The 256,829-nt window shown below is 39.7% G+C and overlaps 1 protein-coding gene across 3 annotated transcripts; it reads right to left on the bottom strand.

Annotated features, from left to right (window-relative positions):
• Positions 1-118,689: 118,689 nt before the first annotated feature.
• COL12A1 (collagen type XII alpha 1 chain) lies at positions 118,690-236,396 on the bottom strand. Of its 3 annotated transcripts, none has more exons than XM_027550948.1 (66): positions 236,193-236,396; positions 233,106-233,213; positions 225,958-226,074; positions 224,038-224,181; positions 223,549-223,608; positions 221,003-221,266; positions 220,656-220,820; positions 219,177-219,350; positions 216,752-217,042; positions 215,707-216,309; positions 214,330-214,602; positions 210,831-211,103; positions 208,492-208,764; positions 199,088-199,360; positions 192,847-193,113; positions 192,206-192,398; positions 190,779-190,900; positions 188,915-189,064; positions 188,714-188,833; positions 188,452-188,616; positions 187,722-187,868; positions 184,851-184,990; positions 184,190-184,319; positions 181,749-181,891; positions 181,301-181,430; positions 179,302-179,438; positions 178,094-178,223; positions 175,491-175,630; positions 175,147-175,279; positions 175,010-175,036; positions 174,532-174,674; positions 171,873-172,002; positions 170,718-170,857; positions 170,156-170,285; positions 168,602-168,744; positions 167,159-167,288; positions 166,717-166,859; positions 165,279-165,408; positions 162,813-162,932; positions 161,592-161,738; positions 159,747-159,863; positions 159,453-159,599; positions 158,885-158,959; positions 156,908-157,047; positions 155,138-155,261; positions 154,829-154,972; positions 153,103-153,267; positions 151,769-151,807; positions 151,534-151,672; positions 148,854-148,996; positions 148,452-148,561; positions 142,683-142,832; positions 140,592-140,669; positions 139,185-139,271; positions 137,710-137,763; positions 136,556-136,651; positions 135,247-135,300; positions 134,843-134,896; positions 130,696-130,749; positions 129,235-129,306; positions 125,313-125,348; positions 125,137-125,203; positions 123,847-124,035; positions 122,854-122,922; positions 121,900-122,070; positions 118,690-119,732 (listed from the first exon to the last, which is right to left on the bottom strand). In XM_027550948.1, exons 2-66 carry the CDS (start codon positions 233,176-233,178, stop codon positions 119,572-119,574), a joined length of 9,348 nt encoding a protein of 3,115 aa, XP_027406749.1. In that variant the 5' UTR covers positions 233,179-233,213; positions 236,193-236,396; the 3' UTR covers positions 118,690-119,571. The 3 variants fall into 3 exon arrangements, with proteins under 3 accessions (XP_027406749.1, XP_027406750.1, XP_027406751.1); XM_027550949.1 differs by having other exon boundaries at positions 118,690-120,879; XM_027550950.1 differs by lacking the exons at positions 190,779-190,900; positions 192,206-192,398; positions 192,847-193,113; ... (10 more) ...; positions 224,038-224,181; positions 225,958-226,074 and having other exon boundaries at positions 118,814-119,732; positions 236,193-236,278.
• Positions 236,397-256,829: the final 20,433 nt, after the last annotated feature.

Raw genomic sequence — 256,829 nt, forward strand, 5'->3', positions numbered from 1 at the left:
TTTGGCATAGTCAATAAAGCAGAAATAGATGTGTTTCTGGAACTCTCTTGCTTTTTTGATGATCCAGCGGATGTTGGCAATTTGATCTCTGGTTCCTCTGCCTTTTCTAAAACCAGCTTGAACATCAGGAAGTTCATGGTTCACGTACTGTTGAAGCCTGACTTGGAGAACTTTGAGTATTACTTTACTAGCATGTGAGATGAGTGCAAATGTGCTGTAGTTTGAGCATTCTTTGGCATTGCCTTTCTTTGGGATTGGAATGAAAACTGACCTTTTCCAGTCCTGTGGCCACTGTTGAGTTTTCCAACTTGCTGACATATTGAGTGCAGCACTTACACAGCATCATCTTTTAGAATTTGAAATAGCTCAACTGGTATTCCATCAGCTCCACTAGCTTTGTTTGTAGTGATGCTTCCTAAGGCCCTCTTGACTTCGCATTCCAGGATGTCTGGCTCTAGGTGAGTGATCACACCATTATGATTATCTGGGTCGTGAAGACCTTTTTTGTATAGTTCTTCTGTGTATTCTTGTCACCTCTTCTTAATATCTTCTGCTTCTGTTAGGTCCATTCCATTTCTGTCCTTTATTGTTCCCATTTTGCATGAAATGTTCCCTTGGTATCTCTAATTTTCTTGAAGAGAGCTCTAGTCTTTCCCATTCTATCGTTTTCCTCTATTTCTTTGAACTGATCACTGAGGAAGGCTTTCTTATCTCTCCTTGCTATTCTTTGGAACTCTTCATTCAGATGGGTTTATCTTTCCTTTTCTCCTTTGCTTTTCGCTTCTTTTCTTTTCAGATATTTGTAAGACCTCCTCAGACAACCATTTTGCTTTTTTGCATTTCTTTTTCTTGGGGATGGTCTTGATCCCTGTCTCCCGTACAATGTCATGAACCTCTGTCCATAGTTCATCAGGCATGCTGTCTATCAGATCTAGTCCCTTAAATCTATTTTTCACTTCCACTGTATAATCATAAGGGATTTGATTTAGGTCACACCTGAATGGCCTAGTGGTTTTCTCCACTTTTCTTCAATCTAAGTCTGAATTTGGCAAAAAGGAGTTAATGATCTGAGCCACAGTCAGCTCCTGGTCTTGTTTTTGCTGACTGTACAGAAGGTTCTACTTTTAGCCCTATTGCACAGATGAGGCAAAGCAGGTAGAAAATGGCAGTGCCAGTTTTCAAACCTAGATTCTTTTGCCCACACTTTATTTATCATGTTAATTCCCCTCAGAATATCTTCTGGAGCTCAGGGCCAACCATGCTTATCTGGGTTAATATCTGAGAAAGGAAATGACTTTGAGCCAGTCACAAAAGTACATTGACTTTTTGGGGTCAAAAATAATATAATATTACAAATAGCTCAATCTACATTAAATGTCTTAGGCAACATTTGAGTATTCCTCAAGCACTTACTTTCTGCCTTGTCCTCCACTTCTTGTAACTGCATTATAAGGACCACTAAGCCCACTTCTGCCTACCAACGCTGACACTCTATGTGGACAGACTGCAAGGGGATTACCCTGGAGTCAATGGTTATTTCTGGCTCCTGTGATTGAGACCCATACAATTTCCAAGGCTTTAACTCATTACCATTCTCTCTCTCAAAAGCTTCACTCACGTTCTGTAAGTCACTAACATAAAGGAATATGACACTTTTCTCCCTAAAGGGTTTCCTGAGTAAAAGTAAGACAGAAACCTTCACGTCAGAAAGACCACCCAACCTGACACACCATCTCAGATTTTGCAACCTGTTGACCCACAGGTCAATTATTAACTAGAAATATCTTTTAGTTAGCCGACACAGTATTTGTTTGAAACCAAGTTGAATTAAATACCAATGTTTCACATGTGAGAGATGTTTTCACATGAACAGCTGGATTGCTGGCTCCTCTGGAAACCGTGGGAGACCAGGCATGTCCACATCTCACTGTGACAACAGAGGGTGGCAGCTGATCGGTGGGGGAGCTTTAGAACTCTGGTACTCTTCTCCCCAGCGGCTCCCTCTTGTCTTCTAGACCTGCAGAGGTTTTGAGTTTTGGAGTTTGAATCTCCCTGTTCTGCCTCTCCTTCCTTAATGTCTTCTGTCTCCTAGAAGAGCTTTGAGCAATCCCATCCTTTTACCCTCCCAACAATGCCTCCAGGGACTGTTCGCGGGACATGAAAGATATGGGAACACAGGCTTTGGAAGAAGATTAACTAGAGTTCAAGAACCTCCAGAAATGTCTCATGTGATAGCAATTTCACTCCCAGGTGAATCACAGAGACAAGCTGGTTCACAATTCTTTTTCGTTTGATCTTTTCATAATTCTATCTTGTTCTCCCCTCGCTTCTTCAGTTTATGCAAATCTTTGTTGAACCTGGAAAGTGTTTTATTGTTTCATCTTTCATCTTATTTTCCTACCAAGACAGAATGTTTTCCCTACCGTGCCTTTGGCCTGGGTTGAGAGTTACTCCTTCTCAGCATGACCAATGGTATCTTTAGTTTAATCAGGACTATTCAGAATCAGCAAAATGTCAAATGTGTCTGTAAAGCGGAAAGGTTATTCTTTGATTTTTATTTGTTTGTTGGTTCCACTGGGGCTCCACATTCCTAACAGAAACTACCATGAGTTTGGTTAGCACTGTGCTAATGTTTTACAGTCAAAAGGAATTTGTATTTCCCTACACTATTCTTGAATTATTTTCTCTGCATGTTTCTCCACCTAGATACAAAGATCCTTATGGACAGAGATGATTCTTCTGTGTCTTCTGTGCATCCTTGGGCACTTCAAACAGGCCTAAAATAAATATTTCTTGGTCACTGACTCAGATTTCATCATTCCATTTCACTTGCTTGGAATTTAATGTGTATGCTTTAAGATAGTATTGTATTTTATTTACTTAAAATATAACCAGTAAACAAAATATTATGAAATCACATCAGGAATTTCACAGATCTTCTACTTTTGTTTGGGATTTTAGTCTGGATCACAGCTTTGGCATTCCATGTCTATTAGAAATAATGCCATTAGACACTGAAGCTTATGAAAATAAGCTTATTTAAAAAAAAAGTTTATGAAATACAGACCAAGTAAACACTTTGGCCTTAAAAAAATAGACATGATACTTACAACTGGCAAACACCAATCAAAGAAGCTATATTGGCATGAATTCCATCTACATGTAGACACACATACTTGAATATACTCAATAATTCGTTGAATATATATATATTTTTTAAGTTTTTTAAGTGTTGCTTCTAAGGGAAACTCAAGACCAGAAAATCAGGAAAATGGAATTAGGCAATGAGACAAGGAAACATAAGAAATCAAGCAAGAGTCACAAGTTGGGAGGGGTGGGAGTGGTGGTGGATGGAGGTGGTAAGATTCAGGATTAACTCTGCATTCGGCCATGTTTGCCAGGATGGTCTGCATTTCTGCTGGTTCTGCTCTGCCCATTGCTAGGGGACACAGAGCACACAGACTCTGCTGAGAATGGTGCATTGAGGTGCATAACACAGAGGCCCTGGGTGGTCCTGCAGAAACCACACCAGTCCAGACCAGTAAGACTCATTTGTCTATTACCAGAATAAGAGCCACATAAGATGAAAGTGAAAGTGAAGTTGTTCAGTCACGTCCAACTCTTTGCAACCCTATGGACTTCAGCCTGCCAGGTTCCTCCATCCATGGGATTTTTCAAGGCAAGAATACTGTAGGGGATTGCCATTTCCTTCTCCAGGGGATCTTCCCAACCCAGAGATCAAACACATGTCTCCTGCATTGGCAGGAGGATTCTTTACCGCTGAGCCATAAGGGAAGCCCTGATAATAATATTAAACCCATACTAATACATCCTGAGATAACCTTAGAATTTCTCAGAACTTCTTTTTCTCTTTGTTAAATATATACTGACTCTATGATCAGAACTTGTCTTTAATTCCTATAAATCTCATGTATTAGTTGGGAGCAGATTTCAATCTGGAAATCCATGTTCTGTTTCCAGCATTTCTCTATTTATTGAGTAAATAATTTGCTGAATGAATTGTTTATTGAATAAACCAGTTAATTTTGGACTAATGTTGGAAAAATCTTGATCAAATGGATATTATGAAAAAATTTTTCAAAGCTTTTCTAAAATCAGTACAGATGATAGGAATCAAATTCCTTTAATTCTCAAAATACGATTCTTGGCCTGGCAACAGCAGCTAGGAACCACCTAGAATTCAGATACTCTGGCCACATGCCAGACCTGCTGACTCAGAAATTCCAAAGACGAAGCCTATAGACAAGCTATCTAGTGATTCTGATTCAAAAGTTTGAGGGCAACCATCTTAGTTTATCAGACCAATTCTTCTGATGCTGTTCCTTTGATTTGATGTCTTCACTATTAGGCAAGTCTTTCCAGGTAACAAAAAACCGTAGATTTGATTTCAAATTTATTCCATATATGTGCAGGGTTGTCTTTAGCAAATTAGCTAGACTATTAGATCTACTCTGTCATCATCTACAAAATAAGCACAATAACAACAATCTTGCAGCATTACAGGGAGGACTAAGTACAATATGTACATAAAACCACTAACTATTTAAGGTACTTAACACATATTTGCTCTCACTGCCTTTCTTCACCCTTTCGATATATTTTCATATCTGCAGAATCACACATTCCTTGATGCTCCATCTTAATGACACAATCTAATTTTGAGAGGCATTTCCAAATATTTACTGTTTATAATTCTCATTTAGCTAAATTTCCATTTGGTCATGAAGTTTCTATTCTCTCCTAATCCTGTGATTTTATATTTACATCTAGGAAATAACTTTTAAGGAATGCATGGATGTAGACTGGATATTAGGGTTATACTTTCCACCTAGAGCTCAGCTTCAAAGATCTAAGCTCATTAACATCACTTTTCATGGGGTTCACCCAACTGGAGTCAACAAGTCTTTACTGAATCCTCCCTTTGGGCGGGGCTTTCAGCCCTGGGTTCTGGGGAAAGGATAGTGAGGATGACACAATCCCTTCCCTCAAGGACTTTATCTGTTAAGTTTATTTCTTACAGATAAACCTGTAAGGGTTTATCTTATTTATCCAGCTGACCCCTCCTCTATACCAGAATTTAGTTTTCTGGAGAGAAAAGCTCTCCAGAACTACCATTCAGCAACAGAAGAAGGGAATCATGATGGAGATAAAAGTGTAACTAAGTCCAAGAAGGAAAAGACAGCCAGAGTGTCTCAGAAAATAAAACCAGGACTTGAAGCCTGCCCTTCATTAGCCTATACTCACTAGAAGGATTTTCAGTTGTACCAAATGCCAGCCCTGCCAGGACCATCTGGGAATATAAACTTTCTTTTCATTGCTACTCAAAGTGAAAAGATTCTGTTTAGAAAAAACTTGATTAATTTCAGTGTTCTAATCAAGATTTTAGTCAAATGTATTAATATTACTGGGTATTCAAAAGTTTTTAGTGACAAAACCAGTGGTGTCTCTGTGAACTTGATTTGCTCAACCTGTGCATATCGTAAGTTTCATGAGGAAAAGTAACAGAGTTTTGTCTTGCTCACAAATCTTAGCACAGTGTGCAACCCACAGAAAGATCTCAGTAGGGAAAAATTTATAGAAGATGGTAGTGGTTTTTCAGCCAGAAAGTAATCTAAAATGGACCTGCTGGTTCCAAGGATATGCTCATTTGAAATTTTTAATAAGTATAGATACCCTATCCCCAAGAAAGGTGATACCAATTTACTTTCTTCACTAATGGAAAAAATGTTCATTTCCTCAAATCCTCACAGCGTTCAATTCTGTTAGTATTTTCAGCCTTTGCCAGTCTAATCAATGAAGCATTGTAATTTGATGTTCTTATTTGTATGGCATAGGTATAAGGTTGATTATAATTTTGCATTTATATCAATCTAGTATTTTTCCTTCTATGAAGTGTCTGTGTTCTTCCTTAATGATATGCTTACACTTTTGCCTATTGGTTTTATTACAGTTTCTGTAGATATTTTTGTAACTTTAATGTGTATGTCTTTATTCTGCATTTGTACTCCTGTGCTCACTAACAGAGAATTTGTCTGAGTAGAGGATAATACACGTATACCTTGGAATATTACATAGCCATTAAAAATAAGGATGTAGATCTTTATTCATGTACAAGCACATGTTCATTACATATTGTTGAGTTTACATGAAAACACAATAAAGACTGGTTGGAGTTTTGTTATCTTGTTTGTATAAAGTGTATTAATATATGCTGCTGCTGCTGCTGCCGCTAAGTCACTTCAGTCGTATCCGACTCTGTGTGACCCCATAGACGGCAGCCCAGCAGGCTCTCCTGTCCCTGGGATTCTCCAGGCAAGAACACTGGAGTGGGTTGCTATTTCCTTCTCCAATGCATGAAAGTGAAAAGTGAAACTGAAGTCACTCAGTTATGCCGACTCTTAGCAACCCCATGGACTGCAGCCCACCAGGCTCTTCCATCCATGGGATTTCCCAGGCAAGAGTACTGGAGTGGGATGCCATTGCCTATGAGTAAGTGCTAAAAGGTCAACCTTTTCTATATTTTTTGGTTTTATTTTCTAAAAAGGAATTCCAGTGTCATAAGTGTGAGAGCTACTGCATGCTAAACTTTTCTTAGTGGTTCTCACAGCATAATCAGATATTAAATGTTCTGAGGATGTCTGCATCAGAGAGACAATGCTTAACATTGTTCAACCTAGCATTTCTCAGACTTAATTGGTAACTAAGTCTTTTTCATTAAAAAAGAATGTATTAATTGAACCAGAGTCCTGAAAGCACAGTTTGAGAACTCTAGTATGGAAAACAATTTGGTCAGAGTTGTTATCGCTGGATACTAGAATTTAGATAACTTTTACTTTGTTTTAATATTTTTCTTAAACGTTGGGATTTTCATGTGTATTATTTTACAGTTAAAATAAATAACATAAGTTTTTTTCCTTTTGGAAAATAAAAGGAAAATCTTAAAAGAAAACCAAATTTAGGGATCTTAAAAATTAATCACCATCAGTTTAACTGTTTTGTCATCAGAAGTTTAATGACAATTGTTTTGTAAACAAAGATGTTATCAAACAAACTGGAATTGTTTTTCCAGTTACATGGGTGGATTTGAGCTGATTCTATCCTACTCATTTCTCATACTAGACAGTGTGTGTCTGTACTGATACAGCTAGTAGTTCCCCAGCAAAGAGCTGCCCTTCTGCTAGGCAAAAGGATAGGAGACAGAAAGATGAGCAAGGAGTGGGTTGAAAGATAACTGGCAGATTAGGATGTCTATGGACCAGTGTCCCTACCCCCAACTTGATGTCCAGCATCTGCCCACTTCCTTAAGAACTGTGTTTGTATAACCTCATTATAATGATCAAGTTGTTTTAAGAAAGGAGGAAAGAAAGGATGGAGGAGGAAATGGCAACCCACTCCAGTATTCCTGCCTAGAAAATCCCATGGACAGAGGAGCCTGGTGGGCTACAGTCCACAGGATCGCAAAGAGTCAGACATGACTTAGCAACTAAACAACAAAAAGGGATATCACTCAAGGAAAACATATCTTTGACGTTCTTTTAAAATGTCTCACAATTTTTACTTACAAAAGCTTTTTTTTCCAGCTTCAGCTTGGATGAAAATACAATTGAGCCTGAATAGCCTGAGTTAGGGAAGACGTCTCTTCATCAGCATCTGTGAACGAAACCAAAGGCACAATTTTGCAAGAGATTTTGGTCATAAGGCATTGCCTCCTTGGGCAAGCAGCAACTTGGAAGGAGTCGTGCTGATTGAAGCAAAAAAAGGTTTTCTTAAAAGTATAGGCAAACTACAAATGGTATTCATATCAGAAGGAGTGCTGCCAAAGGCCCTTGGGGCGAGAAAGACAGTGCAGGGTGGCACCGCAGTCGTGTGACTCAAGTTTAGTCAAAGAGTTATGTCAGTCTTTCAAGGTTACTTAGGAAAGAAAATCTATACATCTGGGGGGAACAATTGGTTCTAGACAATGAAAATATTAGAGCTCAAATTTAAAACAAAACTAGGCTTCCACTTAAGAAGTCCAATGAATCAAGAGCCCAAGACTCTGAGACAGAATCGATAGCAGTAATCCCAGTAAATCACTCCACATCCCTGGCACAGAGCGGTTTTCACTGGAAAATGCAGCTAATTTTCAAGATGGCGGAATGTGCCAGTTCAGCCGTCAGAGACTAACTAGCACAGAGCTGAGAAAATTGTGTAATGCCACACTTATTTACTTCTAACCCAGAACTTGGAATGGATTTCAGGGAGAATTCATGTTCACATTACACTATTTAAGACCATCTGTATGTTCTTGAAACCCAGTGCTGCATCCGTCTGATTTTTCCTATGGGAACGAAAGGTAAATTGTGATAATAAAGACCTCTCAAACCTCCCCTAAGAAGCTTTTTCAGATTCCCTTCAGGGTTACTTATTCCTCTCAACTCTTTAATACTTTCTTGATATTTCCATTTGGATTTGAACACATAGATCTAATTTTTCTTATCTCTGTCCCTCTTTGTATATTTTTTTACAGTGGAAATAAAGGGAAACAATGAACATCATAAGTCAAAGAACAATGCGACTGAAGTTGTTCTTTTCCATCTCTAGGCAGAAAGTCACTTAATCTATTCAGAACTATGTTAGGTAAAGACCACTCAGGAAAGTTGCCTGAAATATAATGAAGGTGACTCTCCCTATTTGCAAGTGTATTTGTTCTGCCTTTTTTCAGATTGTAACAATGTTTATAATATTGGATTGAATTATAGATAGTACACTTTTTTAACTTGAAGAAACTTGAGCAGTTATCAATAATGAGTCAACACTTAGATTGTACTAGGGGCTTAGTAGTTATTACTCATGGAATCCTTACAAAAATCAGACGTCTTGGTTACTATTACTACTGTCATTTTACAACAAAGAAGCAAAGCACGATGCTTTGTCACATGCTCATAGTCATGCGATTAGTAAGCGACAGAATCAGGATTGGAATGTAGACTGTCTGGTCACCCAGGCGGTGTCCCCAGAGCATCCTCCTGTATTTTGGCTCAACTGATCCTTTTACAAAAAGACTCAGTGGGATTCACGGACTTCCTAAAGACATTCCTGCACCCAAGATCAATACTCTTGTTTTCTAAATTTGGGTACAACCCGCTCAGCTACCAACAAATAATTTCCCAGAGATGGACCATGGTATTTATTAACAAACCTCCAAAGAACAGCTTTAATAATTTACAGGAATGTATGACAGCCACACTGGCAAATCCTTCTTGTCATCCAATCTGGTCGCTGCTTCTCCAATGCCTTCACCCTCCAAGGACTGAGGACAGTATCCCTCTGCAGAGCAGCTCTTCATGGGGTGCCTAACAGGGGAAGGGGAAGCAGCCCTGAATCAGGCATCGATGTATCTGAGTTTCAGTCCTGGGTCTACAATGACCAGGTTTGTCAGTTACGGAAAAGATTCAATCTCGTGTGGTATAATTCCTCACCTGGAAAATAAATGTCAGATAGATTGCTTTAAAAAATGAATAACCCTCTGTTTTCAATAATTCATATGATAGAGTACCTGGTACAAGAGTATGGGGGCTAAACAACTTTTTATTGCACTAATAAACATTGGTCAGACATTTAGTGTTTGAGCATTATTCTGTTTTTACACATTCTTGTCTTCCTTCAGTCACTAATTATGTTGGTTCAGTTTTTGAGCTGGGACATCCTCCTACAGACAAAAGAAAAGGCTTGTATAAATGCTAGTGGGAACCTCTCAACTTTCCCAACCGCATCGGTGACATCAGTAACCACCCCTTATCTCAGAAAAATAACTGTGAATAGTACTACTAATAATGTTTTGATCCAAATTTCTACCATGCTGATTGCTAATCAGCTAATCTTCTAAATGCTTTGGGAGTAAATTGATATCCTTGAGATGATCCAAACCCTAGCTTTCCCCTCCTCCTAGAAGATGCTAACGTCCTGGGAATAAGTGTCCAGTTGGCACAGTGTGTGGAACACATGTCCACACACCGAATGTCTCCAGGGCAGAAGAATAATCTGGCTGCTTTGACGGTTTGTAATAAGAGGGAAAACTGGGAACCCCTTAATATTGAGGCCATTTACAATAGTAATTCCTCACCAGGAATTCCAGGCTCTTCTGTAAGTAGAAAGGAATATTGGGAAACCAAAGAACAAACAAATGTGCACTGAAAATATTAATGCATATATCCCTTCAGATTTTCTGTAACAAAGTCAAAGTGACCAATCATTTGTTATTTCTGATGTAATATGGCCTGACATATTCTTGCCAGATTTAATAGATTACAATTTTCCTGCTGAACCTGAGGATAAAAAGTCTGGACTGCACTGAAATATTCTTATTAAAGAATCCAGCATGGCTCTTTTGTTCATTGTTTCCAGATTTTCCTTATAAAATAATCCTGTTTGGAATTTCACAATCACACTAGTATATTAAAATCTGTGTATAATTCTGCATAAAAGAAACTTGTTTCACTGGGTTTAATTCATATTTACCTAACCATGGAATGATAATTTTATTTTTATTTGACTGTGCCTGTGTGTGTGCTGGGGTTTCCCTGATAGCTCAGTTGGTAAAGAATCCACCTGCAATGCAGGAGACCCCAGTTCAATTTCTGGGCTGGGAAGATCCGCTGGAGATGGGATAGCTACCCACTCTAGTATTCTTGTGTGTGCTAAGTCGCTTCAGTTATATCTGACTCTATGCAACCCTAAGGACTGTAGCCCACCAGGCTCCTCTGTCCATGGGATTTTCCAGGCAACTATACTGGGGTAGGTTGCCACGCCCTTCTCCAGGGGATCTTCCCAACCCAGGGATTGAACCAGCATCTCTTATGTCTTCTACATTGGCAGGAGGGTTCTTTACCACGAGCCCCACCTGGGAAGCCCAACTGACTGTACTTTTTCACAAAATAGATACCATTTCAAAGAAGTATTTAACAGGGAATGCATATCAAAGTCATCTCTGGAATTTTTTTAAATGTATATGTAGCTCTCCCAACTACATTTTGTCGGGGGTGGTGGGGAGGGCGGGGGGCGGGGACAGATGGAATAGAAGATATCTGTACTTTTGAAATCTCTAGGAGTGACACTCATTTCCCAGTTGGAAATCAAAATGCTAGAAGAGGGCAAGAGTCCTGGAGAACCCAGCATGAGCCAGGCTTCCTCAGCTGATGTGTGGGAAATACTAGCCATTTTGCTCTTTATCATTCAAAACACAGATTTCTGCTCTTTTAGACTGAAGATCTCCCTGATAATCTGTATATTCTAGTGCTATGCATTAGAAGGTATGCTAAATGATAGCTGTTTTATAGATAACATATAGCCACAGAGGAAAGAAATCTGCAGTAAGATATGATATAGTAAACCTGAGTTGCTATTTCTCATTTAAAAGATTATCACTTGAAATAAGGTGACCTACTCAATCTGCTTCTTTTTATTTATTTATTTATTAATTTTTTTGGTCAGTGGAAGTTTTATTTCAATATTTAGTTGAAGCTTTTTTTTTTTCCTTTTTTTCTTTTTTTTTTTTTACTTTACAATATTGTATTGGTTTTGCCATACATCAACATGAATCCGCCACAGGTGTACACGTGTTCCCAATCCTGAACACCCCTCCCACCTCCCTCCCCATACCATCCCTCTGGGTCATCCCAGTGCACCAGCCCCAAGTATCCTGTATCCTGCATCAAACCTGGACTGGCGATTCGTTTCTTATATGATATCATACATGTTTCAATGCCATTCTCCCAAATCATCCCCCCCTCCTTCTCCCACAGAGTCCAAAAGACTGTTCTATACATCTGTGTCTCTTTTGCTGTCTCGCATACAGGGTTATCGTTACCATCTTTCTAAATTCCATATATTCGCATTAGTATACTGTATTGGTGTTTTTCTTTCTGGCTTACTTCACTCTGTATAATAGGCTCCAGTTTCATCCACCTCATTAGAATTGATTCAAATGTATTCTTTTTAATGGCTGAGTAATACTCCATTGTGTATATGTACCACAGCTTTCTTATCCATTCATCTGCTGATAGACATCTAGGTTACTTCCATGTCCTGGCTATTATCAACATCACTTATTATCAGAGAAATGCAAATCAAAACCACAATGAGGTACCATTTCACACCAGTCAGAATGGCTGCTATCCAAAAGTCTACAAGCAATAAACGCTGGAGAGGATGTGGAGAAAAGGAAACCCTCTTACACTGTTGGTGGGAATGCAAACTAGTATAGCCACTATGGAGAACAGTGTGGAGATTCCTTAAAAAACTGGAAATAGAACTGTCATACGACCCAGCAATCCCACTGCTGGGCATACACACTGAGGAAACCAGAACTGAAAGAGACACGTGTATCCCAATGTTCATCGCAGCACTGTTTATAATCTGCTTCTTTTTAGAGTGAGGAGTATTAGAATGAATTCTCAGGGTTTTGTGGACTCGTCAGTATGGCTCCTGGGAAGTACTGTGGGTTTAGGAGCCTTGCCACGCTGGAATAATGTTTCTTTCTTTCGCTGTAACTCTTTGAAGCATGAGTTTAGTCCCTTTCTGGTTTTGATTGCAGTTGTGGACTGTCTTAGCCTTTTAAATTTCCTTTGTTATTGTTATTTATTTTATTATGAATTGGAGCAAGAAGATTCTAAAAGGCAGATTCATTTTGGTATCTTATCCAGAAAATGTCTCTTAAATGTAACTAAGTTTATGAAATCATTTATATTTAATTTTATATTAACTAGTTCTTTCAAACTCAATTACTTTTCTGAAATCTAGGCACAGAGTTTCTTACGCTTAACTAAATTGGAGGCTGTAGACCTTTCATTTGAAAGAGGAAAAACATGAAACCAGAAATCTGAGTCTTCTTTTGATAGTCAGCTGTAATTTTTTTTTAAATTGTGAAGCCATTCATCATTCATTCTGAGGGAATTTATTTTATTCCAGTACTGTGACATATATATCTCTTCTCTTTGCTGGTGAGAGAAGTTTTGAGGATACAGAATACATATGACTCAGGCTACTAAACTAAAGACTTTTCTAACTGTGTTCTAGTGCAACTGAAATTATTTTCTGCTGTGTTTTCCCACTACTCAGTGTAAAGAAATAAGGATTATATTGCAATTAAATTCTTTTAATATGAAAGACTTCTTTTAGACAACAGCTCTATAAAGTTTTTAAAACTTTTATATAAGTGTAAAGAATCATGAAATATGTTTTATGTTATTGTGGTAACTCACAAACTGATGATAAAAATGTGATATTTAATTTTTGATTTTTCTCCCCAAAGCTATACCCTCTGTTCTACAAGTACCATAAACAAGACTATGTTAGTTTCAGTGTTTGAAACAGCAGCATTTTGCCTCTACTCTGATATCTTTAAAACAAAAATTGCTTCTAAAGTCACAAATCTTGGAGCAGACCTCAAAACTTTATTTTTCCACAAGGTCAATCTGTAGAGAAAAAAATTATTATTATTTCCTTCTCCCCTCTTTGCATCATATATTCTTGTCTCTTTATTTATGCTCATCCTCTTTTATGTGAACTTCTCAATGCCTATAATTTTCTACTCCTTGTTCATAGTGGTCAGGTCATTCCAAACCCCAACAAGGATGCCAAATAGCATATAAAACTTTTCTCTGACTTCCAAGGAAAATCATTTAGAGCAGCATGCTACAAATGGTGTTATTTTTCCAAACTTTCCTATTGTATTTCTATTGGCCCTATGTAAGTCTTGTTCTGTCTCCTTATCCTCAAATAAAGAAAGCCCTGCGAAGACCTGGTGTTTCCAAAAGACCTAGTACATAGCAACTCTTTGGCCCTTCTTATCCTTTATTTGGGTGCTGGTCAAACTTCCATCCATCAGCATTCTGTGGAGAAACAGGTTGTTAACTCACACAGTTTAGAATCCAGTTCCCAGTGTCTCTGAGGTTAAATTTAGGTGATTATGTTCAAATCCAACTCCCTAGATGTCTGATATTCCTAACAGTTTGTGTGCATTTATAACCCACAGCATCTACTGAAACCGGGACTCTTTCTAGTTCTATCCCATCCACTTCAATTTTAAATGTGCCAGGATGCAGTGAACACACCCCCTCCCCATTTTTTCCTTTCTTCCTAACCTGTGTCCATAGAGCTTAACTATCAGAATGGAGGAATCAGGCCACAAGTGTCAACATGACTTAGTAAAGGAAGATAGAGATGCAAATCAATAAATAATTTCACTGATGGCTTCAGTAAGTTCATGCAAACCAATGTATTTTTTTAACCTAAGCAAACAGCTTGCTTATTTTTATTTATTTATTTAAATTGGAAGCTAATTACTTTACAACACTGTAGTGGTTTTTGCCATATATTGACATGAATTAGCCATGGGTGTACATGTGTTCCCCATCCTGAACCCCCCTCTCACCTCCCTCCCCATCCCATCCCTCAGGGTCATTCCAGTGCACTGGCCCTGAGCACCCTGTCTCATGCATCAAACCTGGACTGGTGATCTATTTCACATATGGTAATATACATGTCTCAATGCTATTCTGTCAAATCATCCTACCCTCGCCTTCTCCCACAGAGGCCAAAAGTCTGTTCTTTACATAACAGCCTGCTTATTAAGACTCACTCAAGCTCATAATTCCATTGCATTCACAAATGCTGAACTATTATGTCATGAACTTTCAATCCTAATACATATGCTCCCCACCCTGAAAGATTAGTTTTAAGCCACTTTAGCCTGGACACTAACACCCTATAAGTATCCTTCCCTGACCTCCCTCTTCAGAGACACTAAGACGACAAAGGCAGTGTTTTCCTTTGATTGCGTTAGGTCTAATAAATACAGTTTTGATTGATTATTAGGCCTTCTGGTAGTCTTCAGAGAGTTGACATCTTCTGAAGATACTTCTCATCCTAATGAGTTTGCCATTTTTTAAGAAGGAGAAAAAATGGGAGAAGAACAGTATCATGCTCCTCTAAAAGCATAAGTAGAATAATCCCTTGCCTGGTTTTCTAGTTGATTCACCACCTGGATCTGATTTTAGACTACTAAATCAGGGAGATGTCTTCCATTATTTCAGGTATATGAGGTTTGTTTTGTAACAGTAAGCTAAATACAGCTAGGCTAGTTTATTTTTATCAATCCAGATATTGACAGTCTTATAATCTTGGGATTTTTCCAAAAATTTGCAGTAGATTATCTCTAAGAGCTACATGTAGGCTGTGTTTTGATTTTTTTCCTACAATTTAATTTTTTTTTAAATTATTTTCGAAGAAATTGGAAGATACTCCACAGTTTTTAGGCAGGTATCATTTTAAACCACAGCTTCCATGGTGGCTCAGTGGTAAAGAATCCACCTGCCAATGCAGGAGATGCAAGAGACATGGGTTCGATCTTTAGGTTGGAAAGATTCCCTGGAAAAGGAAATGGCAACCAACTCCAGTATTCTTGCCTGGAAAATCCCATGGACAGAGGAGCCTGGCAGGCTATTCTCCATGAGGTCTCAAAAAAGTTGGACATGACTTAGCGACTAAACAACAACATTTTAAACTGCACATTTGTCCTCCTTTTCGAAACAAAATATCTGTGTCTGCTATTCAAATTGGCAATTCACTTGTTTTTGTTTTTCTTTTCCTCTTTAAATTAAAGTACTACCCTGGGCCAAGCACTAGGAAAGAAGTTAAAGATTTGCCTTCCCCACTCTCAGGGATAATACATTAGAATAGTCCTATACAAGGCAGCTTTTATCTACCTACCATTTATGTAAGCATAGATTTTCTCCTTGAGAAGAAAAAGATACTACATAATGAGAAATGGGGTTGAATGGTAGAGATGAGCAGATGGTATTTTTTTAAATTCCAGCTATTTAAGCTAGAAAAAGGGTTTTGCCTCAAAATTAGTTTCAAAAAGACTACATTCTAGAAGCTGACCCTGACTTCACTCCACTTCTTTCACACACCTCCTCACTGGAAGCAGCCTAGCCTGTAAAAACTATGATGGAGAACTTGTGTTCTGTGTATTTACTGGAAATGATTTTCAAATGAATTCTGTAATCATATCCTCAAGTCCACTTACAGTCTTACTGAAGTGAAAGTGAATTCAAAGAATTTTTAATAATGTGTTAGCTTTCCCAACTTATGTTTGACCAATTTTGAGAGTTGATGTTAGTAGCCTAAAATCTCTGTTAACTAATAACTGATTTTTTTAAAAATGAGAAGGTAATGTTAGGCAGGATTTTGACTCAGAATCAATACAGAAAAAGTCAGATTTATGAAGATACAATGGATGACCTCTGCTGCTGCTGCTGCTGCTGCTAAGTTGCTTCAGTCGTGTCCGACTCTGCGACCTCATAGCCCACCAGGCTCCACTGTCCCTGGAATTCTCCAGGCAAGAACATTAGAGTGGGTTGCCATTTCCTTCTCCAATGCATGGAAGTGAAAAGTGAAAGTGAAGTCGCTCAGTCGTGTCCGACTCCTAGCGACCCCATGGACTGCAGCCCACCAGGCCCTTCTGTCCATGGGATTTTCCAGGCAAGAGTACTGGATGACCTCTAGCGTGGAATAAACCGTTGCCTTAACTTCTCCAGGACAATTTCTAGTTCAAGTTTTTGTTTTGTCCTCATATGAAGACTGTGTAAAATAGTTTCAAGTCAGAAATTATGATCCAAGTTCCTATACTGTATAATTTCTGCAGAGTAGAGTCTGCTACTTAGCATTCTATCTCCCATACTAATGACAGATTGAAATGTCACTAAAGGTTTCACAGTTGATTTATTCAGCAATCCTTGCTGTGAATAGTCCTAGTAGTACTAACCTACCGTGGATGCATTTTTCATCTTCTCCTGACCAAGTTTTTTAAAAGGGTAGTGGGGAAAATATGTAAGAGTCCTCGGTACATGAGAGTCTGGGAATTCATATTAGAGAATACTAGAACAGGGCCCAGACATGGAGATTAAAATGATAAAAACACATATTTTGTCTCCTCAGAATTTGCCTAGATTTGGCCCTGCATGCAATGGCTTCTCTTTTCAAGAATAGTAAGAGTTCCATATCAGTTATATTCTCAATTTATTTCATTTACTGTGCATATCAATAGCTATTAATAGGGGAACATTGTTCTCCTTTTTCTGAATACAGACAGGAGAAAGAGATTTTTATTTGTAATCTAATACCAAAGGTGATTTTGAGGAAAGAAAGGTATTTTTCTACCCCTAGTAGTTACTCAACTCTATCCCAGCTTTAGGAATGTTTACTGAGGCCAGATTCCACAAGTTAAACCCTAGTCTTTGCACCCAGCATAAAAACCTCTGTAGGCCAGCCAGTTCTAAGGCCACCTTGGAATTAAGGTTCAGAATAGAGTTTGCTGAAAGTAGACCTGAGGAGTTCTTAACAACCCAACCTCTGAAATTTGACCTGGGGCTGAATCTGGAATTCCTAGTCAATTTCAGTGTCAAGTTACCTTCTGAAATGAAAGAGACAAAAGGATTTGACACCTTGTCAGTTCATATCATCCATATGCACCTTTAAACTGCAGGAAGAATCTTAAGAGGTATCATTAAGATGCTAGAGAAGAGGTTATAAAATTCCCATTGGCAAAGAATCTGTGTGGGCCGAAGTTTGCCTTGGGGGAGGAAATGGCCCTCTGAAAGTCTGCTCCAGACCAAGATGTTTCAGTACCTAACATTAGCCTCAGGCTGTACTGAGATTGTTGTGCTGCTCATGGTCATAGTCTAAGTGTTTGTGCTTTTATTTAATGGAACAGGAAACACCATAATGGACAAAAAACAACAAGATCAATGTAATCCTGTTCCATCACCTGGAAGAGTGATAACCCTGCAGAGGACAAAGAAAGGAAACAGGAAGCAAAGGAGGTACCCAACCAGGAAAGGAACAGAAGCTAAAACAGATGAGCAAGTGACTTGTAAAAAAAAAAAAAAATGCTTAAATTGAATGCCCCAACACTGATGTGATAAGCAAGTCTTATTAGTTTCTGTTTTACACAGAAATGTGGCTTTAGGCTGACCAAGGGAATGGAGGAACCAGAGCCTGAAAGGAAGGCACAGATTTGAGGAGGAAATAGGAACAGAGGCTATATATTATCCACTTGTAATCTTCAAAGGTACAGAATCAAGTTTTCTACTTGTAGATGTTGATGGGAGCCAATCTGCAAATTCTCAAAATAAGATGTTCCTGGAAGCAGAGGGAGGAGATTGGTCATGAAAGAGGTGGAGGAATTTTATTAGCCAAAGAAAAGGCTTTCTGCAACTTGGAATTCCCTTCAGGTTAAGTTGGCATGCCAAGAACAAATTCATGCCAAGGTCTTTTCAAAGAAGTTTGCAGTGAAATAAAAACACCTGTCGTGACTATGGTGAACCCCTCTGGACAATTTGGCAAAAAGAAAACCTCTTTCTCTGTCATGGAGAGAGTGCACCCAGTTCCATGCTGTAATTATTGAGTAATCTGTTAAATGGAAGGCTTCTCAGGTGGCATCAGTAATAAACAACCTGCCTGCCAATCAATGCAGGAGACTCAAAAGACATGGGTTCAATCCCTGGGTTGGGAAGATCCCCTGGAGAAGGAAATGGCAACCCACTCCAGCATTCTTGCCTGGTGAATTCCGTGGAATGTGGAGCCTGGTAGGCTACCGTCTATGTGGTTGCAAAGAGCTGGACACGAGTGAACATGCACACACTGTTATTAAGAAAGCAGACTGTATCTGTAACCTGCTTTCAAAGACTGACACTGGCCTGGCTCCTGAATAGTGGTATTAAATGCTATAGCCTGCAGCCTTTCTCTGTCTTTAAAAGCATGAGAAGGTCTTTTCAATTCCTGTGACCTAGTTGGGAAGGCTGACTACAACAGACAGTGCGGCACCAGCTTCACCACTTCCATCCATGTGCCTTCCACAAAGGCATGGACCCCATGCGTGATGCCTGCAGAGTACACCAGTGAAGTCTACAATCAGCTCACAGGCTCTTCCTAGGCAAACTCAGAAAGTAAGCAAAATTAATCTTTTTCTACCATTTCCATGAGGGAACAGTTGCCTCACTCACTCAAGGCCAAAATTACATGACCGAATGGACCTGGCAGCTTCCATTATTCCAGATCATTACACCTCCTTCCCCTAAAATCATGACAAAAGTCACATCAACTGGCTGCAAGTCTATAGATAAGTTAATCAGCTTGCAAGCCTTGGATCACTTCATGCTTTTAAATGCTCACTGGGCTCCCCTGGTGGCTCAGATGGTAAAAGAATCTGTCTGCAATGCAGGAGACGTGGGTTGGGAAGATCCCCTGGAGAAGGAAATGGCAAATCACTTCAGTATTCTTGCCTGGAGAATTCTATGGACAGAGGAGCCTGGAGGGCTACAGTCCATGAGTTGCAAAGAGTTAGTCACAACTGAGTGACTAACAAAAATGTCCATTGGTTTTATACATTCTATTTTCTAGGTAAATTTTCATTGATGAATGAGGTCTATAACTCTATTGGTATTCCCAATTGCAGGCAACAGAAACCTGCTAAAAAAAGAATTTAGGAAATTTATATAAAGGACCTAGCTCCTAGGATCTTTACTGCCAAGTCACTTCAGTCGTGTCTGACTCTGTGCGATCCCATAGACAGCAGCCCACCAGGCTCTGCTGTCCCTGGGATTCTCCAGGTAAGAACACTGGAGTGGGTTGCCTTTTCCTTCTCCAATGCATGAAAGTGAAAAGTGAAGTCACTCAGTCGTGTCCGACTCTTAGGGACCCCATAGACTGCGGCCCACCAGGCTTCTCCATCCATGGGATTTTCTAGGCAAGAGTACTGGAGTGGGGTGCCACTGCCTTCTCTGATAGGATCTTTAAGATGGCTGCAAAACCAGGAGTGCAAGCTACATGGCCAGAGCAATGCCTGATATCACAGAGCAGAGCTGCTCGCTGCTGAAGGAACACAATCAACACCAGTTCACCCACTGACACCACCAAAACGCACTATACCATCATCCTGCACCAGAATGGATTCCACACAACCCCTTACTCTTCTTGTCACTAAATTCTTGAACAATTATAAACTGTTTTTATCATCCTAATTCTACTTATTTTTGGTCATTAGAAATAAAACTAAATCTATTTTCAAATAATTTACAATTCAGATTTTCTTCAATTCTTGACTTCAGTTCTTCAATTCAAGTCATATTGGGCTTTTCCTCCTATAATTTATACCAAATAACTACTTTTACCTATAATTGAATAAATGTAGTTACCATCATAAAAAATAGACAACAGAGTAAGTCCACAGCCTTCTATAAAATATCATAGAAGGCAGAAAGATAAGAAAGGTTTGAGTTTTTAAAAATCAGTGCCTGAACCATTGCTGTTGTTGTTCAGTCTCTCAGTCATGTCCAGCTCTTTGCAACCCCATGCACTGCAGCACGCCAGGCTTCCCTGTCCTTCACTGTCTCCCGGAGTTTGCTCAAACTCATGTCCATTAAGTCAGTGATGCCATCCAACCATCTCATCTTCTCTCGCCCCCTTCTTTTCCTGCCCTCAATCTTTCCCAACATCAGGGTCTTTAAGCCATTATCATCTCAATTCAAAATTATGATGATTTGAGAGAAAACATGAAGTAGCTGACCTAAAAAAATTGATTTAGGTATACATTCATGTGTTCATGAAAAACAATAGTTTGCAAAATATTCAATGATATGATAAAATGCTTATATTTCTTGTTAAACATAGTAGCATGACTACTATGACCTTAATTTAGTGTGTGTGTGCTTCTATACATAGACAAACACACATATTCATGCATACACTGTGGGGATGTGTTCCAAAATTCTTAATGCTTTTATTTTTAAAACTTAAAGTAATTTTATCTCAAAATATGTCATCTCTGAGTGATCTAGTATTAAGCAGTAAGTGTACTTTATCCTCATGAGTTTAGTTTGAAAAGTCATTAAAACATAGAAATCAAAGAATAGGATAGAATCAAAGAATAAAACATAGAATCAAAGAATAAAAAACATCAAATCAAAGAATAAAAAACATCAAATCAAAGAATAAAAAGTAGCCAAATTTCTCTCCCGAATTGCCATGTTCATTCCAGGCAAGCCCACTGTTTATTTTCACATTTTCAGTTCTCTCTCTGATGGTCAGCCCAGCAAAACTACTGCGCTTCACCAGCTAGATCCTTTCTGGTTTATCTTTTGAGAATGGCTTTCTCTTTGTCACTTAGAAAACAAAAGAAAGCAAGAAATTCAACCTTATCCCTTATTATCTCTATTATGTCAGTATCCCGACATACTTTTTCACTAGAAATTCATGGAATTTAGACTTCTTTTAAGTAACAGGAAACTAGTCCGCTCCTTAAGAATTTGGAAGGACTTCACGAAACTGCACGCAAATTTCTCAGTTTTCTCTCTGCTTTGCTGCTGTCTCGACCTCTCTTCATCCTGTAAATAACCATATTTTCTAGGAAATCAATTTCTCAACTTCTCTTCTTGCTCCATACCTCCCCTTAAATGATCCCATCCACCACTCTTCATATATCCAGAACATTCAAACCTGTATTCCCTGACCTCTTGTCCTACCCCAAGACTTACATCTGCAGTATCTCTTTCAGTCTCTTCCTCAGTCACCTAATGGAGTTCACCGTTTCACAGACCCCCTTCCCCTACTGTGTTCTTCCTTTCAGGAACTACGATCACCTATCACCTAAGCCAGCAGCATAAAGGTCATCCTTTACTCCTACTCCTCCCTATACTCTTTTCTTGTATACAATCAAATACCGTTTCTGTGAATTCTACCTCCTAAAGCATGTGTCAGGTCCTCCCCTCCACTCTAAATGTGGTAAATTGATTGCAGCCCTCTCGGCTCTCACTGGGGACCACCCACTCACCCTGTGTGCAGCCTACTTGTTCTGTTCTCTCAACTTCCAGAGTGACATTTATAAAATGAAAGCCTCATCATGTCTCTACCCATTTTAAAATCTCAGTGGCACTCTATAGCTTTCAGAACAATAGCCACTATTTTAAGCATTGATGTCCATAGTTCATATTATCCTGGTCACTGCCTAGCTCTCATTTTGTATTCTGCTGCTTTGAAGAATCCACTACAGGGAGCAAAACCAAAAAACATACAGCTCCTCAAAAATAAAAAAACTCGCTTCATATCACATGCTTATTTCCTCTCTGTCTACTGTGCTCATCTTTACTCTTCCCCCATCTTCACGTTGGGCTTCCCAGGTGGCTCAGTGGTAAAAAAAAAAAAAAAAAAGATCCACCTGTCAATGCAGGAAATGCAAGAGACATGAGTTCAATCCTTGGGTCAGGAAGATCCCCTGGGGGAGGAAATGGCAACCCACTCCAGTGTTCTTGCCTGGAAAATTCCATGGACAGAGGAGCCTGGTGGATTACAGTTCATGGGGTCACAAAGAGTTGGACAAGACTGAGTGACTGAGCACATAGGCACATCTTCATGCTGTGTATATCCACACAAATGGCCAATGTGCCTTTCTTTTGTGCTTACAGCACCTTTCCCATAACTTGTAATAACTACCTTCACTCTGGGTGTTGTAGTTTTTCTTAGTTTTCTGACTGCCTAACTTGAGTAAGAACTTATTTGAGCCCATTGACTGTGTTACAACAAACGGTTAAGAGCAGAAATCTCTTGGGTTTGAATCCTGGTTCTGCTCTTATTAACTCCCTGATCTGGGCAAGTCATTTAAATTTCCAGTTTCTTCACTGGTAAAATGAAGGAAATAATAACATCTTAGCACGTAAGATTATTGAGGAAATGAACTTAGTTAATCCATCTTAGATCTTTTGCAGAATGGTACTCTTCATTATCACCATCATACCACCTCTACAAATCCAGTATCTAGCTAAGCACACAGCACATCAGATATGCACAAACGTGCAATAAATTCATAATTAACAGTCTTTATGGAAGTAACAGCTAGAATAGGAGGATGCTACTTTGCCCCCTGGGCTTCCCCAGTGGCTCAGCAGTGAAGAATCTGCCTGCAATGCAGGAAACGTGGTCTTGATCCCTTGGTTGGGAAGATCCCCTGGAAGAGTGCATGGCAATCTGCTCCAGTATTCTGGCATGCTATGGTCCTGGGGTTGCAAAGAGTTGGACACGACTGCAACAACTGGGGTTGCATGCAGGCATTTTGCCCTCTGCCATCCCAAAGACAACAAAGGCAAAAGTATAGAGAGCCAGTGAGTCCTGAAACGTACTCATGATTAGCAGAGGTGATACAGGCTCACAAGAGCAGAGGAAGAGGCTGTTTTGAAGTAGAGGTGATGAGGTTTAGCATGTCCGGTACAGGTTCAAGAGACAGAAAACTGAAGCAAGGCCATTTGGATCAGGGCAGTTTCAGTGTAATGGGCCTGATGAGAGAGTCATGCTGCTGGAGGTGGGGAGGGTGAGTGAGTGGTGAGGAAACCCGACATAGGTGTAGAGCAGCTCAAGAGATCTGACAGTGCACAGGAGAGAAAAATAGGACAAAGATTAAGGGGAGAAAGAATGCTAATGAGGTAGTTTCCCAAAAACACCAGTTTACTGGTTTTCCCTTTTGAGGGGATAAATGTTGCCTTAACCAGAGGAGAGAACTTCTCACTCTGTGGCCAACTCCTCTATTTGCTAATCAACAGCGTCTTGCCAAGAATAAAATAGATGACAAATTCTATGGGAATGTCTGATTTTTACTTTTTTTAACTTTTTGCATTGCTCCATTTACTGGAAGAAATTCATTGTTCCACTACTCTTGCCACATTTTAAAGCTGAAGAGATAAACATGAGAAAGAAGAGCAAGGATGTCACCTGCTTGCTGAAACTTGCAAGGAATGAATTAAATGTTTGAGTCAGAGATATTCATCAAGCCATTAGTCAACTTTGCATAGTTCATCATGAGACACTTAAGTTCAAATTCTCCAAGTAAACTAATCTTATTACCAAAGTAAATATAAATTTTTAACTTTAGTATGTTTCCCCTTATTAACAAACTTCATGTGGAAACTGTAAAAATTGTAAAATATAAAAAACAAAAATTAAAACTCCTATCATCCTACCACTCAGAAAAAAAGTACTATTGACCCTTTAATATATTTCCAAACAGCTTTGTTCCCTATACATATGCATACATGCACATACACACACACACACATATACACACAAAAGCAAATTCTTAACAAAATTTATAGCATACTCTATATAAATTTTCTGTACAGTCATGTTTCACTCAATATCGAGACAGTCCATGTCTTGAAAATTCCTTGAAAACATAATTTATAATAACTGTATGATATTCTATTTATTTTATTTGATCATCTTATTTTTGTTGGGGAGTTCTTTCCAACTTATTTGCCACTATAGTGAGGCAAAAGTTCTAGTTGTTTATTAGCATTTGATTCTAAGCCTTATAGTTTCTTCAGAATGGTTTCCCAGAATGATTACAGTGTTAAAATGCTCCTCACCAGAGAGCACACATTGCTATACACTTTTTCTAGAATTAATAACAAGTATGGATGTGAGAGTTGGACTGTGAAGAAAGCTGAGCGCCGAAGAATTGATGCTTTTGAACTGTGGTGTTGGAGAAGACTCTTGAGAATCCCTTGGACTGCAAGGAGATCCAGCCAGTCCATTCTGAAGGAGATCAGCCCTGGGATGTCTTTGGAAGGAATGATGCTAAAGCTGAAACCCCAGTACTTTGGCCACCTCATGGGAAGAGTTGACTCATTGGAAAAGACTCTGATACTGGGAGGGATTGGGGGCAGGAGGAGAAGGATGAGATGGTTGGATGGCATCACTGACTCGATGGACGTGAGTTTGAGTGAACTCCGGGAGTTGGTGATGGACAGGGAGGCCTGGCATGCTGCGATTCATGGGGTCGCAAAGTTGGACACGACTAAGCGACTGAACTGAACTGAACTGAACTGATACCAACAAAGATGTATTGTGTAACACATTGAACTCTGCTCAATGTTATGTGCCAGCCTGGATGGGAGGAGGGTTTGATGCAGACTGGATACATGTATATGTATGACTGAGTCCCTTTGCTGTTCACCTAAAACTACCACAACATTGTTAACTGGCTATACCCTAATACAAAATTAAAACTATAAAGTTAAAAAAAAAAAACACCAATTGACATTTCTACCACTGACATGTGTTGGGGCCAGTCTCCCTGTACATGCCCTTGGAAGCATTCTTAGTAGCATTTTCCATGTGATTTGTAAGAATCCAACTTTTCTTGCATTTTCACTGATCAGTAAATTTGAATCTTTATAGAACTCATTATATCCCATTTATATTTCCTGTTTTTATGTTGCTTGACCATTATTTTATTGAAAGCTTGATGTTTTTCTTAATGACATTCCCTGTAGGAAAGATATTAATTCTGTCACATTTATTTATCTTTTAATTTTCATGTTATTTTACATTTTTTACATAACTAAAATTTGTACAGTTAAACTTTATACATCAGAATGTTAATGAAGTGTAAATATTTGGCACTTTTTCATGGCTTTTATTCTTTAGAAAGATTTCCCTAATCTTAATCAGATGAGTTTTATTCATAATTTTCCTTTAAAACTGGTTGTATATTTTATATTTAAATCTTTTAATCCATCTGGAGTTTACTTTGAAATATATGATGAGGTAAAATTTTACCTTTGTATTTTCTAAGTATTACTTAATCATCACAATGCAATTTTATTAACCTATAACCCAATATTGCCTTCTACTACTTATTTGTGAGACTGTTTTTATGGATAATACACAGTTTCTGTCTCTACTAAGATCTACTTTTCTATTTTTTATTTTATCTGTTGATCTGTTTATGGATTCTATTAGCAAAGTAACATTATAATGACTAGCTTTTGAGAATGTTTTGGTGCTTCATAGGGCATTAGTGGTTTTTTGTTTTAAATCTAGAACTTCCAGTGCTTTTATTCCCCAGGGACAGACTCTATTCCCCATACTGAGTTCTCAAAGCATCTAGGGGAAATACAAGTGTTTGATTCCAAGTGATGTCATCAAAGATTTCTAAGTGACCTCTTGGTTCTTAGTAAACATTCCTTCCCTAGTGATAGAGTCAGGGGAAGATAGGGCCCAGATATCTTCCTAATAGAGGTGGTTAAAGAACAAGTCATCCTGGACTAGGAAAGTATCATGTCAAGCACACTGCTTCCTAACCTATACATGGAAAAGATGCGAATGACTAACTTTCAAAAGGAGGATCTGTAAGTTTTCAATAAAAACTAAACCAAACAGGTATCATTTTGATTTTGAGCCCTCCTATCATTAACCTTAATTGAATAAGAAAATTCTTCCTCTTCATCAAGCTATCTAACAAAATACATTCAGTTTGTTAATTGGTCCTATAAAATAAGAAGGTGAACAGTGTTCATACTATTATTATTATAACTTGACTAATATAGTTCCCTTCTTTAGTATAAAGAGCACAAAATAGTGATTCCTACTCATTTCTCTGCATATAAGTTAAATAAGCAGGGTGACAATATACAGCCTTGACTTATTCCTTTTCCTACTTGGAACCAGTCTGTTGTTCCATGTCCAGTTCTAACTGTTGCTTCCTAACCTGCATACAGATTTCTCAAGAGGCAGGTCAGGTGGTCTGGTATTCCCATCTCTTTCAGAATTTTCCACAGTTTATTGTGATCCACATAGTCAAAGTCTTTGGCATAGTCAATAAAGCAGAAATAGATGTTTTTCTGGAACTCTCTTGCTTTTTCAATGATCCAGCAGATGTTGGCAATTTGATCTCTGGTTCCTCTGCCTTGTCTAAAACCAGCTTGAACATCTGGAAGTTCACAGTTCACCTACTGCTAAAGCCTAGCTTGGAGAATTTTAAGCATTACTTTACTAGTGTGTGAGATGAGTACAACTGGAACAACAGACTGGTTCCAAATAGGAAAAGGTGCCGGGGACCAGCCCCGGCTGATCCAGGGTATTCGAAGGAGAGACGGTGTAGGCGAAGATCAGGAAACAACTGCTTAATTAAACGTTAATTAAGGATATAAAGAGTAATAGAATAAGGATAGCTCAGTGAGGAAATTTCAGTGAAGAAAAGAGGCTGAAATAAGGATAGCTCAGTGAGGAAATTCAGTGGAGAAAAGAGGCTGAATAATTCAGCCAGAAGGTAAGAGAAAACAACATGGTGAGACCAAGTTTCGGTGAACAAGGCCCGCACTTTATTTTTCAAAGTAGTTTTTATACCTTAAGTTATGCATAGAGGATAATGGGGGAAGGGGTAGAGTCTTGCAGCAAGCCAGGCTTTCTTCCTGCAAACTTATCATATGCAAAAGCTTAGGTGATTTGCATCATCTTCTGGCCCGGAGGCCTGTTAACATTTTAAGACCCTTTCTTCAGAAAACTTATTTTTCTCTAAAGGTGATAAGTCAAGCGCCACCCTCCAAAAGCATTAGATAAAATTGCATTCCTACAGAGCAAAGGTGTGGTGGGCTATAACAAGAAAAAGAATTAACTCAAGGGTCCCAGGTTACAAACATTAAAGCTACTATTTACACCAATTATATTAATCAATACACTGCCAGGGACACAGCAGGTAAGGGATATGGAGACTTAGCAGCAAACATTGGCCCAACAAGTGAAAATCCCTTCACCAATACAATTTCTAATCAATCTTTTAACTGCTCAAAGGAATCTATATTTAGACAGTTTAGAACATCTCATGCCTCTCACAGTTGGGAGGCTCTGAACAATCACATGTGGCCAGAAAAACCTATTCAGGCAGGCTAGAGGATTTCCAAAGGAGTTTGTAGGTTAAACACTGTCACACCCAGAAATTATTAACTGGAACTGTAAGCTAACTCTTTTTTCAGAGAGAGGTAGTGGGGGATAGCCCCCCGTAAAGTCAGAGGTGTAGGTGAAAGCTCAAAGCAGAAAGTAGGCAGACTCTGGTTTTGGGGGTATATGCTCGAGAATTTCCAGGGGGACCCCTGAGGCTTGATCCTGCCTTTGCATATGCCAAGCCTCCTTCCTCATGACCTTTGCCAGGGGCGGAGCTCGCTCCCCGCAAAAAGGAGTACGTCAAGGCTGTATATTATCACCCTGCTTATTTAACTTATATACAGAGTACATCATGAGAAACACTGGGCTGGAGGAAGCATAAGCTGGATTCGAGATTGCTGGGAGAAATATCAATAACCTCAGATATGCAGATGACATCACCCTTACAGCAGAAAGTGAGAAGAACTAAAAAGCCTCTTGATGAAAGTGAAAGAGGAGAGTGAAAAAGCTGGCTTAAAGCTCAACATTCAGAAAACTAAGATCATGGCATCTGGTCCCATTACTTCATGGCAAATAGATGGGGAAACAATGGAAACAGTGGCTGACTTTATTTTGGGGGGCTCCAAAATCACTGCAGATGGTGACTGCAGACATGAAATTAAAAGACGCTTACTCCTTGGAAAGAAAGTTATGACCAACCTAGACAACATATTAAAAAGCAGAGACATTACTTTGTCAACAAAGGTCCGTCTAGTCAAGGCTATGGTTTTTCCAGTGGTCATGTATGGATGTGAGAGTTGGACTATAAAGAAAGCTGAGTGCCAAAGAATTGATGCTTTTGAACTTTGATGTTGGAGAGTCCATTGGACTGCAAGGAGATCCAACTAGTCCATCCTAAAGGAGATCAGTCCTGGGTGTTCATTGGAAGGACTGATATTGAAGCTGAAACTCCAAGACTTTGGCCACCTGATGCAAAGGGCTGACTCATTTGAAAAGACCCTGATGCTGGGAAAGATTGAGGGCGGGAGGAGAAAGGGCAGAGAAGGCAATGGCAACCCACTCCAGTACGCTTGCCTGGTAGTCTGCAGTCCACGGAGTCTCAAAGAGTGGGACACAACTGAGTGACTTCACTTTCACTTTTCACTTTCATGCATTGGAGAAGGAAATGGCAACCCACTCCAGTGTTCTTGCCTGGAGAATCCCAGGGATGGGGGAGCCTGGTGGTCTGCCATCTTTGGGGTCACCCAGAGCGGGAAACGACTGACGCAACACAGCAGCAGTAACAGTAGGAGAAGGGGACAACAGAGGATGAGATGGTTGGATGGCATCACTGATTCAATGGACATGAGTTTGGGTAACTATGGGAGTTGGTGATGGACAGGGAGGCCTGGCGTGCTGCAGTCCATGGGGTCACAGAGTCAGACACGACTGAGTGACTGAACTGAACTGAACTCATTTCTCAAGTTGCTACTCACAAATGGAACCAAGTTGATAGTCACAAATTGTATTAAGAGGCTGTTCCTCCCTGGAAATAAGAATAAACCCAATGGGGAAATTCTCTTACACTCCAATGGTTAGGATTTCTCTTTTCAGCACAAAGGGTACAGGTTCAATCTCTGGTCAGAGAGCTAAGATCCCACATGCCTTGCAGCAAAAAACCCAAAACATCAAACAGAAGCAATATAGTATCAAATGCAATAATGACTCTTTTTTTAAAAAGGAGGAACACTATGATTATTTACTAAAAATATTAGTTTACCAGCTGTAAAATATTATTTACAGCTCTCTCAGGTTGATGACTATTCAGAGGAGGGGACTCAGGTAATTTCAAGAAAAAAAAATTTACATTCATGGCCATTTTTCTAATAACAATAGCAGTAATAAATACTCTTCTTCAGATAGCTTCATGTTTAAACTTTGCCAAGTCACTTCTTTAGCTTCATTGGCTAGTACACAAACTAAATTTTTTCTTCCCTCAAATTAATCCAGTCTAAACATATCAGTGACTAACTCTGTATGTGCAATCTAAATGTCAGCATTCTCCACCAACTTAGTAAAGGGCTCTTGTGTAAGGAAATCCTAAGAATTCATATTCCAGAGAGATTGTTTTCATCTAAAAACATTAACATTGATTAACTCAAAATAACCCTGTGTTTGAAAGGAGAAGAAAAGATTTTTGGTTTTACTTGAGAGGTTTGTGGCCTGTTTTCAGGTACTCTAATAAATCATCCTAAGACTTATAAATTATAAAATAAAAATGTGACATTATTTAACCGAATTCAATAAGCTTCTTTTCATTTTATTTGCAAGCAATTGAAAGAAAATTAGTTCTGTCTATTAAGAAAAGAAGATTAAATTCTCTCTCATGATCCAATTTGTAAGTCTTAGAAGAGACCTTGAAACTATATTTAACATTTCTTGTCTGCATGTTTAATGCCTTTGTTTAATCAATCCACAACTTCAAAGCCAACATCACTGACCAAATCAGTAGCGATTTGTAATTTATTTGGATTGACTTTGACTTTTACTTAATAACAAAATATCCTATAGTTTCTTCTCAAATAGCATTCAGGTTGACAGTTTGCATAAGAACTTACAAGAGATTTATAGTGACCTGAAAAATATAAGCATTGCATAGCACTGGACAGATATAAGTTTGAAGAATCAATTATTAGAATAAGTTGAACTACCAGTGCTTATTAGTTGCTCAGTCATGTCCAACTTTGTGACCCCATGGACTGCAGCCGGCCAGACTCCTCTGTCCATGGAATTCTCCAGGCAAGAATACTGGAGTGTGTTGTCATTCTCTTCCCAGGGAATCTTCTTGACCCAGGGATCAAACTTGAGTCTCCTGCAATGCAGGCAGATTCTTTACTGCCTGAGCTACCAGGGAAGCTCAGGAGGATAGAGATGTTAGATAAAGGAATATCTGGTGCCCAGAGCCTAAGATAACAAGGAAACAACGGGAAAATAGTCAACAATGAATGCATGTATGTTAGGTATGTTGCTGCTGCTAAGTCGCTTCAGTTGTGTCTGACTCTGTGCGACCCCATAGACGGCACCCCACCAGGCTCCCCCGTCCCTGGGATTCTCCCGGCAAGAACACTGAGTGGGTTGCCATTTCCTTCTCCAATGCATTAAAGTGAAAAGTGAAAGTGAAGTTGCTCAGTCATGTCCGACCCTCAGCAACCCCATGGACTGCAGCCCACCAGGCTCCTCCATCCATGGGATTTTCCAGGCAAGAGTACTGGAGTGCGGTGCCATTGCCTTCTCCGATGTAGGTATGTTAGGGACGGGGCAAAGGTAGAAATGAGGGAAAGGAAGAATGGGCTAATATATTTCAAACCAGTTTTAAAAACTGAATAACAGATATTCATAAACATACAATAAAAGTTAATTTTTTCTTAAGGTAGTCAGTGGTTGCTTAGTTCCATAATTAGTCCTTACAACAATCTTAGGGATTAGATATTATCTTCAAAGCAAGCAGAGTTGATGTTCAGTTTAATGACCAAGCATTATTTAGCATCTACTCTACGTGAAGCTGTCTGCTAAGTATCATGTCTCTAAGCGACAACACACCAAATGTTCTATAGTATTCCCAGTATTTAACACCCCGTGGCTTTACCTTAAAATTTAGGCTCTACTGTATTTAAAACAAAGAGATTCTATTTCCTAAATGTATTATTATACAGTGATGCCCTAAAATGAAGAGAGTGTTCTCTTGGATTATACCAAAAGGATCTGCCCCAACTCTGACCACTCATGAAAAGATAGAGTAAGACTTCTTGTGAGGCATAAGATAATATCACCCAAACCACTATGATATTTATAACTCCTGGCAATCAATCACAACTTACCAGTATTCTCAAGAAATATTAATAGAATTAGAGAATCAATAAACTTTAAAAATTCACAGGTGATCACAATTTTTGAGTTATCAGTCATGGACTTTAAAATAATTGTGATTACTATTTTTAAGAAAAGAGACGAAAATGGAGATTTTTCACAAAAATTGAAATACATGGAAAAAATGTGAAATTCAAGAACTTTAAGATAACTAAGTTAGGAACACAGTAAATGAATTTAACTTGTAGAATGTAACTGTAGAAGGAACTAGTGAATTAAAAGACAGATCAGTATAATATAAATGTAAACATACAGAAGAAAAAATAGAAAATGCAGATTATGATGTAAAATAAATGGGCCATAGTGAATATGTCTATATGGTATAATTCAAGCCTTGGGTGAGAGAGAAAGAATGAAAAAATAGTGGAAATAATATTTAAAGAGTAATAATCCTTATCTAGGTTGACTAGGTAAAAAAGAGAAAATTCAAATTACTAAAATTATGAATGAAAGAAGGAAATTATTACAGACATTCAGAAAAAATATGTAAAGTAATATTAAGAACAAGTGTACAGCAAATTAGATAAATTAGATGAAATGGAAGAGTTTCTAGAAATGCTAATTACCAAAAATGACTGAAGAATAAATAAAAAAATCTGAGCAGAACTATAATAAGTAGACAGACTCCATTAATAGTCTTAAAACCCTCCCAGATCCTAATAGCTTCCTTGGTAAATTCTTCTAAACATTTAAAGAAGAATTAACACCATTTTTCACAAACACTTTCCATGAAACAGGGTAGAAAGGAACGATTCCCAGCTTACTGTATGAAAACAAATATTATCCTGATGCCAAAACCAGGCAAAGCTATAATAAGAAAAAAAGCTACAAGCCAATAGCTCTTATGAATATATATGGGAAAATCCTATCAAACAAAATCCAGCAAACTACAAAAAGACTATACACCACAATGAAATGGGATTTATTTCAGGAATTCAAGGTAGAACTAATATTCAAAATTCAATTAATATGAATGAGTGACCAAGATAGTACAGTAGGAAGATCCTGAGCTCACCTCCTCCAATGAGCACATTGACAGCCAAATGGGCCAGGGTGTAGCCCCACCTACTAATGTGCTCACAGTAATCAGCCCCACCACAACAGAAGGACCCATAGAGTCCCCATAAGCAGCAACCCTAGAGTATACATTAATAGATCTGGTGATCTGAGGGTAATATGCTGCTGAGCTCAATAGGCTATCTCCTACACAAGACTGTATCACTAAGACTGGAAAACATAATCTACCTACCTAATATGTAGAAATAAACATAGAGACTTAGAATGAAGAGGCAAATAAATATTTTCCAAATGAAAGAACAAGATAAGACCCCAGAAAAACAACTAAATAAAGTGGAGATAAGCATTCTAACAAATAAAGAGTTCAAGGTAATGATTATAAAGATGCTTAACAAACAGGGGAGAAGATATGAATAAATATGAATTTATGAAAAAGAAAAATGAATAAATGAAAACAGTGAGACATTTACCAAAGAGTTCAGTTCAGTTCAGTCGCTCAGTTGTGTCCGACTCTTTGCAACCCCATGAATCACAGCACGCCAGGCTTCCCTGTCCATCACCAACTCCTGGAGGTCACCTAAACTCATGTCCATTGAGTCAGTGATGCCATCTAGCCATCTCATCCTCTGTCGTCCCCTTCTCCTCCTGCCCCCAGGTTATAAAGAACTAAACAGAGTTGAAGAATACAGTAACTGAAATAAAAATACACCAGAAGCAATCAACAATAGATTAGATGCAACAGAGGACTGAATTAATGGACTAGAAGACAGAATATTGGAAATTAGTCAAGTGGAACAGAACCAAAAAAAGAGAAAAAAGCCAAAAAACAATTCTTAATGAGATAATTTAAGAGACCTCTGGTACAACATCAAGAATTATAGGAGTCCCAGAAGAAGAAAGAGCACAAAATCTATTTGAAGAAACAATAGTTGAAAAAATCCCTAACCTGGGAAAGAAAATAGACATTTATGTCCAGAAAGCACAGAGGGTTCAAAATAAGATGAAATCAATAAAGAAAATCCAACCTTAAAGAACAAATTAGATCAGATGAACTTAATAAGTAAATATATATATAGACTATTCCATCTAAAAGCAACAGAATACATGTTCTTTTCAAGTGTGCATGAAACATTATATGGAATAGATCACATGCTAGGCCCTAAAACAAGTCACAGTATATTTAAGAAAGTTGAAATCATATCAAACATTGTTTCTAACCACAATTAATGAGTTTAGAAATCAAGTAGAGATCAAGAAACTGCAAAAAACACAAACACATGGAGGCTAAACAATGCACTACTAAACAACCAACGAATCACTGAAGAAATCAAAGAGAAAATCAAAAAATAGTTGGAGACAAATGAAAATGGGGAAAAATGATTAAAATTTTGTGGGATACACCATAGTTCTTAGAGGGAAGTTTATAATAATGCAAGCCTACCTCAAGAAAAGAAAGAAAGAAAAAAAAAGATAAAATAAATACTCCATCCTTACACATAAGGAACTAGAAAAAGAACAAACTAAACCCAAGGTTAGTATATGAAAAGAAATGATAAAAATCAGAGCAGAAATAAATGAAATGATGCTTTTTAAAAAATAGAATGGGTTAGTGCCTACCAGGAGCTAGTTTTTTGAAAAGAGAAATCAAATGTATAAGCCTTTGGCCAGATTCCTCATGAAAAAGAGAGAGGGCCTCCCAAAATAAAACCAGAAATGAAGTTACAACTGACACCATATAAATGCAAAGGATCAAAAGAGATTTCTATAATTAAAAACCAGTAATATGTACAACCTAAAAGAAATGGATACATTTCTACAAATGTGCAATCTCCCAAGACTGAATAAGGAAGAAATAGAAAATATTATTACCAGTTATAAAATTTAACTAGTAATGTTTTTAAAAACCCAACAAACAAAATTCCAGGACCAGAGACAGCTTCACATGTGAATTCTAAAACACATGTAAATAGGAGTTAACACCTACCCTTCACAAGCTATTCCAAAGAAGGAAAAATAATGCTTTCATACTCATTCCCCATGGTTATTCCCTCATTCCCCCACTCTTGTACCAAAACCAGACAGACACCACACACACACAAAAAATTATACTCCAATATCACAAATGAATATAGATACAAAAATTCTCAACAAAATATTAATGAACTGAATTCAACAAGGTATTAAAAGGACCACCCACCATAATCAAGTAATATATATAACAAGGATGAAGAATAATTCAATATCCACAAATAAATCAATGAGACACATGACATTAACAAATTGAAGAATAAAATTATATGATCTCTCAATAGATGTAGCAAATGCTTTTGATGAAATTCAGCATCTGTTTATCATAAAAATTCTCAACAAAGTGGGTACAGAGGGAACATACCTCAAATTAATAAAGGCAATATATGACCAGCCCATAGCTAACATTATTCACAATGTTAAAAACCCAAAAGCATTTCCTCTAAGGTTAGGAATAAGACAAAGATGTCCACTTTCACCACTTTTATTTAACATAGAATTGGAAGTCCTAACCACAGTAATCAAATATGAAAAAGAAATAAATCCAAATTGAAAAAGAAGTGAAGCTGTCACTATTTGTAAATAACATAACACTATATATAGAAAACCCTGAAGATGCCACTGAAAATCTATTAGAAGTAATAGTTAATTTAGTAAATTTCCAGGATACAAAATTAATATATACAAATCTGTTGAATTTCTATACACTAGTACTCTTGCCTGGAGGAGCCTGGTGGGCTGCAGTCCATGGGGTCACACAGAGTCAGACATGACTAAAGTGACTTAGCAGCAGCAGCAACAAATTATCTAAATCAGAAATTCAGAAAACAATTTCATTTACAATTACATCAAAAAGAATAAACTAAATAAAAATAAAAATTTAGTGTTTGATCAATTTAACGTCAGGTTTAGGTTAGAACTAAGCCTAACCAAGGAGGTAAAAGACTTGTACAAGACTATAGGACAATGATGAAAGAAACTGAAGATGATACAAATTGTTATGCTCATGAATAGGAAGATTTAATATTAAAATGACCATACTTCTGAAGGTACCCTACAGAGTCATTTAAGTCCCTATCAAAACACCAGTGGCATTCATCACAGTGGTGGTTTAGTTGCTAAGTTGTGTCTGACTCCTGTGATGCTATGGACTGTAACCTGCCAGGCTCCTCTGTCCATGAGGTTCTCTAGGCAAGAATACTGAAGTGGGTTGCCATTTCCTTCTCCAGGGGATCTTTCTGACCCAGGAATTGAACCCTGGTCTCCTACATTGCAGGCAGAACACCAATGGCATTCATCACAGAACTAGGACAAATAATTCTAAAATTTACATAGAAACACAAAAGACCTCAAATAGCCAAATGATTTTAAGAAAGAAAAACAAGGCTGGACGTAGCACACTCCCTGATTATACTGCAAAACTACAGTAATTAAAAACAGCATGGTATTTAAAAAGATACCTAGGTCAATGGAACAGAGGCAAGAGCTCAAAAATAACCCATTTTTCATCTATAACAATATGGGCAAGAACATACAATAGGAAAAAGACAGCCTCTTTAATAAATAATGTAGGAAAATTGGATAACTACAACTAAAAGTATCAAACTGGACAATTTTATCATACCATATATAAATATAAACTCAAAATGTATTAAAACCTTAAATGTAAGACTTGAAATTATTATACGCAATAATTGGGTAGGGTGTTTTGACTCCTCTGAAAAGGGCAGCAAAAGAAAATCTATACAAATGGGACTTCCTCAAACTAAAGAGCTTTTTACATAGCACAGGAAACTATCAACAAAATGAAAAATTGGCTTCCTGAAGAGAAGATATTTACAAGCAATATATACAATAAGGGATTAATATCCAAAATAATGAAGAGCTCATATACCTCAAAGTCAAAAAATCAAACAATTGATTAAAAAATGGTCAGTGGACCTGTGTAAGAAGACTATACAGATAGCCAGCAGATGCATGAAATGATGTTCAATGTCATTAATCATCAGGGAAATCCAAATCAAAACCACAATGAGATACCACTTCACACCTATCAGACAGCTATTATCAAAAAGGCAACAAATGGCAAGTTTTGATGAGGATGTGGAAAAAAGGAAACCCTAGTGCACTATTCATGGAATCATAAGTTGGTGCAATCACTATGGAAAATAGTATGGAGGCTCCAAAAATATTAAAAATGGAACCGTGTTAGGATTCAGCAACTTTACATTTGAATATTTTTCCTAAGAAAACAAAAACATTAATCCAAAAAATTATATGGACTCCAATGTTCATTGCACCATTATTTAGAACAGCTAAAATATGGAAGCAACCCAAATGTCCATTCATAGATGAATTAAGATGCTATATATACAAACATTGGAATATTTTATTCAGTATTTTTATAAATCCTGTCATTTGCAAAAACATGCCAGGAGAAATATCAATAACCTCAGATATGCAGATGACACCACCCTTATGGCAGAAAATGAAGAGGAACTAAAAAGCCTCTTGATGAAAGTGAAAGTGGAGAGTGAAAAAGTTGGCTTAAAGCTCAACATTCAGAAAACAAAGATCATGGCATCCGGTCCCATCACTTCATGGGAAATAGATAGGGAAACAGTGGCTGACTATTTTTCTGGGCTCCAAAGTCACTGCAGATGGTGACTGCAGCCATGAAATTAAAAGATACTTACTCCTTGGAAGGGAAGTTATGTCCAACCTAGATAGCATATTCAAAGGCAGAGATATCACTTTGCCACCAAAGGTCCGTCTAATCAAGGCTATGGTTTTTCCTGTGGTGATGTATGGATGTGAGAGTTGGACTGTGAAGAAGGCTAAGCGCCAAAGAATTGATGCTTTTGAACTGTGGTGTTGGAGAAGACTCTTGAGAGTCCCTTGGACTGCAAGGAGATCCAACCAGTCATTCTGAAGGAGATAGGCCCTGGGATTTCTTTGGAAGGAATGATGCTAAAGCTGAAACTCCAGTACTTTGGCCACCTCATGAGAAGAGTTGACTCATTGGAAAAGACCCTGATGCTGGGAGGGATTGGGGGCAGGAGGAGAAGGGGACGACAGAGGATGAGATGGCTGGATGGCATCACTGACTCGATGGACGTGACCCTGGGTGAGCTCCGGGAGTTGGTGATGGACAGGGAGGCCTGGCGTGCTGCGATTCATGGGGTCTCAAAGAGTTGGACACGACTGAGCAACTGAACTGAACTGATGCTAAATGAAATACATTAGACAGAGAGAGATGGACACCGTATGTTCTAACTTATATGTGAAATCTAGAAAATAAAACAAATATTCAAAGCAAAAACATTCATAGATACAGAGAATAAATGAGTGTTTGCCAAAAAGGAAGCAGGTAGAAGATGGATAAAATATTTGAAGGTGATTAAGAGGTACAGATGTCCAGTTATATGATTTAAAAGTCACAGGGATATAATATATAGCTTAAGGTATATGGACAGTAGTATTGTAATTACTTTATATGGCAACAGAGGGTTACTAGATTTATCATGGTGATCATTCATAATATGTGCAAATGTCAAATCATTATGTGGTACACCTGTAGCTAACATAATATTATACATCAACTATATTTCAATTTTAAAAGGTCCAATTTATTGAATACACCATATTAGCAGAATAATAAGCAAAAAGCAAATGATCATTTCAAAGGCAAAGAAAAAGCATTTGACAACATCCAACAACACATCATGACAAAAAAAAAAAAAAAAAAACACTCAACAAGCTAGGAATAGAATAAAACTTCAACCTGATAAAGGGCATCTACCAATACCTACAACTAACATAGTACCCAATGGTGAAAGACTGAATGCTTTCTCAATAAGATAAAAAACAAATCAAAGCATTTCCTTTCACCACTTATATTCAACATTGTAGTGGAGGTTGTAACCAGGGCAATTAGCAAGAAAAAAAAAAAAAAAGGCATTCAAATTGGAATGGAACAAATAAACCTATTTTCAGAGAACATGGTGTTATATAAAGAAAACTCCAAATAATTCATCAAGAAATAATGAATTAGGATTTTTCAAAACTAATAACAAGTATAAGCCATAGATTTAAGAAGCTCAAGAAATCAAGCAAGATATATACAAAGAAAACTACACCTAGGCACAGTTTTTTTCAGTGTAAAACAAATGAAAACTAAAGACAAAGAAAGTAAAAAAAATTTATAATAAGCCATATCAAAAATACATTATATTTAAAGAAGCAACATAAAGACTGACTGACATCTCCCCTCTGAACAGAAGGGATATAAACCATAAAAAATACAATCATAACTTTAAAATGCCAAAAGAAAAAAAAAAAACTATCCAAATTTAAATACCCAGCAAAGACACCTTTTTAAATGAAGGTAAATAAAGATATTTCCAGACAAACAAAAAGTGAAGGCACTATTTCTAGAAGGCCAAAGGGAAACAATATAAATGAAGTTCTCTGGGTAAAAGGAAAATTATCCTATATAGAAACATGGAAATGCAATAGCAATAAAAACAATGGGATATATACATATGTATTTACTTTGTGGTCATATTTGCTGAAGTTGAACATATGAATATTCTGTGAACTAGTAAGTCTAACCCTCTCACAAACACATGTTTATGTGCACCAAAAATAATGTATGAAAATGTAAAGAGTAGCACTATTAAAAACAGGCAAGTACTAGGGGAAAATCTAATGTCCATCAACAGGAGAAAAGAGAAATAAATTGTGACATATCCATTTGATGGAATACCATCCAGCAATGAGAAAAATGAGCAACTGTTACAAACAATAACATTGATGGATTTTTAAAACATAAAAGAGTATTTCTGTGTGTCTCCATTTAATAAACCTCGAAAACAAATAAGACTAATGAATATTGCTACATACCAGCATAGCGGTTCACTCATTGGAGGAGGACAAAAGGAGAGTTGCAGTGGTTGACACCTTGATACAGGAAGTGATTATACGGATATATGTACCATGTGAAAATTCTTCCAGCTATGCTCTAAAAAAGTATACACTTTTATTTCTGTATGTTATGTTTCAATCAAAAGTTGTAACTTTAAAAATGCCAGCATGATGGTTATTTGCAATCATATGTTATTCGCTTCACAATTTTACAAATATAAGATTTCCAATGGTCTTTGCAAATCCATACATGTTGCTCCTCTGTTAACGTTTTGTAATCAAACTTGCAAGTGGCCCTTGAATGGTCCAAGACTGTTAGATCTTTATCTCTTCTTCAAATGCCTGCTTGAGGGTAAAATGCCCAGTAAACTCCTCTTCACGTTCTTCAGGGATCAGAATCAGCCCCTGCTCAAGGTATTTTTATTTCAAAAATATCTAAAGTGTGATTTTCCTTAAACATGTGATATAAAATCTATTAATCTTGATTGCACTCCATTGCAGGGGACAAGAAATCTTTCTGATTAAAACTATGAAATAGGGTTCTGTATTTCTGTACATCCTCTTTAGGAGGCTACAGGATGTCAGTGGGTATTACTAACACTCACTGTACATGAACGTGGCTGATATTTATGACAAGTTATTGTACTCTCTGCAGAATTTGTGTTCTGTCTGCAACAGATAGGTGCTTCCTCACACCCCAGGGTTGTGTGTATAACTGCAGGTCCCTATAATCTCTCCTCATGAAGACCCTTTATTCAGGTCTTCTATTAGGAATTATTTTGTCTACACCCAAATTTCTAGTCAGAACAGAAAAGAAAAGGAGAGATAGAGAGAAAGAGAGGCCCATGGTTCAAGAACTATCTGTGCAGTTAATCAGGTGTGCTGTACAGGCAGGTACAAGGGGCCGTGCCAAATACGTTTGTTCTGCCCCAGATAATCTTGCTTCCTTTTGTGGTTTGGTATAATATATATCATCATCATCAAGTTTGCTTGTTTTGGCTATAGAAAACAAGTTCACACTCTTGCAGGAGAGTAAGTTAAGGGAAAAACAAAATCGATTTCCAGCATCAGGAGAGCCAAACTCTTGGCTGCATTCACCTGACATGCTCTGGCTGGGGCTCCAGCTCACAGCAGACACTGTGTAGGCAGCATCAGAGGCTGATAAACCTACCAGACAGGTGATGGTGGGGGCAGTGTTGCTCTGAGCATTTTCTGGTCCTCCAGACCAATCTCAGGCCTGCCTTCACGTCTGAAAGCTGGCTAGAATTACAACATCGATCACAAGGGTTTCTTGTTAGACATCACTGATGTATGGCTAAACACAGAGATTAAAAACCTTTGGTTTGAAAAACTTTGAGAATGAATCATTCAACATTATTTAACTGGACTGCTATATTGTAAATTGGAATTTTAAAATGGTTTCAATTTAATAAGTTTTTAAATCTGTTTATACGGTGGTGAAGGCCAGAACTTCTTTTAAAATATCAGGTCACGACCCTCTTCTGCTCAGCACTCTCCCTGGCTTCCTCCTCACTCAGGGTGAGAGCCAGGCCTCACCATGGCTACGAGCCAGTGAGACATGCCTAGTCCTTCCTCACTACCTAACCTCTCCCCTCACTCTGGATGCTCCCACCTCAGCTGTTTACACTAGCTATTCTCTATGCTTGCCCTGCTCCCCCCATACATCGTCTCCATGCTTTTACATAGCTGTCACCATCTCTATGAGGCCTTATTCAAAGTTTCAGCTCCCACACTGACCTTACACTCCTGATTCCCCCTCATACTCTGTTTATCTTTTCTTATAGCAATTGCCACACCTCCAAAAATATCTGATTTACTGATTTATGTAAGTTGATTTTGTTGCTCCCTCTCCTCCAAAATGTGAGCCCAGTGAAGGCAGGAATTGCTGTTCAATTGATTGATTTATCTTCAGTGCCAAAACAGGCACTGATCATTTCTGAATTCAGTTTTCTGAATATTGAACTTTAAGCCAACTTTTTCATTCTCCTCTTTCACTTTCATCAAGAAGCTTCTTTTTATTTCCTCTTCACTGTCTGCCATAGGGGTGGTGTCATCTGCATATCTGAGGTTATTGATATTTCTCCCAGCAATCTTGATTCCAGCTTGTGCTTCTTCCAGCCCAGTGTTTCTCATGATGTACTCTGCATATAAGTTAAATAAGCAGGGTGACAATATACAGCCTTGACATACTCCTTTTCCTACTTGGAATCAGTGTGTTGTTCCATGTCCAGTTCTAACTGTTGCTTCCTGACCTGCATATAGGTTTCTCAAGAGGCAAGTCAGGTGGTCTTGTATTTCCAACTCTTTTAGAATTTTCCACAGTTCCACACAGTCAAAGGCTTTGGCATAGTCAATAAAGCAGAAATAGATGTTTTTCTGGAACTCTCTTGCATTTTCAATGATCCAGTGGATGTTGGAAATTTGATCTATGGTTCCTTTGATAGGGAACCAGAGATCATATTGCCAAAGGCTTTGTTTAATGCCTTACAAATTACAGAACACTTTTTCATTAGACCATCAAAGGAATGTTTTGAAGAATATAATATCAGCTTTATTTTTAAATAAAGGAATAAAAATCATCATTCTAATTTAATTTTCCAAAATCTCTTTGTGACTAAGTGATAGAGTCAGGACTTGAAAATGGGTCTTCATCCAGATTTTGGTTTTTCTATCATCCCCAGCCTCTTCTGTAACAACAACAGACATCCTGGGAAATAAGCCAGAGATTCATACATTTAATAATATTTTTTAAATCATATACAGAGCTTGGTTAAGGACAGCTAAGCCCTTCCCAAAATTACATCATGAAGAATATCAACAAACGGAGCCTGGTAACCTTGTGTTACAACCACAAGACATAACTCTGTCACCTTCCTTGCTGCACAGCATACTTATCAGCCACATAGCTGTTCTGTGGCAAGTCTGACTAATATCTGTAATAAATTTTTAAAGCAGATTAATTTCTAAAATGGAAATGAACTTGAGCAAACACTGGGAGACAGTGAAGGACATGGAAGCCTGGCATGCTGCAGTCCATGAGATCGCAAAGAGTCAGACATGACTTAGCGACTGAACAACAATTTCTAACAACTATGACAGTTCTAGAAAATACCCAGAACTTTAGCATTATAGGTCATTTAATATGGGGGAAATTATTTTATACATAACAAATATAATAACTTTTATTATTTCACCATTGTACACAAGAGAGATTCTGGTGCTAATAATTTAAGCATATACTTGGGATTATTGAGCTTAAATAGGAGAAATCATTTTCTGAAGTAACAGGCTAAGCCCTCTTATCCTTTACCTTACTTGATTTTAACATCTATTTATTGGGTACATTATAGATGACAATAACTGGTAGGAAAATAGAAGCAACACAGACGAGCTTGAAAGCTAAGAGGAGGAATAAAACAAGTACAGGCATACTTATAATGAAAAACAGCATACAGTGCTATTAAGAGATACAAGGCTCTTTGAGGCTTCCAGAACTAAAGAGGTCACATCTGGTTGAGATATTTAGAAAATGTAAAAAGGATTGGTTTACTCTCCTGCCTAAAGCTAATGAAATATCCAAACAAAATATATAGAACAATAATTTTCAAGACATTCTTTTGCTGTTGTTCAGTCTCTCAGTCATGTCCAACTCTTTGTGATCCCATGGACTGTAGCACGCCAGGCTCCCCTGTCCTTCACTATCTTTCAGAGTTTGTCAAACTCATGTCCATTGAGTCAGTGATGCCATCCAAACATTTCATCCTCTGTTGCCCGTTTCTCCTCCTGTGCTCAATCTTTCCCAGCATCAGGATCTTTTCCAATGAGTCAGCTCTTCTCATCAGGTGGCCAAAGTACTGGAACTTCAGTTTTAGCATCAGAACTCCCACTGAATATTCACGGTTGATTTCCTTTAGGACTGACTGGTTTAATCTCCTAGCTGTCCCAGGGACTATCAGGAGTCTTCTCCAAGAATGCAATTTGAAAGCATCAATTCTCTGGTGCTCAGGCATCTTTATGGTCCAACCCTCACACCCACACATGACTACTGGGAAAACCATAGCTTTGACTAGACGGACCTTTGTCCATAAAGTGATATCTCTGTTTTTTAATACACTGTCTAGTTTGTCATAGCTTTCTTCTAAGGAACAAGTGTCTTTTAATTTCATGGCTGCAATCACCATCTGCAGTGATTTTGGAGGGCAAAAAAATAAAGTCTCTCTCAGTTTCCATTGTTTCCTCAACTCTTTGCCATGAAGTAATAGGACTGGATACCATCATCTTAGTTTTCTGAATGTTGAGTTTTAAGCCAAATTTTTCACTCTCTTTTACCTTCATCAAGAGGCTCTTTAGTTCCTCTTAGCTTTCTGCCATAAAGTTGGTATCATCTGCATATTGAGGTTATTGATATTTCTCCTGGCAATCTTGATTCCAGCTTGAGTTTCATCCAGCATGGCATTTTACATGATGTACTCTGCATATAAGTTAAATAAGCAGGGTGACAATATACAGCCTTGATGTATTCCTTTCCCAATTTTGAAGCAGTTCATTGTTCTATGTCCAGTTCAAATTCTTGCTTCTTGATAAGACACTCTATCAGATGACAAAGAACAGCAATCCAGAAGAGGCCAGAAATAACCAAGGTGAGCCAGCTGCTAACCTGACTTCCTTGGGAGAGTTTCTAGGTGAGCGGGGAACCCAGCTGGAGATCTGTGGATTCTCTGAGTTGAGGAGAAAGAACTGAAAGTCTGGTAGCCCAGTGGTTACAGTTTGCAAGACAGTCTGCTGACAGTATGAGAGCTTAGAGAAAAAGAACTCCAAGGAGCTTCAGAGGGAAGGCATCCCCCTATAGTGTTTAGCAGACTACTGATCAGCATGTGCATATAAAGAAATTACCCTAGCCCAAAGGAAGAGCTGTCTAAGGATTAAAGGAAAACAAGACCAGTGCTCACACAAAACATGAATAATGCCTGCAGATAGAATAACCACACAATTCATGGAGATTTGGGTAGAGTACTCAGAAGGGTCTTGCCTCAGTGGTGGGGAATAATTAACTCTACACTGGCCCCATCTAACAAATTTTAAAAGCAAAACATAAGAGAATCGAAGTGCCGCCAAGTGTTTTAACTGCATTCCAGAACAAAGTTCAAGAATATTTATAGATGTACAAAAATATCCAACACCCAAGAAGGTAAAATTTCAAAATACTCTGAATTTTAAAAAGCCAGACCAAAAAAAAAGAGTAGATACTGAATGATACTATACGTTAAATGATTCTATGTGTACAGCTCTAGAAAAGCTAACTAATCTATACTGACAGAAAGCAGAGTCAATGTTTTCTTGGGGAAGAGGGAGTATAGAGGAGTTACTCTATACCTTAAGTATCTATAGTTTAGTGTATATCAATTATAGCTCAATAATGCTATTTAAATAAAATGTATACCAGTCAGAATGGCCATCATCAAAAAATCTACAAACAACAGATGCTGGAGAGGGTGTGGAGAAAAGGGAACCCTCTTACACTGTTGGTGGGAATGTACATTGATACAGCCACTCTGGAGAACAGTATGGAGATTCCTTAGAAAACTTGGAATAAAACTGCAATCCCAACAATCCCACTACTGGGCATATACCCTGAGAAGACTGGAATTGAAAAAGGCACATGTACCTCAATGTTCATTGCAGCACTATTTACAATAGCTAGAACATGGAAGCAACCTAGATGTCCATCAGCAGATGAGTGGATAAAATAACTGTGGCACATATATACAATGGAATATTACTCAGCCATAGAAAGAAATGCACTTAAGTCAGTGTTAATGAGATGGATGAACCTAGAGCCTATTATACACAGTGAAGTAAGTCAAAAAGAGAAAAACAACTATCATTTATTAACACCTATATATGGATCTTGGAGAAGGAAATGGAAGCCCACTCCAGTGTTCTTGCCTGGAGAATCCCAGGCATGGAGGAGACTGGTGGGGTCTATGGGGTCGCACAGAGTCGGACAAGACTGAAGCGACTTAGCAGCAGCAGCATGTATGGATCTAGAAAGATGGTACTGATGATCCTATTTGCAGGGCAGTAGTGGAGATGCAGACATAGAGAACAGACTTATGGATACAGGGGACAGGGTGGGAAAGAGAGAGTGGGACTGATGGAGAGAGTAGCATGGAAACATATACACTACCATTTGTAAAGATAGAATTTGCTGTATGACTCAGAGAACACAAACCAGGACTCTGTGACAACCTAGACAGATGGAAAGGGGTGAGTGATGGGAGGGAGATTCAAGAGGAAGGGGGCTTAATGTATATCTATGTCTGATTCATAATGGTGTATGGCAGAAACCTGTTGCAAAGAGCTGACTCATTAGAAAAGACCCTGATGATGGGAAAGACTGAAGGCAGGAGGAGAAGGGGACGACAGAGGATGAGATGGCTGGATGGCATCACCGACTCAATGGACATGAGTTTGAATAAGCTCCAGGAGATAGTGAAGGACAGGGAAGCCTGGTGTGCTGCACTCCATGGGTTGCAAAGAGTCAGACATGATTGAGTAACTGAACAACAACAACTATGGCAGAAATTAACACAACATTGTAAAGCAATTATACTTCAATTAAAAATAAGTAAAATTTTAAAAATAAAATGTATAGACCTGCTTCACTAAAAATCCTTCCCTGCTTGGGTCCTGTAGTCATGTGAGTTTGCAAGAGAAGAGCATGTAATTTTGCTTAATGGAATACAGACTATATTCGGGAAAATAGCAGAGGACAAGTGGAAAGGAAAGATATGTGTATGTCCTTAAATGGCATTGTAATTGGGTAGAAAATGAGTAGACTACAAAGTGTTTGGAGGTGGTTTTTTTTTCTTTCTTTTTTTTTTTTTTAAGATTATATGCTCAGTGTTAACACTTGATGAAGCCAAGTTTGCTAAATTTGGCAGTAGTGTTTTAAAGAAAAGACTTTAAAAGTGTGAAGATGATTTCAGAAGCTATCATATTAGCCTGATTAGCGAAATTAAAAGTTGAACTGGAATGATGCCTGTGTGATTTCCAAAGAGAGAATAAAGACTATTGCCTTTGCAAAAAATAGAAGAGGTGAGAGAAGAGGAGGATCTGTACGATCAACTGGAAATCCTTTCAACATAAATTATTCCAAGGAGTTGATTTAGTACCAAGTAGTACTAACTGGTTTAGATCCATAGAAACACTTTAATTCATTCAGTAGTGATCTGATTGTTCACTAGTGTGGTTAATCTTAGATGGGAATTCACTGGTGGGTCTATGGAGGAAAGACTGTTTCTAACATCTCAAAAAGATGATTTACTCCCAAATCTGTGTCTCATATAATATGTTCTTTACATTCATTACTTTTAGTATCACCCAAGAACTCTGTTACTCAGAATTCCTGCTTTATTGCTATCCACTCTACTTTTTCAAATCACAGCTGCCAAACATGTATAAAGTGTCTATTGAGAAGTTTATGGCATCATTGGGAGGTTCAAATGGGAGGTTAAAAGAGCTAGAGTATTTTCTGAGCAAAGAGATCTCATATCCTGCCAGGAAGAATCATATCCAAGTCAACAGATGTCATAGTGAAATAATTTTTTAATGCATATATAGAGTTTCAAACTTTGTAACTGATTTGGCAGACAAGGTTAAAAATTCTGTTTGAGAAAAACTATGGTGAGAGAGGCCATTGGATTGATGTGTATCCCTAGAAAATTCTGGAAGGAAAAAGACTGTTCTAATTCAGAGTCCACTTAGTTTAATAAATGGAATTATTATCAGTATTTTAATTGTGTAAATGGCCAACTCTTTCAAAAAATTTGCTCCAGAACAAAGAAACAAACAGTGATAAGTAACAGGGTAAGTCTGAGTAAAAGTCTGAGTCCTTAATAAAGAATCAAAAGTGTTAGTGAAAGACAGTTAATCACATTCAATGGCAAAGTAACAAGCCCAAGAATGAAAGGCTCCCTGTTTCATTCCTTACCTGGGATTCTAACAACTAGAGAGTTGACTAGCTCTTACTTTCTTATATGATTTATAAAATTAACCCTGTATTTGCATTGTGGCTCAGACACTAAAGAATATGCCTGCAATGCAGGAGAGCCAGATTAGATCCCTGGATCAGGAAGATGCCCTGGAGCAAAAACTAGCAACCCATTCCGGTATTCTTGCCTGAAAAATTCCATGGACAGAAGAGCCTGGGGTTGCAAATAGTCAGCCATGACTGAACGAGAGCCATTGATGAACCAACTCATCAATCATGAATTGCATCATGAAAATGAATGTTGTCCTTCAAATAGTCACCTGGCCTTTCAGATTTAAGAATTTTTGAAGACCTTTCCAAAACAAAAAGAAAAACAAGCTCCCATTTTTAAACTCCCATATATGAACAAAATACAAACCACAACACACAAAGAGTGCAAGAAGAAGTAAGACTGGTAAACAAGTCAGCAGAGGAAAGGAAGTTCTAAACCAGAGGACTGGAGTGGGAGATACCCACTAGGAATAGACCACAGGAATCTAGTTATCGGAAACATCCGTGACGGCAGAAGGAAAGAGTAAAATAAGGCCACAAACCATAGTGGAGATTTGAACTCTGTCTATGGAGCGCTTGCCTGGAGAATCCCAGGGATGGGGGAGCCTGGTGGGCTGCCATCTATGGGGTCACACAGAGTCGGACACGACTGAAGTGACTTAGCAGCAGCATGGAGCAGTTAGATCCCTCCGCCCTAACCCCCATCTGTCAATGACTACTTCCCTTCACTATAGGAGAAAGAAATATATTTTCTAGATGAATCAAATATGAAAACTGAGCCATTAGGGACTGGGTAATAGGAACAGGGGAGGAGGAAGAGGAGGTGGTAGGCCAAAAACTAGTGTTGCTGTTGTTCAGTCACTCAGCTGTGTCTGACTCTTTGGGACCCCATGAACTATAGCCTGCCAGGCTCCTCTGTCCATGGGATTTCCCAGGCAAGAATGCTATACAATGTGTTGCCATTTTCTTCTCCAGGAGATCTGCCTTACCCCAGGGACCAAACCCATATCTCCTACATCGGCAGATGGATTCTTTCCCACTGCACCACCAGGGAAGACATGCTGTAGGGTGTACTCAGTGAGAATGTACACACTGAAGAGCAAGATGAATCGCAGTCAGGAGCCTTCACCTATGTAGATCCAGAATGCCACTTTCCAATCTTATGTCGTTTCTGGACTTCCACCAGATGGGAGAATCTACCCTTCTCTGGAGAAATGTAATAACTAAAAAAATGTCTGATAAGTAGGTTTATGACCCCAAAGCTGTCTGACTGCCCATTTTCATAAAACGAATTCTCTCTGCCAATGAAATAAACTACATAGAAAGGATTTAAAACTTATCCTTCAAGTTCTCACTTTCAAGTGTGAATGAATAGTCACGCTTGAATCAACAGATATTTGGTTTTTATTACCAACAGATATTTGAGTAAAATTTCCTACATGCAGAAGATAAATCATGTACAGTAATCAGGATGTCAGAGGATGGATGGCATCACCAACTCAATGGACATGAGTTTGAGTAAACTCCAGGAGTTGGTGATGGACAGGGAAGCCTGGCGTGCTGCAATCCATGGGGTCACAAAGAGTTGGACACGACTGAGAGACTAAACTGAACTGATCTGAATCAGTAGAAAGTAAGACTACAAGTAGAAGAAAATAAAACAGCAGAAAGAAAAGAAAAATCTATATCATGTAACCTCAAGGGTAAGAGCATATTTTCTATGCATGGAGTAGGAACAGGGTATTATTTTAAGGAACACTTAGAAACTATAAAGGAAATTTAAAATATAGCAAAAGTAAAAATTATCAGCAAGAGTAGGAAGATGAAATAAAGAAATCTTCCTAAAAGTAAAACACAGAGATAAAGATGAAGAGATGATAATACTAGAGAGTTGCTATGTCAAATCTATCAAGATTTTCAGAACAGATGTAAAAAAATAGCACAAGACATATTTTTAGAACTGGAAAGCACAAAGTTCTCAATTGAAAACTTTCAGAACAATAGACATAAAAACCTCACCATGGCTTTTTAGGGTGAAAAAGAAGATCATAGGAAAAAAGAATAGGTTAGAAGCAAAGAATTCAGATTAAACATGTCACTGGACTTAACAGCAATAATGGAAACAAAGTAATGGAATAATATCTTCAAAATTCTTAAGAAAATTATTTTCTACTTAGAAGTTTATATCTTACTAAGCTATAAACAAAGTGTAAGAATGGAATGGAGACAACTTCAGACATTCATGGTCTTTATTTATGTCCTGTGTACCCTTCTTGGGAATCTACTGGACAGTGTGCCTCACCAAAATAGGAGAGAAAAAAGAAAAACAGGATATGAAACAGGAAACGAGAATCCAGTGCAAAAACAAAATGTGGAGAATTCTTCGAACTTCTGCTAGAGTCTAAAGATGAAAGGCATGCTCCTGCAGAGCAAATCTAGATTGAATCAAGGATAGAGACAGCACAGCACCTAAAGGGAAGTCCCAGGAAGGAAAAATGGAAATTACAGATTACATGGCCAACTTGACCATATAGGAAATTGTAGAGGGAGGTAATCTACAGAGCAATTGGAAAATACGTGTCAACTCAGTCTTAGGTTCAAAGAAACAGCAAATTTTTTAAAAAAAAAGAGTGAGAGAGAGGGAAAATTATTAACTCCAGGAAAGTAAAAAGCAGTAAAGGAAAGAGAACAACATTAGTTGACTGAGCAGTGAATAATATTTAATATCATAATAATGAAAGCATTTAATAAAAATGTACAGTACAAATATACCCAAAAAATGGAAAAAGTGAGAAGCGATAGAGTTAAAGTCTTTATGTACCAAAATAGGAAGTCAATAGACAATGCATTAAAAATGCTTAATCAAGAGGAAGGATTCTACATGTATTAATACACTATTTAGAATTATGAAGATAATTTCTTAAAGAAGAATTGATAGCTAAAAATTAAAAGTAGCTGTCTCTTCTAAGTGTAGTGGGATGAAAAAAATAATCCAATAGGATCTACTTTTTTTCATTGCAAGCTTTATAGCACTATTTAAATGTTTGAATTATCTTCAATATTTGAAGCTTTCATTATTTCAAAATTTTCCTCTGCAAATGGCAGCATAACCAATAATTCTTCCTTCCAACTGAATGACTATCTTGACTAATAACAATTTTTTTTTTTTTTTGGTTGCTGTGGATCTTTGTTGCAACCTTTCTCTTGCTGCAGAGGGTGGAGGGCTACTCTTTGTTGCAGTGAGGGGGATTCTGATTGTGGTGGCCACTCTGATTGTGGAACATAGGCTTCAGGCACAAGGCTTCAGTAGTTGTAGCAAATGGGCTCAGTAATTGTAGTGTGTGGCTCTGGGATGAGGGCTCAAAAGCTGTGGCACACAGGCTTTGTTGCTCCATGGCATGAGGAATCTTCCTGGACTAGGGATTGAACCCATGTCCCCTGCATTGGCAAGCAAATTCTTATCCACTGCACCACCAGGGAAGTCCACTAATAACTAATTATTTAATTCCCTTTTCAACTTTTGCCAAGTCAACACTGAAGTCTTGGTTTTCTCACTGGTCACAGAAATTCATTTTGTAAGTTCAGAATTTTTTTCTAAAGACTTTCTTTTAAATGTTTGGTCAAATGTATTTTCATATCTTTTATCAACTTCTCATTGAAATATTTAAATTTTTGCTATGTGATCAATATCATATTTGAAATTATCCAGACTTCATTTAAAAAGTTACATGATTAAATTTCAAGTATAAAGTTACTTTTAAAAAATTCACCTAGGTGTCTCCTGAGTTTTTTGCAGTTCTTCAGTTTTCATATACTGACTAAGTTGATATTCACCAATAATGTTCACTGTTCACCAGTAGTATTTTTACAACTAAGTACATAATGCAACTCTGTTCAGTTCTAATAGGGTACTAAATTGGAAGTGTCAGCTAAAGGACCAGGGTCAATGGATATCATATATCAAAATGAGTTATGAAACTAACTTGGAGGAATTCACAGTAGTTTGAAAATCAGTTAGATAAATCAAATGTATCTAGGTTCTGAGTTGAACTGTGGCCCACTAAAAAAGATATGTTGAAATTCTAACCACACTACCTCTGAATAAGACCTTACTTGGGAATGAGTATTGCAGATATAATTAGTTAAGTTGAAGCCATCCTGGCTTAGGGGGCCCACTAACATAAAGTGACTGGTGCTCTCATAAGAAGATAGCTAGTGAAGCGAGACAGATCTACAGGCAGGATGCCCTGTGGAGACAGAAGATCAAAGTGATGCATTTATGAGCCAAGAAATGCAAAAGATTGCCACCAAACCACCAGAAATCAAGCAGAAGCAAGGAAGGACTTCCCTACAGGTTTCAGAGGGAGCATGACCCTACCAACACCCTCATTTCAGAGTTCTAGCATCTAGAACTGTGGGACAATAAATTTCTATTGTTTTAAGCTCCCACTTTGTTATATACTGTTACAGCAGCCCTAGGAAACTAATGCAAAGGTTTAAAAGGTTAAGAGAGAGAGTTTAAGAGAATTTTTTTTTTTTTAAGAAGCCTGCTAATGTACCATGAGTTAGCAAGGGTGTGTGTTTTCTCCAGGGATAGAGGAACTTCAAAAAGTCCAAAGAGAAGGATTGGTATGTCTTTCTTATCATATGAAATGATACATTAAAACACTTAAGGGAACGTGGGTATACCTGTGGCGGATTCATTTCGATATTTGGCAAAACTAATACAATATTGTAAAGTTTAAAAATAAAATTAAATTAAAAAAAAACACTTAAGGAATCTAAAGTCAAATATCTGTGACTATCAGCACAAAGTAGTAAAACAGACAGATCAGAATATATTAAAAAACTAGTGCTTTTGAACTGTGGTGTTGGAGAAGACTCTTGAGGGTCCCTTGGACTGCAAGGAGATGAAATCAGTCAATCCTAAAGGAAATCAACCCTGAATATTCATTGGAAGAACTTATGCTGAAGCTCCAATACTTTGGACATCTGGTGTGAAGAGCCAATTCTTTGGAAAAGGCCCTGATGCTGGGAAAGATCGAAGGCAAAAGGAGAAGTGCATGACAAATGAGAGTTATATAGCATCACTGATTCAGTGGACATGAATTTGAGCAAACTCTGGGAGATAGTGGCGTGCTGTAGTCCATGGGGTTGCAAAGAGTCAGACACAACTTAGCGACCGAACAACAGTTGCACTTTCACTGACATCAGAGGCAAGTATTCCATTATCTCTTATGAACAAGATAGGGATACAAAGGAGAGAGAGGTGATCTAAAGTCCTTCCAAACATAAATACCTAGAAAAGCAATGAAATCTAATTAGAAAGAGACCTTCCAAGAGACCACAAGGAAATCAGAGGACGACAGTAGAGTGCTAGGATAGAGGAAGATATACTATCATAAAAGGAGGGCAGATAAACATTTAGAGTGGGACTTCAGAAAGAACTACCAAAATACCCACAAGAGAAACAAGTGATTTTAAATGTCTGCTAGACCCAGAGAGAATAAAGTAATCTTACTGCACTAACAATCAAATAAGAATTTATACGTACACTTCATCCACCTCCCTCCATCTTTTCGACGGTGGTTAGCAAAAGAGGAAAGGGGAAGGAAAAGCCTATGGCAGCGTCAGCTAGGGTTGATGGGGTGAAAGAGGGATGGTCAAGAGAATATTTAGCTTAAAACTGATTTCAAGGAGAACTTTTGTCTATGTTAATCTAACTTGTAGAAGACCCACCACTTCACTAAAAATAACTAGAGAAGCTGCATAAATTCAAAAATGTATGGGCTTTCCTGGTGATACAGTGGATAAGAGTCCACCTGCCAATGCAGGGGACATGAGTTTTGATCCCAAATCCAGGAAGATTCCACATCCTGTGGACAACTAAAGACCGTGCACCACAACTACTGAGCCCATGCTCCAGAGCCCATGAGTCACAACTACTGAGCTCCTGTGTCACAACTACCGAAGCCCATGCACCCTGGAGCCTGCACACCACAACCACGGAGGCTGCAGGCTGCAACTGCTGAAGCCCGTGTACCTGGAACCCCTGCTCTGCAACAAAAGAAGCCACCACAATGAGAAGCCTGTGCACCACAATGAAGAGTAGCACCCCCGCCCCATTCACTGCAGCTAGAGAAAGCACAAGTGCAGCAACACAAACCCAGCATATCCATAAATAAATAAATTTTTTTTTAGAGTGTGTGTTTGGAGGCATCATGAAGATAACATGGCAGCCACTATCTGAAGGGTCAAGATTGTAGAGAAATTTGCAGCACACTGAGGTGACTCCAAAATTCTAACCTGGTTGTTTTTCCCTATAAAATATTTTCTGATAAGTGAAATGACCAAGAAAACTGAAAAGAGTAACAGAGTTTCCCACATTAACCCAGTACTGAGACAAGAATTGGAGCTCAAGGCTACCGAGGCAGGAGATATTTAAATCAAAAATTTCAGAGAAGACAATAGCAGCACCTGACATTCTGCACCTCTTTTCCCTAGCAGTGTACGCCAATTCCTTCCTGGTAAACTCATCAGAATTTCTGATGTGAAGGACAACATCTCAAGAGTAAAAGCACAGTGTAAATAGAGGCTTTACAAAGACTGAAACCCAACTTGAATTGGTTGCACCTTTGAACAAAATGATCTTGTATTATTCTATCTTGTAGAAGCAATTAATCCTCTCAGGAATGAGATAATAGTCTCTAGAGCTTTATAATGTTTTCATACACACACAGAAAATCCTAGTATTAAGTAAAAAATTACCAAGATCACCTGAATATGGATCAAAAGAAAATAAAGTATAGAAATACAGCTAACATGAATTAGATTATTACATATAGACTTTAAAATAACTGTGATTAATTTCTGGGAGATGAAAAGACAAAATGGATGTACCCCAGTGTTCATCGCAGCAAAGTTTATAATAGCCAGGACATGGAGCAACCTAGATGTCCATTGGCAGATGAATAGATAAGAAAGCTGTGGTTCAGTTCAGTTTAGTTCAGTCACTCAGTCGTGTCCGACTCTTTGCGACCCCATGAATCGCAGCACACCAGGCCTCCCTGTCCATCACCAACTCCCAGAGTTCACTCAAACTCACATCCATCGAGTCAGTGATGCCATCCAGCCATCTCATCCTCTGTCATCCCCTTCTCCTCCTGTCCCCAATCCCTCCCAGCATCAGGGTCTTTTCCAATGAGTCAATTCTTCACATGAGGTGGCCAAAGTACTGGAGTTTCAGCTTTAGCACCATTCCTTCCAAAGAAATCCCAGGGCTGATCTCCTTCAGAATGGACTGGTTGGATCTCCTTGCAGTCCAAGGGACTCTCAAGAGTCTTCTCCAACACCACAGTTCAAAAGCATCAATTCTTCAGCGCTCAGTTTTCTTCACAGCCCAACTCTCACATCGATACATGACCATAGGAAAAACCATAGCCTTGACTAGATGGACTTTTGTTGACAAAGTAATGTCTCTGCTTTTGAATATGACCAACCTAGACAGCATATTAAAAAGCAGAGACATTACTTTGCTAACAAAGGTCTGTCTAGTCAGGGCTATGGTTTTTCCAGTGGTCATGTATGGATGTGAGAGTTGGACTGTGAAGAAAGCTGAGCGCCAAAGAAATGATGCTTTTGAACTGTGGTGTTGGAGAAGACTCTTGAGAATCCCTTGGACTGCAAGGAGATCCAACCAGTCCATTCTGAAGGAGATCAGTCCTGGGTGTTCATTGGAAGGACTGATGCTGAAGCTGAAACTCCAGTACTTTGACCACCTCATGCGAAGAGTTGACTCATTGGAAAAGACCCTGATTATGGGAGGGATTGGGGGCAGGAGGAGAAGGGGACGACAGAGGATGAGATGGCTGGATGGCATCACTGACTCGATGGACATGAGTCTGAGTGAACTCCGGGAGTTGGTGATGGACAGGGAGGCCTGGTGTGCTGCGATTCATGGGGTCACAAAGAGTTGGACATGACTGAGTGACTGAACTGACTGAACTGAACTGAACAACTAAAATATAACTAAAAGCTAATTTTTAAAAATAAAGTATTTTAAATGAATTAATTTAATAAACAATGCACTTCAGTCACAGAAGAAAGTCACAGTAGAAATTACAAAACACTTAGAACTAAATGAAAATGGAAATACATCATATGAAAACTTGTGAGATGTGGCTAAAGACATGCTTAGAGGAAAATTTTAGCCTCAAATGCATATTTTAGAAAATGTTGTAGAAAGGCATAAAATCAAATTGTCTTTCACTCAACTCAAAAAGTTAAAAAAAAAAAAAAAAGACTGGGAACCCAAAGAAATTAGAAAAAAAAAAAAAAGAAATGAAAAAATGAGAGCACAAATTATTTAAATGGATGAACTGTAATAAAGAAAAATAAACAAGAACAAAGGAAAAGCAAAACTACTACAATATACAGAAAGAGATAGAAAATGTGAATATTAATGTATCTACTAAGGAACAATCCATTTTTAAAACTTCCTGTGAAGAAAGCTCTCAGATCTCACAGAGGACTCAGTGACAGCCAAGAACCAAGTAGATTACTCAAGCAGTGATTCTCCAAGAGCCTAGAGAGGTTTACAAAATAATTTGATAGCAATACCATGAAATAATACAGAGGTAAAAGAAAAACACAGACAAAAATAAAATTGATTTCTGAAAGTGTCTTTTTATCAATGTACTTGTGAAGCAATTTTTTTTCTTTAGATTCAATACAAGAAAAAAATTGCTTTTAAAATTTTTGTACTTACCTAGTTCATATAAGATGTTTTGTTTTTCTGTTTTGAAATTGTGCTCATAGCTAGCAAATGTATGCCGGCTGAACTTTTATTTAAACCTATCTTTTCAATCGTGAGGCATTTTAAGACACTACAATAGGACATTTGTTTCAGAAGAGGAGAGATGGTCATAAGCGTGCCAGAGACTATGCATAATTGTATATATTTCCAAGAAGGCAGAACAAGGAGAAATTTTCATGTGAAAGTAAGTAGGTTACATTTAACAATCTCCATATGGGTTTGCAATAAGTATTTCCATTTTTACCTAAAGGCTTTCAGCTACCATTTTGTGAAAAGGCAGTATAAATACATGTGTTAATTAAGTCTCAGATTTACCAGCTATTAGGCTGAATTGAAGGAATTCAATCTTTAATTCTTTTATCCTGCCTGGCTCCATTCTCAACAGTGGGCATAAGTTTACATTGGCAACCACATGTTTCCCACCAGAAGTGCTACAAATCTTGCTTATATTATATACAGGAATTTTTGATTACATAGAAGACACTAACTCTGACAGGTTGAGAGTTAGTGCCAGGGTAAGTCAGATTCTCCTACTCTTAAACTTTTAGACTTTGAATACAAATGATATTTTTGGCTAAATCCATGTACCATGTTTCCATAACTGTACTTTTTTAATAAATACTTCCTTTCTGGTTGATATGTTTAAATCTTTTGTGAATTGCACATCAATAAAACTATAATTGAGCAATAACTTTCATATTTATTTCAGATAATGTGAAATAAATTTACTTTACATTGACACCCTCACTTAAAATTAATTTTTTTTTAATTTATAGGATGATATATTATCAGGAGAAGTCTCTTGGATTTTCTTTCAAGTTTATATGCACAATTAATGTGATAAAGCTATATGATAAATATCCAGATCTACAAAAAAAGCAAATCAAAAAGTGGCAACCACATTAAAAAATGAAACAAGCAGAACTTTCAGTATGATGTGGGATGTTGGTTTGTCATATAGGGCTTTCATGATGTTAAAATATGTTTTCTTTATACACACTTTGTTGAGCAATTTTATCATAAATGGATGTTGAATTTTGTCAGAGGCATTTTCCAAGTCTAATGAGATTATTTTTATTTTTCAGTTTGTTAATGTGGTGTATCACGTTGGTTGATTTGCAGATACAGAACCATCTTTGCTTCCCTGGGATAAACCTCACTTGATCATCATGCATGTTCCTTTTCATCTATTGTTTAATTCTACTTGCTAATATTTTGCATAGGACTTTGGCACCTATGTTAATTAATGATATTGGCCTGTAATTTGTTGTTGTTGCTGTTGTTTCTTTGTCTGCATTTGCTATCAGGATGATGCTGGCCTTATAAAATGAGATTGAAAGTATTCTTTTCTCTTCAATTTTTTGGAATAGTTTGAGAAGAATAAACACTAATTCTTCTTTAAATATTTTATAAATTTCCCAAAAACCAGTCTGGAGAAAGAACACCAGAAATAGTCATCATGAACACTATATTTTCTTCAGCCAAAAAGTTGCAATAAAGTGGGCAAAGAAATCCCTTCAAAACTACCTATTGAAAATAATTATTATTCTATTTTAATTGAAAATACAGTGTCCTTTAGGAATTAAAAAATTGAGGGCCAAATTGCCCTGTGCGTTGTTCCAGAAAGAGATACAGAAAACTTAAAGACCTTCCAGAAAGTCATTGGTTGCAATTCAGTTTTTTAAAAGCCAAAATCTCTTTTTTGGTTGTTGTTGTTTTTTTGTTCTTTTTTAATTTGCTTAACTTTTATCAGCCTGTTAGGTAGTTAGAATAGGAAAAAGGAGTCCAGAATGGCAGTGGCTAAAAGACAAGGAAGGGAAAAGCCCGCAAAAATAGAACAAAGGAAGGTCAGAGGACCAGAGTGAGGACCTCAGGTAGAACAGCACTCCTGGCTAGCCCAGTTTACATAGGGCAGGCCCAGGGGGAGGAGAAAAAACATAAAAAGGGGAGCCAGAGGGCTGGAGGTAGGGGGGTCTCTCTCTCTCTTCTCTTCGTGTCTTTTGGTTCATTGTGCCCTCACGTCTCGATTGTATATTTTTCTTTATTTTCTAAATAAAACTGAGCTGTAACATGGAGCTGTAACACTGGTCCATCTGAGAGCTGATCTGTTGCTTCAAATTTTTGTTGTGATGAGACAGAACTGAAGAAATTACACACTCCCCGACAAGCCTATGACTGACTTCACTGACATGAGAAGTGTTTGTGTGTGTGTGTGTATCCGCACGTGTAATATAGATCTTTACAAAGTATTTGCCCCATTTGCATTTCTACTTTCTCTTACAAGCTTATAGGATAATCAGGTATTAATTTTTGTTATCTCTCTCTATATTCTGAAAATAGCATTTCTGTTTTTCTCACAGTAGATGTACAATTAAAACTCTATCTAAACAATCCAAATTACGAAAGAATTACAGTTAACATTGTATTCCTAAACCAAAAATATATTAAAAGTTTAACCTACATTAGGTTTTCCCTCATATAGCAGTTTTACATTATATGATTCATCCTAGAAATTAGCTTTACTCTGAGTCCCGTTCTCTGACAGCTGTGTTTACCTAAAGGATGTCCTTGCCAAACTATTTGTTGCCTTTTACTTTTTAAAGTTGCTTTCTTCTTACACCCCATGTTCTGAATTAATCTGTTCATTCCTTTACTTCCTCTTATAGCCTCTGCTTCACTCACTTTTCTACTCCTTTGTTTTTTGCCATTCTGGTTGGATTTCAAGGATTTTAAAACAAAAACTACAGTTTAACTCTGTATACTTTCTTTTAGCAAAGTCATGTTTACTAAATGCAAAGAAAGATAGATTTGGACTTTTAAAATCCTCTTTATGCCTATGTTATTATGTCAGCATCCTAGCTCTTTTCCACATTACGTGTAGCCTTTTGCCAAAATGCCTTTTTGAGCACTTCTTTCTATCATGTCATGTTTTTTTGTGGAAAAATCTATACTAGCTGACTTTTCACTCCCCTTCCAGGTCTAAATGTCTCTCCCTTGTCATAATACATAGGACAACTCTCCTCCACCCAACCAGCCCACCATTGTTGCTCCCCCGCTGTCCACTGTGTGGTTTTCCCTTTTGGCAAGGATATCTTGCTGTTAGTAAACTTGGCAGAAGCATCCCTGCCTCTGGAAGATTGTTTGTGCTATCGTTCTCCTCTGGAATTTTTTTATAGTTCAAGAGCTGTCTTCCCTTTGAGAATCTCCCTCACTGCCTTAACACTTGCGTTTTCTTGAGTTTTCTCTTGTTTACATTTTCTTTATCACCAATCATTTCAAGAGCATTTCATATCAGCTTAATTAAATTGTAACCTATTAATTTAGAAAAAAAGAAAAATTACCAAGTGCTCACGAAAATGCTGGTTAAGTGGAAAATCTGATTTTTACTGGTTGAAATATAAATTACTATGATCTTAAAAGAAAGTAATTTGTGGTAAATATTAAAGCTTAGCAGTCATCCTTTGACCCAACAATCACACTTCTGGGAATCACTGTTTTAAAGGAATAATGTTCTTATATAAAAAGATGTATGTATAAGAGTGTTCACTCACTGTTGCTCTGGTTTCTGTGATAAAAGTCCATAAATACCCTCAATGTCTCGGTAGGGATTGGTTAAATGAATTATTTTTTTAAATCTTACTTATTTTTAAATGAATTCTTGAGTAAATGAAATGAATTGTAGTACATTCATGCTAAATTATGTATAGTTAGTTCCGTCAAAGTATTTTGACCTTAGAAAATACTCACAGTGCATTGCTGAGAAAGAAAAGCAAGCTACAGAGCTACATTAAAAAAAAAAAAGCTGCATTTTTACAAGATTTAAAGCATAAAAAGTAGAAAGACATTCACCGGGTTAACACTGGTTACATGGTCAGGAAGGTAGAAAATTGAAAGGAGAGAGACAGGAAAAACAGGGGAAAAAATAAAACAAAAGCAAAATGAAAAAAACATATGTGATGGTCGTTTATTCTGCTCACTGATGCTGGGTTCTCCTCCCTTCTGTACACATGAAGCTCTGAACTTCCTGGTTTTTCTAGGCTGTGAAAGTCCATGTGACTAATTCTGGCCAATCAGTTGAGAGCAGAAGTAAGGTGTGGCATTTTGAGCCAGAGCACTTAACTGACAATTAGAAACCTTGAGTTTCCATCCCACTACTGCAATAATTGTGAAGGTTCAGTCAATGCAGAGCCTCTATTCCTTGGTTCCCAAGTGACCACAGAAGTACAGAAATCAGGGACTTCCATTGACTCCATTTGCACAAGAGGCATATGCATAACTTTTCTTGCATTGAACTATTAAAATTTGAGGTTGTCTGTTACTGCAGCATAACTTAACCTATCCTGATATATATAATAAAAAGACATTACTTTTTAATATTTAATTTTATTTCATGCAAGCTATTATATAAAATTCTAATAGCACTGAAAAGCTACATAACAGAAATCTTACTTCATCCTTACTGAAACCAGGTCCATTCCCCAGAAGCAACTTATTTGACACTTTTAGCAAATGTTATGATAGTCAACTCTGTAACACTAGATCTTTTACTTCTACTGCTATTTCTGGATTTACCAATTTTAAACACTGTTATGGTAAATCAAGATGCTACATTTTTATACCACAATCAATACTCCCAAATATCATCAAAAATAATAAGCTATTTTAAGCTCTCCTAATATAATTATATCACATTTTTGGTCAAAATAATAATTAATGTTTACATTATTATAACTATGCAAATAATCGTTGACTGGAATAACCTTTGGTGCTAGACTTCCTCTGGCCATCATCCTGAAAATTCCTCATTTCTTAATTTTCTGCATCCCATACTTCTATTTCTTATATGCTTCAGTGAAAAATCATGTAGGACAGATGATTTTTCCAAGACCTTGAATAATCTAGTACTATAATTTCTAGGAAGGATATATTTTTCCTTCATAATTTTTAAAGCATCTCTGCATTTTTCTCCTGCTCAGTTTCTTTGAGATATCTACAGCATTCTTAGGCCTAGATTGAAAATATGACATGTCATCAACCTAGATTTTTCCAGAATCTTCTATTTTCTAATAAATCTTGATGTGGGTCTTTTTTTACTACTCTGTACATTTGATAGGCCTCTTAATCTGGAGATTTATGTCCTTGTATTGGTTATTTGAGATTGTTCCAATTTTCCTGTTCTCAATTTATAATTTCTCTTGAGTGAATGTTGCCCTTTAAATATTTCACAAAACTTAAGATTGAGTTTCAGTTTTTCTTTTTTCTTTGTCTATATCTCTGTGTGTTATTCTGCTTTATTGGACATTTCTTAAACTTTGTCTTCTGCTTAATTTTAATTTGAGGCATTGTATTTTTGATACCCATGACTTTTCTGGTTCTCAGTATTACTCTTTCCAGCATCCAATTCTAATACTAGGGATGCAGTGAACTTTATCTCTCTGAGAATATTAACTCTATTCATGTTAAGTTAAAGTCTGTTTCTTTCCCCTTCATGTATTTATTTCTTTTTTTTTCTGTTTGCTTATCATAACCTCTGTTTAATGAAGGAGGTTTTTACTGAATAGTTCCTAGTGATCCTTGGATATTGGTTCATGTTCAAGGTGAGGCTACAAACAAGAAGGCTTGGATGTTCTCCATTCAGGCAGAGATGAAGAGCAGAGAGTATCAGGTGCAAGCAGGAAAAGAGCTGTCAGTTGATGGTTTTCACTAGAGTGACTAGGCAACAAGATGGATTTCTCACTGTGATTTCTCCAAGTATCAGAATGCCCAAATCCTTTCAGTTTCTCCAAAAAGGGATTCTCCCATCTCCTGCCTGGGAAGTGGATGCCTGAGAACCAGCATCCTGGGAGCTGAGGATCATGTGACTCACCATCCATGTAAAGGCTTCACTCACTTGATTCCCTTTCAGCCCAGTGGTTCACTCCTACTCCCTATCTCCCTAAATCAAGAACTAATCTGGTGTAACATTCCCATAGAAATAAATCCCCAAGCCTCTGCACTGGTAGAGAAGTACTCGCCAGTGTTCCAGGAGGGAACAAAGACCTGGGAGTTTGCTTTCTACACAAAATCCCAATTCACTCCCCCAGTTTTAGCCCCATGATTTTTGAAGCACTTGGTGCCTCCATCTCAGGATGGAGATGGGGTCTGCAGGAAAAAAATCACCTTCCTTTTCGATGCCGTTCCTTCTGTAGACACTCTCAGCTGCATCTTTCTTTTAAATCAATTACAAATCCTCTAACACCTAGCTTCCAAAACTTATAGTCATCTCTCACCTGCTGTTCCCTCCTTGCTCTGCCTCTTCATCCTTTTGGTTTGTTCATCCTTTCTGTTTATTCTGTTTTACCTGTGCCATTAGCTTAGCAGGATTTTGAAAGAGAACAGATACAAACACTTGTCTCACTTCTGCTATGTCTACCCTGCAGACAAATACAAATTTTCAAATAAAACAATATAAAAAGCAAATGGCAAGCTCTTTGGGGACAGTTGACCCAAAGCACCTATTACAGGAAGGAGAAGACAGTAGTTAGTAAGAACTTCATTTATTTTGAGAGAAGCTTACAGGTTAAATATTCACGGACAGTGTACTGGTATTTCAGAAACTAGAACAAAGGATTTCTTCCTTGTTCTGATAGAGCCTCTTTCTGGAGGCTTTTACAGTAAATTTAACCAGAATCTTCTCTCCCACTCATTTTTCTATTTGTTTTCATTTAGGATAAAAAAAGAACATCTTGTTTAGTCTTTTCTTCTGCAGACATGTGTGCGGGTGGGAAATGGAAAGGGGGTTTTGTTACCATTACTCACGTGGGTAGAAGTGGCCTGGGAACCCATGCACGTGTCCAGCCAAACCACAGCCTACGCACCACAGAGCGCAGTGCTGACTTTTTTCCGCGTATCCGATACCAGATAAATGTAGGATACGTTAAAGATGTTCAAGCTGGATGTTTCTAAAAGACAACGGAGGAAGGAGAAGGGCACATTTTTCGATGATTTGTTTTTGCCCCCAAATTCACCACAACCTTGGCTTCTTTAGAACCTGACGCTGAGGCACTCCACAGCTGGAGGCATTGGCTTTCAGCTTGCCCAGTGAATTGTACTTTTCTCTACTCGTGGCCCTCAGATTTAGACATCAGAGATGCCTGAACCCTTCATCTAAATAAACAGACCCAGTTCTGGCTGGAGGAGCATATCTGAGTGATGTCTGTCTAAGAAATAGATCCCTCTCCACATGCCAATTTCACCATGAATTCCCACATATGGAACTTTCTTCTTAGAGATGGGGTTTAGCTTATTACAAGATGTGGAATCTGTATTATATAATTTCTCATTTATGAGTCAGTAAACAAAAATCTTTTCAAGAAAATTTATACCAGAATTTAATCAAAGGAACATTTTTGGACTTATAATTAAAATTCAAAAAAGAACCACAAATTCTGCTGTTTCTGCCTCAGCTCTAATCCCACCTCATCTTTTCATAAAAACATCACTATTAAGCAGTTACTAGCTAAGAGAAAGGAAAGAAGAGAAAAAGATTCAATTTTCTATGCTCATAATGCAATCATCTTAAAGGATCTGGAAAATGAGTAGGCTATATGCTATGTATTTTAACTAAATTTTATAAAGATCATATTGGAGGAGAAAAGGGGGATTTTTTCATTAATTTTTTTTAACACCAGTGCATTAGAGGAAATAGAAGCATCTGGCATTTATTTACTATCAACTTTGTGCCAGGAACTTTGTTGTTCCTTTTTGTAGATTCTCTCATTTAATATTCACAGCAACCCAGTAGAATAGGTGTTATTGTGCCTATTTTACAGATGACAAAACTGAGGTCTGGTTTCTAGGGTTACTCAGTTAACACGTAATCTAGCCAAGGTTTGAATCTAAGTGTTTTTGAGTCTGAATTATGTGGGAAACAGCACTGTATGTGGTAGAAAGCATAGATCCTAGATCAAGATTGCTTGTGTTTGAATCCTAACTCTACCTTTTCTAAGTGGCCATAAGTAAGTTGTTTCAATTCTCTGTGCTTTAATTTTCTCATCAATAAAATGAAGATGAACACATTAATAATCTTACAGGAACATTGTAGAAATTAATGAAGTGATGCCTTCAAAGTCCTTCAGACCAGTGGCTTTACAAATAGTAACCTTTCACTAAATGTAAACTATTATTATTACATTATTTTCATGAAAATATTTCCCTTACTTATTAGTTCTAACATAAAAAAATGAAGAAATTTCATAAATAGACCCAATAAGAGGCATTTTCACCTCCCAAATTTTCACTTCATACAAAACAGAAGCTGAATTTGCCTGGGCATTCAACCAAATTGGAAGTTACAAATAAGCTTAGTCATCTGTTCATTTATACATCCCAAAGGACTTCCAATATCTCTTTCCTAAAATTTCAAGTATTTTTATTGGCTCTTGACACACATATTTTGGTATTTTAAAACTTAAGGCAAAAGAGCTAGTTAGGAAGTAGAATTGGCTGACATTATGGGTAGTACGTACTTTTTATAACCATATTAAGAAGAAAAGAAGGCTAAAGTCTCAAGTATTCTCTTAGACTTGAGAAGAACCAGAGTAGACAAAATGTAGGTGTGAAGTAAGTTGTGAAGGTAAGTTCATGTTCTTAATTACTTCTTAGTCTAATGATTAACAGATTCAAAGTGTTTCCACAAACGCATTTCAAGAGTTTTTATATTCCTAACATCACTCTGTTCTCTGCTTCTAGTGATGTCAGGCTCATTGTTTTGAGGAGGGGAAAATTGGTGAACTTAATATTTGGAAATTTTTGTATCAGGTCAAAGTCCATCAGAGATCTTAAAGAAAATATCTCTTACAAATTCTGCTTTTCTCTCTGGTTGCTGAATTTCTTGGAATTGATTAAATTGTCTAAGCATTTACAGTCATTAGGCTATTTTTCCAACCTGTAGAATGAAACTATTCATAAAGCTCTGGGAGATCCATAAAAATTCAGCATGTGCCATTTTAATGCATGCTCCAGGTTAATTAGTGCATAGTCAATGGGATAGTATAATAGGTGGCAGGAAAACAGGAGGAAAGGAAAGAAAACAAAGCAGTAGTTTTTAGAGAATTTGTGCCACAAAAATGTGCTTACATATCCATATATATGTCATATAGTGAAAGTGAAAGTCGCTCAGTTGTGTTCGACTCTTTGCGACCTCAGGAACTATAGAGTCCATGGAATTCTTCAGGCCAGAATACTGGAGTGGGTAGCCTTTCCCTTCTCAAGGGGAATCTTCCCAACCCAGGGATCAAACCCAGATCTCCCACATTGCAGGCAGATTCTTTACCAGCTGAGCCACAGGGGAAGCCCAAGATTGGATGGAAGTAAACAAGATGTGCTCTTATAGAACATCGCATCGGGTGTCTCCTGTTTAAGCGGTTTAGGTTTAAGGAAAACAAGACAAAACAAAATACTTCTCAGTTGTCATTTTACTTTTATAAATATATTTTTTAAACTTTAAAAGAAATATGACTGTTCGCCATTGTATACACACTTGTTGTTGTTTTTGTGTCGCTCAGTCATGTCCAACTCTTTGCAGTCCCATGGACTATAGCCCGCCAGGCTCCTCTGTCCATGGAATTCTCCAGGCAAGAATACTGGAGTGGGTGGCCATTTGCTTCTCCAGTGTACACACTTACTCATATAGTATGTGTGTGTGTGTCTAGAAATTGATGCCACAGCTGGATAAGATAAACGTAGTCCCAGGTGGGGAGCTGTTTGATGAAAGAAGTTGTTGAGGAAGAAAAAAGAGTTTAGATAAAAATGCAAAAGAATCAGAAAGAATCAGGGATGGCAAATTCTCAAAACTGGTCTTTGAATCTCTTCTGCCTCTCATACACACTAATTTTTTCCCATATACAGAACAGCCCATGAAATCTGCCCAAGATTTTTCATTACACAATGAATCTGGCTATACCTTTAAAGCACAGTTTAAGGGAACTCTGCTTAAATATCTTTAGATCCAAAGATAATACCATCAATGCTTACATGAGTCCTCTTTTTTTAAGTGGCACAAATTAGAGGACACAGTTCAGTTCAGTCACTCAGTCGTGTCCGACTCTTTGCGACCCCATGAATCGCAGCACGCCAGGCCTCCCTGTCCATCACCAACTCCCAGAGTTCACTCAGACTCACATCCATCGAGTCAGCGATGCCATCCAGCCATCTCATCCTCTGTCGTCCCCTTCTCCTCCTGCCCCCAACCCCTCCCAGCATCAGAGTCTTTTCCAATGAGTCAACTCTTCACATGAGGTGGCCAAAGTACTGGAGTTTCAGCTTTAGCATCATTCCTTCCAAAGAAATCCCAGGGCTGATCTCCTTCAGAATGGACTGGTTGGATCTCCTTGCAGTCCAAGGGGCTCTCAAGAGTCTTCTCCAACACCACAGTTCAAAAGCATCAATTCTTCGGCGCTCAGCCTTCTTCACAGTCCAACTCTCACATCCATACATGACCACTGGAAAAACCATAGCCTTGACTAGATGGGCCTTTGTTGGCAAAGTAATGTCTCTGCTTTTGAATATGCTATCTAGGTTGGACATAACTTTCCTTCCAAGGAGTAAGCGTCTTTTAATTTCATGGCTGCAGTCACCATCTGCAGTGATTTTGGAGCCCAAAAGAATAAAGTCTGACACTGTTTCCACTGTTTCCCCATCTATTTCCCATGAAGTGATGGGACCGGATGCCAAGAAAGTTCCAATATCTGCCTGTCTCCTCACATGATTAGCAGAAATAAACATAGTTATTTACTGCACACGATTCATTAATCTCTATATTTCATTTACATTAATATCAATCGTAGCAATTGGCCAGAGAGATAGTTTAATATCCCTTTGAAGATAAAGCAACTGTGCTTCATTTACTTTTCTTTTCCACCTAAACTAATTAAAGTTGTGTCCATTTCTATATGACATAGAAGTGTTTTTCTTGGGCATTTAGCCACCAGTTTCTATTGGGGGGCTGAATTTCAGATGTGGTGTGTTTTTCAAGGAGTTCAATCAAACAATCCTGGATTGAATTCAAGAGTGAAAATGAAGAACAGCAGTATAATTCTAAAACAGATCTTGATTTTTGTATAATCAAACATCAACATATTTGATTTTATTCTGTATTTTCTCAACCAGATTTAGTTGAAAAAGTCTGCCATGCCTCTAAATTGACACATCTAGTCTCCCAGATTTTTTGCAAATATTTATTTTACTTTGCTTTTTTAGTTGCTGCTGCTGCTGCTGCTAAGTCGCTTCAGTCGTGTCCAACTCTGTGTGACCCCATAGACGGCAGCCCACCAGGCTCCCCCATCCTTGGGGTTCTCCAGGCAAGAACACTAGAGTGGGTTGCCATTTCCTTCTCCAATGCATGAAAGTGAAAAGTGAAAGTGAAGTCGCTCAGTCGTGTCCAACTCTTATACGACCCCAAGGACTGCAACCTACCAGGCTCCTCCATCCATGGGATTTTCCAGGCAAGAGTACTGGAGTGGGTCTCCATTGCCTTCTCCGTTTTAGTTGCTAGTCTATATGAAATTTATATCTGTGTGTGCTGCAAGATAATGGCTCAGTTTTATTTGCTCTCATGTGAGTAGCCAGTCTTGCAATGGCATTATTTAGTAACTAAGTAGTCATTTTCCATTGACCTGAAATACCAACCTTAACATATATTAACTTCCTATACATAATGGGAAATATTTCTGTTGTATCTACTTTATATCTTCTATTTATTTTCTTTCTTATATTAATATTTTGTTGATTTGATCAGAGATTTTTTTAACATATTAGTTACATCTAAGGAAAATTATTTAAATAAATATTTAAATTTAAAGAAACTTTATATTTCCTCTCCATATCAGATATAAACATTGGTTGATATGGTTTAACTTACGTGAATCTTCAGTGAATCAACACATCAAAAAGTCAATAACTAAACTCACTTTTACAAACCAATGCCAATCATAACATTAGTTTCAAATACATAGGATACCGAAGCTTGGTAGCTGGCAATAACTTAAATGCAAAAGTTCTTAAGATAGATGCTTGTCTCTGTGCTTTCAACCCTGGACTCTACTTAGTGATTCTATTGTAGATTCTATTCTATTCTATGCTCTGATTCCTAAAAATTGAGATTCTGATATACCATAAATACTAATGCTATCTCCATAGCATCAAACTAGTCAATCCTAAAGGAAATCAACCCTTAGTATTCATTGGGAAGACTGATGCTGAAGCTGAAGCTCCAATACTTTGGTCACCTGATAAGAAGAGCCGACTCATTGGAAAAGACCCTGATGCTGGGAAAGATTGAGGGCAAAGGGAGAAGGGGAACAGAGGGTGAGATTTTTAGACAGCATCATTGACTCAACGTACATGAATGTGAGCAAAGGACAGGGAAGTCTAATGAGCTGAAGTCCATGGGGTCGCAAAGAGTTATATATGACAGCGACTGAACAGCAACAACTAATGCTCTGACAATAATTCTGACCCAGGTAAACGACCTTCACAAGCAATCTTCTGTCATAAACTGAAGGCATACAGGAAAGATGGTCAGGAAAAGAAAAGCCACTGAGAATGAAGCGTTGGTTCTAATAGATATCTGACAAATACCACTGGGGCCAATCCATAAACCTATCCCGTATTAAACTGGGAAATCACTTCCCTAGGCATCATATTTTCTGAAAGAGTGGCCCTGAAAAAACCCAGCCTTTCAGAAAGATCCCCATGCTCTCCTGTAGCAATATATTCCAGATGCAAGTGAGCAACAAGTTCTAGAATTACGCTCTGCCTGGGAGAGCTGAAAAGACTCCAGATAAGCCTGTTGAGTCCAATTTCTTCATTCATGTAGTTAGAAATTGTCATCACACAATTAAATGCTAATTGGTTTGATCTAAAGGAATATGTTTCAAACACTTTGTTATAAACATACATAAACAAACCTTAATAATATTGTCTCTATTTCATAATTTAGGCATGCAGGGGTTCTAAAGGGGAAATTTTCCAGCCAGATGCCCAAATTAAATTCTTCTTCAACACAAAGCTCTTATATCCAGCTTGTCAGAACAATCAGAGGTACACCACGTATAAATTATACAGAATTCCAGAGTTCATCCACTTCTTTCATAGTATAGAATTTTAAAAACTGTAATAATGATATTGATGTGTGTATACACACAGACATATACATGTATATTTGTGTGTTAGCATCCCACCATGTTCTGAAGTGGAATGATGGCATTACACAAAGTTATAGAAAATAAAGCCAGATAGTATAAATTGGAAATAAATGAGAAAGAAAAAGTAAACTTAGAAATAAAGCAAATGCAAAACTTCACATATCTTTATATTTGAATATAAATATTCAAATGCATTTTGAATATATTTCAAAATATATTTGAATTCATATGCACTTGGTACCAATATACAACAAAGATGCACTAAGATTTCTCAAGAACAATACTGCTACTTCATATCTATAGCACTTTTAGGTAGATTATACCATAAATGGCCTTGTGCCTGCAGTGCAGGTGAGGTAATACACCACTCAAACGTAGATTCTCACATCATAGGACAAAAAACTTTAAGCCTCACAAAATACAGTGTATGCCATGAACAGCCCTCAGATTTTTCTTAAAGAGTACTATGCAAGCATAATGTTTTAGGAATCAAACGGAATACATGTACAAATAATAATGACTTACTGAACGCTTGCTATATTCTAGGCACTTTTTTCTAATTCATGTATTACTGATGAAGATCTAAGCCAGTTATCAACTGGCTTATTTGCACTATGACAAAACTAAAGACTGGCAAAATGAAAGAACTCAGACAAGGTTAGAAAGATTTAACATTAGAGATCAGCACTCCTTCCACTGCTATAGATCAAATTAGTAGTTTGTTTTAGACTTGGGATCACCATGAACTCCTAGCAATCCAAAGCGTAAATTTAAAAAAGGGAGGTGGGTTGTAAATTAAATATAAAGTGAAAGTATTAATCACTCAGTCACGTCTGACTCTTTGGACCCCATGGATTATATCCCTCCAGGCTCCTATGTCCACAGGATTCTCCAGGCAAGAATACTGGAGTGGGTTGCCATAGCCTCCTACAGGGGATCTTCCTGACCCAGGGATCAAACCCAGATTTCTTGCATTGCAGACGGATTTTTTACCATCAGAGCCATCAGGGAAACCCATAATTGTTTTTATTATCTGTATACAATGAGTTGTCTGCTCTAAGCTTATTTTATACTTGGGTTTTATTTTCTAATCCAATTGTTTAAGTATTTTTAGTAAACATTTTACTTAAAAGGATATGAAATGAATGTCTATAATAGCAGTGTGTATAATAACAATGATAATAACTATAATTTAGAGTTCTTTCCAACTCTGACATTCTATAATAACATATCCTTGAATATTGTATAACAGTTTACATAAATCTCAGCATTACTATTAGATATATTTTGTATATATCATACAAATTTCAGGTTTTCAGATCAAAAAATAATTAGAGTGAGGATTTTTCTGGAATGCATTCAAGTCTATCATTTGCCTGACAACAAAAAAGAATAAGAATTTCCAAAATGAAGTCTTTGTAATTGGTATCAGAATAACTCCAAAACTGTAACAGGTACTTTCTTTATCTCTGTGACCAAAGCCATTTGACATATAATAAACAAGCAACCATTTAATTATTATTACTGGCAAAATAACTAAAATGAACTTAAGGAATGTTTAGGTTTTGTTGATAGGTTTTTTAAAATCCGTGAATAAAAAAGTTAAAGTAATCAAATGAGTCAAGAATGTAAATAAATATATTGAGGTTGATAAAAGTAAATATCATGTCAAAAACATAGTACAGAATTTTCTGGAAAAAAAAAAGAAGAAGAATTTATTTGCAAACTATAAAGGCAAAACTCTTGGGGGTAAAATAAGGAAAAGGTATATTATTTAAAAATCTGTATTTCATAATGAAAAGAAGTTGTGAAGTCAATTAATTCCACCCTCCAATAACTGTAAAATAGATAATTGCTATTCTGCTGAAAATTAAATTGGAGGGTTTTAGTCCTGAATTTGAGCTACTGTCTCTCACATTCTAAGTCCTCAAATCTCACTCAATGTTGAAAAATCATAAAAGTTAGGATAAAATATTTCCCTTTGTCAAGTACATATAAACATCCATCCTTCACCAAAACAAGAAAACTACATTTGAAAATCAAGCATGATATATAGAAGTCTTATTCATGGAACCTTCTGTAAAACTCCACCTCCTAGTGGATGTGACCGTGTAGACAGAGTTGCCCATGAACACTGACTCAGTGTGAGTTAGGCACTTAGGAAAATCATCAAGGAGCAGCACTGGAAGGAATTAGAGGTTATCTTAGACTAAACCCTTCACGGTAGAGTTGAGGACACTGGAGCCGGAGGGTTTAAGTGGCTCATCCCAGGTTACACAATCACCAAGTGCAGAGTTTGAACTTGAACCCATATATCTCAACTTCAGGCCTGGTCTGCTTTCTACTGACCTTCTGAGCATTCCAGTTCAGTGAAAACAGCTCCAGACCACAAATCACAAATGCTTGCTGACATTACTTTGATCATCAGGCGTGAAGAATATGATTCTATACTATAGAGAAAGGGTAAAACACAGCCACACTCATAGTCATGTTCACCACGTTGGCTTCCATTGCTGCTGTAAGAAATTACCACAAGCTGTGTGGCATAAACCACAAATTTATTACCATACAGTTCTGTAGGTTAGAAGTCCAAGACAGGGCTCACTGAGCTAAAAACAAAGTGTCAGCAGTGCTGCATAACATTCTGGAGTTTCTAGGGGAGAATCTGTCTCCATGCTTTTTCCAGCCCTTAAGAGTATGTCTCCACGTCTTGGCTCATGGTCCCCTTCTCCATTTTCAATGCCCATAGTATTACATTTCTCTGGCTATTCTTCCATAATCATATCTCCCTCTTATTTTGACCATAGCATGGAATGATTCTCTGTGTTTGATTCTTGTGATTAGATTGGTCCCATCTGAAAAATCCAGAATAATCACTCCTGCAGAAAGGGGAAAACCATTCCACCTCCAGGGAGAATTTAAATTTTAAATCAGAATTCTTGAAGCTCTAGCATCTTTCAGATGCCACATTTAAAACTGACTGAGGGGTCCTTTCATCTTCAGTCCAAAAGCCTGTACTCCTGGGCCACCGTGTTTCCCTGACCTTTACCTTCTTCTCTTTACTCTCTAGAATTTGCAGAAACCAAGAAATTGTATCCAGTTGAAATTAAACAAAAGCAGTAGATTCCAAGAATGTAGAATCTCAAGGGGAATTCACAGATGGTGAAATGTGATTCTCTTTCCTGTTCTCAATTTTTCAAATAAACAAACTGTAACCAGAAGGTTAAAGTTCTTTCTAGAGGCCATTCTGTGAGTGAGAGGGCCAGAACTTGAACCCAGGTATAGGACAGGGTTCTTTGTAAATCATGATGCTTTTATGGGTCGACCCTCCAAATCTTTAGCATTTTAGTATGTCTTTATCTTTGTTTCAGTCAAGGATCTTTTGGCTACAAGAAGCAGTAATTGCTCAAACTAAGTCAAGTTAAAAGAATGAGGGGCACTCACAAATTTGGGGCATAGCAGATATTCCTCAGCATCACGGGAACCTGAGAGTAAGGACCTAAAAGCCTTCATGCCCCCTTGTGGGGCTAATGGTCCCTCCTTCTGATCCACTCTAATGAATCCCTACATCTGCTTCCTTTACTTACTCAAACTCTAGTTAAGCACATGGTACAAGGTCATGCCCTCCAATCTCTTCAACATCAACTGTCGAGGAGATGGGCTTCCCTGTGTGTCCTTCATTTCTAAGTTTTACGAAATGAAATCTGATCAGAGAAGATAAGCTATACTTGGGCACAGCTTGTTCCTCTAGGAACACAAAGGAGTCAAGTGTTCACTTTGGTTCAGTGGCCACATCTGGCTCAGTGGCCACATCTGGCTCAGTGGGTACATCTGGCTCAGTGGGTACATCTGGCTCAGTGGCCACATCTGGCTCAGTGGGTACATCTGGCTCAGTGGGTACATCTGGCTCAGTGGGTAGTGGCTTAAGCTACAAAGGGGAGATGGATATGACAGCAATGTTGAATTATAGTTCTACAACTTTTACTTGACACATTTTTCCCTTTTAGATGTAGAGACCAAATCTCCTTTAAAGGTTAGTTTCTGAACTTGCCCAAATTTACATTTGTATGTTGAAAGACTGAGTAGGCTCAATTCACTGCAGCTTAGTAAGATCAATGTCCAGGTCAGAGACTAGGAATTAGTGGACTGCCTGGCCCTCATCTCGGGAAACTTGAGGATGCTCTGAGAAAGTTAAACATTTAGTACTCCTTCAAACCACAAATACATAAATCCCTTTGAACCTTTGCTTAGTCAGGTAAAAATAATTGGATTTTTCTGCTAATAAAAATTGCATGTTCTCTGCTCACGTTCAAAATAAGGAATTTATTACATGCATTAACTTCATGTGCTTCTGAGCTAGTCAGCAGCTTGGGAAGCATTTGAAAGGGTTTAACTTTAGATAATAAAACAAACCATTCGTCTTGGAAAACAGCCTCATGCCATATCTTATTCAGTTTCAGAGTGACAACTGACTATGCCTAACAACTTTGGAAGGGGGAAGTTTCTTGTCTCTTGGTAGAGTGGCTTGGAATTGTTCCATGAAGTTTGCACATAGTTTTAACAGAGATGGAAAGGCATAGATGAAAAGTGTTTAGATTGCTACTTAGAGGCACTGTCTCTATTTGCTGGATCAAGACAACTGATATTTCCTCAATTACGTAAGTAGCAGTGGAAATTTGAGTTAACTGGTAGCATGTTTCTAACGTATTTTAGTGACTTTTCTTAATGCTTCTTAATCTGGTTCTTGTTCAGATTGATAATAACTTGAGCTTCTGAAATCTCTGAGTTTCCTGACTATAATCAGACCTTCTTAAGTGTTATTTGACAAAAAAACACAAATACAAAAAATGCTTTTCAGCAAGGTACTTGTCTATGAAAAGAAGGGTTGGTGTTCCAATTCATGGCTGTCATTAATTTTAAAAAGATAAAGCAAATACTTTTGCCCCCACAAACACAGAAACAAATGTCTTGAGCTGGTTTTTGCCTTTCACAAATCAATAAAGAATCCCTTAAGGACTCCAGACAGCAGTCTTAAGTTCTCAGCCTCATAAAACAACTATTTTAATTAAATACAGAGATTCCCCACCAACTTCAATCTGCAATTATTCAAGACTTTTTAAAAAGGCATTAAATGGCATTAATAAAGGTACTGACAAACTCATGACCATGGAGAGCAGAATATGAGTTTTCAATGAAAGCGATGGTTATAGCTGCTTTATAATAAATGAGGCCCTATAACAAGGAAGGTCTGAGCACTGCCCCTCATGCTGTTTAAATTAATCCATAAAACTCTACATGCACAGCTTGTTCCACACACACCCTGAAAAAATGTGACTACAGAAGGCAATGAAATCTACGATGAAAATCTATGTCTACCGACAGTAACAAAGGCTCACTCTCCTTTACCCTTTGTAAAGGACTGGGATGTGCATAGTTAAGGTTAAGGTTAATAATGTGAGATAAAAAGAAACATCATAGATGCTGCTCCATAAACCTGAGTGTTCAAATATCTCTCTGCACCTGACAACTACAGAAAGAAAAGGGCAAATCTATGCACAACAATGACTCTGCTAGGAGAATTTTCTTTCCTGGTTGTAAGAACTGTCACCTCTGCACATCACAGTCACCGTGCCTTCTTATGAATCTAAGAACATGAATAGGATAAGAAGTATAAAACTTACATAAAGTAATTTACATAACTTTTTATTTTTAAATCCAAACTTTTTAAAAGATGACTTTTTTAGCAACAGGAAAAACCTTTGTATCCAAAGTAATATTAATGGGTAAATAAATAGAATATGTATGCTGTTTTTAAATAAATGTTTCCCCCAAAATTATTTCAACCACATAGGAAAACTCCATTGAAGGGAAGTTAATGTGGAAGAAATTCAGTCTTATTCCAACAAACACACATCAAAAGTTGGCATTCTGTAATCCTTAGGCAAAACTAGCATTCCATTGAGTACCAGAGATGCAAGCATTTTTCCAGATAAATAAATTCTATTTCTGGTCTATTACTTTGAAAAGGCTGACAACTTACTTAAGTATATGGAACACCCTCATCAAACAGTCTCCAAGCCACAACATCCTGGAAAAATCATATCAGTCCTTCTTTCTAACATTATAATTAATTTAAAAAATATGAAGTTTCTATAGAGTATGTATAAATCCAGGTCATAATAACAGACTACAATAACTTCATAGAAACTATTTGAAGGTTTTAAAATAAAATCTGAATGAGTATCAGAGGGAAGGACATACTATATTCATAAATGGAAAATTGAATATGATTAAAATAACAATTTTATCTCAAAATAAAATACAATTTATGGAAATTCCAAGCAGAATTTCAATGAGGTTTTATTTTGAATTGATTAAAATAATCATGTATTTCACATGACTAAAATATGTATGAACGAATAAATAACTGAAAATTGCCAAGAAGTATTTAAAAGTAAAAAGGAGGGTTGAGGGGGAAGAGACTTATTAGAGAATCATGCCTCACTATATATTGAAATTGACTATAAAATCACTACCACCAAAAAAACATTGACATGAAAATAGACAAGTGGATAAATGGAATTGAGTGAGAAAGTTCAAAGAAATCTTAATATATGAAAAAATTTTCAGTTCTTAATGGATGAACTATTTAATGTTACTGGCACAACCATTATCTATCCAGAAAAAAGCCATGCCATTTATGTGAATGAATTTCAGATGCATTAAAGCTTTTACTGCATATGTGTTAAGTTATTTCAAACTTTTATTTTGGTGAGAACACTTAGGATGAAATCTTTACAGACTTTTAAGTGTACAACTGGGTCCTGTTATCCAAAAGCACACTGTGGTGCCTCTAGTTCTTATTCATCATCAGATCTCTAGAACTGGTCCATCTTCCATAACAGAAATTTCACACATGTTATTTAGGGACTCTCCATGTCCCACTCCTCCCAGTCCCCTGCAGCATTCTACTCTATGAGTTTGGCTATGTTAAACACCTCCTATACCTATTTTAAGTCATGCAGGATTTGTCCCTCTGTGACTGGCTTGTTTAACAGAACATAAAGTTCTCAAGGTTGATCCATGTTGTCACATATTGCAGGATCTAATTTTACATATATGTAACACAGGATATTTGTAGACCTTCATCAGAAAGATGAAATCTAGAATTCCCCAGAAGAGAAGATTGCCAAACCTGACTTCATTAAAATGTAAAATGTTTTTTTGATAAAGATTGCATTTTCTCACAGGAGGAAGACAATTGCAGCCCCTGTAATTAACCATCGTTAAACATCTGTAGACAAACAGCCTCTCAAACTACGCATTTGAAAAATGCCAACGGGTAAGTGACAGAAGCAGAAGAGAAAATTTGAATGAGCAATCAGCATATAATATGTGCTCAAACTCTTGGTCATCTTCAAAATGCAAAGAAAAAAATGACAATAATAAGAGGCTATCTTTCACTCACCAGATGGGCAAATATTAGGAATCACTAATGCCTGGTCTTGGCAGAGGCTCTCATATATGGGCAATGAGAATATGAGTTGATATATTTCCAGCAAGTGATTTGGTGTATCTGTTAAAACTACAGTTGTGTGTAACCTTTGATTCAGCAGTTCCATATCTAAACTTCTGTTCATAGAAATAAGATAATCAGTACCTAATGATGAATGTTCATGAATGCTTTCTGCAGCACTATTTGTAATAGTAAAACCTCTTAACGTCCATCCGTATCAGTAGAGGAAGAGGGGGATAAACTAACACAAAATCTATAGACTATCACGTAGCTATTGGAAAGAATAAACTTACTGATACGTATTTACCAGAAAAGCTATTCATCTTATATTCTTCAAGTTAAAAAAAAAAATTACCAAATAATGTGTATAGTAGCATATTGAAACTAAAAATAAAATCTTTGTGTCTAAGTATATTTGTAGATAAACAGAAAAAAGTCATGAAATCATACATACAAACTGACTAACATTAAATTCAAAGAGTAGGTATATATGAAATAGATAACTATAGCCTACTGTATACCACAGGAAATTTTACTCAATATTCTCTAATGGCCTGTATTGGAAAATAATCTAAAAAAAGAGTGGAGATATGTGTGTGTGTATATATATATATATATAACTGATTCATTTTGCTGTACAACCAAAACTAACACAGCATTGGGGATTAACTATACTCTAATAAGGCAGAGGAACCAGAGATCAAATTGCCAACATCTGGTGGATCATCAAAAAGACAAAGAGTTCCAGGAAAATATCTATTTCTGCTTTATTGACTATGCCAAAGCCTTTAACTGTGTGGATCTCAATAAAATGTGGAAAATTCTGAAAGAGATGGGAATACCAGACCTCCTGACCTACCCCTTGAGAAATCTGTTTGCAGGTCAAGAAGCAACAATTAGAACTGGACATGGAACAAAAGACTGGTTCCAAATAGGAAAAGGAGTATGTCAAGGCTGTACATTGTCACCCTGCTTATTTAACTTCTATGCAGAGTACATCATGAGAAATGCTGGGCTGGATGAAGCACCAGCTAGAATCAAGATTCCTGGGAGAAATATCAATAACCTCAGATATGCAGATGACACCACCCTCATGGCAGAAAGTGAAGAACTAAAGAGCCTCTTGATGAAAGTGAAAGTGGAGAGTGAAAAAGTTGGCTTAAAGCTCAACATTCAGAAAACTAAGATCATGGCATCTGGTCCCATCACTTCATGGCAAATAGATGGGGAAACAGAGAAAACAGTGTCAGACTTTATTTTGGGGGGCTCCAAAATCACTGCAGATGGTGAGTGCAGCCATGAAATTAAAAGACGCTTACTCTTTGGAAGGAACGTATGACCAACCTAGATAGCATATTAAAAAGCAGACACATTGCTTTGCCAACAAAGGTCCAGTTAGTCAAGGCTATGGTTTTTCCAGTAGTCATGTATGGATGTGAGAGTTGGACTATAAAGAAAGCTGAACACAAAAGAATTGATGCTTTTGAACTTTGATGTTGGGGAAGACTCTTGAGACTCCTTGGACTACAAGGAGATCCAACCAGTCCATCCTAAAGGAGATCAGTCCTGAGTGTTCATTGGAAGGGCTGATGTTGAAGCTAAAGTTCCAATACCTTGGCCACCTGATGGGAAGAGCTGACTCATTGGAAAAGACCCTGATTCTTGGAAAGATCAAAGGTGGAAGAAGGGGACGACAGAGTATGAGATGATTGGATGGCATCACCGACTCAACGGATATGAGTTTGGGTAAATTCCAAGAGTTGGTGACGGACAGTGAGGCCTGGCGTCCTGTACTCCATGGGGTCGCAAAGAGTTCAACATGACTGAGTGACTGAACTGAACTGAACCGAATAAAATTTTTTTTTAAACTTCAAAAAGCAGGAGGAGAAATTTTTTAAATCAGAAAGAGAAGGCTAATGTTAGATTTGTTATACATTATAAGGCAATATAGTCACATTGTTCACAGATACGTTTCTCATCTAAAATTTCACCTGCTCCTTTGGCCTATTCATGTCCCCCCTGCTGTCATCTGGCCTCTCAAAACATGTGATTCATGGATAAACTGACAAAGAAAAAGGCTGATTCAAAGCATTTTATTTAGTAAGACAGTGCCCAAGTATGACCTAACAGAGGCTGCCCAAAAATTAGTAGTGAAAAGGAGATTTCAGCTTAATTTTCCCTGTGAGTAGTCAATGAAGAGGAAAGGAAATGTAAGCCAAGCTTCTGGTATTTTAACACTTTAAAACTGTGAAAAATAAATCTGTGATCTGAGCTTTCTCTTCTTCTAAAAACTTAGCCCTAGTAGGAAGGAATCTCAAACCAGCTCAGCTATTTATCGAATTATTATCTGAAAGCATATCCATTGACACATGAGTATATTTATACTCAAATACTCATGAAGTTTTACTTACTAAAGAATGGGAACGGACTTCGCTGGTGGTCCGATGGTTAAGAATATGCATACCAACAGCAGGGAGCATGGGTTTGATCCTTGGTCTGGGGAGATCCCACGTGCTGTTAGGCAGCTAAGCCCATGAGATACACAGATGACACCACCCTTATGGCAGAAAGTAAAGAAGAACTAAAGAGCCTCTTTATGAAAGTGAAAAAGGAGAGGGAAAAAGTTGGTTTAAAACTCAACATTCAAAAAATTAAGATCATGGCATCCAGTCTCATCACTTCATGGCAAATGGGGAAACAGTGGAAACAGTGACAGATTTATTTTGGGGGGCTCCAAAATCACTGCAGATGGTGACTGCAGCCATGAAATTAAAAGACACTTCCTCCTTGGAAGAAAAGTTATGAACAACCCAAACAGCATATTAAAAAGCAGAGACATTACTTTGCCAACAAAGGTCCATCAAGTCAAAGCTGTGGTTTTTTCAGTAGTCATGTATGGATGCGAGAGTTGGACTATAAAGAAAGCTGAGCACTGAAGAAATTGATGTTTTTGAACTGTGGTGTTGGAGAAGACTCTTGAGAGTCCCTTGGATTGCAAGGAAATCCAACCAGTCTATCCTAAAAGAATTCAGTTCTGAATATTCACTGGAAGAACTGATGCTGAAGCTGAAACTCCAAGACTTTGGCCAGCTGATGGGAAGAACTGACTCATTGGAAAAGACCCTGATGCTGGGAAAGATTGAAGGGGGAGGAGAAGGGGATGACAGAGAATAAGATGGTTGGATGGCATCACCGACTCAATGGACATGAGTTTGAGTAAACTCCGGGAGTTGGTGAAGGACAGGAAGGCCTGGCATGCTGCAGTCCATGCGGTTGCAACCCTGAGGGTCCCAACCCTCAGTCGGACACAGCTGAGCGACTGAACTGAACTGACACTGCAACTAAAGAAAGCCTGTGGATAGCATCAGAGACCCAGAGCAGCCAATAATAATTAATTAATTTTTTTAAAAAATAAAGAATGAGAACAATTTTCAAAATGGATAGAAAAATGGTACTGATGAAAGTATGTACAGGGCAACGATAGACACGCAGATAGAGAATGGACTTATGGACTCGAGAGGAAGGGGAAGATAGAACAAACTGAGACTAGCATTTACATATATACACTTCTGCTCATGCTCAATTGTTCAGTCATGTCTGGCTCTTTGCAATATTATGGACTGTAGCCCACCAGGCACCTCTGTCCACAGGATTCTCCAGGCAAGAATACTGGAGTGAGTTGCCATTTCCTTCTCCAGGGGATTTTCCTGACCCAGGGATTGAACCCAATCTCTTGCATCTCCAGCATTAGGAGACAGATTCTTTACCACTGAGCCACTTGGGAAGTCCATATATATACTGGTATGTGTAAAATAGATAGCTAATGGGAAGTTGCTGTATTGTGTAGGGAGCTCAGCTCAGTGCTCTCTGATGACCTAGAGAGGTGGGAGGGGTGAGGCGGGGAGGAAGGCTCAACAGGGAGGCTCAAGAGGGAATGGATATGTGTATACATATAGCTGATTCACTTTGTTGTACAGCAAAAACTAACACAACCAATTATACTCCAATTACAAAAAGAATAGGAACAATTTTCAAACTCTTAAGCCCTTTTGTAATAATAAATGGAGAAGGCAATGGCACCTCACTCTAGTACTCTTACCTGGAAAATCCCATGGATGGAGGAGCCTGGTAGGCTACAGTCCATGGGGTGGCTAAGAGTCAGACACGACTGAGCGACTTCACTTTCCCTTTTCACTTTCCTGCATTGGAGAAGGAAATGGCAACCCACTCCAGTGTTCTTGCCTGGAGAATCCCAGGGACGGGGGAGCCTGGTGGGCTGCCGTCTCTGGGGTCGCACAGAGTCGGACATGACTGAAGTGACTTAGCAGCAGCAGTAATAATAAAAAAAATTACTAACACTTTTTGAAAGCTTACTTTGTGTCAGACACCATGCTAAATGCTTCATATACTATTTTATTCCATTATCACAATTCCATTAAGTAGATAATATTATACACTCTGTTTTACAAATGAAGATGCTAAGGTTAGGGACTCTGTAATCTATGCAAACCTATGCATCCAGGAATTGGCTTGGCCATCAGGGAACCCACTTTGCTTCCTATAGAACAGCAGAGCCCCTAGAGAGTAGTAAATGTTTCTCTCAGCATGTTCTAAAGGCTGGTGAAACAGATCAGCCAGGGGTCCCCGCATAGACAGGACCATAGGTGTTCCAAAGGAACATTCATTCTTAGATGATTCAAGGATAATGAGCTGTCAGCCGATGAGCTTTGACTTCATTATCTAAATCCTACAGCAACAGACACATTTAGAGGCAATTCTCAGTGGTAAGATATTTTATCCCATGTACCAGAGCAACGGGATGGAAAAGATAGCCAGCACCATGCAGCTTCAAGTAGACCAATTTGCAGCAGGCCTGAGTTGGACAAGAACTTCCACTGGATAAGGACAATGCAGAGAAATGTCTCATTGTAACTGCTATCTATTCACCCTATTTTTAAAAGCATGAACCATCCTTACAGAAGCGTCCCTAGATCTAACCTATATTTTGCCACACAAAGAACTTTGGATGATTCTTCCTCATCTTTTAGTTTTGAGGGGAATAGCCTTTAAGGAGAGCTCATTCTATTTAGTACGTGAGGGTCAGGACTTCCCTGGCAGTCCAATGGTTAAGAATATGCCTTCCAAGGCAGGGAATGTTGGTTCACCCCCTAAGAGCCCACGTGCCACGAGGCAACTAAGCCTGAGCACCACAACTCCTGAGCCCATGTGCCACAACTAGAGAAACTGTGAGCCACAGCAAAAGAGCCTGCATGTGGCCATGAAGATCCCCTGTGATGCAACTAAGACCCAATGCAGGCATTCAAATAATAAATACGTAATTTTTTTAAAAAAAAAACCACACCACTTCTTTTTAAAAAAGAGAGTCAAACGTGACATTAAGGTATATAGAGCCATAGATAAAGTGAACTCCAAAACCTTATAGAACACTAATGTCTACTGGAAACACAAGGTTGACTTCCCAGTTTTCTTATTACAGGAATTTTCTGTTGAATTGATTTCAATCTATGGAAGACAAGCTAAGAACTATTATGGCATGGTATCAGAGAGATTAAAAGATTGAAGAGATTTGTTGTGGTGATTCTCTGTGTCAGCTGAGATACCAGCAAGAAACAGATGGAATGCTCAATAAAGAAAATATGAGAACTTTAAGAAAAATGGTTGACAGAGGTGTGGGTAGGGTGTAGGAAAACCACAAGGGCTTGGTGGGTAGTCATACTAGTTACCACTCCTGAGCCTGAAGAGGGAAGGAGAGGCAGGTCTACCAAGAGAACTGTGTGGAGAAGACCATCTTAAAGGGGCTTGGACCCTCAACCAAGGCACACAATCAACCGATTGAAAACCCACAAGAAGGGGTGCCTCCCCATGGGCTAAATCCCGCCCACAATGATAGAGCAAGAGAGATCACTGATGCAATCCCTAAAAGTCAGCCTGCTTGCCATAGAAAAGGGCGAAGAATAAGAAAGAGTGACTCTGAAGGGACAAAAGAAAGATGGCCAGCACAGCATCTGTCTTTCCACTCAATGCCGGTAGCAGGCCAGACTGATGACGGTTTAGCACTGAGGAAGCACACGGTATCTTTTGGCATAGTCCCTGGAACAGAAACAACTCATTCAGCACACAAACTGAATGGCACAAACATGCCTTTGGCAGTTTGGTCAGAGGACAGGGGTTCATTCACTGCAAGAACAAAAAGATCCTTAATTTTAGACTTGGCTTCTCCTACTCAGTTTGTAAGAGCAAAATATACTACAAATATACATAACTGCAGTCTCGATGTAAACCCAAACCCCCATTTCCCTAGCCGCTTTCATTACAGCACCTGACATAGAGAGAAAATTAGCTGGCAAGGGACAAAAAGTAAGGAAGATGAATATTCCTAATGTTACTACAGGCCACATACATACATTTTAATCATTACTTGTTTCCAGCAGGTCAAAGGTGCATTGCCGATTACCTGTAGGTGAGTGAATTGTGATGGTCTCCACCTGGGCCACTAATCATTCCATGTGTCCAAGAAGGTTCAGTTTTCAGTGTATGCTATTGGAAAGTTATCAGAATTATATGAAGGGTTTGGACTTCCTTCCTTCTCATTGGAATATTTCAAGAGTAATTTCAACTCACATCCAGGATTCATGACCATGAGATAATATGTCACTGCAAGATTTTAACATTTAGATAGCATTACCAATTCAATGGATATGAACTTGAGCAAACTCCAGGAGATAGTGGAGGATCAGGAAGCCTGGCATGCTGCAGTCCATGGGGTTACAAAGGCTCAGACACGACTTAGCGACTTAACAACAACAATAAGTTCAATTGTTAACCTAAGAATATCATATCCATTAATACCTCTGTAATGAAACATATGACAGAATATCTTTTATACTGCCTGCTTGTTAGGTTTGTAATATTTAGATAATAGATAATAAATTTTTGACTCTACTTTTCTACACTTTTTTTCAATTTACAAAAATAAAACTTAGCTCATTTCTTAAGCAAAATGAATCAAACTTCCAACTAGGAATTTCAGAGAAAAGTTTGCATGGTATCACAAAATTTAAAAATTCTCTTTCAGTTACTTTGGCTTATAAAAAAATGTTGGTCAGAGAAGGATTCACTCCTGGGGTTTCCCCCAGCATTCTTCCTGCTTGTTTTAAGATGAACTCTTGGTCACTAGGGCCCACTTTGTGAAACAGTGGACTGATGGAGAATTCCAGGCCCAGATGGTTTCATGGTGAATTCTGCCAAACATTTAAGGAAGAAATAATAACAATTTGACAAAATTTCTTCCAGAAAATAAGAGGAGGGAACACGTCTTAGCTCATTTTTGAAGCCAGCATCAACACCCTGATACCAAAATAGAGACATTACAAGAAAACCATGGCCCAAAAGTGTGAATTCTCATGAACAAAAACCAGGGATCAGAAAACTACAATCTGTGGGCTGGCTGGCTGTAAACAAAGCTTTATGGGAACACAGCCACATCCATTCATTTGCTATGACAGAGTCAAACAGTTGCAGATGCAATGGAAAATATGTGGTCCAAAAGTCAACGCTATGTACTCTATGGCCATTTACAAAGTTTGCCAACTCCTGACACAAAACTCAACAAATAGCAGCAAAGTTGAGTTGAGCAATATGTAAAAGTATATAATACTTACTGACCAAGTCCACAAAGGGTGTGTCAAGGATGGGATAGATCCCAGAGCCAAAGTAGGCTGAGGAGTGCCCCTACACATGGGGACAGGCAGCAGTGGCAGTAAGAAAACAATTACCTACCCAGGGAACATAGACTACATGCAAGTATACAGAGAATAATCATCTTTCCCCAGAACTAAAAATCCTTAAAAAAGTCCATAGAGCAGCATGAGGATATATGAGAAGGTTCTTGCTGTTGTTCAGTCACTGAGACCTATCCAACTCTGTGACCCCTTGGACTGCAGCACACCAGACTTCCCTGTCCTTCACCATCTCCCAGAGTTTCCTCAAATTCATGTCCATTGAGCTGGTGATGACATTCAGCCAACTTATATTTTGTCATTCCCTTTTGCTCTTGCCCTCAATTTTTCCTAGCATCAGAGAAGGTAAGAGTTGCCAGTTTAAATAGCCTCCTACTGGCCAAATTATGGACAATTTGAGCATCAAAATAAGTTATGATAATAATGGTTTGCCATCTATTGGCAAAAATAGGTATCAATGAGTTTATACTCAGTGCTCAGTTCAGTTCAGTTCACTCACTCGGTCATGTCCAACACTTTGCAACCCCATGGACTGCAGCACACCAGGCTTCCCTGTCCATCACCAACTCCCAGAGTTTACTCAAACTCACGTCCATTGAGTTGGTGATGCCATCCAACCATCTCATCCTCTGTCATCCCCTTCTCCTCTCCCTTCAATCTTTCCCAGCATCAGGGTCTTTTCCAATGAGTCAGTTCTTCCCATCAGCTGGCCAAAGTATTGGAATTTCAGCTTTGGCATCAGTCCTTCCAATGAATATTCAGGACTGATTTCCTTTAGGATAGACTGGTTGGATTTCCTTGCAGTCCAAGGGACTCTCAAGAGTCTTCTCCAACACCACAGTTCAAAAGCATTATATCTTCAATGCTCAATTTCTTTATAATCCAACTCTCACATCCACACGTGACTACTGGAAAAACCATAGCTTTGACTAGATAGACCTTTGTTGGCAAAATGATGCCTCTGCTTTTTAACGTGCTGTCTAGTTTGGTCATAACTTTTCTTTCAAGGAGCAAGTGTCTTTTAATTTCATGGTTGCAGTCACCATCTGCAGTGATTTTGGAGCCAAAAAAAACAAAGTCTGTCACTGTTTCCACTGTTTCCCCATCTATTTGCCATGAAGTGATGGGACCAGATGCCATGATCTTAGTTTTCTGAATGTTGATCTTTAAGCCAACTTTTTCCCTCTCCTTTTTCACTTTCATCAAGAGGCTTTTTATTCTTCACTTTCTGCCATAAGCATGGTGTTATCTACATATATGAGGTTACTGATATTTCTCTTAACAATCTTGATTCCAGCTTGTGTTTCATCCAGCCCAGCTTTTCTCATGATGCATTCTGCATATAAATTAAATAAGCAGGGTGACCATACACAGCCTTGACATACTGCTTTTCCTATTTGGAATGAGTCTATTGTTCCATGTCCAGTTCTAAGTATTGCTTCCTGACCTGCATACAGATTTATCAAAAGGCAGGTCAGGTGGTCTGCTATTCCCATCTCTTTCAGAATTTTCCACAGTTTGTTGTGATCCACACAGTCAAAGGCTTTGGCATAGTCAATAAAGCAGAAATAGATGTTTTTCTGGAACTCTCTTGCTTTTTCAATGATCCAGTGGATGTTGACAATTTGCTCTCTTGTTCCTTTGCTTTTTCTAAAATGAGCTTGAACATCTGGAAGTTCATGGTTCATGTACTATTGAAGCCTGGCTTGGAGAATTTTCAGCATTACTTTACTAGCGTGTGAGATGAGTGCAATTGTGTTGTAGTTTGAGCATTCTTTGGCATTGCCTTTCTTTGGAATAGGAATGAAAACTGACCTTTTCCAGTCCTGTGGCCACTGCTGAGTTTTCCAATTTGCTGGCATATTGAGTGCAGCACATTCACAGCATCATCTTTTAGGATTTGAAATAGCTCAACTGGAATTCCATCACCTCCACTAGCTTTGTTCATAGTGATGCTTTCTAAGTCCCACTTGACTTCGCATTCCAGGATGTCTGGCTCCAGGTGAGTGACGACAACATTGTGATTATCTGAGTCATAAAGGCCTTTTTTCTTTAGTTCTTCTGTATAATCTTGCCACCTCTTCTTAATATCTTCTGCTTCTGTTAGGTCCATACCATTTCTATCCTTTATTGTACTCGCCTTTGTATGAAATGTTCCCTTGGTATCTCTAATTTTCTTAAAGAGATTTCTAGTCTTTCCTATTCTAATGTTTCCTCTATTTCTTTGCATTGATCACCTAGGAAGGCTTTCTTATCTCTCCTTGCTATTCTTGGAACTCTGCATTCAGAAGGGTATATCTTTCCTTTTCTCCTTTGCCTTTCACTTCTCTTCTTTCTCAACTATTTGTAAGGCCTCCTCTGACAACCATTTTGTCTTTTTGCATTTCTTTTTCTTGGGGATGGTCTTGATTCCTGTCTCCTGTACGATGTCACGAACCTCTGTCCATAGTTCTTCAGGCACTCTGTCTATCAGATCTAGTCCCTTGAATCTATTTCTCACTTCCACTGTATAATCATAAGGGATTTGATTTAGGTCATACCTGAATGGTCCAGTGGTTTTCCCTACTTTCTTCAACTTAAGTCTGAATTTGGTAATAAGGAGTTCATGATCTGAGCCACAGTCAGCTCCCAGTCTTGTTTTGCCTGACTGTATACAGCTTCTCCATCTTGGCTGCAAAGAATATAATCAATCTGATTTCAGTGTTGACCATCTGGTGATGTCCATGTGTAGTCTTCTCTTATGTTGTTGGAAGAGGGTGTTTGCTATGACCAGTGCCTTCTCATGGCAAAACTCTATTAGCCTTTACCCTGCTTTTGTTCTGTACTCCAAGGCCAAATTTGCCTGTTACTCCAGGTATTCTTGACTTCTTGCTTTTGCATTCCAGTCCCCTATAATGAAGAGGACATCTTTTTTGGGTGTTAGTTCTAGAAGGTCTTGTAGGTCTTCATACAACCATTCAACTTCAGTTTCTTCAGCATTACTGGTTGTGGCATAGGCTTGGATTACTGTGATATTGAATAGTTTGCCTTGGAAATGAACAGAGTTCATTCTGTCATTTTGAGATTGCACCCAAGTACTGCATTTTGGACTCTTATTGACTATGATGGCTTCTCCGTTTCTTCTAAGGGATTCTTGCCCAAAGTAGTAGATATAATGGTCATTGGAGTTAAATTCACCCATTCCAGTCCATTTTAGTTCACTGATTCCTAAAATGTTGATGTTCACTCTTGTCATCTCCTGTTTGACCACTTCCAATTTGCCTTGATTCATGGACCTAGCATTCCAGGTTCCTATGCAATATTGCTCTTTATAGCATCAGACTTTACTTCCACCACCAGTCACATCCACAACCGAGTGTTGTTTTTGCTTTGGCTCCATCTCTTCATTCTTTCTGGAGTTATTTCTCCATTGATCTCCAGTAGCATACGGGGCACCTACCAACCTGGGGAGTTTATCTTTCAGTGTCTATCTTTTTACCTTTTCATACTGTTCATTGCTAGGTATCAATATTTTTGCTAGGTATCAATAATTCATAATGAGTTCATCAAAGTGTTCATAAATAAATAGGCTGTTCTTTAGGTTTAGAAGGCCAACTAATAAGGATAGAAGGAAGAATTGAACTATAAAACTTACTGTTTGTAAAAAAAAAAAAAAAAAACTTACTGTTTGTTTGGCAGTTTTCATAGTAATAATTAATTCAGCCAAGAAACACAAATGGATATTCAAAAGAGAGGCGTTTGTGCATTGGAATTGTTGGACCTTAAAATTCCTGAGAATTTAACAACTTCAGGAATTTTAAGGTTAAAGTTGTTAAAATTATTGAAATTCAGATGATCTGAATGTGCAATTAAATTAGGTTTAAATAGATGTACAGACAGATTTGATCCCTCAATCATATCTGACTCTTCATGGCCCCTTAGCCTTTAACTCGCCAGGCTCCTTTGTCTATGGAATTTTCCAGGCAAGAATGCTGGAGTGGGTTGCCATGCTGTCTTCCAGGGAGGACCGGGATAGAATATGCCAATTGTAGAGGCCAGGGCCAGATGCCCAGCCCTGGACCCAAGAAGCTGGACCAGCCTCTCTGGGACCATGTGAGCTGAGGATCATGGGAAATTTGATTCTCTGATGGAAAACAGAACTAGATGAAGGAAGAGAAGGGGCAGAGAAGGCAAGGGAAAGAGCAACCATTCAGTTTTCTAGAATGTGTTAATATCCTGCTGCTGCTGTTGCTGCTGCTAAGTCGCTTCAGCCATGTCCGACTCTTCGCAACCCCATGGACTACAGCCTACCAGGCTCCTCCGCCCATGGTATTTTCCAGGCAAGAATACTGGAGTGGGTTGCCATTGCCTTCTCCGACTAATATCCTAGGAAGCAGGAAAGAAAGTCATAAGAAAGGGGCAGGGGGAGGGGCAAAGTGTTTCATTCAGCAAACATCAAAAAAAAAAAAAAAAACACATAAAAAGGAAAAAGTCTTTGTATCCAGCAATCATTAACAACATCCCAAGGGCTACTTGAGCAGAGTCAGGGATGGGGTGCTGGTCATAATCAATAGTTGATAGAATGATGGTTTCAGTGGATGGTGGGGAGATGGCAGTAACAGACAGAGACACATTTTTCAAGAAGTTTCTCTGTGAAAGGCGCGAACGAGACAAAATGTTCAAAGGCAGGATTTTTTAAGGGAGAAACCTGAATATATTATTTAGATGCAGACAGGAAGAAACACCTAAATTGTGCCATGTTTGAGAACGTTGGAAATTTATTGAAATAAAGGAGTAGATAGCTAGTGGACTACTGTTAGAGCTGTGTTCCAAATGATCTCACTTTCATACTTTCTAAGAAATGCTCCTTTGTTGTGAACTAAATATTCCTGAAGGCCAGGGGTTATCTTACTTCATTGGTTTACCAAAACAGGCTGACACGGTGCCACTGAATAAATTAATAGTGAAAACATATTGTGAGTGTGCTCTGTTGAGTCAGAGGTCTCAAGATGGATAATTTACACTTGGATTTCAAATCTTTGATACCAAGCAAACAGAAGCAAGCAAAACCAAACAAAATCTGACCAAAGCAGCAAAATTCCCACAAAGAGAGACACAGCCAGATATTCAGTCTTACACTGGAGCATCACACGTCCATAAGTCATTCGATTTTCAGGGGAACATTTGCTCAATATTTATTTTAAAAATATTTGATTGCCTACAATGCATTTTAGTAATAACCCTGTCTATAATGCGGGTTTCTATCACTGTAGATTGAGAAGCTCTTTTGTTTGATTTTTTTCCAGATAATGTCTCTGATTTTTCAGTACTAATCTAAAAATATCAGCCATGGGGACAGTCCTCCAGTTTGGAAATCTTGATGCATTCTCCAGTGAGAACACATTGCGCCTGGGGCAGGAACTGAATCTCTTTGTCTCATCTTTTTCTCCTTCCTCTTTCCTTGAGGGTAAGACTGGCTTAGAAGAATAATCACCCATTTGAACAGTGAACATAGCTGCCTGCTTGAGAGAGTTCTTTTAAGTCCATATCTGCATAATCCTAATGAAAAATGAAAAAGAAGAATGAATTAAGAAAAGTCCCTTAATAACAATATAATGCCTCTGTCCATATTTGTAGGATTTGAGTTTCCATTCAGTCAGAATTGGCTAAGAAATTCAAATGTGTCTTCAGTGCAGCAAAGGACACAAAAGAGATGCATGATGAGGAAGAGCTATTGCTCTTCTGATCTCCTAATTCTATTCAAACAAATATGTTGACAGGTCATCTAACAGAAATTTTATAAGCAAGTTCAGTTTTCCTCTGAATTAAGCAAAGGAGTCATTTCCCAAGCAAGAAGGGAACTCTAAGTAACCCAGTGCCCCTCTGGCTCATGGCTGCCTCTCTGTTTCTCAGTCAGTGACTGGAGGGCAGAATTCCAGAGTGACTTTGAGACTTGGCCATGCCAGGGGAAAGCCTGGATTAAATAAATCCAGACACTTCGGATCATGTCACACTCTGAGTGAATATCTCCCTCTCCGTCTCCCCATCAACTCCACACTCATCCTCAAGATAAAAGTTACGTTTCTCAGCTTGACCGCAAGACCCTTTCTCCTCCTTCTGGTTCCCTTTTCCCTCTCCCAACACATCTCTGTGCCCGCCGGGTCTCCCTTCCCCCTTCCCTGTTCCTTCATACCTTTTTATAAGTGGCTTCACCGGCCAGAAATGCCCCTCCTCTAGAAAACAAAAATTGCTCGGTTATGTTGCAATGTTCTTGTCTGAGAAAATAGTAAACCCCCAAAGGTAATGCCTCACTGGTACATCTTACCACCTATAAAATGAGACTATGTATCAGTCTAAAGTTTTACTTTTGATTTTTTTTTTAGGGAAGCCTAAACTCTGTTTTTGGTAATCCACTTTGAATTGATAAGTCATTAGCATTCTAACGGAGACAAGAATAACACCAACAAAACATCAAAAGAAATACTCACCATCATATACGTGATAGGTGCAATTTGACTTTCAGTTTAACGGTGTGGATTGGCCTCTCTTATGCATTATATTTGCAGTCACTGTTGTTTACTTAGAGCCGAAATGCTGAAGTGACAATGATTATCATTCTCAACAGGTGTCAACAAAAATTTTTAAGCAAAAAGTCATTTGAAAAATTTTAATTAAAACCTATAATTTAAAAGGAAACTATAATTTCAGCTAATGAGGCCTTTGGGGATTCAAGAAGTTAATTTCAGATCAATTCTCATGACAATGATGTATCATTTCTATAAAAGCTATAGCATCAGAATAACTGGAAATCACTTACAGTCTACAATTTCATTTGTTGTTGTCACTATGTCCAACTCCTAGGGACTGTAGCATGCCAGGCCTCCCTTGCCATCTCCCAGAGTTCACCCAACTTCATATTCATTGAATCAGTAATGCTATCCAACCACCTCATCCTTTGCCACTAGTGTTTTATGAAGATAAAGGGTCACTAGGAGTTTCTTCGGAGAAGGCAATGGCACCCCACTCCAGTACTCTTGCCTGGAAAATCCCATGGATGGAGGAGCCTGGTAGGCTGTAGTCCATGGGGTCGCTAAAAGTCGGACACGACTGAGCGACTTCACTTTCACTTTTCACTTTCCTTCATTGGAGAAGGAAATGGCAACCCACTCCAGTGTTCTTGCCTGGAGAGTCCCAGGGACGGGGGAGCCTGGTGGGCTGCCGTCTATGGGGCCGCAGAGAGTTGGACATGACTGAAGCGACTTAACAGCAGCAGCAGGAGTTTCTTATAATCTGTGATAAATGTCAAGAGGAAATCTCTTAATGATATTCATCAGAATCTAGAGAATTGGTGACTAGTCTCTTCTTTGGTATTTCTCTCATATATTCTTCATCTCTACAATCCCAGATTTTGATGGCTTCTATGCTAAAAAATTAGGCCATCTATTGCTTTTCTCAAGATAATTTCTTTGTATTTTTGGAGAGGAGGAACATGAGCTATGGATAAGGCAACGAGGACAAGGAAGAAGACTACAGAATTAAGTACCGTGAATAATGACAGTAGACATGCCAAAAGATGACATATTAATAGAATGAGACATTTAAGTCTTGCTCTGATGTGCCAAACCTGAATTGATTCAAGCTGCTTGGAATAAGGATAGCTTGGAACCTTAATGTGCAAATGATGCTGGCTGCATAAAAAATATCCCAAACAAAACCAAACAGAACTAATAAAAGTTGGAAGAACTTCGAAAAGAAATCCATATAGCATTGGTGTAATAGAGCATGTTCCTTGGCCTTGGAAGCTGAAGGATTTTTATACCTAGAAAAGTTATTCCCAGCACAGACATCAATTAAATGATTGCTCTCACTTTTAGTAAGAATGCCTATGCTCATATCAATTGACCTTTCCTTTCTCATGATGAATATAGAACAATGAACAAAATCAAGTGGGGATACTATTCCATTTGTTCTTTTTTTTCAAAATGTATTAAATTATGTTAGACAGCTATCCTTGAACATTTTCAAAAATTCATTCATCCACTATTATATACAGATTTTTTGTGAGTCATCATCTTCAGCATTGCTTTTGGAAATTTTACTTTCAAATTAAATATTCAATGAAAAATGCTCAAAATATCACTAAGATGTTTTTTCCTTTCTTCTTTGTTTAGTCAGGAATCTAACATAATGTAGCCATCATTGTTCATTTAAGTAAAATTTAGCTCCCAGTCCCCCACTCTTTCTCAGTCTCCCTCTTTACAAATATATTTCTTCTCTCCATAAATTTCTTCATTTATTTTTCCCTACTTACTTTTTTCTCCATAATCTCCTATTCATCCCCACATTTGACATCTCAATAGCTTACCTTCTCAAATAGCTCTAATAGCACCTTAGACCTCTCCAGGAAAGAGGAACTCTGTAAGCTGAATGAATAACTCTAGTTTTATTTAAAATGTATGTGGTTCTTCAAAAAAAAATATAAAGTACAGTTGTTTTTGAACCTTTCATTTTTGTGCTCTCTGAGACCTGTGAATAGAGAATTGTTTTTTGGTTTTTTTTTTTAAAGAACTCATTAAGAGTGGCAAGTATAACCTGACATGGTCTAAAAACTGAATGAATGAAACAGCGGCCCCAGAAGGGCACCTAAAAGGGTCTAAAACTAGAGTCCAAGGGTTGCTCACATCGTCAGCTGCAGCTCCCGGCACGTGCTGTTAGGCAATGATGGCAACCCACCCACATGTCTGCAGTGACGTAACCCTCCTTAACTACAGCATTTGAACCAAGGAAATGGCTGCCTTGTCTCACAGGAAGTCCTTATAATTCTACTTCTGCCCAGCTTCCTGTGCCCTTGCATCAGTTTTCCTTATCTAGAGGAAATCCAGCCTGAGATTATGTGTGGCTTGAGAGAGAATTTTCTTAGTATTTTTTCCCTTACAAAGACAAATGTTTCCCCACAGCACCTGAATAGTTTCCAACGCAGGCTGTTTGTACTTAGATCTGTTTCCACTATCTAAAAACGACAAGGCTTGTCATTCAGTCCAACCTGCCACTTTCTCTTACAGCCATTTACGCCATGTATGGTTTAGAGTCAAGACATTATTTCTTGACTCTTGCCCTTATTTCTTGCCCTTTCTACAAAAGGTGAAATAGAGGTTCAGAGAAGCTAGAGCATTTTCTACAGGGATCATGGAATCAGTTAGTAGCCAATCTACTTCAGATTCCACTCCAGTGTTCTTAAGTCTCATCCCCTCGTGCATCAGTCAGAATCCCAGAAGACAAGAAGTAGCTCCCAAAGGGTGCAAATGATATAAAGCTTGAGTAAATAGATGATTTACATAGGTGTGAGTAAGTTCAAAAGAAAATAAATTTAGAATGGTGAAGTGTTCAGAAAATGGCAACCGGAAATTGCTCATTGGAAGGCATTAGCATTCCCAGTACTGGAGACACACAGGAAGAAACATCAATGGTATTGTTGTCAGAGTTCAGTACGAGCTGGCGCTGAGGAGAGGAAGACACCCAGCAAGAGACAGAGTGTGGTGGGACGTGGCTACTGCCAGAGATGAGACATCAAAGACTCTCCTCCCTCAGAGCTCCCACTGGTGCTTCCTGTTGCCTGAGTACCACCCAAAGAAAGTCAGTAAAAGATCCCACATGACTTCCTCCCAAGGAGTTGGCTTCCACAGGTCAGGAGTGCAGGATAGATTTAGAGGTTAGGACTACAGGGTGAGGAACAAAACAAAAAGCCAGAACACTTTATTTACACCATATTTGTGAATTGATGATTCTATTTTTCAAGGTATAATTCATACTAGAGATATGAGTGACTCCCATTTAAAAGAGTCTAATTAACACTTAATTGACATTTCATCCTTGTGTAGTCTTACACATAAAAAGAGCGTACAACCTCAAATACTCCTAAAAATTTCAAGATTCATGGTTTCTGGCAAACCAGACATCTGCTGCTACTGCTAAGTCACTTCAGTCATGTCTGACTCTGTGCGACCCCATAGACAGCAGTCCACCAGGCTCCCTTGTCCCTGGGATTCTCCAGGCAAGAAGAATGGAGTGGGTTGCCATTTCCTTCTCCAATGCTTGAAAGTGAAAAGTGAAAGTGAAGTCGCTCAGTCGTGTCTGACTCTTGGAGACCCCGTGGACTGCAGCTTACCAGGCTCCTCCAACCATGGAATTTGCCAGGCAAGAGTATTGGAGTGGGTTGCCATTGCCTTCTCCAACCAGTCATCTAGCATCAGAAAATTCATGTTACCAAGCCATGAGCTTTCTGGAATGAGTAAGAGCCTCCCTAAGAAAGGCTGCCCTGGTGGCTCATATGGTAAAGAATCTGCCTGCAATGCAGGAGACCAGAATTTGATCCCTGGGTTGGGAAGGTCCCCTGGAAAAGGGAATGGCTACCCACTCCAGTAATCATGCCTGGAGAATTCCATGGACAGAGGAGGCTGGCAGGCTACAGTCCAAGGGGGTTGCAAAGATTTGGACACAACTGAGTAATAAACACAAACAGGGGAGTCTACACAGACCACATGAGAATTTTTAACGCTCTTTCTCATGAGGGGCTCCATGGAAAAATCTGGAGAGAGACCTCAAAATCTGATCAACACAAAATATCACAATTTGTGAACAGTTCCTAACCTTCACAGTCACTGAGTCAAATACAGCCCTAGGTCCACTGCTCCAAAACAGAAAATACCCTTGCATCTCATCAAAGAAGAATGTTCTGTTCAGTTCAGTTCAGTCGCTCAGTCATATCTGACTCCTTGTGACTCCATGAACCACAGCACGCCAGGCCTTCCTGTCCATTACCAACTCCCGGAGTTGACCCAAACCCATGTACATCAAGTCGGTGATGCCATCAAACCATCTCACTCTCTGTCGTCCCCTTCTCCTTCTGCCCTCAATCTTTCCCAGCATCAGAGTCTTTTCAAAGGAGTCAGCTCTTCCCATCAGGTGGCCAAAGTCTTGGAGTTTCAGCTTCAACATCAATGAACATCCAATGAACATCCAGGACTAATCTCCTTTAGGATGGACTGGTTGGATCTCCTTACAAGAGTTTTCTCTAGCACCACAGTTCAAAAGCATCAATTCTTCAGCGCTCAGCTTTCTTTATAGTCCAGCTCTCATATCCATACCTGACCACTGGAAAAACCATAGCCTTGACTAGATAGATCTTTGTTGGCAAAGTAATGTCTCTGTTTTTAATATGCTGTCTAGGTTGGTCATAACTTTCCTTGCAAGGAGTAAGAGTCTTTTAATTTCATGGCTGCAATCACCACCTGCAGTGATTCTGGAGCCCAGAAAAATAAAGTCAGCACTGCTTCCACTGTTTCCCCATCTATTTGCCATGAAGTGATGGGACCGGATGCCACGATCTTAGTTTTGTGAATGTTGAGCTTTAAGCCAACTTTTTCACTCTCCTCTTTCACTTTCATCAAGAGGCTTTTTAGTTCCTCTTCAGTTTCTGCCATAAGGGTGGTGTCATCTGCATATCTGAGGTGATTGATATTTCTCCCAGAAATCTTGATTCCAGCTTGTGCTTCCTCCAGCCCAGCATTTCTCATGATGTACTCTGCATATAAGTTAAATAAGCAGGGTGACAATATACAGTCTTGATGTACTCCTTTTCCTACTTGGAACCAGTCTGTTGTTCCATGTCCAGTTCTAACTGTTGCTTCTTGACCTGCATGCAGGTTTCTCAAGGTCAGGTTGTCTGGTATTCCCATCTCTTTCAGAATTTTCCACAGTTTATTGTGATTCACACAGTCAAAGGCTTTGGCATAGTCAATAAAGCAGAAATAGATGTTTTTCTGGAACTCTCTTGCTTTTTCCATGATCCAGTGGATGTTGGCAATTTGATCTCTGGTTCCTCTGCCTTTTCTACAACCAGCTTGAACATCTGGAAGTTCACAGTTCACGTATTGCTGAAGCCTGGCTTGGAGAATTTTCAGCATTACTTGACTAGCGTGTGAGATGAGTGCAATTGTGTGGTAGTGTGAGCATTCTTTGGCATTGCCTTTCTTTGGGATTGGAATGAAAACTGACCTTTTCCAGTCCTGTGGCCACTGCTGAGTTTTCCAAATTTGCTGGCATATGGAGTGCACCACTTTCACAGCATCATCTTTTAGGCTTTGAAATAGCTCAACTGGAATTCCATCACCTCCACTAGCTTTGTTCATAGTGATGCTTTCTAGGGCGCACTTGATTTCACATTCCAGGATGTCTGGCTCTAGGTGAGTAATCACACCATCATGATTATCTAGATTGTGAATACCTTTTTTGTAAGTTCTTCTGTGTATTCTTGCCACCTCTTGTTAATATCTTCTGCTTCTGTTAGGTTCCTACCATTTCTGTCCTTTATTGTGCCCATCTTTGCATGAACTGTTCCCTTGGTATCTCTAATTTTTGAAGAGATCTCTAGTCTTTCCCATTCTATTGTTTTCCTCTATTTCTTTCCATTGATCACTGAGGACGGCTTTCTTATCTCTCCTTGCTATTCTTGGAACTCTGCATTCAAATGGGTATATCTTTCCTTTCCTCCTTTGCTTTTCTCTTCCCTTCTTTTCACAGCTATTTGTAAGGCCTCCTCAGACAGCCATTTTGCTTTTTTGCATTTTTTTCCCATGGGGATGGTCTTGATCCCTGTCTCCTGTACAATGTCACAAACCTCCATCCGTAGTTCATCAGGCACTCTATCAGATCTAGTCCCTTAAATCTATTTCTCACTCCATTATATAGTCATAAGGGATTTGATTTAGGTCATACCTGAATGGTCTAGTGGTTTTCTCCACTTTCTTCAATTTCAGTCTGAATTTGGCAATAAGGAGTTCATGATCTGAGCCACAGTCAGCTCCCAGTCTTGTTTTTGCTGACTGTATAGTGCTTCCATCTTTGGCTGCAAAGAATATAATCAATCTGATTTCAGTGTCGACCATCTGGTGATGTCCATGTGTAGAGTCTTCTCTGTGTTGTTGGAAGAAGGTGTTTGCTATGACCAGTGCATTCTCATGGCAGAACTCTATTAGCCTTTGCCCTGCTTCATTCTGTACTCCAAGCCTAAATTTGCCTGTTACTCCAGGTGTTTCTTGACTTCCTACTTTTGCATTCCAGACCTCTATAATGAAAAGGACATCTTTTTTGGGTGTTAGTTCTAGAAGATCTTGTAGGTCTTCATAGAACTGTTCAACTTCAGCTTCTTCAGCATTGCTGGTCGGGACATAGACTTGGATTACTGTGATATTGAATGGTTTGCCTTGGAAACGAACAGAGATAATTCTGTCATTTTTAACGCATCCAAGTACTGCATTTCAGACTCTTTTGTTGACTATGATGGCTACTCCACTTATTCTATGGGATTCCTGCCCACGGTAGTAGATAAAATGGTCATCTGAGTTAAATTCACCCATTCCAGTCCATCTTAGTTCACTGATTCTTAGAATGTCAATGTTCACTCTTGCCATCTCCTGTTTGAACACTTCCAATTTGCCTTGATTCATGGACCTGACATTCCAGGTTCCTATGCAATATTGCTCTTTACAGCATCCAACCCTGCTTCCATCACCAGTCCCATTCACAACTGGGTATTGTTTCTCTTTGGCTCCATCCCTTCATTCTTTCTGGAGTTATTTCTCTACTGATCTCCAGTAGCATATTGAGTACCTGTCAACCTGGAGAGTTCCTCTTTCAGTATCCTATCATTTTGCCTTTTCATACTGTTCATGGGGTTCTCAAGGCAATACTGAAGTGGTTTGCTCTTCCCGTCTCCAGTGGACCACTTTCTGTCAGACCTCTCTACCATGACCCAGCCACCTTAGGTGGCCCCACAGGGCATGGCTTAGTTTCATTAAGTTAGACAAGGCTGTGGTTCATGTGATCAGATTGGCTAGATGTCCGTGATTGTAGTTTCAGTCTGTCTGCCCTCTAATGCCCTCCCTCAGCTCCTACTGTCTTACTTGGGTTTCTCTTACCTTGGACGTGGAGTCTCTGTTCACTGCTGCTCCAGCAAAGCGCAGCCGCTGCTCCTTACCTCTCATGTAGGGTAGCTCCTCTGGGCCACCGCCCCTGCCCTCGGGTATGGGGTAGCTCCTCTTGGCCGCGCTCACGCGCCGTCGGCCCACTGCTCCAACAACAGAAAATACCCTCGCATCTCATCAAAGAAAAATGTTTTGTTACCAAACCCTTGGTATCCTATGGGTCTTCAACACGATTTATCAATATTTCCTACCCTTTGTCTCTTAAACAGTGCTTTCTCATTTTATCTTCGGTATATTTCCACCAACCAAAAGGACTATGGTGCTTCATTCTCTGCAATTTGTGTTACTAAGTAAGTATATTGAACTTGCATCTTGAAATACATACATAGTCTCACCCTTCAAATTCTGATGAGATCCTTATCCATCCCCAAGAAAATGTCCACCCCCCCCCCCCCGCCACCCAACAATTGAAAATCACTAACCTAGAGTCCTTGGGCCACACAGGTGGAGCGCATTCAAGCTAAAGATATCTAGATTATATTTTGATAGCCCAGTTTTCTTCTGCAAGTATTCCCAACACATTCTTCAGGAGGAGTTTCCCTCTGGCTTTCTGTGATTTGAACTAGACTAAGTCTGTCACACACATGTGTATCTGGTACAGCTACTGGCCCCAAGAGCCCCCAAGAAAGGAGAAAGACTTTGTTGTCCTGTCTGACCCATATGGTCTGGGGTCTATATCTGCAGAATTCATGTCTATAAAATGTAATGCCTGAAGGAGAGCTCTAGGTTGAGCCGTGGCCTTAACAATGGAAGCTTCTGGTTCTTCCTTTCTTAGCCCTTCGAAATTTCATTCACCAAATATCTCTGCACAACATCTGGTGTCTTCGTCGGTTCTTCCTCGTTTTTCTAATAAAATCTTCCAAAATTCATTTACTCTAAATATAGATCACAAATATCCCAAAGTGTTGTCCATCACGCTCTCCACCACCACCACCACCACCACACACACACACACAGACAATGGACTTGATTATAAGCAATGATCAAAGTCAGGCAAGAAAGGAGCAAGCCAAACATCAGTGGAAACTGATAAGATCTCCAGAAGAAAAAAGTCTTGGACATCAGATGCCCTGGATCTCTCTGACTCAATTTTTACTTTCCCATCTTAGATTTCTAGGATCCCTCTGTGCCATTACCACGCCCAAATGCAAACCTCTTTTTCCCTATTTTTAAATGTTTTGAATTGGGTATCTTTTTTCAAGTATAACTAAATACAGCATTATATTAGTTTCAGGTGTGTGGGGTAGTGACTCAACATTTATATATGTTATAAATTAATCATCATGTTAAGCCCAATAACATGTCACCACACAAGAGTTATTACAATATAATTGACTATATTTCCTATGCTGTTCATAAAATATATTACTTATTTATTTCATAACTAGAAGTTCATTATCTCTAAATTCTCTTCACCTGCTTCACTCAACTGCCAACCATCTTCTCCTTTGGAAACCACACCACTTTTCTCTCTGTATCAATGACTCTGCTTCAGTTTTGGTTTTTGTTCATTTGTTTTGGTTTTTATATTCACATATAAATGAATTTATACAATATTTATCTTTCTCTGATTCATTTCACTTAGCATAATACTCACTAGGCCCATCCATGTTGTTGCAAATAGTAAGATTTCATTCTTTTTTATCACTGAGTTATATTCCTTTATATATATATCATCTTTTTTATCCATTCATCTAATTATGGACACTTAGGTTGTATCCATATCTTGACTATTGTAAATAAGGCTGCGGTGAACATAAAGGTGTATATATCTTTTCAAATGAGTGTTTTCATTTCTTCTGACAAATATCCAGAAGTGGAATTGTTGGATTATATGATAGATCTATTTTTAATTTTTTGAGGAAAGTCTGTGTTTTCTATAGTGGCTGTGCAAATTTACATTCCCTCCAACAGTGTACAAGGATTCCTTTTTCTCCACATCTTTGCCAACACTGATTATTTGTTGCCTTTTTAATAATAACCATAGCAACAAGTGTGAGGTGATATCTCATTGTGGTTTCTATTTGCATTTCCCTAATGAACTCCGGGAGTTGGTGATGGACAGGGAGGCCTGGCATGCTGCGATTCATGGGGTTGCAAAGAGTCGGACACGACTGAGCGACTGAACTGAACTGAATGGTTCATGATGAGCATTGTTTTGTGTGTCTGTTGGCCATCTATATTTCTGCCTTTGAAAAATATCTGTGGTGGTCCTCTGCCCATTTCTAATCAGATTTTTTATATTGAGGTGTATCGTTGTTGTTTAGTTGCTAACTCATGTCTGACTCTTTTGCAATCCCATGGACTGAAGATCAGGCTTCTCTGTGGGATTTCCCAGGCAAGAATACTACAGTGGATTGCCATTTCCTCGGGGATCAAACCCTCATCTCCTGCACTGACAGGCAGATTCTTTACCACTGAGCCACCTGGGAAGCCCATTGACATGTGTAGTTTTTATATACTTTGAATATTAATCCCTTCTCAGATATATCATTTGCAAATATTTTCTCCCATTCAGTAGACTTCCCTTTAATTTTGTTGATGATTACATCTGATATGCAAAAGCTTTTTAGTTCAATAGTGCATTCGCCACCTCATGCAAAGAGTTGACTCACTGGAAAAGACTCTGATGCTGGGAGGGATTGGGGGTAAGAGGAGAAGGGGACGACAGAGGATGAGATGGCTGGATGGCATCACTGACTCGATGGATGTGAGTCTCAGTGAACTCCGGGAGTTGGTGATGGACAGGGAGGCCTGGCGTGCTGCGATTCATGGGGTTGCAAAGAGTCGGACACGACTGAGCGACTGATCTGATCTGATCTGATTGTTTTGTTGGTTTATTTTGGCTTTTGTTGTCCTTGCCTGAGGAGACCAATCTAAAAAAAAATATTACTGAGACTGATGTCAAAGAGTATATGGTTAATATTTTCTTCTAGTTTTCTAGTATCAGATCTTACATTTGTCTTTAATCAATTTTGAGTTCATTTTCATTTAATAGTGTAAGAAAGTGATCTAGATTCATTCTTTTGCAAGTAGTTCTCTGGTTTTTCCAACAACATTTATTGAAGAGATTGTCTTTTCCTCATTGTATATTCTTGCCTCCTTTATCAAAAATTAATTGACCATATAAGCATGAGTTTATTTCAAGACTCTATTCTGTTCACTGATTTATGTGTCTGTTTCTGTGCTAGTACCACACAATTTTGGTTACTATAAGCTTTGTGGCATAGTTTGAAATTAGGGAGCATAATATATCCAACTTTGTTCTTCTTTATTAAGAATATTTTGACTATTTGAAGTATTATGTGTTCCCATACAAAATTATAAAATTATTTGTTTTGTTTTATGAATAATGTCATTGGTATTTTGATAGCGATTACATTAAATCTATAGATTGCTTTGGATAGTATGGACATTGTAACAATATTAATTATTACAATCTATTGGCACTGCATGTCTTTCCCCTTATTTGTACCATCTTCAATTTCTTTCATCAGTGTCTTATAGTTTTCAAAATACAGTCCTTTACCTCCTTGGTTAAATTTATTCTTTTTTGTGTAAATGTAAATGAAGTTGCTTTCTTAATTTCTCTTTCTGATAGTTCATCACTATTGTGTAGGAACACAATGAAATTCTGTTATTAACTAAGTGTCCTACAACTTTACTGAATTCATTTATTCTAATAGCTTTCTGGAGGAGTTTTTAGGGTTTTCTATATATAGTATTGTCACCCTGTTTATTTAACTTCTATGCAGAGTACATCATGAGAAACGCTGGACTGGAAGAAACACAAGCTGAAATCAAGATTGCCGGGAGAAATATCGATTACCTCAGATATGCAGATGACACCACCCTGATGGCAGAAAGTGAAGAGGAACTAAAAAGCCTCTTGATGAAAGTGGAAGTGGAGAGTGAAAAAGTTGGCTTAAAGCTCAACATTCAGAAAATGAAGATCATAGCATCCGGTCCCATCACTTCATGGGAAATAGATGGGGAAACAGTGTCAGACTTTATTTTTCTGGACTCCAAAATCACTACAGATGGTGACTGCAGCCATGAAATTAAAAGACGCTTACTCCTAGGAAGGAAAGTTATGACCAACCTAGATAGCATATTCAAAAGCAGAGACATTACTTTGCTAACAAAGGTTCGTCTAGTCAAGGCTATGGTTTTTCCTGTGGTCATGTATGGATGTGAGAGTTGGACTGTGAAGAAGGCTGAGCGCCGAAGAATTGATGCTTTTGAACTGTGGTGTTGGAGAAGACTCTTGAGAGTCCCTTGGACTGCAAGGAGATCCAACCAGTCCATTCTGAAGGAGATCAGCCCTGGGATTTCTTTGGAAGGAATGATGCTAAAGCTGAAACTCCAGTACTTTGGCCACCTCGTGCGAAGAGTTGACGCATTGGAAAAGACTCTGATGCTGGGAGGGATTGGGGGCAGGAGAGGAAGGGGATGGCAGAGGATGAGATGGCTGGATGGCATCACTGACTCGATGGATGTGAGCCTGAGTGAACTTCGGGAGTTGGTGATGGACAGGGAGGCCTGGCGTGCTGCGATTCATGGGGTTGCAAAGAGTCGGACACGACTGAGCGACTGATCTGATCTGATTTATAGTATTATGCCATCTGCAAAGTGACAGTTTCACTTCTTCCTTTCCAGTTTGGATGTTTTCATCTCTTTTTATTTTCTAACTGCTATGACTAGGACTTCCAATACTATGTTGAATAAAATGGTGAGAATGACTGTCCTTGTCTTGTTTCTGACCTTAGAGGAAAATCTTTCAGTTTTTCACCATTGAGTATGATATAAGCTGTGGGTTTGTCATTTGTGGTCTTAATTAGTTTGAGGTATGTTCCCTCTGGAGAGTTTTTATCATAAATGGGTACTGACTTTTGTCAAAAGATTTTTCTGCATCTATTGAGATGATCATATGTTGTGGATGGAAACAATGTTTGATATGATTTCTTAAGTTTATGAAGACTTACTTTGTGGCCTAACATGTGATATTTGCTGGAGAATGTTTCATGTGCAGGTGGAAAGAACATGTATTTGGCTGCTTTGGGGTGGTATGTTCTATATATATATCAATTAAAACTAGTCCTATTTGTCACTTAAAATCAGTATATCTTTGTTCCTTTTATCAGGAAAATCTGTCCATTGATAGAAGTGGGTGTTAAAGTCTGCTATAATTGTTGTATTACTATCAACTTCTCCCTTTATGTTTGTTAATATTTGCTTTATGTATTTAGGTGTTCCTTTGTACAGTTATTTCAAATGCCTTGTTGGGTTGATCCCTTTATCACCGTGTGATGCCCTGGAAGGGATGAGAAATTCTAACTGTCTGACCCTCCCAGGAGATACCATAGTCCTTGACTGAGGGCTGGGAGAGAAGAGCTCCCTGTTCATCACACCCACCTGAAATGCAATCAAGTTCAGCTTGGGGATGTGAGGAGGAAGTGATGGAGCAGTTCATGGCTCAGGTGCCAAAGATTCTTGCTATTTTCACCCAAATATAGTAGATTTTCTTTCATAAATGTTTCTTCATTTGCTGGATGCTCTTAGGACAATTTCCAAAAGCTTTAAATGGTTGCTTGGTCAATAATTTTCACTAGTTATGGTGACTTCACTGGGGAGCAGACCCACAGAGCTCCTCACACATTTACAGAGTGGATCTTTTCTCTGGTCTGTTTTTACGTGTGCTTGGGGACCCTGTCCCTCCACTGCAACAGAAGCTGTGAGAGAAGAACCTAATGCTGAAATTTCAGATGGGAGCAGGTTTGGGGGTCGGTATTAGAGGCACCTTCTTAGGTCCCCAGAAATGACCAGTCTCAGCCTAAATGGAAGTATACAGAGAAACCTTCCATCTCTTCAAGCTGGATCTGGCACCCACGGTTCCACCTTAGGGTACTCCCAGTTTCCAGGAAAGTGAGGACTGTGCTTCTCATAAAACATTGGCTAATAATCTTTTGCTTTCCGATTGAGTGAATTTCCTGATATTTCACTAATCTATCACAGGAGCTGAAAGAGAAAGAAATGGAGGAAAGCAAAAATAATTAGAAGAGGAGAGAGCACACAAATAAAAGCAAAACCAAAGGTTTCTAGTTGGCTGAAGTTTGTAAATGTAGCTGATTGGCAAATTGTTTTATGCACATCTAATTGTAGAAAGTGAAATCCATATAAATCCCCAGTATAATCTGAGGACTATCAGGTGTGCTTCTTAGGTTTCCCAGGGGCTGCCACTTGCCTTTACTGACCCCCATGTTGACCTGTCTCTTCCCCCACTATATGATTCCTTATACCAACACAAATTCATTTCTTATACCTAGTTAGACAATTTTTTTACTGGTATTATCAGACTCCTGGTACATAGGTAGCCCCTGTAAATACTTTTCTGTTTTATCTCCAGATTTTTCAAATATTACTAATTAACGAATTTTTGTTCATTACAATGTACAACATTTATTAGGGCTTAAAAGAAAACTGACTAGCAATAGTCTAAATTAATATGGATTAACTCACGTTCTCACTGTTGTTGTGCTTAGTCACTCAGTTGTGTCTGACTCTTTGCAATCCCATGGACTGTAGCCCACAAGGCTCCTCTGTCCATGCGGATTCTCCAGGCAAGAACATTGTATACTGGAGTGGGTTGCCATGCCCTTCTCCAGGGGCTCTTCCCTACCCAGGGACTGAACCCAGGTCTCCCACATTACAGGCTGCTTCTTTACTGTCTGAGCCACCAAGGAAGGCCCATGTTCTCCTTACTATTACTTAACATAAATTTAGCTTGCAGGTTGTTAGAGACTAATTTAATAAACTGAATCACAATAATTCAGTTTGGGCACTCTGAGTTAGAGATTCCTGAATTCCAATCCCAAATTTGTAAATTTACTAGCTCTGTGATCTTAAGTAAATTAATAAATCTCTTCAAATTCTGTCCTCACATTCATTTTGTAATAGATAGTATATAACAGTAGATTTGTGATAATAACAATTGCCAAAAATGCTTTTGAGTATTTATTGTGTGCCAAGAACTAAGTACTTTTCATGTATTAACTCTCTTAATGCCCATCATATGATTATCACCATGATAACACATGATAAAAAAAACTTTAAAAATGATTTTTATTATTAGTAATGTTAATGAATCAACTTAAATTTTGACTATCAATTAGAAAGAAGAAATAAAACAAGAGCCTATCACTTTTTATCACAATAAAAACTATCTTGTTGCTGTCGTTCAGTTGCTAAGTCATGTCCAGCTCTTTGTGACCTCATGGACTGCAACATGCCAGACTTTCCTGCTCTTCATTATTGCTTGGACTTTGCTCAAACTCATGTCCATTGAGCTGGTCTGTTGCCCCCTTCTCCTCCTGCCTTCAATCTTTCCCAGCATCAGGATCTTTTCCAATGAGTCAGCTCTTCGCATCAAGTGGCCAAAGTATCGGAGCTTCAGATTCAGCATCAGTCCTTCCAATGAATATTCAAGACTGATTTTCTTTAGGATTGACCGGTTTGATCTTGCAGTGCAAGGGACTCTCAAGAGTCTTCTCCAGCATCACAGTTTGAAGCATCAAATCTTTAGTGCTCAGCCTTCTTTATGGTCCAACTCTAACATCCATACATGACCACCAGAAAAACTATAGCTTTTACTATATGGACCTTTGTCAGCAAAGTGATGACTTTACTTTTCAATACACTGTCTAGATTTGTTAGAGCTTTTCTTCACAAGGAGCAAGTGTCTTTTACTTTCATGGCTACAGTCACCGTCCACAGTGATTTTGGAACCCAAGAAAATAAAATCTGTCTTATTTCCTCTTTTCCCCCTTTTATTTGTCATGAAGCAATAGGACCAGATGCCAAGATCTTAGTTTTATGAATATTGTTTTAAGTCAGCTTTTTATTTTCCACTTTCACCCTCATCAAGAGGCTCTTCAGTTCTTCTTTCTGCCATTAGAATGACTCCATCTGCATATCTGAGTTTGTTGATATTTCTCCCAGCAATCTTGATTCCAGCTTATATTGTATTTATTATTATAATCATAAATATAATGTAATTATAGATTATTACTACAGAATATAATCTTTCTACATATTTATTTTCAAGTATGTTGTAGGAATAATGAGGCAACATTTTACTAGAGAGATTTGAATAGCGCCATCCTTGACAATGATAAAAGGGAAGTCTTTGTTGACCTAGCTCGGGCATAACTTTCTCTAAGAAGGTTGCCTCCTTTTAAATCCCCCACACTCGCTGCCAACCTGTTCAGTTGTTCCCTTATCTTCTATGACTCTTCACACTCAATTTTAAATAATCTTTTTATTAAAGATTTATTAAAGATTTTTTGTGTGTGTTTGTTTTTTGTATTAAAGATTTAATAGTCTTTTTATTAAAGATTATTTATTCAGTGAAATAGGGTTTCACTGAAGAATCAGCAGATGAATGTTCATTTTCAGTGCACTACTGATCAAAGTTTTAATGAGAAATTGGGCCAGGTTTTTTCGGAAGTTTCTTCCTACCCACAAGTCCCAGAAACAGACTTCAGATTTCACATGGAAAGTACTCAGTGGTTATGGCTGCCTGCCCACAAGAATCAAAACCCCAAACAAGAGCCATTGGAAGTTCTTGTGTCCCAGGACACCAGAGTGCCCGCTCCCTTTACCCAACCACATACCGCAGTGTGTCAAAGGGTGTTTTCACTCCTAGCTGACGTGTGTTATTATTTTTTCATCCAATTCTGAAAGTGTAGAATGTTTTTAGTGGTTTAGGAGATGACCAAGAGACTTGGTTTTGTTTGTAAATTATTCACCTCTAAATTTGTTGAAGTGATTTTCTAGATATATATTTTATTCATCTGAAGGTTGGAATATTTGCAGATTGGATATGCTAGAAATCGAAGGAATAATTCGGTCAACAATTCACTTACTGCCTAGTCCAGTTTGAGGGAGCTTTCCAAATGCTTATGGTAAAGTAAACAATTAGATTGCATCCAGTTTGGATAGTATTAATACATGTAATTAACATTTTGGTGCCATTATGTGATTGATAGGTGTTGTTAAGATATTTCCACTAGTAACAAAAAGTATCATTTCTTAAACAAGCAAAATGCTTTACTAACATGACATCATCTAACCCTTAACATCAATTCTAAAGCTGGTTATTAGCTTCACTAACAGACCTCTCGGAGAAGGCAATGGCACCCCACTCCAGTATTCTTGCCAGGAGAATCCCAGGGATGGAGGAGCCTGGTGGGCTGCAGTCCATGGGGTCGCTAAGAGTCGGACACGACTGAGCGACTTCACTTTCACTTTTCGCTTTCATGCATTGGAGAAGGAAATGGCAACTCACTCCAGTGTTCTTGCCTGGAGAATCCCAGGGACGGGGGAGCCTGGTGGGCTGCTGTCTATGGGGTTGCACAGAGTAGGACACAACTGAAGCGACTTAGCAGCAGCAGCAGCAGCAGACCTCTAAATTCTAGATAGATCTCTGCTAAAAGATATGCCATGACAAAAAATAACCTTACTAAACAGCCAATTAACTTAACAGCTGAGGAGGAATTTCCGAGCAGCCATAATTTAGATGTAGAATGTTTTTGAGGAAAGCTACATTTTTTTTTCCTGGCACATTCTCTCTCATACCAGTTTGCTGGTATCCTACTTATTATAATGAATGACAGAACATCCACATGGAAATAACTCTGTATCAAATATAGAGAAAAAAATTCTATTTTTCAATTCTATTTAGAAATTTCCACTAAATTAAAAATCAATTACTATATAGCAAGTGTTTATACATGTATTAACTCTACCTCTAATACTATACTACAAAAGAAATATTATACCCATTTTATAGATTAAAAAAGCAAAATTCAGAGAAGTTGAATTACTTTCCCAAAGCAGCTAGCAAGCAACAAAATCTAGACTTAATCCAGGTCTTCCTGGCTCCAGAGCCTTTCTTTTTCCACTACTGCACTGCCAATCCCCAAATGGGCTGCTTTCTCTTGGTATTTTGTTCTTAAAAATGCACCCTTTGGCTCCACAACCTAAGAACACAATGTTATATAAGAAGGTCATAATTCTAATACCTTCACAAGTTGTGAAACTATTTTCATTAGCAAATTCTGATAAAGGCTCCTCATGCTCCCAAAATGTTCCTATTTCATACATCCCTTCCATTTTCCCTCTCCACATTCTTCCATCTGGTTAAGTCAAGGCAAGGCATGTTAAATTCCTGTGGCATAAAATCCTTACTAAAACCTTATGCAAAGTCTTCTCCATAATCCCTAAGAAGTATTGAGAAATCCAGTCACATGTCAAGACTAATTTACTGGAGCTACTGGGTGGCTAGAATGGGAAGAGAGCATTTATTCAAAGACCAGTGCTAGACAGCTGGTCATTGTCTTTTCTGATTCTATTGATATGAAGGAAGAAAAGGATGATCAGCTGTCAAAATGTGAAAGGAGAAACAGATGTTAGAACTTAAAGTGATGGAATGAAAACCGAAGAGAAAGTAAGACAGCTTCAGCTGGAAAATGAACGGGAACAACCATAGCATGAGCTGGAATAGCTACTGGAGACGTTTCTAACACCTCCTCGTGGATTTGTATCTGGCTTAATTGTTTACTATGGTCATGTGCTAAGTCACTCCAGTCATGTCCAACTCTTTTGTGACCCCATGGACTGCAGTCCGCCAGGCTCCTCTGTCCATGGGATTCTCCTGGCAAGAATACTGGAGTGGGTTGCATGAGTGTTCCCACAACTCTAGAGATAGGTATGAGGCCCAAATTTTCAGAACTTGGGAATCAGAGAAGTTAAGAAAATTATTCATATGACAGTCAGAAAGCATGTGAGTCAGAGTTCAAACCCAGGTTTATCTGAGAGCTCTCTTAACACCATCAGGTGTTATACACAAGATTATGACTTTATTACCACAGATAAACAGTAATGACAGCAGAGTGTAGGAGAAAGGCATGGATTGGAAACCTCTCTTAACTGCATGACATTCAACAGCAGTTTAATTTTTAAACACTTTTTCTAATCTGTACAATGCAGACAATAATACATGTAAGAGCAGCTAAGTAAAGGCACTTAGCACCATGTCAGATACAAGGTAGCTTACATGGTGGTTTTATTTCCTGTCTTTAAAATATCTCTGAAAAATATTTCATAACTTCATTAGAAGTTCCATCTAACTTAATATGTCTTTGCCTCATTTATATTTTGCCTTGTTCTGAAATTAGTATTGCTAATTGAGAAACTAAGAAATTGAGAGATCAAGAAAAAATATATATATATGAGATAAGAAAATCTAAAGTTAACAGTGTATATAGAAGAAAAATGTGTAAATTTTCTGTTAGAATAGATGTACTTGAGTAAATTGATCAAAGCAATGTATTCCAGTGGCATTTGCCTTGAGGGATCTAAAAAGCAGAAACTTAAACTGGTGACTATATCACATGTGCCTTGAACTGTCAAACCCTGGCAGATGTTCTGATTGAAGGTGTTTCCCATTTGACACACTTGGCCTATGCCATTTGGGGTAACCAGAACTACAATCAAAAGCACCAATGATTGACAACAGTTGTTACCAGGACCTCTCTCAAAAAAACATTACTTTTATAATAAACTCCATTATCTAACCATCATGTCAGGTGCTGACTCTTGAGGGCATGGCTTGGGCAAAAGAATTTATTTTAATGGAAGAAAATAAGGCATTCCTTCTTTGTCACATTTCCTAAACACCTTAGGCTTTTTTCATTAAGAATTCAATGAGAATTTGGAGCAAAGTCTTTATGTGATTTTCCAGGTATGATTCTAACCCGAAATGTTTCCTAAAGTCTAGCCAATTATCTTCCCTTCATTGCTCACAGTGCCTTGAATCCACAGATACAAGGGTTGATTTGAAAGCTCAGGAGCTTCCCAGGTGAAAGTTGACACTAGCCCCCATACACACATGGCAAGGGGAGAAAAAAGATAGAGGCAGAGTGCTCCAGACTGGGGGAGCAGGTTTAATAAGTAAAGGGACTTACTTACAAGGTTTGTCGCGGGTGGGCCCAAGACCAGAAGGTCTCCACATCCACCTACCAGAATCATAAGGGTTTATATGAGGCCTTAACTGGGTACAGACTTATATTCAGTCCAGATGGTTTCAACACCACCTCACTCTCTCAAAGCTGTATCCTTGAAAATAGCTCCTACTGTGAGAATGGTGGGTGAAGGATATATTCCACAGATGGAGGATGGAGTGAGGAACCTCTAGTTGCCCAGATCCGGTGGAGGATCAACTGGCAGTCATGTCTGTAGATGACCTTCTCCAACGATGGTGTTCTAACACAACTGTGTAATAGCTCAAAGTAGGAGTAATCAAGGCTTCCTGTCACTTGTGGCTCTTACAGAGGGAAAAACAAACAAAAAGACAGCGGTGCCATGTGTCCTGGCTCTGCAACAAGGTAGACATGAAGTTCAGTTACAGGTGCATTATTCAATCTTCATATAGTACTTTGATGTTTCAAATAAAATCTGGTGTATAAAGGAAGAGAGTTCGTTCCACCTGATATTATTCATTAAACACCCCCTAAATACCAGTACTCTGATGGCTGCTGGAAACATAAGAGTGAACAAAATAAACATTGTTCCTGCTCTTATATAAACATGCTATCCAGTGGGAGGGGCTTCCCTGGTTCAGTAGAAAAGAATCTGCCTGCCATGCAAGAGAACCCAGGTTCAACCCCTGGGTCAGAAATATCCTCTGAAGAAAGAAATGGCAAACCACTCCAGTATTTTCGCCCAGGAAATCCCTTGGACAGAGAAACCTGGTGGGCTACAGTCCATGGGGTATGACTTAGCTACTAAACCATCACTACCGTCCAGTGGGAGAGGCAAATTGGGTAAGAAATTACTGGTATGATAGTCTTCCCACGTGGCTCAGTCGGTAAAGAATCTTCCCTCAATGCAGGAGACCTGGGTTTGAGCCCTGGGTCAGGGAGACCCCCTGGAGAAGGGAATGGCAACCCACTCCAGTATTCTTGCCTGGAGAATTCCATGGAGAGAGGAGCCTGATGAGCTACAGTCCGTGGGGTAGCGACTGACATACACATCAAAGGGAACATAAACGGTATTAATGCACACTGTAAGGATCTTGAACTTTGAAAGTGACAAAGAGGTGTCCGAAAGGAAGTGATTATTTCAACATCAAATTAAAGGATAAATAAGACGTGACAAAATCAAGAGAGCAGGCTCCAGATAAAGGAAATAGCTCCCATAAAGGCTCATGATTAAGAAGGGATAGAGCAGGAAGTTCAGTGTAGTTGGGGAAAATCAATTGAGATAAACGAGGTATCATGATGGCAAAAGTAGGAAGAGCCCAGATCCTTGGCACCTAAGTCTTGATAAGGTATCCAAACTCGATACCACCAAAAATTTAAGAAATGCCATGATATGACCAGATTTGCATTCTTCACAATCATTTTGGCTGTTAAGCTGTGAGAAAAGTGGATTGAAGGGAGAAATGTGGAATGAATGGAAAGAGAGCAGGTGGAAGACTTCAGAGGAATCCAGACAAGACCCCGGGGCCCACGGGAAGAGAATGACAGTGGGGTTACAGGGAGGTGAGCAGCTGAAAGATGCTTAGGAAACAGAAAGAAGCCAAAGGAGGTGAGAGAAAGAGAAATCATGTCAGTCCCTGGTTGCAGGCTAAGCAACTGAGAGGATGGTGGAGCCACTCGCCAAGCAAGAAACTTGCAGAAAGAAGACGGTGTGAAAAAGAGAGTGAGGGATTTCACTTCATGCATAATAAATTTGAAATGTTTGTAAAATGTCCAATAAGAGACATATCAAGGCAGTGGGATACACATGCCTTGAGGATCAGAAGCAAAGTCTGGGCTAGAAATACAGTTTTGGAATAAAAATTATATCCAAAATCAAAGAGAGTGTAAAATTTTCCCATTCCTATCATATGACTCACCTGAAGAATATATTTAAATTATACATGTTCTTAAGCCTCCATCTCCAACATGCAGGATCAGAATCTCTAGGTCTTGTTAGACTCGTTAGCTATACTTCTTAATTACCTGGGGACTTTAAAAAATCCTTATCATCAGACCTCACCCTAGTCCAATTAATCAGAATTTATGAGGGTGGTATTCAAATATGAAGATTTTTTTTTAAATTCCCCAGGTGGGTAGGCAGAAGTCAAGCGCTACAGCTCTAGGAATATGCCTGGTAATCTATATAATTATGAAAGCATCCAGATTATACAATTATCAGTCAGATTTCAGTTCCATGCTTTCAGGCACCTTCATTCAGGTCCCTGTTCAAAGAAGCATATTCTACCACCCTACCTAAACCAGAACCTACACCCAGCAGTATCTATCCTTTAGCCCTGCTCTACCTTCCTCCAGAGCACTTATCATCCTCTAACTGTTATGCTTTACTTTATTAGGTTACACTAATAAGTAAAGCATATACAAAATCTCACTCAAAAAAAAAAAAATGAGCCCCATGAGGGGAAGGACTTTGCCTATTCTTTCTTATATTCACTATAGAATCCCAGCACCATTTCTACCAGTACCTACCACTGACTAGTTGCTTAATCTAAATCTGTGGAAGGAATAAAAAGGGATTCAGAGTTCAAAAAGTAGATAGAGGTGTTCCTTTTGTTGAAACAGGAGAAAAGGGTGAGTCCAGATGCCAGTGATTTTGTAACCTTGGTGCTAGAAAAGTGAGGTTCTAGTCTGGCTTCTCATTTCAGTATGAAATAGCTGTTTCTATAAGAAGTAACAAGAAATCATGTGAACAGGATGAGGTACAGAGTTGGAATCTGGAAATTTTTGAAAAGAATCGAGAATATGGCTGGTCAAATTACTCTGTTGTCAGGCAAGTTGAGGTTGGTCATAATGAATTTACAGACTTGACCATCTGCCCCAAAGGCTGATTTTGCCCTACTGTGCTAAGTACCCTGGGTATAGTCATGGTGATCCAAGCAGTTGGGATAATCTGGAGTTAAGGTTTTAATATATAGGTATGACAGAAGGATAAAGGAGTAAGGGAGTTTGGCTCATCTGGAAAATTGGGCTATTAAATAGCACTTTTCCTTTTGACTCAGAAGTTGACAAATGGTCATAAAGATAAAAATAACCATTAAGTACCACCCATGGTCTAGAGAGAGTCATAAAGCATCTTCCATTGGGACTTCCAAGAATTTATCAAACTGGCTCTGCCATCCAAACTGTGACTCCATCACACCCAAGCAGTCTACATTTGCAAAAGAATCAAGAAGAATCCATGGAAGCAGGGGAACATTGGTGTAGGGTAGAGAGTTGGGGCTTTTACTTTCTATTATAGAAAGAGTGCTTCAAACCTTCACCCAAAGCGCCAGGAAAAACAGTTCATAGAGACTGAGGTGTGTCTTCAAGAAGCGCATGTTATTCCATTGGTGGTTATGTACTACACAGAGAACTTGCTGACCTAACTTACATGCCTACGTGCTTGAATGGGGGGAAAGGCATGGGAGACAGCAAGGAAACAAGATGTCGTATTTGTGGGAGGAGACTTCCATTTTTCATTTGGCTTGACAAGGAAGCCTGAGTCTCCTGTGGTCACATGGGTACCCAGACTTGAGCCATCTTACTAGAATCCCCCCTAATAAGACTTCAGGTCTGGCGAGAGAATCTGAGAAACAAGTAACTATAAAATATTCCATAGAGACAAAAGGCTGAGAGGGGGTTGGGAGTGATCATTCTAGAGATAACTGGTAATGGACAGAGACCCAGAAGGCTCCTCTGAAGGGCAAACACAGGTCCCCAGTAAGAGGAGTAGCATTTGGGCACCATCATGCCGTGAGCATTGACATTCAAGACAGGATTCTAGTAGACACAATAAGTGGAGACAATATTAACCTCCTTTTTCTCTAGTTCTCATCCCCTAGCTGAACTCTGAAGAAGCTGAGTGAAAGCACTGACATACTGTCTCTACAGTTCAAGTCCTAAGTTCTGACTTCAAGTTAGAAGGGAAAAGGAATACTAAATTAGATTTCAGATTAATGTTTTCAAGTGGATTAAATTACACTGGACTGGACTGGGGTATTCATGCTTATTCATGCATTATATCAAGTATTCATGCTTGAAATAATCTGAAAGCAATGGGTTTGTATAAGGTATGTGAAGGGACAGGAAAATAATATCCAACAGAACATAACTGAAAAATAAAGGAAAGTAAACTTGGAGTTTAGGCAGTTCATTAAACTGGGTATGTTACCAAGACATGAAATCCAAAGTGTATAAAGAAGAGAGTGAAGATGAGGAGGTGCTGATGGATGGAAGATCATAGAAGCTTCACAGAACTGAGTGTCATGATGAAGCTGAAAAGAGCCCCAGTGGGGGTACTTGAGTAGGTGAGCTGGAAACTGAAGAAGAGTGGCCTGTCTAAATCAATGATTTCAAAGTAGTGGCAGTTTGATTCAAGTCCAAGAACTTCAAGAGACCGAGCAGCTGAGATTAAAAGAAAATGACCATGAAGATGAAAAGGTCAAATAGCTGAGATAATGTTATATTTGTCATCAAACATGGATGCTTAAGACACCCAGAAGGTGGCAGATGCTGGGGTGGGTAAAAACACTGATGGCCCTCTACTAAAGCTCCTCCTGATTGGGGTGGAGGAAGCACAAGCTGGAATCAAGATTGCCGGGAGAAATACCAATAACCTCAGATATGCAGATGACACCACCCTTATGGCAGAAAGTGAAGAGGAACTAAAGAGCCTCTTGATTAAAGTGAAAGAGGAGAGTGAAAAAACTGGCTTAAAGCTCAACATTCAGAAAACTAAGATCATGGCATCTGGTCCCATCACTTCATGGGAAATAGATGGGGAAACAGTGGAAACAGCGAGAGACTTTATTTGTGGGGGCTCTAAAATCACTGCAGATGGTGACTGCAGCCATGAAATTAACAGATGCTTAACTCCTTGGAAGGAAAGTTATGACCAACCTAGATAGCATATTAAAAAGCAGAGACATCACTTTGTCAACAAAGGTCCGTCTAGTCTAGGGTATGGTTTTTACAGTGGTCATGTATGGATTTTGAGAGTTGGACTATAAAGCAAGCTCAGCGCCGAAGAATTGATGTTTTTGAACCATGGTGTTGGTGAAGACTCTTGAGAGTCCCTTGGACTACAAGGAGATCCAACCAGTCCGTCCTAAAGGAGATCAGTCCTGGGTGTTCATTGGAAGGTCTGATATTAAAGCTAAAACTCCAATACTTTGGCCACTTGATGGGAAGAACTGACTCATTTGAAAAGACTCTGATGCTGGGAAAGATTGAGGGCAGGAGGAGAGGGGACAAGAGGATGAGATGGTTGGATGGCATCACCGACTCAATGGACATGAGTTTGGGTGGGCTCTGGGAGTTGATGTTGGACAGGGAGGCCTGGCATACTGCAGCTCATGGGGTCATGAGCAAAGAGTCGGACACGACTGAGTGACTGAACTGAACTGAACACAAGGAAAATACATGACAGTTACGGGAAGCTGAGTATGAGCCCCAAAGGATAAAGGAATTTTACAGAAGGAAGGACTGTTGGCCTGGAAACAGTGCTGAGGAGTGAGGAGGACATGTCTCCACCTACCAACTCTCAGAGGCATATACTCTCTCATAGGTATCTGCAAGGTCAAGCCAGGAGGTGCCAGGGTGGCACCCTGATTTGCAGAGACATCGGTAAACCACTTGAAGAGGGTTGAGCAAAGGACGTGACAAGGTCAGGTGTGCATTCTAGATAAATCACACTGGCCTGTGTACTTTGAGGGCTCCAAGGTAAAGGCGCAAAAACAGCTGCTAAATGGTCATACCAATGGAATCCAGATCTCTTGACGCATCAGGCTGGCACCTGTCAACTACAAATTGGCACTTGTCATTTTACCTCTAGGATGACGGAATCACAAATGCTGCTGCAGCTACTGACCTTCAACGCCCCCTGAGGGAGTTCAGGGTGGAGAGCAGATATGAGGCAACTCTGTGTTTGGGGCAGGAGGAGGTGCGGGCTGGCAGAACAGGTCCTCAGATAGTCAGATATATTCAGAAGCCAATATTTGAGCTCAATTATTGTATCTCTTTATATCTAGAAAAGCACTAAAACCCTTCCTGGTGATGACTGTTCCTCACGACTAGAAGAAAGCTCACAAGACTAGCAGAATCCTTGTGGGAAAATATGTACTTGATTGCATAGACTCCCCCTTTATCAAAATCACATATAACTGAGTTCTTCCCTCCTGCCTCTCTGGAGCAGGTTCTCAGACCTGAGGTGCTCTCAGTAGGGCTCATTTTGCCCCAGATAAAGCTTAACTCACCTTCCCTGATAGTTCAGTTGGTAAACAATCTGCCTGCAATGCAGGAGATCCCGGTTTGATTCCTGGATCAGGAAGATCCCCTGAAGGAGGGATAGGCGACCCACTCCAGTATTCTTGGGCTTCCCTTGTGGCTCAGCAGGTAAAGAATCCGCCTGCCATGTGGGATTCATGCCTGCCATCCATCTACCCACTCCAGTATTCTGGCCTGGAGAATTCCACAGACTGAGCAAATTTCACTTTCGCTTTTCACAATTCTCACGTTGTACATTTTTTTAAGTCGACAAAGGCTACAGGAAAAAAAGACCATTTAAGAGACTGCGATTACACTCCTGGTAAGAGATCCCAAGGGTCTAAAATTGAGTAGTAACAATGGGGTGATTAAGATATGTATGTAGGAGCTCAGTCAGTTAGACTTGATGAATTGGATGTGAAAAGTGCAAGGAGAAAAAAGTTTACAATCACTCAAAATTCTAGCCTCAGAAACTGGCGGTTGATGGGAACAATGGAGGAAAATCAGATTTATGAGGAGGTATCTTAGGATTTTAGGGCTTCCCTGGTGGTTCAGTCAGTAAAGAATCCACCTGCAATGCAGGAGACTGCCTGAAATATAGGAGAACAGGGTTTGATCTGATACTGATGAAGTGAGTCTGATTCTTCCCACTTAAAGTGAAGACTTGGACTGGGATGGTCTCAGGGGTCTCCTTCAACTTTAAAATGTATGTATCGGAAATTACAGGTGAGTACTATGAATTTGGCGACCTACTTAAAACCTCCTAATCAAACAATACAATCATTTATCTAGTCTTTTTGATCTTAGTGTCCAGGAAGTATTTAAACCTTATGTTTTGCTCTGTGGAAAATTTTCTTTCAATACTTCTCTCTTCAATTGATGTTGGTTCTTTCAAATGAACATTGTTTTCTTTGGTATTTAAAATGATGTTATTGTATTCATAAAATATGCAAAAGAAGGTATCACTAAGGAATTACTCTTTTTGTAGTTAAACATGCTACTGGGTAAAGTATGGTATAGGAGAGTGAGTTAAGTGCATGTGAAATCATGTGACTTGTTAAAGGCTGTTTGGTTGTTTGGGGTCTCCTAGGATACTTAGTTGTTTTTCCACCAACCCACATATCCTCTACATTCCTAATAAAGCCTTTGGAATCTACTGGGCCTTTAAAGGCTCTCTCACTACTTTCTATGACTTCACCATATCATTAAAAATCTAACATTATTTACCATAATTTAATAGTAACAAGCTTTGTAACCGTATCCAAGGATATGAACTTGTTTGTTGTAACAATGGCCTGAATAATCCCAAAGGACATTAAAGAAAAAACATACCATGTCAAATTTTCAGTAGTTTTATTGAAAAATGCCTCTTTTGTTTCAGAAATAAATAATATAAGGCAGTGAAATTCACAATCTGCAGTTAAAATATAAAAGCAGCAATTCTATGTTCATAGTCTTGCAAACATTTTCCAACTGCTTTTGATAACTAAGAAACATTATGTTCTGGAAAAAAAAAAAGTTCATACTAAATATACAACACAAACATGCAATTCCATCTCTGCAGAATAATCTGCAATTTGGCATAAATGTTAGCGTGTCTAAAACAAGGAGGTTTAAGGCAATATGGAACTGTGTCCAGTTGATACAACAACTTCAGCTACATGGCTTAAGGTTTGTGGTTTTTAAAAAGAGATGTATAAGAGCATTCTATGCCCTAATGTACGACAGAGAATAGAAGAGGCAGATAAACAGTTGCAATGGAGTGACTTTTCCCTCTTTTTTGGTTTTACGAGGGAAACTGCTTGGATGGGTGTGTAACTGAATTGTAGGTAAGTATTGGAAAAGATAAACTGCCTTCTCGAAATACACCATCGCTCTGGGTTCCAGGACTTAACTGCTTAAGAGTTTCACTGAGGCTGCCTGCTGAGCTACCTAATTAAGGCACAAGGCACGTTCTCTCCCCGCAGCTTTTGTGAACAAAGGATCTTGCAAGCAACTTCAAGGGCAAAGGTAAAAGACTTCTACAGACTGCGCGGGCAGCGAGCTAGGCTTCCTGCAGGAACAAGGTTCGCTAACAGTCAAAAAGGGTACTCTCCGATGAAGCAACGCCGGAAGAAACGTGGCAGGTAAGACGTCCACTGCTCCGTCTGACCTGTAAATGGGAATCCGAACACCTCCCCGCAGCCCGGCCGCGTTGCGCAAGCGCGCGGGGTCAGGGTCACTGCCGGGGGCGGTGGGGCAGGGCGCGCCGCCAGCGCGCGTGGGGAGGATGCTCGCCTGCGGGCTCGTCGGCGCCGTAGTCCTCGTACTCGTCCGCTGTCCGCTCGGGCTCCACCGGCACGATGAAGGGCTCGTGCCCGCCCTCGGGCACGTAGGGCTCTGTCCGATTCAACATTACAGTTATGGCATGATTTGGAAGAATACACACACACCAAGAGCTAAACCATCACCCGAGGGGACTGCACTTCAGTCTTAATCTCATGACTATAAAGGCAGAGAAATTACAACGTTCTGATTCCATTTGCAGAGAGAATTTGGTGATCTGAAATGGCACTTGTTTGTAACCTTCAGAGGTCCAGCAGTAAATACAATCATTGCACAAACACCTGGAAAGGGTCAGCAACTGGGCCAAAGAAAACTGTCAACCAACCCAGGTAGGATTTTTTTGCAAATCCCCAAGTAACTTCATGACTTCAAATTCCTCAGTTCAGAGAACCACTGGGAAAGATGAGCAAGTGATGGGGAAGTTATATTAGCTCCTTAAAACTGAACTCTGGAGGTGAAAATCAATTATCACCAAGTAATATACAGTACACGACGTTTTCTGTGGCTGTCTGGCCCACAGCCTGAGTTACAACTGGTGGGTGAGGATCACCCGTGACGACAGCAAAACAGGAAGAAAAAAAGGGATTCTAAAATTTTGGTTTGAAAAGGATGATTACAAAAACCCAAATGAGAGTACATGTACATAAGATAATCAGACATCGCTAACAAGCAAGAGATGAGGAGATTCTAATTCGATGTTATTCTGGCAGAGAGCAAGCGGCAGGCAGAAGCTGATTGTAGAATTGTTAAGTGATTTTAGTGGACAGTATCACATACAAATCATTTACAAGCCATAATTAGTTTATTATTTACATAAGGTACTTCTCTTTAACCAGGTTAATTGTTTTTCCCGAAATGGCATCATCTCCGCGGTTAGTAGTTTTATTATGCGCCTCTTTCACAACCGAGGCGCCTCATGAGCTGTGTTTGAACTTTTTTTTTAAATAATATTTTTCTACATTATTACTGAAATGCATCAGGCTTATAAACTAACACCACTGCTTTTGTCTCATTCAAGTTAGTATAAAGAGTCTCCACCCTCCTTTATGATGTCCACCCGGTTCGTTAACCAGATCTGTGGTGAGATTTCCATACAGACTCATTTTCTAATAAGCACGTGCGCAAACATCTCAGAAACAGGATTTTCATGTATTCAAACTGTAAGCAGCACTGGCGACTTAGAAAATTTGTTAGCCGGAACCTGAAACAGGTCAAAGATGATAGTTTTTAAAAGTTGAATTACTATGCAAAAAAAAAATATCTATACACATTCATTTAAGTATGTAATGGTTAAATTATATATGTATATATCCATATATTTCAAGTTACTCATACATACCAGAAGGCAGAGGTAATTAAAATTTCTTTGATAAAGAATGAAATTACAATTTTGTGAATGGTTTGCATAAGAAACTTAAGATTCATGATTCTTTTTGGTCATATGTAAGTATGCACATAAATATATAGATATATAGATATTTAGATATTCAACTACTCATGCAGTACTTGCTAGTAGCCAACCATATCAAACAGCATATCATTTTTAAAACTTGCAAGATGCTTGAGGGTGCACTGATGAAAAAGGTCACTGCTGACCACTGCCCACAGCATTAATTTTTTAATCTCTAAATCAGCATACTGCCTCTGTCCCCATAGTCCCCGAATTCAGGCTTAAGAGACTTCTGCCTCCTGTAATTGTCAAATTGTCAAATATTAGAATTTCGTGACCAACTCTTGAAAAATTAGGTTCCAGAGTTTATAAAATACTAATTCATGGACAAAGCGAAATAGTGAAATATTTTCAGTTGCCTCCACTATGTTATCAAATAGTCTGCCTACACATTAGATTCCCAAAACAAATTTTATATATATTCTTAGCATTCTACAGGGTTTTTTTAGGCAAAAAAAAAAAAAAAAAAAATTCAATAACATTCTTTGAACTATCAGGAGAAACAGAAAAGTTTATGTTGTGATTTGATAAATGCAGAAGTATAGAAAGAAGGAGAAAATATTCAACTTCTATCAGTGAAATAATGTCATTAAAATTAACATTGATTCTTTTGAGAGAGACTATTACTATATAATCAAAACACACAACTGAAAGAGGTTCTATCTTCAAGAAATCCTAAAATCAACTTTCCTTCAATCCTAGGGAACTTTATTTCCATACAGGTTTTTTTAATTCAGTTGAATTTGGGTCCTTATAATGGCAACAACATACCTGGATAGCCTTGTCCATTGTATGGGATGCTGGCACACTGGGATGAGTCACAGTATCCAGGAGGACCCGGGGGGCCTCGGATACCTGAGTTTCCAGGACGACCAGGGGGACCTGGAGGACCTCTGGAACCTGTGGACCCTGGTGGACCCGTCCTCGATTCTCCTTGTGGACCTGTTGTGGGTTTAAGACAAGTATTGCCCCTCTTGTTAAATGCGTCTCCTAAGGCAGTCAGCAATACTTTGGCACCTCCACTACTTCAAGACCAGCTGATTCTCTAGCATATAGTAAGAAAATATTTCCTTAGAAATCACCAGTATGAAGCAATGTTACTTCTGAATCTACTGATACCTACTCCTGGTTAACACAAATGTAAAGATTTAACCTCCAGGGCTGACCATGGTTGCAAGGGTCTCATGGACCTTATAGTGAAGAAAACAATTCATTCTCAATCTAGTAAACAAAATGCATAGAACAACTATTCTTTCCTTCCAAAACATCAATAAAAAGCCTGTGAATGAAATCTTGGATATGTCAGGATTTCCAACGAGGATATATTTCCTCAGTCCATTAGCAATAGTCTATTAGTCTATTAGCATCTTGAAGAACAGCGGAAGGAACAGGAAATGACACCATCCTTAACAGCTGTGAGGCCAAACAAAACAAGTAGAAAAAAAACAAAATAGAAATCCCATAAAAAGAAAACAGCATCCCTCTGTCACTAAAACTCAGACCCTAATGTATTAAAGTTACAGTAAATCTTAAATAGAATGTGCTGAAACTTTTTTTTAAACAAAACATAAAAATGAGCAGGATCAAGAGGAACTTCTTGCTCAAATATATACCATGATGATCAGCCTGCCTGAAGCTCACAGGATGAGTTTGTGCCTCTGAGGAGGGTTGTGTGCTCTCTCAGTCCTTACATGTTCTCTTGTTTGATGTACCAGCAAAACCTACCTGGGGGGCCAGGCAGCCCTCGAGGTCCTGGAGATCCAATACCCCTTTCACCTTTCTCTCCCGGCAAACCTAAGCAAGGACAAAATGGTAAAACACAGAGGGAAAATTATCTGGGAAAAATGTAGGTTTCATCGGAACGATAATATTTGATTCAAGTAATTCATTTCCCTTAGTAAAAGCAGAACCCAATTTTTCACAGAAGTCCACTTTTTAAGCCAAAATTCTTTCTAGACATTTGGGTAATTCCAGATTCATGGCCAAGAAACAAATCTGGCTACAACTCAGGGGAAAAATTATTTGAAGAAAACAAATATGTCGAATATATTATTTTAGAAACAGTAATTAAGAACAGAAATCTTGAATAAAGAATTAGAACCCACTGAAGACATCTCAAAGGTACCTTAGCTTCAGTAACCCTATGAGGATGGCAGCTAAACCATCAGAATTATAGAAACATCTAGGTTTTCCCCAAATTGTTAACCACTACTTTCACAAAGTCAGTCCCCAGCATGCTGAAACATCTGGAATCAGATAATCTTGTTTTTCTTCTTCTCCTTCAATTATACTTATCTACCATGAAATTAAAGCCAAATAAACACATAAGACCAGTTCCAGACCCTGAGTAAAGGAACCAGAAGAATTTGGATCTAAAATCGTAAGGCTGCTTACATTCAGTTGCTGCCCAGCTCTTGCCAGTCAAAACAATTAATAAGGTTTTAGCGCCTGATTCCCTTTGCCAAGAAACAATTTTGCTCGCTAACAACAACAATCAGAAAACGGCATTGTCTTGACTGAGATCTCCTGACAAAATCTTCCTGTGTTCTAAGATAAGGATCTCTATAGCCTGAAGCTGCCTAGAAAGAAAAACAGGTTAAGGGATGCGTGACTCTTCTGGGGCTGTCCAAACAAGACCAGCGTTGATTGCCAAGCTCAGCCTTCCACACACTTTTCGACCCAGCTTCTACACTTCCAGATTCCTTCCTTGTTGCCTACCTCGTTCCCCCTGGGGCCCCTGCATCCCTGGTGTGCCTGGGAAGCCGGGCCGCCCCCCAGGTCCTGGTTCTCCTCTGGCTCCTGCGCTGCCGGGGGGGCCTGGGGGGCCTGGAGGGCCTGGCTGGTTGCGACTAGAGTGGTAATCATTTGGAATCTGGTTCAGCATCTGATTGAATCTGTTCATCTGACCTAAAAATTAAAATAAGACTTATTAGTCAGAAACCCAGAAAGGAGGGGATGAGGACATGAAACAGATTTCTCTTAGTACTTAGTGACATTCATCTCTGTTCCTGCCCGCTCCGGCAAACATTTTAATTAGAATCCCAACCCTAAAATAAAACACTCCAGTCATCCCAGACAAAATGATCCCTGATAAGAACACCAAAAACTGTCTAGTAAGCCATCAGCATTACTCTAAACATAAAAGACTTGTGAAAGTTTAACGTGGGTCTGATATGAAGCCCCAAGGTTTTGCCCGATGATGTCACTCAAAAGAGAACCTTTTTTAAAATCAATAAGTGACAGCATTTGTGTGTGTGTGCCTACAGCAGTGATAATCAGGCTTTAGTGTAAACTGAAATCACCTGTGAGTTATTTCAAACACTACAAATTTCTGGGTCTCATCTCCAAAGAGTGATTCACCAGATTTAGGGTGACCAAGGAACTCATTTCTCACACGCAGCATCAGTGATTCTAAAGCAGGTGCTCCTCGGAACCGCCCTGGGAGAAAGCTGGCCTAAAACTTCTGAAAAGGGGGCCTTGAGTTGGAGGTCACACTCAGTTTGCAGGCACTGGGCCTTATCACTTAATAAATTTCATCGAATAAGGAGAAAGAGTCTGTGAATCAAAAGGAGGCAATAAAAAGTTCCCCATCAACATGGACTTTTCAGGATCAAATTAATCTCCACGGTCCACGGTCCTCCTTCCTTAAGAGTTAGTAAAACTCAAACGTCATAACTTAAAAGATGCAATGATTGCTGCTTCAATGGAAACCCAGTAAAAAATACTAATGCTGAAACTGAAAGGTCCTTTTAAAATGTGATTTTGTATTAGACTGAATATAAGGATAACTGGCTATGATTTTACCTTGGGTTACTGTTTTATCTTGATGACAATCATTAAAATATCATCAGCTTTATCTAACAGGATACAAATCTGACAATGTATAAAAAGAGGTTGTGAAAATGAAATAGAAACATTTATCTTAGAAAGTATGTATCTTAGAAAATACTCTGCATTTTCCTGCAATTAACTTAAACACTCATATATTCAAAGGAAAAGAAATTTTACCACTTATCAATTGTTCACAGACTTGTCTTGCAACTGCTCGCATCATGTTCTGGGAAGCGATGTCTCCCTAGTGAATTAAATCAGCAAGTACGATCAGCATATTATTTTCATAGTTCCAGAGTTCAATGTTTAACACACAAAATAAACTTGTGAGTCAAATTTTAAGAAATACATACTCTGTCGCCTTTCTCTCCTTTCAGTCCTGATGGACCCTGAAATAGAGGAATTTCAAATATTACAAACTGACAAACACGGTCTAAAATGACTTATGAATGGACATGATGAAAGACAGCAAGGTCTACTTTCCAACAAAGTAGCAAAATCACACATCGTGTTCACATTGAAGTTACTCACTTTTTGCTTGTCTGTAAAAAGGAATCTAATCTGTCTCCCTCTCTCTCTCTCTCTCTCTCTCTCTCTCTCTCTCCCTCTCTCAGAAGCACGTGTCCTCCAAAATAGTGCTGAGATGTGAATTTTATGATCATGTTCAGAAGTTATGTATTGCATCTGCATTTTATGATGCCCAGTCACAATAGAGATCTGGAACTGAAATACATGTCACATTGCACTTGCTACCATTCTACCCTTTTTTCATGTCACGATGGCTGGGGAGCTCAACTGGCTATTGTAGGTTAATCTTGGTTCAGTTCTAGTAAGAACCCAGACCTTGTAATAGTAAGACCTTCCATCAATTCCCTAACTAAACATGCATCTCTAACTAAACAACTTCTTCTAGTGATTTTGTGCACTGAATATGAAAGGGCTACATGCCTCACTTATTAAAGAACTTAATCCAAATGGTGGTCCCACATCCAAACAGAACTACAGAATTTGTTGTTGTTGTTCAGTTGCTAAGTTGTGTCCAAGTCTCTGCGACCCCGTGGACTGCAGAACACCAGGCTACCCTGTCCTTCAGTATCTCCCGGAGGTTGCTCAAATTCACGTCCATTGAGTCAGTGATTCCATCCAACCATCTCGTCCTCTGCCGCCCCCTTTCCTGTTCTGTCAGGCCTCTCACTGGCCACAAGAACATCTTGGAAAAAGTCTGCCTTCTAGTGGAAGAAGTTTTTGTCTTTCTGTGTATCTCCAGGCTACCCCCTGAAAGGAATACCCACACCACTGACAAATCTAATGTTCAGATAACATCCCAAACTGCATCTTACCGTCTCCAAGACTTTTGCCTCAACTCCTCAACTTCCATCCAACTCGTCTTCCTTTCTCCCATTTTTGCCCCTTTCAAGTCTGTTCTCCACAGAGAAGCCAGAGTGTTACTTTTAAGAGGAAAATCAGCCCATGTCACTCTTGGCTCCAAAGGCTTCTTATCACACTTAGAATAAGTGTGGGCTGGATAGACCACGTGATGGCCTCTGCCCGGGTACTGACGTCGCCTCTCCTCACTTCCTTCACTTCAGGTGCTCGGATCCCTCCGCTGTTCCACCCACGTGCCACACTCACCTCCCTCAGCCTTTGTTCATCTTTCCCCACACCTGAAATAACGTTCCCACAGATGCTCCCAGCCTCACTGCACCTGCTCGGACAGGCTCCCTGACCGCTGCATCTGAAATAGCCCCTTCACACCACCATAATGAGCCCCTAACCCCTTACTCTGTGTCTCTTTTTTTCATATCACTCATCATCACCAGAAACTATATTATGTATTTACATTTTTGGTCTATATCCCCCACTAGGATCTCCATGAGGGCAAGGACTTCGCCCTGTTTATGGTTTTATCCAGACCCTAGAATGCCAGCTAGCACAGTTAGGCACCAAACCAAAGGGTGTTGAGTAAAGGAATAAAAATATTCCATCAGCAGTTCTTGGAAACATCCACTATACAACATCAGGTATTGTACGTTAACAGGAAGACAACTCTGCATACAAGCGCTAATGACAAGTTAACAGTGACTGAGCTAAGTTCCCTGCTAAGACCTTTATAACATGGAACTGCTAGTTTTGATTTTAGAAACTAAACGCAAATAGAAAACAGAAGAAAAGGAGGGGCAACTTACCACCTTAAAAGGATGGTTAAAGGAAGGAAACAGGGTAGATAACATCCAGATAAATGTCACCAAATTGTACTTATAAGAAAAACTGGAGCTTGACTCTCCCCTTACCAAAAGTACTGGACTCCCATGGAAACATTATTTAGCTTGGAGCCTTTTGTAAATTTCAGGGAATCTTTTTTGCCTTAACTGCTACTTTGTTCCCATTTGTTGTTTTGTTTTGTTTTAATTTACTGCCTTTCTGAGATTGGTCTAGTATGTACCATTTAGAACTCATCTTTATTGCCAGTATCTTGAGATCTCATTTCAAGTAAAGGAAGTAGAAATTTCTTTCAGGTTTCTAGCTGCAGCCATCAATTACATCAGTGATATTCTTATGTTAAACTCTATTTTTGGTCATCATAAAAAGAAATAGAATTCTGAATGGGTTGAAAAGTTCTGTGAATTCTGAATGGGTTGAAAAGTTCCATGCACTTTTAACCGCTCTTGTGAAGTTTCTGCCATGATTCATTAATGAAAAGAGAGTGATAAAGTCGTGCTAGAGTATACACAGAGTATGAGGCATATCAGGAGGCCTTTCATCATTATGCTGCTTGCTTAATTTTATGTAAACGTAGAAGGAGCACCATGGCACATAAAGATTCTACCCTAAGTTCAGTTCAGTTCAGTTCAGTCGCTCAGTCGTGTCCGACTCTTTGCGACCCCATGAATAGCAGCACACCAGGCCTCCCTGTCCATCACCAACTCCCGGAGTTTAAACTTTTTTAACTTGGGTTTATACTTGGGTTTATACTTTTTTTTTTAACTTGGACAATACTTGAGAGAAGTTCCATTCAGAGAACAGCTCTGATAGGTGTGTCATTACTAATATCGGACTTCATGATCTCTGAAATAAATTTTTATATTTCAGAATTCTACTCAAAAAACTGCTTAAAATAAATTTATTCTTCATAGACATAAATAGGGAAGAGCTTGTAAGGAAGAATATGGAGCCCAACAATCATTACAAATATGTGCTCAGTCGCTCAGTCTTGCCTGACTCTTTACGACCCCATGGACTGTAGCCCACCAGGCTCCTCTGTCCATAGAATTTTCCAGCCAAGAAAACTGGAAGGGATTGCCATTTCCTACTCTAGGGGATCTCCCCGACCCAGGGATCAAACTCCTGTCTCTTGCATTGGCAGGCAGAGTCTTTACTACTAGCGCCACCTGGGAAGCATTCAGTTTTGGATTTCTAAATTTGCAAATAGAAGATATGCATTATACCAGCTCCACTGTTGGAGAAGGCGATGGCACCCCACTCCAGTACTCTTGCCTGGAAATCCCATGGACGGAGGAGCCTGGTGGGCTGCAGTCCATGGGGTCGCTAGGAGTTGGACACGACTGAGCAACTTCACTTTCACTTTTCACTTTCATGCATTGGAGAGGGAAATGGCAACCCACTCCAGTGTTCCTGCCTGGAGAATCCCAGGGACGGGGGAGCCTGGTGGGCTGCCGTCTATGGGGTCGCACAGAGTCGGACACGACTGAAGCGACTTAGCAGCAGCAGCAACTCAACTATTATTTTAATCAAAACATCTGATAAAAAGAAAGTTAAACTAGATATGAGTTGGAGCAGGGCAGTGTAAAAAAGTAAGACAATGGATTAGATAAATTCTTTTAATTCTGGGGCTAGTGCTCTAGCATCCTCCATAGAAGAGGCCACAGGACGTTCACAAAGGGTTAACTTGCAGAGCATCCACGGGGGCGCCATGCACCATCATGTTTTTCTGTCTTAAGCTGCATACCACTCCTAAATAAAAAGAATGATTCTGCTGACCCAGCTCTGAGTGTTTATACAGTGCAGAAATATGTGTCTTGGCTCATAATCTCATTCTCCTTTTAAAGAAACCCTATGACCACAGTTTTCATCCCAGAATGTTATAACTTGGAGAGAAAAATTTTAGAACTAGTACTGAGTTAAATCCATGGGTTTAGCATAGTTTCAACAAATGCTTCAAAAGTATTACAGCAGAGATAACATAAATATGCCACAGTCTTGCAGTCTCTTCATCACTCACAGTGGAATGACTAGGCATGCAAGCCATCCACTTACTGGTCTGCCGTGATCTCCGGGCTTTCCTGGTTTCCCACTTGGTCCTGTGACTCCTGGAGAGCCTGGACTTCCCTGCAAGACACAGGCAGAGAAAACAAAAGGTTACCATGAAAGAGGAGTCCCATGTAAAGTAAACTAACAAAGCACAGAGGGTTTTGAAAGCTTTCAGCACATTAAGGAAGAATAAAATTAAATTTAAGATAACATGGAGGAAAAAAATATTGAAAATTCATATTCAATCTTTATGGAGTGTATAGTTGAAAAATACACTTGAGATCATTTGAGAAATATATACATATACTGTTTTCAATCAGTTTAACCATTCACAGACTGGGATCCTAGTAAATTGGCTACTAAGTGAATTTACAGAAAGCAATTTCTTTTCATTTATTTCTGTTATCAAAATAGAAAACACATCAAAAGACAGGAATGAAAATTTTGTTTGGGGAAGAAATTGAGAAGGTATCTGAGCACCATGTTGTGGAGTTCATCTCCAAGAAGTCGTAGCTCAGCCTAGAAACTAAGTTTTTCTTTGGTGCATTCAAATAAAGCGTAATTCTCTTCTATCATATCAGCACCCTCAAACCCATCAAAACCGTAAGAATTTCTCCCTTTTAGCACAACTTTAAGAAACTTTAGCCATAGTTTAGTCTGTGGGGTGGCAAAGACTCAGACATGACTGAGCGACTTTCACACAGCCATATTTTAGTAAAAATGTTTATAATATTGCTAGACAATACATTATCTTCTAAAGCTAAAACTTCCTTAAAATGGAATCATCAGATTTCTGTAAAACAATCTTCTATTCATCAATCATATACATTTTAATCTCTGTAGTAAATACTTTAAATGAAAGTTTACTATACATTTTCAACTCTACTTGAGAACATATATATTAAACATGAATCATTCATATCTAGCGAGAAGCCATGAAGAGCATCCATTACCTCCAACAACGTAATTGCAATCTTACCCGGAGGCAAGTATACAGATATTTCTTTCAGAGTCATTGGCTTCAGTATTTTTCCCAAAGATCTTAATTAGAAAACCTACTCAGTAAGAATTACATCCTCTGAATGACTTAAAACTGTTCAGTAATTAATATCCTTAAAATTCAAATATCATAAGCTACAGACTCATAATTCTAGAACAGGAAATGACCAGCAAGATCATAAAACCCACCACTTAATGTACACATGGAAGGAACTAGAGCACTAACCAGTTAGGGATATTTTTGTTTTTCAAATATAACTTCATTAAACAGAAAGACTCTCTATTTTAACACATCTGTTTTTTCTAGCCGATTTTGTTTTAGGAGAATAAAAACAAGCAGGTCCCTCAACCGTGTGGTCCACAGCACAAATGGAACATGCCTCAAAGGTCAGGTTACTGAGTTTTTTCCTAGCGAGTTGGGGTAGGGGGTCAGGACAGGGAGACGAGTGTCACGCATTCCATTCTTACCGGTGGTCCAGGGGGACCCCTGGGTCCCATTGCTCCATCTTTTCCAGTAAAGCCCTATTGTAAAAATGAAATTATGTGTGGATTAGTGAAATAATGACCAAGCAAAATGGAAAGAAACTAAACAGGATGATAAAAGTGACAGGTGAGGGATTTAACCCAACTGCAGGTAACTTTTCAATATAAAGACAAATATGCAAAAAAAAATGGTTTCCATTTAAGTTATGCCTTTTACTGAATAATTCAGTTCTAAACTCAGTCATTTATAGGGTTACAAATAAAATCGTTTTAAGAATTAAACTAGTCTTCTCCAAAGAAGGCAGTTTCCTATTATGAAGATACTAACTTTTGCTTTTGTAAGAGTATAAAGAAATCTACAGGAAGACTAGCCCTTTCTACTGAAAAGTCAACGTCCACGAACTGGCCTGGGAACGATCAAAATAGGATGAAGGGAATGTTGCTGAGGAAACCAGGTGACATCATAGAAGATGCAGGAGAGGCCAACCACCTGGTCAGAAAACTCCCTTCCTTGTTTCCAGACAGCCAGGACAGGACCACTGTTGCTTCACTCCTGGCTGATTTCTCTCCTCCTCTCCAAGAAAGAGGCAAAACTATCTTAACTCCACCACTCAAAAAGAAAGGAAATCTTCAGTCCTCACTTAATTGTTTAGTGGTCCATCTCTCCTCATCTTACTTACAGGCTAGACCCATACCAGATCGGGTTGAGAGGAGAGATGTACCCAGCAGTGGTGGGCATCTCTGTGCAGCTTGCACAGTGCCAGACGACCTCTGCCTGGAATGAGTCACTCACTGCCCGCTTAGTACTCATCCCAAGTGCAGACCTCTGAAATCCAGCCGAGGATTTCTGAGTCAGGCAGTTTTTTATGGTTGCTGCATTCCTCTGTCAAAGGAAATTTTTGCCTCCTTTGAGAATAAGTGATAATTTTATGCATATTCTTGGATCCTAGCAAAAAGTTAAGAACATTTGGATCACTGCCTGCATTAAGTATCCACACTGCCATCGATTTTTACAAAAGAGGAAGTTTAAATGATTTCTTTAAAATTGCATTAGAAATAGTCTGTCCCTTCAAAAAAATTCAGAAACTTATAGAGATAAACATTTCAGACTGTTTTCTGGAAGATCTAGGCCTGCTTAACAAAAAACAGACTCTAAATTCATCTGATATAACATCAACACCACTCCTGGGAGCCACTTAAGAAGCAAAAATGCTCCGAGTCTGGTTCGCACAGTTGAATGTCATCTAAATTTCCTCCGACCACTGTAGGAAACACTCTTTTTCTTTCATTTTTTAAGGTAAGTATCATGTCTATGAATAATCCTCCTTCAGTCATCCTAAGAACTTCCTGATCAACCATTTTCTCTTTTTTCCTTGCTTTACTGAGCTATAATTGACAAATTAAAATCATATATATTTATGGTGTACACGTGATGTTTTGATACATGTAGACATTGTGAAATGATTACCACAAACAAGATAACACCCATCACCTCACAGAGCTATCATTTTTTATGTGGTGAGACTATTTAAGATACACTCTATTAGCAAATTTCAAGTACACAATATAGTATTAACTATAGTCACCATAATGTACATTAGATCTCCAGAACTTATCTGGCATAACTGCAACTCTGTATCCTTTGTCTAATATCTCCCCATTTTGCCCTCTTTTTCAGCCCCTGGCAGCCACCTGCTTCCAGGAGTTCAGTTTTTTTGAGATTTCATACATAAGTGAGATCATGCAGTATTTCTCTTTCTGTGCTTTGCTTATTTCAGGTGGCATGTCCAGGTTCAAGGTTTATCCATGTTTTGGGAAATGATAGCATTTCCCTCTTCTTTTAAGACAGAATAATATTCCATTATATATATTAAACACATATTCATATATAAAAATATCACATCTTCTTTATCCACTCACTCATGGGTGGACAGTTAGGTCTAACCAAGTCATTTTCTCTTAGAAGTAACATATACCTAAATTGGGATGAGGCAGATTCTATTCTGGTGACCTCAGAAGGGCTAACACTGAGCCATCTGCAGAACTTTGTGCTGCAAATTTTATTTTTTTTACTTTCCATTTTCAAAGCTGCAGCAGTTATTGCTGCTTCCCTCCATGGGAGGATGGCTGAGAGGACCTGTGGTCGCTTTCACAGACGCACGTGTATGACTTGCCTGAACATGTACTTGTCTTGCTACTTTCTAACAGGCCCCACAACTGTGGCTCATTTGAAAATCCATCTGTGCTGAAGGTAACCTAAGCCTCTTGCTTCTACCAACTCCACCTTGCTAGAGACATCTTCCTTCATCACCATGGTCTTGGGCATGCTCTCCTGAGTTTATTCTCTTCTCTCCCACCACAGGGTTCAAGTTTCTTCCTTCCTTTCTTTCTTCATTCCTTCCTTCCACTCTCTGTCTCCCTTTCTCTTTTGGCTGAGATGTCTGCACCCAAAGTCTAACTTTCCAAAACCGTTTTATGTTCCATCAGCTGTGACTCCTACTCCCAGCATTAGTGACAGGAAACTGAGTTGTAGGTACAAGGCTGTGATGGAAAAAGGACGAATAATTTCCTGAAAACCTTCCTCACTCTCAACATGAGGGTCCTGGGTTGCCTCACCACAAAGCTGGATTCACAGATTAAAATGTGAGACTGAAAAACACTGTCCTTCCCACCCCTCACTTTCAGGGAAGCAGTGATGGTGGGGATGGCTGCCTGACCACCAGCTCAGGAGAAGCATGTTGATGGGGTGGGCACTGACCACCCAGCGAGTCTGCATGGAACCCATGCTGAATCACGTGCCAACCCAACATGGCTTTCGTAGTAGCAGTGGCAAGGGAGGCAGCCCATCATTACTTCTGTTTTTTTTGTTTTTTTGTTTTTTTATTGGAGTATAGTTGATCTACAATGTTGTATTTAATTTCTGTTATACAGCAAGGTGACTCAGTTATACATATATATTCTTTTTCATATTCTTTCTTATCATGGTTTATCATAGGACACTGAACTATATTCAATATCCATTATTACTTCCTGACTGTGATATTTTTGGTTTTGTTGACTAATTGTATAGACCAATTGGTCACCCTTGCAATATCATTGTGGTCCTTTATTATAAGACAAGAATTCAAATAAAACTAGAGTGCCAGTCTCCAAAGAGTCAGAAGAACATGTATAAGTGCCAGCAGGTCCCAGGCTCCCAGAGAATAGTTTTCTCTTTGACCTCATTTTCTCATAAATTCAAGAGTAGGCATTGGAGCAAATAAATTTCATTGGCAAATCATCCAACATTTGGTATTATCTGGGCAAAACTTTGCTCCATCTCTTCTTTGGCCCAACTCTTCTGCCCCATGGTGTCTTAGCCCTGGCCCTCTCAGAGCCTGCTGCTAGCCTTATGTTTTGACTTGATTAGTCAGAATACAGACAACACTCAGACTGCTGTCTAAACTAGAAGGTGCTGAAGTCATTAGTGACTTGGTTCTGAGCAGCTCTAAAACCTTCTATTAAAGCATCTGTGGTCTCCTATGAAACCAAATGTTTCTGTAACATTAAACAGAGCACAGAACTCACTGTGCTTCTCATCTACTTGTCATAGAAAAAATTGGGTCTCCTGTACTGATTTCCTCATAACTCAAGAACAGACCTGAGATCTGCCATAAAAAAGCAAAATTCCTACTAAGTTCCAGGTGCTATCCATCACAGAGGCCTGCAGATGGTATCTGAGTTCTAAAGATGTAGAAAAGATGTCCCTGACCACATACAAAGTGCCAAGGGAATCAAGACTATTCTTAGAGTTACATAAAAGATGCCTCATAAAAAAATTTTAATTTTCAGATTTAATGCAATTTTCTAGGATTCTTGAATCTCTTTCCAATGAACCAAAAGTCGTTGGTTTTCAGAGCATGCTAAATTTTTTAAAATTTCCAAAATTCTAACAACTCATTTAAAGTCCCACCATTTTGTTTCATAGACCTTGAGATTGTCCTGGTGTCAGTTGGTCCACTGATATTAGCTTTTCTGCCTCCTATGAGATATGTGAACTCTGCCATTTCCAGCCACACCAACTGAACTTTGGGATGGGGGGTTAATTAATAGGCAATAATCATGTCGTTAGAGGCCATGCAAGAAAACTTACTCTGTCTCCTGGAGGGCCCATTGGTCCTGGTGGGCCAGGTAATCCTGGAGTTCCCTACACAAAAGGAAACAAGCAAGAAAACACTGTAATAAACTTCTTGTGTGAGGAAAGGAATTCATGTCCTTCTCCAAAATGTTTGGCAGAAAAGTCAGGGGACTCTGAGAAGGAACAGAAACTCAGTACTGAGCGCAGAGCCAGCCTGAGGGCTAGACGCTAGCTCAGTCAACAAGCCCAGACCTGACTGCACAGCCCCAGCCTGAAGCCTCAGACCAGGCGACGGAATGGAAAATGGCCAGGCTTCTGCTCTGCGGCTTAACCTTGGTTCACCTTCTGAGGCACTACAAGGGCAACTTTGCAAAGAACACTTGACGAGTCAAGAAAAGGCAAGGTGAAGAACAACTCACAGTCCTGCCTGGAAGTCCTGGCTCTCCGGCATCGCCCTTCATTCCCTGGCGACCCTGGAGCAAGCAGTGGGAAAACAGGTCTCAGCATTTTACAGAAATTAAGTGAAAGGGAAGACATGAGTCATTCCTGAAATCTCTATCACTTCATAAATCCAATGAAGCATATTTGTGAAGGGAGATGAATAAATTATTTTGGGGACTGATGCTCACTTTTTAAACTACAAATGCTGTTATAATTTCCATTTATCATGTTGTGGGATCATTTTATGTAATCATGGGATAATATGCCTTTTTTAAAAGAACCCAAGTTGAAGGGGAAACTATTTTTATTATTTAACATATTTAATTTGGTGCTAACTGTAATGGAGAGTCAATGAACTGTAACATAATTTTGTTCTGTATAACTACATGCTAAAAGACACTTGTTAATAGGCAAATCTGAATTAAAGCTGATAATTTAATAGTAGTAATAAGAAAATAAATAGAAATAAAGCTCCCCCAAACTCCCCTGGGGATGTACGAAGCTAAAAGTAGATGCATTCAACCCTGTTCCTGTTTTACAGCTGCACTGAGAGGTACCAGGGTCTTAGTTCCCTGACCAGAGATTCAACCTGTGCCCCCTGCAGTGGCAGCTCTCAGTCTTAACCACTGGACCCCCAGGGAAATCCTGCATTCAACCGTTTTGAGTGAAAAAAAAAAAAATCCAATTCTTTCAAATGTTTCATTTCTAGCTATATCTGATATAGATTATTTTTTCTCTAAATGCAAAAAAAAAAAAAAAAGGTCTTCAAAGGGAGCTTAGACTTAAAACTATGTAATTATCTGGATTCTTATTCATATGCTGTATTTGTTTTATCTTAAAGTATAGAAAAAAGTAGTTAAATAAAACACCAGCCTTAAAAGGTAAGACACTTCTCCTAAGTTCAGATTGGCATTTGGAATAAAACAAATTTTTATTGAAGTAATGACCTAGATAAATAAGTCATAAATATCAGACAGAACCCTAGGGCCTGCCACAGACTCAAAGCCATTTCAAAGCTTTCAGGATATTAAAGGATATTTGCATTACTTATTAAAATAATTTTTAAAGGTCAAAGAAGTAGCAACAATTTTTCCTACATAGTTACATATTATTACATATGCTATTTACATATCTGAAATTACAGTCACAGGAAGTCATCTCAATGACTAAACTTGTTGAGTTTTCTGAAAAAACACTTGAATTTGGCAAAATAGAGTAGAAAATGTTCCAGTTAAATTCAGCATTAATCCACCATCCTCATTTCATACAGAAAGCCTTTGTACTTACTTGTTCACCGGGAATAGAGAGGCCATTGGGTCCCTGAGGGCCTGGAGGACCCTGGGGCCCAGGAGGACCTGTATCTCCACGAGGACCAGGGGGGCCCTACATACAGAACAGAGAAACAAGCACAGAGTCATAGACTGCCCTTCCAGGGCTGTCTTCACAACTCTCAGATACCAATCAGAATCTGCAAACGTTTGAGAAATCGCCCCATCTATTGGGTTGACCAGAAAACCCAAACGAAGTTTTTGGCTAACCCAATATAAAAGTATTTATTAATGTCATCCCTTTCTTCTTTTGACTACTCACTAAAAGAATTGGAAAGTACAATAAATTCACAAGAGCACTTAAATTTCCCAACCTACTTTTACATGGGAATAGGTTTCTTAAAAAGTAAAATACATCAAATATATTTATATATCTATAGTCCTAGATTCATTCAGAGATCAAAACTCAAAATTCACTAGATCTGATTTCTTTTGAGCTGGTCCTGATTCCTCTTAGACTTGGGCTGATTTCTGGGACTAACGTATGTCTACATCAGGCAAGGAAAGAGCAGGAGCTTCTTTGCAGGGTGTCCAGGTAGAAAAAGACAAACCTGGAGTCAGACAGCCCTGGGTCAGCACCCCAGCCTCACTTTCCTGAGTTAGCTTAATGACAGTATGACAAAAACTACACATCGCCTTCATAATACATCCCCCCAAGATGCTGGAGTTGTCTTACGGAGACAGTTTTGAACCGGCAGAAGAGGCCAGTGACCCCCAGCGAAGGCAGATGTGGCCGGCTTGGCTCTTTCTCTGAGAGAGATGAACCCTCCTCAGCTCCCTCTAGTGGGACGCTGCTCCTTGAAGGGGGTCTTCCAGCTGATGGCCAGGTCTCCCCCTCTGCTTCCCCATATGAGAGCAGAGCCCTTAGGTGCTTCTATAGATCTCCCATGGGCAGTTCCCACTTCTGTGACATCCCCTGTACATTCCTTTATCTGACTAATCTAATCTACCATTCTGATATCTAGAGGCAAGACAGAGATCACAATATATTGCCTAAGGCTCACTAAACTTGAATCAGTTTGTTTAAGGGCACATTACCCTGTGAGCGGAAATTTGAATAATGAGACTTCAACATATAGGTGAAAACGTAAATGCACTCTAAAATATACTTACAACTGCCCCACTGACACCTCTTTCACCTCTCGGACCTTTAGCACCAGGTCCTCCCTAAAATACATAGTAAGAGAACATTTTAGGGTGAACATAGAAAACTAGGAAGAAGCTGATACATAAAAATTGCTTTAAGAAGCAGCACATACTCCAGACAACCAATACTTCTACGGCTATTTATGAAATATGGAAATAAATACTTTCTATCATACAAATGTATGGGAAAGGAGAATTTCAAAACATTCTTAAGGATCTAATTTTTATATTCTAATCTTTCCTTAATTGTTAGCAAATTTTGAAGCTGATTTGAAAATTTGAGGTTTACTTAAAAAAAAAAAGCATTACTTTAAATACAATATTTAAGCATTTCTAAGGGAAAAAAATCTATTTTGGAATTATATGAGTGTATTCTTCAGGCAAAATAACATGTAATAACAAGACTCTCTCAGAATCTCACAACATGTAATTTAGTAACAGGAATTCAGAGACCTGTTCACTGAACAAAGAGGAAATAAACATGGTACTGATATCCAACAACGTTATCTTACAATTAGGAAAAAAAATTCCTACTTCTCAAAAACATCGAAGTCACATCCAAGCTATAATTTTATGATTATAAATATAAATCAGGTAAGTCACTATTAATTAAAGAAAATAAATGATGTTAATTCCAGATATATTTGGATTCCATATATGAGGAGCTGGTTTGTAATTAACCTAAAATCAATTTACATTATTTGTTAACAACCATGTACAGTAAAATCTGGTGTTCTGAGGCTCTTTAAACTGTTTCTATGTTAATTAACCCATATTCTTAAAAGAGGTCAATAAAGCTTAGTGGTACCACTTCCATTCTGAAAAACCAGCCCAGGTCACATGTGATTGATCAACAAGATCTAACACTGTACTCTTCAGTGTTTTGCATTGCATTTTATTGGTCTCCCCTCCACCCCATGGAAAGACCTGGTCAGTCTTCTCACTCAGGTTATTCCTAACCCCAACACTTTCACCCAGAGTTTATGATATCATCACATACATAAATTATCCTCTATATGTTATTCTATGATATGCTTGCTAATAACACACATATCCTAGGCTCTAAAGTTTTTTTGGGTCAGCTTCTCAATCATGGCTCCACACATAGGTACAAGAAGCTTTCAGGAAATGTAAGGAATTTTCAAAATCATGTAATTAAAGAGAGAAACCCAAATCCATATCCTGAAAAGCTCTTGAATGCTAGCCCATATCATTCATTCTCATGTGAGTAGAGAAATGTGTTCAAATGCTTTCAGATTTTCTTCTGGATTTACTCCAGTTCAGATCTCAAGATGTGCCGTGAAAATGGTCTGCAATTCATCTTGTTCTGTCCTACAACACACCAGTAGCTAGAAGCATTTTATGCGCAACACACTGACCAAAGGATGATTATGCCAAAGATTTAACTGGAAATACTAGAAGGACTACTGGAGTCTCCTTACTGCAGGGCCGGGGGGTCCCGGAGGTCCAACGCTGTCCTGTGTACACGTGCAAGCGTTCGGAAGAGCTGGGCATTTTGCTTCATCTCTCTGAAATTTGGAAAAGAATATTTATCTCTGAATTGAAAGTAAACATACCTCTTATCCGCCACACCCACTTATCTTATACACATAAGGAAATCTATTTCCCAACTTAAAAGAATAATTTTTAATTATGATTACAAAGTCTTACGCCCAATCTTGCTATGCCCCTTTATGTCTTTACAAGTTTTGCTTTAGGAAATCTCACGTAAGATATGTTTACAAAACCATCATCGGGACCCCTGGTAAACTAATCCAATTCTCTCTAGTCTGGTATTAGAGAAATGCTGAGTGTTTCAGATATGGATGCCCATTTCATTCAGAATAAAATTTAAAATCCCTTCCACAGCCTATAGGCCTTACACAGTCTGCAAAACAGCACCCCACCACCTTGCCCCCCCCCACTGCCCACCACCTCCCCTCTCCTTCACTCTGCCCCAGCCCCTCTCATCCGCTTCTTGCTTCTCAGATGTTCAGGGCAGCTTGTGGCCTTAGGGCCTTTACACTTACAGTCACCTCTGGTTGGAATGCTCTTTCTCCATTATCCACATTGCTTGTCCCCTCACTTCACTCAGGTCTCTGCTTAAATCTCACCTTCTCCCTGAGGGCTGAGGGTACTCACCTGGCTACCTATCCTTGTACCCTGGTTTGTTTTCTATGACTTTTCACTCGATAACATACTTAATAACTCCTCCTCTTCCTCTGCCTTTCACTAGAATATTCCCTTTCACTGCTGTAACCCCAGCACACAGGATAGTGCCTGGCTTATAACAGGTGTTCAGTAAGTATTTGTTGAGTAAATAATGCACACTTATTTTGTGGGTGTGTGCAGCTCACTGTTTGCCTAGAACTTCAAATCCATCTTCAGCATTCAACTTTGTAACCATCACCACCTACACAGATAATATGCGGGAAGGCCATCACTCGAGCATTTCTACTTAGACATCCAGAGAGGTATGATGGCTGATCCTGTAAAGGATTTAATAAGCATTTACTGTAAAATGCTGGTATTTTACAAGCAATAGGAGGACTCTGCAGTAAATGGGTTTATCAGACATGCTGATTAAAGCAGGACTTTTCTGACTATGCCTAACCACTTTAGCTGTTAGGGAGAATTTCCAGATGCGGCCCTCTACATTCTTGACTTTTGAGGGAGGGGTCCCAGCCTGAGCTGCGGTCGTTAATGAGCACGCACACCACGTGTGTCCCTGGCTCCATCCTAACATGCAGCTGCTGAGGATAGTTCCTCTCCCAGGCCATCCTCATCCACATTTCTTATTCCTTGAATACTAATAAAACCATGACAAAATTTCATTCTGTTTCACTTACTCTGGAGGGAATATCACAGCATCTGTCTCTACTGGTCCACACCGGACTGCAGACAATATCAAAATTCTGGATTTGGAACTGTAAACAACCAACAGCAACGTGAGCTAAAGATGCGTGAAAAACATTTCATATTAACATTTCCACATTTTAACCTCTGCCAACTTCTCACACAGACTCTCTAGAGGGTCCAGGCAATGAGAGCAGTGTGATCCTTACCTCCTAAGAACAAAAAAACCTATGCCTCAGAGAAAGGGACAGTAAAGCAAAATGCATATGTGATAATCCCACTTCTGATTCATTTCCTTGGCTAAAATGAAATGTCTCATTGAGGTTTTTCTTTTTTAAGAGAACATTGATTTCTTTATATCCTTAAAAATGATGAGTGCATTTAAATCAGAATTTTAATTTGAAGGCTACACACATTTAAATCAACTTTTAAGAGTCTACCTCTGTTAAAAAAAAAAAGTAACATTTTAAAAAATTCTTCACTTATTCTTAAATTGATGCTCTGTTTCTTATAAATTCTTACCTAGGGGCTAACTGATAATTTCATGTTTACCTTCAGCTTAACTATTTCAATATACATATATTTTCTATCTTTCTACACTTAAAAAACAGAGTTCTTTGGATAAAAAAGAAAAGGTCACTTAGATATAGTCATTCTTTCCTTTATAAACTTGTTCTATTTAAATACTAAACCCAATATTCAATAAATGATTTTAATTGCAATTATATTATTTGCACTAAAAACTAGTTCTTCCCTCGTGGCTCTGAGGGTAAAGCATCTGCCTGCAACCTGGGAGACCTGGGTTCAATCCCTGGGTCAGGAAGATCCCCTGGAGAAGGAAATGGCAACCCACTCCAGTACTCTTGCCTGGAAAATTCCATGGATGGAAGAGCCTGGTGGGCTATAGTCCATGAGGTCACAAAGAGTTGGACACGACTGAGCAACTTCAACTTCACATGGTGAAAGCTAAGAGTGTTTGCAAGTTCAAGTTCTACATTCAGGGTTAAAAATTTCATTTCTGAATAGAGACGAAAATTCTGTCCATGAAAGAAAGCTAAGCTCAGTGAAAGCAATTTTAAAAAATAATAGAAGGGCTTCTCTGGTGGCTCAGCAGTAAAGAATCCATCTGCCAATGCAGGAGACACAGGTTCAATCCCCGATCTGGGAAGATCCCACATTCCATGTAGCAACTAACCCCATGCACCACAATATTGAGCCTGTGCTGGAGAGCCTGGGAGTCGAAACTACTGAGCCCATGTGATGCAACTAGAGCAGCACATGCCCTAGAGCCCGTCCTCTACCACAAGAGAAGCCTCGGCAACAAGAAGCCAAACGCCACGACCAGAGGGTGGCCCCCATCTGTCACAGCAAGGGAAAAGCCTAATAGCAACGAAGACCAAGCACAGCCAGAAATAAACAAGTAAAATTATCTTAAAAAATAATAGAAGCCAAAAATAGTAGTCTTGCTTTCAGAACAATGTTATTATTAATCAACATTTATTATGAACTTAGCCTGGGACAGTGAAAACCTCAGGTTTTAACAGTTTATTACTAAATAGCATTGTAAAAGGGTTGGCAAGCCCCCGCCTCAAACAAGCCAATGACAGTTGTGAGGCGGCTGCCACCCTACACTCATCTTCCTTCTGAGGCAGGCCTGACCCCTCTGTGAGGGAGCGTAGCTCTGTGACAGTCACAGCCAGAGTCCACAAATGCAAAATGTCCTGAATGCACAAAGCTGTGTCAACAGTTCCTACTTTTGAAGAGCAAAAAAATGAATTCGTTTACATTTCACTAATTCTCCTGGCAACGGTTTGTGCTGTACTCTCCAGTTTGATTCAGTTTCAAGTCAACTACATGATGTTCTCTGCTGCCCTGACATCTTAATTTGCTTCTAGCAGTAAAGCACATTATCATGTTTTGTCAGGAGCGTATTACCTCAGTGTAACTTCCAGTGTTTCTATCTAACCAAGATATAAAACAATTAAAAATATCATCGAGGGAAAAGAAAAAGTACCAATTACTTTGAAAAATGTCATTTCTATCTTCATACAAGGTACCAAGAAAAATAAAACTGTGTTACTTACTGTGGCTGACTTCCTCTCCCCTTTAAGCAGTTTTCCAAGAATTTCATAACCGTCAGTGGTGATATTTCCAGCTTCCTTGATATCCTTCTCTACAATCTCATAGCAGTCGATGTAAATCTTAACACTTTTCGAGGTCACTACGATATGAACCTAAAAAGATCATTCGTTTCCATTATAAAATTTCTGCCCAGAACAATATGGCTGACTTCTACATATATCAGATCACACTTTAAAAAAATGTGTACTTAAAGCTATTTATGAAATTAAAAGACGTATGCTCCTTGGAAGAATAGCTATGACCAACCTAGACAGCTTATTAAAAAGCAGAGCTTTTTAGCAAAGCTTATTAAAAAGCATTACTTTGCCAACAAAGGTCCATCTAGTCACAGCTATGGTTTTTCCAGTAGTCATGTATGGATGAGAAAATTGGACAATAAAGAGAGCTGAGCACCGAAGAATTGATGCTTTTGAACTGTGGAGTTGGAGAGGACTCTTGAGAGTCCCTTGGACTGCAAGGAGATCCAACCAGTCCATTCTAAAGGAAATCAGTATGAATATTCATTGGAAGGACTGATGCTGAAGCTAAAACTCCAAAACTTTGGCCACCTGACGTGAAGAACTGACTCATTTGAAAAGACCCTGATGCTGGGAAAGACTGAAAGTGGAAGGAGAAGGGGACGACAGAGGATGAGATGGTTGGATGGCATCACTGATGGACATAAGTTTGAGTAAACTCTGGGAGCTGGTGACAGACAGGGAGGCCTAGCATGCTGCAGTCCATGGGGTCACAAAGAGTCAGACACAACTGAGCGACTGAACAGAAAGCTATTCTCATCCCAAATCAAGAGCCTTGAACTAAAAATTCAAGAACCAGGCTGCAGTGTCAATGTCATTTAATTTAACAATATCAAATTAAATGAACCACTTGAAGAGGAACTAAAAAACCTCTTGATGAAGGTGAAAGAGGAGAGTGAAAAAGTTGGCTTAAAACTCAACATTCAGAAAACGAAGATCATAGCATGTGGTCCCATCACTTCATGGGAAACAGATGGGGAAACAGTGGAAACAGTGGCAGACTTTATTTTTTGGGGCTCCAAAATCACTGCAGATGGTGACTGCAGCCATGAAATTAAAAGACGCTTACTCCTTGGAAGGAAAGTTATGACCAACCTAGATAGCATATTCAAAAGCAGAGACATTACTTTGCCAACAAAGGTCCGTCTAGTCAAGACTATGGTTTTTCCAGTGGTCATGTATGGATGCAAGAGTTGGACTGTGAAGAAAGCTGAGTGCTAAAGAATTGATGCTTTTGAACTGTGGTGTTGGAGAAGACTCTTGAGAGTCCCTTGGACTGCAAGGAGATCCAACCAGTCCGTTCTGAAGGAGATCAGCCCTGGGATTTCTTTGGAAGGAATGATGCTAAAGCTGAAACTCCAGTACTTTGGCCACCTCGTGCGAAGAGTTGACTCATTGGAAAAGACTCTGATGCTGGGAGGGATTGGGGGCAGGAGGAGAAGGGGCCTACAGAGGATGAGATGGCTGGATGGCATCACTGACTCGATGGACGTGAGTCTGAGTGAACTCCGGGAGTTGGTGATGGACAGGGAGGCCTGGCGTGCTGCGATTCATGGGGTTGCAAAGAGTCGGACATGACTGAGCGACTGAACTGAACTGAACCTCTCTGAGTCTCAGTCCTCCCGCTATTATACATTAGTATAATTTCTTATTTTCCCCACAATGTATTCTTCCTGAGATGGCCAGAGATAATATAGTAGATGAGATGACTCTTTAAACGATAGAGAGCTTTTCAAAAAAAAAAAAAAAAGACTGACAGATGCAGAGAATAAACTTGTGGTTACCTGTGGCAGGGCAGGGGGGCAAAACGGGCAGTGGATTAAGAGGTTTGTATACAATAAGCTACAAATATATACTATACAATGTGGGGAACATAGTCAATATTTTATAATAACTATTAAAAAATAAATTATAGCAAGTGAACTATTCAAATACAATTAATAAATTGTTATACTCTGAACAAAAGGAGCCTCGAATGTCTTCCACTGATTTTGCTAAACTCGGTTTTTAATTTCTTAGTCCAGAATACCTGCCAACTCATTGGAAAAGTCCCTGATGCTGAGAAAGATTGAGGGCAGAAGGAGAAGAGGGCATCAGATGAGATGGCTGGATGGCATCACCAATGCCATGGACATGAACTTGGGAAACTTCAGGAGAGGATGAAGGGACAGGGAGGCTTGGCACGCTGCAGTCCATGGGGTTGCAAAGAGTCAGACGTGACTGGGCAACTGAACAACAGCAACAGTCCTTGCCAAAAAGATCTTACACACCATGCAGATACCTAACATAGGAAAGAGCTAGGTTGTATCTTTTATAAAGAATCAGCTCTGGAAATCAAATTCAAGATTCAATTTCCTCATAAGAAAACAAACATGTTGATTTATTGTTGGATATTGAAAATATTCAGAATCTTAAGAAATCTATTAGTACAGATAAATAATAAAACATCTATATTTCAATAATGTAAAGAATGGCTGCAGGCAATCTTTGGCTTTATAGTTATGCCCATAGTTTCCACTTATCACACAGCCCAAATACCCAAGTAAGCCCATGATGATTACTTTAAAAAGTTTGGCTCCAAGTTAAGGAACAGAAATTCCGTTAAATGCTTTAGAGTAAATAAGCATAAGGACAGTCTCCAGAGATTTTTTTAACAGTAGATATTTTTTCCACATAGAATCACCACCAAAACATTAATTTAGTGCATCTATGAATTACATACTGCTTTTATTTAAAAGTGATATATGACTTACTAAAAATAATTTTAAATACCCCAGGGCAATCATCTAATACTGAATTCAAGATGAATGCCATATAGACATTCCCAAGGTATTTATTATCTAGTAAGAACTGAAACTTATTTATCAGATCTTATATGAACAATCTCAGAGGCTAACATTCAAAAGCTATTTGAAAAATCATAGTATCCAAAAAAACTATTTCAAAATCAAAGCTTTGAAGTTTTGAAACAAAATTATTCCAAATACACTTGTCACTCAATGCGAACCAAAAAGAAACACATGCTAAAAATATATTTTGCTACGATCTCTTCAGTGTGTTTTATTGCATTTTAAACACATGCATAATTAAATTTCAGATTGACTCTTCATCTGGGCACCATTGTCCCAAGTAATTAGGGACTATTTCCCAACCAGGAAGCATGTTGGTCACAGACCAGTAGAACGAAGCACGAACACTCTTGTCAACGCATCAACCCTTCCCAAGGTCTGCCATTCCTTATTTTTAATCTATTCTACCTTTTTGTCTTATTACAAATTTCTCACTCAAATCTACGTCATCTGTTACAATAAGATGGAGACATAGAACTTTTTCAAGAGAATCCTCCAGAAGCAGCAGTTGTCTGCCCTTCCCCACATAAGCTCTTTTAGTCTATCCCCTCTCTCCCAAGAGCCTCCTGCATGTTATTTTCACTAATTTGCTGCTTCTCTCAGAGAACTACTTGTTCTTATCTCAAGGACTGACGAACTTCAGTTCCCAAATTACATGGGAAATGAAAGAAGGGTGTTCCAAGTCCTTGGATCAGTAGCCAATAGAGACTGAACTTGGTGCTTGAATGGATGTGATAAATGAGAGTAGGTCATAAGAATGGGGTGGAGGAAGGAAGGAGGGGAAGAAAGCATAATGAAAAAGTAGAGGAGGAACTAAAAAAATAGAAAGACACTATGAAAAAAGAAGGCAGAGAATTTGAAAAGAAAAGAGTTTATGAGAAAAAGAGACAAGAGGCATTACATAAAACCTAAGAACACAAATACCTCTCTAAAAAGGCAAATTAAGATGGGAGGGTCAAAAAACAAGTCTCCTGATATGCAATAATTAATGACTATCACTATAGATCTCTTCAAAAATACTGCCTTATTTTCATCAAGTAAAACTAAACATTCAATGAAAGTTGGAAATTAAAAAATAATAGTTCCTAGCCTAGACGGGGGGAATAGTTTGGGGGAGGATGGATACATGAATACGTATGGTTGAATCAGTTTGCTGTTCACCTGAAATTATCACAACATTGTTAATCAGCTATACCCCAGTACAAAATAAAAAGTTAAAAAGATAATACTAATAGTTCCTAAATGATTATCGGGTGGTTAATAGCAGGCTGAGTTTCCAATATCTTCAGTGGATATAGAAGAAAAATAAAATAGTCCTCTTTAGCAAGTTACTCAAATGTAAGTTTATAATAGGCATATCAATGAGCCAAAAAAGTTCATAAGAACTTCACCAGATTCAGCATCTATTATTGGACAAGAAGCAATTGAGGCTAGTAAAAATTTGTCAAACTAGAATCTTCTTTCCCAATAAGGCATTTATTTTCCTGCACTTTACCAGTAAAGTCTGTAACTTGTTGAGCAAATATGCCTTTATACTCAGAGATCTCTGTTTCTCCATCATTGGTTTCATTTATTTATTTTTTTTGGCTTATCACTAATGTGCTCATTGGGCTTCCCTGGTGGCTCAGTGGTAAAGATCCACCTGCCAATGCAGGAGACACAGATTCAATCCGTGTCAGGAGCTCCCCTGGAGAAGGAAACGGCAATCCACGCCAGTATTCTTGCCTGGGAAATTCCACAGACAGAAGAGCCTGGCAGGCTACAGTCCATGGTGTCCCATAGAGTTAGACACGACTGAGTGACTGAACAACAATATTGTGCACTTTGAGGCCTCTGCACATCCCGTGAGGACAGTCCCTTGCTATCTTCACCAAGAATCTGATTCATGAATAAGAAAACATTCTGGGAAGAAACCAGGATTGTTAGGAAGAGAATCAGCAAGAAATTCAGCTAAATCTGCCTAATTATAGGGAAGTTCTTCAATTTTCACTTGAGAAATCAGATTGAATTGGAAATATTTGTTTTCTACATATGGGGACTAACTTTCTGAGCCTCATACTGGGGAAATTTTAAAGCTTGTGCAGCAAATAGTCTTTCTCCTGTTCATTTGATCCAATTGATGCAAAAATTCCATTAAAAAGTCCACTCATAACCAAGACTGTTCATTTCCAATTCTGCCAAAGTCAGTACTCTTATCTGTCAATTAATTGCCTGACAGCAAGTCTGTATTACCCTTGGATCTTAAAATTTAAAAATTAAGATCAAGAATAGATAATCCCCTAAGAATTTATCTTAGAAGTTTTAATAAAATGATTCAGAGAAGTTGTAAATGTGTTCACGCAGAAGTTAATCTCATAAACAGTTATCTTAATTATGTTGGTAGATAGTGATAACTTTTGGACTGACATGTTTGTAACTGTTCAATAAATGAGCAAGAGGAAGCAGCTTACTATGCTCTATAAAAGAAAAAATATTATCAACTAAATACAATCCACAAAAATTAAGCTTCTGAAACAAAATTCATAAAGGTTCAAAATAAAAGGTAGAAAAATGGGCATACAGTATTGTATATACTATACAACTCATATTCTAAAAAGACATTTGCATTGAATATATATTGAAATGTTAACAGTAGTTAATCTCATTAACTAGTAGATTAGTAGAAATATCATTTTAAATTTTCTTCTTTGAAAATTGATCAAATCCTCTGAAATAAGATATTGTTTTTAAAAGACATGGCTATGTTTCCACTAGTTTAACATACATTTTAATAAATAATAAATTAGTTTAAGTTTTAAGTCCACATACTTCTTTTATAAATAACCAGATAATCTTACGTTTTTACCTTATGAAAACTTCCATAAAATAATGCCTTCACTTCATCTGTGTCAAATGTAACAGTCTGCACCTCACCTCTTGTATCCTTGTTAAAGAATGATAATGTCTTGCTAGAAGCTGTAATCAACACATAATTGTTATTAAAATCAAATGCATGGAGATTCTATATTGAAAGTATTAACAATTAATTCTTGTTAAGGAGATCTCTAAAAATTTAATAATTCGGTTAAGATAAAATGTAATTCAAGTATTTACTGACCTATTTTTTTATAACTTTAAACATAAAAGCATAATCAAGGAAAAAGATATATACGTACATACATAGACATCCAGAAGGTTCTTAAAGAGAAGGAAAACCATAATAAAAAATATGCATGCATGGGCCTTAAGAGAAGATAAAAATCCTTACGATCTGCAATCACACCAACTTGTGGTTTATAGTCTCTGTCTGTGATCTGCCAAATTGCAAAAGGGTCACTGGGAGTTTCTGGGAGGAGTCTGAATAGTAATATAATTGTATATGAAGGAGGGAGTCCATTGGGATGTAGTTCTCTGTTGGATAAAGCAAAATTAATTAACTAATTAGTAAGGATTTCTCATCAGAAATAGATGATATTTAAAATTTTTGGACTAGAATCTTTTCATGACTAGTATTGAAGCCATTTATAATAATCCAATTATATTATAATAATCCTTTTAATAATACATTATTAGAAGGGGAAAAATTAAGAATGAGACCTCAAAATAGCAAACACTAAAGACCCATTATGTAAGCAGTAATAGTTTATTTATAATCTGATAAAGTCAAAAAGTCTGGGAAACTGCCAAATGGTCTTTCATCCTACAGTTAATAAATCATTTTTTCTAGATACATAGATGATTATAAAACTATATAATGATTTTAGAGTGATGAACATTGTATCTACGGATGTAATTTAAAGAGCATAAATCTCACTAAATATATTCAATTTCCAACATCAGGGATATGAGACTGTACGTAAGATGGCTCAAGGTTTCAATTTCTCCCTCCCTATACACTTCCAAAGTCCTCCCTTAAAATCAAATAAATCAAATAAGCTCCAGAAGGTCACACGTTCCCAGAAACAAAACCAATAATATATGTTACGGCCACATACATGTGCAAATGTTTAGTGTTGATAAACGGATATGATTCAAGTTTCTTGGCTCTAAGGCTACTGAACATAAAATGTGGACCCATGCGTCCTTCTAGACTTGAGTCAATCATTGTTCTAAGGGAACCTCTGAAATAGCCTGAGACCATTTAAGAACACTTTCTTCGTAAGGATAGGGAAAGGGCCTTGATAATCGGCCCGTGGACAGAAAAGCAACCGCTCCACAGATTTGGACAGAGGCAGAGAACGGCTCTTGGGGTTTTGAGCCTCAGTGTCCCACAGTGCCGGCACTTCTGGAATGTAACGCTGTCCTATGTTTGGGGTTTTTTTTTTCGATTTTTATTGGCATATGCTTGATTTGCAATGTTGCTTTTGCTTCTGCTGTACAGCAAAGTGAATCAGTTATACAAATACATAAAGCCTCTCTTTTTTAGATTCTTTTCCCATCTGTACAGGCCGGGACCTCTACTCCACACTCTGAGATGCCCTCCTTCTTAAAGTGTATGTTCTGGGCAAGCTGACACAATGTCTTTTGTATGTTTGAAAACCAACCATCTTCATGATGAAGTGAAGTGAGAGTTGCTCAGTCGTATCTAACTCTTTGCCAACCCATGGACTATAGCCCGCCAGGCTCCTGTGTCCATGAAATCTTCGCAATATTCCACATTAAAAATAATACTGTCTCCATATAAAGTCATCAGTCACTTAGCCCATTTTTCTCCTTTTTTAGTTAATGAATGATTATGAAAAAATAAAGAAGTATTTAATTGCATTTTATGCCTCTTTCAGCCACAAGATCTGACTCTTAAGAGGACAGTGGGCTGTCTTATGTGAAAATGTAGGAATCATAGCTTGAGGTGACAGAGTTAAACACTGGGTATTTAGGTTCACTGCAAAACCTAAAACTGCGAACTAGTGTGGTTAACCATAAAAGAGTTAGGAACTCACAGTGTGGTCACACTACAACAATACAATCTGTGCTTCCTTACAAAAAATTAGCCTTGGTTTTAGTCTGCATTTTCCGTCAGCTTTCCCAGAGCATTTCAAATTTCAGGCATCATCATCTGACTCTGTCCTAAGTTTCTGAAAACTTTATTTCTTGGTGTTCTTTCCCCTCCAGAAGATGCCAAACACATATTTTGGTTATCAGAACCAGGTACAAACTTTCATCAAGTTAAATAACAACATCTAGAGCTGCCCAACAGGTCCCCGGAGCACCAGCCAATAAAAACTAACTGCCGCCTGTCGGATCACAGATCACTGACGGACTGCTGCAGTCTTTCATCTTCTGGAGTCAGAAGCTCTAGGAAGAATGCCTGATCCCATTCTGCACTGATTCCATCCAGCCCTTCTGCACCCACGGAGAAACGGTCAAGAGAAGAAGGTGCCTCCCTGCTTAAATAATCTCCCTTAGAAGAAGCATAACTACAGTCCTAGCTTTAAATTCAAAAGGATTTAGTAATCCATCACGTGGAAGATACAGGATGAGATTCTCAGAGTAGCAGGCTTGAGTACTAGTCTCCCGTGTGACCTGATAAAAGACCCTTAACTCAGCTGTGGGGCTTCCCTGATGGCTCAGTGGTAAAGAATCTGTCTGCAATGCAGGAGATGCGGGAGACACGGATTCAATCCTTGGGTCGGGAAAATCCCCTGGAGGAAGAAATGGCAACCCACTCCAGTATTCATGCCAGGAGAATCCCAAGGACAGAGGAGCCTGGGGGCCTACAGTCCATGGGGTCACAAAGAGTCGGACATGACTGAGCAACTGAACATACACATCACACACACACACACACACAACCCAACTGTACTTAAGGAAACTAAATCAGGTTATTCATATGACTTTTCTGACAATTCTAAAATACCAGAGTGATAAGAAATCAGCAAAGATTCTAAGACCCTCAAAAAAGCCTCTGGCCCATGGTAAGAAAGAGACCCTCCTGTTGTCAGACTCACACTGTAGGCTGGTTCACAAAGGCGTTCTTCTGAAGCCTGTAAGATGAGTAGCTGGGGAAAGAGCCTGACTCCAGGGAGACTCCTTGCACAGAAGCAAAATTCTTTTCTGTCAGATTGTACGCTTCAAGCATCTTAAAACCTTCACATCAGAACAGAAAATATTGAAATGAGGTTATCTGAATTATCTTATTGCTTAAATCCTGAAATAAATTAGCCCAAGAGTATGAACGCTTACCTGGTGAGGTGTAGCCGTCCAAATAAATGAGAGGGCAACCTGCAACGCACAGCATTGTTTAAGTCCAAGGCACCAGGGAAAACTAACATTACACACGCACAGAAAGCGCCTGCATATGGACAGCAAGTAACCAAACTGTTCATTCACAGAACATGACAATCGAACCTTTTCTAAGTAGTTTTGTGTAGATTTTCAACTTGTAGGAGAAATTATACTATTGAGCAGTAGTAACCATGTTTTCTGGACAATCTCCAGTCCACCTGGAATTTCACAACGTTCTTAAGAATGGTAAGACAGAATTAAAGGGGGAAATTTATATATTTTTTTCGATGAATTAAAGAACTTTTCGCCCAGCGAACTTTAAATTTATGCAAGGGCAGGAGGAATTGGTTGCCAGCCAGTCCTCTTCTCGGCCAAACGCTGGAGGCTCGTGCTCCTCACGGAACCATCCCGGGCAGGTGTGCAGGGGGTCCCAACCTGGGGCCCAGAGCTGGGACAGGACAGGCTGCATGCAAGACTCCCTGGAATGGATGGAACAGCTGCTCCTCCCTCCCTGCGCACTTTCACTAGGGCAGCTCCATTCTGAGCTTCAGTGTTAATTTTTACAGTAAGCCATTAACATTTGTTTACTTCCTCTGCCTCTAACCAGAGTTCTGAGATTCTAATATAATGTTTAATAGGGAAAAAAAACAACACTTAAAAAGCACAGCTCTGCCTGGGATTAGGGGTTTAGATGAGCCACTCAACTATCTCCTTAATCTAATACTCCAAAAATCAGAGTTCATGAATGGGGAGGAGGACAAATGGATTTAAATCTTTTGTCCTTCACTGAATCTCAAAAGTTAAACTGGAGGTCTCGGTATACCATGAATATAGCCAAAGAAACAAATGAGAACCAAGTGCATTTCTACGGGGAACACTCGCATAAGGCTGTTTTTTCATGGCTCTCTTGAAGCACAGATGTTGACAGAACAAATACCAATTGATTACTAACAGGGAAAACCTTCACCTCACAGAAATGTTTCTATAAATGCATTTCTAAGTTGAAGATTCATTTTCTCAAATGTCACAGGCATTGAGATGGTGGGAAAAGGATATATACAAACATTTTATTTCCATACAAGGAATATTGCATCTTCAAGACTAAAAATGGACCTCTGACAAGCACACAGTCAGCATGATCTCAATAGGAACAGTGATTCATCAGGTTCTCAAGTGGTTTCCCAGGATCTATTTATGCACAGACTTGATCTTGGTTAGGATAAGGAATGGTCTACACAGTAGTTACTTTTCAAAACAAGTGAGACTATGGATCCATATGGACCATGACTTACTTGAAGTGGCAGTTTCACACACAAATGTGATGAGGTTGTCCTCGATCTTCTCAAAAGATTCAAAGTCATCCACGATGAACACATGCCGTTCGCTTGGTTTGCTCGCTATGTTGGCAAGTTCATTGTAGTCGACATCAGCCACACCAACTACAAAGACACTGAACCCTGCAGAGCAATGTTTACAGAATTACACAAACTTTTATGGTCTAAACAATTCAAAATAAAACCTTATCAGAAATGATGCCAAATTTTCTCAGCTTATACATCAAGTTCTTTCAACATACTTTTTCCTGTTTTTTGGCTTATAGAATTCAATTAATTGGATTTCCTAAAATAAAATCTTAACAATTAAAAGGTGAACATTTTAATAACAAAATGACTTAATGTAGACTCAGTTCCTTCCACACATCCTAATATACCCATTAATATAAAATTCAATTAATTGGATTTCCTAAAATAAAATCTTAACAATTAAAAGGTGAACATTTTAATAACAAAATGGCTTAATATAGCACTCATTTCCTTCCACACATCCTAAATATACCCATTAATTCTGCAGATGTCTTAGGCAACATTAGCATTTTAAGCCGATTTGACTCAGAAACCAACAATAGGCCCATTTTAACTGAATTCCTGAAACTAATTTACTCAATAAACTCAGGCTCAAAGTCAGCACTTTGACCACTTTCAAAATGAAATCTACAACTCCCGCTGGCAATAAACTTTCATTTATTTAGGCTAACCCAAATAAACAAAGTTTTCACTCCAAAAGTTTAATTCGACAGCAGGAAAAATAGGCTATATAAAAAACTGGTTACATAATTAGCTAGAAACAAGATAACTCGAGGAGCAATCATTCATAACCCCAAAGTTAAATCAGCGAGGAGCCCAACATCTGAAGAAATCGGTTCAAAGTGCCTAGCCACAATGGAAATAATTTATAAAAACATCAGTGCATAGAATGATCTCTATTGTAAGAAGACAGTATGACTTAGTATTAATCATGACTCAGACTTTTAGCCAAAGACCCATACAGGTGCAGATGACAAACTCCATATAATGAAGTACTTTACAATTTAGACCACAGTAAATCATGCATAGCATAGAATTCTCTCTAAAATATGTCTACCTTGGACCCTGCCTGAGGGAGTGAGGTTGTTAAAGCAAGCACTATAAAGATCTTGTTTCATCTCTAATCATCTGACATAACTAATTTGAAGGGCAGTGTAACATTCTTGCTACAGGCTTTCAGAATGTTTGATTGCCAGGATCTACACCAGTGACGTCTCCCCAGACGCCTCTCCACTCCTTTGCAGTGAACCTTCCAGCAATCTGTTTGGGGCATGAGTCTACCAGGTCATGCTAAACCTATGTCCCTTCTTAGAGTGGGTTGAACCAGCATCAAGATTTACTTCTGCTATAGCAGGAAGCCTGCTTGAGGATCATCCCATCACTGCTGTCTGTACCCTTCCAACCACTACGGGGGACAGAGTCTGAGGCATGCGTGTCTTACACAAAAAATACACCATGTCTTTGCTGAGCAATTATCCAACTGTTCCATGATTAAATGTAAAATAACATTAGAAGGGTATGGAAGAGGATAAAGTCAAAGAGAAACAATAAAGTAAAATCCATAATTTTGGTCTTTTGCAAGCATTTCTGGATGTTTGAAACTGTAAAATAAATGAGGGCAATCCCTGGGCGTCAAATGTATGCCTGTGTTTACCTGACTGCTGGATGACCAAAGCCGCCTTCTTGACCTCATCCTGCGACCGACCATCCGTGACTACAACCAGCACCTTGGGGACATTCTTCCTCATGCCGCTCTCCCAGGTCAACACCTTCTCCTTGATAAAGGTCAGAGCCTTGCCTGTAGAATGTGGCACAGAACATGTTTGTGTCTTATCAGTGAAAACTATCCAAATGCCTTTAGTCACACCCAACGGATAAGAATTTGAATGTTAGAGTTATACTCAGCCCATCACTCCAAAGGCTTTGGAGAGCAAAAGTCTAAGTACATGCTGATGAACAGTACCTGTTCTTGTGTTTCCTCCTCTGTACCGAATGTTCTGGAGGGCCCCCAGGGCCAGGGCCTTGTCGTTGTATGTGTTCAGCTTAAACTCAGACTTGACCTCGTCACTGTACTGCACAAATGAGACCTGAAGAGAAAGGCAGTTTGGTGGTGAGGGTAAGTCAGCTCTTTTTATGTTTCAATTTTCAAATGAGTCCTCTAGTTGTAGAATGGGAAGGAGAAGTGTATTCGACCTGATGAAATATTATAAACACTTTATAGCTAATATTATAACACTGACTACCACTGTCTCACTAAATTCTCGAATTTCTGATCTTCATAAAAGTTTCAGTAATTGATAACTGATAAAGTACATGCACTGTATTTATTGTCCAGGATGTAAGAAGGGATACATGAAGCTAGAGAGCAGTGACATTCCAGGATTAGAAATGAGAATATACTATCTTGAGCTCAAATGTTGGCTAAGCAATTGTTTCTCATTTCTACTGACTCCATCTATTCTCCATGGTAACATAAAAATGGCACATGTGTGACAATAATCATCACTCATCACAAACTCAGTGGCGGTGTGATTTAGTAGAAAGATTATAGGCTTTATACACAGGATCAATGGGATCAAAACTCTGCCGATTGATAGCTTTGTGACATTGGGCAAGTTCCCAACGTCTCTGGGTCTTCATTTTTTCATCAGCAAAATGGAAACAATTATACTTACTTTCTTCAGTCGTTTTAAGGAAGAAGAATCATATATACTAAGTAGCTGGCACATGGAAGCTAATAAAATATGGTAGCTTTTTTATTCTTATATTTTATCAGAAATATTAATTTCTAAAAGGATTTTTAAAATGGCTTAGTTGCTGACACATTAAATTAAGAACATAACTAGCCTGACATTTCACTCATCTTGGGTTGGAATAACATCCACAGGATTATTTGGGGATTTGAAATTTAATATATTCCATAAAACATTATTCCATAAAAGAAGACGTGATTTGTTTGCAGAATTATTTGTGGTTTATGTCAAAAGCTCTTATTTTCATAACATCTCTAAGATGTCACAATGAAGAGGTACAAACAGCCAAAATAAAGAAGAAAACTCACCAAGAGAAATATGGAAGGAAAGAACAATATTCCAAAAAAATAATAAAACCATTGTCTCTTGCTTTTAGGAATCAGTGATTTAGACAGAAGAGAAACACACAAATAATGACAATATAAAGTGGCATGGGCCACAACAGCAATACAAACAGAACCCTTCAGGAGTTTGGAACGCCTAAAACTATCAAGGAAACTTCTCCAGAAAGCGTGGAATTGAAATGGGTCTTCAAGGTCGCAGAATCTGAATTACAAGTAACAGAGCCACTGGCGCTGAGTGTCATGACAGAGGGGACAACAGGTCCCCAACCAGTCACTAATCATCCCTGGATCTTCTGAGTTAAGAGGGTAGGACAGTTACAATGCCTTTAACTTCCAGAACACAAAGTGATCTTTTGTGAAAATGGATCCTTGTCAGAAGTTTTAAGCAGCAAGTTAGAGTTAGAATTCCCTAAATTCTTCAACAAGAACATCATCTAGCCAAGAGAATACCTAGAGGAATACTTATTTTTTCTATTCATTTTATCATTTACACCTAAGCCCTTCCCAAAAGTATATGTGTAAAGAAAATAGAAAATAAAGTCAAAATTGAGTTTATACTGAAAAGTCTTTGTACTTAAGAAGTTTGGAGGAAACGGCAAGACACTACAGATGAACAACCATTGAAACGACACCCACCTGAATTCCAGCAGGACTGATTTCATCAAAGCCTCCCACGGTATGGAAGATGAATTTTACAACTTTGTTAAAATTATCATCCCCAATACTCCAGGAAGCATCGGTCAGGAATACAATATCTGCTTTGGCCCCTTTGCACACTGGGGGAGAAAACACAAAAGAAGCCCAAAGTCTCATAAATTCTTTCATTCAAGTGAAGTTACAAAACTGAGAAATGTAGTCTAACACCCTGCTACTCCTCTGTGGTTCCAGCAGCAACAGCATCACGTGGGAATTTGACAGAAATGGAGTCTTGGGCCCGACCCCAGACTTCCTGAATCAGACTCAGCAGTAACAAAGTGCCAGATAATTCCAGTGCACAGTAAAGTTTGAGAAGTGCTCTCAATCTCTGCTCTGGAATTACTCCATCTGTGCACATTCTGCAAACACATGCTCCCTCCATATAGAATTCTTCAAGTAGCTTCAAACAATAAATGTGGAGGAAATCAAATTAAAAACAATTATTCACAGAACTTGAGTCATCAGTGGGTTTGGAGATTCTATATATAATCATCAAAGACTTGATGCAGATAAGGTGTCTTTTAAATTTTAAATTAAGCCACTAGAATCCTATGGAAGGACGAAAGGGGAGGAATAAAATAAAGAAACATCTTTAAATCTTCAGACTTGAAGGCTTAAGAAAATTCCGAAAATAAGAATTTAACAACATTTTAGTGACAAAAACTTAATGTGCAGAATATTTAACACCAAGAATGAATCCTAATGTAAATACGGACTTTGGATGATAATGATGTGCCAATATAGGTTCACAGGATGTAGCGAACATCCCACTCTGGCAGCAGGGGTATGTTGAGACCTGGGGGAGGTTTGGATGGGAGGAGGCAGGGCATGTCTGGGACCTACATGTACTTTCAGTTCAAATTTGCTGTGAACCCAAAACTGCTCTAAAATTTAACTGCTCTAAAATAAAATTTAACGTCTGTTAAGACCTTAGCATGTCTTTAAGCAAAAATTATTTACTGAATTCTTTTCAAAAGTTTAATTTAAAGAAACTCAACTATTTTATCCTATAATAATACACTTTTAATTTTACTTCTTTAATAGACTTGATAAAATCATAAGATAAAATCATACCAAAAAGGCTAAGATAAAATCATAGCCTTCTAAGTTTTCCAAGATTAAAAAAAAAAAAAAAATCTTTAAAGTCTGAAATGCTTTCAGTTAAATGCTGGAAACAGAACGTAGGAAAAGAATAAACCAGTAGTTAATTTGTTATTCAGTCGCTCAGTCGTGTCTGACTCTGCAACCCCACGGACTGCAGCATGCCAGCTTTCCTGTCCCTCCCTACCTACTGGAGCTTGCTCACGCTCATGTCCATGACTCATCCAACCATCTCATCCTCTGTCACCTGAAACTTAATTTGATGAAACGCTGAGCATTGCCCCAAATTACAGGGAGACCAGTAGGAATAGCTCAGTATATGTCTTTTTACCAGTTCTCTGCAAGTGACAATTATGTCTCCAGCTTTGGTGAATGGAAATTTTTCAGCTTTGTGTAATCCAGGGCCTCTCAGGTCAGAAGCCAGGAATTCCAAAGTCAAAGGCCACAGGAGTTACATTGCAGATTTAGCACCAAAGGTTCCCAGTGCTTGTTAATGCCAACAGCCAGAAGAAAGAAATGCCCACCATGTGACTATCGATTTTATAAGGCATCACTAGACATTCATCTGCAAAACTGAGGAAACAGAGCTCCACTGAGAGCTGCAGTGGTTTATGATTGATTTTAGTCACACTAAAATGTGTCTGGAGCAAGGGAAGAGAGAATCACTGGTCATCTTTGCCTTTGATCTAAAAACGCTTCCGCAGGAATAATAAATCAGAAATGTCCTATGTCAACTGTAAATGATGTATAGGGTGCGTAAGTAAGAAGGATCTCAGTCCCCAGCAGCTGAATGCATGGACTGATAGCATCACTTACCTTCCCGGGCTGGTGGAATTGTAGGAGGAGGAGGGGGTGTGGGTGGCTCTGTCGGGGCTTCCGTTGGTTTTAAGGCTAGAATTTAAAACAATAATTATAAAACTACAACAAGTACATATTTCATATCACAGAAAGTAAATCTTAAGAGCCATTTCAGCCCTCGACAACAAATTAAGTCTCCCTGGCACTGATGCTGGGAATTCTATTTCATCCAAATTTGGTACCATTGGCAGACAGTATTGACTGCAGCAGGAACTGAAGCCCAGAATCAGAGGGAGAATGGGCAAAGGTCACTAATGCAACACATATTCACCTTCTCACTGTCTGCTAGAGCCAGCTCCCTCTTTGAGGTCTTTCCTTATTATACCAAACCTAACAGGGGCAGCACAGGTTTGCTACAGATAAAGGTGTTGAGCCGGCCACAGACCCCACCTCAAGGACCTGCCATCACCTCACTACTGCTGTTCTCGAGGAGAAGTGGTCATGCAGGAGTCACTTCAGCCTCCCACATCCAGAGGATCCTACTCTGAAGCCTTACAGAGACTCCCCAGATTACTCAAGCACTTACTAGTACGTTCTTTGACGGAAACACCTGGTCCCTCAAGATTTGGTGTCTGCACAAAGACAGTGACGCCATAATCAGTTTCTGGTGACAGGTCGGTGAAGCAGTGACTGGTTTCTGATCCACGCACTGTGATTTCCTGTCCTCTGGTTCCTGGTTAGGACAATGCCAGCATTGTCAATAGTTATATTTAAAGGCATGTTGATGCATCATTTTATAACCAAAATAACATCTTTACTAAAGTTTAAAATGTGACTACTATGTGCTCCAGGTATTTGTTTTTATTTTTTGCACACGTACCATCTGCGGGGCTTAGTTTTAGTCTGTAGGAAGTGGCTGCTCGGTGAGCCAACCATCTGACACAGAATGTATCCCACCCGACTTGGTAAGTTTTCAGATCCGTCACATTCAAATATACTACAAAAAAAAAGAAAAAAAGCAGGAAGAAACAGACTTACTTCCTAAACAAAGACAAAAAGCAAACTTTTAATCCTAGCACATTTTTAAAACCTTCATTGTGGCTGAAAAAGGTAATGCCTAAAGTCTCACATTGTTCACATTGTTTCCTTATTAAGAAATATACATGAAACAAACATGAAAATATGGTACAGTCAAAATGGATCTCCCTTTTTATCACTGATTTTCAAGAGAAGCAAATTCCACATTCAGGCATAACTCTGAGATACTGCAGGTTCAGTTCCAGACCATCAGAATAAAGCAAATATTGGTCTAGTAAACGAGTGACATGAATATTTTGACTTTCCAGGGCATATAAAAGTTATGTTTACACTATACCATAGTATATTAAGTGTGAAGTAGCTTTTTGTATGGAGAAGGCAATGGCGACCCACTCCAGTACTTTTGCCTGGTAAATCTTAAGGACAGAGGAGCCTGGTAGGCTGCAGTCCATGTGGTCGCTGAGTTGGACACGACTGAGCGACTTCACTTTCACTTTTCCCTTTCAAGCATTGGAGAAGGAAATGGCAACCCACTCCAGTGTTCTTGCCTGGAGAATCCCAGGGACAGGGAAGCCTGGTGGGCTGCCGTCTATGGGGTTGTGCAGAGTCGGACATGACTGAATCGACTCAGCAGCAGCAGCTTTTTGTATAAAAAAAGTAATGTTCATACCTTCATTAAAAATACTTGATTGCTAAAAATGTTAACCATCATCTGAGCCTTCAGCCAATTGTAATCTTTTTGCAATAGTAACACCAAAGATCAGTGATCTCAGATCACTATAACATAATAATAATGGAAAAGGTTGAAATATTTCAAGAACTACCAAATGTGACACAGAGACATGAAGTGAGCAAATGCTGATGGAAAAATGGCACCAGCAGACTTGCTCCATGCCAGGTTGCCACAAAACTTCAATTTACAGAAAATGCAGCATCTGCAAAGTGCAATAAAGCCAACTGCAATAAAACGAGGTCTGTCTGTAGCCCCTCTCAACACAATGAATGTCCAAGATCTCATGAAAAACAATGAGAATTTTTTCTGAAATTCTATCTGCTAAGTTCTGAAATAGTCATTAAAACATTTGATGATGATAAAATCTATCTGTGGGCTGAATCAGTAATCATGACATTTACATGAAAACTTTCAACTGTGCATGTGTTTACTCAGTCACTCAGTCGTGACTTTGTGACCACATGGGCTATAGTCCACCAGGCTCTTCTGTCCATGGAATTTTCCAGGCAAGGATACTGGAATGGGTTGCCTTTTCCTACTCCAGGGGATCTTCCCAACCCAGGGATTGAACTGCACCTCTTACATCTCCTGCATTGCCAGGTTAATTCTTTACAACTGAACCACCTAGGAAGCCCGTGTTTAACATCAAATGTCAGGAAAAACCACCTCGTTCTCAACTCTATGATTTTACATATTATTCATGGATGAAATAATAATTCCAAAATTTTTATCTTTCAAATTTTAAAATGTATTTTATATGAAATAAACATATCTCAACACACACATTTTGTAATTTTGATTATATGGCCTAAATATTTGTTTAGCTGGACACAAAAGGGTTACCTACTCAATGCTGAGGAAACATGCATATGTTAAGAAAGAAAATTAGAACAGACTGACCTGATCATTTATACTACACTTTTTCTTACAACCGCAAAAAGCTACGTGACTCACATGTAGTGCCTTGGTCGGTCAGAGGAACACTGAGTCCAGAATCATACTGAGCGTAGACATTCACATCATAGGTGGTGCTGGGGTTCAGATTGTGTAATGTGTATGATGTCACTTCTCCAACAAAAACTTCCATGGGCTCATTGGAACCTTTTATTACAATCACAAAAATACAGAGAAATATGTTATCCCTAGTCTCAATTTTTTTCTTAAAATCAAATGACTTAAATGATAGTATGAATACTATTGATTTCATAGCCCTTATGCACTTGCTCCCTGTAATACATGCTACATTATATGCTGAATACAAAACTGTAGGCAGACACAATCCTTTTCTTGTTATTCTCAAAGTGTAGCACAATACCTAACATGTGTGCTAATGAATGCAGCATGTGTGCAATTAATGCTCCTTTAAAGAATAAAGCATCACACAGTCAACTACTCCAGACTTCAAGCTTCTTCTCTAAAGCCTCATTTTGCCAGCACAGTACTCTGTACACACTAGGTACTCAATTAACATTTTCCTGTTGTAGAGAGGATTTAAAAACATCTGTCTTGCATCCCATTCCTCCACTTTGAAGTTGTCTCTTTGTTTCTTGTACAGCTCACGTATTCTGACACTTGCCTTCTCTCCTTTTCCTTTTTCTGGTTCACACCCTTCCCGAGTACATGGAAGATACCTCAGCAAATTTAGCACAAAGAGTGTATTTCTTCCATTTTGCTAAACATATAGACAGAACATGGAAACAAAGATGGCAAATAATTTAATAGAGAGGACATCCATTTAAGTGAAAGTGTCAGTGGGAAGTTGAAAAGCAAGCCTGTTGTGAATAAACTAAAATGCACATGCTCTAAATGGAATAATACCTTGACATAATGGGAAAAATACAGAAATAGTTTATATTAATTAAGTACCCATTATTTCACAAGCATAATAACATAAAGGTTGTCTGAACACAATTTCAATTTGTGGAATTTTATGAACCAGATAAGACATCTTAGTCATGCAAATTAATGGCAGTAACATCTAAACCCATAGTAACAATGATACTTCAAACCACGGGCTTGAATACTATTTCCAGAAATGTTACCTTTGGTAGGAGAGAACTTGATGTGATAACTGAACTGTCAGGAGAATCTAATCATGGAGGATGCAATTAAAAACACTCTCATACACAAATAACCCTCTAATGCATTTCTAAGATAACAAAGTTGTTTCCTTACCCACTGGCTTATACACAATTTTATATCCAAGAACAGGAGAGGGTGAAGGATCCCAGGACACCCTGAATCTGGTATACCATTCATCAGAGATGTGTATGTTCTGAGGAGGAAGTAATCCCACTGAAAACAAATATTGGCACACATTACTGACCTTTTATTAACAAACAAGGACTAACAAACATTAAGCACAGAACTTAATGAGTATTGACTATGAATATTGGCCGTGCAGCTCCACGAGAGCATATTAATAGTATCTCATAATGTTCTGATCCAAAAAACAATTAATAAGCACTGAAATGTTCAACAGAAAGCTTTGAAATTTTTCAAATTCAGACAGCAAATCAAACAGACTCAGGAACTGGTGATTTCCAGAACCAGTATGTTATATGATGCAGAATCATAGAGACTAAAATATATCTCATACCAGTTTTTGAATGTTATAGATCAAAGACTGTTAGAGCAAAAAAAAAAAAAAAGCAGTTTTGAGACTATCTATCCCAACCATCTGGAGAAGGCAATGGCAACCCACTCCAGTACTCTTGCCTGGAAAATCCCATGGACAGAGGAGCCTGGTAGGCTGCCGTCTATGGGGTCGCACAGAGTTGGACACGACTGAAGTGACTTAGCAGCAGCAGCAGCAGCCCAACCATCTTATCACAAAAATAAACTATGGTTCGTCCAAGACTACACAGCTAGCTAATGACTAAAACAAGGTTCTTCCCCAACACTGTTATAACCTCTACCAGCAGATCTAGAGAAAATCCTTGGGCTTCCAGAGCTCAGGCTAACTCCATTCCCAGTAAGAGCAATGCTGTGAAATAGCATGATAGTCAGCCACTGAGTTATTATTCATAGCATTACACACATAAGGACTTCAACTTAAAAAACTGTTCTAATAACATAAACCAGAAGTGGCTTTGGCCCTTCCTAGAAAATTCAAGATCTAGGAGAGATTTTTCATGTTCTGTGATTCTGTGATTAAGAACAAAATTCTGAAATATGGCATTTCCTCCAGAAAAGTATCTAAATATATTCTGAAACCTCAGCGGGGGGGAGTGAAAATTGGAAATTGCTCAATTAAAATTATCTCGAGTCACTAAACGGAGTCTCTGTTGACTCAGTTCTGTGGACGACAAGTGTCAAGAAATACAAATTCCTGACCTCCAGAGACTGAGCTGAAACACTGGTCCTGCTTTTCTCTCGGGAGCTTTCAAATGTTTCCTCTCCCAAATCCTGTAATGTTGTCAAGATTGTTTAAGCAGAGAAAGAGTCTGGGCAATTAAGCGTAGCAAGGACCCTGAAATCATGTTACTTAAGGGGATTTTTGCTGAATGAAGTGGAAAAAAATTCTTAGCAATGTTGCCCAGTTAACAGAACCCAGTAGACTGATGGCCAGCCTGCCTCCAAGCTCAGCCAGAGACTCTCAGCTTTGGCTATGCACTAGAACTTTCAGTAGGTCCAGGCCACATCTAGACCGACTACTTCAGTATCTCTATGAGTGGTGCCAAGGCATAAGCCTTTCTAAGGGTCCTCAGGTGATTCCAGCTACCAAACTGGAGAACTTGTGATCTAAATCATAAGAAACTGCCACCCGTGTGGGCTAGAAAAGACACTTGAACCCTGGTAATTCTTCGTAAATGACTTAGGACTATAAAGAAAGTTGAGCGCTGAAGAAATGATATTTTTGAACTGTGGTGTTGAAGAAGACTCTTGAGAGTCCCTTGGACTGCAAGGAGATCCAACGAGTCCATTCTGAAGGAGATCAGTCCCAAATATTCATTGGTAGGACTGATGCTGAAGCTGAAACTCCAATACTTTGGTCACCAGATGCGAAGAACTGACTCATTGGAAAAGACCCTGATGCTGGAAAAGGTAGAAGGCAGGAGAACAAGGGGACAACAGAGGATGAGATGGTTGGATGACATCACTGACTCAATGGACATGAGTTTGAGTAAACTCTGGGAGTTGGTGATGGACAGGGAAGCCTGACGTGCTGCAGTCCATGGGGTCGCGATAGTCAGACATGACTGAGCAACTGAACTGAACTGAACAATAGAAAAAAATATTTTTAAAAAAAACCTAACTTCGAAAAGGCAGAAGATGACTACTAATCATCTTGCTTTTTATGACAAATTCAATGGTGACACGGTATTTTTTGCTGACACGTAATTGATTAATAGCCACAGCCATAACTGATACCACACAAACTAAAATATTATTCAGTGACTAGGCAGTGGCTTTCCAAAGGATAAAGCTGTCTCAGGCAAAGACAAATACACAGGCTTGTGTCTCATTTTCCTTTTTCTAGTGGACCTTTAAAAAGTTAAAAACACATTCTGTTGTCATATCATTTTGACAAAATGCAATATATGATACAAATGTTGATGCAGTATTAATACCGTATCTGAGATACAGCTACTCAAAGACTACCAAGTTTAAAGATTATGAAAGGTAGAAGACATTTACCAGTTCTTCCATTTCCAGTCAAATGGGTACCATCTCCATCTTCATAAACAGGAATAACAGTAATTTTATACGGAGTATCAGGCTGCAGGGGCTGGAGAATTACGTTGTTTCTTCTGCCTGGGACGGTGGTCTGCAGGGGAAGTTAAATTATGAAGTTATTACCAGCTAGAGGATTTTCAGATCAATATGTGTTCCCATAAACAGCAATGTTTTCTTCCTGGTTCCTTCTTGTTGTACAGTGTTCATGGTGGGGCAAACTGTCTTCCCTGCCGCCCAACAGCAAGGGGAATGGTTTTAGAGTCAGGTACATCTCAGCTCAAATAGTACATCAGCCATGTCCCTGTCCTGTGGCTCAGTCTCCCAGAAGGAAGGAAGCCTTGAGAATGAAAGGCAGCATCTCGCACACATGTGACCAAGCATCGCTGCGCCCCTCTCCTTTCTCACTCAACCCTCTGTGTCGGTTTTACGGTGCTCCTTCCTCACACATGCACCCGGTGCCCACCAGGGGCCAGGTGTGACACCCTCCACAGGAGCACACCAGGAAGCAAAAGTAGACTCAGTTTCTGTCCTCAAGAGGATCAGTTTGGCTGATATTAACTAGGGGAAAAAGAGGAAATGGGATGCACTCAACTGCCCCCATGAAGAGGAAATGAACCAGACAGAGCTCTCAGCCTCTCTTCCAACCCTATGCTCTGCTTCTACAAACAGGGATGACTTAAAACAGTGACTTCAGCACGGTGTCCCCTAAATCCAAACGGTGAAGTGGGGGGAAATTACATTTTTAGTGTCTTCAGAAAAAGACAGGAAATTGCATATTTGTCAGTGGCAAAGCTGAATAAACACTAAAGCCTGAGCCTCTCTGCTTTAGCAACTAAGTGTGGTAATACTGCATATCTCATCTTGAGCAGAAACTTAAAGACAGTTATGTGACTTTCTGATTAACAAAAATAGGGGCTTGAATTTGAGTTTAATATTTCAAGTTCAAGTAGAACAAAGGTTACAGCATGGGGATCATGAAGGAAGAACTATCAAAGACAATTGCTGTTTTTCAGTCACTAAGCCATGTCCAACTCTTTGCAACCCCATGGACTGCAGCATGCCAGGCTTCCCTGTCCTTCACCATCTCCCGGAGTTTGCTCAAACTCATGTTCATTGAGTCAAAGAAGATACATGTGACAAAATGGCTACAAAGCACAGACTTCACTGCCTTACAATCAACATTCTGTGTCATATTCTACTAACCTATCACATCAATTAACCATTAAACTTTAAAGAAAGTAGTGAGTTCGTCCCTCTGTAGTAGATGGATATACATACTGAGAACTAGGAAGAAGCTTGAAGAAACTTGAATCGGGTTCTAGAGTGACAAAATACGACACTCAGAAAGTTTAAGACTAATATGAGAGTGCTGCTAAGTCACAATGAGAATCGGACTCACATATTCATCAATCGGGTCACCAACAGTGGGAGAATAAATGATCCTGTATTGTTGAACCGGCCCGTCAGCGTGATCCCAGGCTACCGAGAGGCTGTTGGTGGTCTCCCCAAAGACTCTGAGATTTCTTGGTCCACTTCGTGGTACTAAATAAATAAATACAACAATTAGTTTCCAGTCTGTGATCACAGTGAACGTGGGGTGGGGGCTGTGAAAGAAACGTCCCCAGGGCAGGACCTCACCACTCTCTAGATTGCTTACTCCCTTATGACGAAGTACACCTCTATGGTTCTCATGTGAAACCAGAATAGAAAATGCTGTATTCGGAGCGATCCAGGCTTCACTTAGACAGCCCCCAGCACCCCTCACTCCCCACCCGCACCACCCCCAGGCCTCCCACCCTGAGTCACAAGAAAACCCGGTGGAGAAAGGATTTTCGCCTCACATGTGCGGCCCTGGGCAGGGCTGGGATTCCCTTCGGCATCTGAGTAGAGCGCGACGATGTTCACAGAATAGGGCGTGTCCGGAATCAGCTGCTCCAAGTGCACCGTGTAGGTATTTCCTGGCACCACAATCTGGAGGGGAGGACATGCCAGATTCTGTCTGGTGACAACCCAAACACTTACCAAGTCTTCATTAGTCAGCATAATAACGTTTACAATAAAAGCGGAGCCTAACAGCAGAAGCCAACTTCTGTGCTACCTCGTGAGATATGCCCAAGCCATAGCATTCGATGCAATTTAGCCTCAGAAATTTCCTCTCCAAGAAAGTTAGTTCATACTGAACCCTTACTTCAATTATCTCCTATTTATGTTTATTGTAAAAGATTCTCAAATACAACATCCAGGGCTCATGACAGTGATCCAAAAGTGTCCTGAATGTTAGGTGCACATAAGAGAAGGGACCACACACACACACACACACATTCACGGGGCAGAGGTTTGCTATTAAAATAGCAACTCCATGCAATGGGTAAGGACAAAGTTGTCTGAATATACTCCACACACACAGGGACATGCAAATCAACATTCTTACAGAACACAGCCATTGCTCATTTGTTTAATCTTTGTTCATCATCATTGTTTATTGTGTAAAGACTCGTAAATTAAACTAGTTTATAAGTTTACTTTCCCATAGGTATTCTGATAATGCATGCGTGCTCAGTTACGTCCGACTCTTTGCTACCCCGTGGACTGCAGCCCACCTGGATCCTCTTCCCATGGAATTTTCCAGGAAAGAATACTGGAGTGGGTTTCTCTTTCCCACTCCAGAGGATTTTCCTGACCCAGGGATCAAACCCACGTCTCTGTGTCTCCTGCATTGGCAGGCGGATTCTTTACCAACTGCAGCACCTGGGAAGCCCATATTCAAGGTCAAATTAGTAATTTCTGATCTCTATTAATCTACTTTTTAAAAAAATAGCACAGTGCTATGAATTGAAGATAGACTGGGCAATCTGTTAAGAGCCAATGGAGGCAAACTTTAACAAAGTATTTTCTTAACAAAGACATGTGTATGTTGTAACAAAAGCCCATATCAACAAGGGCTAGCAATGATTTGCATTAACTACTGGGGCTTTTAACTTATATAGCTTATTTCCATTTTTAAAATAAAATTCATTTTTGCTAACTAACCCTATAGGTAATACTTTAATTCATCAAAAGCCATCATTTAAGCATTACATGCAGGCTTGTCTATGGCTTGCATTCTCACAGGCAACCAACCAGGACACGAACATGAGACTAAGCTTATCAAGAAAGGAAGTTTCCAGGAGACCCAGTGCCACACCAACTGACTTATTGTCTGGGGCCGGCAACTACTACAGCTGGAGATGTAGTGAAATCTGCAGCATTCTTTTGCCAAGTTCCAAGGCAACAACATAACTTACAGATTCGGAGGGTCTTGTACCATCCTGAGGTGAATACACAATGCGATACTGCTGAACTGGGCCAGGTGCCGAGTCCCAGCGAACGTCCAGGCTGTTTGGTGTCGGATTGTACACTTGGACGTTTCTTGCCAGCCCTCTCACCACTGAGGAAAGAAAAGCCAACACATATTTCTTATGTTTGTTTATCTATGTTGAGTTTTTGTTATCACTTCTCCAGAACTTCCGTTCTCCAAAAGGATAAAATATTGTCCTCCTTAAACATCTAATTATCCACACACAAAAGCAGATTAAAAATTTTCAAATCCAAATGTAGTCCAAGTTAGCCAACTATGTCTTCGGTCTATATGGAAGTGAAGTTGTTGCCAATAAAAACAAGCAAGTAAAAGCAACAGTACTGGGTTGGCCATAAAACGGGCTTCCCAGGTAGCTCAGTGGTAAAGAATCCACCTGCCAATGCAGGAGACGCAAGACATGCGGGTTCAATCCCTGGGTCGGGAAGAAGATCCCCTGGAGAAGGAATGGCAAAACACTCCAGTATTCTTGCCTGGAAAATTCCATGCGCAGAGGAGCCTGGTGGGCTACAGTGCATGGTGTCACAAAGAATAGGACACGATCAAGCGACTGAGCACTCATGGCCATAAAAGAAACTGAAAAGAAGCATCAGTTTTCCCACACAGGTACTGGAGAGATAGATGATTTTATAGCTCTGCCTTCTAAGGGAAACCTGGCAACACGGATGAAGCCACCTAATTCCAAATAGCTATCTTCACCCATTCATTCCTTCTCATTCAGCAAATCGACACTGAATGTTTTCTATGATTAAAATAAAAGGCAAAAGGAAGGAGAAAAGATACACTCAGTTCTCCATTAACTGCCTCAACTGGGACTTAGAAAAACATTCAAATTAAACCCATGTATTAACCCCAAACTCTAGTTTAGCCAATATCATCATCTTTCCAGACCACTAATCTTTTGCCAAAAGAAGTCATCTGAACTTGCTCTCTTTCAGCCATCAGCAAGTGTATTTTAAAAGCCAAAGAAATATTTATAGGTATGCCCCAAAGCCTTTAAGCAATACTACACAGAATTGTAAAACCACTATAAACTGGTTTCTCAAGATGTTAATGGCAAATGAAAGCACTCAGATTTTCAACGCCATCAGCAAACCAGAGAAATGTGTGATTAAGTAATGTGACGAACAGATTTCAAAAATTGACACTGTGAAAGCCAGTTACAAAATACTGCTCCACATAAATTTATAAAGCACAAAGCAAAGTTCATGAATTTTTGCCAGTGAAACAGAATACGGACGATTATATATACATGTATAAATTCTGAAATTGCCATTTCAGAAGAAGAATGCCATTATAACTTTTCTGTTTCATACACTAAAATAATAACAGTTGGTGGCATTTGGATGGTAAACTATGAGCAACTTTTATAGTTTTATGCTATCGTGAATTGTCCAAATATTCTTCAATGTGCCTACGTGGCCTTTACATTGAAAAGCAAAGTGTATCATGAAAGAGCTACGTTTTCTGCCTTCTTACTTACGTGTCCTTCCAGTATCTGACGTGCGTCCTCCGTCACCTTCAGAATAAACAGGCACCACTGTAACGGTGTATTGGGTATCCGGCTGTAGATTCCTAAGAATGGCATAATTGGTATTCCCAGGGATTGGTACCTAAAGATTTTAATAAAATGTAAAGTACTTTATTTGAAAAACTTGCAAAAGAAATAATGCTTCGAATGATACAATACTTAAAATATAAGTCAAGACCAAATCAAGAAGCAAGTTCTGTAATACTGGGATGGAATGATGGGCTCCCAGAAGCACTGTTATAACTATTTGTGAAGGAAGACTTCTTACACTCATCCTAGACTCCCTCCTAGAACTCCCCGAATTATCACTTCCCTCAATTCCAATCCTCTGTCCCCAAATCTCCCCAATCACCCAGGCACCCGAGGCAGCAACCTACTACCTTCCGTCAAGTTCTACTAAATGAATATGTATTTCTTAGGTTCCAAGGTAAATTTTTAATTCTTTAGCTCTACGTTGCAATCATTTGGCTGCAGTTGAAACAAACACACATTCTTCCCTACAGGAAATAATTACCAGTTCCTCCGGGCCCCCTGCTGTGGGTGCGTAGAAGAGCTTGTACTGGCGAGGACTGCCCTCAGCGTGGTCCCAGCGAACATTCAAACTGCTGGTGGAAGGGTCGTACACTCTGAGGTTCCTCACGGTATTCAAAGGTTCTGAAATGCACAGAAAGCATGTCACGGTGTGATGTGAACAACCGGCACACACAGAACACAGGTTCACTGATGTGTCCCAGGAACCCTAGAACACAGCAGGTCCCCCATAGTAGGCACCCCATAAATATTTGCCGAAGTAGTGAATAAATGAAAGAGTGTCTGTGATCATCTGATGAATGTCTGTCTCATCTCTCCAGAGACATTTTGGCTCCAAAGGCAGTTTTTATTTGCTTTATCCTAGAGCATAATCCCAGGGATGGGGGAGCCTGGTGGGCTACCATCTGTGGGGTCGCACAGAGTCGGACACAACTGAAGCGACTTAGCAGCAGCAGTAGCAGCAGCAGAGAATAATACCAACCCAATGGACATGAGTTTGAGTAAATTCCCGGAGCTGGTGATGGACAGGTAGGCCTGGCGTGCTGCAGTCCATTGGGTCGCAAAGAGTCGGACACGACTGAGCGACTGAACTACAGAGTAATTATAAATGTCTTTTTTCCATGAACAGAGACAGAGAATTCCAAGGAAGTTAAAAACAATTGAGATCATTATCAACATGCATTTTAAAAGATTAGCAAAGCTCTGTGTCGCCCCAGGGTTTCCAGAGAAAGATTGATTCCATTTCCATGAAGGTTATTTAAAAAGCCACAGAACTGGGCTTCTCTGGTGGCCCAGTGCTATACAATCTGCCTGCCAATGTGGGAGACACGGGTTCGAGCCCTGATCTGGGAAGATCCTACATGCCACGGAGCAATTCAACACGCACATCACAACTGTTGAGCCTGTGCTGTAGACCCCAGAAGCTGCAACCACTGAAGCTCAAGAGCCCTAGAGCCTGGTGCTTTGCAACAAGAGACGCCACCTCAGTGAGAAGCCTGAGCACAGCAAAGAAAGAGTAGCCCCTGCTCACGGCAACTAGAGAAAAGCCCATGCGGCATCAAAGACCCAGAAAAGCCAAAAGTAAACAAATGAGTTAATTCTTTTGTTTTTAAAGCCACAGGATTCTGGGTTCACTTACTGGTCTTGCCTCTTCCCGTCATGCGACCACCTTCGCCGTCCGGATACAGGGAGGACACAGTGATGGTGTAAGGAGTGTCAGGCTTCAGCTTCTGCAGCAGAACACTGTTCTGCCGTCCTCCTATAGTGGTCTTGAGCAAAACAAGAGTAAGTGTCAGCCTTGTCTCTCCATCTCACTAACCTGCTAGAGAAAGCTCTTTCTACAGGGTAGTTATAGAGAGACGTTTGCCAAGATCTGGAAACATGTCCCACAGTGAAAGTTCGAAATATATCTTAGGTATAATTTTAAATGTAAAAGATGTACCTTCAATCATAAAAAGGATTTTAAGCCTTAAACCTGGTGACCTTAAAAAGATATTTCAACGTGCTAGCTGCCAGCACTGTGAAATTTCATCCAAAACACGTTTCACAGAACTCTTCCCCAAAAAAAGGCATTAATCATAAGCAAGTTGCACAGGAACTTTAAGATAGCAAAGAACTGCACAGTATTGGAGGTGCCACACCATTCAGTATTATTCTTAACCTTTTTTACAGATGTTTCTTATTTGCTTTAAAAACACATTAAAATGATTCAGCAAAAGATCTAAAGCTTTTGGTTTCCCCCTCAAAAACTACCCCTCTAACAGCATGAGCTGGGAAACTACATGAGGGGACCCTCCGCCAGGCCACACTCCAGGATTCCAGCCTTGTGGTATGAAGCTCTCTCAACGTCCTCTGATTACAGAGTCCCGCTTAAGGCCATCTCGTTATCTTGTTGAAAGGGAAATTTGTATGATTTGTTAACAGTCTACCGAATTCAGATGCTTATGCCAGACTAATTAAAATCGCATGAAAATGGCATGCTGCCCACCACGAGTGCACATGCCACAGCTGGTCCAGATGTTCCCCACTTAGCACCCATCCACTCACGTGGTGTGAGTTTCAGGGAAAACTTCAGTGAATCACTGCACTCCTCTTCCGCACGGGCAAACTCAACCACTGCTGCCACTTAGTCGTCAGTTGCATCCGACTCTTTGCGACCCGATGGACTGTAGCCCGCCAGGCTCCTCTGTCCATGGGGATTCTCCAGGCAAGAATGTTGGGGTGGGTTCCCATGCCCTCCTCCAGGGGATCTTCCCAACCCTCAGGTCAAACCCAGGTCTCCTGCATTGCAGGCGGATTCTTTACTGTCTGAGCCACCAGGGAAGCCCACAGTGGCTAATTTTAACAAATTTAGTATCTGAGATTATGAGAGCAAACTATCAACGTATTTGATACTTAACAAATCTGAAAGCATTCACTTATTAGAATTAGCCCCATGAGGAAACAGAAGAGTGTGCCTACTCCTTACATCCAGTTCTCCAAAATAATGCTAGCATCAGTAAGTCATTACTTTGGTTATTTTATGAGCCAGCATTAAAAGGCAAATAGCCCTAAGAATAACAGACTCTAAGGGACTGTCAGCTAATACTTTACAGAGGATAAGTTGAGGACACTCCTTCTGCTTACAACAAACAGCTGAGGGATAGGAAAAAAGACTCGAGGCAGCAGTTCGATGGTCAGTATCACCAAGAACAGAAATGCTAAGGACAAGTTTTATCTAAATCTGGCCCAGCTCAGATGAAAGTTCTGTTTCTGTCATTAAAATATCAATGCATTAAATGTCTTATTTTATATAAAAGCCACTTGATGACACTAGGTATTTAGTTCATTATGATGAACTCTAAGAAATTTTTAATCCAAATGTATCACACTCCCTAAGTCAGGTTCTACGGAAACCTCAACAGAGCAGCTCACAAGCAGCATTAGTTCAGCATAATCCACTTACTGTGTGGGTTCAGAGACCTTTAACCACTGCCAGCATCTACCTCTCCTAACACCTCTAAACTGGGAACAGGTATGGACCATTTGCTGGAGCTTGGAGTCGAATGATTAAAAGTTAATAACTCATCTCTCTCTAAGGCTTTGTGAGGAAAGAGTACAGTCCCGCAAAAGTCAACAAAATGCCAGACCTCACCAAATGAAGTATTTGAAATAAATCAGAAAGCATCACTCTGTCGAAATAAAAATCACACTGCTTCCTGACCCAGGGTAATGTGTGCTGTTTGGGCCACACCTTTCATAAAACAAAGCTGGAGAAGGTTCAAAGTAAGCAAAGTGAATGGACAAGGGCTCTGTTAAATAAGGGAAGTCTGGGAAGATAAAGAAGATGAAGGCCGAGTTTACAGTCCTACTGTCTTCATCAGGAACCTCCATTTGGATCAATGCAAATGTGATAAATAGTATAAGTCAGGCTGAACAGGTACCCAGATCAAGAAACACCAGAACTAAGACGTACATCATGACATGCAAAAAACAGAAAAATTAGAATAATGGAAGATTAGCAAACTCTCTCAACACTTGATCAAGTCAGAGACATAAGAAATGAAAATACAAAGAGACTCAAAAATCTAAATACCCTCATGGATAACCCAGCCCTAATAGTTTTTAAGAAAACATGAATACACTGAGGGACAAGCCTGATGCTATGAGGCTCCATTAGGGATGGAGCCAAATAATTCCAACTAATACAGTAAATTTCATAACTCTCAAAACAGTAAGTCTGACTAACTAAACACTGGGAGTGATAGCTTGAGGAGAAAAAGAATGTAACCAGGTATCTTTTTTTCCCAACAGATTACCGTTTGTTCATTGCCTTCCCCTGTCGAAGGCTGGTAGGTGATTCTGTATTTCTGCACACGACCACTAGCAGGATCCCACTTAACAGTCAAGCTATTGGATGTTGCATTGTACACCTGAAGGTTTCGTGGGCCACTCTTTGGAGCTGAGAAAAGATTGTTGAGAAATAGAGTAAACAAACTGAAGAATGCCTCCCCCACAAATATGCACTGTCTCCAAGGACATGAGCCGAGTTTTGTACTTCTAGACTCAGAACTAAATCTGACCCCGTAACAAATGATGGTCATTGAGTCTCAAAGGACTCCTTAACAGATAGTAGCAAGGAGAAAAATTCTTCCAGAGAGACCTGTTTAAAAGAGGTCCCAATCAACGCCTTACAATTTATTGTAAAAGCAGAAGGCCTATTTGCAATGGATTTTGTGGTACTTTTCATTCATTCATTTGTTCAGGACTCATACAATCAGCAAATTAAGTTCTTACCTTGTGTTGTTAAGGGTATCAAACGCACTAAAAAAAAAAAAAAGAGAGAGAGAGTGGCAAAATATTACTAATTCAGCCAAAGCTCTATTCTGTTAATTAAAAAAAAAAAAATGTCCTACTGAAGGTTAAACACCTACGTGTACGCTCACTGCCAATCAGGTCATCGCTTTCTGACTCATCAGGATAAATGGCGGTAACAGAAACTTCATAGAGAGTGTTGGGGTTCAGGTTTTGAAACACCAGAGTATTCTCATCTCCATTTAGGATGGTCTTAAGGAAAGAGGAAAAAAAAAACAAGCCCACACAAGATTAAGTCACCGTGTGCATCACAGCTCCACGGCAGTTGGTTGACATCATTTAGCCAGATGTTCTTCCTGCTTTGAGGCATGCCATGAGCTCAAATGTCACTAGTAGGAAACGATGCTTTTCAGGCAACAAAGGTCATATATTAAAAAAAAAAAAAAAAAAGAATTAACACTACCTCCATCTTATCTGCGCTTCCTGAAGGCGCCCAGGTGATTCTATAGAGAGACACATCAGAAGCTCCATGGTCCCAAGTCCCTCTGAAACTCTCTGGTGTTACTTCAGTAATCTGTAGGTTTGTTGGGGCTGGCACGGTGTCTGTCATGAGAGAAGGCTATGTTTTTGGATGTGATCTACAAACTCAATATAATAAAACAGCCTTGAACGGACTTGAGGAAACTGGCTGACAACATTAGAACCAAGTGTCTTACAAATTCAGTTCATTTGAAAGTAAATATGGGAGAGAGCCCTGAGAACTGCAAGTATTTTATGGATATAACAGACTGCTTCAGTCTATTAAAATGGTGATTTTTTTTTCAAAGGTACCATTTAGTCATACTATTCTAACGCAGTGGTTCTTCATCATTTTGCCCTTCACACTTTTTGAGAATCTAAGGAAAACCCTGGACTCTTTTCAACAAGCAACACAGAAGGCAAACTTTAGCCTGTAGTATCAGAGAGAGCATGAACCTTCATGGTTCATGAAGATCGTTACTTACAATCTAAGTAACCCACAGATAAGCTTTTCCTACAGATTACTAACCTGACACACAACGTGAAGCTGACTGTATCAACTCTGTTCAGAGACAGGAATAGCCCTGCAGTGCTGACGATGGCTGAAATCCCAGCTAAGGATTCTTCTACTGACCAGGCACCCCAGCGAGCTTGCACTGCAAGCAATTTGGAACGTCTGCCACCCGTTCTGAGCTTTCATTGTCAATTATTCCTCTATCTCCTGGTAACCAAAGCCAACTACACAAAAGCCAGAGCCATCAAAAATTTGTTTCTAATAATGACAATGAAAAGGCCCATTGAGATAAAAAGACTGGTCCCACTTTGACAAGCATGACTGCAGAAACAAACCAACCATGAAGGATGCACTTTGGATGTGTCTAAAAGTTCCTAGGAAATCTTAAGGATTAAAAACAAGTATTAATATTAAATTACCTGCTTTCACTAGTCTTTCTTCCTGACCTTTCCTTCCCTTTACTATTCCTGTTATATTTATGCCAGTGTGCACCTATGGGCAAATTTTCATCTCCAGCCACTACCCTTTCCAGGTAAGAACTGATGCCAAGAAGGCAATTGAAGTTGCTAGGAGATTTCACATGGTAAGAAAATAGCAGAGGTAGAGACTATCCGAAGTTACATAGGAGGCTGTGATATTTGACAAGATGCGTTGATCGTGTACAGACAGCCGGGCACTGAAGAGTTTCTGATCCTCTGGTGATAAAGATGCTGGAAAAGTTTTGGATCACAGCACTTATCCCACCACTAGCTTCCTGGGCGAGGCTGGGCAAGTTGTTTGAATTCTCTAAACCTGTGCTGTCCACCATGAGAGCCAACAGTCACATGTAGCTAATGAGTACTTGAGATGTGGCATCTGAGTTGAGATGCACTGAAAGCTTAAATTAAGACACGTGTGTGCGTGTATGTTCAGTTGTTCAGTCGTATCCTTCTCTTTGAAGTTCTATGGACGGTAGCCCACCAGACTTCTCTATCCAAGGGATTCTCCAGGCACAGATATTGGAGTGGGTTGCCATTTCCTCCTCCAGGAGATTTTCCTGACCCAGGGATCAAACCCACATCTCCTGCATCTCCTGCACTGCAGGCAGATTCTTTACCACTGAGCCACTAGGGAAGCCCCAAATTAAGACACATAAGGTTTTTTTTAAATTATTATCAAAAAAAAATGTGAAATATCTCACTAATAATTACTATACTGGTAAATTTTAAAATGTTAATATTTTGGACAAACTGGGTTGAATGCAACACATTATTAAAGTGAATTTCACTTTTCTCCTTACCTTTTCTAATGTGGCTACTAGAAAATCTTGAATTACCTACGTGGCTCCTAATATATTTCTTAGGAACTCTGCTGGCTCTAGACTTCAATTTTTTAAACACCACTTATCTAGAAAATGACATGCTAAGCACTGAGCCAGAAACTGGAGGTTCAAAGTTGAGCAAAATACATGGAATTCATTAGGAGGGAGCCAGAGGGAAGTGGTATAGACAGGAAAAGCCCGACAGGCAATAATAATTGAGTTAAATACTATGGAAGTAGCACGCTTTCACTCTACCCCCGCCTCCACACACACACACACACACACACACACACACACACACCAGTTAAGTATCTGGAAGACGAGTTAGTGACAGTGGCTGGTAGAATAACAGGAGATAAATTATCACAAAAGGACTAGACCTAAGGATAGAAGATGGGAAGTGACTAAGTGAGGAACCGCCTGATCCCAAACAGTATTAAATTCTGGCAAAAACAACATTAAGATACGCACAGAGAACTACATTCAACATTTTGTAATACCTATAAGGGAAAAGATTCCGGAAAGGAATATACATATATCTACAGTATATATTATAGAGGTCCATGTAAAACTGAATCCCTTTGCTGTACACCTGAAACTAACACAACATGATAAATCAACTATACTTCCATTGGAAAAATTTTTTTTAATTTTAAGAAATGAAATAATCAGTTAGTGACACACGCATGCAGTGCTATTTCCCAATTATCATTAAAGCATGAGCCCAACTCACGGGTGGTTTCCTGCGCAGTCACTGGGGGAGACTCCCCCTCTTCGTATACAGCAGACACGCTGACTGTGTACAGGGTTTGTGAGAAGAGGTCTTTAAGCGGTGTGCTGGCCCGTGACCTGTCCACCTCTACCTGTAATAGAGCGGTGGAACTATTTTTACAAAGTTTAGTTTTGACCTCTCTCTGTTGTTGGCTGTGTCTCTCAGCACGAGAGCATAAGAACTGCAGTACAGAAAAAAAAAAACAGCAAAGTTTTCCAATTTGCCTAACAGTCCAGGAACTGAAGACCATTTATAGTTTCCAAAGTGGAAACGATGTATGTACTAGAGACTTGTGTTTGGTAAATGATGACAGCCTAGGAATTCAAACAACCTAATCGCTTTCTCCCCATTTCCCTGTGAGTCACTGCCTCATTGCTTTCAGAAAAATTCTCCTGTGCATTAGCTTGTAAGACCCACTGGTCATTGTACTGCTTCTGAAAATTGAAACCCAGAATGAAAAGAATATGTGCACAGGTCTAAATTAGCCTGCACGCAGTTCAGAAGACCAGCACAGTCTGCAACTGGGTGCTTACAGAAACTATTTCTAGCTTCCAAAACTGCCTCTGAGGTTCTTACATGTCCCTTCAGGGGAACATACATTTTAAACCCATTTGCTGGTGAAGCCCCTCAGTTTGCTCCCACTCTGAAGCAGGTTGTCACAGAAATAGCTTTTCATCCCAACATCAATTCAGAAACGTTCAAAGCCAAAGAGATACCCTTCTGACACTATATTCATACTTTCTCTCTGTCCCATTCAACTGTCCTACCTCCCTATTCCTCAACAAACTCCCCCTCTTCTTTCCTGAATCCCCTTGATACCTTTCATTTTTAGGAACATCATTATGACATTTTCTTAGTCATTCATAGAATGCAGAGCATCATATTAGGCATCAGGTGGAGAGTGAAATACCATCTAGATTCTGTAACCCTTCATCTACTAAGGGATGATGTTTTAGGATTAATATCACACAGCAAAACATTTCTAAACTAAATGCAAAACAGTCCAATATATTATCAATATTCAAATAGTGCTTTGTTAATATATGACAAGTTTTCAACAGTATGTTCATAAAGTGTCAAGTATTCAAAACATGCTATACCTGTTTAGATTCTTCTGTTAAACTACTAGGAAAACAAATATTTCTAAACCGCTTCCAACCTCAACCTACCTCTTTGGCTTCCTCTTCTGGGGTTTTGTAGCGAACGATGTATTTTCGCACTTTTCCAGGTGCGGGTTCCCATGCGACGTTCATGGTGCTGTGAGTCACGTCTCTGAGTTTCAGGTCTCGGGGACTGGGCAGAGGCACTGGAGACGCATGATAAATTAGGACCAGAATTTATTCTCAACCACAAAGCTCTGCAGCTTCCACACGAGCTTTCAAGAAGTTGCTTGAAGAAAACTTAAAGGTGTGCAGCAAAGTAACTAAACAAATTGGTCATGATGACAAAAGCACTTTGATTCTATGAGATACAGCTGAATTCTTAAGAAGGCTTTTTAAAAATAGGATACATTTAAATTTTTATAACAACTCTTTCTCATTCATATTTAACTTTCTCCCATTCTATTTAAATAAACTCTTTCTTGCTGCTCAGCTATAATAAATCATAATTTGCCATAAATGTACAGCTTATGTTTTTAATCAAATATTAAATCAGTTGAGATTGAAATCAAAGTGTCATGCTTCCTGAAGTTATGTGATAGCAAAACAAAACAGTTACAAGAGTGAAGAATGAAGATGATTCAAAATTACACATCCAATAAGTTCATAAGAAAAAACCCACAGAAACCCAAATGGTTAGGAGCAAATCCAACGATAAATTTTTCCCAAGTCAAACAAACCTTCACCTTAAAAAGGACAAGGAGGAGGATAACTAAAGAAGAGTTTTTCTCTTGTCACATGAGACGTAGCTCACTCTTTCCAGCTGCCTGTTTGACCAACTTTCTTCGTCTCTCATTTCAAGTCTGCACATGTCTCTTCCTGAATCTCCACCTCTCTGCTCCTACCCCTGCATCCCTTCAATGCTTTCTTCTCTCGGCCTCTTTCTGTGTCCTCCCCCTCCTCCGCTGCTGCAGTCCAGCCCTATATCCAAATCTATAGCCACGTCTGTCTTTAATCCCACTATGACTTGGGTCCCCTCACTCAGCACCTCCAGGATATGTCGCCATGCCTGGCTGGATTCCTACTCTGTCCACCCACCACCACCCCATTTCTACAAGTCACAAGCTCCAATAGGGTCTGACATGTAAAAGGTGATTATTTGATGTCAGTGACTATATCCTGCCCCGCCTTGCAGGGTTTCTCTTTTCTATCTCTTCATGCCTCTGTCTCAGCCCCTTACCCCCCTGAAGGTTTCTTACAACTTCTTAATTTCCTTAGAAATGCAGTCTGAGACTCACAAAATGTAAGCCAAGACATGCTTAGAATCCCAGCATGCCCACCTCAAGAAGCATGAAACGAAACTACCAGCTGGGTAAGACCAGGGTCCTAAGTGCCATCACTGTCACTTTTCAAGAAAAAGCACCGAAATGCTAGTGAAACAAACCAGAAACACACAGAAGGCTGAACAACACACACGAGAGAAGTGCAAACCATGAAGGAGTCAGGGTCCTCTACCTTGCTCTACGTTATTTATTAGGACATTCCCAAAACCTAGGCACAAGACTGGAACATCATAGTTGATCAATATGTTTGGGGATTAAGTTAATTTACTTAACATAAACAGACTGATTCGGATGTGCCATAGTTTCTACTTCAACAAGAACTTGGAACATCTTGATCTTAAACCTAGTATTTTTCTCCAACATCCCCTTCTCACTAATGGTGTATACCATATTCATGGATCGACAACATGGACTTTAAGATGCACCATTATTTTATGCTCTGTTCCCTGACTGACACCTCACCAAGAGCAATGGTAAGACACCACTGATTATAAGATACCATCTGAAAATCTAATATGTTAAATATGGAAAAATAAATGCAAATCTTAATAATTGATTAAGATGCTGCCCTAAGTCTAGAAACAACCTTGGCCATAATGAATAACCCTACAACTTATACACAAACAATCAAAATCAGTTTTAGCATCATTGGGCAAAAGAAAAAGCTTAACAAATGAGCCTCATTCACAGCAATGAGAGAAGAAGGAAACCCAGCGACATCTTACAGGTGACTTCCCTTGCTGTGACGGGTTCACTGGTGAGGTCATGCAGGACAGCCTGGACTGTAACTGCATACTCGGTGTTGGGGAAGAGGTCACTCAGCTGCACATCATTCACTGTCGGCTCCAGGCGCATCTGCAGATGGATGAGCCAAGGCGAAAGAACACATTCAAATAAAACATTTCCGCTAATGAGGGACAGCCAATCACACCAAGCTGTGACCACTAGATTTGAACACAACTTTTATTTTTCATTTCTCTGAACAGCATTTCCCTTTTCATACTGATATATATATATATATATATTTTTTTTTAAGATGTGTCACAGGCCACAAATCTAATCTGTTTTTGTTTTGTGTGTAAAGCTATACATGAGCTAATGAGCCCCTTAACGGGGACTCGACAACAGTGAAGCCTCCAGAAGAGCCAAGATAAACAAACAAAGGGCTCCCACCTCTTTGGGCTTGGTCGGAACTGTGGCATTGATGGGTTCGTAGGTCACAGTGTAGCCGGTAGCGCCCCCCACTGGCTGCCACTGCACGTGCATGGTGGTTGAGCCAATGTCGTAAATGTTCAGGCTGACCACAGGCACTGGTACTGTTGAAATGAAAAAGCAAACATCTGTCTAACTCTTGTCATTCTCCTTATTTGTTAACTGCTTCCAGTGGCTCAGTGGTAAAGTGCAATGCAGTTACTGATATTAGTGTATGGTAAATAGAAAACGGGCTGCTGTGAGTAATCAGTGAGAGTTAATAGAAGCCCTTTCTCTCCCCTCAAAAACCCAATCTCATTGTTTACCACCAACACCTACTAAGACTGCATGTGATAACTATTTCATAGAGAAAAAGACATTTAAATGTAAAATGGCATTCTAGTGTCTATCCGAAAGCCAAAACAGAGAATAACTTCCTGAGGTTTCAGTCTCTTTTTCTGGAACATCTGTAAATCGACCATTTTCATTCTTCAATCATAGAATTTCATACATAAAAAGCCAACCTAGTATTTCATTTCATTTTTACTTTAAAAAAAATAAGTGAGAGTGATGTCTATTAATAAGTGGAACTCAGGGGATTCTTCAAAGAGAAGATTAGCCCATGAGGCACAGTAACAGGCTTACAGTTTCCTCTTCACTTAATATCCACACAGCTTTCTAGTTTTTTGTTCAAAGATGGACTTTAAAGTTTTAAGGAATTATCAGATTAATCCTGCCCATTATGAAATTATTATTTCCCACCTAATGGTCTAATATGAAGGGAAATATGAGAGATAAAGACCTAAGGGACTGAGCAGTCAGTGGAGTCAATTCTTGACTTGGAGTTACGCCCACTCCTTCCTCTTTCTTATAAAAGGCCTCCCTTCTTCCTGGAGGTCAGCCAAGAAGATGGGAGAAGGAAAGAGTATTTTCATATGGCCTCAGAAACCCCACCAGGAATAGGAGTGAGGAATATCTTTCCTCAAAGCTCTACTCAAAGCCAAAGCCATCAGAGCTTCTCTGGTAAAGGCCAGAGTCCAAAAGTCAATAAAAAAGGAGCTCTCGCTGCCAGCTGGAAGATCTGGCCTCATGCAGAACTGAATCAGATGATTCCTGCACAGCTGCTCCTCCAGATACTCTGAGTCCCACTTCCCACATGGTACCTTCCCTTAAGAGGTGGACAATCGTGAAAGGTACCCTTCCCTCTAAGGTAAACTCTTGCCATGAATACCCAGTGGGTTCCAAGATGGTAGGAGCAGCTGGTAAAAGCAGAAAATCACAGAGTATTTATTGAGAACCTGCACAAAGTACACATTCAGTAAATGTGTGTTGAAGAGATATCAAATAAAGGGATGATTCGGAAGGCTTACAGAAATCCCACACGCTACAAATGAACTTATTTACAAAACACAGATAGACTCACAGACATAGAAAACAAACTTAGAGTTACCAAGGGGGATAGTGGCAGAGGTGGGGAGAGATAAATCAGGAGGCTGGGGTTAAAATATACACACTGCTGCTGCTGCTGCTGCTGCTAAGTTGCTTCAGTCGTGTCCGACTCTGTGCGACCCCATAGACGGCAGCCCACCAGGCTCCTCCGTCCCTGGGATTCTCCAGGCAAGAGTACTGGAGTGGGGTGCCATTGCCTTCTCCAAAAATATTTGGAAGGAATGATGCTGAAGCTGAAACTCCAGTACTTTGGCCACCTCATGCGAAGAGTTGACTCATTGGAAAAGACTCTGATGCTGGGAGGGATTGGGGGCAGGAGGAGAAGGGGACGACAGAGGATGAGATGGCTGGATGGCATCACTGACTCGATGGACGTGAGTCTGGGTGAACTCTGGGAGTTGGTGATGGACAGGGAGGCCTGGTGTGCTGCGATTCATGGGGTCGAAAAGAATCAGACATGACTGAGCGACTGATCTGATCTGATCTACAAAAAAAAAACCCTGATACTGAAAAAGATGGAGGATAGGAGGAGAAGAGGGCAACAGAGGATGAGATGGTTGGATGGCATCATCGATTCAATGGACTTGAGTTTGAGCAAACTCCAGGAGATGGTGATGGACAGGGAAGCCTGGTGTGCTGCAGTCCATGGGGTCACAAAGAGTCAGACACAACTTAGCGACTGAACAACAGCAACTATATATGAAATAGACAATCAACAAGAACCTACTGTATAGCACAGGGAACTACACTCAATATCTTTTAATAATCTATAAGAATCTCAAAAAAATCTGAAAATTAAAATGTACACATATAACTGAATTACTTTGCTATATACCATTGAAACTAACACAACTCTGTAAATCAACAATATTTCAATAATTTTTTTAAATGAAAATGAAAAAAAATCCCACATGGCCTGTCACCTCTTTACCTTAATAAATTAAACATTGAGTTTTTTTTTTAATCTGACTTACATGTTTTTTCTGTGCCCTTCAGAGGCTCACTGTATTCATCTTCCACTACAGAATACACATTGACAACATATTCAGTTTCAGGCTTCAGATCTTTCAGGACCGTGCTCCTTTCCAATCGGCTCACATAAAACTAGGGATGAAAATTTACAAAAAATAACAACTTCTGTTAGAATCAGTTCCCTCTTTTCTACTGTTAATTGTGAAGGAGTTAACTTCAATGAGTTTAAGAAATATTCTTTAATGAGGTCATTGTCTTTTGTTTTTGAAAACTATCAGATTACAGTGAGATCTTGGATAATCCATACAGTTTATGCTCCCAGCTGTTGTTTCCTTATTTGTAAGATGAGTGCATAAAACTAGAACATCCTCAATGTTTCCTTCCTACTCGATGATTCTCGTATAAACTCATGAACAAATTAAACACCCTCTTAATCCCTAATTAAAAATTGTATTGATACTGTGCAATTCTTGGAAAGCATAAGAAATTAAAAGCTCTTCCCTCTAATTAAGCCCAAATGGAAGTGCTTGCCCTGCAAGAAATGGAGAACACCACCATGGACCCAGTTCTGCCCCCTACTTCCCCCCCGGCATTCCTCCCAGAGCCCTGAGGAGGAGGACCCAATCTCGGGACAGGAAGGAGCGGGTTGTGAGGTCTACTCACTTCTTGCCGTTTCCCTCCTGACACTGGGTAGTATTCCACCTTGTACCTGTCCACGCTGTCAGAAGGAGGTGTCCAGCTCACTCTCATAGAACGATGGGTCCGCTCAGAAAGAACTAGGTTGGAAGGTGCTTCCAAGTCACCTGCACATGGAAATGAAGTACATAGACTTTTTCATTATCATAGCAAGATGATGATATCTAAATTAGGTTGCAATGGTGTTCCTCTCCATATTTCAAGCTTTTGTACACATTCTTTCATATACTAACAAGTTACAGTTGTACACATTCTTTCATATACTAACAAGTTACAGTTGTTCTTGTTCAGTTGCTTAATCACATCTGACTCTTTGTAACCCCATGGGCTGCAGCAGGCCAGGCTCCTCTGTCCTCCACTATCTCCTGGAGTTCGCTCAAATTCATGTCCATTGAGTTGGTGATGCTATCGAACCATCTCATCCTCGGCTGCCCCATTCTCTTCCTTCCCTCAATCTTCCCCAGCATCAGGGGTCTTTTCTAATGAGCCAGCTCTTTGCATCCGGTGGCCGACGCATAGGAGCTTCAGCTTCAGCATCAGTCCTTCCAATGAATATTCAAGCTTGATCTCCTTTAGGATGGACTGGTTTGATCTCCTTGCAGTCCAAGGGACTCTCAAGAGTCTTCTCCAGTAAATCAGCCCAGTGCCCATAAGCCCTCTCTGAATGGGTGGCCTAAGATTCTTCACCCTCAGGAAATTCAAATCTGAGCTCTTGTCATCCTTTAAAAGCCGCTCCCCTCATCCTGACAGCATCACAGTTTATCAGTCACCTAGATTCAATACCTCCGACTCATCCCGGATACTCTCTCTGCTCTCCCACCTTCTGCATGTATCAGTAAATGACAACATGGGGCCTGACAACTCTATCGCCTCTATCGCTATTGGTACCACCCAAGTCCACTGCCTTCATCATCATGTTGATTATTTACATTCATGTCTTATCTTCTTAACCATAAGTTATGCTCTGTGAGGACAGAAGTGATTTTTTATTCATGTTTAGTTCCTTTTCAGGACCTAATTCAGTGGTAAGAGAACCTACTTCCTTTCTCACTCAGAGAGAAACAACCAAGTCTTCTAAAATTTAGGAATATCCTACTGCTGTGTTTGTTTTTTTCTGTTCCTAAGTGTAGGTGAAATGACAAATATATAAAAATATTTGGAATCAATATAAGTGGAAATAGAAATACTGGGCTCAATAAGACCATTAACTAGAGAGACATCCCAAATAATAATCATAGGAGAGCTAATACAGTGACTCCATGAGCATGGCAAATCATTCTCATATGAACTCTTCCTACTTTCTTTGTAAGCCAAAGCTGGGAAAAAGCATTTCCATTCTTAGTATCCTAACCTTTATTGTACTTGGGTCATAATCAAGCCTACAAAATTATCAAGCAATTTTACTGTCTGGGAAACTAAATGAATGCAACTATTACATAGCTGATGTAAAAAAAATAAAGTAAAACAGATAAAAGATGTTTTCATCCCCACTCAAAGTTCTCTCCAACTAAATAAAACTACAACTCTCTCAGCTAATCCAAAGCCAGACGCCTACAAATTCTGGCTTCCTGGCTGCTCTATTTCTCCTGGGAAAAGGTCAGTCTATTGTTCAAAATCCAAAAAGAAAATCTGCAAAATTTTGAAGAGAGAAATTCAAGAAGGAACATTCAAATAAATGTATCCTTAGTATCCAAAGCACGTGAACCATTTCTACCATTTTGTTAAACTCATTCCAACTTTCCAAAACCAGAGTAAATTAATGAAAGACAATCTTTACCAGAATCTACACTTACTTAAAAGAAATTTTTCTCATACAATAAGAACCATCATTTTATCATTAATTTTCAAAATACCTTCAATTTAGTATTTACCATGGTTTGTCCTACAATTTACACAGGTAGTAATTATTTTATACCACTTACCACTACAAATTCACTTCTATAATTTTATTTCTAAATCTTCATTCCTTATCAATAGCTACCTTTTTTCAAGGACCTCTCAAAACATCTTTACCCATCTGACTTTGAGTAAGTAACTGTATTTCTCTAAATCTATTTCTTCAGTGGTAAAGAGAGATGACACCCTTTCTAAAAATCCACACTCTAACACTGTAACTTGTCTTTATGTTTAGAAGTTACAAGTGCAAAGTATCAAATGTGATCATCTCTGGTTGGGGCATTTAATAGTAACTTAGTAGTGATATGGAGTGAAGATGGTTTACCAGAGAAAAATATACACCAGGATAGAAAGCACCTCTTTATTCCCTAATCTCACTTGTGTATGTGTCTGTGTGTGTGGTGCACACGTGTGCAGTCGCTCCATCATGTCCAAGTCTTTGCAACCACATGGACCATAGCCCACCAGGCTCCTCTGTTCAAGGGATTATCCCAGCAAGAATACTAGAGTGGGTTGCCACTTCCTTCTCCAGGGGATCTTCCTGACCCAGGGATCAAAACTGCATCTCCTTTATTGGCAGGAGGATTCTTTACCACTGAGCCACCTAGGAAGCATGTGTTTGATACAGGCACATTTAAACTAAATGTATCCCCAAATAAACTCGAAGTCATTTACAGTTTGATGCCATCAGAGAAAACCCAAGGACTAAATCAATGATTCTCAACTGGGGGCAGTGTTCTCCCCAGGAGACGTTCAGCACATTCTGAAGGTATTTTTAGTTGTCATAACTCAGGGGATACTACTGGTATCCAGTGGGCAGTGTTCAGGGATGCTGCTAAACATCTCACAATGCACAAAGTAATCCACTCCCTCCATTCTACAAAGAATTAAATGGACCAAAATACCAACAGTTCTGAGGGTAAGAACCTGGGCTAACCTTACCTGGACCTTTGACACTGTTACACAAGTTGTTGGTGAGGTCATCCACGATCCTAGAAAGTGAATCAAAATCCGCCACGTTGTACGCGTGGATATCATCAGGATCTGTTGCAATCATCTTTAACTCAACTTCATCAGCATTTTTAATACCTTGGGGAAAATGGATATACACAAATTAAAAGCATGTCTCAGAAAAAAATTCATGGAACAAAGCAAATATTTCATAGGCTACCCTTATACATTCCGTGTTAACTAGAATGTATATAAGATTTTCCCCAACAATAAAATGATTACATAAATTAAATAGAAACAAAAAATAATACAAACTGAAGGTTATTTTGTTTGGCTTCTTCTCAATGCTTCTAGCACCAATTCCCCACCAAAAAGAGTTTGTTTAGTGTTTTTTTTCTGGAAAGTATTATAAAATAGTGGATATCAAAAACAAACATGATGCTGTGGAAAACCAAACAGGAATTTTCCTGAATCCTATTAATAGTACAGTTGTCCTCTTGATTTATTACTCTCTTCCAAGAAGCCATGTAATTTTGTCCCATTGTAAGGAGAAAAGAAGAAAATAGATGAACTTCCTGGCACATTATTTTAATAAATCATGTGATCGGGAAAGTGTGTTTCTGTATTTTTCATGCTTCAGAAAATATTTTTAACTACAAAATTATCCTTGGCAAAAATATTTGTCACCCGTGGAGGCACGGCTATTCTCATCCATACTTACCAATGGCAAACAGTTCCACGCCTTCATCCTTGAGTTTTTTGGAAGGTGCCTCAACATCATCCTGGGATTTTCCATCAGTGATAAGAACACCGATTTTTCGAGCTCGAGGTCTCATGCCAGCTTGGGTCTTGAAGCTCTGCTGGCGAATGAAATTCAAGGCCATCCCTAGTGGGATTGTTAAAAGAGAATCAGCCACATCATTATTCAGCCACGAGCTCGGACAAAAGCGAGAGCCGACAGCGCCCTGAACCATCTGGCTCACCTGTGAGGGTGTTGCCTCCTTTGTAAGGCAGGTTCGCCACGGCCTGCAGCAAGCTCTTCTTGTCTTTGTGAGCATTTAGCTGCCACTCTGTTCTGGGGTCCCCACTATACTGCGCGAGGGCTGAAAGGACACCACTGGCATTAGCACATGTAAGCGAACCTGATGAAGACATCTAAATGCCGTCAATGTTGTGAGACCTACCAATCTGTACTCTTTTGGGGCCAATCTCAAAGACTTCCACGATACGAGAAATGAAGCTCCTGACGGTTCTAAAGTTCGCCCGGCCGATGCTCCACGATCCATCCACCAGCAGCACGATGTCTGCTTCAGCCCGGGTGAGACACTCCATCCCTGACGCAGCAATCACGAGACAGCATGGAGTCAGGGGGACATTCTTTGTCACGTTACTTCCCAGCTCTCTTCTGCCACCCCCGGGGGCCAGGGTCACCTAACAATCTCAGTTCTGTGGCTCAGTGAGGTGATTGGGAGTTCAAGACTTTGAAAACACGTCCATATGACTTAGAGCTTCAAATAAGAATCACAGGAACTATCCATCCCTCTAATAATCATTTCAGTGGAAAATCTTTCCTTCATCTTTGACTATATTTATGGCCACAATCATAGAACATGGAGACTTAAACTGTCATTATAAATTTGAATAGGCTCACAAACCCAAACACTGAAATATAGAAGAGGGAATGTACAGCCTTCTGACTATAAGGAAATAATAATTTTAATAAAACTTTGCATTTTCCTCAATTTTCAGTGGTCATTAGCAGACAAGTATGAGATGAACTTTAAAATGTGCAAGCCAGAAAAAGGTTCAGTGAGCCAAAAATATCTTTTGAATTAATGCAAACTCTCAGTAATACATACATTATTAAGGATTAGGCACAGAACTCTCAACCCTTCTGAAGTAAAAAATATCTTCTTTAAAAATCTGATGGCTATTATTTAGTTTTAAATAACTTAATCATCTACTACATATAAGAATCAGGTAAATACAAATGGTGAAATCTGCACATTTAAAAAATCAAGAGAGAAGGAAGACAATCTAGAAAAAAGGATGCAAAGAAGTATACAAATCGAGAGCTACAGAGACCACAAGGACAAACACTGATACAAAGCTAGGGTGCTTTGGAAAGAGAGAATTATCCCAAATCCTCAGTGCACAAGCTACAAAATAAAAATATAAGTCAGTTAATATCATCATAAGAGAAAAAACAGAACATCAATGCAAAACAGCAAGAGTTGAGACTTTATTTTATCCACATCCATATTTTCAAATGCTTTCTTTTCCAAGAGCTTATGTTACCAGCTATGAATTTTTCAACTACTTGCCACGTTAGCATCTGATCTTTATATTATTAAAAAAAAAAAACTGAGGCAAACTCAGTGATGCTCATTATACTACAAAGGCATCACTGGCATACTGGACGGGCCATCGGAGTGAGGATTCCCCAACGCCATCCATGCACCTATGTCTTTACAAGTCCGCTCCTGCTCTTCCAAGACCTACTCTTTATAAGCAAATGATGAAAATATTTAGAAGTAAACTCTACCCACCACCCTCACTGCTAAGAATGTTCAAATCTAGCTTCATGTGTATCAAAGCTGTAGTCGTGGCAGCAGCAGAAAGTCTAAGGGGTTTATGTTACCATTTTGCTTTCCAAGTCTTAGCTGCCCGCCTATTAACGTATCAATAACCAAATACCACTTGCTCAGCCCAAATAAATCCTTTCTACAATTACTTTAGCGAAATAAAACTGCATTTGAATCATTAAAAAGAGAGAAATGTACATCATCTACCCATTGAAAAACTCAGCTTTAAACAATACAGTACTCTGTAACTAATGTAATGCTGACAAGAAAGCCTTAAAAAAAAATGTTGGCAAAGTGTGCTTAGCTGGATGTCTGTAGAATTTTTTAAAGTATATATTACTGAAATAAATTTTAACATAAAATTTAATGGTTGATTTTCATGGTATAATTAATCTAACACTTTACATTTGAAAAAGTTGCGTGGTACTGACTTTTCTTAGGAGAATGCAATTCAATTTCTTACCAGAGGATAAAATTGGCATTACAGTTGTGTCAGAAAGAGTTGTCATTTCTTGTCCAACAAGTGGTGAACTTTCTCCTCCATCAAACATTCCAAAAACGTTTACTTTATAGGTGGTACCTGCCCTGAAATGTTAAAATATACAGTCTGTATGTATAATAGGCTCAAGTGGTAGCATTTTTTTTTGTTTTGTTATAAATACTCATCTTGATGTATAAACTTTCATTCAGAGGAAGTTATAACACATAATATTGCAAGAGAAGAAAAATAATTTCCATCACATTCCAGTTTAAGCTCACACTGTGAGGTATCGAGGGAAACTAGCATCCTAGAGAACACTGGGGGTTCAGGGCACCAGTTTCCACCTTGCCTTTCATCAAATGTAGAATTCCCACCTTCCCACTGAGCAAGTTAGGAAAGGGTCAAGCTCTCACTTTTACTACTGCTAAGTAATGGGCTTTAAGAAAACAATTTAAAATGTTGTACTTGCAAGGAAACATAAAGCCCTGGCACAGTGCCCAGCACATAGTGTGTGAAAGTTGCTCAGTCATGTCGGACTCTTTGTGACCCCATGGACAGCAGCCCCACCAGGCTCCTCTGTGCATGGGGTTCTCCAGGCAAGAGTACTCGAGTGGGTAGCCATTCCCTTCTCCAGAAGATCTTCCCCACCCAGGGATCGAATCTGGGTCTTCTGCATTGCAGGTGTATACTTTACCATTTGAGCCACCAGGGAAGCCCCCTGGCACATAGTAGGCTCAATCAATTTTATCCTCCCTATTCTGATAAAAATAAGTATTGTGCAAACAGATATCAGTGTTGTTGAATGAATAGTCAAAACAACTCAACTTTCCACCTGGCAATGAATGCAGAGCACTCTGTTTTTTTTCACTATAAAGGATGTAGGCTGCTGTTCAAACTCAAACCTCCTTCTTTTCCACTGCGGAGCCTACAGCAAGACCTTCCATCAGCCCCCACTTCCCCAAGCCTCTCAGCTGACCCCAAGCACAAAGGCCCACTCCCTCCCTCACTCCTGGGAGGGGATGTACGCAGGCATCTCTGGGTCAGCCCCTGGGCCTTTCCTGAAGCACAGGAACACCCACATTTCCATGGGGCTGGTTGGGGACAAGCTGCTCTTGGTGAAATGGTGCGATGTGGATGTCAGTTTTTTAAAAGAGGGGTGCTGTGGGAAAAAACACCATTCCTGATCTCTTAGTAACAAACATCATTAAAACAGTACACTTGTTCAGGCCTAAATTTGAACGTCTGAACCCAAATCTCAACTTCAGCCTCAACAAGAGTGAGAAAGCAACTTGGGCTGATTTTAAATACTCTGCCAGCGACAGACACATAAGTGTTCGTGTGTGGAAGGCCTACAAATTTACATCGGTTATGCAATCTGTTAACAAAAATGAAATAGAGTTCACTCCTACCTAAGTTCCTCTAGAACAACTGTGTTGTCATACGGTCCAACCACTAACTCCCCCAGTCTTCTGTCATCTCCCGTGGGATGAAACGTGACCTTGTAACCCTTGACCTCACCAGGTGCAGGCTCCCAAGTCACCCGGAAGCTTGACATGGTTGGATCAGATGTTTTGAGGTTTCTGGGTGATTTAAATCGAGAAGCTGTAGAGATAATAAACATTAAAATATTACCCAAAAGCCTAGGCTCTGGAGTTTTTTTATTAACCCCTACAATAATAAGTTGAATTCTAAATATCTAAGTGGCACACATGGCAATCACCACAAGCAAAACACTTCAAAATAAATATTTACTTTATGTTAAGTCAGAAAGCACAAACTATAATGCCCAATAAAAGTCAGAATATTACAGTGTGAGCCAAGTGCGAGTGTAAATAGCACTCACAATTCAGATTAGAGTAACATTAATATGTAGGATCATTTTACAAGGAACTAGATTGGTAAAAATCATATGCTAATTAGGCATCTTATCCAACTATTATAACATAATTTATTACAGAGTTCATTTTCGATATTCACAAATGAAGCAGATATATTAAAATCCCCCATTAAAATATTACACTTGCCCCCCAAAATTATTATGATTTCATACCTGTTGTTCCTGATCCTTGCCTAAGCTTTCCTTCCCCTGTCTTGTAAACTGGGAGAACTGTGATGTCATACGTGGTCTGGGGCTGAAGTCGCTTTAACACGGTTGAGGTGACTGTGGGTGACACTTTGGCGACCATCTGCCTCCCACCCCCGCGGGGGCGATACATAACACGGTAGTTGACAACTTTCCCAGGTGCTGGTTTCCAGGTAACTCTCATTGTGTTTTCTGTTTCTTCATCCACTTTCAAGGTTTTTGAGTCTTCAGACACTGTGAGATGAAAAGAAGGTTACAATGTATATCATGCTGAAAGAACATGCTTATGTCCACCACCACAGTTATGTGAAAAGACACTAGATGTGGTTTCTTAAATACGTACACCCTTCCTTTACTTCGCATTGCGATCTCGCTTAAATTCAGGATGGCCTGTGAACCTAATCTCAGTGAGGTTACACAGTGAGATGTTTTCTTTTTATCTGGCTAGTAACTAAAAAATGGAAGTTCATATTGCAAGGATTTCCTATTTGCATTCCAGAGACTTTAGTAAAGAAAACATCCATTTCCGGAGATGAATTTTTAGAATTTTTATTATATTTCCATCTGTAAAGAATTCCTGTAGAAATTACAGTGTGCAGAATATGAAAAATCATAAATACAGGGTCAGAAATATTCCTTGACTCTTTTCAGAAAAAAAGTACAATGCATAAATGACTAGCCAGAGTGACTATAGTTAACACCACCCTTTGCGATTGCCATGAACACATAAGACAATCAAGGAACAGGAAATTCTGACACATAAAAGTATCTCTGGGGCTCTGGAGATAAACCAGTATACACTGGATGGTTTTAGAAAAAACTGTACGTAAAAAGGGTTTGATTAGTATACAACAAACTTTATTAAATTATATCTTATTATTATAACTATATCAGAAACTGGTCACCCAACATCCACAAATAGCCAATACAGTCCTCTTTTTATATATAGTTAGAGCTTATAAGCAGGATCATTTCATTCAATTCAGTAATCTCAGCATTCAAAAATCATAAGCATCTTCTAAAAAGAGAGACAAAGCTGAAGGAAACACTGCAGACAATCTTTTTTGATTCTAAAAGAAATTTTCATGTTCAAACAGGCAAGGACCACCTGAAAAAACTAAAAAAAAAAAAAAAGCCTGGGAAAGCTTTAAAAAATACACACACACACACACACACAGAGACATAGCAGCATTTTTCAGACATGGGACATCAGGCAGCATAGGACCATGATCCCTGAGAGAAACAAATGAGAAGGAGCTTGATCATTGCCCTGACTTATTGCTAGGAGAGAGTTTCCAGCACCAGTACAGGAAGGGGGAACCCAGATGGAGCCTGGTGGTCTCCCTTAATTGAGGAGGTAGTTTTGTCAGTTCGGGGAGTCCAAGGCACTTAGAACTTGCAGAGAAAGTCCTGGGGATAGTGTGACGGAGAAAAAGCTCCAAAAATCTGCAAAAGGTCCTACTTAAGTGTTCAATCCAGTACTACTCTGTACATATGAATAAGTAAACTACTCAAAACCAAAGAACCACCTAGAAGGAGTAGAGAGAAAAAAGTTCTTAGAGTTCATGTGGGGCCAGAAATATTTCCCCTCTTCAGAATAGAAAATCTCAAAATTCTCTGAACATCATATAGAGTACTAAGGAGGAGTTACTGCCCCAGGACTGGTGTAAAAGAAGCCCTAAACTAAAGGTTTCTCTAGTCTAGTTTTAACACAATGTTAATGAAAGCTTCAAAAATATCGAACTGTTTCCAAGTGAGTTTACTACATCCCAGAACAAACCTTTAGAGGATATTTGTAAGAACATAAAAATATCTGATATCCAAAAAAGTAAAGTTCATAGTCTGGCTTCTAATAAACATTACCAGAAATGCAAATAAAGAAAAAAATAATAACCTGTATCATGGACTGAATGGTTGTGCCTCCCTATATTCATATGTTAATGCCTTAATCTCCAATGTGATAGTATTTGGACCTTTAGGAAGTAATTGGAGAAGGAAATGGCAACCCACTCAATTATTTCTTGCCTGGAGAATCCCATGGACAGAGGAGCCTGGAGCGCTAGAGTCGCAAAGAGTTGGACACAACTGAAGTGATTTAGCACGCAGGGAGGTAATTAGGATTAAATGAGATTCTACAGGTAAGGCCCTAATCTGATGGAACCGGAATCCTTTTAAGAGGATGAGGAGACACCAGAGAGCTCATTTCCTCTCTCTCTCTCCCCTCCTTACCCTCAACATGTACAGACTGAGGAAAGGCTACCTGAGGACACAGAAAGAACATGGCCATCTGCAAACCAGGAAGAGAGCTCTCACCAGAAACCAAGTTCGGCAAGCAGAAATAGAACTGAAAATAACACATATGACAGAACTATTCAAAGGGAACATCAAAACAGAGATTATCAATATTATGATATGTACCATATTCCATATGTTAATGATGGTACAAGAAATATTAAGCATGTTAGGTAAACACATAGAATATATAACAAAGACTCAAACCAAACCTCTAGAAGTGAAAAATACAATGCCTGACGCAAGAAATACACAGGGTGATACTAACATCAAATCAGAAACTGCAAAAAAAAAAATACTAGCAAACTTGATGACATGAGAATAAAAACTACCCAAATTGAAACATAATAAAAGAAAAAAGACTGAAAAACTGAAAAGCACCGAAGTGAGCTATGTGACAACTTCAACCAGTCTAACACATGCGGAACTAGAATACCTGAAGAAAGTGAGGAGTAATAAATAAAATATTTTAAGAAATAATGGCCTAAATATTTTCAAACCTTATAAAACTATAAACCCACAGATCCAACAACCTCAATAACCCTAAGCACAAGAAACATGAAAAAACCACATCCAGGCACATTATTAGCAAATTACTTAAAATCAGTATAATCTTGACAGCAGCCATATAAGCAAAAGATGCATTATGTATATAGGACAAAGTTAAGAATGACAAAACAGGTAAAGAAAATCAATATATGCGTATGAATTATGTCTCTGAAAGATGCAAATATAATTTCAACTAAGAGTATATTGGTTGCATTTTTTTTATTTTAGGCTAAGAAAGTAAGAGAATTCTTGGCCAATTCCATTACTTTCTGGAAAATTAAAATGTATTTAGTTAATCTCCAGTTCCCCGTTACTATTCTCTAGGTACGTGAACTATTAAAAGAAAAAAAATATATTTTTTCAAAAAAAATGTAAAGACCTTACATAGGATTTTTGAAAGAACATGAGAAAGAATAGTACACAGAACAATCTGTCACAAGTATTGAGTAAATCCATGTGTGCCTAACACTTTTCTAGAAAAAGTTCTGCTAAAATATGTTTACTGACCTCTTGTTTCCATCTCTTCAACTCTTGTTCAGTAGAACAAGACATTTCTTCCTTACACAAAATTCTCAAACCCATTTCATACCACTTAGAATTGAGACAAATAGACAGTTAAATATTATGAGTGTTGGTCTAAAATGAAGCCTATGTCCCCCAAAAGTGGGATCACAAACTTGAAAATATTCCCAAATTTAAATATGTTAATAACTTTCAAATACTGTACTTCATACTTTGAAGTGCTTCAAGGATCTCAATTGTTTTCCTGCTTTATAATTAACTCTTGAAAATAAAGGAACTGAAGTTAAATAAGGTATGACATATCTCATCCTGGCTTTAATGGGAAACTCTGGATTTTAAGGAGGAAAAAGAAATCCTTGTTGTCTTCCCATAAGAAAAAGGCAAGATTTGTCACTCCATTCATTGATAGGCCACATGCTATAAAATGCTGTAACACTCCCATTCTAAGTTCTTTTCAAGTTTTAGTGCCTTTCACAAGATGCTCTCCAATCTCACTGTACCTTGGCTAAACTAGCTGCCATAATTGAAGGGCCGGTAGAGTTTCCCACCTGCTGGCTTTTTAGCCACAATTCATGGTTGTCAGTGTATCGACAGTCTGCATACCATGTCTCTGAACGTCAGGTGAAAGCAGAAAATATTTCCAAAATGTCCCCCTTGGAAGTTTATAAGATACTCTAAGAGCATGGCCCAGTTATACACACAATTTTTGGACCTGTCCACCAGCCAAAGACACTACATATGACTCGGATTTCTCAAAGCATTTTTGAAACTACCTTACTTTCCACAAAGAAAACAAACTAAAACACAACAGCTAAGAATGGTAGCAGATGGCGGGTGGGGAGGGAGGCTCCAGAGGGAGGCGGTGTATATACACTTGTGGCTGATTCGTGTTGCTGTAAGGCAGAAACCAACACAACATTGTAAAGCAATTGTCCTCCAAATAAAAATTTTAAAAAATAGAAGCAGAACAAAGAAGGGTTCTTGTCTTTCATCTAATTTGCTGAGCAGTTTGAGCAGGTGACTTATGCCCTCTAGAAAATGTGCCTTTCATTCCTACCTACTCTGCTCATGGTTCAAAAGAGGCCTTTCCGTTTACTAAGATTTAAACCAATCAATTAGCCAAGAAATACTGAAAATGTCTTAGATGCTCAGCTTTTAGAAAGTTTATTTAGAATTTCTACTAACATACTTGCTTTGAGCTAAAACATATTCCTTGTGGAGATTTTAAATCCCAAATAAATATCTGAGGATTCAATCTTTTCAGAAGAAGAAAGGATGGAGGAGAATTTTTGAAAAAGTTTCCCTCTAAATATGTATTTTTTGATAATTTCTCAGCCATGTGAATTTTATCTTTATGCCTACAAATAAATTTAGCTAGATGTGTCATATGTGGCCTAAATTTACAACATAACTTGTCTTTACAACAAATGAATAACTGCCAGAAATAGAGATGAATTTCTGCCAAGTTCTTAAGCTATGTCAGTCAATATATTCAGACACAGGATTTCATTCACTATCATGGAAACCAATCATGTCAATATCTGGGAAATATGCCTTTTCATGTATTTAAATCTCCTATAAGGAGTTTGATTTTTTTTTAATCTGTTAATTTTGACACAGACTTAAGCTCAGACATATCCAAATGAGTTTGCCAGTGATTAAAAAAAAAGAAAAGATGAATTCTACAGAGAACTCAGACCAAAAGATTTTAATTTAAGGACAACTTGAAATCAGGATACAGGACTTCACTACTGAAATTGCCCTTGGCGTTTTCCTTCTCCTTTGGCAAAAATATCACCCAATACGTGGCCTTAATTTCACCCAATTCCTCCACTTCTTCCTAAAAAAAGAAATGCAAGAACACCCCCACTCTTTCCCCTTTTCCTAAATCCTCCCAAACAAAAAGAATAAACTTTTCTATAAATTCTTAGAAATGCCCATTTTTAATAAATTGCTTTTTAGGAAAGACAATTATGAAATACAGACACATTTCTCCCTAGCCACCTGATAATAAATGATGAGACGTCACTCAAAATTTTTCACAGAAAAGAATATTAATGAGATTAAGGTAAATTTTAGCCATCAGAAAACTGAGTAGACTTGAATTAGCCTCCCCAAACATAGTAAAAATAATTTAGGATTAGTCCTGGTTGTACAACATACATTGTCTCAACAGCTGCATTATACATCAGTCTTCTCTAAGTGGCTAGGGCGCTATGCTTTGCCCACTGTTATTTTATTTAATGCTCAAATCTGACGCTGCATTCTACATATTAGGAAACTGAAGCTCAAAGAAGTTTCAAGAACTTGCCCGAGGCCATGTAGTTATAAATGTCCCTGAATTCTCTCTGTTTCCATAGCTTCCTGTGTCTTTACTAGTTGAGTCTCTCATCTAGTTGATCTTTCCACCAGAAAAAAAGAAGCGAGAGAGAGAGAGAGAAACACAGTTCATCCTTGAACAACGAAGGTTTGAACTTTGAAGGTCCAGTTGTACATGGATTTTTTTTTCACTATCAAATGCGGCAGGACTACATGATCCGAGGTTGGTTTTATCCTGGGATGCAGAGGAACCTCGGATAAGAATGGTTGCCTATAAATTATACGCAGATTAACCCCCACATTTTCAAGGGTAAACGGTGTAGGCAGTTGGTAGGGATTCAATATTTCAAAATCTGATACAAGTTTAGATACACAATGAACTTGATTTTAAAGCACATTCATTAAAGGTCATACGTTTTTAGTCCTCATCTGTCACATAAAGAAAAAAAATGCAAGAGGTTATCATGAGCTGATAGCTATTAGGTAGCACCAACACACTGGCAACCCCCCTCAGAGTGTTACCTACATTCAGTCATGGCTTCTCCACTCAAGGGTTCCCCTTCTCCACTACTGTAAGTTGCAAATATGGAAACTCTGTACTTGGTCTCTGGCTGCAGGTTTTCTATCACAGTATGAATTACATCTGCAGGAAGACTCTTTTCTCCAGTCTCTATATCATCATAAAGTGATTGCCAAGAGACCCTGTAACCGCGAACCATTCCTGGAGCTGACGTCCAATAAGCCCCAATCGATGTGTCCGTGATATCTTTAGTAATCAAATCTCCAGGTGAACCGCGCTCTAGAAAAGAAATGAAAGGGGGATCACTCTTTAATGTCTATTAGATATGTAAATACTCCCTCATCCTGGCAGACACCCTGACTTGTTGGACTCAATTTGTCTAACTTCCCATTTCTTCTTTCTGAGCTGTCTGTCCTGTTCTGTCAGGGGAACAGAAGATGGGATTAAACCGAATAATTATGCCTGATTCCTGCTTATCACCCTTGCCCCCATATGTCCAGTCAGATTAAAATGTCCTTCAGAACAAGAATGACATTCAAATACATAGAAGTAAATGCCTAAAGAAATTTTCAAAGAGGGAAAAAAGCATCTAAATCCCCCAATTTTACTCAGTTCTCTTCATCGATTGTTCACAAAGATCTTTATTTCTTCACCATCATCTTTCCCTCTCTTATCTTCTTTAAGTAAGCTCCGTTTCAATGTACCACTTCCAGTTACTTCAACAATCTTATATCACTTGCAAATCTTAATTTCAACAGTCTTTTTTTCACAGTCTATTTTCAACTATTTGTTCAAACAGCTAAAAATCCAGAAATGCAAAATTTCAATTATAGCTTAACCCTAAGGAAAATAAAAACCAACAATTCTTCTGGAAAACCTAAAAACGATTAGTCATCAAAATAAAACACACCACTTGCTCTAACTGATCAAAAATGTCTGCTACTAAATTTTGGCTCTCCCATTCAAAATAAAAATACAACTCAAGTGGAAAAAATATGGAAACCCTGACTTAATAGGAGGCACAGATGTCTACCAATAAAACCCTAACTTTCCATAATTTAAATGTAAGATAAATATACAAGTCATTTTATACTGGCTACCTTTACTAGGGTTTATGCCACAGTATGACATAAATATAAAACTATCTGCCTCTCCAGCATACATTTTACCAGTAATTATTGTGTATTCAAGAAAATGATATACAGTGCTGCTACAAGAATGCTGAAGGCTGCTATTCTACTTGAATCAAAGAGTAAAAATGAGTATCTTAAAAATACTCATAATTATTTAAATTTCAAGTACATAAAGATAACAATAAATGGTGGACAAAACCCTATCATATATGTCAGATTACAGAGGAAAAAATAAAATGGAAGCTGGGCATACTACCAGACCCCAAGACCAAATGGAAAATTTTAACTCTATTATAAATAAGTTTAACTGCTGACAGGACATCTCATCTCTGGAGGGAAATTAGTTACATATTTCACTGCAACCAAGAATATTTATTTTCAAGAACATACTGACTTCTTTCCCTCAGTTCCTGAGGCTCATCTTCATTTGAAGGTCTTTAATTGTATTCCTACTAAGGTCACACATCTTTATATCTTCTCTACTTACAGGAATTAAACAAACTGTTTCTTTGGTTAGGTTGGGCTGAGTTGGTTGGGTTTGACTTGCCTGTTGTTTTTTCACTTTTTATTTTGTTTTGATGGTTGGTATTCCAACTACTCGTCTCTAAGTTTTAAATACGCAGCATGTTTCATTTGCTTAATATATACTACATCTTTTTTTCATATGTACTTCTTCTCTTAAATTTCCCAGGCTGCAATTAGCAACAGCTTTTGTGAAATAATACTTAAAAGTACTTGAAAGGGATTCAGAATTTAAATAAGCTTAAAAGCCACATTAAGAACATTCTCCAAAAGTAATCTTCCAAATTAACACTGGAGAGATTTACAAATAATAATTTCAGTTTCTACTTTTCCCAAAGATTGTGCTTCTCAGCCTATTTTTCTGCCTACTTTCTATAGTTCTGAATTTGTGACATTGTTTATTTCCATGGCAACAGACATCAATCTCACAAACACAGGCTAATGATTTCACTGTGAGAAAATAATAGGAAGGAAATTTGTGGTTGAAGCAAAAATACATTCACAAAGATATTTCTGAGCTACACACAAAAGGAACTCATTAGATATGTATTCCCATGGATTTTAATCAACTACATTAACACTCTCAAGATGTGGAAAGCTAGAACAAAATATTAATAAAATTGTAATGAAGACCTCTGTAGAACTGTTCAATGTCCTGGAAAGAATCTGTAAAAACACTTTTTAAGATCCAAATATGATACGGGAGTTCCCATTAATGGCATAACAGTACTAATTCAAGTGAACATTAATTATATTCTCAATCACAGAAAAAAAAAGGTCCTCAAAAAAATGATAGTTTCTGCCTAACACAGAAAGGCATTACTTGTAGGTACTGGCGCTTCAACATTCCATGTTTGTGACAAAGAAATGTGAAATCCAAAGACAGAAAAGAGACACCTCAAACCAGAAGCCAAGATTGAAAATATAAACTGCTTCAGTGGGTTTCTTGTATGTCAGTCAGTTTGATAATAATAATCCTAAATATAAGGAGATCCAACCAGTCCATCCTAAAGGAAATCAGTCCTGAATATTCATTGGAAGGACTGATGCTGAAGCTGAAACTCCAATACTTTGGCCACCTGATGCGAAGAACTGACACATCTGAAAAGACCCTGATGCTGGGAAAGATTAAAGGCAGGACGAGAAGGGGACAACAAGAGGATGAGATGGTTGGATGGCATCACCGACTCAATGGACATGAGTTTGAGTAAGCTCTGGGAGTTGGTGATGGACAGGGAAGCCTGGCATGCTGCAGTCCATGGGGTCGCAAAGAGTCGGACATGACTGAGTGACTGAACTGAACCGAACTGAAATATTAAGTGTACGCTGTTGTCAAACACATTGAAACGCCTTTTTTCTCCAAAAAGTAGGAGGGTTGGGTTTTCAAGCTGTTGCATTACATCCAAGAATCTTGAGACTATGATGTTCTCGTGATAAGTATATTTTATCAGACCTATAACCCTTGAAGTTTTTAAAAATGGAATCTTGGCTTGGTCAAATGTTAAGTTACCAAAAAAAGCAGTTGAATTGCACCCTGTGATGTAACTGGCAGTCTGCCAAGGGGCCACGCTGGCCTGGGGACTAGGTGTGCAACAGGATGAGCATGCCCCTACCTCCTGGAGCCCTGGGACCCTCAGGAGTAAAACCTGGACTGGACCCAGTCAGATACAGGAATCACCTGGAGGGCTAAAGACCCGGCCATCCCAGATCAATTACACTGGAGTGTCTGAAGATGTGCCTGAGCCCTGACGCTTTCTAAAAATTGTTTCGGCCTCCTCTGTGATACTGATTCCTCCACGATTCTGGCTTCTTTTCTCACTTAGGGGACATTTATTTATTTGGAAGCTGTGTTTGGTCCATGTGGGAGGGAACCCTCACCCTTGCTTTCATTCAGAAATGAGAGGCAGGTGTGGTGAAGTAAAACCCCATGGGGTGAAAGCAAAATTGGTCAAACCTGGCGGAAATGGGGACGCTGGGTAGCATGGTGTGATGGTTTCTCTATATCACACGGGTCTATGGCCACACACAAGTCACCCTTTCGGTAGTAGTGGCGTGAGCCCAAGGCTGATCCACAGAGAACCGAGAAGTTCTCATCACATCCTTTCCATCCCATTACATGAGTGGGATGTTCCCCATTCTCTCTTCCCCTCCATCCTGTGTCAAAAAGGAAATGGCTTTTCAATGTTTCTTCAAGCACTGATCACATTTTCCTGTGAATGAGATTCCACTCTAGTGTTACCCAGCCAGCCACTTGCTTTAGTTTAATATATTGAATTGCAGGTTTTCTCAAACTACAGAAGTTCAGACATCAGTAGCTACTGAAAGAGATTATTTGGCTTGGACTGCTTTTGGGACAGAGTCAATTTCTAATATACCTGGGAAGGAAGAGGAAAGAGAGAGGAACAAGAAAGAAATATAAGAAATATAGAGCCTCTATCCAGCAAAGGTTAGTATTAGTCACTCAGTATGTCCGACTCTCCGTGACCCATGGACAGTAGCCCACCAGGCTCCTCTGTCCGTGGATACTCCAGGCCAGAATACTGGAGTGGGTTGCCATTCCCATCTCCAGAAGATCTTCCAGACCCAGGGATCAGACCTGGGTCTCCTGCATGCAGGAGGATTCTACACTGTTTGAGGTAACAGGAAAGACCACAAAGGTCACTGTTCTTCAAAAGACAAAGCCAAAGAAACAGTGGCATGCACAGAAACCAATTCCAACAGACTTCTTGCCACTTTGTCTCAACCCGTCCCTAAATATGGACCCACTTCTGCTCTAGCAAAGGCTCCCCCATCTTGAGCTCCTCCTCTCTGTCTGCCTGCAAGACTCACAAATGCATGTTTTAAGATGTTTGGGCTTGTCCACGTTTTTCACCTAAGTGACATGGTTTTCAATAATATATAATCTCACAGTACTTGTTTTCTGCCATTTTGAACCACGTGCCTGTACTTTGCATGTTACTTTTACCTCTGGGAACGGAATTGCTGGCAATCATTTCAAACAAGTCATACCATCATCTTCTGTAACGATATACGCCTTCATCTCTATTCCTCTGAATCCCTCTCAATAGTTTTCCCTTCTACCGTGCTCTCTCCAGTATAGTACTAGGGCAAGTATAAGAAATAACAAAGCTTTTCTGTCATAAATTTAAACAAACAAAATTCATCAGTTTTTGAAATTTTGATGCTCAGTATTTCTGATCGGATTACAAAGCATAGTCACATATATCAAAAGGCAGCATCGCTGGTGCCTGCATGCATGCATCCCTGTGCTGCTGCTGAGGCAAGTGATTAGACAGGTGCATTTCTCATGATCTGAAGATCCACACGGGGTTGATTCTACTTTTTCCACATATGAGGCCAAAGAACTGAGGCCTCATTTAAGTAACTTTCCTACATTTCCTTAGCCCTTTTCCATTTGCTTTCTGAAAAGCAGATCATCATCCAATTCAAATACAATTATAACACAAATTAGCCAGTGATAACTGAAAAATTAATCATTAAGAAATGAAACTCTATTTTCATCTTACAGATTGTTCTAGCCAGCTTTCATTGAGTTTCACATACCACTTTCAAAAATAGAAATTAAATTGAAAATGTAATGTACCCCCCTTCTAAATCAATTTGTCTTTTCCGATAGAGCTCAACTCAAAGTCATCCAACTTTCCACAGCACAATAAGGAAGACCTGCTCTGGATAATGTTCATGTGGAAACACACTTGATTTACAAGCAACGACTTGAAATCACCATTCCAAAGGACAAAGTTCACTATTGATCAGTTAACTTACTTTAAGTAACACATAGTTCTTAAAAAGCAAATTGCCCTTCAACCTCAAAGCCTGGATTAGATTTCTTCCATAATTGTCACCTCTCCAACATAGTTTAGATTTTTCTCTGATAAGCCATCAATTTGTGGGAAAGATATTACTGTTTGGTGATTGGACTAAAGTTCCCTGGAAACATCAGAATTGTTATACACAGAATGAATGATTTTTTGAATTATGAGACAGCAGTAAATCTAGGAAAACACAGAGGCCTTATTTATTCCATCTTGGAGGCACCCCATGTTACTCAACATCTTGCAGAAGAATTCCTGTGATGTGCTAAAAACCTCATGGTAACCAAATGTCAGCTGAGTTAGCATGGTTTGATGTATAGGAAGCCTTTCATGTTTAGGACACCAGAGGGTTGCTACAGCAACTGAAACAAAAGAAATTCTGAAAAATCATCTTTTCCACAGCCAACAAACACATTCAAAAATAAAAGAACTGTATTATTCCAACGCTGAAATTTGCATTCATTTGCAGTAAATCTCTGAATTAAAGTGGGAATTATTCATTTCTTAGTTTAAAAGAGCAGGTTTCCCTCTGTAAACACTAGCAGTGACAACTAAGAATTCTTTCAAGATTTGAAGTTCATTTACATGTACAGCAGTGTTTTAGTAATTACATTAAATCTTCTTTAACAACAACAGGAGAAAAAAACAATGTAAATCAAACCTAATAGCTTGTGCTCAGATTCCTCTGAAGTTTGGATCTGAAATAGTAATAAACTCTGCCTTTGTGATTCTATTTCATACAGTACTAGGGCCAACCATGAACCTCCCCAACGCCAATGCTAATAAATCTCTCTTCCAGGGACGGGGGAATTTTCTGATCATTGGCTGCATTTCAAGAAAGCACTAGGAAACAGATTCAAGTTAGGGACAGTTATAGCCCATGCTAAATATTTTTTTAATTCTTTTTTAATTGAATAGAATGCACTTCAGTCAATCTATAAAATTTTCAAGCCACAGAATGCCCTCGCTGGCTGAGCCATGCGTCTGGATGGAAGAAACATTCCTTCAAGGTCTGCTCTAACCACCTCCTCTCCCAAGAGAAAAACAGATTAGAAAAACAGCAACCCTCAAGAGCAGTTGGCTGGCTGTGTTTCTGGGCTTTCCATTCTCTGCATTTACCATCATATCCTATTCCTGTATATGGTATGTGGATTTGGCTGAGTTAATATAATAAAATGAAATGGAATAACCATGAGCAAAAAATATCTATTATTTTAATTTAGTCACAACTATGCTTTCACATATTTGATAAGTTTACCACACATCATGCAGTAAGATAAATATGTTAACAAAATCAGGCTGGCAGCATTTTCTCTAATCCTTCACTAAAGTGAAAAGCTTTGGTGTCAATGGGAAAAAAATCTACTATTACAATCTAGTTATGAATTAACTATATTTTTAAAGTGAAGTTGCAAATCATCTAGCTTTCCTCCATCTCAGGGAATGGGAAATAGTAATTTTTTGATTTATTTTACTATCTGTGTATCTCCCTTGGAGATTATTTCTGACCAGATATATGGGTGTGCACACTAACACACACATTCAAATTTGTAGATTTTCTATACCACCTGTGCAAAGCCATAAAATTATAAAGAATTTAGCTACACACTTGGCCTAGAAAAGTCATTACCCAATAGAATGTTTGCTGTGATGTTAAAATGTGAATTTTATTTTCTAAAAATTGACAATATATTATTCTTAGTAAAAATGCATTAATCTTTAGAGGCAACATTTTGACAAAGTGTAAGTATATTTATAAAGTAAGAAATGCAAAAGAATATCAGAAGTTTAAAAAGTATAAGCACAAGTAAAACTATTATTTCCAAGATATCCCTTATAAGGGAGAAATGTTTGCAAATATAAACAATCTACAACTATTATATAAAAAAACAAAAACTCCAAAGCTGATCCTTTAAAAATCCTAGAGGAGCAATCTATGTTAAAAGCCTGTAGAAAGCACATGAGAAAGAGAACTTAAAGGTCAAAAAAAAAAAAAGGGGGGACAAATTTCTCAGAAATTCTGAATGTTGCTCCAGGTATAAAGATCACATGCTTCCATTGTTTGGACTATGTCCCCCTAATTAAGGCAATTTCCATTTCCATCTCTTATCATTTTCAAAGTTTTAGAGTAACCATTCAACATCTTTGATATACTTACAAAAGCTGTATCTTTAGATATCAGTTCTAAACTGAATGTTGTTTCCCCTTGATGAATTTCATATATGTGGAGTATTTTCCAGATCCCAAAGCATTTCACTTAACACTCTACCATTTGATCTCCACAGTAAGTTTGGGAGGAAGGGGGAAAAACCCCTCTTTATAGATGGATAAACTGAGGTTCAGAGGGGTTAAGAGGTTATTTCAAAGTCATATGGTAGCCAAACCAGGACTCTTCAAATAATCAGTACTTTGCACACTGGGATTTAAACTTTCATTTAAACCCTCTTCTAATAATAAATTTCACAGCATATTGAATTAAACCCTTAATCACTATTAGAGACAGAACTTTGATTAGACTGTTTTTGTCAATTAGGTTTTATTTCTTACCTAAGTCAAAGTTTTAATCAAAACTGCCTCTTGTAGATCTCATCCTTGTGAATTACAACATCTATCATCCTCCAAGCTCTTGGACCCACTAAATCCGATATGGATATTTGCCTAATATCACTATGATCTCACATGACAAAAGATACTTCAGATTTATTTTCTTCCTACAATTATTTTAAATAAGGCATAGAAAAGGAGGTGATAATAAAAGTAAACCCGACCTCCCACTTAGGCCCCAGCTATGGAACTGCATCATCATTTTAACCATCCACTGATACTGCTTTTCAAAACTACAATCCATTTTCATTGTAGTTAAGTTAAATTTGTGCTTTCTCTCTTGTACGACTTACTTTCCGGTTGTGGTGAGTCAAATCTAAGCTTCCATTACAGTTCAAAAGAGCCTAAGAAATATGAAGCCCTCTGACAATGAACTCTGGAGAACCAAGGAAACAGATCCAGTCTTGTTGATGGTTCTTACTAAGTACTGCATTAACTTTGAACTTCTAACACAGAACTGAATTTTAGAAGTCATTCAGAAAACAAACAGTAACTTGGTCTCTCATATTTATAAATGCTTGTAGGCATAGTCAGAGAAGACTCTTGAGGGTCCCTTGGACTGCAAGGAGATCCAATCAGTCTGTCCTAAAGGAAATCAGTCCTGAATATTCATTGGAAGGACTGATGCTGAAGCTGAAACTCCAATACTTTGTCCACCTGATGCGAAGAACTGACTCATTGGAAAAGACCCTAATGTCGGGAAAGATTAAAGGCAGGAGGAGAAGGGATGACAGAGGATGAGATGGTTGGATGGCATTACCGACTCAATGGACATGAGTTTGAGTAAACTCCGGGAGTTGGTGATGAACAGGGAGGCCTGGTGTGCTGTAGTCCCCGGGGTTGCAAAGAGTCGGAAATGACTGGGCGACTGAACTGATACTGATGTTGATAGGCACGGTGCAGGAGAAGAGGCTATTAGTCAGAGAAGGGATCCTTTCTGCTCCTGGGTGACAGACCAACTGCCTTATCTCAGGCACCCCAAACCCTCTTGCTCCATTAATGTTTCCCCCTGTCCACTCTGAGAGTCACACACCTATTCTCCATTTAACCAACCCATGGCACAATAGACACATTTCTACAGCCTTACTACACACTCAGCTCCCCAGTACACTGCTTCCCAATCAAATTTAATTTTTTTGGTAGCCTATATCTCTGAATAAGAAGCAGTTTTATGACTACTTATTTTTTTAATACAAATTCCTTTTAAGAGAAAAGATGGCACACACTCAGATTTCATTCTCTGAAAACATTTTAAGCTTCCTAAGCGCAATCACAAGCAAGCTCAGAGATTTCTATAAAATATGACAGTAATTACCTTCAAGTGTTGTCCCTTCTCCAAAAAGGGCATCTCCAGCTCCAGAGGCGTACAAGGCTGTCACAGATAAGGCATACTGCGTCCCTTCGTTTAATCCTCTCAGGACAGTACTCGCTGTGTCTCCCTTCACAGTGACCTCTTGAGTGTCACCTCCTGCCACCGGTGTGTATGTGATGAGATACTGTTTCACCTTTCCTGGTGCCCTCGTCCAAGACAGTTTCATTGTTGATGTCGTAGGGTCAGAAACTCGTAAATCCCTTGGGTTCCCTCTAACTTCATTAAAGAAACAACAACATCAAAACTCATTATTTAGTAAAATGACTTAAAAACATTTTGCTGCTTTATATATATATAATCAATTGCCATGCCCTCCTCCAGGAGATCTTCCCCACCCAGAGATCAAACCCGCGTCTCTCACTTCTCCTGCACTGGCACGCGGGTTCCTTACAGTAGTGCCCCCTGGGAAGCCCATATCTATCCACCTATCTATGAGATAGATATGTAATCAAATTTACATCCTGGGTGAGATTATGACTATTGTAACTGCTGACTAGTCAACAGAGTTTAAGCATCTCTAAACCGGGCCCTATGTGTTAGCAGAAACAAAGCAAAAGCCATCCAATTTCTCTTCTGTACCGTAGTCACATAGGCTAAAGTCTTCCATGTTAGAATCTTTCATGTAAAAAAAACTACAACATTTTCTCTAAAACTGGAACAAAGCACTATAAAATGTATATATGCTGATTAGTAACACAATGGAGATTTTTAACTCCTCTAAGAAACAGTCAATAAAAAGACTTTGTTGGAGGAAAGCTAAGAACATCTAAATGTGATGCCCATGAATTATGTTAATTGATAAAAATGATAAATGGTGCTGTCTCTAGAAAAATATACATGAGAGGAAACGAGCCTTGGTTCCACTCAGGAGCCACCCATCCCTTTGCAACTGTGATATTTGGCTTTTCATGTCTTTCCTGCTAACGGGGCCATGGGGTCTCTGAAGGGTCTCAAGGCTCCCAACTCTATCACTCTCCTCACCAGGCACACATCCCCCAGCTTTAACTCAGAAAAATAGAAGGATGAGGCATCACTGGGTCTTTTTTTTTTTTTTTTTTTGGTGCCCAGTACAAAGATCCCTAGATCCCCAACTGGAAAGAATAAGGGTAGTGACTTCTCCAGTGGAAGAAAAGAAGAGGGCAGGTGGAGAGGGTCTTTGCAGGAGAGACTAGCTAGGCTGCACCAGGAGTCATGAAGTGTCTGCAAGAGGGCAACAAACTCACATTCACTGCTTATTAGCAACATTCAGTTTCCTTAGCCTCAACATTTGTGCAATACTGGGATAATAACAGTAACAACTTCATAGGTCCTATGCAGGGATTAAATGAGATAATACATCAAAAGCTCTTTGCACAGAAGGCGAATAGGTGCTTAATGGTGGTGGTGGTTTAGTCTCTCAGTTGAGTCCAACTCCTGTTACCCGTGGACTGTAGCCCAGCAGGCTCCTTTGTCCATGGGATTTCCCAGGCAAGAATATTGGAGTGGGTTGCCATTTCCTGCTCCAAGTACTTAATAACTGCTCATTATTGCTGACATGGAATTATTATTATGTTTTTAAAACTTTAAAGACAAGGAATAAAATGAAAAATACATATGGCTTAATTTTTATTCATGAAATGATCCATTAAATAAATATTGATAACCTGCAACTAATATCAGAATCTATCCTGGAAGCCTAATCATTCCATTTAAATAAAAACAGGTGAGTATTTTTAAATCTTCCTGAAGAAATAACAGGTAATCTATCTCAATGGTGCATAATATGATTTTTAATCCCTAGTCATCCTTCAATTTACAATAGAATATTTAATAGTATTATATTAAAAGAATATTTAGACCGTATCATACAGCTCAGGTTCCTGCTGACACCAATAAATGAGGTCTGTGCTGTGCTTAGTTGCTCAGTGATGTCTAACTCTTTGCGACCACATGGGCTGTAGCCTGCCTGCCAGGCTCCTCTGTCCATGGGGATTCTTCAGGCAAGAATACTGGAGTGGGTTGCCATGCCCTCCTCCCGGGGATCTTCCCAACCCAGGGGTCAAACCCAGGTCTCTCGTGTTGCAGGCAGATTCTTTACCATCTGAGCTACCAGGAAAGCCCAATAAATGGGGTCACGAGTAAGTCAAATATTTGAATAAATCAAATCTAATAGGACTAGCATCTTAGATACTCCAATAATTGAGACAAAGTGTCTCATGGCTTGTAGTGTCTGAATAGTTGTCCAAAGCGTCTCCTAGTCTAAGATTTCAGTTGTTACCAAATAATGAGCATATTTCTTATACCTTCTTCAGTGGCTGCATTTCCAGTCAACGGAGACCCGGGTCCCGAGACATATTCAGGAATTACAGATACTTCATATTTTGTGTCTGGAGTCAGGTTCTCCAGCGTTCTCCTCCTCTGATTGGCTGGAGTGGTAACTTCTTTGCTTTCTCCACCAGCAACAGGTCTATAAATAATTCGGTACCTTAAGACTCTCCCCGGAGCTTGAGTCCAGGTAATTTTAAAGCTATCCGTAGTCTCGTCTGTCACCTTTAGGTTTCGAGGTGCTCCTTTCACTAAAATTTAAAAAATAACAAGTTGACTGATTATATGTGAAGAATAAAAAGCTAGTTTTTTGATCAGTAAGTTACAGCATTTCTCTAAGCAAATCCATGAGCATTTTTTAACAAACATCCTGGTTCCTGAACGCATTTGGCCAGATATTAACTACATTCTGAAATGGAAAAAACACTACAATACCCAGAAAGAAACTGAGTACTGTCAACTGTTTAATCAAATAAAGAGGTATATAACAGTAAATTTTTTAATTCATAAATACTCTATAAAATTGCAAATTAATATTGACATAAAATCAAAACTAAAGAAAATCTGTTTCTTCAAGTACAAGGCTTTCACTCTTACTAGATCTTCTCAAAAAAGCAGGAAAGTAATACCTAACACAGGAAAGTAATATGAGGTCTACCATATTCACCCACTTGAACAAACTGTCTTATCCAATCAGTCACACCGTTAACTTTTTTATCTGCACAGTCGTTTGACTTGAGAATAATTAGACCACACATGTATTAAACCAAATACATTTGTAGGTACTTAATGAATACTCCTTGGTTTAGTCACCCAGTCATGTCCGACTCTTGCGACCCCATGGATGGTAGCCTGCCAGGCTCCTCTGTCCATGGGATTTTCCAGGCAAGAATACTGGAGTGGGTTACCATTTCCTTCTCCAGGGGATCTTCCCAACCCAGGAATCGAACCTGGGTCTCCTGCGTTGCAGGCAGATTCTTTACCGACTGAGCTATGAGGGAAGCATAATGAATACTAATAGCTGAATCTAAATCTTGAAGTTAAATTGCAATGTAATTTAAATGAAATGAAATTTTCATTATGTCTTAAATGAAATTTTCATTAAGTCCAAATGAGAACATCACTTGGTTTTGTGGTTTAATGACTTTTTTGTCTAAGAAGCGAAGTGTTCATATGGACAACATGGTCAGGAAAGATGAACTAAATCCACTAGGGTAAAACCACAATGCAGCATATCTGCATGTACCTCTCATGCAATTAGAAGTTTATCTAAATGTACAACATATCAATAGACCACTCCAGGGAGGAAAAGGAACTGCATATCTCAAGAAAAGAAAGCAAATTTTTGGCAGACCTATATCCATGATTCATTTAATATGGCAAGGAAAAAGGCTATATTAGTCCAAGCAAACAAAACTGATGGATCTGAATACTGGCTCTGAAATTTAATTAACGTGTAATTTTGAGTCTCAGCTTAGCCAAAGCAAAAACGTGACTATTTGTAGGGTTATTGAGGTGGTGAAATGAGATAATCCTTGGAAACAATTATCATGGTATCTGACACATAGCAGAAGCTTAACGACTGCTAGTTTAATACAGATATTAAATCAGACACTTCCTTATTGACCGAAGAAAGTTCAAATCTCACATTTCACTACAAATAACAGAACTTGCAAGGCATTACCAAATTCTACTGTAGTAGCCCACTGAGGAAAAATTAGAGTGTATACAAATATAGTTAACTGTACTCAAAAACCCTTTAGATTTCAATTTCCTTCTTGAGACAAAGTTCCATCTCCACCCCAAAGTGCTGAAGAAAAAAGGCCAGGCTCATCAAACCACAATTTGACATTACAGAGAAATCAGCAGAAAGTCAGAAATAGCTAAGTGTGGCCTGCTAGGTTATACTATCACAAAAATCATAAGACAAGAAGACACCTTAGGCCATTTAGTCTACTAACCTTCAGAAAGGAATACACCTGAACCATGCACAAAAGAAAAATCAATCATATTTGAAAAACTCAAAGATTCTCTAGCTTTTATCAGCAAGTAGGCCTGCACATGCCTTCCCTGTCAGCAAACACTTCTTTGTTTGTAACTATCTTAAATTCCTCATGCTGCTGTTTCAGCCTTTTCTATACCCAACAAAAATGCAGAACAACTGATGCCTCTTATCATATTCACTGCATTTATCTTAAGGAGTAAATATCTGGTGGTAGTCTTCTAACAAGGTTCTTCAGAATATTGTAAATATCAAATGAAGAAAAATGTATCAGAAAGTATTCAACTCTTTCCAGTAAAGTGGACACATCTAAACAAGTATCACTTAAAACATCTGGTCAACTTTGTACACCTAGGTTTTTAGCAGGCTTATCTACAGTAGCTAAAGGATGGAAGCAATCCAAGTGCTTACTGATGGGTGAACGGATAAAGAAAAGTTGGTCTATACATACACTGGAATATCATTCAATCATAGAAGAAAGGACATTCTGACACATGCTTCGAGCACAGATGAACCCTGAGGACACTAAACTAAGTGAAAGAAGCCAGTTACAAAATGACAAATACTGTATGATTCTAGTCACGTGGGAACCTAGGGTCATCATATTCATAGAAACAGAAAGTAGAACGGCTGCTGCAGGGAAGGAAGGGGGAGTTGTTTAGGAGTAGCAGTGGGAATGAAAAGTTGTTGTTTAACAGGTAGAGAGTTCCAGTTTTGCAAGATAAAAAAGTTCTGGAGACGAATGTGGTGATGTTAGCACAACAATATGAATGTACTAATTGCCTCTGATATGCACACTTTAAAAGGGTTGCTATAATGTTTTTTATAGGTATGCTGCTGTGCTGCTGCTAAGTCACTTCAGTCATGTCCGACTCTGTGTGACCCCATAGACGGCAGCCCACCAGGCTCCTCCGTCCCTGGGATTCTCCAGGCAAGAACACTGGAGTGGGTTGTCATTTCCTTCTCCAATGCATGAAAGTGAAAAGTGAAAGTGAAGTCACTCAGTTGTGTCCGGCTCTTAGGGACCCTGTGGACTGCAGCCCACCAGGCTCCTCCATCCATGGGACTCTCCAGGCAAGAGTACTGGAGTAAGGTGCCATTGCCTTATCTTACCACAATTTTAAAAAGATAAAAAACTGGTAATATATATCTGTCATCAGAGGTTTGGTAGCTCTGAAGTATTTGAAACATGGGACAGAAAATGCTAGATAAGCAGTATTTCAAGAGCTAATTCCATAATTATTAATGGTTCTCTATGTCTCAACCTCAAATTCATCAAAATAAACATAGGATCTTTCACTTAAAAGCTTTTTCCCTTTTGAAAAAGGTTTATGAGTAGTTGTATTTTAAAGGAACTGAATCCTACAAGGGCATTCACAGTGCTGAACTATAAAGCAGATGGTCATTTCCCATGGTGACTCTGTTCTACGATAAACTATTAGTTTGGGGGAAACGGTGGGGAACCCTCCTCACACCTTCTGCGGTGGTCTCCTCTCCAGCTAAGGGGATGCTGAAGCCATCCTCGTACTCTGCGGTCACATTGACCAGGTACAGGGTCTCTGGTTTCAGGTTGCTGAGGACCACACTGGTGCTCGAGGCTGGCTCCACCAATGTCACTTGGTCATCCCCAGTAGCTTCTTTGTAGGTGATGTGGTACGAAAAAACGTTTTCTCCAGCAGGAGACCAGCTGGTCTTCAAACTGTTGGAAGTCACCTCAGAAAAATTAATATCCTTTGGAGGCACATAAGCTGTTAAGAGAAAAAGAAGGACATAGTTAAAATTTTTAAATCTACAAAGCAAACACAGACCCAACAGCTACGCATTTTCTGAAATGGCTTCCGTTCTATTGGGAGAGTGGTCACTGAGGCCAATGCACTGAGTAAGTAGTCCATACAAGACCAGTGAGAGAAAGCCTCTCACTCACAGCCCTGCAAATGATCTCAGTCTTGACCATTTGTCTTGATCATTCATAACACTGTTATGTTGTTTAAGTAAAAGTAACTAGTTAAAAAAAAAAAACTCAATTAGAGTTTTCAGCTTCATAAGGCAAAGCAGTAACAGAATGGTCATACCCACAACTGGAATATTTAAACAGTATCAGATCTAAAATGAATCATCAAGTAAATGGTTTGACAGATATTTCTGTCATACCGAAGTAGATATTTCAAAGTAATAATTTAAAATGTTTTCCTAACAAAAGAATATTTATTAAACCAAATCATAGGAAGATGCAATGTTTAAGGCAAACTCCCTATCCTTAGGGGACATACAATGAAACTGGAGTGAAAAGAGAGTGCAAGGTTATTAAGAAAAAGGTAGTCTATTTGAATGCCAAATGACTGCAAGTGGTCAGCATTATAGCACTAGAACAGGTATGAAGCTTGATGCAAGAGATGGGACTTTTAATCAAATGTTGAAAAACAGAATTTGAGCAAATGAAGAGAAGAGAATAGGGAATTCATTTGTCAGGAATGATGCCCAAAAATGGTCCAGGAAAAAGATTTCAATGATCCAGGACTATACTCCAGTTACCTTTGATTCAAAGGAACTAGTTCAGCCCTCCACTCAATGCACAGTTATTTAATTGGACATGACAAATGGGCGTGACAAAGCTGGTTCCTAGTCCTGTATGACTCTGAAGATAAACAGCTTTTTCACCAATAAACATCTGACCCATAGCCAGGAGAAAGCCATGTCTCAGAGGTAAATGAGCTAAGCTCAGCACTTTTCAATAATACAGGAAAGTTACTTTTTCCTACAGATAGAATTGACAAAGCAGATTATCCTCTATTTTAGAACCAAAAATGCTTTGTTCATGAAGGGATAACTTTTACTTTAGAGAGCCTACTAACCTTTTTTCTTTATGGCTGCCAATTCTTGTTCAATTCTAAGGCAGATAGACTGCGTGAGTTCAAAAGATATCCTCTGAAAAGCATCAAAATCTTCCACGGTGAACACATGGGTCTCGGCAGGAGGAGAGGCGATGGCTTCTAGCTCTGAGCGAACAGCATCCTTCACACCAACCGCAAAGATTTCAACATCTGAATTCCTCAGTTTTATCGCCGGGTCTCTGAAAGCATCTGAAGACTTTCCATCTGTGATAAGAATCATGACCTTCGGGACATTGCTTCTTGAACCCTTGCTCGGCACAAATATTTTCTCTCTGACATAAGTCATTGCTTTCCCAGTGTTGGTAGACCCTCCTCGGTACGGGAAAGTGTTTATTGCTTCAATTATATCTTCAACTTTGGTGAATTTTTTCAATGTGAATTCAGTATGAGGATCCCGGCTGTACTGGACAAGACTTATCTGTACCCTATTTGGTGAAATCTCAAAACTTTTTACAAGAACTTCCAAAAAGGCCCTAACTTTAACAAAGTTTGCAATCCCAATGCTATAGGAACCATCAACCAAAAACACAATATCGGCTTTTATATCCACACCACGTGAACATTCTGTAAAAAAGAAAGAAAGCCCATTAAAGTTCAAACATTAATCACATGAAATAAACAAATTATAAACAAATATTAATTAATCATAAAAATATAAATACAGCAGCTTCTCTGCATCCGGGGGATGGGAGTGGTTCCAGAACCTCCTTTCCCATTCCAAACTCTGTGGATGCTCAAGTCCACTCTATAAAACAGCACAGGGAGGCTGGCCCTCCAGACCCACAGATTTCTACATCTGCGGGTTCAACCAACGTCAGACAACACAGGTGGTTGAATCTGTGGATATGGAACCCATGCACACAGAGGGCCAAAGACATCTGATTTTCTTAGTAAGCAGGCTTCTTTAAAAGAAACTTATCGCAACTGTTTTGTTTAAAAGTAAGTCTGAACCAGAAAGGTATACTATCAAATGGACCTCCACATACTTCACACCCTATTAACTCACCCACTTGAACTTTCATTGGTTGAGTCTTCTCCATTATTGAAACGGGCTCACTGGATGTCAGTCCCTTCATGGCAGAAACGCTGATCTGGTATTCTGTGTCTGCTGAGAGGTCACGGACGCTGAGCGTGGTCGTCTGAGGCCCCACACTCAGAGCATGCTGTCGGCTTCCCGTGGTCATGGGTATAAGGAGAACTTTATAGCCAGTCACTGCGCTAGGAGATGGACTCCAGCTTAGCTTAACGTATTTCGACGAGACTTCCGTGGCAATCAAATTTGAAGGAGGTTCAACAACTACAAAACAACAAGCAGAAGAGTGATTAAAAACAGTGAGATGCAACCCCATTAATGAGGTTTTTACTGTTACACCTCAGTTTTCCTTATTCAATGGTTGTATCATGATTGTATCAGGAAAAGGGCTTCCCAGGTGGCACGAGTAGTAAAAGAACCCACCTGCCAACACAGGATCTTAAGAGACGCAAGTTCGATCCCTGGGTTGGGAAGATCCCCTGGAGGAGGGCATCACATCCCACTCCAGTATTCTTGCCTGGAGAATCCCATGGATAGAACAGCCTGGCAGGCTACAGTCCATAGGGTTGCAAAGAGTCAGACACGACCGAAGCAACTGAGCACACACACACACACGTCACATGCACCTATCAGGAAAAGTTCCCAGTCACAGACACCCACTTCCACTTGTACCCCCCAAACCAGAGATTCAGCACCTGAATTTTAATCCAGGAGATGAGAAGTTTAGGGCAAAGAAATCCTTGAAAAAATTCATAATAGGACATCAGATGCCTAATTCATTTCTGGGGCCAAGATTTTCCATTTTGGTTTTTTGGTATTACATTCATGGGCCCTTTCCCTGGAGGAGGGCAGGGCAATCCACTCCAGTATTCTTGCCTGGAGAATCCCATGGACTGAGGAGCCTGGAGGGCTACAGTCCATGGAGTCACAAAGAGTTGGACATAACTGAAGCGACTTAGCACGCCTGCGTGTCATGGCCTTTATTCAGGTACCAAAGGAGGAACTTGATAAATATTTGTTAAATCAATGACTTATTCAATACTTTAGAAATTTTTTCCCTTTTCATAAAACTTTAAGCATAATAATGTAATACTTTAAAGATACTTTATAATATGCCAAGAAAGATAAGAAGTCGGCCGTTCTTAAATGATAAGATTCTTGTAATTTTAAATAATTGTATTTCCACTTCATTCAGGGTTTAGAAGAAAAAGTTCAGCTATGTTCAGAATGCCACCAAACAGAGGTGAAACCACGGTGTACAACATGCAGATTGATAAGCAAATACTGATCATCTAAAAATGTTCTATCCTTAGTCGATGTAGAACATAGTCATGTACTTAGCTAATAACAAAGTATCTTAAGCTATTTCAGACCAAATCTTCGAAGTTTTAGATCTGTCAATGGAATCTATCTCCCAGAAGATATGGTTCTACGTTTTTATAAGTCAGCCTGAGACAGTGGTTGATAAAACATGCACAGGGTCACTCACTGTCTTCTCTGAAAGGCAATCAGACATAGTCCATAAAAATGATGCCTAAAGAAATGAGAAATAATGGGAGGACAGGAACGGATGCGCCACCTGGAAGCCTGGGCAAAGCCTCGGACTGATGCAGACAGTGAGGGGACAGAAGTCGCAGGCAATCGCCAGCGACAGAGAGGAGACCCCAAAGTTAAGACTGTGGCCACCTGGGATGAAGCCCGTGCCTCCTGCCAGAGAGAGTGCGAACAGGGGCAGGACCAAAGTTGGCCTAACCTCACACATGCACCCTAGTGAGGATGAAAACTCAAATGTTTTAAAAGACTGAGTAGGAGAAGATGAGCAGGGGAAAGTCAGACGGGGGTGGATTTTGTAACAATATAGAGCAAAAAATCAGACATTAGGCAGTGAAACAAAGAAAGAGATTCAGAGCCCATGAGGTAATAAGAAGGAGTTCTGAAACTGAATTACAGCCCATGAACACTGCCAAAATGCTTGGGGTTTGGAGATGAAAGAGTCTACATGATTGAAGATGGAGTTATTTAGAACTTATCTTTAATCAGTTGTCAATTCTCAGGCTGAGAGGAGAACAATCATGGAAACTGTGATTTTTTAACGCCCCAAAGGATCTTTATGAAATGTTTTTTCTCTCTCCCATGTGTTTAAAAGCAATGACTGATAAATGGGAACATTGTGCAAAAGTGGGAGGATCAAACTGACTGCTCTTTGAAATATTCTTAAGAGCTCTGAAAACACTACGCAGTTTATGGTGATAGAAAACTTTGCCACCGAATAGAAACAGCGCTGTGATGAGTTTAAGTTGCAGAGTACTAAGCTAAATGTCCCCCCGTTTGTAAACCCATAAATGCTCTCAAATAATGGAAAAGGGGAACACATGGGAACCCCCAACAATTCACTCACCTTCTTCTCCACTGACCAGTTCCCCGAGCTGTTCATCCACACCTGAGCACACCTGGGAGATGATCTCATTCTGAATATCCACAATTGCATCGAAGTTGGCCACATTGAAAACATGATTGAGTGAAGGTGTGGAGGCAATTTGTTTGAGTTCTTTTGCATCTGCAGCTTTAATGCCTTTAAAAGAGAAGGGACAAGGATAACCAATGGGGACCTCCTGTATGGTACATGGAACCCTGCTCAATGTTATATGGCAGCCTGGATGGAAGGGGAGTTTGGGGGAGAATGGATACATGTATGTGTATGGTTGAATCCCTTTACTATTCACCTGAAATTATCATAACATTGTTAATCAGCAATGCCCCGATACAAAATAAAGTTTCAAAAAAAGGGAGTAGGATATTTGAAGGGGCTTCCCTTCAACGTGGCTCAAACATTAAAGAATCCACCTGCAATGCAGGAGACCCAGGTTCGATCCTGGGTCGGGAAGGTCCCCTGGAGAAGGGAATGACAACCCACTCCAGTATTCTTGCTCAGAGAATCGCATGGTCAGAGGGGCCTGGTGGGCTACAGTCCACTGAGTCACAAAGAGTAGTTCCCAACTGAGCAACTAACACACACACACACACAGGATCTTTGAAAAGGGAAGTGGGTCAGATCAAGGAAGTTCCTTGCTTTCTTAGTCTTTCCCAAGTGAAGACATTTGCAAATCCTTATTCAGTCATAAACTGAATTGCTTTGTTTCCTAACGAATGTGCAACTGTTGAAAGGACAAAAACGGTTGAATGACATTTTCTCATTTCACATAATGTGGCCACAGAGGCAAATGAGTGGTTGGTAAAACAGACTAGGCTCTCATGCCAACCACGCCATCATTTGTCCCTGCTGCCATCTGGGAAGATAATACTTTTTTCTTCCAGAGTCCTGAATGAGCTGGAGCCCTCTGAATTCTTGAAGTGTTACATAATAGAGGAAATACATATAAAACACTTAATGATAATACAAGGAGGACCTTTATGAGAACCACTGGCCCAGAATTCTTTGAAAAGCAGAGGATTGACAAGGAATGTGAATATCGCCTTACTTAATACATATGCAGCTTTAATGCCTTTTTTAAAAAGGGGGGACATGGGGACCTCCTGTATGATACATGGAACTCTGCTCAATTATACGGCAGACTGGATGGAAGGGAAATTTGGGGGAGAATGGATACATGTACATGTATGGCTGAATCCCTTTACTATTCACCTGAAACTACACCAATAAAAACGTTTTTTTAAAGAAGGGAGGAGTTACATGAAGAAATAGACAATCAAAATTTTACTCAAAAATGATTTGGATTAACACTACGCTATAAGATGCAGTAAACCTTGTTTTCCTTCCTTGAGGAAGGATCCTTTTTGAGGAATCAAGCCTTCATCTTCTGAGCATGAACTAGTAAAGTAGTTCTAAAAGGAAAACACTTCAGCAAACACGACCTACCCAAAGAGAAAACTTCAACCCCAATATTTCGAAGCTCTCTTGCTGGAATTTCCACTTCGTCCTGGGATTTGCCATCTGTAATAATAATTGCCACTTTGGGAAAGCCAACTCTTGCCCCAGCAGATTCCGTGAAGGTATTTTTAATTAAGTAATCAATGGCTTCCCCTGAAATGAAAAAGAGATACATTCAGTCACTCCACACTATACAATTTTACTAAAATCAAAAAGTGCGAGATTACTTTCAAAATTATTTAACATATGATCATTTGTGCAACCCATCATTCCTTTCCCACACAGACACTTCATTTATCTTAAACAATACCAAAATTTGTAAAAAAAAAAAATACCTGTCATTGTGTTGCCACCTTTGTATGGGATTTTTTTAATTGCAGCAAGCAGCTCTTCCTGTTGGTAGTACTGATTTAAGTTAAATTCCGTCCTGGTGTCAGAGCTGTACTGAACAACTCCAACCCTTGTCTTCTCTTCCCCAATGTCAAAAGCAGACACGAGAGCAGCAATGAAGTCTAAGATGTACTTGAAATTGTTTCTTCCCACACTCCATGAGCCATCCACAAGAAAAACTAAATCAGTCCAGGCACTGACAGAACATTCTGAAATATATGTGATACGTTTTTTAAATGACATGCTATTAAATCTATCTAGCATTAAAGAATACAAACTAACATTGCAAAAATGTTGGCTCCTAAAATCATTTCGTTCATTAGAACATTTCATATTGTTCTTCCCCCACAACTGACATGCACAAAAGAACACAAAATTTTATTGGCACACATTTTCAGGCAGGTTCCCAGATGGCACTGTAAAGAACCCGCCTGCTAAGGCAGGAGACATAAGAGACATGGGTTCAATCCCTGGGTTGGGAAGATCCCCTGGAGGAGGGCATGGCAACCCACTTCAGTATTCTTGCCTGGTCTGGCGGGCTACAGTCCATTGAATCACAGAGAGTCAGACATGACTGAAGCAACTTAACACACACACAGAAGTATTTTCAGTACCTTCATGAACATGCATTTCTGCAACTATGTCTTTAAAATGTCATAGAAGACATTGTGCAAGACAAGATGAAAAGATATATGACCGATTCTCCAAGAGCCTATGACCCAAGCATTTGTGCTATTGACTTATCTATTTTTATAACTATATCCTCACTCTTTTCTCCAAGTAAAAATTATATAAAATATCTAGGAGACATACAAAAGAAATATAAGCGAAGTGTTTTCATTCTTGGTACTTTTAGATCAAAAAATACAAAACAGGAACTTCCCAAGTGGTCCAGTGGTTAAGACCCTGCGTTACCGATGCAGGGGGCCTAGGTTCCATCTCTGATAAGGGGACTAGATCCCATATGAGGCAACTAAGATCTGGTGCAGTCAAATAAATATTTTTGTAAAATTACAGAACAATTGCTGTGCCATTTAAGCAAATGCAATAGAGCTGAAGAAAAAAGCAAATCTTTTAACATTCTCCTGCACTTTACAATGTAATGGTCTAAAGTTGGCAGCTGGTTAGCCCAGAGGGTTAATGAAATCTTAACAGAAGTACCATAAATATCATAAATATATCATAAATATAATGCAAAATACCCATAATATTTTCAATGCATTTGCACATTCAATGCAAATCATCAATGCATTTAAATTTCACAACTAAATCTACTTTCACTAAAGAAAAGGCAGGGAAAATATTTTAACTCAAAAGTAAAAACACATGTGGTATCTTTAAATCCCCAAAAATGCAACAATTGGTGTTTGTAATCAAACATATTTTTTCTTCTCTCTGTGGTCAGTTGGTGAGTGGGAAACAGGTTGGTTTTTACGAAAATCTGTATTCATAAGGCAAAGCTGAGTAAATTTTCTGAAGATATTTTTGTCCCTGCAGTCAGTTGGTGGATAATAAGAGAAGTATTTGGCTCAGAAAAGAAGGAAAGGGTCCTGGAAAAATTTGCAAGCCAATACAAGTTGCCTGCCTAAATAATTTTTGCATACTATTTAATGGGCCAACATAAGTCTATTGAAAGTCAATGTTTGGAATAATACTTTGCTTTAGAATAAATATTGATGATTCAGGGAAAATATTTGCATTGTAACTGCATGCTATAAACTTCACTTCAGATTATTAGACATTATAAAGAATTATAAACAGTGATCTGGAGGGGAAAATTCCAGATAAAGGGAACTTTGTGTTCACAATATTTTTATTGTTATCCCGAGTCATAAATCCCATTTATAAGGTGGCAAAATCAGAAGTCCAACCACTTAAGGCTTTATCCCAGTAAGTCAGAGCAGTGTAGGATAAAAAGGGCCTAGAAACCACAAAACCAGACCATAAAATTGCTTTCATTTGATTACAAATGCATCAATTCATCAGAGACATCCTACAGAGACTCTGGAAATGTTTAGAGTCACACCAAGTAAGCCCACATAAACACCCTAGAGATGACCAGAATATATACAGCAATTTTCACGGCAATGGAATTGCTAAAGACACCACGAGGGCATCTCCCTTGTGGTCCAACCTTCTATTTCCCATGTGTCCCTAAGCTACCATCTGTTTCTACAATTTAAGTCCAGTGATGAGCTTTGTTTTTCACCTACTGCCAGAATACTGCAGGGAAACTTGAACATACACACATTTAACACACCCCCAGTAAAAAGAATATTTAGTCCTTAGAATGGTTAGAAAGTAAGAATGTGGGTATTATAACCACTTAGCCGTACATTACTATTACACTGCCTATACTTGTAGATAAAACTTACAGAAATTAATATAGGAGTGAGATCAAACTATGGATCGAATTGGAACATCTCCTTTATATATTACATTTATAACTTACTTCTGCAAAACCACATAAAATATTAAGGAAAATGCTTACTTTGTATCTCTGTTTTTCCAGGTTTCTTCTCCCCTGGCTTTGTCGGGCCACCTGTTTGAACTGAGTCAAAACTTGATTATTACAAAGGGAAATGAACCCATAAAAATACTTCCTAAGAAGAAACTAAGTGTATTGTCTTTCAAGTGTATGGTGTATTCCCAGCTTGTCAGAGAACACAGCCAAATAAGCATTCCCTTGCAAATAAATTATTTTCAGTGAGGCTTTAGATATATTTCAAAAAGAGATAAAAACTCTGTAGCTTGGCAAAGTCTAACGCTTTTTAATAGTTTTCATTCATAACATTCCTGCTGCTTGCAGAGACCAAGCTTATAAATGTGAGTACATTATTCACATCTACTAATAACTAGGATCAGAGCAAGAACAGTTAATGCTGATGTAAATTAACTGCATAACAACAAATTAAATTTGAAAGTTAGAGAAACCTTCTGCAAAATATAAGGTATAAAAGTACTTTATATGTGTGCTTACTTGTTAATTGGCCTATAACTGGTACACTTTCTTCTACTTCATCATATGAAGTGATTGTCACCACATACTCTATTTCAGGTATAAGCTCTGTTAATAAAGTTTCAGTGGTACTAGCTGAAAGGGTAAATTCTTTAGTGGGCCCATCTGGAAATATAGAAAGGAAAATATCAATGCAACAAATCTTTTTTCACATATAACGTAATACAATATAATGTAATTCCCAGATATACTCAAAACCTAAAAATTCAAAATACACATTTTTCTCAAAATGCCCAAGCATTATTTTTTACTGTCCTCCAAAACTAACACTTTGAATTCTAGAAATTCAATAAATGAACCGGCATTGCCTTTACCTGTTACAATCATATTCCATATTTGTTTGAGGACTCAAGTATGCCTCTAGATTAAAGATATATCAGAATATAAAAAAAATATTTCATTGTTTTTGAATACTAATGGTAGATAACAAAATTTTTATAAGTGAGATATAAAGCAGAAAATAATTTAATTTTAAATTATGTATCAGAGAGTACCAAAAGAAAATGAAGGGCTAAAAATCAACTCAAAGACAACAAACCCCATTGGCTAAAATGAATGTCTACTGGGAAACAGCATTCACTTTTATAGGAGAGATGTATCCTCCATATTCCAGTGAGTGGGGCATACTCTGAAGGGTAACCATGGTCCTCTGAACTGACTTAACTATCAAATATTTCGAAGTACAGCGTACTGAGCATTTCCTTACATGCTGGCAATTATGTATTTCCTTTTAGATTATGTTAATGCTCAATTCAACAGGAAACAGTAGTTGTTAGAGACTAAATGACTTTTAAAATTCTTCACCATATTAATTTTCATCAAAACATAAATAATCAAAAAAGGCAACAAGTGTGACAGAACCCTGAGAAATGCTCCAAGTTAATATGTGGAGCATTGCAGAACCAACCAAGGCCCACCGTGGCAAAATAAGACCCCAGGGCTCTGTGGGTATGGATGGTCCCAGTGTTCGTTTCTACAGTCAGTCATTTCCAACATCTGGAAACCAGATGAACTCTTTCAGCTGCTTTTTGGCTTTGCAATCAATGAAATAGTTAACTGCAAATATATTTGGGAAGAAAAGATTCAAGGAAGAAAAAGTAAACGCCTGATCCCTTTTTAAGCTCTTGGGTCATATTGAAAACAGATAACAGTTTCTCAATCCCCTGATAAATCAGCATTTAAAATCATTGGCATTTTTAAAGGCCATAAGCATGCAAACACAGCTCTGGTGATAAGTTATGTTGACATCATCTATCTCTTCTATCAGCCAATCAAGACCCCTTCCTACCACTTGGCCAGTGCTCATAAAAATGGTTTTATTCCCATTCCATGTTAGAAATAAAAGTCAAGAGAGATTGGTTCTCCCTACTCAAGCAACATCAAGGATACTGACTCTTAGCCTTAGGATCTACAGAATTTACCCAGTAAATCCGTGTCTTCCATCATGGCAGCTAACCACGATCCCAGAACACTGTGTCCTGAGCACTGAAGTATGCAGGACACTGGGCAAAGTGTAACACCTCACTTCATCACTTGTCACTTGAAGTGTTGGACAGATTAAGTGATTCAAGAAGAATGTCAAGCCGTCATCGTTCTAGTTTATAAAATCAAAGATTACCAGCAATATTCTGATCAAGGGATAGAGTCTAACAGCTTTACACAGCAAACCAAGTTAATAAAGCTAACACTATAAAAATATAATAGTGGGTCCTGAGCCGGAAACCTGGAGACCTGAGGCCACCAAATATCTTGTGACATTAGGTAAACCCCTCTGGTTTTCTAAATCTTGGCTTCCTCATAATGAAGCAGAAGGTGGGGGAAGGATCAGATTATATCATCTTGGATGTCTCTGTCCGAAAATCCCAGCATCCCAAAACTTACCCGTTGTAGGGTCCACTGTTATTTTGAAACCCACAATTGGATCAGGTGGTATTGCCCATGACATATGAACAGTATTTTCATCTATAATTTTAAAATTCAAGTCTGAAGGTGGTTCAACTGCAAAAAGAGAGAGTTGGCATGTTACATTTTCCAATGTCACAAAATAGTCAATTTAATTAATAAAGAATTGTGTTGAGCAAAGCTTACTAAAATTGTCTTTGCATAAATTTGTTTCCAACAAATATAAAAGATATCTTGTTGGACAAGAATAAAATTAAAAGCTGACACGGTGTGACAAAACATCAGAGAGTATACATATTACAGAAGACAGCACAAAACGCTTTGGATTCTTGAGTTGCTAGGTCATCCAAGAATGGCCAGCAAAATCAAGCATAATAGAAACAAATTTGGATACAAGTACATACAGGTACAATGAAATCACATATAATAACCACATATGCAAACAATTCACATAACAATTAAGGAAATTTCAATACATGCTGAGTGCATTTTGAATAAGCATGCCAAATCACAACCTGCTTACAACCACAGAAGTTAAGTTAGAACACTGACATAATACTTTTTTTTCATAATATGGAAAGAATCAATGATATTTTGGTTCATTCTCTGCATCATTGCCTTGTTATTAATTTTTGTTTGATAATTCTCAGTCTGTGGCAGAGATGAGGAATGTATTTTAATAAAAAGGAAGAAACACTGTTGGGAAATTTAGCACTGTTGTGTTTCACAAGGAAATATACATTTAAATGTATATTTGTATTCAAATAGACCAATACTCAAAAATAGTCATAAGGGATGTCAATCATTTATAAATATATAAAGAATGATATACAAGTGTTTATAAAATTAATATTCTGCCTGTTTACACCAATTTGCTGTATGTTTGCAAGGTGTAAACCAACACTTATTTTCCTTTGCAGCAGGTATATTCCATACTAGAAGTGGCATTTTAACTTAAAATGCCAGTATGGTCCTTTTACAAAAACAATGGTTAATTATGAAAAGACAACATCAATGTATATTTATGGACATTTATTTACAGAACTTAAAGAAACTAGTAAAGCAATCTGAAGACATGACCGCATAAATCTTGGAGAAGTCAATGACAGGAATAATTGAAAAGTACAGAAAGCAATAGTTTACATACAAAACTGTTCAGCATCATGCACATGTCAATGAAATGTTGACTGGTTTTTAGTTTCCCACAATGAACGAAAGCCTCCATGTACAGTAGTCATTACACAAAGACGTTCCAGAAATATTTTATAATGATATTCTCCCTGCAATGTTCATGCCTCATCATGCAGCATTGTACTGACTCACTGTCAGTGCATGGTCGATGCATTCAAAATGATTACTCTTGAAGCAGGTCAACACAATAAAATGACTTTCAGCCATATTCTTCTTCATTTTAAGATTGAACGTATTCCTTGTGAGTCAGAATTTTCTGTTTTGAGAGATTACAATCTCCTTTTAGGTTTTCCTAAAGGTCAATTGAACTGTAGTAGTAGCTTGGAGACATGAGTCATAGAATTTAACTGGGGTTAGGGATTTATGTAATATTAATAGCACATTTTAATGGAAATGATACAAATTAAGCAAACATTTGCTTTAAGGAACTGCTGTTTCCAACTGTAGGAGATGGCTTTTGATTTCTACTGTATACACTAGTAATGGAATGGATGTTATTTTCCTACTATCCATACACAGGCAGTGAGATTAGACTATTAATCTACATGCATAGTTTAATTATTCAACATTCTGCTGTCTGTAACCGTATTGCGAGGTTTCCCGATAGCCATCACTTAGTATAACAAGCATGCAACAGATGTTAATAGGACAATAGGTATTAAGAATATCATTATAAAATATTATTTCAGTAGCAATGGCTCAGGACAAATTTAATGCAAAGGCAGACGCAACTGGCCTGAGCATGCTTTTGAAAAATCAGTACATGGAAAAACAGTACCACCAACCTTGCAAGGAAATTGACCTGAAGCAGCAGACACTAGGTTAAAACTGCTGAAGGGCAGCAGCAGCCCACCTTGTTGATTTCCAAATGACCAGGATTCCAGAAAAACTGAAAAATTGACTGTTGGGAAAAGTCTTTAACAATTGGATTTTAAGGTGTTCATAGAAACTCAGATGTGGTACTTGGGGATCAAAAGTAATAAAGGATGGTTGACCAGCATGTGTATAACAGACAGCCCTTCGCACTTTTCTTCTTGCCACTTTTATCACCTGCAAAATCTTTTAGGCTTGCCATTCTATGCATTTTGTTTGTTTTTTCATGAAAAAAACATAATAAAGCAGGTGTGAGTGTGGACCCCTGTTGACTTGAATCAATGCAAAATACATTTTCATTAACTTCAAAAGTCTTCTATTTTATATAAAAGTAATTCACAACTGCCTTTGCATCATTATAAACAGTGAATGCAGATGCCAGAATATTTCTAAAACTATCTACATAGGGATTGTGATTGCAAACAGTCATAGTTGTATAGAATATGAACGGGAATGAAGATAAATAGAAGTGTAATTATAAATGAATAAGGTAGCAATCAGGTATATTAATATATTCATAAAACTGAATACTGATAGTGAAGAAACTAGAGTTTTAAGTATTCATAACACTAGCAGTTTAAGTTCATATTTATGAATAATGCTCTTTGTTATCAAAAGGCTATGCTATCAAAGCTACATTCTGATATATCTTTTTACATAAATTGGCAAGATTTAGGACTTTTTAGCAATGATAATAATAGCTAGTGTTTGCTGAGTGTCTTTTCTATGACAGGCAGAGAGTTGGTCACTTTATATATTGTCTCTCTCTCCTCTCATGATCACCCAGCAGAGTGGCCTTATTATCTGATTCACAGATGAATCAGTGAAATTCAGAAGGGTTAACACAGCAGCAAACAAGCAGCAAAACTTGGACCCCCATAGTCTGACTCTAGAACATACAGTTTTCTATCATACTGGCTTATTAAATAAATATTTGCATGAAAGATTAACTTTAGAAACCAATATTGATATGAATTTGGCTATTAAAATATACATAAGTATTTTACTTACTCTATGAAAAACCTTTATTTCATGCCTCATCAACAATAAATATGTTCTATTCAGACATCTCCAATTCAGATACAGATAAAGTTTGGTATATTAACTTTACAACTTGTTTAAGCACTTTTAAAACCAAAGTGTCTATCTTGATATATAGTGTTTACAAAATATTGTTATTCATTATGGCACTCAAAAGGAAGATATGTCCAAGAGTTTAACATCAGTGCAAGGATGGATGGACAGGTGGAAGGAGATTAGTGTAATAAGATTTGGTAAATGTATGAAGTGTATTAAAGATAAGGAAAACCAAGAACAAACTGCTAAAATATCATCTTGATGAACCAGGTACCACCAACCTTGCAAGGAAATTGACCTGAAGCAGCAGACACTACGTTAAAACTGCTGAAGGGCAGCAGCAGCCCACCTTGTTGACCTTTAGTCTAAATTTTGTGATAGCAATACTGAGAAGGGTACTACTTTAATGGTAGAAACTTTGAGAAGCGAGCAAAGTGCAGTTTTACTATATTCAGTAGGCGCTAATTTTTATTTTCTGTCCAAAGCTAGTATAAATTAAATGACCTTTGCCATGATACAGATATTTATTTCATTTGTGTTTATAAGATACCAAAAATAAGCAGTTGAAAAGTTCATGTTTCAGACAAGTAATAAATTATTCTGTGCAGATTACAAAATGCATTCTTTCATTAAACTGGCTGGGTTGACCCACTGTCAAGCGAGAAAGCAGCTCAATGGGAGCAAATTAGCACGGCGCTGGCCTAGAAGACCTGGGTCTTGCCTGCGCCTTGCCCCTAGGCATCACGTTTGTTAACTGAGCCCTTCAGCCTCTCTGGTCCTCATTTTCTCACTCGGAGAATGAGAAAACTAGAATAGATGACTACACATTCCCATCTGGTTTGAAATTTCTGTTGCAAGTTAGACACAGGATTATAGAAATACGCATTAACTTGCCTCTTAACCTAGACACAAGGTAATTAAAGCTTATAGCCTCTACTCAGTTATGAATTAAAAATACCCAATATTTCATTATATATTATGAACTACAAATCAGAGTTACTAAAATTACAACTGTTTTTCATAAAACATACGATCACCTCAAATTTAGATTAATTAGAAAGGTGTCTAATTCTCAGGGAACACTGGCCATTGACCTTTACATGTTAAGTGTTAAATTTTCTAAATGGCAATTAATGTGCACTATGATATAGGAACCAAAAATAACTCACACATTTTAGATCTTACAGAGAGCTGGCCAAGTTATAAGGTTAGGGTTAGAAATAAAGTCTATGCGGCAGCTAAAAATTATTAAAAGAAAAAAATCAAAAATAAATAAAAGAAAAAATCATTTCACTCTTATTTCTACGGGAGAAAATACTAATTATGAAAAATAAAGTTCCTTGTATAAATACATAGAATAAAACAACATAATAAAGGTGGTACTCCCTATATTTTAAAAAAAGGATAAATGCAAAAAGTGAATGCCAAAATCTTTTAATTAAAGGTATGGAACTTTCCACACATAAAAAAAAATTAAGTAGAAATTGACTGGAAAATAGTATGAAGACAAGAGTACAAGTTGGAAAAGAGAAAGAAAAGTTACAATGGCTATTTTAGAATTAAGGTCAAAATGACATCTCAAGAAGCAGGGCTGCCAGTTGAAGTTTTGAAATGTATCAACAGAAATGATTCAGAGAACTTCTGTTTGCTGCCCATTGTCCCCAGAAACGCCTTGGCTACAAATTTTGTTAGCCCTTCCCAACCTCCTGGGGCCACTTAGTTGGTAATTAACACTGGACCAGTCCCGTCCACCACTGGAGCCACAAGCCACATGTGGCTATCAAGCACTTGAAATGTGGCCAGTCTGGATGAAATACACTGCAAGTGTAAAATACACACCCAGTTTCAAAGACTTAATACAAAAAATGCAAAATATCTCACTAATAATTTTTATATTGATTACATGTTAAAATGGCAATACAGTGGATATATTAGCTTAAGTGAAATATGTTGCAAAGACTAATTTCTCCTGTTTCTTTTTCCCTTTTTAATATCACAATCAGAATATTTTAAGTTGCATGTGTGGCTTGCATTTGTGGCTCACAATATATTTCTATTTGACAGTGCCAAACCGGAGAATGAGGTCCCCTTCAAATAAAAAATCTTATTAAAATATCATTATTAAATGCTGACCTAAGCAGATGAGAGACAAGAAGAGAAACAGCTTAAGAAAGCAAAACAAAGAGCTATACCATGTGGAAATAAATACAAACTTAAAAGATAAATTATGAGAAATACGGAAATAATCAGTAATGTAGATAGCAAAATGCTCTTTTCAACTGCACTTTGCTAACTATCTATTATCCAATTGAGAACTGATTTTTTCCCACTTACATCATTTCCAATCCAATTCTTGTCCTAAGAATTCACAACTTTTTCTGATTTTCAAATAACTATTTTCTTAATGAGCAATAAATAGGCCACTTGAGTGAATTATCTAAAAATATCTTGAGTGGGGCTTCCAGAAGTTCCTCCAGTGAAATTCCTTCCTAACAACGACATAGAATGGAACATTAAAAGCACTCTCATCTGAATATTACTTCACAGAGGCCTCTCTGAAAAGCCTCTACATTCATGAAGTATTCATCAGATAAGCAGAGCCAGCAAGTTTCCCTTACTTTTCTGAACATGCTGTACATTTTGAAGACTCTGCTTTTCCTAATCTTAACTTTTGGTACTTGCGGTCTTGAACCAGAGGATTGAACACAACAAAAAGTTTTTGGAAAATCTCAGTGCTGTCTTGAAACCCTTCTACTTCCCCACAAACTCTAAATTACCCTCACCCTCTGAACCCCACCCCCAACTTCCACACTGCCCCACCCAGAAATATTGCTTTTTTCCCTTAACTCCATCAGGAGCATTTCTTCACTGGAAAAAAAAAAAAAAAAAAAAAGAGCATATTTTTAAGTTGTCTTTATGATAGTACCCCATTTACCTTGCAGAAAAATAAATTTAGTGTGTCAGATCTCCCATGATAACTGAGGAAACACAGAAGCCCCTACTGGGTTTGTTCCACCAGTACTGACAGACGAAGGCATCAAATGCACACAACAGTAAGGATGAAATAAGGTTGAAAACCTAGCAGAAGTCCTTCATTTCCTAAGGGGTGGAGCCTATAGAGTTTTTCCAGACCCTTGGGCCCTGAGCCCATCTCTGAGGCTCAGAAGACTCAGCGCCCAGGGATGATGCTGGGGGAAGGAGTGTTGGGGGAGGTGATGCCCAGTTTGCCAGGCTCCCACCAGCTCCCTGGGTTAAGAACCTTGGCCCAGACCCAACCTGTGCGCGAGGGGCTGGGTCTGGGCTTGGGCCAGGCGTCCCGGGGCGCAGCGAACCAAACAGGGACAGCAGCGACCCCCGACCCCGGCCACTGCCAACACACCCCGGGTCCCGGATTGCTACCGACCACCCACTCCCGGGGCGATCTGGCTGCTCACGTGCCCGCACCGCCCGCCTCGCCGACCGGACTCCCCACAAAACACACAGAGGCGCAGAGCCGGCGCTGTTGGAGTCTTTTATTTGGTGCTGTCACCGAGGCCGCGGCCCCGAGCCAGGGGCTCCCCCAGCCACGCGCACGAGCGAGCGCGCCGGGCGCTCCGGGGCTCCTGGGTACCACCCTCGGGGCGTCCGGTCCGTAGAGCCGGGTGCAGCCGTCGCCCCCTCCCGGACGGCTGGTCCTCGCTCCGAAGGCGGCAGCGGCGGTGGCGGTGTGGACAGCACACCGCAGAGACAAGCGCAAGGAGAGCACACAGCACTGCACGGAACGGAGGAAGCGGAAGACGGAAAAGAGCTGGACCTGAGAGCTGGGAGGTGGACGAACCTCAGAGGAGGGGGCGTTTCTCCGAAGCAGAGAAACCCCGGGAGAAAACAGACGAAGTGCAGGGGAAACAGATCGAGCAACAGTGGCAAGGAAGGTTTGCCTTTTTTTTTTTTTTTTCCTTTCTAGACTTCTACCTTGTCACGGAGAGAAGGAGGGAAAAGACTTTTACCTTCTGCCTCGATGGAAGACAGGAGCAGGGCCGCGCCCAGGGCGGCGAGCGCTGGGGGAAGCCTGATCCGCATGCTCCGCCTCGGGGCTCACAGCCACATGAAGGGATCTGCCGGAGGAAACAGTGACCGCATCAGAACCGGGTCCGGGCGGGCCTGGAACCATGTTAGAACTGGAGCCTGGACCGGGGCCAGGACCCGACCCGCTCTGCCTTAATAACCACAGGGCCCAGCCGAGCAGAGAATGGGCCCTATTGTGGAGCAGTGGAAGAAGTCAAGTTCGTCTGCCGCAGTTCAATCAGGGCACTGAGAGCGAGTTGAATTAAAGAGGGTCCTGTTTGCCTGGAGGCCGGACCTGCTTAGCATCCCGGGTGAAGGGCCTTACCAGGCCCCACATGACTTCATCCTGCCTGGGTGATGGCTAATTCAGAGATCATCTTATCCCTAAGTTAACTAAATGTCTCTTCCAGCTGGGGTTTTTATTTGGCCAGGTTTTGTTTTGTTTTGTTTTTTCCCCCCTAGCTGCGGAACTCTTTAGGTAACTGTACTTTAGTGGTCTCAGGGTAATTTGGAAAAGTATAATAAGCCTCTTTTACTCTCTTTTTTTCATCATTTTGTTCTGCCTACAAATATGCAGCCCTTGAAGGTCTGAAATGGATTATACAGAAACATGTACAGCCCAAGAGAAACTTGACCCTCCTGCTAGCTGTGTTGTCTTCACATCTGATAAATCTTTCACTCAAGATGAGGGAAAAAAACTCTGAAATACATAATAAAAAAGGGAAAGGCAATAGAAGGACAAAGCACTCTTGTCTGTTTTCCCAAGATTTTTTTTTATAAAATTCTCAGTAATAATTACTCTTCTCACTTAACTGTTCATTTATTCCAGAAGATTACAGGTTTACATGCTCCAGAGAATATATCCTACTCTGATTTTTCCTGATTCTGTAACTAGGCTATTAATTCCTTCAAGACAAGGAAACTTATTCACCTTTTGTGGCAAGTAACACATAGTAAGTAGGTGCCTAATCCATGTTGGTAGAAGGAAATCTAAACTATTCTAAGGTCTAACTCAGGAACAAAAGCTACTAGCGATGAACAAAAGTGGGAGACTGCCAGAGGTAAACATAAAAAGAGAGTTGATTCTGAGATAAATAAATTATTGTAAGGCAACAGACCAGGCCTCTTGAAAAACGAAGTCATGCTTGGGAACCCAAAAAGGAGCCAAAGGTTGAGCCCTCTTTGAGAAAAGAAACTGACAAGCTCCAACCGTGTCTTTCCAAATTATTGGCATGATGTATCAGGGCAGCTTTCCTGGGCCCGAGTGTAAATTGCATTTTAAATGTCTGATGAACAGGCTTGCCAGATTGCCCGGAGCTTCTTTTTATAAGCCAAGATTAAAATTTTCCCGCTGCTCTAGAGATCCAAGGACTCTAGCAATTTCTTTCTTCCTACTTAACTGTTTCACATGTCTAACCCTTTTCTACATCAGTAAAAGGCAAGAGGTGAGACTGGTCCATTGTTCCCATCATCTGGCCTTAACTTCGCTATAATAATTTCCAACTCAGTTGGCAGTCGTGCTCGCGAAAAGTTAAAAGGCTGACAATCGACCCACCGAAAAACTGTGTGCAGATTTTTTTTTTTTTTTAACCGCTGAACTTGTTGTAAAAGTTGTGGCAGGGCTATTGTGGATCTAGAGCGCCACTTATCGGCTGTCTTAACTCAGCGGCACAATGGATCCTATCTCGTCGCAGTATCTGAACATAAAGTCAGTTCAGCCAGCCAGCCAGGCATTACACCCATGTTTAAAAAAAAAAGAAGAAAGAAAGAAAAGAAAAGTTCTCTCTCCTTTTAGCTAAAACATTTATCTGAATGTTTAGCAACACTTCATTGAGCATTCTCAGACACAAAAAGTCTGAAATCGGCCGCCCCTACGTGGCAGCAGGGCCATTTCACACACTCATGAATGAAAACGAGTCGGGCGGGGGGGGGGGGGGGGGGGGGCGCGCATAGATGGGGGGCTGGAAACTTGGATTCATCTCCTTGGGCCAACTCGTCCCTTCCCCCCACTCCGCTGGAAGAGCCCAATTCTTGCCAAGTTAAAAACGGCAATTGCACCCCCACCCCCACCCCGCGGGGTCCCTCCAGATTTCCTGCGCGTCACCTACCACCGACCTAACCCACTGAATCCTTGACATTAGTTACCCAAGGACCACCAAGTTTAGCGCTCACTTCCTTTCTTGCCCCATTCCTCCCCGGCGCGCCAGCACGCTTTAGAAGGCCACAGAATCCGGGTTGAGGGGAAGGGAAAGGGGTCTCCGGCAAGCCCTGCAAGGACCACCTGCGGCCCCTAAGGGTGCCTGATGCGGTGTACCTCTTATGCTCCCTGGCTACACTCCCCGCTCCTTAGAACCCTCTGCGACCCCTACCCTGTCTAGGATAGAGGATAGAAACTCGCGCAAAGGTTCCACGACCCTGAGGAGGGCCACCCCGTCTAGCCTGGGGGAGAAGCTGGGTAACGTCGGGCCAAAGCTGAGTCCCCGAGAGCTGAACTAACCCCCACCCCCACCCCCCCAAGGCCGGGATGCTTTGAAAAGCGGAGGAAGGAGCCAGAACACCAGCCCAGGAATCTGTCTCCAGATGCCAAACGCACCAGCGCAGCCTGGACGAGGGGTCGGCGGGCTCTCTAAAGAATTCCGCCCCGGGCGTCACCTCTTCTGCGCGCCGGCAGCCGCGAGGCCCGGGGGAGACCCGCGGCTCCAGGACCCCGCGCACCCCTCGTCAATTTCAACCAAGCATCTATAGACGAAATGCCTCCTCCAGCTGGAACAGTGAAGGGGTGCTTTACTCACGCACAGCCGCCCGGCATCCTCTCTTGAGAAAAAAACTACATTTCTTTCCCCCTTCATGTTACACATGAACACCCCCCCCCAAAAAAAATCTCCGAGTAGCCCAGGCGCACGTTCAAACGGCCCCCGCTCGGGCTCCTGAGTGGTTCAGAGCCGAGCGACGAAGAGGCTCGAAGTTAGTTTCCCCAATTATCTTTGGAAGGGACGAGGCGACGGGGGGAGGCTAGCAGCCAGACCGACCTGAGGCGGTGGTGACCGAGGTAGCGGCGGCGACAGAGGCTTCCCGGCGTCGCGGAAGCCGGCGCTCGGTTTGATCCCTCGCGCACGCCCGGGCGGTCGGCGCTGCGCTCCGGGCGCACCTGGCGGCCGCGGAGAGGTGGAGCGGCCGCAGGGCCACCGGGGACCCGGAGGCGGTGGAGCCCGGGCGGAGCGGCGGGTGCGGCCGGACAGGCGGAGACGGCCCGGGACCGCAGCTGCCGGCGCGCGGACGCGTCTGGGTCGGCTCGCCTCGGTCGAGTGGGAAGAGGCTCCGCGCCGCGGGCTCCTTAATAGAGGGCTGTTCCCAGCTCTCAGTTTACTCGGTTACGAAACGCCTGAGAAGGTGGACGGCTGCCACGGGGTGATGTATGCTCCTCCGGCGGTGAAGGAGGTCTACTTTTGGGAACGTGTGCATACTTCGAGCATTCCTTCGGCGTGAGGTGGCGATCGCCGTAGTAGCAGTGCCCCGGCGGGGAGGGGGGAAGGGGAGGGGGCAGGGGCGAAGCAGAGGAAGCGGGGAGGGGCGGGGGGGGACGACAGCCGCGGCCGGGTTCACTGCCAAGGGAATCCGCTCACTCCTCCGCTTGGGGCGGGCTGGGGAGCTCGGGTTTCCCTCTCCGGGCGACTTTCTTTAATAAATTTATTTTTCTAAATTAAGAAGGAGGGGGGAGGGAAGTAGCGACTTTCCTGTATAGAACTGCAAGAATGTGACCGACCCCACCCCATCGTTAGCCCCATCCCCCATCATCGCCACCCGCACCTTTCTCCCCATCCGTCCTGGGGTGCACTTAAAACCGATTTACAGCGTTTCCATTAACTAACTGTCTGTGCACGCGGCGCGCCTTCTGTCTTTTTCAATCTCGGACGATTGGAAACCCGGATGGCCGCCTGCGCCGGGCTCAGCGGTGGGATGGCTTTCCCAGTCCTCTCTCTCTCTCCCCCCTCCGGTGCTCCGGGACGGAACTGGGAGGCTTCATTTGAGCCAAAAGAGAGGGCGAAGGAATGCTATGAAACCTAGGGATCCTCCGAACTGGAAGCCCGCTCGGGAACAAGTTCCATCCACCGTCGAAATGTCTCACTTGAGCCAGAACAAAACTTGATTCCTAGTCGAGGCTTCGGAAAGAAAGCTCTGCCCTTCAAACCCCGCGGGGTCAAGGCGACGGAGGGAAGTGAGTTTCCCCCCTGCCCCTCACTGCTGGGAGCTGGCGGCCACATGGGGCTCGTGTTCTGCCAGCGCCTTCTGCAGGTTTTGCCGTCCCCCTCCCCGCTCTGCGCCACCTCTTGGCCCCGAACGGGGCGCCTAGCACTGAGGGCTGCCAAACCGTATTAGACGCACGGGAGGAGGTGAGGCACTCTTACACTGTGGCATCCGAAAAGCGCTTCTGGAAACTTTCGGGTTACACGTCAGTGCGCTCAGCGCAAGCCCTGCGCCTTTTGGCCTCTTGGAGCCCAGGGTTAGTCGGCCTCCTTTAAGCTACCGGGGATGGAGACGAGAGCGCGGAGGGGAATGCCGCAGCGCGGTCCCTGAATTCACCGCCCTCAGTAGAGGAGGAGGCCGGGTGGCCAATATAACCTCTTCTCCCTGTTTGATCTGACATCTCTAAATTTGTCTTTCCCCACACCGGGCTCGATAGCCTCCGAATTTGTCTTCAGAATGGCAAGAACTCTCAGGGCGAGCGGTCCCCTGCACTCCGCCCCACGCACAGGCTGCTCTAGAGGAAGCCAGAGAGAACACTGGGGCGGGGAGGGAACGGATGGGGGGCGCGGAGATGGAGGAAAATGGGAATCGCCACCTCTGCACATTCCCCGAGCACACACAGCCCACTGGAAGTCCAGCTGGGAGCTCACACAAAGAGCCCACACATGCACAGTGCGCAGGCCTTTTCCCCTTCAAACGTTCACAGCCCAAGTGTCTGGCACAAACCTCCAGCGCCCCAGGCGTGAATAACCCAACGTGAACACCCCAGTGCGCGGTGATCGCCAGGGTAGCAGCCCTTCAACCTCACTCTGTCTCATTCCACTCCTAGGCGGGTGGCAGCCTTGGGGACAGAGCGCGGAAGCTGACAAGTCCCGGCATTCACGGCCCCGGGCACCCAGCGGTGCTGCCGGTGGCCTGGAACGGCCGGGGATGCCCCTGGGAAATCCACACCTCTGTCTAGAAAAGGAAAACTGCTGCCCTGCAAGTCAGCCCAGGCTGGCTGGAGTTTTCATTTCGCCCCGGTGGAATGTGTGTGTGCGCGCGCGCCTGTGCGAACGCGAGCCCGCTCTTTTTCTTTATGTACTTTTTAAAAGTTGTAATGGCGAGGTTGCCTAGGAAGCTACTTAACCTAGGTGTTGATATTTGGGGATTAAAAAAAGAGTTTTCGGCTGTTGATTTGATTCAGAGCTGCAAATGCATCTAGCAGCCCGGGAATTGAGCCGGGGAGCGGAGCGCAGAGGCGGGCTTCCCCTTCTGGAGGCTGGAGGCGGCAGAGTCGGTGGAAGAGGCGTCCGCCCAAGACCACGCGCCTGGCGACGCCTGGGGAACTTCAAGGCAGTCCTCGCCGGCTCAAAGCAGTCTCGTTCCCAAATTTAGATTTAATATACTCGAGAACAGTTGCTGCAAAGAAGTATAGGTAATGTAAACCACCGGCTGCAAAAGTCCTCTCTCCCGTTGAAAGAAGGATCATACACAAAACTTCCTGAGTTGGATGAAAGGAGAAGGCTGGGGACACCCGGGTCGGGAAATCCACAGACGCGCATCCACAAACTAATCCAAGCACACGCACTCCTAGGGACACGAGTGCAATTCAAACATATCCAAAGGCGCTCTAGGGGAGGGTGGGGGGAAAGGGTGCTCCCCGCGGGCTGTCTGCATCGTTTGGCCTCAGGGTGCCCTTCTGCTGGGCTCCCAGTATGGTGAGCAGACAAACGTTAAAAACAAAACAAAACAAAACTTGTAAACCGTCTTCCCCTTCAGTAGTGCGTTCAGTTCTTAATACCCTTTTAGAACCGATTAGTTTTTGCAATAAATTAATGATATTTATGGATGAGATGGTTGGATGGCATCACCGATTCGATGGACTTGAGTTTGAGTAAACTCAGGAAGTTGGTGATGGACAGGGAGGCCTCGCGTGCTGCAGTCCATGGGGTCGCAAAGAGTCGGACACAACTGAGTGACTGAACTGAACTGAACTGAATCATATTTATCGACTGAGGCTGCGCCGGTTGGATTTATCGTTTTGTTGTTGTTGTTGTTGTTTCCTGGCTTTTATTCCTCAGGCTGCCTCCCGGAATCTCCCTCACCTCCCTCTTCCCATCCACTGCTCCCACCTCTTCTCCCTCCGACTCCTGGGTTCCTGGCGGGTCCCGAGTTTCAGATTTCTTGTCCGACAGCGCGATCTAGCGGTCAGCGCTGTCCCTGACGTCTAAATTCCAGAACGTAGATACATACAGTGAGTTTTGGGGAAATGTGTCATCCATAGATCAAACTCCCAGGATTGACTGAGAAGCGAAGCGACAGGACGGAGGAACGTCTGTGGAGGTGACATAAATTTTCTGTGCGCCCTGAAGTAGTCGCCTTTAGAAATTCTTGCCCCCCCCAAGCTGCTGAGAGGTTCGGGTCAGGGGAAGGCAAAAGAGGAGGTGTTAATTTCAGGAAGAAGTGCAGGGTACAGCTCCATTCTTAATTTATAAAAGCACAAAAGCGGCCTCCTCAGTGATTTGCTCGAGGTCAGCACAGCCGGGTTCCTGGCCATAGGCTAGAGTTGTTTCCGTTGTAAGTTCTTGATGATTTCCTTTGTGGGAAGGAGAAACCTGGACTCAGCCAGCACAGATGTTCCAGCTCTTAGGCTGTGTGCAAGCTGTCCCCAGAGTGAGTTTTTAAGGGTCTTGGTGAAGAAAGCCCTGGCAATTCCTTTGGGAGAAGGGCTTCCCTGGTGGATCAGTCTGTAATGAATCCGCCTGCGATGAAGGAGACACGGGTTCTATCTTTGGGTACGGAAGACCCCTGGAGAAGAAAATGGCAACTCACTCTAGTATTCTTGCCTGGAAAACCCCATAGACAGAGGAGCCTGGCAGGATGCAGTCCATGGGGTCACAAAAGTTGGATAGGACTTAGTGAATAAGCCACCACAATCACCAAGGGTGTAAAGAGAGGAGGCACCTGAATGGATTCTCAGAAAAAGGTATCCGAATCCTCTCCCTTAGATTGGGGTTCTCTAGGCTGCCGTCTATGGGGTCACACAGAGTCGGACACGACGGAAGTGACTTAGCAGCAGTAGCAGGCCAATTGAATCACACCAAGCAGCACCTTGCATGTGTCTATAGAGGCAAGCTCACAGTAGTGGATACAAGATAACTACACAGAGGTTTCCCCCTCAAAACTCTATCAGACAATACCTGGGGCACTTGCAACATCTTTGTGTGGCCACTCCACCTCCTCAAAATCTCCCAAGAGATTTTGCCTCCAAAATGTTTTAACATTAAAATTGCAAAGCAGCAGTATATCAACTGAGTCTCCATGTGCCTAAAGCTGTGGGCACAAGTTGAGTGAGTTACTGAATAGTTGATCTCATAGAGAACTTTCACTTCATTAAGCAGTTGTTCTTCCCCAGGCAGGTGCTTTGGAAGACAAAGGCAGGAGGCACCAGTAATTGGAGAGGTTCACTGTCTAACAAAGGCCTACTAAAACAGCCCTAGGCAGCACTTCCTCTCAGGACTGAGGATTTAACACAAAGCTGGGTTTCACACTGACAGTTCACCTATGCTAATGATACGTGTTCAGCGGGGCCATAACAATGGAAATTTGTAGTGACTTAAAGGGACACACCCATCGCTGGATCCGGGTAAGGATCCCGCAGGTATCAATGGCCTCAGACCCAATGGCCTGGGGGTCTTACCCAGATCCCTCTCCCTTATGTGGTGAATATTATGCAAAAGAAAAAAAAAAAAAAATAGCACAAAGCAGCAGGCAGACCACACCAGGCAGTAGAAAAGCTGAAGAATCAGAGACCAAAGGCATCCCTGAAGGAAAGAAGAGGGAAGCCATGTGTTCCTGCCGTCCTGAAAGGCTTTGCTTCCTCACAAAGGACTATTTCAGGGGAGCCCACAGGCTTGGTGCTGCTTCTCACTTTCATTACAGAACCCCCACCCCCACCCCGCCCCGCCACCTCCGTCAGAATATGAGCAACTCTGGAGCAGAAAACAGTAACTCATCTTATTCATTATATTCAGTGTCACAAGGTCAATGTCACATGACCTCAAAAAGTTGCCATTGCATGGAAAGCTGTGAAACCAAAAAAACAGTGTATCCAAATACAGTGTCTGGGATGAACCCTTTAGATTTAATGAAAGCCAAGTGCTGCTGGAAGTGGATTATTCGGTTAGCTCTAAACTCCTTAAGGTAAGGTAAGTCACTTCAGTCGTGTCCGACTCTGTGCTACCCCATAGACAGCAGCCCACCAGGCTCCCCTGTCCCTGGGAGTCTCCAGGCAAGAACACTAGAGTGGGTTGCCCTTTCCTTCTCCATTGCATGAAAGTGAAAAGTGAAAGTGAAATCGCTCAGTCGTATCCGACTCTTTGCGACCCCATGGACTGCAGCCTACCAGGCTCCTCCGTCCATGGGATTTTCCAGGCAAGAGTACTGGAGTGGGGTGCCATTGCCTTCTCCACTAAACTCCTTAAGCAAAGTGTAAAAGATAGAAGACAGTACATTTCTTAAGAGTTCAAAAAGCAACATTCTCCCACTTCCTTTTTCATTTCCATAAGATTCAACACTGTTTGAATCATCCTTAGACCTCAAGAGACTGGGAATCTATTTAGCTTGCAACTATCCAAGTAACAGAAGGTCCAGAGCTTCTAGCCAGGTCACCGTACTGTGTGCCAGCAGTGAGGACTGTGTGCTTGACATATACTTTCAGATTAGTGGGAAAATGTGAAAAATCATAGGAACCCAATGCTCAAGATTTGGTCTTGGCCTTCAAATGCACTACATAGTAGACTGAAACGCAGTGATAATGAAATTGTTTCAGGAAGGGGGACCCCTTCCAGGGCCCGAAAGTGGGCTCTAGAGCACTCAGAAATGAATTGTCAGAGGAGACACACGTGCTGACAAAGCAAGAGATTTTATTGGGAAAGGGCACCCGGGTGGAGAGCAGCAGGGTGAGGGAACCCACGAGATCTGCTCTGCCATGTGGCTCGAAGTCTCGGGTTTTATGGTGATAGGATTAGTTTCCGGGTTGTCTTTAGCCAATCATTCTGACTCAGAGTCCTTCTTGGTGGTGCACGCCTTGTTCAGCCATGATGGATGCCAGGGAGGAGGATTCTAGGAGGTAGCTGGACATGTGGTGTCACTTTTTGACCTTTCCTGAACTCTCCCAGTTGGTAGTGGCGTATTAGTTCCGTGTTCCTTACTAGGACCTCCTGTCCTAAAACAGTTCATGCAAATGGTTACTACGGTGCCTGGCCAGGGTGGGCAGTTTCAATCAGTGTGCTTCCCCTAACAAAATCACAGTCCAAAGAGAGGTTTCATTGGCCTCGCTTCCCTGGTGGCCCAGACAGTAAAGCGTCTGCCTGCAATGTGGGATCCCTGGGTCAGGAACATCCCCTGGAGAAGAAAATGGCAACCCACTGCAGTACTCTTAGCTGGAAAATCCCATGGTCAGAGGAGCCTGGTCGGCTACGGTCCATGGGGTCACAGAGTCAGACAGGACTGAGAGACTTCAGTTGGAGCTCCTGTGTAGAAAGAAGTGTAACCAGACGAAGGCTGCGCTTGATGATACATTTTATACACCTACTAATTCACTTAGCTAAATGTATGGCGCACAGACACCCAGGTATTCAAAGCCAAGAGCTCAGATTTGGGATGCTCCTGCTCGTGGAATGCGCCCTCTGGTGGAGAGAGGGGGAAAGGTGGCTATCGTCTGATCAGTGAGTGCGTGCTCAGTCCCTGAGACCTGCGCAACTCTTTGCAACCCCATGGACTGGAGACCACCAGGCCCCTCTGTCCGTTTTCCAGGCAAGAATACTGGACTGGGTTGCCATTTCCTTCTCCATAGGGTCGTCCCAACCCAAGGATCGAACCTGAGACTCCTGCGTCTCCTGCACTGGCAAGCAGGTTCTTTACCACCATGCCACCCAGGAAACCCTGTCTGATCAGAGTCATCCTTTAATCATTTTACTGTGAGCTTTCATTCAGCAATTGCTGTTGCTCTAGCCATGATGTTCAGTAGGAAGTGTGGGAGAATTTTTTCCTTAAGACAAATCAAAAGAAGTCTTGTCCATAAATAAAACAAAAAATTTAATGTAGTAACAGAGACTAGAAACAAACATAACCAAGAGTCAAATGCTTCAAGAGAGGTCTGGAGACTGTGTAATTGGAAGCTAAAAGACCAATATGAAAAATAGTTTGGGTGGAAATACATAGTACAGAGAAACAAGATAATTGACATCACAGGAAACAATCAGCTCAATCCATGATTCAGAATATTCCACCAGAAAAAAAAATTTTTTTGCACAAACCAATTTCTCTATAAATCAATCTTTCCACAAACCAAAGACAAGAAAAATGGGGAGGAAAGAGTGGATTGTTATGAAAAAGTGTTTAGGATACTTTTTCTAATACTAAAAGTAACAATAACAATGACAACAATAGTTGTCAAGAAATGTGAAGGGTCTGGAGTTTTATCTTACTTGCAGGCTAACAAGTTACCCAGCTGCAGTTTCATGGGTGCTGGCAGACAACCCAAAGAACCACACAAAGGAATATATTATTCACAGCAACAGCAGTAGCCAGAATAGCGTGCTTCTCAAGGTTCCCTAAGCTCCAGTTTCCACTGGGTAATGCAAAGAGAGCCAGCAACGTTGCATTCACAGTAACTGCATTGCAGGACCCAAATCTGAGCGTGGGGAACCCAAGACTTTTACAAGGACAGTAAGCCTGTTTGACTTTTGCCTTGAAAAGAGACATTATATTTGTTATACTGGACAGTAAACAAACTTGCCCTTTGCTCTTCCAAGGCTACTAGTGTACAAACACCCTAGAAGGGTGTTCCTCATCTGGAACAAAAGCAGTCCCCCTCCCCGTGCCTCTGCTCAAAAGACACGCAGACACAGGAGAGACCCACAGAGAAATGTCTCAGCAGTAAGAACTATTGGGAGTTCACGGAAGGGAGAAAGCACTGTGTCAAGACGGTCTCTGAAGAATTTCTGGAGGAGGAGACTTTAAAGGACTAGAACTGAGCCTTCCTAGCACCAGATTCAAAATGAGAAGTTGAAAAATGAGGCAAGGTCAGAAAACGTCTTGGGCAATAAATAAAGCTGAATTGTTTTAGCACAAAGTGTGTGAACGCAATTTGGAATAGCAGTGGAACTTGGAAGTAGCTGTAATTCTGCATTTAATCCTTTAAATGTAATCATTTACAGAGTGTATTCCACACACTGACCAAAGCATTTTGTACATATTAGTTCCCGAAATCTGAGTTTTCTATGTTGTACATGAGAAATTGAGGCTCAGAAGAGTCAAGTGATTTGCTAGTCAATTTTGGAACCAGGATCTAAATTCAATTCTCTGACATCTAAGCTTATGGTCTTTTCTATTATATGAAAATCAATGCTTGTTAAAGAAAAAATTTATTATAAAAAAAGCTTAATCTGGCAATGGCGCTTATGGTAACTTGCTGGGAAGACAGCCTCAAGCCAGGAGACCAGTTGGGGGAGGAAGGTCCATGTTAGAGGCCAGGTAGGAGAAGCAGAGGGTCTCCATCACGGTGCTCACAGCAGTGGTGGGCAAAGAGAAAGATGACTGGCTGGAGGAAGTAAGGATGGGAAAAGCAATACCTCCAAGCAAAATCAGATGACTGGAAGAATGATGATACCATGGGGAAAATTAGGGAAGTGAGGCAGACAAGCTAGCTTCAGGAGAACAGGACACACAGCTTTAGATGTGCCTTCTCTGTGATCAAAATCCTTGTAGGTTTTTTCCTAATAAAGTTTATTGGTAACTTTCTATTGTATTAATAATATTAAAAGGATTTCTCTGGTAGCTCAGCTGGTACAGAATCTGCTTGAAATGCAGGAGACCCTGGTTCAATTCCTTGGTTGGGAAGTTCCCCTAGAGAAAGGATAGGCTACCCATTCCAGTATTTTTTAACTTCCCTGGTGGCTCAGATAGTAAAGAATCAGCCTGTAATGTGGAGACCTGAGTTTGATCCCTGGGTTGGGAAGATCCCATGGAGGAGGGCATGGCAACCCATTCCAGTATTCTTGTCTGGAGAATCCCCATGGAGAGAAGAGCCTGGTGGGCTACAGTCCATGGGGTCATAAAGAGTGGGACATGACTGAGCGACTCTACACAGCACAGCATAGTATCTCAGATACAAACATGGATCCGTTTTTTTTTTTTTTTTTTAACATAGAAATGTATCCTTCTCTCTTTTTTCAGGATTTTGCAAACTGTGAAAAACTACGAGTCACATTTGCACTCTGAGACAGGCAGTCATTCACAGGGAAAAGAATGGCATTGTCGGGCCTTGGCCTCCTGCAAGCTTGTTCATGGGTGGGTAAATACATAACACTGCTTGTGACACAAAAGCATCTGGAAAATGCTTCAACAATTTCTCCATCCTCCCCCTGTCTATCTGCTGCCTGAGGACTGGACTCATCAAGCTGAAAGTGAAGTTTTCACTTCTTGTTTAAATTGAAAAAATAATCACTTCAAACTCACATATGGCCAAGCTTTGCCTTTAAAAAAGAAACTGTAGTTTTATTTATTGAGTGGCTTCTTTTCTTGCAATTTTGGGGTTTTCTTTTCTGGTAGCAGCTTTGGAGCAAAACCACAAACTGCACCCAAAATAAAAGATTCTGGTGTTAGAACACTGAAGACTTGTGTTTGAAACAGGGATGTAATTAAAACACTAAGGATTCGGATGGCATTCATGTGTTTTTATTAACACGTTTCTGAAATGAAGTCTTGGACTCTTACTATTTTGATTACGAGCTATGAAAATGAAGTTGCCATGTCTGGTTTTGCATTTCCAAGCAGGATCCAATACTGTTTCAGTGTTGGAAGCTGAGGTCTTGGCACATGGATCATGGGCTTTCACAAGGTGGTCACAGTATGGACTCAGTGGTTGGCTCAGCCATATTCCTTCCACTGCCGCCCTATTGCATGGCCACCATGTGACTGGAGGTGGCCCCGGTGGGTCTAAGCCAATAGGTCTCAAGTCTGCCTGCACAAAATAATCACTCTTAGAGACAGACCAATTTCTGTCAATCTCTGTACTGATGTCTGAGCACCACCCTTACACCAGTTAACTCTGATCCAGACTGGGGTCTGGGCATCTGCATATTTTTGAAGCCATCTGAGTAATTTCAGTGGTCAATGAGAGTTGACACACGCCTGTCTAAGCCAAGCCCTCTTTGTGTTAAGGAAATACTAGGAACTCAGAGGCAAGCAGAGGGGAGAGAGTCATCACCTAGAACTGGCAGGTAAGGAGGACTAACCACCCACAAGAAAGTGAAAGTATCAGCTGTTCAGTCATGTTTGACAGAGGATAGGCTCCTCTGTCCATGGAATTCTTCAGGCAGGAATACTGGAGTGGGTAGTCTTTCCCTTCTCTAGGAGATCTTCCTGCCCCAGGGATCGAACCTGGGTCTCCTGCATTGCAGGCGTATTCTTTACCGTCTGAGCCACCAAGGCCCATGGGGGTGTTTAAATTTGGGTTCAGTGTTGAAAGTAGCAGTTAGAAAAAAATGCCATGATGAAACCAGCAAATGGAGGAAACGTTGATGAGCCAGAGCTGGGAAGTGGGGCATCGAATTAGACCCAGCCTACCAGCTTCACAAGTCTCCACAAGCCCTGCCTCCACGTCACAGCTGCAGAGAATCTGTCATTGTCGTCAGTGGCTCCAAAGTCTAAATCAGACAATAACATGGTCCAACATCATTTGCTGAAGGATATTCAAGATGTTCTTTATCTCTTGTTCCTACTGACGCCGATCCTAAAATAAATGTCCAAAGGTGAGAATCTGCGTTTTATTTCTTCCAATGAAACTATTGGTAACATTTTTTTTCCTGTTTTCCATACTGGATGGTCTAAAATATGACACAAATGAAACTAGCTGTGAAACAGAAACAATATGGGGCACAGAGAACAGACTTGCGGCTGCCAAGGGGGAGGGGCGGCAGCAGGACGGATCGGGAGCTTGGGAGCAGCAGCAGCGAGCCTGTGTATATGGATCGCAGAAGCAACATGGTCCTACCGTAGACCACAGGGAACTATATGCCATTTCCTGTGCTAAACCATAATGGAAAAGAGTATGAAAAAGACGTTTTTGTATGTAGCTGTACAACTGAGTCACTCTGCTGTACATTGGTAATTAACATTGTAAATCCACTATACGTCAATTTTAAAAGATAAACAAATAAGGCACTCAACAGATTAATTGAATAGTTTTAGAGAAAGACATGAAACTGTAGGGAGAAGGAAAGGGCAACTCACTCCAGTATTCTTGCCTGGAGAATTCCATGGACAGAGGAGCCTGGTGGGCTACAGTCCGTGGGGTCACAAAGAGTCGGACATGACTGACTAACACACACTGTGGGTCCAGATGATGGTGGGATTATCACAGAGTGATGGGAGCAAAGGGATCTTAGAAATCCTGCCCCCCACTCCCTCATTTCACATGTGCAAAACCTGGGAACCAGAGCAGCTGAGCAGCTGATTCAAGGTTATGTTCATTTCAGAGGATCAGTGGTGACAGGACTGGAATCCAGGTGTCAGCTGCCTGGTTGGTCTTCTTTCCATTCCTCTGGGTACCCTATTCTTGGGCATGTCATTAATTTCGCAAAACATGTTGGGACTCATCACCTCACTGTCTCAAGAACAGGCTGGACTAGAGCCGTGGAAAGCTGCCTGCCGCCTATCACAACATATCTGCATCTGCAATCTTTTAAAGTTAAAGCAAAACAAAACTTGCCACAAATAGGCGGTGACATCTGCAATGAGATGTGCCTGGCCCACCCAGCGCTCGGCGGTCCAGCTGAAGGACATCAGATGCCTGGGGCTGAGTCTGCTCCCAGAGCGAGCAGGGGAGGCAGCTCCCTCCTTGCTGCAGACATGTAAGCAGCGCCGGAGCAGTCTGCGTGTGTTCTGAGTGCAGGTGAACAGACAGGCCCAGCGCACTGACTCGTGTCCCGTGACAGCCAGCATCTGCTTTCTTCCCGAGAGGATCCTCTTCTGAGAATCCTTGAGAACACTGCCATGCCCACTTTAAAAAAAGAAATTTTTTTAAATTGATGTGTAGTTGATTTACAATATCATGTTAGTTTCAAGTGTACAGCACAGCAATTCTGTTTTATATATATATATATATATATATATACATATATATACATTGTTATGTATGTTAGTCACTCAGTTGTGTCCAACTCTCTGTGACCCCATAGACTGTAGCCCGCCAGGCTCCTCTATCCATGGAATTCTCCAGGCAAGAATACTGGAGCAAGTAGCCATTCCTTTCTCCCGGGGATCTTTCTGACCCAGGAATGGAACCTGGATCTCCTGCATTGTAGGTGGATTCTTTACCATCTGAGCCATCAGGAAAGCCCCATGTGTTATTATATATACTGGTCTCCTTATTGCCAAATTCTGACTTAAATTGAAGAAAGTAGGGAAAGCCACTAGACCATTCAGGTATGACCTAGATCAAATCCCTTATGATTATACAGTGGAAGTGAGAAATAGATTTAAGGGACTAGATCTGATAGACAGAGTACCTGATGAACTATGGACTGAGGTTCATGACAGTGTACAGGACACAGGAATCAAGACCATTCCCATGGAAAAGAAATGCAAAAAAGCAAAATGGCTGTCTGAGGAGGCCTTACAAATAGCTGTGAAAAGAAGAGAAGTGAAAAGCAAAGGAGAAAAGGAAAGATATTCCCATTTGAATGCAGAGTTCCAAAGAATAGCAAGGAGAGATAAGAAAGCCTTCCTCAGCGATCAATGCAAAGAAATAGAGGAAAACAACAGAATGGGAAAGACTAGAGATCTCTTCAAAAATTAGAGATACCAAGAGAACATTTCATGCCAAGATGGGCTCCATAAAGGACAGAAATGGTATGGACCTAACAGAAGCAGAAGATATTAAGAAGAGGTGGCAGGAATATACAGAAGAACTGTACAAAAAAGATCTTCATGACCAAGATAATCATGATGGTGTGACCACTCACCTAGAGCCAGACATCCTGGAATGTGAAGTCAAGTGGGGCCTTAGAAAGCATCACTACGAACAAAGCTAGTGGAGGTGATGGAATTCCAGTTGAGCTCTTTCAAATCCTGAAAGATGATGTTGTGAAAGTGCTACACTCAATATGCCAGCAAATTTGGAAAACTCAGCAGTGGCCACAGGACTGGAAAAGGTCAGTTTTCATTCCAATCCCAAAGAAAGGCAGTGCCAAAGAATGCTCAAACTACGGCACAATTGCACTCATCTCACATGCTAGTAAAGTAATGCTCCAATTCTCCAAGCCAGGCTTCAGTAATATGTGAACCGTGAACTTCCAGATGTTCAAGCTGGTTTTAGAAAGGAGACCAGTCCTGGGTGTTCATTGGAAGGACTGATGCTGAGGCTGAAACTCCAATACTTTGGCCACCTCATGCAAAGAGTTGACTTATTAGAAAAGACCCTAATTCTGGGAGGGACTGGGGACAGGAAGAGAAGGGGATGACAGAGGATGAGATAGCTGGATGGCCTCACCAACTCGATGCACATGAGTTTGGGTGATCTCCAGGAGTTGGTGATGGACAGGGAGGCCTGGAGTGCTGCAATTCATGGGGTCGCAAAGAATCGGACACCACTGAGCGACTGAACTGAATTGATGTATATATAATACATAGATATTTTGTATAACTGACAGATATGTATTATTTAGACTCTCCTCCTTTATAAGGTATTACAAAATATTGAGTATAGTTCCCAGTGCTCTACAGTAGGTCCTTATTTTATGAAACTATTAGTCCCAACCTCCTAATTTGTCCCTTCCCCAACCCCTTCCCCTTTTGTAACCAACAACTTGTTTTCTATGACTGTGAGTCTCTTTACAGCTGGCCCTCTATTGCATGGAGGGGTTTTGCTGCTAGCAATAGAGAACAGAAATAACAGGGATTAAAACACTCATGAAAGCAAGAGGTCGGCAGTCCACGGCTGAGATGTGGATTTGGCTCTATGAAGTTCAAATACCCGGGTTCTTCCCATCTTATGACACCACAGATGAGTCCTCTGTGTCAAAATATATACATACAAGACATGAATACACATTTTAGCCAGAAGGTAAAGACAAAGGGCAATAAAAGGTGGGAGAAGGAGTCACAAGGTGGTCTGTGTAGTCTTCTGAAGAAGCTTCCCACAAGCTGCTCTTTGATGATTGTGATTATATCTCATTGGCCAGAACTTAGTCCCTCGGTCACATCTAGCTGCAAACGAGGCTTGATGGTATAGTTTTTATTCTGGTCGTCCAGGTACCCATTTAAAACTCTGAGGTTCTACTGGGAAACATCTAAAGGTCCAGTGGTTAAGATTCCACAGTAGGGGGCTTGGGTTTGATCCCTGGTGGGGAAACTAAGATCCCACATGCCAAGTGGCTTGGTCAAAAAAAAAAGAATAAAACTCTGAGGGGCTTCCCTGGTGGCTCAGAGGGTAAAGTGTCTGCCTGCAATGCTAGAGACCTGGGTTCTATCCCCGGGTTAGGAAGATACCCTGGAGAAGGAAATGGCAACCCACTCCAGTACTCTTGCCTAGAAAATGCCATGGATGGAAGAGCCTGGTAGACTATAGTCAATGGGATCGGAGAGTCATACACGACTGAGCAACTTCACTCCTCTGAGGTTCTATTATTATGGAAGAAAGAGAAAACAGATAATGGGGCTGGGGGCTGACCACTGATAGACAGCAATCCACTGGTAAATATCCACCATCTGTGGTCATCAGTACTGGCCACTTGGTAGCCAATAAGTAAGCTAGGCCAAGCCCTATCCAAGGCATCAAACAGTCCTGGTTACCGATATCAAATTTAACAAGAGTATATTCAAAATTTGGACTTGTTCCACTCAGTCTGGAGAACTAGCTGCCAAGTACAGAGGAATCTCCTTTACACTATTGTCTTCAGAAATTCCTTAACTCCTACTAAGTTTTGGCCTGCACACTTAGCATAATTTGGAGAATTGGCTTTACTTGAGAGCAAAAGCATCCTGTGAGCTAGACGGTCTATGGAAACAGCAGGTCCCCAGAGAACAATGAGGCCGTGGAATCATCACTGGTGACATCACTGCACAGACATGTGTTTTCCCCAGCGAGTCATTTACTCCATTAAAACTTCATTTCATCTTTCCTATCATAGAGGGCATTGAAAGGATTACATGACATTGCTTTTATAAACATTATTCTGGAACACACAAAAAGGCAAAACAAATGCAGTTATAAATAGAAAGGGAATATAGGAAAATTTCCAGGAAAATGTAGGCATTTCATAAATGACTATGACTTAGCGTCTCTTGTTTTAAAAAAAAAAAAAAATGCTTGTGTTTGTCTTAGAAACAACAGAAAAATCACAGAAGGATACCTGCATCCCCTCAGAAATTAAGAAGCCTGCTTCTAGCATTTTAGATCAATCTGAATCCCACCGCAGGTTGACTGAAATGTAATTGGAGTGTTCTTTGATCATGGAATCTGAAACTGAAGGGCACACTCCAGTCGTATCTCAAACCTCACAGTTTTGTTCTCTGGGTCTGAGATGGGCTCAAGTCAAAGGAAATTTATCAAAGTGCCGCTGGTTGTTTCCTAAGTGTGTAGGATGTTTCAATGGGGGCAGGAAAAGAAAGTCAATGAATCTGAAATGAATCACCATGGATATGGTAGGCAAGGGGTAAAAGTCAAAAGAAGATTCAACAGAAGGGAATTAAAGGAGGGCAAGCAGGTTAAAACTGACCAAATAAAAGACACCCATGAAGTAGACATCACACTCACCCTTACGTCTCAGTGCAGGGCCCACAACAACAGTCATGCAAGGCACATGGAGCTAGTGTTACTTCTTCAGCATCCTACATGGAAAAATAATAATAATAAATCTAATGTTTAAATAAGTGGAAGTCGCTCTGTCCTGTCCAACTCTTTGCGACCCCATGGACTACACAGTCCATGGGATTCTCCGGGCCAGAATACTGGAGTGGGTAGCCTTTGCCTTCTCCAGGGGGTCTTCCCAACTCAGGGATCAAACCCAGGTCTCCCACATTGCAGGCAGATTCTCTACCAGCTGAGCCACAAGAGAAGCCCAAGGATACTGGAGTGGGTAGCCTATCCCTTCTCCAGTGGATCTTCCTGACCCAGGAATCAAACCAGGGTCTCCCGCATTGCAGGCGGATTCTTTACCAACCGAGCTACCAGGGAAGCCCCAAGAGATTACATGATTTGCTGAAAGCCACCTGACTAGAAAGTGGCACAAATCTACCACCACAGCTGCGAGAGAAGGAAGACAGGCTTCCACCCCAGCCTCCTTGCTACCTGGCTGTTGGGGTTGGCTGTGTGTCTCCTGCGTGCCGTCATCCCACTCCCCATTTTGGTCTCATGTCTGGACTCTGACTCTCTATTCTGGGAATGGCTCTCACCACTCAACTCTTGCTAAGCCTTTGGAAAGTGACCCTGATAAACCCTGATGGGGTGATCCTGTCAGATCGGCTTCCTGGAGGCTGAATTCTAATAAAAAATTGAGGAGGAAAAATGACACTGCAAAGAAGGAATTTCAAGTATTGCTAAAACAAAACAGTGGAGGAATTATTGGGGGAGGGATTGGTCTTATTCAGTATCTTTCTACCCTGGCAACCAAAAAATTTAGACCTCAGCACATCTATCCATCTACTTTGACACTTTTTTTTTTCAAAACTCAGTAAAATCTTAAAACTCTAAAACCAAAAATCTAGTACAAGTATACTTACAATATTTATTTCCAAAGTACTAGAGAAATGAAAACTGCATATACTGCTGGTAGACATGTAAATTGGTACAATTGCCTCGGGAAAAGTTAGCATTTATTATTATAAAGTTAAACACACGGTTACCATATGACCCAGAAATCCTTACCCTATGTATTTACCCAAAAGAAATGAAAATATATGTCTACATAAAGACCAGTGTGTGAATGTCAATAGGAGTATTATCCAAACAATGAAAACTGAAAACAACTATAATATCATCTGGTGGATAAACACATTTAGACCATGCATACAAGAGATATTGCTGCTGCTGCTGCTAAGTCGCTTCAGTCGTGTCCGACTCTGTGCGACCCCATAGATGGCAGCCCACCAGGCTCTCCTGCCCCTGGGATTCTCCAGGCAAGAACACTGGAGTGGGTTGCCATTTCCTTCTCCAATGCATGAAAGGGAAAAGTGAAAGTGAAGTCGCTCAGTTGTGTCCGACTCTTAGCGACCCCATGGACTGCATCCTGCCAGGCTCCTCCATCCATGGGATTTTCCAGGCAAGAGTACTGGAGTGGGGTGCCATTGCCTTCTCCAACAAGAGATATTACTTAGATACAAAAACGAGTAAACTACTGAAATCGGCAACATGGATGGATCTCAAATTCATTAGACCCAATGTAAAATGTCAGACACAGAGGAATACAAGCTGCATATGATTTCATTTGTATGACAGCATGGTACTAGTGAAACTATAGAGACACAAGTCAGAACAGTGATTTCCAGGCAGGTAGGGATGGGGGACTGACTACAAAGGAACAGATAGGACTTTGGGGGAGTGATAGAAATGTCATATATCATAGTCATGGTCTGGTGTTTGAGATTTTTTTGAATCTCAGATCTGAGAAAATTATGTTTAAAAAAAGAATATAGTGCATATTTGCTCTAAGTTATGTGCTTGCTGGGATCTAGGAATACAAGAAGACCTAGTCAATGACTTTAGGGAGTTTATAGTCCAATGGAGGAGAGCGGGGGAGCAAAGCATGACATTGAGTAATAAGTGCCTTGGTGGAGACTCGCAGAGCAGACTGGAGCACATAGACAGTACTGCTTAGTCTCTGAGTCTTGTCTGACTCTTAGAGACCTCTGGACTCTAACCTGCCAGGCTCCTCTGTCCATGGGATTTTCCAGGCAAGAATACTGGGGTAGGTTGCCATTTCCTTCTCCAGGAGATCTTCCTGATCCAGGGATCGAACCCAAGTCTCCTGCATTGCAGGCAGATTCCTTACCTCTGAACCACCAGGCAAGCCAGAAGGACACAGAAGGGTGTCTAAATTAGATTTCTGGAAATGATGGCACCAAGACAGTGCAAGAGTTAGTCAGCCAGATGAGAGAAGAGGACATCCTTAGCTAAGGAAATAAAAATACAAAAATAGAGAGAGAGAGAAAGTTTTCATGGATCAGCTCCACTTTGAAAACTGCCAAAATGAATAATGTAATGAATGAATAGGAGATAATTCAGACAACATGCCAGAAAAAAAATTCCATGGCAGTGAGATATATTTAAATGTGACTTGTTCTTTCCAAGGAAGTGGTAGATGATCTTGAGCATCCAGAAATGCTCAAGTTCATAAATAAACAGGGCTGTGACACAGTAAGAATAAGGGTCCTTTGCCTTGGCATCATGACCTATCAATTCTTCACTGACTCAAGGATCAGCACAAGGATTGATTGTTCCATTTCTAATATCCACTACTTTACCACTGTCTGTCCTGTTTACTCCAGTTTGTTGATTTAACAGCTTGACTTCGACTTTCATCTTCCTATTGTTTTCATTAAAAAAAAAAGTTAAGTGCACAAAAACCTAGTTGACTGCCATGCTACATCGCTGTGGGACACACAGGACTCATTCAGCACTGTGTGTTCAAAGGCGAAAAAAACAGTACAATCTAATGACATAAGTTAAAAAGCAGAGACATTACATGGCCAACAAAGGTCTGTCTAGTCAAAGCTATGGTTTTTCCAGTAGTCAGGTATGGATGTGAGAGTTGGACCATAAAGAAACCTGAGCACCAAACAATTGATGCTTTAGAACTGAGGTGTTGGAGAAGACTCTTGGGGGGGTCCCTTGGACTGCTGCAAGAAGATCAAACCAGTCCATCCTAAAGGAAATCAGTCCTGAATATCTATTGGAAGGACTGATGTTGAAGCTGAAATTCCAATACTTTGGCCACCTGATGCGAAGAGCTGACTCTTTAGAAAAGACCCTGATGCTGGGAAAGATTGAAGGTGGGAGGAGAAGGGGATGACAGAGGGTGAAATGGTTGGATGGCATCATCAACTCGATGGACATGAGTTTGAGCAAGCTCTGGGAGTTGGTGATGGACAGGGAGGCCTGGTGTGCTGCAGTCCACGGGGTCACAAAGAGTCAGACATGACTGAGCAACTGAACTGAACTGAATGACATAAGTAAAGCATATACATAGTCTCATAAAGCAGGTTACTGCATGTTACCCCCAAATACTCCCAGATCTATTCCACGGGTCAGGATTTAGTCACATGGCCATGCCTAGTGGGAAGGGATGATGGGAAATGCAGTCTTTATTCCAAGAAGTCATAAGCCAGCTGCTAGAAATGAAAAGGAAGGGTATTGCAGGATAACCAGTGGTCCCTGAATCAAAAAAGGAGATTCCCCTTATCCCTCAGAATACTGGGGTCACAGAGATAATGCATTTTAAAACACGGACTCTAGAATTTAATTGTCAAAATTTTCTCCTGATTGGGTACTATTTGTTTTTTCTCCTAGTATTACCTGGAGCTTCACAGATTACAAAGCACTAAGGACAGAGATGGCAGAGTAAGTGCTAGAATGTCACTGAAAACTGGGCAAGAAAATACTAAAAAAATGTTCAGATTTCTGTATATCTCTTTCTGGGATCCACAGCTCAAGAAATGCCATTTTGTTGTACACCCAAGTATTCTATTTGGGTAGATTTTTCCTGATGGCTAATTTTGCAAGATAGACCTGAGAAAACCTAGATAAGATTGCTGACCTATTATTTTTATTTTATTAGAAAGCATCCTGGGTAATTTCCACAGCATCAACATGACTGGGGGGAGGGAGGTTGGAAGGGAGGAATAACTACATGTTTCCATTAATTGTAATGTAATAACAAAAACTAGCAAGGACATTTCCATTATCTTTCCTTTTTTAGGAAATTAAATAGAAAACATCATCGCAATTTACTTATAGACAAAATGTTTTGAGGACTGAATTTATAACTGGGCCAAAGACTAATCACATGAATTATTATAAGAAGGAAACAAATTTGCCGCCAAATGGCCTTAAAAACGAGTCACTCCAACAGATCTTTGATCATCTTCTTTAAGAAATTAATTTATCTTTCGGGAACATGGAGCAAAAATTAAATCTTCCTAAGGCTTCTTTATTCACTAATAAAGTGAAAGTGTTAGCAATGTTTCAAACATCTTTGTCTCACAGCAATGCACAGTCTAAAATCAATGTTTCAGATTTCATTCTGTCTCTTCTCCTTCACAAAAATCTCACTATATGAGAAGTGGCTCCATGAAAATCTTCCTTGAAAAATTCCTCTCTCACCACACTTTCTGCTTTCCCAAGTCTCTTATTGTTTCTGAGGTTAGATTGAGAC

The sequence above is a fragment of the Bos indicus x Bos taurus genome, chromosome 9, assembly GCF_003369695.1.
Source record: "Bos indicus x Bos taurus breed Angus x Brahman F1 hybrid chromosome 9, Bos_hybrid_MaternalHap_v2.0, whole genome shotgun sequence".
In the NCBI taxonomy this organism is placed as follows: Eukaryota; Metazoa; Chordata; class Mammalia; order Artiodactyla; family Bovidae; genus Bos; species Bos indicus x Bos taurus.

What these genes read in the sequence shown, in the direction of transcription:
- COL12A1 (XM_027550948.1), bottom strand. Translation starts at nt 233,178, where the DNA reads ATGCGGATCAGGCTTCCCCCAGCGCTCGCCGCCCTGGGCGCGGCCCTG. An exon ending in AGAGGAGACCACCGCAGAAG is followed by an intron (nt 211,104 to 214,329) that starts GTGTGAGGAGGG and finishes TTTAAATTTTAG; the next exon opens with TGAAAGGAGCACCTCGAAAC. An exon ending in GACCGACCAAGGCACTACAT is followed by an intron (nt 159,864 to 161,591) that starts GTGAGTCACGTA and finishes TTTTTTTTGTAG; the next exon opens with TATATTTGAATGTGACGGAT.